The sequence below is a fragment of the Rhinoraja longicauda genome, chromosome 27 (assembly GCF_053455715.1).
Source record: "Rhinoraja longicauda isolate Sanriku21f chromosome 27, sRhiLon1.1, whole genome shotgun sequence".
Classification (NCBI taxonomy): Eukaryota; Metazoa; Chordata; class Chondrichthyes; order Rajiformes; family Arhynchobatidae; genus Rhinoraja; species Rhinoraja longicauda.
This window is the reverse complement of record NC_135979.1, coordinates 16,403,956-16,692,313: the sequence shown is the minus strand read 5'-3', so window position 1 is coordinate 16,692,313 and position 288,358 is coordinate 16,403,956. Positions and strand designations below refer to the sequence as shown.

General features: G+C 41.0%; 10 protein-coding genes across 24 annotated transcripts in view; 6 read left to right on the top strand and 4 right to left on the bottom strand.

Annotated features, from left to right (window-relative positions):
- The window catches only part of macf1a (microtubule actin crosslinking factor 1a), a 419,348-nt gene extending 418,288 nt beyond the window's left edge, over positions 1-1,060 (top strand). For all 11 annotated transcript variants that reach the window (XM_078423295.1, XM_078423293.1, XM_078423294.1 and 8 more), the window contains one exon: positions 1-1,060. This exon is cut by the window's left edge and continues 82 nt beyond it. In XM_078423295.1, coding sequence (XP_078279421.1) covers positions 1-169 — 169 coding nt within the window. In that variant the 3' untranslated portion in view covers positions 170-1,060.
- Positions 1,061-23,166: 22,106 nt separating this feature from the next.
- Positions 23,167-73,351, top strand: LOC144606920 (bone morphogenetic protein 7-like). Its single transcript, XM_078423413.1, has 7 exons — positions 23,167-23,560; positions 61,995-62,187; positions 69,183-69,331; positions 71,053-71,250; positions 72,003-72,082; positions 72,275-72,385; positions 73,202-73,351. Exons 1-7 carry the CDS (start codon positions 23,167-23,169, stop codon positions 73,349-73,351), a joined length of 1,275 nt encoding a protein of 424 aa, XP_078279539.1.
- A 16,116-nt stretch (positions 73,352-89,467) lies between these two features.
- On the top strand, positions 89,468-111,008 carry hmgcl (3-hydroxy-3-methylglutaryl-CoA lyase). 2 transcript variants are annotated; one of them, XM_078423173.1, is made up of 9 exons: positions 89,468-89,611; positions 94,607-94,690; positions 98,321-98,428; positions 99,654-99,749; positions 100,647-100,795; positions 104,383-104,446; positions 105,544-105,732; positions 107,249-107,374; positions 109,525-111,008. In XM_078423173.1, the coding sequence occupies exons 1-9, from the start codon at positions 89,504-89,506 to the stop codon at positions 109,624-109,626; spliced, it is 1,026 nt and encodes a 341-aa protein (XP_078279299.1). In that variant the 5' UTR covers positions 89,468-89,503; the 3' UTR covers positions 109,627-111,008. The 2 variants fall into 2 exon arrangements, with proteins under 2 accessions (XP_078279299.1, XP_078279300.1); XM_078423174.1 differs by lacking the exons at positions 94,607-94,690; positions 98,321-98,428 and having other exon boundaries at positions 89,508-89,611.
- A 5,361-nt stretch (positions 111,009-116,369) lies between these two features.
- pithd1 (PITH (C-terminal proteasome-interacting domain of thioredoxin-like) domain containing 1) lies at positions 116,370-125,108 on the top strand. The gene is made up of 6 exons (XM_078423247.1): positions 116,370-116,595; positions 119,703-119,746; positions 120,681-120,758; positions 121,760-121,864; positions 122,777-122,885; positions 123,528-125,108. Exons 1-6 carry the CDS (start codon positions 116,407-116,409, stop codon positions 123,627-123,629), a joined length of 627 nt encoding a protein of 208 aa, XP_078279373.1. The 5' UTR covers positions 116,370-116,406; the 3' UTR covers positions 123,630-125,108.
- Positions 125,109-126,443: 1,335 nt separating this feature from the next.
- Positions 126,444-145,672, top strand: LOC144606926 (acyl-protein thioesterase 2-like). 2 transcript variants are annotated; one of them, XM_078423426.1, is made up of 11 exons: positions 126,447-126,897; positions 130,160-130,430; positions 133,786-133,879; positions 134,072-134,103; positions 135,861-135,926; positions 136,383-136,430; positions 138,865-138,935; positions 139,784-139,857; positions 139,954-140,055; positions 141,330-141,503; positions 142,668-145,672. In XM_078423426.1, the coding sequence occupies exons 3-11, from the start codon at positions 133,802-133,804 to the stop codon at positions 142,716-142,718; spliced, it is 696 nt and encodes a 231-aa protein (XP_078279552.1). In that variant the 5' UTR covers positions 126,447-126,897; positions 130,160-130,430; positions 133,786-133,801; the 3' UTR covers positions 142,719-145,672. The 2 variants fall into 2 exon arrangements, with proteins under 2 accessions (XP_078279554.1, XP_078279552.1); XM_078423428.1 differs by lacking the exon at positions 130,160-130,430 and having other exon boundaries at positions 126,444-126,897.
- An 833-nt stretch (positions 145,673-146,505) lies between these two features.
- LOC144606633 (UDP-glucose 4-epimerase-like) lies at positions 146,506-160,094 on the bottom strand. The gene is made up of 10 exons (XM_078422907.1): positions 159,971-160,094; positions 157,464-157,579; positions 156,523-156,636; positions 154,528-154,704; positions 152,695-152,808; positions 150,826-150,892; positions 147,540-147,625; positions 147,286-147,363; positions 147,029-147,143; positions 146,506-146,790 (listed from the first exon to the last, which is right to left on the bottom strand). The coding sequence occupies exons 1-10, from the start codon at positions 160,092-160,094 to the stop codon at positions 146,717-146,719; spliced, it is 1,065 nt and encodes a 354-aa protein (XP_078279033.1). The 3' UTR covers positions 146,506-146,716.
- Positions 160,095-171,550: 11,456 nt separating this feature from the next.
- On the bottom strand, positions 171,551-192,554 carry LOC144606587 (UDP-glucose 4-epimerase-like). Its single transcript, XM_078422833.1, is given in 12 exon segments — positions 171,551-172,416; positions 172,641-172,755; positions 172,891-172,968; positions 173,144-173,229; positions 175,773-175,839; positions 177,963-178,076; positions 180,407-180,583; positions 184,552-184,665; positions 185,499-185,614; positions 188,458-188,584; positions 192,478-192,524; positions 192,527-192,554. Coding segments are annotated over 12 exon segments (1,134 nt in total). The 3' UTR covers positions 171,551-172,351.
- An 8,201-nt stretch (positions 192,555-200,755) lies between these two features.
- On the bottom strand, positions 200,756-252,774 carry eloa (elongin A). 2 transcript variants are annotated; one of them, XM_078423105.1, is made up of 11 exons: positions 252,684-252,774; positions 236,962-237,018; positions 231,183-231,295; positions 228,766-229,813; positions 221,144-221,258; positions 218,993-219,145; positions 215,810-215,907; positions 209,620-209,800; positions 205,720-205,828; positions 204,389-204,549; positions 200,756-203,914 (listed from the first exon to the last, which is right to left on the bottom strand). In XM_078423105.1, the coding sequence occupies exons 1-11, from the start codon at positions 252,756-252,758 to the stop codon at positions 203,853-203,855; spliced, it is 2,172 nt and encodes a 723-aa protein (XP_078279231.1). In that variant the 5' UTR covers positions 252,759-252,774; the 3' UTR covers positions 200,756-203,852. The 2 variants fall into 2 exon arrangements, with proteins under 2 accessions (XP_078279231.1, XP_078279232.1); XM_078423106.1 differs by lacking the exons at positions 200,756-203,914; positions 204,389-204,549; positions 205,720-205,828; positions 209,620-209,800 and adding an exon at positions 212,350-212,654.
- A 14,258-nt stretch (positions 252,775-267,032) lies between these two features.
- LOC144606757 (kelch-like protein 31) lies at positions 267,033-272,569 on the top strand. Its single transcript, XM_078423103.1, has 2 exons — positions 267,033-268,219; positions 271,701-272,569. The coding sequence occupies exons 1-2, from the start codon at positions 267,033-267,035 to the stop codon at positions 272,431-272,433; spliced, it is 1,920 nt and encodes a 639-aa protein (XP_078279229.1). The 3' UTR covers positions 272,434-272,569.
- Positions 272,570-276,881: 4,312 nt separating this feature from the next.
- Positions 276,882-287,768, bottom strand: rpl11 (ribosomal protein L11). Of its 2 annotated transcripts, none has more exons than XM_078422863.1 (6): positions 287,529-287,768; positions 284,562-284,712; positions 284,342-284,448; positions 283,074-283,205; positions 279,045-279,155; positions 276,882-278,942 (listed from the first exon to the last, which is right to left on the bottom strand). In XM_078422863.1, exons 1-6 carry the CDS (start codon positions 287,532-287,534, stop codon positions 278,913-278,915), a joined length of 537 nt encoding a protein of 178 aa, XP_078278989.1. In that variant the 5' UTR covers positions 287,535-287,768; the 3' UTR covers positions 276,882-278,912. The 2 variants fall into 2 exon arrangements, with proteins under 2 accessions (XP_078278989.1, XP_078278988.1); XM_078422862.1 differs by lacking the exon at positions 287,529-287,768 and adding an exon at positions 287,158-287,281.
- Between the last annotated feature and the right edge of the window lie 590 nt (positions 287,769-288,358).

Genomic DNA, 288,358 nt, shown 5'->3' with positions numbered 1-288,358 from the left:
TGCGTCTGATTTTGACGTTCTGGAGACACAGTCGATGTGTTCCGATATTTCCGAGTCCAGCGCGGGAGGATCACAAGCAAGCTCGAGAAGGGGCTCGACAAAGCCCTCAAAAATCCCAACACCCTCAAAGAAAACCACAACCCCCAAAAATACAAACACCAGAAGATAATACAAGCAATGCTGTGGAATAGAATACACATACACACACACACACACACACACACACACACACACACACACACACACTTACACTTTCAGAAGCCACCAGATGTATAATATTCTACAAAAAAAAGTACTGTTGTCAAGCATTGTAAAAGATTAATTGTGGTCTAATGCTGCCTTATCATTGTACTTTCTGTTTTTTTTTTGTTTTTGTAAGTTAAAAGTTTTTTCATGTGAATATTTATGTAGATAAGACATCCATGTTTGATCCCATGGGGTCTGCATCAGAGGGAAGTGAGAATGCTTTTAAAAGAAAAAAAAAAGGAAATTTAAATGTGTTCGTGTTCTATTAAAGATTTGAACTACTGCTTTTTTTTTAACTTGCATTTAGGATATGACCCTTGAAAGAGAACTTTGACTTGCTGTGGAGGCAAGACAAATGCTGCAGTGTTTGTTAGAAATCACGGATACCTCACGGAGTATTTAAATGGGAAAAAAATGGAGCAATGTACAGTTTTACTTATTTTTAAGAATGTTCATTTTTTTGCCTGCTGAAAGTTACACATAATAATTATGACAAAAAGTGCACATGCAAGTTGTAAAAGACTATTGCTATCTTGTAGGCAGTATAAAGGACACTTTAATAGCAGCTGATGATCATTGCAGGCCACACCAGCAGTTGCTAGCAAGGCCCTTCTCACTTTTTTATGCTGCTTTTTGTTCATTTGAACTGACCACTGGGACTACATGAGCAGCCGTATTTATATTCTATTGATATCTAGTCTGACCATGTCGCTGTGTGAATCCACAATTGAAATTGTACCAATGAGTCAAACGTTCTTTTTTTTTTGTATTCAAAAACAAATGTGCTTGCAGTAACTTAAAGAAGTATTAAGCACTGCTTTAATGTCTCAGTGGTCTTTATTCAAGAGATTGAAGATTTCCCCCATTCTGCCCACACATTTTCTGTTTAGGTTGATCCGTGCATTGCACCTTTCTGTTGATAGTGTGGGATTTCTGCAATACCGATCAATTTGATCTTGCGTACTATTTTTGGATGCAAGTGTGCATGTGTCCCTAATGTTGATTTCCATCCACAGGTCAAATCTGGGCAATGAACAGTTGCGTTTTTACAGGCGTCCATAAGTTGAATTTCGTCTGTAAACTGGAAAAGGCACAAAACCGTCTCTCTGATAGAGTCATAGAGTGATACAGCGTGGAAACAGGCCCTTTGGCCCAACGCCAACACCAGCCAACATAATCATATGACAACCATATCTCCACAGTATTATAGTGAATGGCATTAAAAGCACGTAAGAAAGAACAATTACTGAAAATAGAGAGAAAGAGAGAGAACTAGTTCTGCCATTTTGCAAATAATTTATTTCCATATATTGGACTTTTGAATTTATTGGTATTAGCATTGATTTATCTTTGTCATGTACCTGGATACAGTGGAAAAACATTGTTTTGCATGTTATCCAGGCAAATCGGACCATGAATTGAAAGAGAAAGGGGAAAATAAACAGGGTACAGAATACATTGTTACAGTTGAAGAGAAAGTACTTTTAAAAAGTGCTTTAAAAAAATGCAAGGGCTGCAAAAAAGCACATTTAATAATATGATGGGAAAGTGTTTGTGTGTAAGGGTGTCCATGAGTCAGATGCTCATAACCCATAAAAGGCCACACACAGAAAATTGGATGTGAATTGCTCAAGTGTTTTGGGTTTTCTTCAGCAGTTAGAACATAGAACAGTACGGCATTGGAACAGCCTGTCCCTATACCCCAATTCCCTGCATATCCACGTGCCTATCCAAAATTCTCTTAAATACCACTTTCATGTCTGCCTCCGGCAGTGGGTTCCAGGCACTCACCACCCTCTGAATTTTTTTTTAAAAGGCGCCCCACACATCTCTAGTTGGTGTGTAAAATGTATTTTGCAGGAATACCCAAAAAAAGATAAATATCACTTATTGACATCGCTGAATTTTCAATTTAGCACAGGTAGAAGGGTTAAAAACTGACAGCAATCCAACATTACTGTTCTGGTTTCCACTTTCAAGTATTTTGAGTACATTTGCTTAACTCAGGAGTCAAACGTAAAATCCTTGTCCCGAGATTGGATTTACCTGACAAATCATGTGCCTTATAGAAGTGATACCTTATACAAGTGGTTAAACAAAATACATTAGAATGTGCTTACATCATTGATTAAATAGTTAAATGATAAAGTAAGTTATAGTGAAGACAAATTGTATGTGTGCAGTCATTACAGAATTAACTGAGAAAAAGCTGGCTGCTTTGTGCAGCACTAAAATTAGATATAGACTGGCTACTCATAGACCATCCTTTATAATCTGATATGTTCCTGACTGCTCTTTCTTAATCCATCAACCAATTTGTGGCTTTTGAACAAGATAGATTCCATTGTAGTCTGGAGTAGAACCTTTAAAACTGCCATTCAACTTTTACATTTCATTAGCCTGGGAAACAAAAAGTTAATGAAGGTAAAGTGCTTGGAATCATAGCCCCGCAGTCATAAAGCACGGAAATGAGCCATTCAGCCCAATTACACCAACTAAGCCAGTCTCGTATACCTGTGTTTGCCCCATATTCCTCCAAACCTTTCCTATCCATGTAGCTGTCCAACTGTCTTTTTAATGTTTTATTGTACCTGCCTCAACTACCTCCTCTGGAAGCTCGCTCCATACGCCCGCCACCCTCCATGTGAAAAAGTTCTATTAAATCCATCCCCTCCCACTTTAAACCTATGTCTAGTTCATGATTCCACTACCCTTGGAAAAAGACACTGTGCATTCATCTTATTTATTCCCTCTATTTCATCTATTCCCTCTTGATTTTATACAACTCTCTAAGATCGTCCTTCAGCTTCCTGCGCTCCAAGGAATAAAGTCCTGGCCTTTCCAACCTCAGCCAATAGCACAGGCCCTTGTGTCCTGGCAATATTCTCCTATATATCTGCACTCTTTCCAGTTTAATAGCATCTTTCAGACAGCAGGGTGACCAAAATTAACAAGATATTTCAAGTGCAGCCTCACCCATGATTTTAAAAGTTCCGTGGCTGATGAAGGCTAGCATGCCAAAAGCCCTTCACTACATTATCTCTGCGATGCCACTCTCAGGGAACTGTATACTTGTACTACAAGATCCCTCTGCTCTACAACACCACCCAATGCCATAGCATTCACCAAGAAGATCCCACTTTGGTTTGACTCCCCAAAATGCAATATCTCACACTTACCTGAATTAAACTGGTGGTGGCTCGAAGGGCCGAATGGCCTACTCCTGCACCTATTGTCCATTGTCTAAACTCCATAAACCATTCCTTTGCCCAGCTGATCAAGATATAATGTAATTCTTGATAACTATCTTATGATACTATCATCTATATCATCGATTTGGATGAGAATGTACAAGACATGATCAGTAAGTATGAGAGATGGTGTAAGATAGTTGATCATAACAGCAATGGGCTCAGCACTGATCCCTGGGCACGCCACTAGTCCCAGGCCTCCACATGGTTGTGCAATTTTTAATTCTGATGCTTCAAGACCAAAATGCAAACTTTTTAAAAATACCTGTGCATTTAAAACCAATACCTGGAGTACTTACTGCTCAAATGTAGGCCATTCTATCTGCCGCGGGAGTTTACGGTGGTCATCATCATGGCCGTATACATTCCCCCACAGGCTAATGCTAACCTAGCACTAGCACAGCTACACTCGGCCATCAGTAAGCAGCAGGATGCCCACCCCAACGGTGCCTTCATTGTTGCAGGGGACTTCAATCAGGTCGACCTACGAGCCTCGCTCCACAAATTCCATCAGCATGTGCAGTGCCCTACCAGGGGCTCAAACACACTGGATAAGGTGTACACCAATGTAAAGGACGCCTGCAGAGCTCTCCCCTGCCCACCCCTGGGACAATCCGATCACCTCTCACTGTTTCTACTGCCCGCATACAAACCCCTCATCCGCAAGACCAAACCCACAATAAAGACGGTCAAAATATGGCCCGAGGATGCCACCCTACAACTCCAGGACTGCTTTGATCGCACCGACTGGGACCTGCTTGCACAACAGCCACCTACGGTTTAGAGGTAGACTTGGAGGAATACGCATCCACTGTGCTCTCCTACATCAACTGCTGTGTGGAGAATGTCACGGAGGACAAGGAGATAAAGATGTTCCCAAACCGGAAACCCTGGATGAACAAGGAGGTACAGAACCTGCTGAGGGCACGCAACAATGCCTTTAAATCTGGTGACACTTCAGCATACAGTGTTGCCAGGTCAAACCTGAACAAAGGTATTAAAAGGGCCAAAGACACCCACAGGCAACGGGTGGAAGACCACTTCAACACCACGGACACCAGAAGCATGTGGCAGGGTGTCAGGGACATCACTGGCTACAAGAGCAGCCCTGCCTGCCCCCACAGCGATATGGCACTGACCAACGAGCTTAACACCTTCTTTGCCCGCTTTGAAACTGGCAAAACCACCTTGAGTGAAAGAACCCCAGCCGAGGCGATGGGACAGGTCTTGCAACTGAACACACAGGAGGTACAACGCGCTCTGCAAAGGTTCAACCCATGCAAGGCTGCAGGACCGGATGGAGTTCAAGGAAGGGTACTGAAGGACTGTGCTGAACAGCTGGCTGAGGTATTCACCAGGATCTTTAACCTGTCATTATCTCTAGCTACGGTCCCCAAGTGCCTGAAGTCGGCTATCACAGTTCCGGTGCCGAAAAAAGCAAAGATCTCCAACCTGAACGACTACCGCCCGGTTGCCCTAACGCCGATTGTCATGAAGTGCTTTGAGAGGCTGGTCCTCTCACACATCAAATCCAGCATCCCTGACTCACTGGACCCACATCAATTTGCATACAGGGCAAATAGATCCACAGAGGACGCCATCTCTCTGGCTCTTCACACTGTCCTGACTCACCTAGAGAGACAGGGCACGTACGTGAGGATGCTATTCATAGACTATAGCTCCGCCTTCAACACGGTCATCCCCACCAAGCTCATCACCAAACTCCACCAGCTATGCCTCAGCTCGTCATTATGTGACTGGATCCTGGACTTCCTGCTGGAACGACCGCAGGCAGTGAGAATGGGCCCGCACCTGTCCTCCACTATCACCCTGAGTACCGGCACACAACAGGGCTGTGTTCTGAGCCCCATGCTCTACTCCCTTTTCACACACGACTGTTCCTGCATTCGACACCAACACCATTGTCAAGTTTGCAGACGACACAACGGTGATCGGGCTTATCACCAACGGGGATGAAACAAACTATAGAGCGGAGGTGCAGAACCTGGCGGACTGGTGCTCGGATAACAACCTGTCCCTAAATACCACCAAGACCAAGGGGCTGATCATCAACTTCCGTAGGTCACATAACATGGAATATGCCCCGATCTCTATCAACGGGGACAGTGTGGAGAGAGTGTCCAGCTTCAAGTTTCTGGGCACTCACATTTCGGAGAACCTAACATGGTCCAATAACACTGCTGCGCTGGTCAAGAAGGCACAACAAAGACTGTTCTACTTAAGAACACTGAAAAAGTCTGGTCTACCCCAACAGCTGCTGACGACCTTCTACCGCTGCACCATAGAGAGCATCCTAACGCATGGCATCCCTGTGTGGTACCTCAGCTGCACAGAGGCAGAAAGGAAAGCTCTACAGCGGGTAGTCCATAGAGCTCAGAGGGCCATCGGAACACAGCTACCAGCCTTGGAGGGCATCTACAACACACGATGCCTCAGAAAAGCCACCAGCATCCACAAAGACTCTTCACACCCCTGCAACAGTCTGTTCGAACTCCTTCCATCGGGCAGACGATACAAGGCCTTCTACGCCCGCACCTCCAGACTCAGGAACAGCTTCATCCCCAGGGCCATAGCTGTTATGAACCGGTCCTGCTGAGCTGGATGGCCACAACGCATAGATCAACTTGCACTTTACCCTGTCTTAAAAACTGTTACAATTGTTTCGTTTCGTTGGGTTGCTGTTAATTACTTAAATTATTGCATCGTATGGGAGGCGCATTCCCAATCTCGTTGTACCCCTGGGTACAATGACAATAAAGATATATTGTATTGTGTATCTGAAACCAATTTAGTAGGAGGTATGTGTTGAGGAGCACTTTGGGTCTAGTGATCATAATGCCATTAGTTTCAATATCATTATGGAGAAGGTCAAATCTGGACCAAGGGTTGAGATTTTGGATTGGAGAAAGGCTAATTTTGAGGAGATGAGAAAGGATTTAAAAGGAGTGAAATGGAAATTGTTGTTTTATGAAAAGGATATAATAGAGAAATGGAGGATATTTAAAGGTGAAATTTTGAGAGTACAGAGTCTTTATGTCCCTGTTCGGTGGAAAGGAAAGAATAATAATTTGAAAGAGCCGTGGTTTTCCAGGGAAATTGGACACTTGGTTCGGAAAAAGAGGGAGATATACAATAAATATAAGCGGCAGGGAGTAAATGAGGTTCTTGAGGAATATAAAGAATGTAAAAGGAATCTTAAAAAGGAAATTAGAAAAGCGAAAAAAAGATATGAGGCTGCTTTGGCAAGTAATGTAAAAGTAAACCCCAAGGGGTTCTACAGATATGTCAATAGCAAAAGGATAGTGAGGGATAAAATTGGTCCATTAGAGAGTCAGAGTGGACAGCTATGTGCTGAGCCGGAAGAAATGGGGGAGATATTAAACAATTTCTTTTCTTCGGTATTTACCGAGGAGAAGGATATTGAATTATGTGAGGTAAGCGAAACAAGTAGAGTAGTGATGGAAATTAGGATGATTAAAGAAGAGGAGGTACGGACACTTTTGAAGAATATAAAAGTGGATAAGTCTCCAGGTCCTGATAGGATATTCCCTAGGACATTGAGGGAAGTTAGTGCAGAAATAGCAGGGGCTATGACGGAAATATTTCAAACGTCATTAGAAACAGGGATGGTGCCGGAAGATTGGCGCATTGCGCATGTTGTGCCTTTGTTTAAAAAAGGTTCTAAAAGTAAACCTAGCAATTATAGACCTATTAGTTTGACGTCTGTGGTGGGAAAATTAATGGAAAAGATACTTAGGGACAATATATATAATTATTTGGATAATCAAGGCCTGATTAGAAACAGTCAACATGGATTTGTGCCTGGAAGGTCATGTTTGACTAATCTTCTTGAATTTTTTGAAGAGGTTACCAGGGAAATTGATAAGGGCAAGGCTGTGGATGTTGTCTATATGGACTTCAGTAAGGCATTTGACAAGGTTCCACATGGAAGGTTGATTAAGAAGGTTAAATCGTTGGGTATTAATAGTGAGGTTGCAAGATGGATTCAACAATGGCTGAATGGGAGATACCAGAGGGTAACGGTTGACAATTGTATGTCAGGTTGGAGGCCAGTGTCTAGTGGAGTGCCCCAAGGATCTGTGTTGGGTCCACTGTTGTTTGTCATTTACATTAATGATCTGGATGATGGTGTGGCAAATTGGATTAGTAAATATGCAGATGATACTAAGATAGGTGGAGTAGTTGATAGTGAGGTAGATTTTCAAAGTCTACAGAGAGACTTGGGCCTTTTGGAAGGGTGGGCTGAAAGATGGCAGATGGAGTTTAATGCTGATAAGTGTGAGGTGCTGCATTTTGGTAGGACAAATCAAAATAGGACGTACAGGGTAAATGGTAGGGAATTGAGGAATGCAGTGGAACAGAGGGATCTGGGAATAACTGTGCATTGTTCCCTGAAGGTGGAATCTCATGTGGATAGGGTGGTGAAGAAGGCGTTTGGTATGCTTGCCTTTATAAATCAGAGCATCGAGTATAGAAGTTGGGATGTAATGTTGAAATTGTACAGGGCATTGGTGAGGCTGAATCTGGAGTATGGTGTGCAGTTCTGGTCGCCAAATTATAGGAAGGATGTCGACAAAATGGAGAGGGTACAGAGGAGATTTACTAGAATGTTGCCTGGGTTTCAGCACTTAGGCTACAGAGAGAGGTTGAACAGGTTGGGTCTTTATTCTTTGGAGCGTAGAAGGTTGAGGGGGGACTTGATAGAGGTTTTTAAAATTATGAGAGGGACGGACAGAGTTGACGTGGGTAGGCTTTTCCCTTTGAGAGTGGGGAAGATTCCAACAAGGGGACATAGCTTCAGAATTGAGGGACAAAGGTTTAGGGGTAACATGAGGGGGAACTTCTTTACTCAGAGGGTTGTGGCTGTATGGAATGGGCTTCCGGTGGAAGTGGTGGAGGCTGGCTCGATTTTATTATTTAAGAGAAAATTGGATAGGTATATGGATAGGAGGGGATTGGAGGGTTATGGTCTGAGTGCAGGTAGATGAGACTAGGTCAGGGAGAATGGTCGGCGTGGACTGGTAGGGCCGGACAGGCCTGTTTCCATGCTGTAGTTATATGTTATATGTTATATGTTAATGAAGATTATTCTGAATATGTTACTGTCCCATGATTATCATCTTAATGATCGTTAAGCACTGGGGATAATGCCTTTTCAATGAAGACAGTATCTTTAGTGCTCTGAATGAAAAGATATTGACTTAAACATTTTTTTACAAACTCCAGCATCTACATGCATCTTCAAGAGATGATGGAGTTTGTTAAAAAAAAACATGGAGCAAATATAAATCTAATTTTCCTTTTAAAATGTGATTACATTAATTTGTCTAATTTTCCAGGTGAAATGACATGTAAGATGTTTAGTTTCTATTATTTGTTGTACTTAGCTCTGAGATAAAATGGAGAGCCATGTCTAATGCAGTAATCACAAATGATAAGCGTTTGTTGCGCAGGAAGGCTGGAATTTTTCACAGAAGGCCTGTCTATAATTAGACCAAACAACGTAGAAAACATAGAACAATAGGTGCAGGAGTAGGCCATTCGGCCCTTCGAGCCAGCACCACCATTCAATATGATCATCTAAAATCAGTACCCTGTTCCGGCATTTTCCCCATATCCCTTGATTCCTTGAGCCAGATCTAACTCTCTCTTGAAAACATCCAGTGAATTGGCCTCCACTGCCTTCTGTGGCAGAGAATTCCACAGATTCACAACTCTCTGGGTGAAGTTTTTCCTCATCTCAGTCCTAAATGGCCTCCCCCTTATTCTTAAACTGTGGCCCCTGGTTTTGGACTCCCCCAACATCGGAAACATTTTTCCTGCATTTAGCCTGTCCAATCCTTTAAGAATTTTATATGTTTCTAATGTTTCCACATTGCTCTTTTTCTCCTGTGGCAGATAATTTTGTGGAGTTGGAGACAAAAGTGGCAGTTGATACAGGAGTCTTGAGCAAAAAAAACACAGCTGCAGGAATACAATGGATTGTACAACTGGTAGAAGGCAGCATCATTGGAGGGGAATGGGCAAATGGCAAACGTGTGGAGGTGTTGATAAGCAGGTGAAGGGTGAAAGGAAAAATAAGGGACCGGGAGTAGGGAGGGGTGGATGATGAGTGGGTGGGAACTAAATGATGGGAGCAAGGGGAGTGGGAAGAAAAGGGTGGCTGAGAAGAAGGCTTACCTGAAATCTGAGAATTCAATACTTTGTATGTGTATGGACTCTGGTTGTGGAGGAGACTGAGGATAGACAGGTAGGAATGGGAATGGGAAAGGGAAAATGAGATGGTTAGTAACCGGGAGCTCCAGCTGGCCCCAGTCGTACAAAGCACAAGTGTTCCTTGAAACGGTTCACACTTGGTCCCATCAATGTAGAGGTGACCATGTCAAAACCAATAGACAAGATAGGAGGAGGTGCATGTAAACTACCTGAATGAAAGGTGTTTCAACTTTCTTCAATGATTCTGATTCCCAATAAAGATTGTTTCTATCCAACATGTTGCTTACATCCAAACCTTCACGGTTCAGAACCCTCCTACAAGCTTCTAAAGAGCTTTAATAAGACTAGGTTATGAGGAGGTAAACGTTTGGTTAAATGTTTAGAGACTTGTAAGTCATTGGCCAAAAGCTTCCAACTACTGAGGAACTCATAGTCCTATGGTGGACAGGTCTTGTGGCCAAATCCAGGTGGTGAACATGTGGATTGAGAAATTAATGTGAAAGTAATCCCACTGTACACTATTAGGTTGGGACATCTAGAACATTGGGTTGTCAGACAAATCATAACATGCTAGAAAGGAACCAGAGGCATGGGATGACTCCTGACTGACTTGTTATCAAGGGACAAGTCTCTGTTGGTATTTGCAGAGAAATGTGCAGTTGCCTAGAAAAATGTTACCCTTTTGGTAGAATTGCAGACGCTTGGGCAGCGATGAGGTGAGTGCAACATGAACGTGCAACACATTAATATATGAAGAGTTTGCTAAATTCATGGTGCATGTGGATGTGGCACGGTGGCGCAGCAGTAGAGCTGCTGCCTTACAACGCCAGAGACCCGGGTTCGATTCCGACTACGGGTGCCATCATTGCGGAGTTTGTACTTTCTCCCTGTAACCACATGGGTTTTCTCCAGGTGCTCCCGTTTCCTCCCACATCCCAAAGACGTGCAGCTTGTAGGTTAATTGGCCTCTGTAAATTGTCCCTCGTGTTTAGGATATGAAACTGGGATAGCACAGAACTAGTGTGGGGGTGATTGATGTAGACATTGACTCAGTGGGCTGAAGGGCTTGCTTCCACGCTGTATATCTAAATAGAAGCATGAAACTTCAAACATCTGATTTCCATTTTAACTTGCCGGTGATGAATTGAATTGAATTTTCTCTGGAAAGTGGGACAGCATGCTGCCCTGGCACTATTTCCGACCACAAATATGAACTCCTGAGCCACTGTATCTTCTTTTTCCGCCCCTTCAATGTTTCCCTGACAAAGGAGTTAGATGCTTGTAAAAACTAATTGTTACCTTCTCAAAAGGAAACGTGCGACACCTTACCAGCCCTGGTTCGGTGATTCAAATTAAATGAAACAGTGCCTGACTCAGTTCCATTGAACTGCTGCCAGCTGCAGTTCTGACTGCCCAACACCACAGGATCAAGGAGTCCTTTGTCCCCTCGCCAGTAGACTTCCAATCCCGCAATATGAGGCTGCTGGAGAGAGCTGCCCAAATGCAAAGTGGTAAATATTAAACGTTTAATGGTTACGTTGCTACTTGGAGAAAGCTTGTGCAAGCAACACTACGTTTCTTTACAATTGTGCATCTGATGTGTGTTTTTAATTATTGGCTGGGTGAGGGCTGTGTGGGCCAGAATACCTTAGCCACCCAATTGTGGTTTCTTAAAAAATAACCAATGGAGAAACCAATGGTGGTTTTGGAGGCATATTTATTAAGAAGGGTCCCAACTTGAAATGTCACCTATCCATGTCCTCCAGAGATGCTGCCTGACCCGCTGAGTTACTCCAGCACTTTGTGTCTTTTTTTATTCCTCTTGCTTTCAAGGACAGAATCGAATCAGCTCGGTTTATACAACGATCTCATGGCTCTCAAATAACCAAAGCTTTTGAATAAGGTTTCACGAGCTGCAATTCTTTCATAGTTTGATAATTACTGAATCCCAGTTCTATTTTTCCATTTGAAGCACCAAATTCATTTTTTCATATTTCCTTTTGATGTTGAGGTCATCCTGTAATAAGGTGGAAATAAGCAGTGTTTCAATTTACATTAGCTGTTGATAGAACACAGCACAATGCAGTACATGAACAGGCCCTTTGGCCCATGATGTCTATGCCAAACATGATGCAAAGGCATGATCCAATTCTTATCTGCCTTCACATAAACCCTCCATTCCCTGCATATCCATATGGTTATCCAAAGGAATCTTGGATGCCACTATCTGCCTCTGCCACTACCCCAGGCAATACGTTCCAGGTACACCCTGTGTTTTTTTAAAAACTTTTATTGTACATCTCCTTTAAACTTTGCCTTAAAGCTATGCCCTCTAGCATTTGATTTTTCCATCCTGGGAAAGGTCTACCCTTTCTATACCCCGCATAACTTTATGTACTTCTATCAGGCCTGCAATCTCCTGCAACCTCTGCTCCCTTTGCAAAGCTTCCACATCCCTCCTGTAATGGTGTGACCAGAACTGCACGCAATACTCCAAAGTCCGACAGTGCTAATCTGTTATTCTTTCTCTTTGGCACATTTTAATCTCCATATTTTTGTCTGTCAATATCCAGATGAAAACTTGTGTTCTCTTGCCACATGTATGTGTACCTGAAACATTGCTTTGAAAGCCTTTAATTGATATGCTTTCTTTTAATTCCAACCCCAGCCTACACTCCTGGCCCTCACCTCAGACCAGATCTGTTCAGGACTTGTTCGCCCTTAGATTGCCTGCTGTTCAAGAACTTTCATTTGATTGCAGCAAATGCCCTTAAACCATTATTTTAAATCTAAGGTCACTTTTCACCAACTGCTCGGCCCACTGCATTCCCAGATTTAGATCCTGCTGTAATACATCCTGCATCCATTTGGAAATACACCAATCGAAAAAGTTATCCTGGATTCATAGAATCTTAGAGAACGGAAACGGGCCTTCTGGCCCACTGAGTCCCTGCCGTTGACTGAGCACCCACTCATTCATCAATCCCATTTTATCCATCCCACATTCCTTTTACACATTTCAGAAATTCATCATTCTTTGACCCTACCGTTGTTATTCCAACCTTTGTTAAAATAGGGGATGTTCCCAATTACTGCCACAAAGTTCTTGCATCTGCAATTTTCCTTAAACTTTAATTTCAACTTGCTGCTCTCTTGTCTTCCAACTGCTTGGTGTCCTTTAATATACAGACATTGAAATATACAGGTCCTCGGGTGTTGCTTAACTCTAACAAAAAATAGTCAGTATTATCCTTCTTCACTATATCGCCTCTCTCCACTCCTCAATTTCTTTGACTTCAACTGCTGTTCCACTCTCCTTTTTGTCAGTCCCTGCCTTTCCTGACCAGCCCATGGTAAGCAAAAAAATTAAGTTCTTGCTTTTACTCCTCGTAAAACTGTAGAGAGAAGTAGCATGGAAACATGTCCTTTAGCCCAGAGAATCCGCACCAACCACCAGCACACAATAATCCTACCCTAGCTCATTCTTCACACAACTCCTCCCAGATTCTGCCACTTATCAACATGATGGCACCAGTTCACAGTAGCCAGATAACCTACCAACTTGCACGTTCTTGCGATGTGAGAGGACACTGGAATAACTGGGGGAAGTTCACATGGAGAATCTGCAAACTCCACATAGTCAACCGGAGGACAGGATTGAACCCAGGTTGCTGGTGCTGTGAGGCAGCACCTCCACTAGCTGCAACATTGTGCTGCCCTTGAACTCCAGGGTTGTTAGACTCCTGGTTGTGATGTTTATTATCTGGCACTTTTGTCATTGAGCCAGATCTTTTTATGATGTGCCAGCTGTACCTCAACGCATCCGCTCTATACATTTATCACATGTACTCCAAACTCATCTTGGAATACTTTGCATATGTCTTCTGTTTGATTCCTCAAATTCCTAAATTTAATGCTGGTATTACTTCCCACTGTAAGCCTCCTCCACCTTTCTCCATTCTTTAATATTTCATCTTGATACTCATTCGTCTGCCTAGTTTAAATCTTCCCAAACTGGATTATTCAACCTTCTTGTAAGGACATAGATTCCAGCTCTTTTGAGGTATAATCACTCCAGCCCAAATGTTCCTGAAATTTGAAACATTCTCCCCTCCAGCATTTACCCACCCAGTTGTTGACTTCCTTTATTCGAGTATTTTAGTGCAGAGTAGTGCTTGGCAGTGGGCGGCGCAGTGGTGCAGCGGTAGAGTTGCTGCCTTACAGCGCCAGAGGCCTGGGTTCGATCCTGACTATAGGTGCTGGCTGCACGGAGTGTGTACGTTCTCGCTGTGACCACGTGGGTTTCCTCCGGGTGCTCCGGTTTCATCCCACACTCCAAAGACGTACAGGTGTGTAGGTTAATTAGTTTCGGTAAAATTGTAAATTGTTCTTGGCGTGTAGAACAGTGTTAGTGTATGGGGTGATAACTGGTTGGCATAGCCTCGGTGAGCCGAAGGGGCTATGTCTGACCTGTATCTCTGAGGTAAAGCATGGACAAGTTGGGACAAAAGGCCTGTTGCCGTGCTGTATGATCCCACGACTTAATGACTATCCTGAGATTTCATTACAGTGATACTTAATCAACAATTTTCTACCTGCTGTAGATAATACGAATGAAGACCACGAACGTCAAATGTAGTTAAATTAATTCTGTTTAAAATCCTCAATGTCATCGACTCAATATGGTGGCTTCTTTTAGAGGTTATGCGATGACCTATAATAAACAGCTTGTACATCATTGTTTATGAATCTGATATTTAAAAGTACAGCTGATGGGAAAATATTCACCATTCCTCATCCATGGGCAAAGAGAAATCATTAATAATGGCCAAGCCTCTGTGCACAAATTATCTTCATCTACAAGACAAGTAAAAATGCCATTAGAACTTATAAGAAAGCGAAAGGAGTCTTTCTGAACGGAATTACAGACTCAATTATTATTCAATTTTTTCATATAGAACAACCCTGTCACCATCAACTATTTTTCCTCATTTTCTTAACTTGTCCAACATTATCTTTGCTGTTTCACAAAACAGCGATTAGTACTGTTACTGTAATAGTAATCAAAAACTTTGATTAGTGTGGGTGTCACGGGTTATGGGGAGAAGGCAGGAAAATGGGGTTGAGGGGGAAAGATAGATCAGCCATGATTAAATGGACTGAATGGCCTAATTCTGATGGGCTGAATGGCCTAATTCTATTCCCACAACTTATGAACATGAAACCCTGTGCAAAAATTGCTTCCAAAATCCTTTTTTTCAATATTCCCCCTTATTGAATCTTGCTTATGCATTACAGTTCTCCTGTATTGGACACTTTTTGCCTCAGGGCATTGAATTTACTGTCTCATTCTCTTACAGAATGCTGCATTGCCTCATCTCAATTTTTCATTCCAAAACTATCTCCCTGCAACTATGTCAATTCTATTTAAGTCATCCAACCGGGCATGCTAGTTATATAATCGCAATTATAGTCAAGTGAAACTATGTTCTAATGCTGAAAGACTGCACTGGTGTGAGACTTGCTCTTCTCAATCCAACCTCTCCTCAAAGAATTGATGAGTAAAGTAGAGGAAAGTTTATTGACACTCGAACATTTTTAAAGTATTCATGAAATTGTTTCTGATATGCTTTTCCAATTCTACAACCATTCAATAGTAATATGGGAAATAAATAATTAACATGCCTGGTTGGATGACTTAAATAGAATTGACAGAGTTGCAGGGAGATCGTTTTGGAATGAAAAATGAGATGAGGCAATGCAGTATTCTGTGGTAATATGGTTCATCTAATTTTGCCTTTCAGCTTAAATGGAGTATTGGAGGGGGGGAACAGCATCAATACAATAAATTAGTTAATTCTGCTTGGTTCATAAACAAAAATGAACAGCAATTGTATAATCTACAAATCACACCTCAATTTAGCTTTTATAAAGATAGTTATTTTAGCTTGGAATCAGGCCCTTCGGCCCAACTCATCCATGCTGACCAAGGTGCCTACCTGAGTTAGCCTAATTTCCCCATGTTTAGCCCATATACTTCTAAAGCTTTCCTGTACATGTACCAGTCCAAATGTCTTTGAAACATTGTAATTGTTCCTGCCACCTCCTCTGGCAGCAGATTCCGAATACCCACCACTTTTTTGTGTGGAAGGTCGACACAAAATGCTGGAGTAACTCGGCAGGACAGGCAGCATCCCTGGAGAGAAGGATTCGGGTTGAGACCCTTCTTCAGACTCTTTTCGTCGGAGAGAGGAGGAGAACATCCTCAAAGTAGACGTACCTCGAGGAGATTTCGCAGAGGAGCGGACAAAATGTGCAGGCAAGAACTGCAGATGCTGGCTTAAATCGAAGGTAGACACAAAATGCTGGAGTAACTCACCGGGCCAGGCAGCATCTCTGGAGAGAAGAAATGGGTGACGTTTCGGGTCAAGACCCTTCTTCAGACTTTTTGTGTGGAAATTCCTTTCCGTCACATCCTCTTTAAATAGACAATAGACAATAGACAATAGGTGCAGGAGTAGGCCATTCAGCCCTTCGAGCCAGCACCGTCATTCAATGCGATCATGGCTGATCACTCTCAATCAGTACCCCGTTCCTGCCTTCTCCCCATACCCCCTCACTCCGCTATCCTTAAGAGCTCTATCCAGCTCTCTCTTGAAAGCATCCAACGAACTGGCCTCTACTGCCTTCTGAGGCAGAGAATTCCACACCTTCACCACTCTCTGACTGAAAAAGTTCTTCCTCATCTCCGTTCTAAATGGCCTACCCCTTATTCTTAAACTGTGGCCCCTTGTTCTGGACTCCCCCAACATTGGGAACATGTTTCCTGCCTCTAATGTGTCCAATCCCCTAATTATCTTATATGTTTCAATAAGATCCCCCCTCATCCTTCTAAATTCCAGTGTATACAAGCCTAATTGCTCCAGCCTTTCAACATACGACAGTCCCGCCATTCCGGGAATTAACCTAGTGAACCTACGCTGCACGCCCTCAATAGCAAGAATATCCTTCCTCAAATTTGGAGACCAAAACTGCACACAGTACTCCAGGTGCGGTCTCACCAGGGCCCGGTACAACTGTAGAAGGACCTCTTTGCTCCTATACTCAACTCCTCTTGTTATGAAGGCCAACATTCCATTGGCTTTCTTCACTGCCTGCTGTACCTGCATGCTTCCTTTCAGTGACTGATGCACTAGGACACCCAGATCTCGTTGAACATCCCCTCTTCCTAACTTGACACCATTCAGATAATAATCTGCCTTTCTATTCTTACTTTCAAAGTGAATAACCTCACACTTATCTACATTAAACTGCATCTGCCATGTATCCGCCCACTCACACAACCTGTCCAAGTCACCCTGCAGCCTTATTGCATCTTCCTCACAATTCACACTACCCCCCAGCTTAGTATCATCTGCAAATTTGCTAATGGTACTTTTAATCCCTTCATCTAAGTCATTAATGTATATCGTAAATAGCTGGGGTCCCAGCACCGAACCTTGCGGTACCCCACTGGTCACTGCCTGCCATTCCGAAAGGGACCCATTTATCCCCACTCTTTGCTTTCTGTCTGTCAACCAATTTTCTATCCATGTCAGTACCCTACCCCCAATACCATGTGCTCTAATTTTGCCCACTAATCTCCTATGTGGGACCTTGTCGAAGGCTTTCTGAAAGTCGAGGTACACCACATCCACTGACTCTCCCCTGTCAATTTTCCTAGTTACATCCTCAAAATATTCCAGTAGATTTGTCAAGCACGATTTCCCCTTCGTAAATCCATGCTGACTCGGAATCTTGCCACTCCTTAAAACTGTTCCCTCTAAGTTTTAATCTCCCCTTGCCTGGGGAAAAGATTGTGGCCGTCCACCTTAATCATGCCCCTCATGATTTTACAAACCTTTAAAACGTCATCCCTCTGCTTCCTTGGCTCCAACAACACAGTTCCAGCTCTCCAGTCTCTCTTCATAACTCAAGCCCTCTAGTCCTGGCGACATCAGTGTGAATCTTTTTTGAACCCTCTCAAATTTAATCACATCCTTCCTATAATCCAGTCTTCTTCTTCTTGTGTATGGTGTGCACAGCCTAAAGTTGTAGGTCAAGGGTAGACATCCAGGCCAGGGCAGCATCAGTTGCTGGGTGGATGGCCTTGATGCCACCAGGGAAAAGCCTCAGTGAGCAGTCATTCACGATGTGTGGGATGGTCTGGTCTGGATATCTGCAGTCGCCAGCAGGGCTGTCTGACATCCCCCACTTGTGCAGGTGATGGGCTGTTCTTGCATGGAGGGCGCAGATCCTGTTCAGGGTTAGCCATTGCTTGCGATGAAGGTCAAATCCCGGTGGTTTCACTGTGGGGTCTTTGATGACCTCTCCGTTGTTGGTGTTGGCATCTTTCCAGGCTCTGCACCACTCAGTCTTGGAGTCAAAGTCTTCCAGGGACTTGGCTGAAGACCAGAAGGGTTTGCGGGACTTCAGGCGCATGTTGGGCAGATTGTTCAAGTCAGCATGGATGGGAAGGTCAGGATTAGCCTCGATGGTGCACCAATCTTTCAACATCCTCTCCCTTCTGCCTATGCTGGGAGGGGAGATGTGAGAGAGGACAGGGAACCACTGCAAAGGTGTTGACTTAAGCGTCTCTGTGATGACCCGCCTTGCAGAGTTAAGGACAGTGTCAACTCGTTTGGTGTGGCAGCTATTAGCCCAAGCTGTTGACCAAAACCCGGGTGTTGAGTAGACTAGGGCTAAGCTTACATTACGGAGGGTGTGTGAATTGGATCCCCAACTGTTGCCTGCAAAGTTTCCTGATGATGTTCACCCTTGCTTTCAGTTCATCAGCCACCCTCTTCAGGTGTTCACGATAGGTGAGGATGTGGTCCAGGGTGACTCCGAGGTACTTGGGGAATTCCTCATTCTTCACCGGCTTACCACAAAAGGACACTCAGAGCTTTACATTGGCGAGCCGATTGCTGAGGTGAAAGGCAGTGACAGTTGTCTTAGATGGGTTGGGGCTAAGTCGCCAGAAGGTGAAGTACTCCTCCACCCCCTTTCAAGTCTTGGGTTAGCACTCTGCTGATATCCTCAAGGACAGCTCCCTGGTAGGCAAGGGCAAAGGTCATCTGCATATGCAAACTTTCTGGACAAGGTAGTTGGCATGTCACTCATGTAGATGTTGAAGAGTAAGGGAGCTAGGACAGAGCCCTGGGGGAGGCCATCATTCAGGGTCCTGACAGTCTGGTCACTAAGCGAGACCCTAACTCTACAGTTACTGAGGATGGATGAGAGGCCACGCATGGTGGTTTGGCACTTCAAGATTCTAGAAGTTGTCAGCAACAGACCATGTTTCCACACGGTGTCATAAGCAGATGACAGATCAATGAGAACCACACCAGTTATCAGGGCACGTTGGAAACCAGCCTCTATATTGGTAGTGAGGGCAAGGACTTGATCTGCGCAGCTTCTACCAGGTCTAAAGCCATCTTGCTCTCTGGGCAGAACAGGTTCTACCAATGGAGAAATCCTAGCAAGCAGGAGGCGTTCAAACAGCTTGGAGGATGTACACAAGAAGGAGATAGGTCAGTAACTCGCTGGACCATCAGCAGATTTCCCAGGCTTGAGGACAGCAATGACCTGAGTCTCTAGGCCTTAGGGATAATTTCTCTACAATGGACATGAGTGAGAAAAGCAGCCAGCCAGGAGCGTCCTTTGGGGGCCAAGGTTCTTCAGAAATTCCGGGTAAATCCCATCAACTCCTGCTCAATCTAATAGATGTAGTGTTTCGGTGTCACGTTTGACTATAACACAGTGACCAGAACTGCACGCAACACTCCAAGTACAGTCTCACCAATGTCTTGTATGTCTATAACACGACGTCCCAACTCTGATACTCAATGCTCCGACTGATGAAAGCAAACCATGTCTTATGCCTTCTTCCCCACCCTGTATAACTGCGTCACCACTTTCAAGGAGCGGTCTCTCTCCTCTACCATATTCCCAGGGTTGCACTATTCACGGTGTATGTCCTTTCCAAGTTCATCTTCCCAAAATGCAACCCTTTGAACAGAGTTAAATTCCATCTGCCATTCCTCTAAGTACTTTCCCAGTTATTCTGGATCCTGTTGTAATCTTAGATAACCTTCTTCACTGTCTACTACACACCCAATTCTGATGTCACCCACAAACTTACTAAACATGCCACCTAAATTTCATCCAAATTATTAATAGAAACAAATAACAGTGGTCCCACCACGGTTACTGGGCACATGAATGGTCACTGGTACACCCTCCACCACCATCCTATCACTCCTTCCACCAAACCAATATTTTACCCAAAGATAGACGCAAAGTGCTGGAGTAACCCAGTAACTCTGGAGATGCTGCCCGGCCCTCTGGGTTACTTCAGCACTTTGTGTCTATGGTATAAACCAGCATCTTTAGTTTTTTGTTTCCACTTTTAATATTTTATCCAATTGGCTAGCTCACCCTTGATCCCATATGATCTAACCTTCCAAGCAGGACTTTGTCAAAAGCCTTGCTAAAGTATCTACCACCTTGCCTTCATTGATCCTCTTGGTAATCCCTTCACAATAACTCAAGCAAAATGGCAAGGTATAATTTCCCACACACAAAACCATGCTGACTATCCTTAATCAATCCTTGTCTTTCCAAATCCAGATAGATTCCATCCCTCAGAATGCTCTCCAGTAACTTTCCCATTACTGACGTTAGACTCACCAGCCAATAGTTCCCTGGCTTATCCTTAGAGCCCTTCTTAAATAAAGTCACAACATCAGCCACCCTCCGGTCTTAGGATTCTTCCTCCTTGGCTAACAAAGATGCAGAAATCTCTGGCAAAAATGTCTTCTACCTTTAAGGAAGTGACAAAAGTGGGTATAAAATAAGAAAAGTGTGTAGGAAAATAACTGCAGATGCTGGTATAAATCGAAGGTATCACAAAATGCTGGAGTAACTCAACAGGTCAGGCAGCATCTAGGAAATGCTCAGCGAGAAACAGAATTAATGTTTCAAATTTCACATTTCATTTTGAATTCCAGCAGCCGCATGTTGCTCCTGGGTAAACACTGGTGAGACCATCATTGTCTGAAAATTACATTTTTTTACCTTGATCCAAGTCGAAATTTCCCAGTGATCTGAATTTTCAAACAGGCGCAATACACCAGGGAAGAGTCTGAGAAGCAACAGGAATCCCCAATGTAAACAAGCCACTCACTTGGCAGCAACTGCAGCTTTGAGTCTGCAGAAGTGATTCCGGTTTCAGGATGATTAGTGAGCTTTGCAAATTAAATCCTTCCTGTGAGCACCCTGTTTTTGTAACTTATTCAATAATAGCATTATAGAAAATCTTAAAGCAGACTTGTGATTGTTCCCAAGGTGGATATTTAAGCTGTACCATTCCACTCTCCTTATTCTTGATAGGAACGGAGCAATCTATCAGGAGATTGTGAGGAATGGTAGGAAATTCAGGGTAAGAGAAGACTCTTTAAATAATTAACATAAATCATTTGCAGAAAATCTTCATTTTGTGTTAAATTAAAGCAATAATAACTTGCACGAGGCCACTAGCAACTGCAGATGCTGGATTCTTGAGTAAAACACAAAGTGCTGGAGTAACTCAGCAGGTCAGGCAGCATCTGGGGAGGGAAAGGACAGGCAACGCTTTTGGTCAGGTCCCTGCTTCGGACACGAGGAAGGGTTCCAGCCAGAAACATCGCCTGTCTATTTCCCACGAGAACTGCTGCCTGAGCCGCTGAGTTATTCCAGCACTTTGTGCTTTACACAATTAGTCATTAACGTGCATACATATAGTCCCCTTATCATAAATATCCCCAGGTAAACATGTATTATCAGACCAAAAAAAATCGCCACTAAGCCACATATGCACATATAGCACTGTGAATTAAAAGGCTGATTACATAAGGGAGGAGACCCACAATGTGATCTTACTTGCAAATAATCAATAGTGTTATCAGAAGCAGCCGTTATCAGTGCAATCACAACCAGCAAAATGGAGGACAGGTAACTTATTTCCAATTCTCTCACTAAGCAATTACCCGATTACTTATTAGTGCCTCGACTTTTTTCCTGAACAATTACTGACATTTCACAAGGTCTTTAATTGTTTCCTTTCTTTTGATCCTGAAGTGCATAAAGCTGACACAAGATGGTTGACTGAAAGTTTGTATCAAAGCTGGCAACTGAGACAGACAGGCAACTGCCCAGTGGATTTCTGATGGCTGCCTCACCCATCCTGTCTGATTAGCAATCTCAGCTCTGATCTCTAGAGTGTCTGGAGCTCATGTTGTCAATGCCATGTAGGGTTTTTCTTTTGATGCTAAAAAATCACACTAGTTAACTATCCCCAACCCATTTCAGACTTACTGGTCACCCCTTTATGGTCATTGGTTTGTCCCTTTTCCCTTACATATTTCATACTTCCCAATCATTTGTGCACTATTAACAACTTGAGTAAGAGAAGGACAAACTTGTGCATATGTGGAAAACTATGCAGTCAGATAGAAGCAGACAAATATAAAAATCCCAATTTACTAAAGAATCTGGAGCTACAGTAACTGCTGTTTACTGCTCTGCCAGTACCTTGTAATTTTGCACACTTGATTAATGTTTTTATCTGCAGGTTCTCTAAGCTGGAGCTGCTGTGAAGCAGATGAAGTTCAGTTTGAATTTTATAGAACTCGTAAAACAAAATAAACAGCCAAATTGCAAACATCCAAAACTTAAACACGGCATAAAAACACTCGGAAATTAACTATCTAAATGAAAAATGAGCACAAACAAAGTAAATAAATGAAAGAGTTAAGCCCGTTTTAAATGACGGGCTACATTGGAGCAGGAGCTTGTGCACTGTGTAACCTCAAGATTCGGAATATGCTGTGATTAGTCTATATATAGATGGCAAGGCTCAAGTCTGGAGTATGCGGATACTGTGGTGTTTGAATGGCCTAGGGTTGTACCTATCATCCCACAACAGCCAAACCAGTCAGATAGTAATGTACCCTGGGGAATCAGCTGAGTCATTTCAACAGCTTCAGACTCGATAAATACAGGCTCTGCAGGCTCAGCAGCTGAATGTGGAAGTCTGCAATTGTAGGCAACTTATTTGCTGAAGAAATGAAAGCTCATGGATCCATTTAAGCTTTGACTGGTAGCCATGACTATCAAAGAGCGACACTAAACTTCTAGCACGTTTTTTTTTCCGACTTCTCTGCAACTCTTTTCACTTGTGAGACTTTTATTTTCAGCGGACATTTTGCATCTTCAGAAACTTTATTCATATTTACGTGCTTGTGAAGAATTCTAGAGGATTTTCTTCGATATTTTCAATACGGAGATTTCTATCAACACTCTGATAAAATAAAAAGAACAAAGATTATTGATGATGGCTGGGGTGCAGAGATGTGACAAGATGGTTTTTCTTCTGATGTCTTTACTGGCACTGGTTGTGGAGTTGGTGACTGGGAGCTTGGTGAAGCAGCATCCCCATTCGAGCTTTATCCATCGGAGACTGAACAACAGGGAGAAGCGAGAGATGCAAAAAGAGATCTTGTCTATTCTGGGCCTACCTCACCGTCCCAAGCCTCTGCTCTCCATCAAACGATTGGCTTCTGCCCCAGTCTTCATGCTGGATCTTTATCGTACTGTGGCCACTGAAGAGTCAGACCAGTGGCAGGGGGCTTTGTTGCCTTTTCAAGTGTTCCAGAGCACTCACAGAGCCCTGGAACAAACCTTCCTCAGTCAAGCAGATACTGTTATGAGCTTTGTTAATGTAGGTAAGTGTGTGCAAAAACAAATGCGCTTTTAGACTTGCCACACAACAGATTTGGTTCCTTGTTGATGTACAGTCTGTTATATAATTTGACCAAATAGTTAATTTGTCAATGGCGCATACCATTTTAGCAAATAATGGAAGATGAAAATCATATTTTGGAGCATTGGTTTCTCAGTAGTTCTGGTGTAACTTCTAATTTAACAGATTACACAAAAATGTTGCCTTGGTGAGATAAAGTGTAATCGAATCAATGTAGATTTCTTTTAATTGCGTGATGTTCATGGTAGATGGATATTGATGTGCAGCTGACCCATTTTACTCAATGCTAAAATCATCTAAAATCTCAGGTGCACCTTAATGATGAACTGAGTGGCTTCTCATGTATGAGTTTGCTGCTACATGGTGAAATATTTTAAACAGAAGTCAAGGTTAGCTCACCATATCTTCCTTTAACAATATGTTTATCTTATGAGTTTGCAGAGACTAATTAATTGAGTACCAAACAGTTTAATAACTAAAGACTTTATTCGACCTTGTTCCAATATGGATAGATTAACAAAAGATTGGTACCAGGTATAACATGCACACTTTGTTTAATAACCTCTAGATGCTATAAATACATGTTATGAGAATCGCATTGTTTGCTGAAATACTAACAATATGTACTTTTCAAAGTTTTGCAGTGCACCAAAATTGAAAACATAAAATTGTTTAATCTGTTGAATGGTTATGAGCTACATTTGCACCTTGTTCTTGAATCTAATGGTGCTTAATACTAATTTGAGAAACCTCTGCTGGAATTACAGAATATTTAACTCGACTGGGCAGCTGAATGCTACACTGTTTTTTTAAAAATCCAGTCACTACCATAGCAATTTCCTAACTATGGACGACAACTGAATGATAAATGGAAAATTCTCTTTTGTAGCTTGTACATGGTTCTATCATCCTCACTGATAAAATGAATTATGGTCTCCACCTGAGACCATAATTTAGTTTTGCTGTATAGTTTTTTAAAGTCCCAGAAAATTTGGAAGTTCACTATAAATTGCTTTGGTTCCAAAGAGTCTCCCATCCTAAAGAAAAGTATTACTTTTGTACTTTTCCATCTGCATGACAAGTTTAACGCCATGCATACAACAATGATGGCAACACATAATCTCACGCCAGTAGAACATCTGAAGGTAACTGCCTTTAGTCAGAATTCCCTCTGCATTTTTAGTCTCTAACATTTTTTGTGTGGCACGCTGCTGAAATGGTGGGTAGATAAACAGGCCATCTGATGTTTAATGTTTAATTCGCTCACAGAATTTGGCTAATGATAGCACGTCCTTTATTTCTTCTCTATACATAATTGCCTTTGACTGGGTCATTTCAGAAGGCAGGTAAGAATCAACCACTTTGATAGAGGCTCAAACTTCAATGTTATCCGGGCATATTATCCAGGATAATTGAAGCAGATTTCGTAAGGATTTTGGTGATAATACAGGTTTCAGCCTACCCAGCTCATTATTGTCAACTCCAGGTTTATTTAATTACCTGAGTTTAACTTCCCCAGATGAGAGAGTAAGATTTAAACTCCTGTCATTGTGAACCTCTTTAATCCAGGCCTCTGGATTGTCAGTCCAGAAACATTACCCTGAACTATACCACATTATTCTAGGCTATCATGACTGGTATTTGTTCTTTAATCATTCATAATGAAGGATTGTAAAATAGTGCAAGGATTGAGAGCTAAATGTAAACCAGAGTTGGCGAATTTAAAATAAAATCGGATGGAGCCATGGAAAATAAAGAGAGGGAAATTGAGTTTGAATTAAGAAAGAGGTAAAATAAATGTCATAATGCACAACTCGCAGGTCAGAAACTTTTGGATATTTTGATTTGAACTGAACCAGTGGTTCTGTTTATATTTACCGTGACATTTGAAAACAAGTATTGCCTTATTCTCCTGAAGCTCACAGTTCATATACAGATCATAGGCAGTGCGAAAGACTTTAATTGGAAAAAATTACAGTGAGATCAATTTTACGAGAAGGTGACTGTAGGTAATTGGTTGAAATGGTTCTTTCAGAGTTTAGGGCTTGGGTATCCGAAGGCACAGCTCCAAATGGTGAGGCAAAGATGATTGACTCTTTCAACAACGCTTGCTTTCACTTTGGTTAGCTCTGGTCAGGCCATTCCTTCCTCCCAATCTTTCTTCCTTACCTTCCTTACATATTTGCTTTGTGAGTTTATTAAGATAACATAAACAGTGCCTTCACAAAAACTGCTGAATGCACAGGATAAACAAACCAAGCTAACATCCTCTTCCATCCCCAACATTGACACTCGTGCTCAATCAGCTGCCGCTGAGGAATCACATTGTTCACTTGTCTGAAACCAGATCCCCACAACAACTCAGGAAAGACACAAAGTGGCTCAGGCAGCATTCATGGAAAACATGGATAGGTGACTTTTCAGGTTGGGATCTCATCTTTCAAGCTTAATACTGAATTCTACATCTCATATTTGCATTGGAAAAGGGCCTGTTCTGTAGGTCATCAATCTGTAATATAGGATCTGGATTTTCTCCCCCCTCTCCATTTACACAGCCTGACCTGTGAACTGTTCCTATAACCATATTTTACAGTTTTTAATTTCTTTCTCTCTAACTGCACTAATTTCTGAGCTAATATGCTCCTTTGTTCCTGATTTCTCTCTTACTTCCCTCATGAATCTATCAAGGGGATGATTTCATCTGTGGATGGGCCCCATGGTAACGCTGCCCTCATTCTATCAGGGATATTCTCTTTGTCCTATCCAACCTTCCCCCACCCTCTCGGCAACTTAAAACTATCTCTCTCTCACTACCAGTTAGGGTTGCCAACTGTCCCGTATTAGCCAAGGCATCCCGTATTTTGGGCTAAATTGGTTTGTCCCATGCGGGACTGCCCTTGTCCTGTATTAGGCCTGGACGGTGCTGTAGGCCCGGTCACTGTATGCTCGGACACTGTAGCCCGCGAGCCGCTGTAGCCCGCGAGCCGCTGTAGTCCCGGACAGTGTAGGCCCAGGTGCCGCCTAACGGAGGTTGTGTAGCAACTCGCCTCCCAGCCCGGGTGGCCACCATTGATGGAGCGGGAGCACGTGGCCGCTGGCTGGGTGAGGTCACGTGGGGCGCGGGACAGTGACGTCACTTTGTCCCTTATTTGGGAGTGAGGAAGTTGGCAACCCTACTACCAGTTCTGACAAAGGGTCTTTGACTTGAAACATTAACTATGTTTTGCTTTCCATTGGTGTTTCATGATATGCTGAGTGTTTCCAGCATTTTCTGCCTTTATTACGTGAACTATGTATTTTAGGCCGAACTGAAAAAAGCATTTGTCGTATAATATATATTTCATTAGGAGAAAAATAAAGGACTTAAAGTGCATCCACAAAAAATGTTGGATATGTTCCTCAACTCACGCATCATTGGAGAAAGTGAATACTCCAACTTTTAACACCACAAGCCTCCACACAAGCTGAACCAGGCACAATAGTCCTGAAAGTTGTACTTAAGTTTGTGACTTCAACCACACAGCAGGAACATATAAAAATGGTTCAGCCATAGAAATGGTCCATGGAGTTGGCATTGAAAATAAATAAAAGCCAACCGCTGCCTTGTGTTCCAATCTCACCCTCCAATTTCAAATCCACATCCCGGCTTTCCCCATGCTCAATTACTTGACGTGTTTCTGAAGCCGAACATAGTATCATCGCATTCACCACGCGTTAGGAAAGACACAACTGAAATTTTTTTTTTTTTGGACAGCACACTGGCACCTCTAAACAGTTTAGAAACTTGATCAATGTACAGCACCCTACAGCACCGCATGAACTGGTGTAGGCCTACCGGCATCTTTCTGTCCAAAAAGGTACTGGCTCAGTCTATAGCTTTGATCCTCATCAGCTCCTCGTCTGGTTTAGTGAAGGAGTAGTAGTGGAGCAATGCTTCACATGTTCCACTACTCGTCAGGCTGAAAGCACTCGGTACAAAGTTATTGTTTTCTGTCCGTCTGTGATCACGTTCACTTGCAAGGGTTGAAGAGGGATTGCAGTGAAATGAGATGTTGGAGGTCAGAGAGAGGGGTGACAGGATAGAACCAGTGCTCTTTTTGTGAAGGGACCCATCAGTATAGCATGTTGGCTCCGCTAAAAAGTTCAATGGCATGTTTCTTGCATTCCGGCGACATGACATTATTGGTCATTTATTCACAAAATGCTGGAGTATCTCAGCAGGTCAGGCAGCATCTCAGGAGAGAAGGAATGGGCGACGTTTCGGGTCGAGACCCTTCTTCAGACCCAGTCTGAAGAAGGGTCTCGACCCGAAACGTCTCCCATTCCTTCTCTCCTGAGATGCTGCCTGACTTGCTGAGTTACTCCAGAATTTTGTGAATAAATACCTTCGATTTGTACCAGCATCTGCAGTTATTTTCTTACACTCTGACATTATTGGTCATGTGCACCGGCAGATTTTGTCTACAAAAAATCCCACTGGATAGAACCAAGTAGTGGTTGAGAGTTGGCAACGTGGGAGTGGGAAGAGAAGCCATTACAGCAGATGTCATCCCTTTGTCTGGAACTGGGAGTTAGCAGTACGCCAACAGTACAATACAGTCCAACTCCACTCTGCAGGAGGTGTCAAAGCAAGATTACACCATCAATCACCACGGTTGCAGGCAGATAAAGATCATTGAGGAGGGTTGGTGCACAAAATCACAGACACAAAGGGTGATGTTTATGACTATTATTGGGGCTGATTCAGAGAAGTGGTGAGGTGGAAAACCAGACTGAGAGGTTCAAACGTTCAAGCTGCTGGACGTGGATGTGACAATATTCCAACTCGGGGAGTAAAGGACGATTGAAGAGGAGGTCGGTATTTGCAATGAATTGCACATTTCAAAGCAGAGTTGAATAGAAGCACGAGAATAGCGCTTATGATATCACCCCGTATAAATTCAAGATAATTGATAGGGAGGTTAGTGGGAAAATATATTTTTCCCCCAGAGCTTGGTTGGAGTCTGGAATTTACTGCTTGAAAAGGGTGGTAGAGGCAGAAACCCTTACCATGGTTAGTAATATGCCCAAATGTGTATTTCAAGAGTTACAACCTATAGCTCTATTGATTAAAAGCTCTTTCTTTGACTTACAACATCATCTTCCACAGCAGTTCCTCCCCATCACACCAATGCAACGGAAAGTGATTAGAGTAGAAAGGTCTAGACTATTGTGCAGAACACTTTCAACATTGCACCAAAATTCAGTCCCGACCTTTAGAATGTACCATTGTGCAACTTTCAGTTGTGAACAGTTTCTTGTACTGGAAGATCAGTTTTCAGGCAGATTAAAGTGATTTCTCACCATTGATCACCTTCCTGCAGTGACTTTAGACCTTAGACTTGAGGGATACAGTGCAGATACAGGCCCTTCGGCCCACCAAGTCTGCACCGACCAGCGATCATCCCGTGAACTAACACTATCCTACACACCAGGGACAATTTACTATTTTACAGTTGCCAAATCTATATACTAAAACTCTCGTTTGTTATCTTGTTTGTGACTGAACTTCAGCCAAAACGGTACACGATAGCGTGACAATTTTAGGCTCACCATCGTCACTTTAATGGTAAAAATGGTAGTTTTATTGAAAGTGGTGTTATATTATTTAAGTTATTCACATTTTTAAGTTTAAATCTATCTCCTCGGAAGGGGGGGAGGGAGGGAGGGGGGAGAGGGAGGGGAGGGGGGGGAGGGGAGGAGGGAGGGAGGGGGGAGAGGAGTGGGGGGAGGGGAGGGGGGAGTGGGGGAGGAGAGGGTGCTGCACCAATGCAGGAGAGGTTTGGGCCCAACGGGTCCACTTGGTCTAGTAAACTATAAATATGTCCGTCTTTGAAATGTGGGAGGGAACTGGAGCACCCGGAAAAAACAGGACAACGTACAAACTTCGTACAGCCAGCACCCATGATCAGGATCAATCCTGGGTCTCTGGTGCTGTAAGGCAGCAACTCTACATCTGTGCCATTGTGCCATCCCAGTGGTTGATGCTTGTCCCAGTGTGGTTCTCTGCAAACGGCTGTGGTAAACAGGGTGCTGTGTTGCACCGCTGTACAGGATGAACACCTGTTTCCCTTCACTGACCTTGGAATAAATACAGTCCAACGGAGACGGATGTGGTGTTGTCCACACCACTTTGAGGGTAATGTATGATGGTGCTGACACTGTTAGTGTAGCATGAAACTTTCAAGGAAGACACTTCTCACCACCAGCCAAGGAAAGTTTTGGTGCTTGTTTGAACGTTTAGGTGATGAGGCATTCTGCCAAATGATTTTGATGTTCTGCTCGGGGAACCATCTTTGGTTTTGGTTTTGTTTGGTTTATTATTGTCACGTGAACCGAGGTACAGTTTAAAGCTTTTTGTGGCATGACATCCAGCGGAACAAAAAGACTATACATTATTATAATCAAACCGTCCATAGTGTACAGATAAAGGGTACAGGATTTAGTGTAAGATAAAGTCTGATTAATGATAGTTCAAAAGTCTCCAATGAGGTAGATGGAAGACTGCGCTCTATCTGGATTGAGGATGGTTCAGTTGCCTGCTAACATCTGAGAAGAAACTGGCCCTGAATCTGGAAGTATACATTTTCAAAATTTTACATCTCTTGCCTGGTGGGATAGGGGAGAAGAGAGAGTGACTGGGGTGAGACTGGTCCATAATTATGCTGGTAGCCTTGCTGAGACAGTGTGAAGTACAGATGGAGTCCATGAAAGGGAGGTTAGTTTGTGTGATGGTCTGGGCTACGTACACAACTCACCACAATTTCTTGAGGTCTTGGATGGAGCTGTTCACAAACAATGCTGTGATGCATTCCGATAAAATGCTTTCTACGGCGTGTCTGTAGAAGTTGGTGAGGGTTCTTGGGGACTTGTTGAACTTCCAAAGCCTTCTCAGGAAGAAGAGTCTCGGTCTGATAGGTGACCTATTTCTTTTCTCCAGAGATGCTGCCTGACCCACTTAGTTACCCCAGCATTTTGTGACAATCTCCTTTGTCTTGCTGACATGAGGGAGAGGTTGTTGGCTTGGCACCAGGTTACGAGGCTCTCGGTCTCCTTCCTGTACTCCGTCTCATCATTATTTGGTATCCGGCCCATTGCGGTGATGTCTGTGAACTTGTAATTTGTTGGATTGGTATTTGGCTGCACAGTCATGAGGCTATAGGAGTATAGCAGGGGGCTGAGAACAGATCTTCGCTTGGCATCAGTGTTGAGGATTATTGTAGAGGATGATTTGTCACCTATCCTCACTGATTGTGGCCTGTTGGTCAGTCAGTCGAGGATCCAGTAGCAGAGCTGACTCCAAGTTCCATGAGTTTGGGGATGAGCTTGGTTGGGATAGTCATACAGAGTAGAAACAAGCCCTTCGGCCCAACATGCCCACACTGAACAACATGTCCCATATACACTACTCCCATATACACTACTCCCATAGCGATTGGCCCCATCCCTCTAAACCTGTCCTGTCCATGTACCTGTCTAAATGTTTCTTAAACGTTGTGATAGTACCTGCCTCAACTAACGTCTCCGGCTGCTCGTTCCATACACCCACCATTCTTTGTGTGAAAAAAATACCCTTCAGGTTCCTATTAAATCTTTTCCCCCCTCACCTTGAACCAATGTCCTCTGGTTCACGATTCCCCTATTCTGGTCAAGAGACTGTGCGTCAACCCGATCTATTCCTCTCATGATTTTGTACACCTATGATGGTATTGATGGCTCTGGCGCCACACAAATGAAATATTAAAAGGCAGGTTGGAACGCTTTCTCCTGTGTTTCATTAATTGCAGCCGGAGGGCTGGGCAGGATGGGGTCGAACAAAGGCAGCTCATGAAGGCGGGGAAAAGCAGTTCCCAATGAGAGCTGCCATGCTGTCATCCACCTGCTATGCTGTTATTGTATCCAAGCATCCAATCTACATACAGCTGCAATGGACTGAATCAGACAAGTTTACTGTTTCATATGCAAAACAGCTCAACTCATTGAGACACAAACTCCTGACTACAGTCGATGCACAATGCAAACAATAACAATCTTGCAATCTGTTAAGCATTCTTCCAGTATTCATGGTGTTAACGTACGGAAAGTGGCCCTTCCCCAACAAAAAAGTCTTCCTGTGAGGCAGATAACCTTCTGTTTACCATATTACTGAAAGAAGGGAGAACATTCATTGCTCAGTTTGTACCACACACAGATTGTAAGCTGTTTCATGGGGTGGCGCCATTAAATTGTATTCATGGACATGAAAATTACCCTCGGATTTTAAGAGCAACAGTTAACCCGTTCATGCTTCTTCAGTTTTCTTCCCATTCCCATTGGAAAGGCTGGTTGATTAATTCAGTCTCTCTCAGACAATGAGAATCAGCAGATCCTCCAATGGCAAATTCCTCTGCCTCCCCATTTCGAGAGTTAAAGAGAAATTTTGGACTGCCAAGCGATTGAAAAACTTCCATTTTGCTCTCCGATGAGTGCAAAATCTCATAACAGTAGAACTGGTGACTTCCCAGAGCATCTAATTTAATCACGTGTAGGACGGAACTGCAGATGCTGGTTTACACCGAAGATAGACACAAAATGCTGGAGTAACTCAGCGGGACAGACAGAATCTCTAGAGAGAAGATGCTGCCTGTCCCACTGAGTTACTCCAGCATTTTGTGTCTATCTAATTTAATCAATTGATTTACAGAAAACCCTGAGTGACACAAGGATGACCTTGATGATTCAAAGTTTTGGAGCTGCAGATCTAGACATCTGTTCCTCACTATAAATGGAACTACCATTAAGACAAAAATGATTCACTCCACAGAAACTCACCAGGTAATGCACAGCTAAAAAAATAAGATTTGTTTTATTTCAGGGGTGGCATGATGGCACAGAGTTAAGCTGCTGCCTCCAGGTGCCACAAACCCGGGTTTGATCCTGACCACGGGTGCTGTGCGGAGTTTGTATGTTCCTTCCGTGACCCCGTGAGTTTTCTCCAGGTGCTCCAGTCTCCTCTCACACTCCGAAGACGTGCAGGTTTGTAGCATTAATGTGCTTCTGTGAATCTCCCCCAGTGTGTAGGATGCGGAAGTGGGATAACATAGAGCTAGTGTACAGGTGACAGATAGTCAACGTGGACTCGGTGGGCCGAAGGACCTGTTTCACTAAAACTAAACTCATACCAGGGTCAAAGTTGTGAATGAAATTAATTTTGCCAGGAGCATTTGTTAACGACTTATTGCAGCCTGAGCATGACGCTGGGACTCGCAAATCTTTACCTGATGACTTTAAATGCTGCACGTTCAGCTTGGCAACCTTCCATCCCCCTCATGAGCCTGCGGTCGGGTCAACTTCCTTTTCTTGAAAGACCGCATTAAACCATTAGTTCACGCGGCCATTTGACAAGAAGTTGTATTTTGGCTGCCTGCCATAATTGGAACTGAGATGCTGTTCAAGAAAAATAAAAGACCAAGTCCTTTTGTTAAAAATAGACACAAATTGCTGGAGTAACTCAGTGGGTCAGGCAGCATCTCTGGAGGACATGGATAGACGACATTTCAGGTTGGGACCCTCCTTCAGATACGTTAAACCTTTACGTGGTGATTCTTAGTTTTACAAAAGACTCCCAGTACATGTTATACAATATGTGATCTCCTCACAGGCTGCATCTTCCCATCAGTGCCACTACACGTGATATGTTGATTTCAGATGTAGAATCTGGAGAAAGTGGTGAGCAGACAAATGGTTCCTCTCCACAAAGAAACAAGTCTTTGAGCTAGACACTTTCCTCGCCTCTCAGTCATAGCATCAAGCAGAGGGGTTAAGATGAAGGAGATTAGCATAAAATATTTTAACAATGGCTAATGTGCCTTCATAAATGTATTTTTGCTCCCTTAAATTGTTTTCAAGCATCTTGCTGCAACAAACATCATTGGACCAGTTGCTGAGAAACTGCTGCTGCTAACTTGGTCTTTTCTCTCTCGGTCACTCACCTTTCTGAATTTTCACTCCTTGCTTTGGGGAAATACTTTGTCTCCACTGAAAACCAATTCTCTACTGACATCTCAATTCAATGAGTAGTAGCCTCAGATACCAGACCATGTCACACCACTCAGTTTTGCTGGGTGTCCCAGTTAGCTGAACGAACATGCAAAATGTTTGTAGACACAAAGTGCTGGAGTAACTCAGCGGCAGGCAGCATCTCTGGAGAGAATGAATGGTTGACATTTCGAGTCGAGACTCTTCTCCAGACAAATTGTTTAGCTTTTCCCATGTTAGTTTTGTGTGTCAGATTTTGCTGCTGTAACAAACACACATTTTAAACATCATATAATATAATTTATAGTTTAAAATTAATATTTTATTTTGTACATGGACAGAGCATTTTCGCTGAGCAGGCTTCTACTTTTGATACTGGGAGTCTATTTTAAAACTAAGAAACACCAAAAATATTTAACATCAATCTGAAGAAGGGTCCCGATCGAAACGTCGCCTATCCATGTTCTCTAGAGATGTTACCTGACCTGCTGAGTTACTTCGGCACTTTGTGTCTATTTTTGGTGTAAACCAGCATCTGTAGTTCTTTGTTGCAACCTATCACCTGTCAAGCTTTGTCCTAAAAACCTCTCTTCCAGCATCCTTCCCCCTCCCCCCCCCCCCCCCCCCCACACCCCACAATCAGTCTGAAAAAGGGTCCTGACCCAAAACATCATCTATCCATGTTCTCCAGGGTTGCTTGCTGATCCATTGAGTTATTTGAGCACTTGGTGTGTTTTTCAAATTGAACACCTTCTGAATTTCCAGGATATTATTGTGGATTTTGTCAGGAAACATTATTGTGCAATGGGGGCAGGTTAGTAGAAGACCTTTGTCTGGCAGATGTTTATTCTGAGCATCAACCCACCAAGAGATTACCAGGTTTACGATGATTCAAGGAGATTATCATAGCCTCTTTGGACAAAGCATAACACCACCACGATTCTCTGTTCTATTCAAAATGGAGAAGGAGCTTGTTCAGAGAGTGCAAAAGTTGAGAGTAAATAGCAGAAGGAGCACACTACCCACCAGACCATCCCACCCAGTCCTTCCTCCCAGCTGTGGCTCAGTGTACCACGCATCACCAACTCAGAACCCACAAAACTGGAATGAAACCAATTCCATGGAACTGCTTAAGAAAAAGAAAAGATTCAAATCAATAAATTGCAGATGATGTTTGCCATATTGTTTCTGTTATTTCTATAGGGAATAAGTCATTATAAAACCAATGCACACACACTAAAACAACCCAATTAAATTTACCTCTTGCATCTAATATAATGAGCCATTGTGTGCTCAATGTTAGTACTGTACTTTTCCCACAGATGTAATACCGGTGGTCCTCTATTGGATCTCTGGGGAAGAGGGTAGCTTTCCTTTTAACTTTGTGTGAAATAGAGACCCAGGCACTGGAGTTTGTCCAGCTTTGTGCTGTAACTTCTGTGTGGGAACAGTTGAATACTCTGGAGGTAGAGAGTAAATGCGTGTTCTAACTGCTGACATCAGTTGCCTGGGACTTTTCCCATTTCTAGCGAACTCAAGGCAGAAAACTGGCAACAAACACTAGAAATTTAATACCAGAGGCTTTTTCACTTATGATTTTAAAAAGTCGTGTCTGAAGTAATCAATCTTTCTAATTCTAAGTGATCTGTGTGGACTCCTATTTTCTGTCTCATTTAGCATGAACTAATATTTTGCATTCTTTAAATTAATTATGTGGATGTGAAAGTGGAAGTTACTGGGGCAAAGTTAAACTGCAACAATATGCATTCTGTTAGAACCCTAATAACCATTTATCCCATCCCCACCAGCAATTTTAAGAAAACAGCATTAAAAGTAATTTTTAAGTGCTTATGTAATTTATTATATAAGCTGCTCTTTGAAATTAATCAAAAATGTACTTTGTTACATAAGAGGCAAATAATGTTGTGGATTTATATGTTAACATATTTAAAGGTGTTTGGATAAAAAACAACATGAACAGGCAAAATTGGTTCAGGAAATTACAATTGTCCCGTTAAAGAATAATTGCATGGAATTGAAGGAAGTCGTGGTGTTCCCCACTACTCCTTTTAATATTAGTTCAGTTTAGTTTAGAGATGAAGCATGGAAACTAGCTCTTTGGCCCACTGAGTTCATGCCGACCATTGATCACCTGCACACGAGTTCTATATTATCCCACTTTCACATTCTACACACTAGGGGTAATTTACAGAATCCAATTAACCAACAATCCTGCACATATTTGGCGTATGGGAGGAAACCAGAGCACCCAGAGATAATTCATGCAGTCACAGGAAAATGTACAAACTCCGCACAGACAGCGGCCATAGTCGGGATCGAACCCAGGTCTCTGGTGCAGTGAGACATCAGTTCTACCGCAGCGCCACTGTCCCGCCCTAATATTGATACTAAAAATTGCAGATGATGAGCAATGAAGTAGATAGACAGGCTGCTGACATGGGTAGATGCAACAGAAGTACTTTAATGGGAATAACAAAGCTGACTGAAATGATATAATTTTAAAGGGAGTACTGGAACACAGATCTGAGGGTATATGTACATGGATATTTGAATGTAGCAGGAAAAGTTGAGATTACTCATTTAAAAAAAAAACTTTATTGGAATCGTTGGCTATGTTGACAGAGATTAGAATGCAAAAGTGCTGAAGCTCTGCAAAACCATTACCAAGAATTGGTTCCATCGTTACTGGAGTATCGAGTTTAGAAAAGGTGCAGAAAAGATTTATTGGGATGGTATCAGCGATAAAGGTCTTCAGCAGTGAGGAGAGGCTGGAATTGTTCTCCTCTGAGCACAGAATGTGCAAGGAGATTCGATGCAAGTGTAAAAAATTGAAAACATTATGATAGAGTTTAAAAAAAAGACTTTTCCAGTAGCAGTGAGGTAAGTCATTAAAGGAAACACGGTTAAAGTGAGAGAACTAAAACTAAAGGCAGCAGTAATTTGTTGTGATCTGGAATGCACTGCGAAAAATTAAGGGAGGCAGATTTATTGGGAACGTACAAAAGTGAATTAATCAAAGCTTGAAGAAATTTTATTTAAAACCTTCAAGTTTCTTGGTGAGCCGGTAAGTAGGACAAATTGGAGAGCTAAACACAAAGTGCTGGAGTAACTCAGCGGGTCAGGCATCTTGAAAATAAGGATAGATAACATTTTGGGTATGAATGACGTTTCAGTCTGAAGATGGGGCCCGACCCAAAATGTCACCTACAGTATCAAAGTCAAAGTCAAAGTCAATTTTATTGTCAATCCTCAGCCAGTTCACACAGACAGAAAATCGAAATACCGTTTCCCACAATCCCGAGGAACAAAGTGCATAAAACAAAAGGCACAGCAAACAACAATCAACATAAAACATAAAATATAAAATATAGTCACTTCAAATTTTTTTTAAAAAAGTGTCTGGTGCTGGATGTGCGTGTGTGTGGGGTGTTAAAGTCCAGGTCCCATAGGGGCAGGGGAGAGAGGAGGAAGGGAGGGGAGAGAGTTCAGCATCCTGACAGCCTGGTGGAAAAAACTGTTCTTTAGTCTATCCTTTTCCTCCAGAGATGCAACCTAACCTGGTGATTCCTCCAGCACATTGTATCTATCTTTGGTATAAACCAGCATCGGCAGTTCTTTGTTTCTACAAATCGGAGAGCTGTCAGGGTGCCAGCAGAAGAGCAGAATGATCTGCTTTCGTGCAGCATTTAAGAATGAATTGCAATTCTATTTATGTCACACTTAACACAATCTTAAATAGCTTCAGATAAAGAAAAAGCAATTCGTTGCCAGCACAGAAATAGACGGGGAGCTGTTAACATTGCCCATTTTAGAAACATTTAGCAAATGAAAAAAAACATCTTTAAGAACTTCAGGAAACCTCAACTTACCACCAGCCTATGATGTGTGGTTGCTGTAATAAAGAAGGAAAATGGGCATAAAGCAAACTGCAAGACAAACTCAACGGATCAGACAGCATCTGTGGAAGGAAATGGACAGACGATGTTTCGGGTGGGACCTGTCTTCAATCTAAAGAAGGGTCCCGACCCGAAACGATGCCTGTCCATTTCCATCCTTAGATGCTGCCAGACACACGGAATTCCTTCTGCAGTTTGTTATTAACTCAAGATTCAAGATTCTCTGGGCAGTCACTTTACACATATCAAATGCACATAAATTCCAATAATATTAGCTACAGTTACAGCACAATCTGTTTTTTTATGATGAATAAAAAATAGTCCAGGACATCTTTATGGTCCCATGAGATATTTTACGTCCATCCAAGTGTCGGCAGAACTTCAGATTAACATCTCATCCAAATGTTGGCACCTCTGATGGTGAAACACTCCACTGATACTGCACTTGGTATCAGCTAGATTAGGCTCAATATAGATTCAGGGTGATCGCAAAACTCTTGAATTAGTGTAAAATCCTATCAAATGCCGTCCAGGGAAGGAAATGTGCCTGGTCTTTCCTGCATGTGACTGCACACATGTGGTTGACTTTTAACTGCCATCTGAAAAAGACCTAGCAAGCCATTCAGCTGTGCCCTTACTCAATGGTTTAATGGTTCTTTATTGTCACAAATGCAATGCACAGTGAAATTCGATTTGCATTGCTCGCGCATCCACAAGTCACCATATTTTGGCGCCGTTTACAAAAGTCCAAAGTCCACGTGCTCGATGTACTGCTCATTATACTAGGCTTGTATACACTGGAATTTAGAAGGATGAGAGGGGATCTTATCGAAACGTATAAGATTATTAAGGGGTTGGACACGTTAGAGGCAGGAAGCATGTTCCCAATGTTGGGGGAGTCCAGAACAATGGGCCACTGTTTAAGAATAAGGGGTAGGCCATTTAGAACTGAGATGAGGAAAAACTTTTTCAGTCAGAGAGTTGTGAATCTGTGGAATTTGCTGCCTCAGAAGGCAAAGGAGGCCAATTCTCTGAATGCATTCAAGAGAGAGCTGGATAGAGCTCTTAAGGATAGCGGAGTCAGGGGGTATGGGGCGAAGGCAGAAACGGGGTACTGATTGAGAATGATCAGCCATGATCACATTGAATGGCGGTGCTGGCTCGAAGAGCCGAATGGCCTCCTCCTGCACCTATTGTCTATTGTCTATTATGGTGGTTCATCATGATCTTTCAAAGGGCATTTAGGGATGCACAATCATACTTACCTAGCCAGCAACTGTAAAAATGAATACAGTTTAAAACTCCTCTATTCCACTTTTGAACTTGCTCTGCCTTTAAGACGGTCTCCTTTGTTTTTGTTCACCTCCCGCTTAAAAGTCAAAGAATTACAAACCAAATCAATGTAAAAGTAAAATTATTTCTTACAGGTGCTGCAAAGATGTAGGGTGTCGGATAATAATCCTCTGCTTATCATAGAATAAATCTTCCTTCACTGTGTTTCAATGTGATGGCACAACGTTGAGGGTTATTGGACAAAAGAATGGTTCATTCCCCAGCATCCACTGCTTATGAGAAGTTCATAAATACATCCCGAATAAATAAAGCAATGTGGGCAGTCCCAGAGCTCTCCCGGGTGTGGAAATTTCCTGTCTTGGAGCAACCTACATAATTGCGCAGTTGATGACAAGGCCACAGAAAGCTACCTGACCACGAGTAATCTGAAAGGGGAGAAGAAAAGGGGCAATGATAAAATGTTGGGGCAGAAATACTTCATATTTCAAAGAAATTACATTGCTTTGGTGAGGTGCTGCAATTCACTGTTCAATGTGACCAGATGTCAGGGATGGAATATAAAAGAGGATCCATGTGAAACTGCCTTGACTAGCTCACTGCTAGTAATAATCTATATCCTGTATTGATGAAAATACACCAAGTTTTATTTTGTACGCGGAGAAACATTTGGACAAGCTTTGCCTTGTACAAAACTGATTAATTTACGCTGTGGTTTATCAGTTTACAAAACACATCTGCTGTGGTTCCTGCACTGAAATGATGAGGGTGCCAGATGACCAGCTTCATACGTGGCTTCCTCTCATTGACAAAAACATTTACATTTAATGTTCCATTGATTTAAGACTCACACTCTGACCACATGATCACACCTGTTCCTGTAACTCCTCACCAACTAAACAAGTCAGTTTTCAATGGCGAGAAATCATTAGCCCTTTGGGCAAAAGCAAGTCACAAGAATTATCAGCTCAATGGTGAAGTAGAATTAATTGAAAAAATCTACTGAGTAACAACAATATTGTCTAGAAATTGGACCAGTTTGTCCATGGCTTTGCATGTGCATCTGACATTTTCTTGGTGCCAGATGCATTCCTAATGATTTAATCAATGCCCGTAGTGCTCAGTATTGAATTGCCCTTACCAGTATAATTGCAACTAAAGACCAACCTTTTCTGAATCACCATAGTTCCGCTGAATGCACATTGTCCTACTTTGTTGCTTCATTCATGATTTAAAAGGATGCTCTGCTGACATTGGGAGATTTAACTAAGAAACTCTAACAAAAAAAAAACAAGATTTACGCAGAACTTCACACAGTGCTACAGCTAACAGGGAATACTTAGCTGCCAAGATACTCATTCAATGGTGCCTCAGTTGTGACACCTATGGCAATACTCCATTAGTGGAAGACTCTGTGATGATGATGATGACCATACCATGAGTCAGAGGTACAGATATTCCCAACTCAGCCTGCTTCCAGAAAGAGGACTACTACATCCTTCCTGGACGTTTTTGATAAGCAAAGTCTTCACAGGTTCTAGGTTTACATGGTGTCCATCACAGAGATATTGAAATGATCAGGAAAGCCTTGAGCCAGGCTGGCATGTGGGGAAAGTCCTTACTGTATTGATCACATTGAATGGTTGAGAGCTGAATTAAACTTTGGTTTTGTCACTGATAATTCAACAGTGGTGTCCCATTGTCCCTTTTCAAATGGTCAATTCATTCATTAGCTTAAAATAAACCTCCATTGTATTTACATGTCATTTGCAAATCTACTCTAGCATAACAGGGCATTCATTAAAATCAGTACCTGCCCCACCTTCCACTTGAATGTCAATTGCATGAAATGAGACTGCATTTCAATAGTACTGGTGTGTTCACAAAACATTCTAACAATTGCAAATGGGATCAAACATCACTAGAATACAATTTATGAACCTTGTGTTTTACATCCTTGCACATGGGTTTACAGTGTCCCCCTGTGTGTCTTCAGTCTGACTCCTGGAAGGTCTCTTAATGTCCCACAAAAAGCCATTGCCCAGATAGGTTTACCTCATGAATGCAGCCCAGCGCTGGCTGGCTGTAAGGCATGGGTGAGTGAACTTCCATAAAGGTCATTGTGAGAGTGAATTAATGTTCCTGCAAAAGGGTTAGCAATGGTCTGCACTTCCACATAGGATAACATTACAATTATGAATTGCAATTTGCTAAGGCATTTTATAAGTAGTAGAACATAGATTTGTTTTTTTAAATAGGCCATTCCACCCATTGTGTCCATGCTGTCCAAAAATAAATGTTAAATAAATAAATAAATAAAGTTATTCTGGTTTCCACCTCTTGGTTCCCACCCAGACACTCATTTGGGACAGTCTTGGACTAGAAATACAATCTGTTCAGCTATAGTCTATTTATCGATTACTTTAGTCTGGTTTAAGGTTTTTTTTGCACGCAATCTGCATTTAGCTCTAAAACTGTGGATGAAATATAAAATGGCGGCTCATACAGCATGTGTGGAAAGCACAAGAGCAGCTTCCATTTCCATTCTGTACTGAATACTCCAAGTATTCTTTTATGATTCACTATGTTTATGATTTGTTTATGCAGCAAATCTTCGTGGATGACATAGCTTACAAAGAAATTGTGGATGTATTCATCACCTGATTGTAGAATGGATGACAGGTCTGAATTGACAATAAATCCTAGATTTGGATATATATGAAAATAATTTATTCGGAACATACAGCAGCAATATATCACCATCTAAGGAAAACCATCTTAGCATTTGCATTCTTTCTGCAGACAACATATCATCTTAGTTCAAAGATTTGTACTTGGTTGACATCTGCAATGATCACACTCAGGGTTTAGTTTCAGAGAGTCCAATGACAAGTAGCATCTTTTCATTCCTGTTACTAAAAAAAGGACTTGGTGCTGATTACGAGGCGTTAAAGACATGGAGATTTGGAACCTGTCTGATAATGCTAATATGGACACAAAGTGCTGTTGTAACATAGCGGGTCATGCAGTATCTCATGGATAGGTGGCATTTTGAGTCAGGGCCCTTCTTCAGTCTGATATTGCTAATGGCTCTTATGAGCAGCTCCTTGGATAATTTGAGGCCCCATTGAGTGGGACAGATGACTGCGGTAACTTATTTCATATTAACAAAGTAATTATTTTTACTTAAGTGTGCAAAATTAATTCAGGCTAGAAATGGTTCCACGCTGAAGTAAAAAGTAGATTAAAGTTTATGAATTCAGTTCTTCCCTAAAACCTATTTTCTGTGTGGCATCTCCCTCTTTAGATGCTTTTAGACCAAGTGGTTGGATTGGGCCCAAACCTCTCCTGATTTGGTGCAGCACCCTCTCCTCCCCCCCTCCCCCTCCCCTCTCAGCCCCCTCACCCCTCCCCTCTCAGCCCCCCCCCCCCACCCCACCCCCACTCACCCCTCCCCTCTCAGCCCCCCCACCCCCACTCACCCACCACTCACCCCCCTTCACCCCCACTCTCCCCCCACTCCCCCCCACTCCATCCCCTCAACCCCCCTTATCCCTCCCTCCCTAGGAGATAGATTTAAACTTTAAAATGTGAATAACAAAAAATATAACACCGATTTCAATGAAACTTCTTCCATTAGCACCAAAGGGACGACGGTGAGTAAGGTGGGCCTAAAATTGCCGCGCTTTCATGTACCGTTTTGGCTGTAGTTCAGGAACAAACAAACAAGAGTTTTAGTATATAGATTCAGTGCCTCGTTCCCAACAAAGAGCTAAATCCTTATAGATTTCTCCCAGCATGTACAGAGGATTTTTAAATAAAAGTCAGACGCAGCTTGTCTGATTTTCAAAATAGAGGTCCAATTTTGGATTTAATTACACAGTGCGAATATTGGCATTATTGAAGTTTTCATTTTTGACAGAACTTCAGTTCCCTACAACATTGGACTTTGTAAACATGTTAGTCGTGGCTCATTTAGAAATGTGTGTATTGATTCACACTGAATTTCCCTCATTTCTTCTGAAAGGCATAATTTTTAATCAGAAGACATGGGATGACTCGTTGTGACTGTATGTGGAATTGCGGAAGAAAATTAACCTCACAGTAATGAATACTGCCCTGTAGCGCCACTGTTGAATTCCTCTTCAATACTTGTTTATTTTGTGAATTTCTAGAATGGCAAAAAACCAAAATTAAACATAATAACATGCAGAAAACTAGGATTATCAGAAGCTCATAGTCGATCTAAAATTCACCCACAATTTTCTAATGTATCAATAAACATGAAAGATGTAAATGACTGCCAATTCCCTGTCACTTATATAGCACTTTTTTCTCTCCAAAAATAAACTTTATTCAGAATAAAAAATGTATACAAAACAAAAGCTCTTTACACATTCTCAGTGTCTACATTCAATAGTGTCCGAAGTGTTCACACCTATCTTTTAAACGTAATACCATTGCCACCCTGGGCTGATATCCCTCCCCTTGTTTGAGGGGTTACCCGACTGGCCTCTGCCCCTCAATGTTCAGCAGCAGATGGACCATAGACTGTAGTCCTCCCCGACTGAGCCTTGGCGTTGGCTGCACCAAGCTTCTATGAGTCACTCAGCACGTACTTCCTGCAGTCTGGAATGGACCAGCCAGCAACATTCCCTGATGGACAACTCACTGTGCTGGGAGTCCAGCAAGTGTCGCGCAGACCAAAGAATGTCTTTCACCAGGTTGATGATTTTCCAGCAGTACTTGATGTCCATGTCTGAATATATCCCTGGGAACAGCCCGTATATCGGAGAGTCTTTTATTATGGAGCAGTTTGGGATGTACTGTGACAAGGAACCTAATCACACTGCAGACCCTCTTTGCTAATCCATACCCTGTGAAGCAGTGACCAACTGTCTCCTCTGTGTAGCAGCCATCCCAAGGGCAGCAGTGGTAAGATTCCAAGGTGTCGGTGCTTGGTGGTGAGTTCTGGCGAAGAGGCCTTTCGCCAGACAAACTGGGCAGTGTGCTCAGGGGACCACACCACAGGATCCATCGAGTCCTTATCCTGCAATGCCGACAGGATGTTCCGTGCTGACTACTGCCCGATGGATTGTGGTGAAAGGTGTTGGTCTGACTGACCATTTCCACAAAGGACAGGTGGTGCAGCAATGTCCAGCGGACTGGCACATTGTACGGCATCGGTGCCAGGCCCATCATTCACAACACCGGGGACGTATAAAACCTCAGCAGGCAGTGACAATTGCTGCCCACGTGCTTTGGCTCAGCACGCAGCTACACACAAAGGTGGGTGTCAGGATGAGGGTGACTTTGGGCACGGACTTGTGCTTGACACAGTTTCCCACTCCCTTGACGTAATGAGCCAGGAAGGTGATGACACTCACAAGTTGCACATGTGGGTTAAACAATGTGCACCGTAATCACACGTTCCTTCTGGGTGGGAAGGGTGAAGAGTGGCTGCATCTTCAGCAGTGACAACAGAGCTTCAGTCCCCTCTGCTGGAAGTTTTGGAGCAGTTTCTACCATTGCACGGAGTAAGGTCAGAGTATCCATTACCCAGGAAGTCCCGACGGCAGTAGATGTTCTTTGCCTCGAATTTACAGGTTTTCAGCAGGATCTTCTTGATGAAGAGGTCCTTGGTGAAGGGGTTCCCCTTGCCGAGGTCCTTCACCATCATCCTCAGTGTGTTCTGAATCTCTTGACCTCCCGAGGCACCCAAAGCCATAGCCATCCTGCTCGGGCTGGTTGAAGCACATTTTAAGCTGGAAAGAGGTGTTAGATTGGTCACCAATCAACATGGATCCAACTCTAACTCAGCAGGTTAAGTCTATGTCAAGCAGCAGATTGCTCATCCAGAGTCCTTGGCTTCTTCTTCTCTCACAGATGTGTATCCAATGATTGACTCACACAGAAACAACATTTGATTTGATCCAAAAGGCAGAGAAATTATTAGGAACATCGGAGAACTGCCTTTTTGACCACAGTCTCTCCCTGCTAGGTAATTTGCACAAAGTCAAGATGCTGAGGTTTCATAAGGTGTTGATCAGGCCACGTATGGTGTATTGTGAGCAGTTTTGGGCCCCATATCTGAGGAAGGATGTGCTGGTGTTAGAAAGGGTCCAGAGGAGGTTTACCTGGGAATAATTGGGTTAATGTATGAGGTGCGTTTGAAAGCTCTGGACCTGTACTCAACTGGAGTTCAGAAGGATTAGGGGGTTCTCATTGAAACCTACTGAATCGTGAAAGATTGAGATAGAGTGGATATGGAGAAAATGTAGAATAATATGCTCTGCTATAATAATAAGGACGTATCTTTTGAATGGAGATGAGGAGGAATTTCTTTAGTCAGAAGGTGGTGAATCTATGGAATTCGTTGCCACAGAAGGTGGTGGAGGCCAAGTCATTGGGTTTGAAGCAGAGATTGGTAGGTTCTTGATTAATAAGGGTGTCAAAGGTTATGGGGAGAAAGCAGGAGAATGGAGTTGAGAGAGAAAAAGAAATCAGCCATGATTGAAAGGCAAAGCAGAGTCAATGGGCCAAATGGTCTAACTCTACAAAAAGGACAGGGCAACTAATTAATGCTCTCATGTACCTCCTTTAAGTTGTTAGTATAAGAGTATGAAAAGAGGTCAGCCAATGGTTGGCTTGTAAAACAGAGAGAACAAGGAGAATGTATAATGAGAACTAACTTACAAAATTTTGACCTCCGGTCCTCAAATCCGATCCAAAACCACACACGGAGAAGGATAAGGGTGAGGCAAGAGATTTGTTCTGGCACAAAGTACGTCAACACATCACAAAGCTCTCCGAACACTGTGAACGACAGACATGGTTGGCTTAAATAATTTTGTTTTACAAAACTAAGTTGGTGATGGAGTCAGCACATTTAATGGAAAGGTTCCGTAGCTGAACAGCTGGGAACTACACCCTGGAGAATTAGGGGAGAGAAACATGGAGGCTTGGAACAACATAACAGTAACTACTGTAACTCACTTATTGGCTTCCAGTTTGACATCAGTAGTTTCATTATTTTATATGTGTGATGTAGCTGTCCTTAGGATTCCCTATCCTTGGGAAACTAAGCAATTACTGTATCCAGCTGGGGTGAGGACTCTCACGATGCGGTTAAATAAGGAAATCGAAGGCCTTAAATCCAGAAATTAGGAAGGAATTATGTTATATTTCCAAGTCACAATGGGATGTATCTTGGAATGGAATTTCCTCCTGCCCTCAGCGTTTTTGGTGGCAGTCTGGGAGGATCTGGAGAAGTAGTGATTGGGAGTAAAAGTAGCTCATTGTGTAAACGGAACACATGCTACAGCTACTCTGCTCATGTGGTGGAGAGAATGAACAGTTAGTCAAGAGAGTCAAGTGTTTTATTGTCATATGTACCAAAATGGAACATTGAAATTCTTACTTGCAGCAGCACAATGGGTTTGCAGAGGGGAGGGTGGGGTGGCAAAGGGAGTTCCAATCAAATGGGCAACTTTGTTCTGGTTGAGCTCCTTGAGTATTGTTGGAACTGCACTCATCCAGTCCGATGGAGAATATTCTCGCACTTCCCTGGTTGTTCCCTTGCAGATGTTGGAAAGGTTTTGGGAGGCCAGGAGGGAAGACACATGCTATCAGATTGTGCTTATTAGTCAGTCAATGATAGGAGCAGTGATGATATCATTGAATTTCAAGTGTAAGCACATATTCTCTCTCTTCTGTAGATGTCCATTGATCGATATTTGTGTGGTATGAATCTTGGTGCTTTCAGTGTGTTTGTGCATGGATGTGGTCTAGGCCTCGTTGAATGTAAGCAAGGGCTACTTCATTGTCTGTGTCTGCAACTATTGGCAACTGTATAAGTCTTGCCTCCACAATAGTTCGCAATATGTGTTAATGGCATGGAGGGAGGAAATAAATGGAGAGGGTGGTCAAAGATGCTGATGGCACTAAAATAGGAGGGAAGGCAAGACTTGAGGAGAATACAAACAGTTTACAGAAAAATATTTAGAACATTGGTGAGTGGTGATAAAAGTTGGTAAATGGAGCAGAATGTGGGGCAATGCGATGTTGTTTATTTTGGAGGGAAGAACAAAATATACAGTAATATTTAATTGGAGAATTATTTCAGAAAACTGCGGCACACAGACTTAGTGGACCCTTATGCATGAAAAGCTCGTACATGTACTGCCGATAATAGGGAAGGCTAGTGGAATATTGGCCTTTATTTCAAATGGGTTGGAGTATTACAGAGGGGAAGTCTTACTCCAACTAGTGAAACCATGTAGGGCATTGCCAACAATTCCAGTCTCCCTATTTAGGAAATATATTATTTCAATGGAGACAGTTGAAAGAAAGTTCACCAAGTGATAGATGTATGGAGGGGTTGTTGCGTGCGGAATAATTTTAATAAGTTGGACTCGACTTATTGGAGTTTGGAAAAATGGGAAGTGATCCTATTGAGACATATCAGTTCCGAAAGGTGCAAATTGGGGTAATTGCTGTTTGAAGATGTTTCTTATAGAACCAGAAGGCAAGGTCTGTGACTAAGGGTGTGTCCATTTAACACAAAGATGTGGAAACATTTCTTCTTTTGTTTAAAGGGTTAGGAATCTTTGGAATTCTGGGCTGCAGAGGGCAGTAAGAGTGGAGTGGGTATATTTAAGACAGAGATAGATAGATTTTTAATCAGTAGCAAAATTAAGGATTATGGAGAAATAGCTGGAAAGTGGACTTAAATGTCGGTAGTCCATGAACCTATAGAATGGCAGAGCAATTGAGGGGTTGAATGATCCACAGCTCATCCTACACCTTTTGGTCAACATCGAGTCAACTGCTTGAAATCCACCATTTTTAAATTTTAGTCACTGCTTGCCATGTCATCTGCTGAAAAACTGCATGGGATGGCTAGTTATATCCAATAGAAAATAACTTCTCTAAATCAGCTGCTTCACTTATAGATAACTGTTTTCCCTGTGTTTTATACTGCTTTTGATTATAATTAAAGTCTTCAGTATGAACAAAACCTTGCACAAGGAAAGGAAGCTGTGCCAATTATTTCCGGATGGGTTGCTCCTCTGGGGCAGCAGCCCAGCCTAGTGCGTGATCATCATACTCTTCAGATTAGATGATCTCAGAAGATACTTTAAGTAAATTAGGATAAAAAGCAATGTAATTGTAAGTTTGTTCTTTTTAATGTGGTGAGCCTTCTCAGCGAGTCCCTGAAGATGAGAGGCTCTCACGCAGATGGCAAACGGTTTTAGTCCGTCTGCCTGTGAATAGCCCTTCCACAGTTGGGAGTGGACTGAGTCCAAGACTCACATCTTCCGTGGAGCAATTTCAGTGCATACCTGCAGGAATCTTCCTCTCAATGTACTTTTATGCTCAATGATTTACTGCTCTCACTGGCTGTGGCATGAAACATGGAGCTGTTTTAAATTCCAGTATTGTTGAAACAGGTTGTTCGGCCCACAGAGTCTTGCTGACCATTGATCAGCCATTCACACTAGTTCTATGTTACCCCAGTTTCGCATCCATTCCCTGCGTATTAGGGGTAATCACAGAAGCCATTTAAGCAACAAACCTGCACGTCTTTGGGATGTGGGGGGAAACCCATACATTCATTGGAAGAACATGCAAACGCCACACAAACTGTACCAGAAGTCAGGATCGAGCCTGGATCTCTGGTGCTGTGAGGCAACAACTCCACCAGCTGCACCGCTGTGCTGTCCCTTTTTATCAGGTGAGTTTAGAAAAGGTTTCGAGGCAGATGGATCTAAAGCTTGCAAATGGAACTAGCTTAGATGGGCATCTTGGTCAGCCTGGATGGGTTGGGCTCGAGGGTTTGTTTCCATGTTGTATGACTCTATGGCAATACATGGGCAGGAATGGGCCAGCCACTTGTAACAGACCTTTCCAGATTCTACTTTCCATTGAGCTTTGCAAAAGGGTGGTCAATGCATTAGGGAGGATTTGACTGGTGTTGTTCATCTTATAATGGTATTTGTAAATGGCCCAGATTTCATATCAACAATATCAGTTAAAACACCTATGAGATTCAGGATGCAAATGCATCAAAGGCAACAAGCCATATTTCTGGTATTGTCAAAGAAGAGTTAAAAAACTAATAGATGAGAGGAGGATGTTTGTTAACGCTTCAGTGAACGTCAACTTAGTGGCCTTTTTAAACCTTTAAAATGCAGACTAAACAATTACTTATAATTGGCAAACTCACACTAAAATGCAAAGACAACAAGTGCCACATCTACTCAATGGGTCAGGCCACATCTGTGAAGGGGACAGAAAAGGATGAATGTTACAGGTCAATGGGAGAAAACGAGTGTGATTTATATTTCAGAGGAAAAGGGATGTAGAGGAAATCCCCTTCCACAGCCGCTGCCTGATCTGCTAGGTGGTTCAAGCATTTTCTGCTTCATTTTTTGATACTTTTAGTAGATGCCCTACTTCTCTTCAATTCCTCAACTAATTGAACATGGAATAAATTCACAAAGTTAAAAATTAAGTAAAGAGTGAAACGCCCTCCACAGATTATGCAACGTGAAAGAAAGGAAGTGGAGTGGTGAAATGTAGATGAATACAAGATCTCAGGGAGAGAGTCAAATGGTGATTAAAAAGGCTCACAGGGAAAGAACAATGCAGCTCACCACTTTGCTCTGCTTAAGTGCCACCAAAATCAGAATTCTCTTGTAAGAGCAAGAGCCCCAAACTTTACACGGCTTTTTTCCTGCTAAAGGCTATCTTCTAATGCTGTGTAAAGTTGAAGCAATTCCCCAGCACTGATACTGGGAATCTACCTGCTGCAATTGCACTGAGACAAATGACACAAGAACCCACTGATAGAAAGGATGATAGAGGCAGAAACACCCATCCCATTTAAAGAGTGCTTGAATGTTTAGTGCAGAGTCAGGATCTGCTATGGGTCTGGTGTTGGATGATGGGATTGAGCTGAATTGCTCTTTTACAAGCGTCGCAGATTCCATGGGATGAATGTTCCTCTTCCACAGTTTGTATTTATCATTTAAGGAACTGGGTAAATACTGAGTGATTCACATCTCATGGAATTAATTTACATTTAACTGGAACGTTTTTAATTGTCCAAAATTATTTTAAGCATTTAATTTTTTAATCATTTTTGATATATTTATTTATTTGCTTTTTTAAAGCTTTTTTTTTCTAGCTTCTGAATGTACGTCGCAGACAGTTAGAACGTTCAGATTTTTTGACAGGTTTAACCACTGTACAGCCGCAGTGTAGTTGAGCCACAGGTCGAAGTTTTCCCAGCTGCTTCATGGACAGGTTTGGTTCTGCATCCCCCTCACTCACATAACAGCACCACGGGGGGCCCGAGGTACAAAGGACTGAATCAGCTTCGAGTGCACGTTGACAACAGCAGAAGCCCAAAGGCAGGTTCATACTGACCATGTGTGCTCGTCTATCAGTGCGTGCAACCTGCTGCTGGACATTGATCTGGTTAATACCACAACCACCAGACTACTGTCCTAAAAGAGGCCAAACATTTTCAAGATACTAGCAGTGAGCGCAAGTAAGCATTCTAAATAATAAGACTAAAACACCAATAGTCCGGCTTCTTTTGCACTTGGCAGTGGTGGACTAACAGATTTTCGTTCTTCTGGGGAAAGGACCCAACCCGTAATGCCACCTATTCCTTTCCCTCAGAGTTGCTGCCTGACCCACTGAGTTACTCCAGCACTTTGTGTCTCTTTTCTTTGTAAATCAGCATCTGCAATTCCTTGCTTCTACATTTAACCACTCCACTACAAAATCGCCTCAAACTACGCCTACTTTGAAGTTCTTCTCTCTCCAAAGGGTTCTGTGAGCCCCTTTCTCACTGTGCCTCATCTGTACGCCCCTCTCTCGCTGCTCCCCATCTGTGAACCCCTCTCTTGCTTCACCCCATCTGTGAGCCCCTCTCTCGCTACTCCCCATCTGTACGCCCCTCTCTCGCTGCTCCCCATGAGCTGAGTCTGCAGTAATGTCACCTATCCATGTTCTCCAGACATGCTGCCTGACCTAGCTGAGTTGCTCCAGCATTTATGCCTTTTTTTGGTAAACCAGCATCTGCAGTTCTTTGTTTCTAGATTTTCTGAATTATTGAAAATGACTCCAAATGACCAGAACACATTTTTATGACACCTTTCTGACATTATATATTAGTACAATAAATTCTTCAGTGGGGGCAATGAATAAAAGGGAGCAGGAAATATATAGACACAGGCTCTGACCACACACCTTGGTTGCACTCTGGAGCCCCGGCTCATGTTCTAAACTAATGGTTGGGCTAAAGGCCAGATTAATGGAGTTTTCCTGTACTTTTTTCAGTCAATAAAGGATGTTAGGCAGAGCACGAACAGGCAATAAAACAGAAGACTGATGTGGAGGAAAGACATCAGCATAGACACAAAATGCTGGAATAACTCAGCGGGACAAGCAGCATTTTTGGAGAGAAGGATTGGATGACATTTCGGGTCAAGACCCTTCTTTAGTCTGAAGTAGGGTCTCGACCCGAAAAGTCACCCATTCCTTTTCTCCAGAGATGCTGCCTGCCCCGCTGAGTTATTCCAGCATTCTGTGTCTATCTTCGGTTTAAACCAGCATCTGCAGTTCCTTCCTACACAAAGACATCAGCATGATCCATTTGAGCTAATCACCGTGCCTGCAACGTAAATTCTACTCTGGATTGTGACGGGTCAAATGCTTTTCCTTATCCCTGGGTTTTTATTCCTCAGGTCCTCAGAGAGCCAAAATGTATTTATTGTAAGGAAGTCTTGATAATCAGGAAATACCTTAGTGCAAGGAATGTGTATTTTTCTTTCCTCCCTCCAAGCTGTGAGGTTGTGAATTCTGTCCAAACTGTGACAAATCTGCATTCCTGGTTTCAAAGGTTTGAAGTCGCTATTTATTCTCATCTTATGACAAGTTTGTAAGAATATAATACTGTTTGGATAAAAATCTATCAATGAGAAGCAATATATAGACTCCTACAGCATCTGCCAAGCCACCATTTTCTAATTCAACATATTTCACCATGTGTCTGAGGCTGAGAAGCATTTTTAACCCTTTCCATCTCCACTTGCACGTTCTATGATGTTTAATGAATAAAACAGTGGCCTTTTGCTTTTAAAGCCCTCATGCTGATGTAAAAAATACAAGGTGAGGAAGGTAATGATTTCCACAACTACTGTTAATACTCTTATTCTACAATGATTTAACTAATCATATAGAGGCCCGGTTTAAAATTTTATTAAGCATGTTAAACCTGCTATATATCTGAATTTCATTAACCATTTCATTATGTTATTGCAATAGAAAGTTATTCTTCAGTATCATACTAAATACATTATAAGCAAAAACTCCAATTAAATAAATAATTAATTAAATACGCAGAAAATTGCCTGTGACTACAGAGGCAATTCCAGTTACATATATAAACATTCAGTAGATAGCATGTCATACTGAAAATCTAAATATCACCTATTAATTAATTGACTGAAACAAGATTGATTTAGCTAACCATGCTGATTGAATGAAATTTCTAAAGATATTCGGGCGGCCATGGTGGGGTAGCGGTAGAGTTGCTGCCTTACAGCGCTTGCAGCGCCGGAGACCCGGGTTAAATCCCAACTACGGGTGCTGTCTGTACTGAGTTTGTACGTTCTCCCCGTGACCGCGTGGGTTTTCTCCAAGATCTTCGGTTTCCTCCCACACACCAAAGACGTACAGGTATGTAGGTTAATTGGCTGGGTGTATGTGTAAATTGTCCCTAGTGTGTGTAGGATAGTGTTAATGCGTGGGGATCGCTGGTCGGTGCGGACTCGGTGGGCCGAAGGGCCTGTTTCCGCACTGTATCTCTAAACTGAACTAATAAACTAAAGATCTGGGAAAAGCTAACGTGTCCATCAAGAGCAAAAGAACCATCCATACATGCCACTCTTTTGCCTTCATATTCAACCATTAAAACTATATATTTTTAAGTGTTATCAGCTGCCTTTGTGATTTCTGAAGAAGCAGATCATAAATGATATTTAGAACATTGTAACTAACTGGAAAGAAATGATAAGCTCCTTTACTGGGTTATTCATGTTGCATGACCCATGACTTCAAAAGGTTATCCACCACATGAAGCCTGTGATCTCTGAAATTAAGGCCATGAAGACTCCGGATTTTTCCAGTTTGTGTTATATTTTCCCAATCAAAATATTTCAGGGACTATGGTTCCCAGTAATCAATTTGTCATCTCCCATCCAGTCAGGGCATCTTGCTACAGGACATTATGGAGTGCACAAAATGACCAGTCATTCAGAAAATATGTTTTGTTTTAAAGAATTGCATGGGGTATAAGAACACAATTATTTTTTAAAAATACCTCTATTTAAAGCCTACTAATTTGAAATCAGATTAAGGATTTTTTTTAAATTCTCTGAGACTGTGTTACAAAAATAAAATTGAAGCCAAACAGACCACACAGCATCAGCCTCAATACAGGACATGACAATGACACACCCGCGCTAATAGCCCTACTATGTACTTATCTGAGGGCTGGGCCCAAAATGGGGGGAGGTGTCCGACAGAGCAGTCAAGTGTGACACAGCTGTACTCACAGCAACAGACCTGAATCCTTCCCCATCCTTGGGTGTGTCTTGTCCCAACAACAGAAAAGAACCACTGGAGAGCCAATGCTATTTGGGCGGCACGGTGTCGCAGCAGTAGAGTTGCTGCCTTACAGCACCAGAGACCCAGTTTCAACCCTGACTACAGGTGCTTGTCTGTACGGAGTTTGAACATTCTCCCTGTGACCTGCGTGAGTTTTCTCCGTGATCTCCAGTTTCCTCTCACACGCCAGAAACGTACAGGTTTGTAGGTGAATTGGCTTTGGTAATATTGTAAATTGTCCCGAGTGTGTATAGGATAGTGCAAGTGTGCAGGGATAGCAGGTCGGCGTGGACTCGGTGGGCTGAAGGGCCTGTTTCCGTACTGAATCTGTAAGCTAAACTATACACTCTAAGGGAAGTGGCACTGGAGATCCTCGATACTGGCTCCAGATTCCTTGAAAATTCATGGCTTTGGGCTAAACATGGACAACGAAACCTTGTGTTGATTGTTACCGAGCTCAGCTGATGAATAAATCCTTTACCATGTTAAGCACCACTTGAAAGAAGCACTAAGAATAGGAGGCTAGACAATGTACTACGAAAGAAATTTCATTTCTATCACCAACATCAGTTGAGTAACAACAACAATTAGCAAAGCTGAGTCCTGAGGGTCTGAGTTGCTTGACTGGGTATAAAGAAATCACAATTAGAACAATCCCTTCCCCCCATAACAGTAAAACCTTTGCAGTCACCTAAGCCATGTGCCATGGAACAGTCAAAACAGTGATTTCCAAATAAATCAATGAAGAACTATTCTAGCTTTTAAAATACAAATGACTTATAATTCCTAAAAGCATTTTAATGTTCTCAATTTTTTTAAATCTATATTATCTATTACTTGCTTTCGTCTTTTTCAATCATTCCTCTTCATCAAAACCAATCGAAGCACTTTGTGCCTGACTTTGAGTCCCGTGTCAGAGCCTTGCCTCGAAAGCAACCATGAAGAAACCCACCACATCTGGTGACACGTGCATGAAAAATATCCAGATGTTAGTTACACAGAGTAACACTTGTGGTTTCACTAAGATTTCCCTTCAAAATTCTTGTGATCGTAGCCGCTCTGCTTTGAAGCAGGATCTCAGCAGAGGGGTAGCACAAGGCAAGGGGAAAGCCCAGGCCCTCTCTTCCCCCCTGCCCCCTTTTTGCAGCATAAGTACCTGGTCTCAAACTGTTGTTAAACAAAATTTTCAGGGAAATTTAATTAATAAAAAGCTTTAATTTGTGAAAATAAATTATAATTTGTTAGAACTAGATCTCACAACTCCATCCCTTCCTAGGGACCTGCTGCATGTTAACTATACTTTTAAGTCATCACAAAGATGGTGATCATTATGGTTCTGCCCACAAAAGCTTGCCAGGTCTCCCAATCCTACCCCCTACACAGCATCCCTTCCCCCATTTCATTGTTTCTCCACACATTCTGCACACTTGAGTCCTTTCCCACCAGACTCTTCCTGCTTTGATTTGTGCTGGGGATGTGGAAGACACTATAAGACTATGGCTTATGACAATTCCCCTGGTTTTCTTGACTGACTGTTATCTTTGTGATGACGTTAATCTCACAATGATGTTAAATGCGGAAAATTGACCCAGCAGCACTAACGGAACTGCAATACCAACCTAAATCAATTTGGTGTGTAACTAGAGATGTTCTTTCAGGTATTGGCGTTCCCAAACAATTCTGCCTGCATCCTATATGTTGGTAAGGATGACAAGGAGCTGATGTTTTATCAAGAGGGTCATTTGCTGTAAAGTTGCCCGTGTCCCTGCCGCTAGCCTCCTCCATACCTGGCACGTTCCTGTGTGCTCTGCCTAAGTGCCAAGCTGTCTCGCGCTGTGCTGTGCAGCGCTCTCTATTCCTTGTGTTCTTCTGTAGAACTGAACAAAGTTGGACATTGCAACCCAATGCATCTGCTTAATATCAAACACAAATTCTGCCCAAGCCGGCTGCCTGCCTGCCCCTTTTCCGGGGTTATGTCCGCGCCCGGGTGGTACTAGAAAGGGACTGTGCGGTATCCACGGGTGCCCTGGGGGGGTTTCCGGGACCACTGGGGGGTGGAATGTATCCTCAATAAGGATGGGGAAATAGTGATTTAATATTTAAGAATATTTGCTTTATTTTGTATTATGGTGGTGGGTTTGTTTGTATTTTTGTAAATTGTTGATTAAAATTATTTTTGTTTGAAAAAAACACAAATTCTGCCCCATGAACTATCACTATCGGACTCGCTTTTGAACATAACAGGTATCACTGAAATTATGACAATTCAATCAATTCAATCCATTGAGTGTCTGCTTGTTGAGAAAGTGTGACCCAATCTAATCTCACTTTCCGGCACTTGATTCTTTTTGTTCTGCTAGTCGCAGATCTTAACGTACATCCAAACCTTTTTAAAATCTGGTGAGGGTTTCAGCTTCTGCTTGGCAGGAAATTCCAGACCCCCCCCCCATCCTTCTCCCATCTACTTGAAATTCGTGCCGTCTAGTTTTGGGCCTTTCAGCTAAAGGAAATACCTATAATTGTTGAATAAAGCTGCATTGCCTGTGTAACTACTCTGTTTGAAGGAAAACAACCCAATGTTTCGTCATGCTAAAATGTTGCACACCTGGCAACATTCTCGTAAATCTCCCCTGCATCCTGTACAGAATTATCATTCCACTTATGAAGTGATGAGAATTGTACACAGTAATTAAATTGTGGCCAAACAAGCATTTTATGCAATCCTCAAGAATCAAGTGCGTTTAATTGTCATGTGCACTGACAATGGAACAATGGCGTTCCTCTTGCAACAGCCTAACAGCCTAACCTGTAAACACAATACACGAGGATAAATATAATAATCAAAGATTCAATAAATTGGGCAGCATGGTGGCGCAGCGGTAAAGCTACTGTCTTACAGCACCAGAGACCCGGGTTCGATCCTGACTATGAGTGCTGTCTGTATAGAGTTTGTACGTTCTCCCAGTGACCTGCATGGGTTTTCTCCCGGTGCTCCGGCTTTCTCCCACACTCTAAAGACGTGCAGGTTTGTAGGTTAATTGACTTGGTAAAATTGTAAATTGTCCCTAGTCTGTGTAGGATAGTGTTAGTGTATGGGGATCGTTGGTCAGCGCGGACCCGGTGGGCTGAAGGGCCTGTTTCCGTGCTGTATCTCTAAACTAAGTACAACCAAAAACACAGTCCATGGCAGTTTATAGTCACCGAGTTGTTGAAGTTGGTGTTGCGTAATGTTCAAGTGTCTGATGGTTGCTGGGAAGACGCTATTCATGAACCGGGTATCACAATTTCCAGGCTCCAACACTTTCTTCTCGATGGTAAGAATGGAATGATAATGTGGTCAGGGTGGTGTAGGTCTTTGATAATAGAGGCTGCCTTTTTGAGGCAGCGCTTGCTGTAGATCCCTTCGATGGTGGACAGGTCTGTGGTGTCTTTGTGTCTATGAACCGGGCAGTGTCCACCACTTTCTGTAAGCTCTTTCATTCCTGGGCATTCGAGATGATGAACCAGGCCAGTCTGGGTACTCTCTACTGTGCACCCGTTGTCGACATACCGAATCTCCTTAATCTTCTGAGGAAATAGAGGTGCTGATGAACATTTTTTCTGATTGCAATGCTCGCATAATCTGCCTGGTTTTATATTCATTGCTGTGGCTTATAAAGGTTAGCATCTTACAAGCTTATAAACTACCTTCCTACCTCTATGCTACCTTAAAGGGTCTGTGGACAGACTCAAAGGCCCCACTGTTCCTCCACACTATTTCCTCTCATTAATCAGATATTCTTTAGGTATCAGCACCGCAGGTGGCACAGTGGCACAGCTGCTGCCTCACAGCGCCAGAGACCCGAATTTGATCCTAACTTTAGAGTGCAGGGTTTGTACGTTCTCCCTGTGACCGCGTGAGTTTTCTCCAAATGCTCCGGTTTCCTCCCACATTCCAAAAACGTGCAGGTTAGTAGGTTAATTGGTTTAGAGTTTTGAGATACAGTGTGGAAACAGGACCTTCGGCCCACCGAGTCCACACCAACTATAACACTAGTTCCATGTTGTCTCGTCCACTCCCGACACTCTGGAGGCAATTTACAGCATCCAATTAACCAACAAACTCTCACGTTTTTTGGGATGTGCGAGGAAACCAGAGCACCCAGAGGAACCCACACAGTCACAGGGAGAATGTGAAAACTCCACACAGACAACGCCCAAGGTCAGGATTGAACGCAGGCTCTGGCGTAGTGAGGCACATGCACCACTGTCTACCAGAGGCACCACTGTGCGACCCATTGCGCCACTGTGCTGGCCATACATTTTCTGTAAATTGCTCCTAGTGTGCAGGATGCGAAGGTGAGATATCATAGAACTAGTGTGTGGGCGATCATTGGTGGGGGTTGACTCGGAGGGCCGAAGGGCCTGTTTCCACGTTGTATTTTTAAACTCGAAACTTCCTCAAATGCGTTTTCATCACCTCTGTTACTTTGAAGTTATTCTTTATTATTTTTAAGAGTGGTCAATGGGTCTAATTTTATTCATACAACTGATAATTGTTTAACCACAAAAACATTTTTATTATGATGAGTAAGTAGACTGCATTTATGAGTAATATGATTTTAAATTCAGAAAATGACTAAATGCCAATACGGAATCATTTGTCGGTTTCATTATTGCACTCTTTTTTTAGCAAATTGATTTAGTTTAATATTTTTAAAACTTTTTAAATTTACCCTTGTATCCTTGCATGTTTAGTTCAGTCTAGGGTTACAGGGTGGAAACATGCCCTTTGGCCGACCAGTGGTCCCTTCACATTAACACTATCCTACATATACTAGGGACAATTTACATTTACATTTATACCAAGCCAATTAACCTACAAAACTGTACGTCGTTGGAGTGTGTGAGAAAACCGAAAACCTTGGAGAAAATGGGGTCACGAGGTCACAGGGAGAACGTACAAACTCCGTACAGACAGCACCCGTAGTCGAGATCGAACCCACATCTCTGGCACTGAAAGCGCTGTAAGGCAGCAACTCTACCGCTGCTCCACAATGCCACCCCAAATGTTAAAAGTCCCCATCTTAATTTAAAAAGCCTGAATGAAGGAGAACAAACAGGTATAATTAACAGATAATCACCAGGCTGGTTAGTTCTCTTTGAGGCAGGACCAGTTTTATGGTCGGGGTTGGATCCTATTTCAGTCAATGCAAATGAATGTAAAACTCCATTTGTGCTTGTAAATTCTCAATCTTCACCAATATCAAGTGTCAGAGCCTCACTGAAACTCCATGCCAATTAAGTTTCTGGGAGGTCAATCCAAAAACAGTGAGATCAAATAACATTTTGCCTGTAGAATGAGGTCAATTTTTAAAATATCCAAGAGCTGCAGAATGGAGCACGTGGTTTTGAAAATCATGAAATCAATAACCTTTCTATTTCTGAAACACACCCTGTTCTTTTGCCCTTTAATTAATTCCTTCTTTTTAAGAGTTTATTTTTAAATGTTGACCATTCCTATAATTATGCCTCTGGGTTTCGTTCTGGTTTGTGAATTCACTACCCTGCCTTTGGTTAAATGAAGAAAATAAGATCAGTGGAAGGTGAGGTTGACGGTTGCAGTAAATCAAAGTATAACTAATAAAGAATTTTATCCTTCCGTTATCAGCTTATTCACTGTTCCACGCCGCCGCAGTAGCGAGACACTGTGGGCTGCAGTAAATCTAGTAAGACAAAATAAATCTACGTAAAACCTCATCTATGTGTCAGGAGTGACACTCTGTTAGATTACGTATTAGTTGACAATAGACATTTATTATGTTTTAAGTTCCTTTTTAAGGTTAATTGAAGTACATTTATCGGGTGTTATTTAGACTTTGTCTAAACATTTAATTGATTAATGGCTAATTAGTCATACAGTCATACGACATGGAAACAGACCCTTTGGCCCAAGTCATCCATACCGACAAAGATACCCCATCTAAACTAGTCCCATTTGCCCACGTTTGGCCCATATCCCTCTAACCTTTCCAATCCATGTGGCTGCCCAAGTGTCTATTAAATGCTGTTATAGACAATAGACAATAGACAATAGACAATAGGTGCAGGAGTAGGCCATTCAGCCCTTCGAGCCAGCACCGCCATTCAATGCGATCATGGCTGATCACTCTCAATCAGTATCCCGTTCCTGCCTTCTCCCCATACCCTCTCACTCCGCTATCCTTAAGAGCTCTATCCAGCTCTCTCTTGAAAGCATCCAACGAACTGGCCTCCACTGCCTTCTGAGGCAGAGAATTCCACACCTTCACCACTCTCTGACTGAAAAAGTTCTTCCTCATCTCCGTTCTAAATGGCCTACCCCTTATTCTTAAACTGTGGCCCCTTGTTCTGGACTCCCCCAACATTGGGAACATGTTTCCTGCCTCTAATGTGTCCAATCCCCTAATTATCTTATATGTTTCAATAAGATCCCCCCTCATCCTTCTAAATTCCAGTGTATACAAGCCCAATCGCTCCAGCCTTTCAACATACGACAGTCCCGCCATTCCGGGAATTAACCTAGTGAACCTACGCTGCACGCCCTCCATAGCAAGAATATCCTTCCTCAAATTTGGAGACCAAAACTGCACACAGTACTCCAGGTGCGGTCTCACCAGGGCCCGGTACAACTGTAGAAGGACCTCTTTGCTCCTATACTCAACTCCTCTTGTTATGAAGGCCAACATTCCATTGGCTTTCTTCACTGCCTGCTGTACCTGCATGCTTCCTTTCATTGACTGATGCACTAGGACACCCAGATCTCGTTGAACTCCCCCTCCTCCTAACTTGACACCATTCAGATAATAATCTGCCTTTCTATTCTTACTTCCAAAGTGAATAACCTCACACTTATCTACATTAAACTGCATCTGCCATGTATCCGCCCACTCACACAACCTGTCCAAGTCACCCTGCAGCCTTATTGCATCTTCCTCACAATTCACACTACCCCCCAGCTTAGTATCATCTGCAAATTTGCTAATGGTACTTTTAATCCCTTCGTCTAAGTCATTAATGTATATCGTAAATAGCTGGGGTCCCAGCACCGAACCTTGCGGTACCCCACTGGTCACTGCCTCCCATTCCGAAAGGGACCCATTTATCCCCACTCTTTGCTTTCTGTCTGTCAACCAATTTTTTATCCATGTCAGTACCCTACCCCCAATACCATGCGCCCTAATTTTGCCCACTAATCTCCTGTGTGGGACCTTGTCGAAGGCTTTCTGAAAGTCGAGGTACACCACATCCACTGACTCTCCCCTGTCAATTTTGCTAGTTACATCCTCAAAAAATTCCAGTAGATTTGTCAAGCATGATTTCCCCTTCGTAAATCCATGCTGACTCGCAAGAATTTTAAAGATTCTGCATGGAAACATGCCCTTCGGCCCACCAAGTCCACACCGACCAGCGATCCCTGTACACTAGTGCTATCCTACACACTCAGGATAATTTACAATCTTTATCAAAGCCAATTAACCTACAAACCTGTATGTCTTTGGAATTTGGGAGGAAACCGGGCACCCGGGGATAACCCACGTGGTCACGGGGAGATCGTACAAACTCCGTACAGACAGCCAGGTCTCTGACGCTGCAAGGCAGCAACAATACCACTACGCCTCCGTGCAACACACTGCCTCAACGACCTTCTCTGGCAGCTCATTCCATATGCCCATTTCCCTTTGACTGAAAACTAATTGATGCACATCTTTCCTGAAATTGGGAATACAAGTCTGGAGCCAATTCTCTATTGTGAGTTAAGTGATAGCATGGTCTAAACATTACCCTCCAAAATAAACCAACAGTTCAACCAACGACAGCATCACATTCCAGACTGACTGCCTTCACCTGACTCACATTACAGCAGGATCCTCTGAATATGTATCTGTCAGAGGTTCCCTTGAACTTCCATTGTTTGAGGAACATTTAATGGACTGATTAATCTCTCTATGGCATTTGGATGAATTTGTGAATAACTCTGCAAAGTTGGAGTTAATACATTGCAAATTGTGTAATCTGCGTGTAAATCAAAACCCTGACAAGATTAGAAATCTTTCCATTTCAAGGGTCAATAGTGTTTAATTTTTGTATGCACTGGGACCGGAACAATGACATTTGTACTCGCTGCAGCCTTGCAGGCACATTAAATGCAACAACGCAACAAATTAAATATAATTCTGGTAGAAATATGCATTGATTCCAAATGGTGGATTCTGTGTGATTTTGCATAGGGGTTGATGACAGATTGTCCTCAGTAATTTTCAGTGTACAGAATTGTGATTATAGGACTCCTATAGTCCCAACAATAGGAGTAGATTCCAACTGGAAACACTCCCATCACATCTGGTTTCCGATTATGGAACACCATTGATAAGGAATTGCAAACCAACCATATGTAATCAATGATTCTTTTTGTTGTTGTTTTGACAGTGGAGCACAATGAAGATGTCTTTCACAATGAGGCACAGTGGAAGGAATTTAAGTTTGATTTAACTCAGATTCCTCAAGGTGAAATGGTAACTGCAGCAGAGTTTAGGATCTACAAAGGAATAAATGAGAGTTTTCATGAAAACATGACTCTTCACATCACAATTTACCAAGTGCTACAGGAGTTCAAGGACAGGTTAGTGTATATTATTGATACCAACACAGTCATGTAATCTATTGTTCACCTACTGGGAATACGTCCACTTCATCTTCAATGCACCACCAAAAAAAACTGCTTTATCCAATAATTTTTTCAGAACACGTTTCTTTTTTATTTCTCCATAAGCCTTTGGCCTCTGCAGAAAACGTTTCTACATTTGCTCACACTATTCATGTCAATCTAGGCAGTAGCTGGTGGTTTTGTTATCATTGCCCGACAGTGTAAAGCAACTAATAATAATGCCGACCTTTCTGCACATTATGCAAGAATAAAAGTAAATATCTGGAGAGATGACAATGGGCTCCACAGGTTCATTAAGACACAGTTCAGAGTGACTTCATCTGGGTTGCCACAGTGGCATAGTGAGTACACTTGCTGCCTCACAACTCCAAAGACCTGTGATTCAATCCTGACTTAAACTGCTGTCCATGTAGAGTTTGCATGTTTTAGCTATGTGCACATGGGTTTCCCTGGGCCTCTGGTTTCCTCCCATGTCCAAGAGATGTGCTGGTGAGTTAATTGGTTATACAAATTGCCCCTGGTGTAGGTGGGTGATCAAATTTAGGGGAATGTGGGGAGAATAGAGTGTCACAGGTGTCAAGGGTTATGGGGAGAAGGCAGGAGAATGGGGTTAGGAGGGAGAGATAGATCAGCCATGATTGAATGGAGTAGACTTGATGGGCCGAATGGCCTAATTCTGCTCCTATCACTTATGACCTTAATAGGTTACGGACAAAAGTAGTGGGAGGATATGATTGCTCTGCGAACTGTCATAGGCTTGATGGGCTGTATGGCTCCTAAGTTATAAGAAAATATGGTGACGTGAATTGTAAGCAGGCTATTTAACCACCTGTAGTATCACAGCTGAGCTGGATCTTGACCTTACCCATCAGCCCAAGAAACTAAACCATTCTCCCCATCAGCCTGTTCAAAAAGCTGAGTGAAGTCAGTTTGTTGCAGTTAAGCCATTAGGGTATCCCATTTCATAATCTCACTCAGTGAATAAGTTTTACGAAGTGATAGACTGCTCCATTACTAAGTGTTCCCATGGGCCAAATCATGCTGAATGTGTTCTGTAGCCTGCAGCCTAGAAATGGGACCCACATTACCTGCCTTCCCTGCCAACCTGGGCCAGATACTGAGGACTGATCTCTCTGCCCTTCCTTAACTGGGAGCCAGGCAGAGTGAAACCTCAACAGTGATGAGGCCTCAGGGGTGTAACACTGAGGCCTGGTCCTGGAATGCCTTGGCACCCTTTTAAAAACATAAAGCTACGGTAAGAGTTTGCCTTCTGTAAAAACCTGTGAGGCTTTTCTAGAATTTTTAAATGTCTTTTATATTCATAGATATTTTGTCTTGGTAACAGAAGTACTACTTTTTTTTTTAAATAAAGAAACTATAAAGTCATTAAAATATCGTAGGCTTTACCTTGCGTTATTCCCTTACCATGTATCTATACACTGTAAATGGCTTGATTGTTTTGTCTTTCTGCTGACTGGTTAGCAAACAACAAAAGCTTTTCACTGTATCTCAGTACACATGACAATAAACCAAACTGAACTGAATTAAAAGCAAACACTAACCTTCCTACATTTCCCTGACTGAGACTCCCAATTGAATTGAATGGTGTTTCTAAACCGATGGCAGGTGTGGTTGGTTTTAGTTTGGGGGGTGGATCCCCTCAATAATACTGGGGAGTTCTAGCAAGCCTGAACTTCACCATGACTCCATGTGGAATCCAGTGACAAAACAACATTTATCATTCTGCAACTCCCAGCACCTGGGTAAGACGTACTCAGTTAAAAATGGCTGACTACGGGTGGTTGCCATTGGAAACATTGTCTGTAGCCAGCACAACTTGGCTCCATAACTTTTAAAATTAACTAACATGACTTGCTGGCCATCCCACTGCATCAGAACAACCAAACTATGGAGTGGCAGACAGGCAGTGCATGTTCTCCAGAGACACTGCTTGACCCGCAGGCTTACTCCAGCACTTTGGGTCTTTTTTTATTGAGTGGTAGGACGTGAATCACTGGAAGGATATGATGTGCAAGGAGTAGGTACAGCTTACTCACATGTGAAGAGTCAAAATGAAAGGAAATCAGCTCAGTTCAGTAGTGTTCATGTCCTGAGGTCAACGATACCAGGAATGATCAAAAGTAAATATATTTAGCAAAACAAGTAGGATGAAAAGTCACAGTGGCATATTGACCTTGATTTGGACCGCTCATATTTCAAAAATAAAAGTACTGAATGCTAGAATTATATGGTCAGCAGTTAGGAAAAGGTTTTATTAGTATTTTGGGTGGGGCTTTTCATCAGAGCTGTTATTTGGATTTTTGTTTCTTTTTATGACTGTTTTCAGTGAACTGGTTTCCCATCCCTCGAGACCCAACAAACCATTAATTGAAAATAACACTTCCTGGGTAGTGTTAGGAGCTGAGATAACATCATAAGATCAAAGGACCTTGCATGAGACGGTCTAGTCATTCCTGCTGACTGGCTTGTCTGGCAAGCCAATAGTTTGAGTCACAGGGATACCTAACCCTTGATGCACTGTCAGGATTATCCTTTAGTGCTCCTGCTGCTCAATTAACCTGCAAATGTGCAGGTTCCACCTCAAAGTGAGGGCGGTTTAGGCTTATGGTCAAAAAGGTTGATAGGAATCAGCTGCACGGTGGAGGGTTTCGAGTGATGGATGGCCTATGGTCTCAAATTCAGATATAGAAAATCAAAACCATTTTTCTGCCTTCCGTCCATTTTACGTGTCAGCTGTAGCTCGATTGCAGGTATTCATAGTTCAGCGTCAGAGGATTCTAATTTAACGCCCCTTCAGATACTTGACAGCGGAGAGAGATGAGAGGAGTGTTGCTCTGTAGGTGGTGCTGCCTGATGAATGAGATATCAGATCTGGCAATGTCTGTTCTTACAGGTGGTGTAAAAGATCCCACACCACAATTTTGAAGAACAAGGCAGTTTTCCTGGTTGTTTGACCACTGTGGGCAGAGCTGCTGCTCCACAGCGCCAGATACCATCATAACATCGGCTGCTGCCTGTCTGTGTGGAGTTTGCACATTCTCCCTCTGACCACGTGGGTTACTTTAACTTGCCATTGTACTTTCAATATTCTAAAACTCAACCAATTTTGACATTTTACTCACTGGACTTCCTATAGTATCCCATCCTCGTTTCCAGTATATTGTTTGGGTTCTTTTTTGAAATCTTTCATGTGAGAAACTGAACTCACAGACTTAAAAACTCGCAAAGCAAGGCCATTTATTCCAAAGGCATCTCCATCAGATTCAGCAGGCCTCTGGAGACAAGTGCTACAACCAAAGGGGCAATCAATCTTGAGTTTATACTTAACAAGGTAGCAGCTACATTGCAATAAGGGGTTTTATTTCAGTATATAATTTCTACATTATGTATTCATCACAGCCTGATCAAAATCCAGCAAAGCTAGTTAAGGTTGAAATAAAGACACAATGTGCTGAAGTAACTCAGCAGATCAGGCAGCACCTCTGGAGAACATGGATAAGTGATGTTTCGGGTCGGGACCCTTCTTCAGAGTGATTGTGGGGGGGAGGGGGAAAGAAAACTGGAAGAGATGAGGGGCAGGAAAACCCTGGCAAGTGATAGTTAGATACCAGTGAGGGGGGAGGGAGGGGGACGAGGGGTGGAGAGATTGTTGGGTGGATGGTTGGACAAAGACCAGAGATTAAAAGGCAAAAGTTGAGCGATAAGGATTAAAGAAGTGTGAACCGTGGATGTAGTGGAAGGAATATATGTGGAAGGGAAGGGTGAAGGGAGAAATGGATACTGTGTGGCATAGGCAAATTCTGGTCGCCCCATTCCAGGAAAGGTGTGGAAGCTTTGGAGAGGATGCAGAGGAGGTTTACCAGAATGCTTCAAGGATTAGAGGGTTTCAGCTATAGGGAGAGGTTCTTGGTTCTTGGTCCTCCAAAATATTCCAAATGGAATTTAAACTGGAGGTGGGATTACATTGACGGTGGGATTACATTGAAAGTTGGATGGCCTTTAATTGGTTTCCTTGGAACGTTGAAGGAAGACTTGATAGAAGTATATAAAATTATGAGAGGCATAGATAGGGTAGACAGTCAAAACCTTTTTCCCGGGGTGGAACTGTTCAACTCTGGAGGGCATAGCTATAAGGTGAGAGGGGGAAAGTTTAATGGAGAAGTACGGGGCATGTTTTTTACACAGAGGGTGGTGGGGGCCTGTAACACATCGCCTGAGGTGGTGGTGGAGGCAGACATTGTAGTGATGTTTAAGAGACTTTTAGATATAAGGCACATGGCAGTGCAGGGAATAGCGGGATATGGATCATGTGCAGGCAGATGAGATCAGTTCAGCTAAGCATCATGTTCGGCACAAACATTGTGTGCCAAAGAACCAGTTACTGTGCTGTGTTCTAATATTCGGGCCATGGGTCTTGAGCCCATGAGAAAAAAATGTCCATCTTTTCATCCAGGTGCAAAGTCTTACTCACTGGAAGTACATAATAGGAAATTACAAACAGCCTCTGGTTGGCAATTAACAGATACTCAGAGCTGCTTGTCGCCAGTTTCCTGATATGCATTCTGAAAGGAAAGAAATGTTGCACTAAGAAGCATATCCTCCGTTTCCGGAATGGTCATTCTTTTGAGTACTTTCCAGCAGCACAGCTAGTGTTTTTTTTTAGAATTTCATGAAAGTTGAGCCTTTTAAAACAAAATGACGGTGGGATTACATTGAAAGTATAGTGAGCACTGTAAATGTATGGAGTTTCTGACTCAAAGTGATAATTCTCAGTAAAGTTAATGGGGCTGGAAGATAAAGTTGGTTAAATTTGGGGGATTTTAATTGTGGTGTGTGCTTCTTTAGTTAGATCAATAAACTAAAATGAAAATGCAGACATACTTTCATATTATTGCACATGGAAATACTGCTACAGTTCTCTGGTGGTTAATGATAAATGAACAACTGAAAACTGTGAGCCTGAAGTATATTACAGTGGAATGTGCTGAATGTAAAATGTCGTGTGTTTAAAAATAGCTTGAAGGAAATAGTTGGCTGAAATGCCATAAATTGTCAATTACTGGACTAGAGATAGGTGGAGGATTGAGAATGGAGATCAGACAGAATGGAAATGAATGAGGGAGGCAGGAGACCTTGAAGTTGAGATTGCTAGAACGGAGAAAATTAACAGGTTTGAGACAAGACTAGACATCTGTATTCAGGAGTGTTGGATACATATGTCTCTCTTCAAGAAAATCACATTTTTATTCCACTCTGAAGGTTAACCACAGCTGACAGAAGAAGGTGAAACCTTGGCTTCCTTCGTTCCCTGCCTCAAGACTTTGGTAGCGAGTTAGCATGTTTCATGAAGCACTTCACTCGTAAAAGGATCACACTGAAGCAGTATAGTTGCACGTGCTGTATGCAAAGCTTTAGCCTGAGTTTGAGATTGAAAGTGCCTCTGCAACACTGTTGGATTCATCTGATTCCTCAATTAACAGCTTCTGTTAACTGTGTGAGAGATTCCATTCATCTGCCATTCTTCTTCCACACAAGGACAGAGCCTCCTTTAATCTGAGACACTACACTCAGTACATATGCTACCTTACCATATCAGTTCTTGAACCTGGAATGCGAGTTAAAATTCTACCAAAGTGCACAGTTGTTCACAGTTCTTCGAAAACAAAATTGGTAAAATAATATTAAATTCTGATTACTGCTTCAATAGCGCAACAGAATAATAAAGGAAATTATTAGAGTCATGCTTATAATTCCAATTCATATATTTTCCTTTAAAATAGAATGGTCAAAAAGGCTTGCCATTGCAAGTTTGCTTTTGAAGTCTGCCATGATCATCCTCTCGAAGCATTTCACGATGGTGCACGTTAGAACGACCAGACGGTAGTCAATTTGCCACTCTACCTAGCTTTCTCTTGGCACTGAGATGATAGCGGTCTTACACAAGCAGGTGGGAATGCCAAGATGCGGTAGAGAAAGGTTAAAGATGTCCGTGAATCCTCCTGTCAGATGTTCTGCCAGCTTGTGAGCGCACCTGTAGGGACTCCACCCGAGCCGGTTTCACTCTCGGGAAGGTCACTGGGAAAATCTACAGCAGTGCCCGTGGACAGAGATGCACCCAAAGCCGTCGGGCCGGTAACATCGTTCCACTGTCCTTCTGCTCAAAACAACCATTCATTGCATTGTGTTCACTGGGGAAGGATGCTTTGTTGCCAGTGATTCTGCTTTGTAGCCTGTTACAGCATGCAAACCTTTCCACAGTTAACCATAATTTATTGATATTTTGTAGTGTAACAAAGTAGGACAATATAATATACCCTCCTGAGATCTGAGTTACAAAAAATTTTTTGGCCTTCTTCCATACTCTTGATGGGCACCAGATATGAAGGGATGTGGCACCCTTTAGATTTAGACTAGGAAAATGATATAAAGTAATGTTTCCAAAGCCCCACACTAATATGATCTCCTGTGACCACTGCACACTTGGTGATCCTCTCCCTCAAACACTCCCTCACCCTCAGACCGGTGCTCTGTGGGCTTTAAAGATGATCAAGCTTCTTCTTCAGAAATATTTCCTTTCAGTGGGACCAGCCAAAAACTATGTCAGATTTAAATTGTTATTTATTTCCTAACTGTCAAAGTAACAGCACTTCTCTGAGGTATTCTCTGGCAAACTTCATTCCTTTTATGCTTGTAGTGATGCACATAGCTACCACAACCAAGCTTTAATCACTTTCTTTCATCGCCATAACCTCCATCTCACCCTGGGCAATGTCACAGAAAACCTAGTTCAGTAAATCTGATATATTGACTCAGCATTGAATGCAGCACTAACACATTCAGAGAACATTCCCTTTTGCGGTCACGGGGCTGGGTTTGACTCAAATTCCTGCATGTCTCTCTGATGTTGAATTTATTTTTTCCATTGATAGAGAACCAGAGCTCCTCCTATTGGACTATCAAGAAGTGTGGCCTTCGGAAGAAGGGTGGCTTGAGTTTGACATCACAGCAACGAGTAATCACTGGCTGATGAACCCTCGTTATAATCTTGGCCTGCGCCTCTGTGTGCAGACTGATGAAGGTACTATATTTACCAGCTTCACAGGATATGTTCCAAGGTCAAAATGACACAATCCAGGATGTCACTTGACAATTACATTGCTGTCCTGGAGTATTTGCTGTCAACGTTACTCCTAATGACCAATTTCCTTATCATTCCAGGGCCTTATCCGAATATATTTCCATAATGGAAAAGCAAAAAGGAATCTTTTAATCTGATGTTGATTTGATATCCATACATTCCAATGCAAAAGCCTTTTGCTCTATGTGAAGATTTAGAATGCTCATAATCTTTAAGCAACCGCACAAGTGGTTTAATACAGGAATAGTTGCTGCAATCTCACTTGCCTCAATGACACTATCACTTTGAGTAACTGCAGAATCTGTCGTACCCACACCGCAGATTCCACAATCAAAGGACCACAGTATGGCCTGTTCTGTCTTTGGCACCTCCTCTTCTTTATTCATTTTAACTGTTAACTCCCTCTCTGTAATTCTGAGCATTACTTGGGTTCTGTGGAAGTGGCAGCAACACTTTTATTGAATTCATTGATGGCCACAAATCCTACCCACTAACAATCATTTATTCCTGGGATCCAATTTTGGCACCCGAATGGGTTTTTTTCATTGACATTCCGAGCCATATCAGATACTTGCTTTATAGAATAAGCAAATAGATTACTGCTAAGTGGCTGAAAGTATGGTTGTGCCACATTCCACTGGAAGCTGCACGGTGCAGTGCTCCTGTAAAGTAGCTCTTTTAAGGTTCCTGCTTATTCCTGTGGGCAGCACGGTAGCGCAGCGGTAGAGTTGCTGCTTTACAGCGAATGCAGCGCCGGAGACTCAGGTTCGATCCTGACTACGGGTGCTGCACTGTAAGGAGTTTGTACGTTCTCCCCGTGACCTGCGTGGGTTTTCTCCGAGATCTTCGGTTTCCTCCCACACTCCAAAGACGTACAGGTATGTAGGTTAATTGGCTGGGTAAATGTAAAAATTGTCCCTAGTGGGTGTAGGATAGTGTTAATGTACGGGGATCACTGGGCGGCACGGACTTGGAGGGCCGAAGGGCCTGTTTCCGGCTGTAAATATATGATATGATATGATATTTTATAGAAAGGTATGTAATGCCACCTGATTGTGGATGATCAGCCATGATTACAATGAATGGCGGTGCTGGGTCGAAGGGCCAAATGGCCTCCTCCTGCACCTATTTTCTATGTTTCTATGTCTCTATGTTTCTATGTACCTGTGGGGACTAGCAATTCAATATGCAGTTAATTAGATGGGAGATCCTACCACCCTGTGGCATAGTTTGTAGTTACTCCCATATATTATGCAGCTATGAATTCAAGTTTTATATCTTTTTAATGGCCATGCATTAAGAATTTCTGATGAATGGAAACTTAACAATCTCAAAGTTCATGATATGAAAGAGCTTACATTGCAATGATATTAAAGATTGGTGATGACAAATCCAGTTGATTGATAGTGGGGAAACTCAGAGAACCATTGGAAAGAATATCTTGGGCCACCTCTTTACAAATGGTTTCAGAGTGGCATTGCAAGGTTGAGCAGCAACTAAGCTGATACTTGAACCAGCTTTGGTTGGATTGATAGGGAGGTTGAGAAACAATTAGGGTAATAAGACAGTTTATTTTAATAAGTCAAATCTGTCCCAAATTGCATTTAATGTTGTAGACATATCAACCTGGTTTATTTACTGAATACGTACTTTATTTTAAGCTCCAGGGCACAGTCTCAACCCTGATTTTATTGGGCTGGTAGGACGACGAGGGATCCGCTCCAAACAGCCTTTCATGGTGACCTTCTTCAGAGCAAGTGAGGCACCTGTTCGTACAACACGGGCTACAAAACCACGCAGAGGTCGTAAGAAATATAGTCAATCCCAGGAATCCTGCGAAAGACTGCCCAGTGTGTCAGGTAATGTAGTGAGCATAGAAATAATCATGCCCAGAGACAATTCGAACTAAACAGCTACATTTGCACGCATAGTCCCCTCTTATGCCTCACCACAACTTGCATTACGAAACCACTTTAAAATAATTTTTAAATGGTATGGTTTATCTTTGAATTTGTGCAGATTTTTTTCTCAGTTGTTAAGGGCCAAGCTTAGGTTAGAATTTCTGATAAGTGAATAAGCAATATGGCGTAGTTAAAAAGTTTTTAGTTTGCAAGGTAATGTGATAAGAATGATAGCTCAACCAGAAGTGGTAATTAGCAGTAAAAATAAGTCTTGCCTTAATAATATCATGCACTGTGTGAAAATAAATGGCATCACCATCTCCCCACATGGTCACCCAGAGGGAGAAGCTACTTGTGGCACAAGGTTCCCATTAAACATTCAGCATATTAAGTGCCTGCACATAACAGGAGTATGCAGTGGCATGCAACCAAGGGCCAGAGTGGGGAGTGGCAGTAGTGCCAGCGAGGTACTGGAACCCCAACAGCAAGATACTGGAACCCCAATAATTGTTAAACACATTAATGACTTGTGCATTTGTATGTTTAATGGGACCATCCAAAGGCAGTCAAATTTTATTTCTGCCCTTCTCCACCCGTGCAAACGTAGTGCTGATATCACCAAAATCTGACACTAATTTCCATAATAAAAATTTAACCTAAAAGACAGTTGGGTACAAAAATATTATTTCTCTTTTTCTGTTCTGTATAAGGAGCCCATAATTCTGGAGACCAGAGGCGAGTATGCAAGAGGCATGAAATGTATGTTAGCTTCCGAGATCTTGGCTGGCAGGTAAGATGACTCATGGGAAGCTATGGGAATACTGAGAGAGCGGAAACATTGGCTTTTATTTCTAAAAAAGTTTATTGTATAGAAATTGGATTTTACTTTGGTGGGTTGATCACTTAGTTTGCAGTTAGCCAAGGAGTGTTTTGTACTGAACACTCCTTACGTGACAAGAGGACTTTCTTTCTTCCAATGTAGGACTGGATAATCGCACCAGATGGATATGCAGCGTTTTATTGTGAGGGAGAATGTTTATTTCCACTTGACTCCCACATGAATGCAACCAACCATGCGATTGTGCAGACACTGGTAAGGATGCAGAACCCTGGTCAGGATCACATTGTTACACGGATGTCCAGTGTATTTTATCCTAAATATCAGTTCACTCAATAGAGAAATGTGAATCAAAATTCACTCAATAGTGAAACATGCATCAATGTCTCCAACTGTACGTTTCTGGCATTATAAAGAAACGCATCCTACTTTTAGATCCAGTATATTTCTGTGAATATCCAACGTTTTCTGGAAGAAAGAGAATTGCACTGGGGACCAGGTGGCATTTGCAATTTAATGTTAAACCCAAAACATGGTATTAACTGTGGATCTCAGATACTCCTCAAAGTTTGCATAGATCAACAAATGTATCAACTGCAGCCATTTCCATACAGAAGCTTTACAAGAATAGCAATAGGGTGCATACGAATATCTAGTCCAAGGTCCAGCACTTCCCAATGTGTACAATGTTATTTCAACATTACACCGAAGAATCAAATCACCAAGGTTACGCGCTAAAATCCCGGGATGGGAGTGAATGCATTCCCATATAAGCGAAACCAGCAGGTGGATTCTAGTTATTTTGCCAGGCTGCTGTGCCACCATGGTGTGAGGTGAACCTACTTTCTGCCTTGAGGTTGACTTTGTTCCAAATCAAAGTGGCTTTGCGTTCCTTGCACTTGCATAAAGCAACAAGCAGAGACTGAAAGACTGGTCAATTGTTTCAATTATTTTAAAGTAATTAATAATTTGTAGAAATGTAACTTCTGGAGGGATTGTATATTTGAGACTGGAGGGAGGGGGGAAAAAAGCTGAAATCAGCAGATTTAAACTATTTTATTCCTTTAACAGGCTCACCTGTTGAAGCCAGAAATGGTTCCAAAGCCATGCTGTGCACCAACTAAACTCAGTGCTACATCAGTGCTCTACTTTGATGAGAAATATAATGTGATATTAAAAAAGTACCGGAATATGGTGGCAAAGTCCTGCGGCTGTCAGTGAAAAATCTCCAGATATGGTGCAAGTATGAGGCAGCTGGAGTAATAAAAGGATGCAATGAAGACAACACTGCCAGTCCCCATTTGTCATTCTAATTACACGGTATTTAATATATGATTCAACATGAGGATTCAAGCACTCTGAAAACTGACACAGTTCAACAACATTGAAGACAATAAGAACTTCTAAACTAATAGTTATGATAATATATTTTTTAAATTATCAACTATTTTTGTCCATGTGTAAACAAAGTGGGCAACGGAGACAAGACTAAGAAAGGGATTTTTAGCAAGAGTGGGGGTGCGGAATTAGATGTGCTTAATTGGGAAAAATGGTGGGAAATTCCAAGTATATCAAGAACTCGGATCCAACCTGCCATCCTTTGGGTTTACCGAGGACAGGCAAAAGGACCCACTCTCAGGAGGCAGGCTGCATTTAAATATTTTGTGGCAGGTTTATTTAACCTGCCTTCCAGGTCGAACATGATATAGAACAGTACAGCACAGAACAGATCCTTCAGCTCACAGTGCCTATGCCGAACATAATGCCAAGGCCATCACTTATCAGATAACCATCACTCATATCCTTCCATTCCCTGCATATCCATTGCCTATCCAAAAGTCTATGTCCGACAGCACGTTCCAGGCACTCAACCACCCTCTGTGTAAAGTCCTTGCCTCACACACGTCCTTTGAACTTTGCCCTTCTCACCTTTAACAAGAGTGGAACCTCAACTTTCCCGGCTTTCCGAACTGGAGGAAGCTGATAGCTAAAGCTTTGCAAATAAAGCTTTGGGGAGAGTGGAAGCATCTTTGTGGCTTTCTTTATTGACTATGAGAAGCAGAGTTTTAGCTGCAGGACGTTCCAAGCCCCTCCCCCCACTTGTCAGATGCCTTCCATTATTCTGAGATCACACCCATGGCAAACATCAAACCCCAACCCACTGCTTCACAGTGCCCCATGAACACACTGCCTCATGAATCTAACCTCCTTGGTTGCTCCTCTGACATCTTCAGTACCTTATTGGAAGCCAAGCTGGTCATCAGGCTAACTGTATGTGATAAACCTGCCAATGGCAAAAGAACAAAACTTTGGAATTAAAATTACACAACATGTGAATTAACCCAAGTTTCCTGTCCATAAATTAATCCAGCAACATATCCAAGCCAATAAGTATCAAGACCTGAGAATCTATAAGCCATTGATGCAAGATCCTGTTCCACATTCTGTAATTTTCTCATTACAATTTTTTTAAATGTGTATTACACTGATTGAAACAGTACTGCTGATTGAAAAAACATATATTAAACTTTATAATAAATTTAACTCTTGATACTGCATTTCTATTATTTCCTGCAAGTAAGAATTTTATTCACAAAATGCTGGAGTAACTCAGCAGGTCAGGCAGCATCTCGGGAGAGAAGGAATGGGTGACGTTTCGGGTCGAGACCCTTCTTCAGACTGATGTCGGGGGTGGGACAAAGGAAGGATATAGGTGGAGACAGGAAGATAGAGGGAGCTCTGGGAAGGAGGAGGGGAAGGGAGGGACAGAGGAGCTATCTGAAGTTGGAGAAGTCGACGTTCATACCACCGGGCTGCAAACTGCCCAGGCGAAATATGAGGTGATGCTCCTCCAATTTCCGGCGGGCCTCACTATGGCACTGGAGGAGGCCCATGACAGAGAGGTCAGACTGGGAATGGGAGGGGGAGTTAAAGTGCTGGGCCACCGGGAGATCAGTTGCGTTAATGCGGACCGAGCGCAGGTGTTCAGCGAAGCGATCGCCGAGCCTGCGCTTGGTTTCGCCGATATAGATAAGTTGACATCTAGAGCAGCGGATGCAATAGATGAGGTTGGAGGAGGTGCAGGTGAACCTCTGTCTCACCTGGAAAGAATGTTTGGGTCCTTTGATGCAGTTGAGGGGGGAGGTAAAGGGACAGGTGTTGCATCTCGTGCGGTTGCAAGGGAAAGTGCCCGGGGTTAGGGTGGTTTGGGTAGGAAGGGACGAGTGGACCAGGGAGTTGCGGAGGGAACGGTCTCTGCGGAATGCAGAGAGGGGAAGGGATGGGAAGATATGGCCAGTGGTGGGGTCCTGTTGTAGGTGACGGAAATGTTGGTGGATGATATGTTGGATCCGCTGGCTGGTGGGGTGGAAGGTGAGAACGAGGGGGATCCTGTCCTTGTTGCGAGTGGGGGGATGGGGAGCAAGAGCGGAGCTGCGGGATGTAGAAGAGACCCTAGTGAGAGCCTCATCTATAATGGAGGAGGGGAAGCCCCGTTTTCTGAAAAACGAGGACATCTCAATAGACAATAGGTGCAGGAGTAGGCCATTCAGCCCTTCGAGCCAGCACCGCCATTCAATGCGATCATGGCTGATCACTATCAATCAGTACCCCGTTCCTGCCTTCTCCCCATACCCCCTCACTCCGCTATCCTTAAGAGCTCTATCCAGCTCTCTCTTGAAAGCATCCAACGAACTGGCCTCCACTGCCTTCTGAGGCAGAGAATTCCACACCTTCACCACCCTCTGACTGAAAAAGTTCTTCCTCATCTCCGTTCTAAATGGCCTACCCCTTATTCTCAAACTGTGGCCCCTTGTTCTGGACTCCCCCAACATTGGGAACATGTTATCTGCCTCTAATGTGTCCAATCCCCTAATTATCTTATATGTTTCAATAAGATCCCCCCTCATCCTTCTAAATTCCAGTGTATACAAGCCCAATCGCTCCAGCCTTTCAACATACGACAGTCCCGCCATTCCGGGAATTAATCTAGTGAACCTACGCTGCACGCCCTCCATAGCAAGATGCAGACTCGGAAGCCCTCGTCTGAAACACCTCATCCCGGGCGCAGATGCGGCGTAGACGGAGGAATTGGGAGTAGGGGATAGACTTTTTGCAGGGGACCGGGTGGGAAGAAGTGTAGTCCAGATAGCTGTGCGAGTCGGTGGGCTTGTAATAAATGTCCGTCACTAGTTTTTCTCCTGTGATGGAGATGGTGAGGTCCAGAAACGGGAGGGAGATGTCAGAGATAGTCCAGGTATATTTAAGGGCAGGATGGAAATTGGAGGTGAAGTGTATAAAGTCAGTGAGTTCTGCATGGGTGCAAGAGGTAGCACCAATGCAGTCGTCGATGTAGCGGAGGTAGAGTTCGGGGATGGGGCCAGTGTACGTCTGGAACAGGGATTGTTCGACCTACCCGACAAAGAGGCAGGCGTAGCTAGGGCCCATGCGAGTGCCCATAGCTAAGCCTCTGGTTTGGAGGAAGTGGGAGGAGTCAAAGGAGAAGTTGTTGAGAGTAAGAACCAGCTCTGCTAGGCGGAGGAGAGTGTTGGTCGATGGGGATTGGCTGGTTCTACGGTCGAGGAAGAAACGGAGGGCTTCGAGACCATCCTTGTGGGGGATGGAAGTGTAGAGTGACTGGACATCCATGGTGAAAATGAGGGAGTGGGGGCCTGGGAACCAGAAGTTATCCAGGAGATGGAGAGCGTGTGAGGTGTCTTGGACGTAGGTGGGGAGGGATTTGACCAGGGGGGATAGGATGGAGTCGAGGTAGGTAGAGATAAGTTCGGTGGGGCATGAGCAGGCAGAGACAATGGGTCTGCCGGGACAATTGTGTTTGTGGATTTTGGGTAGGAGGTAGAATCGGGCCGTGCGGGGCTGGGGAACTATGAGATTGGAGGCACTGAGGGGTAGTTCGCCGGAGTTGGTGAGGTCGGTGATGGTGCTGCTGATGAAGGTCTGGTGTTTATCGGTGGGGTCATGGTCCAGGGATAGGTAGGAAGAGGTGTCTGATAGTTGTCGTCTGGCCTCGGTGCGGTAGAGGTCAGCACGCCAGACTACCACAGCCCCTCCCTTGTCAGCGGGTTTAATTATTAAGTCCGGGTTGTTGCGGAGTGAGTTGAGGGCTGCACGTTCAGGAGGGGAGAGGTTGGAGTTAGTCAGGGGAGTGGAAAATTTGAGGCGGCCGATGTCACGCCGGCAGTTTGAAATAAAAGGAATTTTATTGTTCCATCTGGGACATATGACAATAACGCACTCTTGGCTTTAGACTCTTGATCATAAATAGCCCTGATGGAACTCATGTATGATATGATTTGACTGGATAGCAGGCAAACCAAAGTTTTTTACTGTATCTCAGTATATGTGACAATTATAAACCAATACCAATACTAAACAGGATGAACCGTGAAATACCATTGAGATACCAATTATTCCATTGGGAGCTTTGCCACTTATAAGTTAGGAGATCTTTATTGTTGTTTCTTATTTAAATACTTCTATTCTCAATTGCTTTTGGGTCTCTGATTGCTGTCATACCAAAGATTAGATTTCACAGAGTTAACTTTAAATACAATAGCTTTTCCTGAAATGATATTCATTTCACGTTGTCTGCAAAACATCTCAAGAAACATCTCAATGTTTCTTCTCAAACAACAAAATGGTTTGGGGTGAATTACCCTGTAAATTTTCTCTGTCCATTGCAACCATGTGAATGGGAGGTCGATGGTCGGCGAGGACTCCGAGGCTCAAAGGCCCTGTTTCCAGGGTGTGTCTTTCAATCAATTCAATCGATCAAAGCACCTTGAAGTCCAGCTAACACTCTGATGAGTCTACGTTGAACTTTAGATTGCATTCGACATAAGAAGTGTTGCATATTGCATAACTATTATCGAGCATAATTTTACATTATTCCAATACATGATACATATTTCCTCCTTCTCTTCTCTTTCTCACAAAATATGGCAAATTTATATAGAGGGCATAAATGAAGAATCTTAGCCAGAAACCCATTTTACTTTCTGCTAATACACAAATATTTAGTGTATTCCAATCTTCTGATTTTATTTATTGGTTGATTTGCCTTACATTTGGTGTCCAGTGTGTCAGTTAAAGTCATGCCTGTCCTTATCGTTTTGCTTTTAAATGATTGTATAACATTCATTAATCCCCCTTTATTGACGATCTCAAAGATTGACAAAAAATGCTGAATAGTTGAACATGAGTGACCTTTTATAACACCATGCTGAATCGGTCAAACAGCTCCTGGTTTCATCACTTGCCTAATTTGTTCTTATTTATTAAAATAACTGTTAAAAACAAATAATATTTCTAACATAATGTTTAACTGTAGATACCATTAACTTGTTGCCCAATGACTGCAGTGGCTCAATTTTTCACATGATACCACTGAATGATGTATAAAGGTAAATATCAGCACCTAGTGGCTGAAATAAGAGAGTAAATATTTTGGATCTTTCAACACTCTGATTCCTCCTGCCCTCCAACTCTACGACCACGTTTTGACCCAGACTTGCTCTATCACCTCCCCCTTCCCAGTTCTCCTACTAGTCTTCCTGTCTCCGACTACATCCTACCATTGTCCCGCCCCCTCCCCTGACATCAGTCTGAAGAAGGGTCTCGACCCAAAACGTCACCCATTCTCCTGAGATGCTGAATTATTCCAGCATTTTGTGTCTACCTTCGATTTAAACCAGCATCTGCAGGGTTTTTTTCCAATTCATTCAAGAATGATTTTTTAAAAGTTAGTTCACTTTCAAAAGAATGTGAGTGTGAGTTATCATGTTTGATTGTTCTGTTCATCCTGCAGGATTCCATGCACAACTTCGTGCTACATAGCTTCATGTCTACTTCACCTTCTTTGAAGAAGGGTCTCGACCCGAAACGTCACCTATTCCTTTTCTCCAGAGAAGCTGTCTGACCCGCTGAGTTACGCCATCTTTTGGGGTCTATCTTCATCTTTTCCTTTGCTCGGTTCTCACTTTCACATCCACTTTCTACACACTCGGGTGCAATTTACAGAGGCCAATTAACTTACAAACCTGCCTGGATATGGCAGGAAACTGGAGCATCAGGAGGAAACCCATGTGGTCACAGGGAGAACATACAAACTCCACACAAAATCAGCACCCAAGGTCAGGATCAAACATGTGTCTCTGCCACTGTGAGGCATCACTGTTCATTGAGCCTTTCCAAATAGCTGCTTTCCAATTTCACCTCAGAACAACTTATTTGTCTCTTATTTGCTGGTTTGGGTCCAGTTGGGGGGAAAACGTACTGCAACTGTTGAAAATAGCTAATACTCTTCTTCAGGGTGAAAGCAGAACAAATGATTTAATTGTCAACCCTATGCAGCTGCACACAGAATTATACAAAGCATTGATTTTATATACTGTTTAGAAAATCACCAGGCTGATTAGGAAGGCCCATCAAATGGTATCCTTCTTTCTTTTCATAATAAAGAAACATCTCTTTTTTGCATGAGTGTAATAGCCTGGGCTTGGGTCTTTATTCTGGAAAAGTGAGTCAGACAATCAAGCTGAATTGTAGAGGCAAAATAACATCCTAATATTTTGGTGTTCACTTTGCTGGCCTGTATAACTTAAGTAAGCCCCAAAATTCTATTTAACCAGAACCTGTTGGATTATTTTGCATTCTCTGCATTGGGAAACCATTTGCAATAATTAATCCACCTTGAAGATAGTCTTGCTCACATAGGTATACTTCTAATGAATGCTACTGTTTAATTATTAGCTGTCAAATTAGAGTTGTGCATATCATTCCATCCCCAATGCCATGGTACTATCTGATTTCTCTATTGCAATAATTTTATTTTCAATCCATTTTTAATTATTATTGAAGTTTATGTGCTCGTTCATTTCCTGCAACAAAAGTGATAAAATGTTTCTGGCTAATTAATAAATTCCTACATTTACAAAAGGAAAACTATTGTTGAGAAAAATACAGAAACAAGCTTCATACATTCTGTATGCACACCCCAAGGACTATCACTTATTTTTCCTTCGAAGGTGACATTTGGCTTTAGCTACTCCATTTTCCAGTTTGACCTCTTGACATGTGGGAGTTAATAATAAGCAAACTACTTATACCTAAGGGATGGCTCTCCCATGGGCATGTGTTCAGCATTCTGAGCATCAAATTATTCCAGACTTCCACAGACCACAGATGCATCAGGCAAGTAAAAGAACCTTTGTTTTCAATGGGAAGGCATTCTCTTCTACTTGCGACAAGGCATTCCTGTGGAAAGCGTCAGCTAAATTGACGCAGCCATTTCCTGCAATTGTTAAAGAGCCCTTATAGTTTTAATTCACGTACAATGCTATATAGACCATGAACCCAAGCTGTCATCTTTTCGTAGGCGATGAGTCACAGTCTCTCCTTTGATTATTATTTCAATTCTCCAGTCACTTTCTCTCTTTGTCCCCTAATCTCTCTCCTGCCTGACTTCCTGTTGCCCATTCTTTTTCACCCCCCTCTTCCCTTGGTTCCCACAATTCCAGCTGCAGTGTGAAATCTAAAGTATGAAGAGCTTCTCTGTGATTAAATGCAAAACACAGGAAATTTATTCAGCATCCTCAGAGACCTGCAGGAAATTTGGCCTGGTTTGGCAGCGTAAACACCTCCACAAAGACCCCTGAATCGAATCTGGGAAATGATCTTATTTTGCCATCTCATCAATTGTCTCTTTACTCCTGGAGCTAATGTGTGCCTTTCCTTATGGGGTGTGGGCTATTTTTAATATAATTTTCGAAGGATTTGAAAATCTCAAAGGAGATGTTGACTTTAAGCCACTCCATCTTCATGCTGCATATGCACTTTCCATAGCATTGTCAGAACCTTGCTATAAATGGTTACCAATTAACAACAAAATTATTCCAACTAGTTTCACTGTCCTTTCTGATTAATGTTACTGTTTGTATGTCGCATTGTTACCTTCCCCTCAGCCAACAATGAACCATTCTACATTTCCTTGAACACCATCTGCTTTAATCTGTCCTTTTCACACCTTACATTCTCTTTGTACCTTTCAATATCTCTAGTTTCCCTCTCCCCTGACTCTCAGTCTGAAGAAGGGTCTCGACCCGGAATGCCACCCATTCCTTCTTTCCAGAAATGCTGCCTGTCCCACTGAGTTACTCCAGCATTTTGTGCTGGAGCTTCAGGGTAAACCAGCATCTGCAGTTCCTTCCTGCACAGAATTATTACAACTGTTGCCTACCTGGTAACGATAATAAGGGCCCCTAACTATTTCATATGCCAATTACACCTTCAAGATTGGATATCATCTCAGAGTATAGCATGAATTTCTATCATGTGCATTTCTAACTACACATGAGCCTTCTACTACGAGTTATGAATTTAATTTTGCATGCAAATGGTTTGATACTGTGATATGAGTGAATTTAGCCAAAACAATCAACCATTCCACACAGAGATTTTCCGGGAATTTGAAAATCTTGAAGGAGATGTTGACTTTAAGCCACTCCATCTTCATGCTGCACTTGCACTTTCCATCCATAGCATTGTCAGAACATTGCTATAAATGGTTTCTCATGGCTATATGAACAGGACCTAAGACACCTTACAATTTTTCCTCTGCTTGAGACAAGCAGCTTACCTGCATTAAAAGTCCTTCAATAGATCTATCTGTGTCCAGTCCCAAGCATAGAGCTGAGATCCGGAATTTCTAATTGCAAGTGTGAATCTGAATTGCAAATGAATTGTGGAGTAATATTGGTACACTTACGCCAAGATTGGGGAAACAATTTCAATGGAATGTTAACCATTATAACCAGTCTCTGTTTAAGTGACCACATGTGTTGTGTACAGGTCATTTTTCAAATCGGATAGGTTTTTCCTGCAGTTAATAAGTAAGAGGCTGTGATTCCAGCTTGGAAATATCTTGAATGTTCAGCACCAATTACTGAAAATAGGTCACCCAGAACAAAGCTGGCAGTTTCCTTACACTGACAAATATATCATTCCACAGCAGGTCAGTTGCTTGTTATACTCAAGAGAAAATCATAGCCAGACTAATGCCATCTTAAACCCGCTGAAAACTTGTCCCCATGTACCCTTGTGACTCCTTTTCAATTCTGGTCTTTGTCCACCCATCAGGCAATCAACCCTTTTTGATAAGGGTTGGGAGTCAGTAGCCTACTCTGTTCAAAGACAGTGCTGCCCATTGATGCAGCAGTTCTTATAACTTTAAAGCCGATAACTGTTTGTTGGGGTTACATTTGAAAACAGTTTGAAGGCTGGGTCTTGTTTGTAGTAATGGCTACTTAATATTTAAAAAATGCAGGTGCTGGAAATTGAAAATAGAAACAAAAAACGTTGAAAATACTCAGTAGGTCAGGCCACACCTATGGGTAAAGAAACAGTTAATGGTTCAGGTTAAGGGCCATTTGACGGAACTGGAAAGGAGATACAAGATGCTTGTTAAGTTGCAGGAAGATTGGTTAGAGGAAATGTCTCTGGTGAGGTAAAATCAATCTGACCATGGGGATAGGATGTAATCGGTTATCTAGTTACTGATCAGTTAAACAATGAGAGCATCTAGTCTTAGTGTAATACAGTGAAAGAGGCCCATTGGCCTAACTTCTCCATGCCAACACCTGATGTTTTCATGAGCTGATTCCATTTGTCTGCGTTAGGCCCATATCTCTCTAAACCTTTCCTTCCCATGAATCTGCCCAAATGTCTTTTGGATGTTGTAATTGTACCTACTTCTACCACTTTTTCTGGCAACTCATTCCACATTACCCACCACATAACTAAGACCATTGATTCCTGGCCACATTCTCATAAATTGTCTTTGTACTTATATTTTCACTCTTCACAACTTAAAGGATGTCTTCCCTATATCGGGGTAACCCAAACAGTACACAATGTTCCAAGTCAGCCTCATCAAAATCTTGTACAACTGCAACATAATGTCCCAACTCCTATACTCAATGCCCTGACTGATGAAGGCCAGCAGGCCAAACATCTCCTTGTAATCTCTGATTCTGTGATTAACAAATAGGACAACGTTTACTCAGTCAGGAATTTGATCAAGAATAGAATTATCAGCATAGTTTAGGGCTGGTATATTGCTGCTATAATACTATATCCTTTTTTGAGAGCATTGCTTTTGAAGAACAACCTTAAAGTCTAGAACACGGAAGTGCAGATGTCCGTTTACAAAAGTGCTACGGTAACTCAATTGGTCAAGTAGCATCTCTGGAGAACATGGATAAGCGGTTTCAGGTTGGGATCCTTCTTTAGATTGATTGTATTGGGGGGAAGAAAGTTGGAAGAGAGGAGCAGCAGGACAAAGCCCAGCAGGTTGATACAGGTGAAGAGAGTTTTTGAATAGGCAGATGGTTGGACAAATGGCAGAGATGAAAAAACAAGGTGTGAGGTAAAAGTATTGAAGAGTTGCAAATTAGGAAGTTAAAGGAAGAAATGCAGGTGGAAGGAGAGGTGGAAGGGAGAAATAGGTGCAAGTCCAGATGGGACACAGGGTAGAGGGGAGGAAAGAAGGAGGGGTTTATATAGGAGAAGAAGGGAGACGGGGAGGGTGATATACTTACCTAACATTGAAGTAGACAATGTATATACCGTTGGGTTGTAAGCTACCCAAGCAGAATATGGGGTGTTTTTCCTCCACTTTTCCTAGAGTGTTCCTCACTCTAGCGATGGAGGAGGCCCGTGACAAAAAGTTCAATATGGGGATGAGAAGTGGAATTAAAATGGTTAGCAACCAGGAGAGCCAGTAGGATTTGGCAGACTGAGTGTGAGTGTTCTGTGGAATGGTTGCCAAATCTATGCTTGGTCTTCTTGGTGTACAGGAGCCCACATTAGGAACACACAGAAGCAGTAAATGAGGTTAAATGAGGTGTATATGAACCTCTTTTTAACCTGGAAAGACTGCTAGGGTCACTGGATGGAAATGAGGGAGGAAATATAGGGACAGGTGTTACATCTCCTGTGGTTGCAGAGGAAAGTACTTAGGGAAGGGGTGGTTTGGGGGGAAGGGGTGGTTTGGGGGGAAGGGATTCATATCTTCCCATCCTCACTCCTTTCCACATTCTGCAGAGAACTTGATTCTTCTTAGAAGAATCAAGTTCTCTGCAGAATGTGGAAAGGAGTGAGGATGGGAAGATATGAATAGTGGTGGGATCATGTTGGAGATGATGGAAATGTTGGATGATGATGTGTTGGATGCAGAGACTGGGTGGGGAAGGTGGGAACTCTATTCTTGTTCCATCTGGGGGGAGGGAGAGTGAGAGCATAACTATGGGACATGGAGGAGATGTGGGTAAGGGATCCATCTATGACAGCAGCGGGGGAAACCACTTTACTAAAGAATGAGGACATCTCGGATGTCCGAGAATGGAATTCTCATCTTGGAAGCAGATGCAGTGGATAATGAGAAATTGCAAGAGGCTAGGTGGGAGGAGGTATGGGAAACAGTAGGTTGGTAGCAGGCATCAGTTGATATTCTGTCCCCTGTGATGGAGACAGAGAGAGCGCAGCGGTAGAGTTGCTGCTTTACAGCGAATGCAGCGCCGGAGACACAGGTTCGATCCTGACTACGGGTGCTGCACTGTAAGGAGTTTGTACGTTCTCCCCGTGACCTGCGTGGGTTTTCTCCGAGATCTTCGGTTTCCTCCCACACTCCAAAGACGTACAGGTATGTAGGTTAATTGGCTGGGTAAATGTAAAAATTGTCCCTAGTGGGTGTAGGATAGTGTTAATGTACGGGGATCACTGGGCGGCACGGACTTGGAGGGCCGAAAAGGCCTGTTTCCGGCTGTAGATATATGATATGATATGATATCAAGGAAAGAGAGAGGTGTCAGTAATAGTCCAATTGAATTTGAGGGCAGGGTGGAAGTTAGGAGTAAAGTTAATGATATCAAAGATTTCTGCATGGGTGCAGGAGGCAGCCCCAATGCAGTCATTGATGTAGCAGAGAAAGAGTTGGGAGATGGCGGCAGTGTACATTTAGAACTCGGACTGTTCGACATAACGGACAGTGGGTAGGCACAGATAGAGCCCATGCAAGTGCCTATGGCTACACCTTTAACTTGGAAAATGTGAGAAGAGTCAAAAGGAGAAGTTGTGGAAGCTGAGGACGTTTCCCCAGGCCCAGGAGAGTGTTAGTTGAGGGAAATTGATTGGGTCTATGTTTAAGTCAGTTCCTCTAAAGGTCTTACACCTTTCAGACTTCAAAGGCAAGGTTTTTCAGTAATGCATTATTTAAAAAGAATTGCAGAGTTTTGATACTGTAAGAAGTTTTGATACATGTTATATGGATGTGTTAAGAATGGTTCATTCTGCATTTCTCGATTTGCCTTTGAATTGCATTTTCAACCATATCCTGTTACATTCGCCCGTCGCTTTTTAGATTACTGTTTCCTTGTATTTTGGGAGATTTTTTTGTTTTATCTTGTGTTCAATAGAAAAGGACATTTAAAAGTATTATCTTTCATTAAATAACAAAAGTGGGAAGCATTTTTGAATAAATACATGGAAAAGGTATAGGAACCTCAGAAAGAAATATATTTATTAGACAGAAAACAAGAAGGAAGTAACTGTGTTAGTTCCCTGACGTCAGGCAAATTGGAGCTTTGTTTTACATGTTCTTGGAGTGTTTTGGTCGCAGGAAGTTTTCATTTCTCGTTCGGAATAATGTGGTGGGAAGGATGGGAGCGATCTGCACTCAAGTGAGTCAAACCAGAAGTAAAAGTAACGAGAGATAACAAAAAACGATCCGTCGAACAAGGGGCGGTGACGCACATTGCATTCGAGAGATGGATACACTGTTAAAACTATATTGGATACACCAATATATTGGATACAACTATATTGGATACACCAATCAATATAAGTTTCTATAAAACTGTATTTAATTGTGCACATTAAATTGTGCAGTTGTTAGCATTATATTGGAAGTTTTCACGTGCTCGTTTATTTTTATTGAAAATTAGTATTAATTTTATTTTCTGAACCATTGTGGCGTTTTTCAATTCGTCTCATTTTTGTGAAGTGTTTTGTACTGTTCTTTTCAGTTCACTTAAAACAATCGGCAAGGTTTATTCCGTTTCTACAACAGTGGTATAAGCAAAGTTTTCTCTTAATATGCGTGGATGCCTTGTACGTCCCGGTTTCAGTAATAATGGTCCGGGTAATAAGACGGCAGCAATCCGCGTTCTTGAGTAAAGGGACGCGTAGTTTTGTTATTGGTTCTATTGTGTTCGCAGTGCTACACGGTAAATTGTTTCTGCGTTAAAGAACTGCGAGACACAGGGTTTTCTTTTCTCTTCTCGCTATTTTAGTTCTCGAGTTATAGAATAGGCAGCAGTGAATCAAAAACAATCTACAGTAAACAGTCAAAACCCAGCGAGACAGAAGGAAGAAGCAGGCCATATTTCTATTTAAAGTTCATGGCTGATAATCCATTTCATACGACACGCCTTCTGACATTATTCACTCCTCGCACTTCAACATTGGAAGAGGCTAATGAGAAAGATGTTTTGTGTGAGTTTGTAGACATAAACCTCCCGATTGGGTCAGTAATCAACTCCTTGACCACAATTCTTTACTCATTTAGCTAAGATGGTCTTTTGCCAAAATTTCCCAAACAGCTATTCCAACTGCTGTCATGGTTGTTTTAATGTATACATTTATTTGCCGAATTAATTACTCTGAAAATGAGATTATCTTGGCATTATCACTAATAAGGTTTAGTACTACACGCTACCAATCATAGTATATTTGTCTCGTTGTCTCGTTGTTGGTATAGTTGTCTCGTTGTTGATCACTGATGCTTTAAACAATGCATTGTGCTTGTATGTAATTTATTGCACTTTTGTTAGTAATTTGTTAGTAACTTACTGTGCTTTTGTATGTAACTTATTGTGCTTCTGTATGTTTATTATATGTAATGCCTTGGCTTTTATATGGACCTTGTGTCTGTAATAAAGTTTTGATTGATTGATTATCCATTTATGGAATGTTATCATTGTTGTCCAGGCCAGGATTTGTCACCTGTGCTCATTTCTCTTTGGAAGGTGTTGCAGAGCCAATTTCTTGAAGTAGAAACTGAAGGAACTGCAAATGCTGGGTTACAAAAAAAAGACACAAAATCCTGGAGTAACTCAAAGGGTCAGGCAGTATCTCTGGAGGACATGGATAGGTGACAGGACCTTTCTCCAGATATCACCTATCCATGTTCTCAAGAGATGCTGCCTGACCTGCTGACTTACTCCAGCACTGATGTCCAATTTCTTGAAGTGCCTTCATTTGGTGAACTCATCCAGTGTTGATGTGTGTAGTTCCATCTTTTATCTCCGACACAATATCAGAACAGTGATATGTTTCCACATCAGGAAGATGTATGACTTGGAGGGGATCTTTAAATGGTGGTGTTCTGATCTTCTGACCTGGCTTTTAGGCTTCACGGATCTAAAAACTATTTTTAAAAGCAGGTAACTACGCTGTGTTCAGCAGAGGATACACAATGCCACCAGGGTACCCAGAAGGTGGAGGGAGTAAATGGTTTGGCTGGTGATGACCTGTTATTCAAGCAAGCTGTTTGGTCTTAAATAGTTTCAGTCTGAGCTGGAATGAGAGAAGGAATGACACAAGGAATGAGAGAACAATTGAAGATTCTGCTGGCATGTGTTTTATAGATGGTGCAATGTATTGGATAATAAAATAGTGACCAATTCATCACAACTTCTGACCCTGTAATGGGCCCTCCCTTGTCGAGCCATGGGGACATATGGGAATTGAACCATGATCAATTTAGTGAAGCAACCGTCCTGCATAGGACGAGATTCCTGGAATGGCAAGACTATTGCATGGGGAGAGATAAAAATTGACTAGGTTTTGTATTTCCTGATTTTTAGAGGAATGAGAGGGGATCCAACTGAAACATACAAAACTCTCAGAGATATACGTACTTGGAGCCATAGAGTTGTACATTATGGAAACAGGCCCTTTGGCATAACTTACCCCTGCCGACCAAGATGCTCCAGCTATGCAGGTTCCATCTACTTGCATTTGGCCCAGATCTCTAAACCTCTCCTATCCATGTACCAGTCCAAAGGTTTTTAAAATGTTATTATTGTACCTGCCTTAACCACTTGTTGGGGAAGATGTATGTGGAACACCAGGTTACGCTTTAAAAAAGACACAAAGAGCTGGAGTAATTCAGCAGCTCAGGTAGCATTCCTAAAGAACATAGATAGGTGACGTTTTGGATGGGGACCATTCTTCAGACAGAGCCACAAATCATCTGCTTCAGGTGCTGTGGATATGTAGCAGGCCGGGCAGTTTTTATAAATTTATGCTTATTATTATTATCCATGCCAAGGTACAGTTAAACACTTTGTTTTGCATGCTATCCAATCAGATAAGATAATACTAAACATAAATACAATTGGTACAGCAAAGAGCAGAGTGCAAAGTAAAGTTTTGTGGTGTAACAAACCAGTTTCAAAGACAAAGTCCAATGTCCGCAAAGGGATAGAGGTGAATGGGACTGTACCCAGCTGAAGGAGGGACCAATAACAGTGACTATAACTAGAAGCCACGTAACAGTGGGGAAGAAGTTTTAAGAAAGAAACCAGAGTTAATGCTTGTCTGATTACCTTTAAAGGAAAGATTAAGGTTCTGATGAAAGATTACAAGAGGTGAAACTTTAACTGTTTCTCTCTCCATGGTCTGCATGACCTGCTGTTTACATTGTCCTGTTTTTATTTGAGCTTCCCCCAGAATCTGTTTTCAACTATATATATTTGAGGTACCTATAGTTGTAGTAAAATGGCTCAAAACGCGTCAGGAAGCAAAGCACTTGAAGAGACGTGTGTTGGAAGGAACTGCAGATGCTGGTTTAAACCGAGGATAGACACAAACTGCTGGAGTAACTCAGCGGGCCAGGCAGCATCTCTGGAGATAAGGAATGGGTGACGTTTCGTGTCGAGACCCTTCTTCAGGCTGGACTTTGCAGGAGCTGAACTGTCAGCCAGAAATCATCCGGTCGATGCAAAAACGTCATCGGTTCAACGAGGCGGGAGGTCATGTGGTCTACTCGATCACGTGATATGCTGATCACGTGCTCTCTGCGCTCACGTGGTCCCCGGGCGCAGGGCTGGTGACGGGATCACGTGGTCTCCGGGCGCAGGGCTGGTGACGGGTCACGTGGTCCTCGGGCGCAGGGCTGGCGACGAGGTCACGTGGTCCACGGGCGCAGGGCTGGTGACGGGATCACGTGGTCCGCGGGCGCAGGGCTGGTGACGGGGTCACGTGGTCCCCGGGCGCAGGGCTGGTGACGGGGTCATGCTTCGGTTGAAACCGCCGAAAATGGCGCCGCTGTCGGCTGCGGGGTTGTTGCCGAGACTGCCGAGTGTTGCCGCGGCTGCCTTTCAACGTGCGCTGACCTCAACAGTGAGTGACTGACGATGTAGTTGAAATCTTCAAAATACACTCACTGCAGACGGTGACGGTTGTAATTTAATCTCCTTCCAAAGAGAGAAGTAGTTTTTTTCATGACTGATGAAGGCAGAAAAAAACCCCATTAAGGGTTCACAAGTTATAGGAGTAGAATTAGGCCTTTTGGCCCATCGAATCCGCCATTCAATCATAGTTGACCTCTGCCTCCTGATCCCATTTTCCTGCCTTCTCCCCATAACCCTTGACACCCGTTCTAATCAAGAATTTGTCTCTCTCTAACTTTAAAATATCCACTGACATGGCCTCCACACTGTGCTGTGTCAATGTGTTCCACAGATTAACTAGGGTACAGTAAGAAGAAAGAGTCATCGCACTATTTGTAGTTCTTTTTCCTTTATATTTAAAGTTCTCGAATAAAGGTCCCTATAAAATACTAATTGCATATACTGCTTCACAAAATGCTGGTGTAACTCAGCAGGTCAGGCAGCATCTCAGGAGAGAAGGAATGAGTGATGTTTCGGGTCGAGACCCTTCTTCAGTCTGAACCATGGACTTGCCTCGCCTGGGATCAATGCTCCAACCGCGGCCTGCGGATTTCAACATCGAAGAGCTCGCAGTCTCGGGTAGAGATTGATGTCGGGAAGCACCAAGCCACAAATGACATCATGTAATAAAAAGCAACTGCAGATGCTGGATATAACAAAGATAGACACACAATATCCATAGACGCAAAATGTTGGGATTCTTCAGTCTGAAGAAGGATCCCGACCCGAAACGTCACCTATCTTTTTTCTCCAGAGTTGCTGCCTGACCCGCTGTGTTACTCCAGCATTTTGTGTCTATCCAACAAATGACATCACAGTCTGGGATAGTTTACTGTGGGCAAGTGTTAAGCATATTTGTATCAAGAACAAAGTCTGATGTGAGGAGTTCTTCAAAGTGCTCCTTTCAGCAATTACTGATGACTTTACCCTGATCTTTGATGATAACATTTGCTGTTGTTTTCAATACTGCAACGTAGCCTCTGCTCAATTGAGAAGAGTGTTTGAAGGTCAAGACCTCTTGCATGATACAAAGCTCTTGGTTGACCACTCAGCGGAGATTGCTAAATTTCATTATGTTTCTGAGAACCTGGACTAATTGCAGCAAGCAACTTAAGGTCCTGGAAGATACCATCAAAGCGAATTCTAAGCAAAATTCTCCACTGGACGAGTAAGCGATTCAACGTCAGTATCTTCTGTGCCAACATCCCAACATTGGGGCCCTCGTTACATGCAATCGACTCTGTTGGACAAGCGCATCATTTGCACACCTCACTCTAGACTCCCGCAAACAAGCATTCTAAACTTTGTCAGGGGAAGAGATTACCAGGCAGGCAGAAGAGATGATTCAAGGATGTGTTCAATGCCCCCTGGAAAAAATCCCTACTGGCATTTTGGAGTGCCTTGCACCTGACTACTGAAGTAGCAATATGCAGCTTTGTATTGGGAATCTCAAGTCCACGCATTGTGAGCTCACAGAAACCATGTGTAAACAGCGAAAGGAGTGCGCCATATCGTAAACTATCCACCTGCTCCATCCGGCACATTGTACACCATTTGTAGAAGCATCTGCAGCTCTTGCATCAGCATCATCGGTCTCCTCAGAGCTTATAAAATTATTGACAGGCTGTCCATGGATAGTGGTGGATAGTTCTATAGCTACCAGGAAAAGAATGCTCTAAAAACATTCCCATCTGAAACAAAGCTGAGTCCAGCATGTGAGCGCTTAACAAAAAAACTAAAGCACTTGCAGCCATGTTCAGTTAATATGTTCTTTGGTATCATGTAATGAGATGAATGATCTCAGTAATGGATACTCTAGGGAAAATGTAATCAAAGTACAGAAGAATTTCAAATTTAATTTGAGGATCAGAAACTTTAGTGCCCTAAATCCTTAGTCTATTGCAATGGTATGTAGATCAGCAGTGGCAGACATTTAAGAAGACATTTTTGCAAATCTTAGCAACGGTATTTTTTTAATAAGAAACGGATGCTTTAAAAGAAGGCTGTCCTGTCCATGGATAACCAAGAAAGTTAAACATGATATAAAATTGAAAGAAAAGTCAACAATCTTGCAAAGACTGGTGGCACACCATAGGATAGGGGCATATTTAAGAACTAGCAACGGATGACTATGAAAATTAGAGGGCAAAGAAAGAGTATGAGAGTAGAGTAGTGAATAATATAAAGCGGGTTGTAAGAGCTTCTACTGCGAACGAAGGGCAGCAGCCAATGTAAATGTTTAGGGGATGACATTGGGTATAAAGAAATAGCAGAGATTCGAAAACAATTGTTTTGATTCAGTCTTCTTGGTCCATTGAAGATCCCAAAAATAGAGGATCAAGCAAATTGAATCATGGGAATCAGCAGATGCAGCTATTTTGGATTTTTGGAAAGCATATGATAAGGTGCTACATAAAAGGTTATCGCACAAGATAAGAGCCCACAAAGTTGTAGGAAATAATGGGCATGGATAAGAGATTGGCTAACTAACATTTAGCAGAGAAGGAGTAATTGGGTCATTTTTGGACTGATAATCAGCAGGAAGTTAAGTGCCACATGTATCAATGCTGGGGCATCACTTATTTACAAACTATTAATAATTTGAATTTGCTGATGATACAAATATATAAGTGAGTTAACAAGCTGTGAGGAAGACACAAAGAACATGCAAAGCAATGTTAATACATTAAGTGAACTGGCAAAAAGTTAATGGATGGAATATTATCTGGGAAAAGTGAGTTTCATTTTGGAAGGAATAATGATAAAAATGACAAGAAGTAATGACAATTTTTAATCTAAATGGAGTGAAACTACAAAATGTTGCAGTACAAACGATTTTAATGCATGAAACATAAAGGGTGCTGCAAATAATTACAAAGGCTAATGGGTATGGAGTGCAAGGGGTATGGAGTACAAATGTTGGCTTTGGAAGCAATCTTCTAGTGTGCTATTGAGACCATACATTAAGTACTGTTTACAGTTTTGTTCTCTAGAGAAGGATAGACTTGCATTTAAGGCAGAGAACATAACATTAATTAGGTTGATTCACAGGAAGATGATGTTGAGCAACTTGGGTCTGTACTCATTTGAGTTTAGAAGAATGAGAATGATCTTACTGACATGTATAACATTCTGAGGAGAGTGACAGGGTAAAAAATGACAGGATGTTTCCCTTTGTAAAGCTAACCAGACCTTCGGGCATCATTTTAAGATAATGATAAGGGATTTATCCACATCCAGCACCAGACACTTTTTAAAAAAAAATTTTTTTTTTAACGCATTTGAAGTGACTATATTTTATATTTTATGTTGATTGTTGTTTGCTGTGTCTTTTTAATTTTAACTTAGTTTTATGCACTTTGTTCCTCGGGATTGTGGGAAACGGTATTTCGATTTTCTGTCATATCATATCATATACATACAGCCGGAAACAGGCCTTTTCGGCCCTCCAAGTCCGTGCCGCCCAGCGATCCCCGTACATTAACACTATCCTACACCCACTAGGGACAATTTTTACATTTACCCAGCCAATTAACCTACATACCTGTACGTCTTTGGAGTGTGGGAGGAAACCGAAGATCTCGGAGTAAACCCACGCAGGTCACGGGGAGAACGTACAAACTCCTTACAGTGCAGCACCCGTAGTCAGGATCGAACCTGAGTATCCGGCGCTGCATTCGCTGTAAAGTCTGTGTAAACTGGCTGAGGATTGACAATAAAATTGACTTTGACTTGACTTTGACTTTAAGACAGTGATAGGCGATTTCTTCATTGAAAGTTGACTCTGGAATTTTCTTCCTGGGAGAGTGGAGGAGGCAGAGCCAAAGAATGTATTCAAGATGGAGACTGATAGATATTTAAGCTGCAAGAGAGTCGAGGGATATGGGGAGAGTAAGATTGGTGTTAAGTGCAAGATTTGATCAGCCAAGATCTTATTCAAAGGAAGAGACTCTAGGAGCGGATTGACTCCTGTTACTTTTGTTAAATGACTGAATACCGTGCATTTTCCATTTTATGTTGACTCCAATACAGAAAATACATCTGAGACTATTGCTTTGATCCCAATCATTCACTTTTAAAATAATTGATTTTTTAACTTTTATTGAATCAAGTTCGATTGCCTTCCCCTTCCTACTTTAACCCCTGCACAATGAATGAATAATACTTTATTATTACATGTGAAATTCTTTGTTTTGCATATCATAGACAAAGTCTGCAAAGAATTGCCATGTATAGGGAGCTGACAAAGTTACAAAGTGTTCAATATAGTCCCAATGGTCCTTCATTCTCAACAGCCCCACCATGCTGGGTCCCTACTTGTTATCCTGGTGCCCCCCCCCCCCCCCCCCCCCCCCCCAACGCCAGGTCCCTCTTTGTTCTCAGTAGCCCCCCCAAGCCGGGTCCCTCTTTGTTCTCCCGGACCAGCCTCCAGCACTCACCACGGGCCGGTCTGATCTTTCAAGTCAGGACCCTTCTCCAGACTTCAAAAAGGACTAATGTTGGTCCCTACTTCGTTCCTTCCCCCCATGCCGGATCCGGATCACCGTAAGTTAGGGATAGTCAATCAATGCAGGTTTTGCTAATGCAACTTAAAGATAAATGGAAACAGTTTCACCAGATTTGATTTGTATGCATGTGTGTTTGGCTTCTCTGCACCTCCACTGTTTACTTTGTAATGCTCATTATTTGGCAGTTAAATTTTTGTTTTTCTTGGTACAAAGTACAAAATGTGTTTAGTGGATAACACATGACCTTAAACCAAGGATTGTTTGTTCGAAAGTGAACACTTTTGTTAAATCAACTTTTGGGGAAAACTACATATTGTTAATGCAGTAATATTGGTGCTTTTTGTAGAAATGATTGCAGGGAGATCTTTGGTGCCATTTCAGAGAAACAATACCAGATTTTTTTTAAGATATTGACAATTTTTCTAAATGCTATGCAGGCTAGTGCGGCTGTGGCACAGTCTCTACCCAAGCAAGTGAAAATTGTTGAAGTTGGACCCAGAGATGGACTGCAAAATGAAAAGGTAATGCACAACACAGGATGCTGAAACATTGCGGTAGAAACAAAGTGTCAGTTGTGTCAGAATGAATTTCAAGCTGAATTGAATTCTGTTGTTACAATGTCAACCAAATTGTGTCCAATGGGTTAACAATCAGGGCCGGATTATCATAGTAGCAAAAGTAGTATTTGCTACGGGGCCCGTGCTGAATCCTTGAAATCGGCATCCCACTGAGGGATGCTGTGTTGCGCACGCCACTCCCCAACTGCCACGGTTAGAATGTGTTGCCAACGCCGTGGTTAGAATGTGTTGGTGGCAGGGCTGCGTAGACCAATGGGCAGCCGGCGCGTCACCGCCCAACCGCCTAGTCTCCAGCCCTCTTACTCCACACACCTCCGGCCTCACCCAAACACCTCACTCTTCCGGACCCCTCTGCTCGAATATTGGCCTTGTCTCCCCACACATCCCGGCCCTCTCACTCCTTGCTCATCGGCTCTTTTCTCTTGTCCATTTTCACCACCTCATCACCCCCCCCCATCTCTCCCACTGCTGAGGCTCTCCTCCCTACTCCGGCGCTCTCTCCCCACTCCTCTGGCACTTGCTCCCCTGTTTTTTCCCTACCCCTCCACCCCTCCCTCTCTTTGCTAGGGCCTTCTCTCTGTCTTCACTCCTGCGGTCTTCTCTCTCCCCACTCCTCCGGCTCTCTCCTCCCCACTCCACTGGGCATCTCTCTCCCCAATCCCCCTTCCCCCTCGCCTCCCACACCTTCGTCGCACCAAATAGCTACTGTTCCAGTCCTCTCTTCCGCCAATCTACCTCCCCCTCTTATTCCTAGTCTTCTGTTCCACTCTCCCTCCTCTTCTCCGTCCCACTCTCCCCCCTGCCCATCTCCATTACACTCTCCCCGTTTCCTCCGAACCTCTTTCCCCCACACCTCCCTCCATGTCCCCCTCCTCCGGCTTTTACTTTCCATTTCTATAGGCACTTTCCATCACACTTTCAGCCTTTTCTCAGCCCCTACCCGTCCGTACATTTCTCTTTCTCATTACTCTTCTGGCTCATACTCCCAAAATCCTGCAACTCCCTCTCACCCATCCCAAAAGCTCGGGCCCTCTTTCTCACCAATCCCCCGGCCTTCTCTCCTCACTTCCCACGCCCTGTCTCCTCCACTCTTCTACCACCTCCTCTACCCACACCTTGCATGCCTCTCAGCATCCACTACTCCGTTCCTCTCACCCCTATACCTCCAGTCCCGTCTCTATTCACTCCTCCGGCCCTACCTTTTCCACATTCCTCCGGCCCTCCCTGTCTCTACGTCTCTGGCACCCTCGGCTCCCACTCCGGCCCTCTTCTTGCAATCCTCCGGCATTCCCCCACGGTGGCGCAGCGGTAGAGTTGCTGCCTTACAGCGCTTGCAGCACCGGAGACCCAGGTTCGATCCCGACTACGGGTGCTGTCTGTATGGAGTTTGTACGTTCTCCCCGTGATCACGTGGGTTTTCTCCGAGATCTTTGGTTTCCTCCCACACTCCAAAGACGTACAGGCTAGTAGGTTAATAGGCTTGGTGTATGTGTAAAATTGGCCCTAGAGTGTACGAGAATCGCCGGTCGGTACGGACAGTGGGCCGAAGGGCCTGTTTTTGCGCTGTATCACTACATTAAACCCCTCCATCACACACTCTCTGAGAGTCCCGTATTAGGCCCGCAGGCCACTGTAGGCCCGGACAGTGAAGGCTAACGGAGCTCGTTAACGTTCACGGAGTTCAGGGAGCGGGTCGAGTGTGTTCGAGGAGTGGGGCCGAGTGTGTTCGCCGAACGGAGGTTGCAACCCGCCTCCCAGCCCGGGCGGCTGTCATTGGTGGAGCGGGAGCATGTGGCCACTGGCTGGGTGAGGTCACGTGGGGCACGGGCGGTGACGTCACCTTGTCCCGTATTTAAGGCACCATTATAACATATGCTATTGCACTAGCTTAATGCACTAGCTTAATACGGCCCTGTTAACAATATGAATTAATGGTCTAAAATAATATTACGCTCGTACTGATTTCAAATACTAGTTCTTTTTCTCACTTTCTCACTTAACAGGTAGGGTTTTAAGTGAAAAATGTGTTATTATGGGAAACTGATTAAACGTGGTATTGGATAAAACACTATTCCCCATTTACTGTAGAGAACTTGATTGCAACAAAGATTGCTTGAGTCAATTTTTTAGTCACTTATAAATTGCTTTCTGGAACTTCCAACTACAGGAACAAAGTCTGAAAAGGAAAAGATTAAATTTTTGCTATAGTCCCAAACCAACCAATCTAAAGACATAAATGCCATTGGGCAGATAAAATAGTAAACTGGTGCTGAGCCTAAAAGATGGCTGTGGTTTTATTGACCAATAGGACAGCCATTAAAGTCCTTGGTTCTCATTTCTTATGTTCTTACAATGCAGGAATAATCTATTGTCTTACCGATGCACAAAGCATCTTGTCGTGCATGATCATCGACCACCTCAAGGTCGCATTTGATCCCATCAGATGTCCCATTATCTCTAGTTCCTACCTTTTAAAATAACAATAATATGTGTGCACTGTGCATATCCAATTTATATAGTTGTTAAATTGAGTGATGAAGTGCCCTTTATTCACTGTACGGATATGTCCTAATTAATGCTATTGACATACGAGTGATAGATATGATACTTGAAGCTGGAGTTAAGGCTGATGGGATAAAGGCATCTGAGCATGCATTTGCAGATTTTTAACCATGACTTGAAGTCTGCCTGCTACATCCAGGATCTCCGAGGCCAAATTTTAATTTTAACCATGGCAATAATTTGCTCCTATTATCTTCTAAATATTTGCTCAGTAAGCCCCAGTTCCTCATGGATAACATCTCCTCACTTCCAGTGCAGTGTTAGAAAATCTTAGCAGCCTCTCCTGCATACAGAATGATGACCCAGTTTGATTTTTGAAAAAATCATCAATCCCTAATTGTAGCCCCAATGTAGTTTCTTCAGTTTTGCCATTTAGGTCCTTGACACTTGAACCTCTAACCCAGGCTGAGGTGTTGCCCTGAATGAAAAGTGCAGTTAGTGCTGTTGTACACAGCAATTGTGCAGACAAAGGAAATTTCGGGACCTCTGCACTTGGGGCAAAGATGCAAATTAACCCACTCTTGCAACCCCTACCGTCGATTTCAGCAGAAACCACGTTTAACTCTCTGAGTTTTATATGTTGAAACCTTGCTTTTAATGTTAGTCACTTCCTTCATACTGTAGATGTAATTTTTTTAAACTTTTAACAAAATATGAGTCATTTTATAGATAATGGCCTCAACAAATTGGGAAAATAATAATTGGCCAGACTTCTGCGTAGCTATTCGCATTGAAACACTGAAGATTTCATATTGAAATTTAGGTTCATAGTGACTAACAGGTGAATTCAGCATTCAAGATCGCAACAGAGAAGATAGTCTGATTTGAAAATTAAAACAGTGGCAATAACATCTTTAAATCAGAAATATACTTGCTATGCTGGAAACAGCAAACTGATTTCCTGTTGCAAAGTCTATGCAAAGTCTCATTGAAATTGGATCACTTAAACCATTTGAATTGTTTGTTTTTTGCTTTTAGCTGTCACTCAAAAATATAATTATATGGTTGCAGGTTATTGTTCCAGCTGATGTAAAAATTCAGTTAATTAACCTTCTCTCGGAGGCTGGATTATCTGTTGTGGAAGCAACAAGCTTTGTCTCCCCAAAATGGGTTCCTCAGGTAAGAGATTAGAAATGGAACATACTCTGGAGTGGTGTTTGCAGTTATATTAGGCATTGAGTAGCTTTTGGACCCTAATAAGTAATACAATCAGAAAGCCGACTTTCATGTCCAAACTGTCTTATGGTTATAGTCGCAAAAGGGAGTGGAAAGAATACATTGAAAGGGGATTAATCACTGGTTTGGAGACTCGGTTTACTTCTGAACAAATAATGTGATGTAGTTTTCCTCTCGTGCAGCATAAAATTGAGTGCAAAATTGTTGAATAAAAGCACTCTAAAGGGATTGATACATTTGGAAATTAATACTACTTCAATTTTTGTTTCTTAAAACAAAATTTTTAATGTTTAAGAAAAGTAATCTTCATTGGTGAATTTGTTCAGTCTATTCCTGTACAGATTGTTGTTTTCTCTAATAGGAAATCTATTGTATTGAGTCAAAGCAGTCTGATGTCACAGCACATTGTTGCAGGACGAAGGTTTGGGGCATATTATAATTTAGTTAACATTAAACAATTTGTGTACAGATTTTTAAAAATGTTTTTGCTCACATTTCACATTTTCAAAAAAAAACTTTTCTTAACCATACCACATGTGTTGGAGTTGGGTGGTAAGTGGAGTGGAAAAGCACTAAGAAACCTGAGGACTAAGATAAGTTGCTACAAAATATAAGCAAAATGATTTGGGCTTTATACTTGACTATTTAAGTGTGGATGATCATGTGATATTAATGGATCTAAAAGGTAACAAAAATAAAAAGGGAATGTTCAATTCATGGGATTTAAAATGGAAGGGCACATTTTAGAGAAATATCTGAGTTAACTCCTGTATTTTTTGATTTTCGCCACAATGCTATTGTCAGTCATGCTTTCGGGTGTCTAGCCACAAAACTGTAAACTGTCTTTAACTGTAATCTCTAAACCGCTTTTTCTCCTTCCCCAAGCGAGATGTTTTTAAGCATCTGTCTGTTTACCACCATTTAAGACACCTGTACCGATAACTCATTTGTTTTTGTTTGATATTCCTTCCATCATATACCCTGAGAAGTTTTATGGTGTTCGAAAGGTTTTATTATGATTTGCTTTAATTATTGCTGTTAACAATTATTGTTAATGTTCTAGTTAGGTAATACTGTACTGGAATCTCTAAGTAACAGGCATATATATATGACGACTCTTATACTTGGCCGTCCTATATTTTGGAACTTATTCATTGCCTCTGTACAGATGGCCGATCAGCAACAAGTGATGCAAGGAATCCGAAAATATCCAAACGTGAGCTACCCAGTGTTGACTCCAAACCTAAAAGGGTTTGAGAGTGCAGTAAGTATCTTTTCTGAGTTTTACACTTTCCCCTTCTTCACTTAATGAGTTAAAATTCTTTACTGGACCTTTCAGGAATTTCCGTGTCACAAGTATGATTTGAGGCAATAAGTTAAAATGTTAGAGTTTGTTTAGCTGTTTTTCATGTCTTGAAATTCTAATTTCAATTCCACATACACTTGGAGAAATAAAATTGACAGCCCACAATTTAATTCCGATCCAATCTATTACAAACATTTTTATTTGTTAGGGTTATAAAGAGGTGGAATCCAGCAACAACATTTACTGATAGATTTGAGTGCCAATTAGTCAATTCGATCTGCGTTTCATGGTGTATGCACAGAAATCTGACACTTCAATTTCAACAGTCGAGTACTGATTGTTGCAATAGTAGCCACTAGAAAAAGTGAGCAAGATCCAGCCATTATATACAGCTCTGCACTGGAAGGCAGAGAAGAGAATGGGGAGAGAACTTCAATTGGATCAAAAAAAGGCAAATAGTGTGTTAAGCTGTATTATTGGACCATCTGCAAAAATATTTGTTTTATTATAGCTATCCATAAGATGCAAGGTAGTCGGGATGCCCATATAGTCGGGATGCCCATAATATTTTTCCGTTTTTATGAAAAGGATTTTGACTTGGAAATCTTGGTATTTCCTAGATCTACTATAAACATGTAAATACATAAGTTTGAAGACACAAAGGATAGATTAATAACCTGCTTAGTGAGAACCCTTGGGAAAATTCATTCTCAAGAATGAGTAAAAGCAGATAAATGTGTAAAATTAGAGCTGGAATTAGGTAGTATTATAATAGTATATAGTATTATATATATAGTATTATACCTCAATTTATTATGTCACGTTGTGAAGAGCAGAATATATTGATTTTCACAGCTGAAAGCTGGTGCAACAGAAGTAGCCATCTTTGGAGCAGCCTCAGAAATGTTCAGTAAAAGAAATATTAATTGTTCTATTGATGAGAGTCTGCAACGATTTGAAGAGGTGATGAAAGCAGCGAAGGATACAAATATTCAAGTTCGAGGGTAAAGTTACGAATTTTTCATGTTTTTTATTGTTTTTATTGAAAGCATTTCCCCTCGTATCTACATAAATAGGATCAAAATTATATTGAAACTTAAAAGTCAAACCAGTTACTTAGCTTTCTCTTGATTATCCAAAAAAAACCCGCTAGAACCTTCCTGTTTAGGGCAAAAGCACAAGAGTAAATTGTTAACTGCATTATCCAGGAATGAGCAGGTTAACCTATGATGAGCATTTGTCGGCACCTGGCCTGCACTCGGTGGAGTTTAGAAGAATAAGGGGGACCTCATTGAAACACAAAATAGTGACAGGCTTGGATAGAGTGTATGTGGAGAGAATATATATATAGTATAAGAAAATAACTGCAGATGCTGGTACAAATCGATTTATTCACAAAATGCTGGAATAACTCAGCAGGTCAGGCAGCATCTCCGGAGAGAAGGAATGGGTGATGTTTCGGGTCGAGACGTGGGTCTGAAGAAGGGTCTCGACCCGAAACGTCACCCATTCCTTCTCTCCCGAGATGCTGCCTGACCTGCTGAGTTACTCCAGCATTTTGTGTATGTGGAGAGGATGTTTCCACTAGTGCGAGAGTCTAGGACTAGAGGTCATAGCCTTAGAATGAATGTACGTTCTTTTAGGAAGGAGATGAGGAGAAATTTCTTTTGTCAAGAGGGTGGTGAATCCATGGAATTTATTTGCCACAGAAGGCTGTAGAGGCCAAGTCAGTGGATATTTTTAAGGCAGAGGTAGATAGATTTTTGATTAGGACAGGCGTCAGAGGTTATGGGGAGAAGACAGGAGAATGGGGTTAGGAGGGAGGGATAGATCAGCCATGATAGAATGGCGGAGTAGACTTGATGGGCCGAATGGCCTAATTCTTTCCTATGACTTATGATCCACTCATAGAATAGGATTCTAATTGTTTCTAAGGTATGTTATCAACAAAAAATGTGTTTTAGGCATTGTAAGTGATCATAGGTGCCTTAATGTAACTGAGTTCTCTATTTTTTCCCAACCTCTACCGAGTAAGAGATGGCATTTTGTTTTATTTCCCCGAGTGAATTTACATCCCTCTTTCTAGAAAGGGTGAAATATCCCATAGATGTGAATCAAGAATTTAACTTGGTAATCTGGTTTCCTTTCTATAACAACTTCTACATGAAGTTCAACTACATTGAAAATGTAAGCTTCATTTTTTTTAAACAAAATATTCCAAAACCTTTTGTCAGCCTTTTTCTAACTTGACAGTTTGAGGGCTTTATATCCAGGAGTTGCACTGTACAGCTATCCAATCGTCGCTGGTTTTCTGGATAATGGTGATGGAGCTATTCAACTGGAAGGAACAGCAATCGCTTTCTCTCTGCAGAGCAGACTGAAATCGAACATAATCCATGTCTTGAATCTTTAGTTCAATAACAAAGAAGCTTCTCAGAAGAGGAATGCATAAACTGTTTGTGGAACAATAATGAGAGACTATGCAAATAGAATGAACTGAATAATTGTGTAACTAGATTGTGACTGGACATTTGCGGGGTAGTGTATTTATTGATTTTGGCCACAGGATGGTGCTGGCTGTCCTACAATTACAGTTATACAATCAGACCTAGAGTCACAGAGTTGTGTGGCACAGAAACAGGCCCTTCATCCCACTACATCCATGCTGACGTTTTTCGCATATCTGCACAAATCCAATTTGTCCACATTAGGTCCATATCCTCTATCTTGCCCATGCAAGTGGCTGTATAGGTGCCTCTTTAACATAGTGATTGTATCTGATTCTACCACTTCTTCTGAGTTCCAGATATTAATCTCCTTGTCCTGTGGGTAGGGTAAACTTTCCCTGCAAATTCCTTTTAAAGCTTCCTCCGCTCACCTTAAACCTGTGACATCTTGTTTTTTATGCCCCCTACCATGAGGGGGGATATCCTGATTATCTACCCCTTCTGTACATCTTAGAATTTTATGTACCTCACTCAGGTCATCTCTCCAACCCAGGTAACGGGTAAGAAGCTGCATTCCATCCAAAACAAGAACGAAAAAGCTAACCCAGGCTTTCTGTTTATTCTTCTCACTTTGGATACTGTGTGCTGATAACTGTTGTTGACAACAGCACACAATAAATGATTCATTTGATACATGAATAGGTTTCCAGGAAACATGAAGATCCCAAGTTCTGAAAAGTTGTAAGTGCTTAATAGTACACACCATGCAGAGTGGTAGTAAATTCCATCACGGAAGGGCTTGACAGGGGAAGGTGTAGTTGCTCCCATTATTCCAATCTATTCACAAATATAGAGGATAAAACTGAATCAGTATCAATGTGGTCAAAAGTTCAGTGCAGCATTAGTTAAACATTTTTGGACATGACTAAATTCCTGTTTTGTTACTAATTCTGAGAAACCTTTTGGCCATGCACATTAAAGGATGAATTTAATCTTATTGCAACATCAATGTTCTTTTCCAAAGTACTCAAATAAAAACAAATGCATCATTCTCCCAAAATCCCCAATTTCCATAATTTGTCAGCTGAAACTCGGCACCACAACTGTATGCTCTAACCACTCAAAGACACGTGCCACTCACACTTCTTACTTTTCAATAAAGTCCTCCCAACGGATTTGTAACACCAAGCATCATTTCTGGCAATGTTTCGTAACACCGTACTCTACTGTGGTATATGCAATTTCAACCTGTCTATATGGAAGATTTTGAGGCTGGAAAGGTGTTCTAGTAATCTTTAAATATGCTGTTTTTCTCTTCATGTAATCTGTTGTGCACATGTAAGAAATGTATTTGCAAACAGCAACATCCTTTATAGGTCATATCTTGACACTTTTATGAGGGTTGATAACCCTATTGGCATTAACACATATCCCTCTTTAACTATATGCAGATGGACAGCAGGGTTCTTAATCTTTTATGGCAATTATTAATTCTATTTTGGCAAGAACGGTCCCAGTGCCTCTTGCATGCTTTTCAATATTTGTTTGAACTTCATACATTCACAGTGGTCCAATTATTGTTTACGGTGAAGGGGGAAAGATTTAATAGGAATCTGAGTGGTAACCTTTTCATTCAAAGGGTGGTGGGTGTATGGAATTAGCTGCCAGAGGAGATAGTTGAGGCAGGAACTATTGCAATATTTAAGAAACAGGTACATAGATAGGATAGGTTTGGAACTATATGGGCCAAAAGCAGGCAGGACTAGTGTAGATGGGACATGTTGGTCACATGTGGGCATGTTGGGCCAAAGGGCCTGTTTCCACACTGTATGACTCTATGACATTCTCTGTTATTAATAGCTACAGTTTCTTTCCAGTTGTGAAGAAGGGTCTTGCTACTGAAATATTAACTGTTTCTCGTTCCACTTATGCTGCCTGTCTGCTGAGTTTTGCCAACATTATCTGCTGTTATGTCAGCTTTCTAGCATCTGCAGTTTTCTGTAATTTCTGATTTTATTTGGATCTTGGGTGTAGTTATCAATGATCTGCACTGCCTGGTTCTGAACAGCAGGGACTTGTACAAAGAGTCCGTCACAAAAGGTCATCTTACTAAACAAGCTTTGTTTTTGTTTTAATTGTTTCAGCTACGTGTCTTGTGTTGTCGGATGTCCATATGAAGGAAATATTTCCCCTACTAAAGTTGCAGAGGCAAGTATGATGGGAATGAAGGTAGAACAACATTAATCAGAAATAAAAACAGTTTTGCATTACAGTACTTTAACTTTATTGATCAGTACATGTAGTTTAGTATAAGAAATAGCAAGACTTTGTTGTATGGCCCTTAGAGTATTCTGCCATTTAGTGAGGTCTTACCTGATCTGATCTTTGGCTTCTACATTACATTCTTGCCTGATGCCATGAACCTTTTAAACCCATTATTTCCCCAAAAAGGCTGAAAACCTGTATCTGTACCATTCATGGGTTGAGAATTCCAAAGCGAAGAAATTCTTCCTTCATTCAGGCTTATGGATGAGAAATTATCCTGAGACCATGTCCCTTATTTTAGGCTCCCACAATATCTACCTAGTTAAACCAACTGAAAAATGTTTGTTGGGTCCAGAGTTTATGCCCAATCTGCTTAGTGTTTCCTCACAGAACAACAATCATCAACCACCTCTCCCCACAAATGATCGTGAATCATGGGAATCTATGCGGTCTAATGCTGCATTACCTCGAAGACAAGTATATACTTTCTTTAAAATGACCTTTTGAAATCTAAATATATTACAATGAATTGTTCCCCATTTATCTTCCCCGCCATCCGTTTACATGGTTTTAGAAGCTCTATGATATATTTGCCAGCTTACTTCTATACTATATATTTGCCCTCTTTCAATTGTTTTGGCATACTGTAGTGGTTTCCATAACTCCCAGACCACAAGCATACTATTTGCAATTTTATAAACCATTTATTTTAATCTTGTAGTCCTTTAATTTACCAACAGTGATTACTTTTCCCATGAAATCATATTTCCAAATGAAATGTATATTCTCTGAGGATTATGGAAAAATACTTAATCTTCTGCCACTTTCCACACCATTAATTTCCTTATTTACCTTAGCCGACTTGTTAGTCTTCCACATTATCAAATCAGATATAATTTAAACAAAGGCAGAAACAGTCTTTCCTTCTAATTTTGAGATACTCTGCACTAAAATTCCATGGCTGAATTTAAGATGGATTGCAGAATCCATTGGCCAGATGGAAACTATTGATCTGATAATCAATTTTGTGCTTTCTGCAGGTGGCCAAGAAGCTTTATTCAATGGGCTGCTATGAAATATCCCTGGGAGATACCATTGGTGTAGGAACACCGGGCAGCATGCACAAAATGCTGTCGGCTGTAATCAAGGAGGTGCCAATCAGTGCATTAGCTGTACACTGCCATGACACATATGGACAGGCTCTTGTCAATATTTTTACAGCATTACAGGCAAGGAATTTTTAGTATTTCTATTGTTTATAGTCAAGGCACCTTTTAATTATCCGTTTCTCTTTTTGTCACCCTGTTTAGCCTAAATAATTTTCTCAGGATAAAAATGTCAAATTCATGGCATCATTTTGTGTTCCATATTAAGCATTAACCTTTGCTGTTAATGCTAGCTAACTGTAGTTATGGCTATTACATTAACTGCAATAGCTAAGATACTACAGTTAATATGATGAACAAGATGTTTGAAGTAATTGTATTTTGAGCTTTCCATGCTAGAAAGACAATGGAAGCTTTTGCAGATCTCAATACATTACACCATGAAAAAAATACTGTAGTTATTTATAAAAAGTAAATTCTTAATTTTTGCTATACCGCACAATTTACAAAGAGTGTTTAAACATTTTCTGGAGTTGTAGTATTGGCAAAAGATGTTTCTTTGAGAAACCGGCATAAAGTAAAAGTTTGAAAACACAGAATATATACATCCCAATATGTAAGATTCCAAGGAGTGAACCCACCCTCTGTGGTTAACAAAAAACAATAAAGGATTGTATCAGACTTAAAGGACAAGGATACAATCGCACCATCAGGCAGTAGGGCACAAGATCGGACAGAATTCTAAAAAAATACAAGAATAATAGATAGATTACAAAGAGAAAATAAAGCTAGCCAGAAACATAAATGAAAAGAGTTTCTACAGCTACAGAAAGAGTTTTAAAGAAAATGAGTATTGAACGTATAGAAAGTGAGTCTGCGGAATTAATAATGGAGAATGAGATTACATTTGAAATAAACTGGTATTTTGTATCAATTTACTAGTGATATCCCAGAAATAACTAAATCAGGATTTGGAAGGGAGGTAGGAACTCGGGAAAATTATAATCACCGGGAAAATTGTTGGACCGTCGTGTTCTTATTACCGTTGTCTCTGGGCCTTTAAAAGAATTGGCTTGTGTAATAGTTAATTTATTTGTTTAATTTTTCTAAATTCACAGGACTTGGCAAAAGTTCCAACATATTGGAAAATAGATTCTTGATAGACAAAAGCGGTGAAACATTATTGCACGTAGACAGAAATGTGGAGTCAAGATTACTATCACAGAAGCCATGGTTTTATTAAATGGCTGAGCAGCCTCTCAAAGGGCTAAATGACCTATCCTCCTGATTTATATGTAAATTAATACTGTTAGCCAGTTTTTAAAAAAATGATGAAACATGATGCTATACTGATCAAATTATACTCTGTTTTTATTTCAGGGGTTTATCATGTGTATGGGTTCTCTCCATGACTGGGTAATTACTGTGATCATGTGATGGGGATACATTATCTTGTGCACCTTCTACACAAAAACCATGATGAAAATGACAACTGGCTAACCTATTTACTGATTTTACAATTAGAGATTTGTTTGCCTCAATTAGTTTTTACCCTGGAAGGACAGAGCTATACTGTAAATTAAACCACATGAGTAATGCAGAAAGGGTGTCACTGGCTGATGTTTTCTACAATTTTCAGATGGGAATCAGCACGGTGGATTCATCAGTGGCTGGCCTGGGTGGTTGTCCTTACGCAACTAATGCATCAGGAAATGTGGCAACCGAGGATGTGGTCTACATGTTGAATGGACTAGGAATTCACACAGTAAGTTTGCCTTTTTAGACAACCACTTTTTTCCCATTTTGTTTTCAGTTTATACCACCCTCTTGACAAAACAAGATATTTTGTTGTTGAAGAGGATGCAGAGTACTGGAGTAGTGCAGTGGGTCATGTTGAGTCCAGGTAGTGAAACCAGCATTATTCAGTGCAAGTTGCTGAAGTGGACTTGAAGCTTGACAGAGGGTAGTACCTGATAATGGTTTCTGACTCTGTAGCTAAATTTATTGCTGTTTTCAATGCTATGCTTGGTTAGGGTTTTTAGGAGAATTAACTTCTGTTTATGTATGATACAAGGAAAAAGCATAGCAATAATTGTAATGGATTATAAACTACCAGAAGGCATTGAATCAGTTGGAGTAGCACCAAGCAGGCAGAGCCAGCCACTTTACTGTAGATTTGAATATAACCTCTTGAGAGTAATCCATACGATGTTTAGTCAATGGTGAATTTCTACAAGAACTCTTATTTTTTATTTAGAATGAGCACCATACAGTTTACAGTTTGAATGAGCACCATACAGTTTATAAGCAATAAGACAATATGTTAATAACTGTAACTCCAGGTAACCATAATATTGCAAAATCAAAGTTCATAGTGCAACCAAAAACACAGTGTCTAGACATTCATAGCTGCTGAGTTTAGTATTGTGCAATGTTCAAGAGCTTGTTGGTTGCTGGGAAAAAAGCTGTTCTTGAACCTGCAGATCACAGTTTTCAGGCTCCCTTCTTCCCAATTCTAGCAGTAAAGTGTAGCCATGGCGGTGTGGGTCCTTGATATTGGCTGATTTTGATCAGATGCTGGGCATTTGTCTAATGCGGGCAGTTGGCTACTGTTTTGGTAATTGTAGATTTTCACTTGGGCAGGTACATGGACAGGATAGTTCTAGAGAGATATGGGCCAAATGTGGGCAGATGGGACTAGCGTAGATGGAGTATCTTGTCAGCATGAACTTGTCCATGCTGAGTTAGGAAAAGGAAAGGAAAGGACCTTTTTCTGTGCTGTATGACTATGATGCTGTTCTATGAAAAGTGTAGCATTAATTAGCATCAGTTGCCCAAAGTTTTTCCTGACACTGGGATTTATCATGTCTGGACATTGCTGATAAGGATTGCTCGCTATGATTAATCAATTATTTCATTATTGTTGTGTCATACACCGATCAGCCAAAACATTATGACCACCTGCCTAATATGCTGTTTGTCCTCCGTGTGCCGCCAAAAGAGTGTCGACCCACCGAGGCATGGACTCTACAAGCCCCTGAAGGTATCCTGTGGTATCTGGCACCAAAACATTAGCAGCAGATCCTTCAAGTCCTGTAAGTTGCGAGGTGGAGCCAGCGTGGATCGGACTTGCCGATCCAGCACATCCCACAGATGCTCAATCAGATTGAGATCTGGAGGCCAGGGCAACACCATGAATACTTCATCATGTTCCTCAAACCATTCCCGAACAATGTGTGCAGTGTGGCAGGGCACATTATGCTGCTGAAAGAGGGCACTGACATTGCCATGAAGGGGTGAACCTGGTCTGCAACGATGTTTAGGTAGGTGACACGTGTCAAATTGACGTCCATATGAATGGCCGGACCCAGGATTTCCCAGCAGAACATTGCCCAGAGTATCACACTCCCTCCACCGGCTTCCCACAGTTGGTTCGGACCAGACGGGATAGCCTTCGTTGCCCTCGTGCATCGATGAGCTTTGGGAGCCCAACACCCTGTCGCTGGTTTGTGGTTTGTCCCTTCTCGGACCATTGTCGGTAGGTACTCACCACTGCTGACCAGGAGCACCCCACAAGCCTTGCCGTTTCAGAGATGCTCTGACCCAGTCGTCTGGCCATAACAATTTGGCCCTTGTCAAAGTCGCTCAGGTCTTTATTCCTACCCATTTCCTCTGCATCCTACACATCACCTTCAAGAACTGACTGTTCACTTGCTGCCTAATGTGTCCCACCCCTTGACAGGTGTCATTGTAACAAGATAACCAATGTTTATTCACTTCACCTATCAGTGGTCATAATGATTTGGCTGATTGGTGTATAACTACCACAAAGATAGACAGTAAACTACCTTTGCATCTGGGAAGAATACTGTTAAATCTTTGATTCAATTGTAAGCTTTCTGCAATCTATTTTAGGGTGTGGATCTGCAGAAGTTAATGGAAGCTGGTGCATTCATCTGCAAAGCTTTGAAGAGGAAAACCAGCTCCAAAGTCGCTCAAGCATTTTGCAAGTTATAATGATCAATAAATAATAAAGACAACAGTTGGATGAATGTTTACCCTGAAAATGCTCCTTGTACAAGTGTCCAGCTGCCCCACGGCTAAACAAAACAATGGCAGCGTATCTTCTGCTTCTCAGTTTGAATCACTGTCAAAAGAGAAAAGCAAGTGCGATTTTTGATAACTGCCTGCTGACCTGAGTGTTGGTAAACTCTTCAAAATACACAAACACTATATGCATAATCACTGGAGAAAGGAGCTCTGTAAACCTACAGTTAATGGTAAAAATCAAAGAAGCAGGTAACCAAGAAACCTCTCCTCATTTTGATATTCATCCATTGCACCAATGAAAAAGAATTAAAATTATTTTGTTTTAGGCAAATAAATATAACCATAGCTTTCAGGAAATTGTCATTGACGATTTGTTTTTCATTGAATATAATCTTGTTTTAAAAAAGAAAATGTATGTGTATCATCTTGGGCTAGATTATACTGGCAATGCTGCTTCATAGGCATAAACAGTCTAAGAAAATCTGCATAATAAGCTGAGGAATGTAAATTTCGAGGATGGATATTTTGAAGATGGACATTATATCCTAATCGAAAACTAGAATTCTTGATAAAGTTGTTCTGAGTTTTATCATTTTTAAACTGAGAATACAAATGATTGTTTATTATAATTATATTTAATTATATTAATATTATTTCAACCTAACAGCCTTACAAAAATGTGTTTTCAACTTGTAGAATTTCCCACATTGTTATTAGATTTTTACCTACAATTAAATTTCTTTCTTCCATGCGAATCCATATTTCCAGGCAATAATTTAAGCCATTGACGTACTTGTTCCTTCTGTGAAGCTGTAATTTGGTCATTACAATCATCTTTTGTGAAGTAAATGTTTGTTTTTGCACATTACTGTGCATCCTGGATAGACTGTGCAAATTTAGTAATATATTAGTGAAAACCTTTTAATTGTCTTTTTCATAATGTTGGTATCAGTAATAATGTGTCTACAATTGTCAAAATTAAAAATCTGTTTAATGAAGAAAACCCAATGTTGACCCAGTCTGTCCAGGATTATCTGCAGTACCATATTAACAAGTTGATTTTAACCTGATATTTTATGTGATTTACCAAGGCATTCCCATGTATCAAACTGCCCCTGTCTGGTGCTTAATGTAGGTGACACATGAATATTGTTTCAGGGATACTAGAGATGATCAATAAAAATGGCCTTGCCAGCAAATCGCGTACTGAGAATAAACTTTAATGAAAAAAGTTATTTTGTTAAATTCATTGTTAGAAACAATTGATTTAAGTGTCAACTTTCTAATTGTAATTATTCATAACTATACAAAGAGGTTTCAGATTGTGTACATAATTTTGATGTCTGACCTACAAGTCATATTGAATTAAAAGAATGTATTTACATTTGCTTTTGCTGGGGTTTTTTCATCAATCTACCACATTGCATCTTTGAAAAACATTGTGCGTGAATCAAAAATTATTGATCGGCATTAGTTTATTATTGTCACGTGTACTGAGATACAGTGAAAATCTTTGCACGTCATACAGGCAAATCACATCATACATGAGTAACGGGCAGTGCAAAAGAGAAAATAAGCAATGCAATAGCTGTTACAGCTATGGAAAGTGCTTTTTTAAAAAAGTTCATGGACCACAACGAGGTAAATTGGAAGATCAGGGAATTTATCTCCAGCATGTGAGAGGTCCAGTCAATAATCTGATAACAAAACTTTTCGTGAATCTGGAGGTGAATGCTTTCACTCTTTGGTGTATTCTGCCCAATAGAAGACTGGAGAAAAGTATGGATGAATGCAGAGTGATTGGTAATTGGTTATGTTGGCTTCTTTCCTGAAGTGTGTTAAATATAGTTGGATTTTTGGGGGAGGGGTGGCTGATTTGAGTGATAGACTGGGCTGCATACACAATTCGTAGCAATTTCTTACAATTTCATCCGGGTAAAATGTTTTCGGTGGTGCATCTATAGAAATTGGTAAGAGTCATTGGAGATATGCCGAGTTTCCTCAGCATTCTGAGGAAGTAAAAGTTCATAAGACGTGGGGGCAGAATAGGCCATTTGGCCTATTGAGTCTGCTCCGCCGTTCAATCGTGGCATCTATTTTTCCCTCTCAACTCCATTCTCCTGTCTTCTCCCCGTAACCTTTGACACCCTTACCAATCAAGAACCTATCAATCTCAGCTTTAAAAATACTCTTACAACTTGGCCTCTACTGCCATCTGTGGTAATGAATTCCACAGATACACCCACGCTCTGGCTAAATAAATTCCTCTTCATCTTCATCCTTTTATTCTGAAGCTGTGCACTCTGGTCTTAGACTCTCCCACTACTGGAAACATCCTCTCCACATTCACTCTATCTAGGCTTTTCATTATTTGGTAGGTTAAATACAATTCTTCCCCCCCCCCCCCCCCCCCATAAGTGGGATAGGTGTGTTATAGCCATTGGTGTGGATTTTTGCCAGTAGCATCAATGTGGTTTGACCAGGATAAACTGTTGGTGATATTTACACCAAAAAATGTAACGGTCCTGACCATCTTCACTTCAGTACCATTGATACAGACTGGGATATGTACTCCAATCTGCTTAATGACGTTGATGACCAGTGCCTTGGTTTTGCTGACAGTGAGAGGAGATTGTTGACTTTAGGCTGTGCCACAGGGCTCCATCTCCTTCCTGAACTCTGTCTCTGTCATTGTTTGTGATCTGGCCCACTACCGTGGTACCATCAGCAAACTTGCAAATGGAGTTAAAGCAGAATGTTGGTGTTTATATCATGGCCCACAATATCCATGCCAAACATGATGCCAAATTAAACTAATATCCTCTGCCTACGGGCGATCCATATCCCACCATTCCCTACATAACCTGTGCCTATTTAAATATCTCTTAAATGTCATCATGTCTGCCTCCACCACCACCCCTGATAGTGTTCCAGGCACCCACCTTTAAACTTTGTCCATCTCACCTTAAAGGTATACCCGCTAGTCTTTGACATTTCCATCCTAGAAAATTGTTCTGACTGTCCATCCCATCTATGCCTCTCATAATTTTATATTTTTCTATCAGGTGTCCCCTTGGCCTCTGATACTCCAAAGAAAACAATCCATTTGTCTAACTCCTTAGAGATAATGCCCTCTGATCCAGGCAACATTCTGTTAAACCACTTCAACCTCTCCAAAGCCTTCAAATCTTCCCTGTAATGGGGCAACCAGAACTGCACACAATATTTCAAATGTGGCATAATCAAAATCCTTAAAGCTGCAAGTCTTGTCTCTTATACTCAATTTCCTGATGTAAGAAGGTAAGCATACCTTATGTCTTTGCCATTCTATGTACATATTGCCACTTTCAGAGAGCTATGGACTTGGACCCCAAGATCCTCTATATCAATGCTATTAAGGGTCATGCCATTAATTGTATACGTTCCCCTTGTGTAATGATATACAATAAAGTGCAATATCTCACCCTTGCTCGGATCAAACTCCATCTGTCATTTAACCACCCCTTTCTGTGGCTGATCTATATCCCACAGTACACTTTGACAACCTTCCTCACTGTCTGCAACTCCAACAATTTTGCCTGCTAACTTACTATCCAACCCATTAAATTTATGTCCAAGTTGTTATATCACAAACAATAGAGGTCCAAACACAGATCCCTGCAGAACTTTACTGGCCACAGACCCACCCAGAGTAAATATTTCACCACAACCCTCTCTTCCTTCAGTAAGCTAGTTCTGAATTCATATGTCTCTGTGGATCCCATGCACCTTAATCTTGTGGATCAGCCTAGCGTGAGGATCTTTTTCAAATGCCTCACAAAAATCCATGTGGAAAATATGCATTCATCGATCACCTTAGTTATCTAAAAAATATCACATCAAGTTCCAGATCAGCCCATTCAATTCCAAATACGAATAAATCCTATCCTGAAGAATCCTCTCCAATAGTTTCCCTACCACTGATGTGAGACTCACCTGCCTATAATTCCTTGGAGTATCTCTTCAACAAGGGAACAATATTAGCTACTCTCCAGTCCTCTGGGGCATCACCTGCGACGGGAGAAGATACTTCGCAGCTGATCCCACAATCTCTCTTGCCTCTCAAAATGTTGGGATAGATCCCCTCAGCCATTGGGGATTTATCTAGCTTAATGCTCTTCAAGAGCCCCAACACCATCTCGTTCTTGATCGCAAACAGCCCAAGCCTACATCCTCCAACTCCAAGCATAAGTTAAGTTATCTCCTTTGATCAGTCCTACCTTATCTCTGGTCACTCTCTTATTTTTTTATATATATATATATATATATTGGGGATTTCTTTAATCTGACTCATCAATTACATTTTGTAGCCCCTTTTGGGCCTTCTAGTTGCCTGCTTTTCTTTCCTGCTTGCTTTATATTCCTCAAAAACCCTGCCTGATTTCATCTTTCTAAACCTTACAACCATTTCTTTTTGATCAAATTTACAACCTTCTTGAACATTCATTATGTTACCTTGCCATTCCCTCCTCCTTACTGGTTTTGATGTGCATCATTACTGATTGTGATCTATGGGTTAGAAAGTCAAAGATCCAGTCGCAGAGGGTTGTGCTGAGACCTTGGTCCAGGAGTTTAGGGGTAAATTTGGTCGGGATTATGGTGTTGGAGGTGAAGCTCTGGTAAATAAGCAAGAACCTGACAGGTGTCTGTAGTCCAGATGTGCCAGGGATGAGCGTAGGGCCAGGGAGAATGGCATCTGTCTTGGACCTGTCGCAGCAATTGGCAGATCAAGGCTGTCTGGGAGGCTGGAGTTGAGGTGTGCCAGGACTAACCTCTCAAAGTACTTCATGATGGTAGATGTCAGAGTCAACGAATGGTAGTCATTTTGATTATGCTGATATATGAATGGACAGAATGATCAGTTATTGCAGATTTCAGCTAACAGTTAAACACTTGATTACTTTTTTTACATTTCCCGATTGACAGCATACATCTCGGCCATCCTTCATTCCAAACGTATTACAGTAGTTAATTTTATTAATATTAATTCATTCAAACCGTTAATCTTACAAAAAAAGCATTTTTCAATTCAAGCAATTCCCGTTTTTTAAATGTAATAGCATTATAATACGACCCTCTTAAAGCTTGCAATTTAACGATTGATAAAGAGCTAGCATGATATTTTCCCCAAATAGCGAGACACTTGGCTGAGGGGCATGCAAGAAGTCCAAAATAAAATTGGAAAACTGAGTCAAAAGTGTATGGTTTATTAAAAGCATCATGGTTATTACCAAACTTGGATATCTTGCATGAATGAAACAAGTAACGCAAAAAGAAATAGGTATTTTCTTAGAGCTTCGAGATTTTATTTAAATTGGATTGGATTTGGCTACTTAACAGTTCTCAAGTCGGAGGGCCCGTTTCTGTCCTGGTACAACTCTTCGATTACTGATGCCATCCATTCCCCACCGTACTAATCTTCATAAATAGATCTTAAGTGATAAGAGCAGAATTGGGCCATTCGGCCCATCAAGTCTAATTCCGGCATTCAATCGTGGCTGATCTATCGCTCCCTCCTAACCCCATTCTTCTGCCTTTTCCCCATAACCTCTGACACCCGCACTAATCCAGAATCTATCTCTGCCTTAAATATATCCACAGCCTTCTTTGGCAAAGAATTCCACAGATTTACCACTCTCTGACTAAAGAAATTCCCCCTCATCTCCTTCCTAAGACCTCTGGTCCTTGACTGTCCCACCAGTGGAAACATCCACTCCACATCCACTCTATCCAAGCCTTTCACTATTCTGTTCGTTTCCATGAGGTCCCCCCTCATTCTTCTAAACTCCAGTGAATACAGGCCCAGTGCTGTCAAACGCTCATCATATGTTAACCTACTCATTCCTGAGAACGAGTAAGGTATCTCTTGATTTTAGTGTCAAGTCAATTTTATTTGTATAGCACATTTAAAAACAACCCACGTTGAGCAAAGTGCTGTACATCAGTTCAGGTACTAAGAACGAACATTTAATGGCACACAAACATAACAGCACATACATAAACAGTTCACAGCGCCCCCTCAGAGGGCCTCAAATGCTAGGGAGTAGAAATAGGTTTTGAGCCTGGACTTAAAGGAGTCGATGGAGGGGGCAGTTCTGATGGGGAGAGGGTGCTGTTCCACAGTCTCGGAGCTGCAACCGCAAAAGCGCGGTCACCCCTGAGCTTAAGCTTAGACCGCGGGATAGTCAGTAGCCCCAAGTCGGCCGACCTGAGGGACCTGGAGATAGAGAGGGGGGTTAGAAGATTTTTGATATGGGGGAGGGGGGCAGGCCCGTTTAGTGCTTTGTATGTGAATAGGAGGAGCTTGAAGTTGATTCTGTACCATACAGGGAGCCAGTGGCGAGAGGCCAGAGAGGGATGTGGTCCCTTTTACGGGTAGTCAGGAGTCTCGCTGCGGCATTAATTATCTGGTTCTCGCTCGCGGTTTCTCGATCCTAAAACTTTGGCGAAAATCTTTTTTTGTTGTTGCGAGACAGAGTGTCTCCGTCATTATTTAAATAAAGGCCCTCACTGCTGTCTTTCAGATAGAATCGGACGCCTTTTGACCGTCCCGTCCAACGGCGGAACCGGCTTGCCGTGTAAAGATGGCGAGTGTGCAAGGGCTCCAGCACCCAGAGCGCGCGTCACGTGACCGACAGGGGCCGGATGAACCGCTGTGCGACAGTTGTGCGAACACACTTTACGGCATAACAACAGGCTGGGGAGAAGATGTCTGGCCATGGGCACGGCCACGGGCAGTGCGAGTGTGAGGGGCACCTGGACCCCGTCGAGACGGGCGTGGAGTACGGCCTCTACAAGAAGATCGACCACGAGAGGTTGGAATGTCTGAACGAGTCCAGCGAGGGCTCCGGCAAGTTGGTCTTCAAGCCCTGGGAGGAGAGGCAGGACCGCACTAAGGTAAGGTACGACTGGGGGCAGAAGGCACTCGCGTTGGGTCCATACTGGGGGATGAAAACTGCATATTATTTGGTGCTGGTTACAACATTTTACCAGAGATGAAGACTAGGAATTTTCAAATTCGGACTGTTGGTGTAAATGTGGTAAAATTAACCTGTTTATTTGTGTAGAATGATACCTGCATGGAAGCGATCGCGAGGTGACCCGAGAAGTATATGAGAGGCATAGATAGATATAGAGTAGAGTCTTTTTCCACAGGGTGGAAATGCCAAATGCTGCAGGGCGTTGGTTAAAGATGAGAGGAGAGATGTTTAAAGCACATTCGTGAGGCAATTTATTTTACACGCAAGGTGACGGGTGTTTGGAATGTGCTGTCAGGGAGGTGATGGAAGCAGATATGGATGCAACGTTGAAAAAGCCTTTAGATAGGCAGGGAAATAGAGGAAAGTGGACAATATGGGGCTAGTCGAATGACATCTTGATTGGTGCAAGCATGCTAACCCAAAGGGCCTATTCCTGATCTGTATTTTACAAAGTTCTAGGTTCATAGAGCATAGAACAGTACAGCACAGGAATGGTCCTCCCCCCCCCCCCCCCCCCACAACATCCGTGCTGAACATGATGCCAGGTTAAACTAATCTCTGTTTACACAATATCTATATCACTCCATTCCCTGCATATCCATGTGCCTATCCAAAAGTTTCTTAACGGTGACACAGTTTCGTAATGCTGCCTTACAGCCTTTGCAGTGTCGGAGACTCGGGTTCGATCCCGACTATGGGAGCTGTCTGTACGGAGTTTGTTCGTTCTCCCCGTGACCGGGTGGGTTTTCCCCGAGATCTTCGGTTTCCTCCCACACACCAAAGACGTACAGGTATGTAGGTTAATTGGCTTGGTGTATGTGTAAATTGTCCCTAGTGTATGTAGGATAGCGTTGATGTGCGGGGATGGCTGGTCGGTGCAGACTCGGTGGGCCGAAGGGTCTGTTTCCGCACTATATCTCTAAACTAAATGCCATTTGCACCACTGCCAGGCACTGACCACTCTGTGTTTTAAAAAAACTTGCCCTGCACATCTCCTTTAAACTTTAGCTATCTCACCTTAAAGTTATGCCCTTTAGTCTTTGACATTACCACTCCGGGGAAAAGGTTCTGATTGTCTCCCCTATATATGCCTCTCATAACTTCTATCATCTCTGACCTAAGCCTCTGACTCTACAGAGAAAATGATACAAGTTTGTCCAATGTCTTCTTGTAGATAATTCTCTCTTAGGATGATCATTCAATGGCATCAAAAATTGAAGGCAAAATGTGAAGGTGTTTTGCACACAGTTAATTGCAATATTGTGGAACGCAGGAGCTGAAAAAGCAACAAGTGCAGCTAATAACTGGGTCTGGTAGGGACTTTATGAGGTTAAAGTTGAGGTTGATTTTGTAAATGTATATTCCTCTGTTCCATGTTCCATAGGATGTTTGTTATTCTTTTGGGAAAGATGGAACAACATTTTATATTTGTAGGTCATTTCCATTAACATTGAGAATTCACTGATACTGATAAGCCAGGCTTAATTACCTGGGAACATCTCTCTCAGCAAGTGCACGATGGATGCATTCTGTAGTTTATTGCGTAGGTTATAGTGATGGCATTGACCAACCCTTTGACCTCTGCCATCAATAAGGTTAAGTACATCAGGCAAATGGGAGCACCATTTATAAATTTCCACCACATTCCTGAAATAGAAATGTATTGCTGTTCTTTAATTGTCAGAAGATCTAAATCCTGGAACTCCTGAGACAAAAATGGGAAGATTCCTTCACAAGCAGCACTGCTGCAATTTGATGGGATCAGTTGACAACCACCTTCTCATGGATTTCCGTGGATGAACAATAAATGCCAGCAATAATTACATGGTGAAAAACTAATAAATAATAACAAATAACAACAACAGCAATCTACTGGGAGTAGGTTCAAAAGAGTCAGTGTTTCAGACAAAGTAAATTTGGATCAAGACATGAGATAGAAAAAGGAAATTTAGGGTTGAGGAACTTTAGACTTTTTGTCTAGCTGACAAGCACGAAGAAAGGTAATAACAGAGGCAGCTGTTTGAAATAAGTCTATATGCTGGTCACACCTTGTGATGATGAGAGCAAAGATAGGAAGTAGGTCCAATAAAGCAGTTTGCATTAGAAAAATTAAGCTGGGATTATTCTTGCCGCCGTGGTGCCTGGTAGTACTTTTCAGCAAATAACCAAAATTGGATGTCCACTGTGCATTTTTTAAGACAATGCATTGAAGAAAAGGTATGCCCAGTGGGGAAAAAGATCAATGGTTTTAATAGGGACTGGGCCTTCAGAAATGGAGGTGAGGATGAGCTGAGCAGATTGTTCATTGCAGAATGTTGTGGCAGAGCAAAAAAACTGCAGGTGCTGGTAATCTAAAGTAAAAACAACAATTGCTATAAATACTCAGCAGATCAGACCCCGTCTGTGTAAAAGAAAAGCAGAGTTAACATTTCAAGTCAAACTTCAAATAAGTCTCTTGAGATTTTTAAAGCGTGAATTTGTTCATTTGAGAAGGCTCCTTCCCCCCCCCCCCCCCCCGCGCAAAGAAAGGTTCAAAAAGTTAGTATTTGGAGGGAAATAGATTGTGAATGAAGAGCAATGCAGGGAATTAATCAGAAATTGACCTTTTTCTGATGTGATGTCATGGTGAGAGTAACAAGATTGTGACATGGCAAAGTCAAACGGATGTGCTTTTGAGTGCAGTAATCTAAAATCAATGGCAAACTGCAACTACAGTTCTGAATGAAAACTGGACTTGCTGGGAAATAAAGAAATTTAAATTAAAATGAATATTGACTCAGTTTTATTTTTAATTTTTGCTGTAAATAGTGTACATGTCATAGATTGGAATGTAAAGCTTTATGGTACTTATTACACCATAAAGTACTTAGTACAGCATTTTGTAATTATTGCTGCAACTGATTGAAAGGATCTACAAAATATTAGGACTAGAAAAATATAACAGTTGCCAAAACCATGTGAACATAACTGAATGAAAGAAAATCTATTCATTGCTTGATGCATTTTGAATATCTTCTGTTGCAGTATGTAGAAAGCGATGATGACGAGGAGTTGCTGTTTAATATTCCGTAAGTACCATAAAACCTGCTCTCTTCTAATTATATCTTCATTTTAAAAAGTACACAAACTTTGTTTTAATATCTTTTGGTAAGCATTGATTTGAATGAGACCAAATAGATAATAGTTGATATGATTATATCACACATGGTAAGTGTTCTGCAAGTCTGATATAATAATACAGAACTTTATTGTCATTCGGTACCGAGATACCGAACGAAATTACATTTCCAGCAGTCACAGAACACAACAAAAAAGAAAAGAACACAAGACACACGACCCCAACACAAACATCCATCACAGTGACTCCAAACACCTCCTCACTGTGATGGAAGGCAACAAAACTTCCACTCTCTTCCCCCACGCCCATGGACAGACAGCTCGACCCCTACCGAGGCGACCGACCCGCACAGCCCCCGCAAGGGGATGGAAGTCCCCGCGGCCAAGCCGCACCGGGCACTAGCAGAAATACATTGTTTTCTGAATTCTTGTCATAACTTTTAAGATATATGGAACCTCCATTTCATCTTAAAGGCAAAAGTAATTTAAATAATTGTTTTATTTCCTTTCATATATGAGTCTTTCTCCTGTCAAAAGCCACCTTGAAACATTTTGCATTGCAGGACTGGAGAATGGGAAAATGAAAGGTCAAATTGAACTGACTAGTAAGGTGGGGGAGAAAGTTTGGGGAAGATTGAAAACTGTTGAAGGTTGATTCATGAAGGGGATTCCTATGTTGGAGTGGAGTATAATGGATAGAATGTCAACAAATTAAAACAAATACTTTCAAATACGTTAGATTGAACATATAATATTTTTTTAAATGTCAGATCTGAGGTTTCTTTTAAATATGCATGTTCGAAAGATACATGGTGAGCTACATAGATAGTGGCCCAAAGAATGCCGATGTGTTCAAATTCATTATTATAAATCATTTTGACTTAGTTTCACAGGCAATGTAAAGCTCAAAGGAATAATTGTAATGGGAGACGATGATGATACCCATCCATCAGAAATGAGACTGTAAGTGTCAGAATATTTTACTTTTCGCTAAAGGTGTTTAACATTAAAATATTAAAAAACAGTGGCATTGCTTTTCAAATTTATATTGGATCATATGTTCCTTTTATGCTTGTTTTCGAAATCGATCATTAGATGGTTCATAATGAACTGTGTGCATGTCCTTGGACAACGAAACAAAAAACGGTAAATGTTTCCTTAATAGCTGATCATCTTTTGTTTACAATCCAATATATTTTAGTTGTGTTATTTCATTTTAAAATGTTGTAAAATGATTAAACTTACCAGGTAGATAAATATATATTTTCAGAACAATACTTTGGGCTGTTCTGTGGATTTAAAAATGGAAGAAAAAATAGCTAAACACGCAAGCCATATTTGAAAGATGTATTCATTTAAAAGCCTCAACGTCAGGAGTAGAGAATGTTGTGATTGTGGTTCACAAGAAAACATTCAATCTGTCAACAGATCATGTCCATTTTATTTATTTTGGACTCTTTGCCTAGTTTAATATGCTGTGAGAAATGTCCTCAAACTGATTCACAAAAGTATGTTCTTAGATTTTGTATGATGCTAAAAAGCACATTTAATAACCTAGGATTGTGAGAATGTGATGGTGGATTTTCTTCTGGAGCCATGACCATGGTGGTTGGAAAGGATCTGTTGAGAGGGCTTATTGGTTCATCGCAGCAACAGAATGTGGTTTTGGATTGGGCGAGTACTGAACATGGAAATTCTCACTGGAGAGATCATTGAATGTGCTGTAGCTGTGTACCTAACCTTAACATTGAGATTGTCCTTGAGTTTTTTTTTAAACGCTTGCAGAGTTTTATTGTGAACCGTAGATAAATTTCAGATTAAAGGAGAATCTCTTGTGGCAATTTGTGGATATATAAGAGAGAAACAATAAAGTAAGAAGCGAATCTGCCCTTTATGTATGCTACAGAAGAGTCATTTAAATAATGTGAAACATGCAAATTAATTTTCTTCTGATTTTCAATTAGTTATAAGAACATCCCACACATGTCGTTTGATGACACAGGCAGAGAACCTGACCAAGTATTCAAGATGAACCGAGATATCACAGGGGAGCTGGAATATACCACAAAGTAGGTTCACTTTTGCTTTACGGAAGTATAGAATGTATAAGTTGATCTTCACCTATAATATGAAACAGTTCAACAATTTCAGATGCCTCTTTTTATAAATGTTATTTTTGAAGAGAAAAGAAAATAAAGCGCTTATTTCTAAATAAAGCACTGTACTGATTCAAAATGATTGTGTTTGGGATTGCTAATAAGGATTGGATTTCACCTCCTTCTAACCAAATATCTGGAGAATGTACCAATGTAGAACTGTGTCATGATACACAGGATCCAGCAAACTGTTTCCAGAATTTGTCGACGTTTTAAATGTGCAAAAGTGTATTTAGCTAATCTATTAACTTCTTAACAAACTGTGAATAGTTTTTTAATCTGTTTGGTAGGTTTAATATTGTGGGTTAATTATACCTATCCTTTTAACTTTGGAATTTGGGTGCAGACTGTTTTAGATGATCACTTAAGTGCAGACACAATCCTGATGTGTCATCAACAACAAAGAAAAACTCTGCATCTAGCATATTGAAATTAAATTGCATCCCATTTAATATACTGATATCAAGTCCATAGTTGCCGCCAATTATGTATGTAACCAAATAAGTGATCCTGGTACCCAATACTCAACCTGGATGTCCACAAACTACATTTGCAGCTATTTGTTTGCTATCAATGGTAGTCAAGAATATATCAATGCTGGTGTTTAAAAATACTTCATGTATGCAGAAGAGTCAAATGATCTCTGCCCTATATGGACTGTGCTCCGAATGGACCTCTGCCCAGTTACATTCAAAAATAAAGTTCTTCCGTTGGTTATTGAATTATTTCACGAAAGTGGTATCTTAATGTATAAATACCAATAATTAGTAAAATACTCTTCTACCTTTTTTTAATAACTCAATATATTTTTGCTTTTCTTTTTAGGGTAGCTCGTTTCTCCAGTGTTTATCATCTTTCAATTCACATTGCCAAAAATTTTGGTGCTGAGATTTCAAAAATTTATTATATAGGATTGCGAGGGGAGTGGTCAGAGGTGAGTCTAATCATACATTGAAATTAGACGTTTGAGTGGTAAGAATTTGTGCTGTTTGGAGTAATATTTTACAGCAATTAATCCCAATGTGATGTGACTGAGATGAAAAAAACTGCATTTTCACTGAGATACTGTGGAATTTCATTGCTGTCCAGATGAGTATCAAAGTATTTTCACTGTACTACTTTTGAATGATGTGATATTTGTAATCATAGTATGAGAAATGCCTCACATGTACATCTGTATTATGATTCCATTCCAAATACTGGACATATTTGGCTGAGACACATTTATTAATTTTCCAGATTATCTCCGACTTTATTCTTTGGGGTCACCGTCTCACGTTTTATCATTTTATCTTTGGGTACACTTCCAAAGGTGTTAATGGCCTTCTGGAACCTTAGGGTTGTCATCCTTCAAACATAAGTTCAGGACAAACAACTAGCCAAACTAAGTTGCATGAATGTTGTCATCTGAAATAAACATTCCTCTCCATTGAATGATAATCTGAAATGTGAATTTTTAAGGTATAGTTTGTTCCGGAGGATCTGTGGGTAATCGCAGCATTGCCTTGCATAAAATTAATAGTCCTTATCTGATCTGAAACATTAACTCTCTAGCATAATTTTACTTTTTTCACAGAGCTACAGACATGAAGTGACACTTTGTACATATGAAGCCTCTGCCAATCCGGCAGATCACAAAATTGACACCTTTACTCCTCAGACACACTTCATTGCTTAAAACCAGTCCTCTGAAGCTTCAGCATACCATGAAAAAGGAAAGACCAGGACAGCAGTACTTCTGGAATTTGAGAATACAGTAAATGTTTAGTGGAACAGATTACTATCGAAACTCCATGTGATTACAGATTTTGTAAATCGTCAAAGGTGTGATGAACAGAAGATTAATAACATTTGCTATTTAAGTAAGAGCTTGCAGTTGCTGCTTTTGATTTGTAAATGTTGAAACATCTATTTGCAAGCAAGTATAAGTAGCTGGCATGTTGATATTCTTGGTCAAAAATAGATTATTTTCTATAAAAGTACAATACCTAATTTCGGTATCTTAACATGAATCTATGTCCTGCCTGTTTTTGTTTTTTTAATATCTCCCCTCCCTGCAACCCCTTCCAAGTGCCTCCCAATAAAATCCACTAATTACTGTGAATGTAATCATTTGGCCCACAGCAACAACCATTAAAAGCTATATATTTTTGTAAATTATAAAGATAAAATTAGCTTTAAGAAGAATTGTATACCTAAGAGAAAATTTTGATTCAACATCATGATGAACTATCAAGAGTATATAGTGGGGGCATCCATTTTGGAGTGCCCATTAGATACTTGTTGCATGCCAGTGACTATAAACTGTCAGAGATGTTGAGTTGGATATAAAGAGCGACATCTTTAACTCTTGTAACAGTAATGCACAGCAAACCAATTTGTCCAAAAGTGTATTGACAATGAATGAAATGATTCAGCTACCTGTATGTATAGAAGTTACTAGCAGATTTTATTTTATTTTTTTTGCTTGTTTTTTTTCATATGCCTTAGTCAATTGAATTGGAACACCTCCAGGCAATCAAATTCCCATGTCATTTGAGTATCAATCAGGTGAATGGAAATTTACTGTACAGCTGGTGTTAATATGACATGCTATGAATTGATTTCATGGTTTCTTTGCAGAAAACACTTACTGCGTTTGAACTTTTCCTTTATACTCTTTGTATTTGGACTTTGAGACAGTACAACTGTGATATTGTATGAAAACTAAATTGAACATGTGATCTGTCGCTTCTTAAACAGCCAACAGTCTGTACAATGCAAATAATATTGGTAATGACTTTTAAAATAAAATGCATATTATTAAAATAGCTGCACCACAATTGTTTCAAACACACAAATGAGTGAATGTGCTGACTAGAATATACAATATTGCAAAGAAGCAGAATGTAAAGCAAGGAAATGAAAATAAATCCTTCTGTCTGTTAATATGCATCCTATTGTAATGTTCATCAGAGCCAGTTTGAGATGGGCTAAATCTTCCATGCTGCCAGAATTGTTGATAATAGAATTCTGTAAAACCCACAGAATTTACAAAAATTGCTTTACGTGGAAGGAAGTGAGAACCAATGGTTCTGAGGAAGGAAATGAAATGAAATCATTGGGAGGTACCTGTCACGGTGAAAAACAGTTATTTGTCATCAATGGTGAAAAATAAAGATGAAATTTTTTTTCTGCTCTTCCAGAATTTTCTCTGCATATTCAGTTGTTTTCACAGGCTCCAAATTCTGCGATTTCCTCCCTTTCCTTATGTCTTTCGGCCCAACATGGTGTAATCCTGTTTCCTCCAGGTTTTTAATTATTTTTCTGCTCTCCCAAGTCATGCTCTCAGCTCCAGGCAGCATTTTGACTAAGGAGATGAAAATCCCACGGCATTTGTTATCTGGGGGAAAGAAAGATATTAGATCAAGAGTATAATTCTTTAATATTTGATTAGACAGGTGAAATATGTTGTAGAATAGTGTAACTTTTTGTTTATCTACACAAGTTAGGATCACAACATTTACAGTAGACATGGCGTAGACCCATTGCAATGATAGGCAAACTGCAGTGGATCAAGGCTGTTAATGTACAGGCCAGGAGTTAATGCATGCCATGATCAGCCTCCCGAAGCACTGTATGTCTGAACCACTGGAATGTAGTCATTAAGGCACGCTATCTATCCTTTCTCTGGTACCAAGGTAATAGTGGTCTTCTTAAAGAGGGTGGGAGCCTCAGAAAGGAGTGGGGAAATGTTAAAGATGTCCACAAATATTCCTGCCACCTGATCCGCGCAGGTCCTGAGGACTCCATGCAAGACTTCTACTTGAGCACGTTCACTCTTGGGAAAGCTCATCTGACATATGCAACAGTGACCATAGGTGCAGGTGTACCCAAGGCTGAACTGGGTGGATAATATCCTTCCACCAGTCTTCAGCTCAATGCAAGCATAGAATGCTTTGAGCTTGTCAGGCTGGGCTTGACTGTTGCCAGTAATACTGCCTAACTTCAAATTGTAGCCCATTCTTCAGTAAGATTCAAGCTACAATGCACACGTTTCTGTGTGGTTATCCTAGGACTAGCTTGATCCAGAATTCCCTTTTGGCATCCTTGAAGGCTTTGAGAACTTCAAAAAATTGATTTATCGTACCTTCCAGGATTTTTTTTACTTGATTACTGCAGTTCTGGGCTTCACCTGATATCTAGTAATTAAATATTTTCCTGTTTTTTTCCCCCTCTGTGGACCAAATTTAATATTCTTAAACTGCTTTGGTTAAACATGAAACCTCAATTTCTGCTAAAGTCGTCAAAAAGCTGTGCTCTACACCTATCTTCTAAGGAAGTAGAGGCATTGATTGATAGGCTTTTTTTTTAAATGATTGGGCCTGTGTGCTTGGTCTCGGACAGATCTTCAGAGATGTGCACGCACAGGAAGCTGAAGTTTGTTGACTGTCTCCACCGCCCACCTGTGGATGATGACAGGTTCATGGATCCTCAGCTTCCTTCTCCTCCATCAACAATCAGCTCCTTGGTCTCCATTACTGTTCTCCACAACCCCCAACTTCCACCCAGACCTGGATTTTTCACTGAGAAACTTGTCTACTTTTATTCACAAGAATTGGGGAAACCATAAGGGAAAAAAATATATTATTTCCCGCAACTGTAAGCAACCCACCCATTCATTGCCTTGTGGCAGATAAGAAGCGGCCGCACTGTCGCCCACCCACTCTGTATAGATGCCATTAGATTTGCAATGATATTTTTGGCTGATTTTTTCCCCAGTGCGCCCTGGAAATACATGGGGGGACATCAGGACATCACTTTCCCAGTGGCCGGTGCACAGCGGGGACCAGGAGGCGGAGCCCCGGGCGTGGCTGACGACGCTGCGGGGATAAGGATGTCTCCCCGCCGGCGTTGTCCAGTCGGACGGGCCGCTGATAGGAGGTGCATGTTCTCGCTGTGGATGGGTGAGTGGCGACGTCCTTGGTGCAACTTCTCCCGCAGGTCAATCGGTGTCTCAGCATCTCCTCCGTCGCAAGCAAACCAAGTGGGTTACGGGGAACCTCGGCCTCCAGACCCCCTCTGCCTAGCTAGACCTCCCGGCCCCATCTCTGCTCCCCGACTCTCCATTTCCACCCCACCTCTCCAGCTTGGTAACCTCCCCTCCCCAAACTGGCATCCACCTCTCCCCGGAGGCAGCCGTCTTCTTCCCAACCCAGCCACCTTACCCCGCCCCCCCCCTTCCAAACCTGGCAACCACCTCTCCTCAACCTGGCATCACCCCCTCCGCAACTTAGCACTCCAGTCCCCATTCTGAAAGCCCCCCCCCCCCCCCCCCCCCGTCCCCAACCTGGCAACCCCTCCCCTAACAGGCAACCCCCACCTCTCCTCAACCTGTCATTCCTCCCACCCCCTTTCTCCCCAGCCTGGCAACCACCTCTCTCCCCCATGGCAATCCCCACTGAAACCCTGCTTCTCCCCAACACAGCAACCTCCTCTCTCCCCAACCTGGCAACCCCCAAAATGCTTCCTATCCGCTCTCTACAAATTGCCCGCTTCTCCTCCATCCCTCTCTCCCTTGACCTGCTTCTCTGCCTCCATCTCTCTCTCCCTGGAGCCCATCCACTTTCTTTCTGCTTCAGTCTCTCTCATTTTCCCTCCCCTCTGTTCCTATTCTACCCTTCCCTCTGCAAACAAGCTGATTTGGAAACTTCAGTGTATATTACTGTACATTACTGCAATGTCCATGCGTATAATTTTTCTCACTGAAGTTTTGATTTCATTTTTTGTGTTGTGGGGATTTATTCTCATGGAGTACTGCAGTTATAGCTCAATTATGCATTTGAGCCTTTAATGTATGTGTGAAACGTGGCTGATGTCATCCACTATATTTTGCAATTGACAAACACTTTATTTGAAGATGTCACTGTGCAATGTAGTTTAAACTATTTTGCTACTCAGCCCTCTTAATTTGAAGAGCTTGATATTTTATCAAGAAAATTATTCGAGACAAGCAAGTCATATTTTTGCTTGTAGAATACTAAGCTTATTTCAGGAAGGTTGCGGGTAATTTAAGCATTAACTTCAATGGGCAGATGTATTACTTGGGACTATTGCAAATTCGCCCATGACCTCTACTCTGTGTTTAATGCTGAGCTAGGTTTTTTAGTGTAAGCTACATTATCCGTATGATCCGTAGAACATGTTATGTTAATATAAACAGGTTAATTTTCTCTGATTGCAAATTATCTGGAAAACGAGGGGATGTTATTTGAAAGTAAGTACGTAATCGCCACTAATGTCAATCAGATACAGTAATCTGACACCATCCATAAACCTTGAATTCTATTTAAAAATGTTTATATCAGAGAGCAGTTCAAGCACTGCATACGTTTGTGCCATTGTCCATGGTCATTGGGTATCAGTGATTCCTATTTATGGCCCTAAACCTTAAATATTTGGCACCTTTCATGGGCTGACTCTAGATTAGAGGACACTAATAAAAGGTAGCCTTTACAGAACTGCTACATTTTCTTCATTTGCTTGTCAACCAATATATTACTTGTTTGACTAGTCCAATATATCTTGGATTTCATAGAATCGTAAAAATTCAAAATATGGAGAAGACTGTTATGCTGGCTAAAAAAGAGCTACTTAGACGAATCACATATCCCAGCTGTCTGTGCTTCCCAGTACTCACCCAGTTGCTCTCTAAACATGAAGATGACTTTGTACTCCCTCTATCTTCTGACGCTTTGGATTCTAGATGTCTGATGTTCTGTAAAGAATTTATTTTTCCTCCTCTAATCCTTTGGACAATTTCTAAACAAAAAATGATGGATCCGAGTTAATGGCAACTCTGCTCAAGAAAATAAGTTCTTATTCCCTTTATTTAGGTACCTCAATTGTAGAAAACTCTCTTGAATCTCCCATTGGGCTCCCCTGTTCCCTAACTGGGAAGAATTTTAACAGCATTGTAATAAGATTGCATATAAAATAATAATTGCAGAATTTAAAAAATAGAATGGATCTAAAGGTCTGCAGAAGGGTCTTGACCCAAAACGTCACCCATTGAGTCTGAAAAAAGGGTCTCGACCCGAAACATCACCCATTCCTTCTCCCCAGAGATGCTGCCTGTCACACTGCAGCATTTTGTGTCTACGTTTGATTTAAACCAGCATCTGCAGTTCTTTCCTACACATGGATCTAAAGGTGATGTCCATTGCATGAAAAAATTTACCTCATTTTTGGGGGCGACTTTGTTCGTAACCTTTTCTCCTTTGCCTAGTATAAATAGATGGCAGTTTATTTTGCCAGGAAATTGTGTAATGGTGAACCAATCACCTATGCACCCGAAGGACCGATTGAATAGTAAGAGTCCACTGAGGCATGAGATCCTATACAGTGCCCTTCATAATGTTTGGGACAAAGACCCATCATTTATTTATTTGCCTCTGTACTCCTCAATTTGAGATTTGTTATAGAAAAAACTCACGTGTGGTTAAAGTTCACTTTGTCATATTTTAATAAAGGCCATTTTTATACATTTTGGTTTCACCATGTAGAAATTACAGCAGTGTTTATATATAGTCTCCCCCCATTTCAGGGCACCATAATGATTGGGACACAGCAATGTCATGCAAATGAAAGTAGTCATGTTTAGTATTTTGGTGCATATCCTTTGCATGCAATTGTAAGGGGTTAAAATTTGGCATGTGGCCATATGGGTTTTATTGCAGGGGTGTAAAAAAGGTGTAAAAGCTCCAGCTCGATTATGTTGCCAGGACATCCTGTTGTCAGCATGGAAGCATGGTTTATGGCTAAGTGCATCCTTTGATATGGGCCACTGGCTTTAAGGCTTTGATGGTTAACCATCCTTTGATATGGGTAACTGGCTTTAGGGCTTTGATGGTTAACCATCCTTTGATGGTTAAGGGGAACATTTGGCCATATGGACTGCTCTTTGGTCCTGGGAATACCGAGGACATGTAGGTCACACAGGACACGGAGGACATGGGGGTCCTAAAGGGGACATAAAGATTTATAGGACATTGTAAAACTTGCCATATAAGGTAGCAATGGAAATGTACTGGCACATGTATTAAGGGTATAAAATGTGTGTAAATACAACTTGTTTCTAAACGCTTCGGTTTCTAGACTCACTCCCACCTGGGTGAGTAGAATAAAGAGGTTAAACGAATTCGGTTGTCTGCCTGTTTTTTTTAATAGGCCACAGACTACAACATTTGGCGTAGTCGGCAGGATCTCTTTGGCACTGTCAACCACGAGCGACTAAGAGGCAGCGGTGACTGAAACACGTCCGAAGGGGTCAGAGTGCACTTCTCGACCTTTGTTCGAGACCCCGGATGTTGACGTCTTTCAGACACTGGAGTCCCTCGTTTGGGCTTGATTTCGTGTTCAACTGAGATTCACAGACGAACCGATAAGGAAAAGGACAAGGAAAAGGACAAGGATAAGGATAAGGTTCCGGATTTGGAAGGTAAGGGGCGGTCACTCTTGTTGTCATTGTCTTGGTCTGGATGAAATTGATCGTTTGGTAATATTTATTGGTAGTATTTATTGGTAACATAATTTTTTGATAATTGGCAATCAGACATATGGGACAGTCTTTGGATAAGAGTGATGGCGGTGCCCCTGGTACAACACATGTGTTATTTATTTATTTATTTATTTGCTTCGTTAATGAAAAGATTGGGAAACGAGGCCTGGCCGGTGGGAGGTAAATGGAATGTAGAGACTATCAAAGAGGATTAAAGAATGGAGAGAGGGGGTGCAGAAGCGCCATCAGGAGTCGAGGGAGCGGTTGGAGGGAAAATGCAAGTAGTAGAAGGAAAATGCAAGTAGTAGAGGGATATCAGTGTGTGATAGGTTGGAAATACCGAAAACATGCGATATTTTGCAAGCGGAATGTAAGGTGTATGATCTAAGACTTGACCGTGCTACCCGAGCTCGAGATGAATTTAAAACCGGTACCAAAGGGATATATCCCGCACAACAACAACAAAAGTCAGAATCCGAACCACTGGAGTCTATAGCGGCTTTATTAGGTAATCAGGAATCCGAGGGTGACGAGGAACCCTGGACGTGTCCGATCCCCACAGCCCCACAGGCAGTTCCACCGGCTGCGGTGGTGCCAGTCCCAGTTCTACCCTCCCGCCAGGATATTCGGGACTACCCACTCCAATTATGAGGCAGCATCAGGGAATATGGATAGGTCCCAGAAAACCGTTGGTGAAAGGGTTAAGTTGCGCCACGAACAAGAATCCGCACAATCGGCGCTAGAGATTGAGGATACTGCCTACCCTTGCCTTTTTCAGTACACCTCATGCTGCCCAGCAGGCTGAATTATTTGCCCTCACGCAGGCCTGCCACCTTTGCGTTGACCAACGTGCTAATATTTATACCGACTCACGATATGTTTTTGGGGTTGCACATGATTTTGGTAACCTGTGGCAGCACAGGGGCTTTTTGACTGCAGCAGGCACTCCTATTAAAAATGCCCTGTTTGTCCGAAATCTACTAGCGGGTTTTAACACTCCTGAAAACCTTGGCTGTCATTAAATGAAATTCGCATACATCTGTCAAGGATCCCATTTCTTTCGGGAATGCATTGGCTGACACATTGGCACGCACAGAGGCCCTGACCCCTACCATTTTAGTTTCTTCAGGTGAACAACAGCAGTTTTCTGCAACTACCGCTATGCCCAGTGTTTCGGAATTCTGCCAGCTTCAGGGGGATGCCCCCGAGGCTGAGAGACACTAGTGGAGCCAGGATGGGTGTTCCCCTCGCGAATCTGACTCGCTTTAGGTTACTGCCTCTGGCAAAGTTTGTGTCCCTAACGCGCTTTTACCTGTTTTGTTGCATTATGTGCACTCTCTTACCTATGCTGGTAAGAGGGGAATGTTGGATGTAATAAATGCTACATGGTATCACCCCAAAATACATTGGGGTTTACAAATTGAATTGCCACGTGTACATAGTTATAAGTATTGCTTAGTTATTGTTGATGTGTTTAGCTGATGGATTGATTTTGCTATTGATGTTGCTATTTTGCTATTGTTACTCCCTCTATTAGGGGAAGTGCACTCAAGATCTATACGGGATTGTGGTTAATCTGTATTTACTTCATGACATTTATGTAAAGACGATCAGATGATATGCAGAGGAGGCAATGGCACAATACTAATACCCTGGAAGGCAGAAAGAATAGGACCCTGCTCAGGATGGTTTAATAAGACCAGAGCTAAACAATTGAGAGACCAAGCCTATTGGGTTGTACCCTGCGGACATGCTTTGTGCCAGTTTAATTTCCAATGCCTGACAGATGAATTTAGTTTTCCATGTAAGAAGCAGCAGCCATATCAGGGTCGGTCTAGACGAACTTGAGGGTTACATCAGTCGTCCCTACGAGAAGAGATGAGGGGAAGAATAGACTGGAAAAGGGACTCTTGCAGTAGAACACAGGAGAGCTTTACATGTCCAGCCAACACAGCATGTGCAGTAGAGAAGTATGAAGTACAATGCCCTGAGGGGTGCAGAGGGTATGCAGCAAAAGGACAACCAATGGTTATTACACATAACCAAGGGAAGGTCAATTTGACCACTAAATGGAATGTAAGTATGACTTGTGAAAGAGGAGATGGAACCGCATGGTTGAGTAATCAAACTGCGTTATGGGAATGGAGCAGAAAGGGCTGGAACGGCTGGGGGGGCAAGTAGCAGCACTTACATTCTGAAGAAAGATGATTGGTTGGCGTGTACCAATGCTACCCAGATAGAAGGAAGGCACCCCCTAGTAATAATTTGGTCAGTACGAGAGACTACCCAGGAATAATCCAATGTAGGACATTTAAGGCGAAAGTATACAACTTGTACCCCAATGGTTAGATCCCCGAATGTGTTAAATTTGACCGTCAGGATAGAATATGAATCCAGGAAGCAGAGTGAATGTAACGTTGCTGAAATTACAATGGAGGTGTTGGAACTGGAATAGGAACGTTAAATTCCTTCAATGTAGAGACGCTACAAAATAAGATACAGACAGTAGGAGGATTGATGGGAGAAGGAATAAAACTACGAAATGCTTGGGATAGAGGATGCAATTTTCAGGATGGTTATCTGATGTAATGACTTGGAGACAGAATGAAGAGGTAGGAAAAGAACTGGAAAGGGTAATGCAGAATCAAACGGAGTTAAATTCGAATTACACCCACTGTATGTTGAAAGAAATAGTGCCGAGGTTTGGACTACTGTGTACAATGAGCACTTTGGACAATGGACCCTATTTTACAGCCAAAGTTAATGAGGAAATGTGCGAACAGTTAAATATCTGCCAGCAGTTCCACTGCGTACAACATCCACAAGCTGCAGGTATAGTGGAATGTGCAAATGGCACACTAAAAAATAAATTGGCCAAACTCCAAGAGGAGACTAAATTAAATTGGGTCCAATGTGCACTTTAACCACATGTGATTTTTTTAAATTACAAATCTCAAAATTGTGGCGTACAGAGGCAAATAAATAAATGATGGGTCTTTGTCCCAAACATTATGGAGGGCATTGTATATACACTGTATATACATAACAATAATTCATAGAACACAGAACAGTACAAAGCAGGAGCAGGCCTTCTGGCCCACGATGTCTGCACTGAATATGATGCCATGTGAAGAATAACTCCCTCAGTGGATAACATAGCATTTACCTGAAACTTGTACACGCTACGTGATTTGTGTGAGTGTTTTCTCTCAAAATAATATTCTTGGGATTCTAAATGCTAGCTGGGAACCATAACTAAGGTGGTGTTTGCTTAATCCTGCTTCCGTCTCTGCAGGTATCATAGCTGATGTATGTGTGGTAACAACATGTCATTGCCGCTACTTGACGAGGCTGCAACAGTGTCTGGGACGCAACGGGAAACTGCCGTGGTAAGGACCATATTCTCCAGCTCCGCCAGATATTTGTACTGTGGTGACATTGGCTGGAATCTATTTTTTGGGACACTTTTTTAAATAGTTTGTTGGAATCCCTTGATGAAATTTCCAACATTATAGCAATTTTAAGCAAATATTGGATTTTGTTTGGCTCAATTAAATTCAGTATCGGCTTGAATTTTACAGGTTATCTTCCTGCACGGACTTGGAGACAGTGGGTGAGTTTGTTTTTGGTGAAGATTCTAATTGCAATAAATTAAAATATTAAATACATATTTGCTGAATGTTGCTGTCTTATGAAGAAAAACATTTGTTCCTTGCATTCTGAGGTTTTGTAATCATTCTCATACTTTCTTTATCCAACCGTTGTATACATCTATTCACATAAATTATTGTCTCTGTATTATTCATATTTATTTCCATTGATCCACGGGGGCGGCACGGTGGCGCAACGGTAGAGTTGCTGCTTTACAGCGAATGCAGCGCCGGAGACTCAGGTTCGATCCTGACTACGGGTGCTGTACTGTAAGGAGTTTGTACGTTCTCCCTGTGACCTGCGTGGGTTTTCTCCGAGAACTTCGGTTTCCTCCCACACTCCAAAGACGTACAGGTATGTAGGCTAATTTGACTGGGTAAATGTAAAAATTGTCCCTAGTGTGTGTAGGATAGTGTTGATGTGCGGGGATCGCTGGGCGGCGCGGACTTGGTGGGCCGAAAAGGCCTGTTTCCGCGCTGTATCTGAAATATGAAACAATAAAATATAAAGGTTCTATCCTCTATTGAAGCAATGTGAATAAATATTACCATGGGCAGAAAGCACTTGAATGGAATGATGCTTTTCCAATTTTATTTCCTGCGATACTAGATTATTGCAACGTACAGTAATTTATTGCATAACCATTTACAATCTTGTGCACTATTTCTTTGACCCAACATTATTATCCAGCAGTAAATTGGGCCATGCAAACATTAAGGTCCAGATTCAATTCTTGGTCTTCAGTAACTTCATTCCAGCTGGAATATTTCATCTGTCTTTGACTTTAATGATTTTTGGTTAGGAAGAGGAAACATAGTGCGGTTATGATCGATTCACTTTTTGAGGTAGGTTTTAGACAGGAATCAGAATCTTGTTGGTATGTGGTGAATGGATGACACTCGCTAATACAGATTGCACGTAAATATTCAGGTACATGGGCAAAATAATGGGGGAGCTGCACCAAGCATGTAATCAACTCCTTTGTCGCATCTACATTACATTTGCCTGATGTACTAATTCTTAATTTGTGAGAAGAATAACTGCATCATAATATAAAAGCATTGTTGCTGTCATTGAAAAACACTAAGCCGAAGGAAGATGGATTCCTGTAGAGAAGGTAAAATTAGGCAATTTGTTATACATGACTAACATCTAGACTTGAAAGTGCAAGTGATGGAGGTACAGAACTTGGAGATCAGAAGATAAGAGGGGAAAACTTCAAAGGGAACCCGATGGGCAATTTCTTTACAGAGGACTGGGTGGATTTATGGAGCAAGCTGCCAGAGGAAGATGTAGAGGCTGGTGCAATTACAATGTTTAAAAGACATTCAGACAGGAATATGGATGAAGTAGGTTGAGAGGGATATGGGTCAAATGCAGGTAAAAGGGATTAGCTCAGGTAGCCTGTTTCCATGCTGTATAACTCTATGATTCAATGAGTGCTATGGGTATTTTCTAAATCAGCTGAAATTGCTAATGCCAAGGAGTAAAGACTGATCAATACACTGGATCACAACCAGAAACATTGTCCGTTCATCCCCTCCACAGATGCTTGCTGAGCTGCTGAGTTCCTCCAACACATTGTGTTTTATTCAAGATTCCAGCATCTGCAGTTTCTTGTTTCTGTTTTAACTGGGGTATCTCATTCCATCCACACAATGATTAAAATCTTTGCAACTATTAGATTATGGATCTCATCACTCTGAAATTTGTTCTCAGACATGCGTGGGCTGAAACAATGGCTTCCATCCGACTTCCATACGTGAAATATATCTGCCCTCATGCGTAAGTTCAAATGGCGATCGATGTTTTAACATATGCTTTTTAAAAAATCAGATGTTGACAAATGTGATTAAACGTTGGACCATTCCCTTATATTGCATTTGCTCCAGCATTGAGCAAAGAGCTCACTCCATATTTTGAAACTTAATTACAGTTCTATAAACTCTGCTACATTATTATTTTGATGGGGTGTGGAAGGTGGGGAAATGTCGCATACATTTTAGGAAAAAAAGTATTTCGTGTGTTTTTACATCCAAAATCCAGCTCCAGAATTCTGCCAGAATTTGAAATGTTGCCCTAAACAAAATATGAACATGCAAAAGCACTTTATATTTTGATTGAAATTGAACATTTACGAGACACAATCTGCATTGAAACATTTATTATTATGAAGTCAAGCAGAACTATATTTGAGATCTAATTTCTCAATGGGATTTAATTCTCTCTCTCTTTCTTCAGACCAAAGATGCCCGTGCAATTGAGAAATTTTGCATCAATACCATCGTGGTAAGTTTTTTTTTGTCAGATATGTGTCCTTCAGATGTGTGGCAGCCATCGCCTGTTTCAAATGTAATGACTAATTGAAAAGCTAGCGCGCTCTCTTGCTGGACACCATCAGCCACCAGAAGAATACCTGTTCACAATTCTGTTAAACAAGAATCTTTATCCTTAACTATAGCTGTTAGTAATTTCCCAACCAGCAGATTGATCTCTAATTCTCCAGCTTTCTCCTCTCGCATTTTTGTCTTCTCTATATTAAGAATGAGGGGTAGGCCATTTAGAACGGAGATGAGGAAAAACTTTTTCAGTCAGAGAGTTGCGAATCTGTGGAATTCTCTGCCTCAGAAGGCAGTGGAGGCCAATTCTCTGAATGCATTCAAGAGAGAGCTGGATAGAGCTCTTAAGGATAGAGGAATCAGGGGGTATGGGGAGAAGGCAGGAACGGGCTACTGATTGAGAATGATCAGCCATGATCACATTGAATGGCGGTGCTGGCTCGAAGGGCCTCCTCCTGCACCTATTGTCTATTGTCTATAGACAATAATTTCTCAATTGCACGGGCATCTTATGTCTCCTGCTGTAACTGTAATTCTTTTTTGTGCACAATCCGCAGGCATTGCCACTTTCATTTCACTGCACATCGTGTATGTGTATTTGACAAATAAACTTGACTTGACTTGACTAAGTAGTGGAGACATGCAACTTTCCCATCTTGAAGTACTGTTCATGATTTTTTATGATTACCGTTGGGGCACCTGCAGTGTCTGTGCCAACTTCCTGTACATCTTGGGATGGAAGTCATCTGCCCTTAGGAATTGTTTTCTTTACTGCCATTATTATCTACATTTATTGTTAATTTGCTTACTTTCACTTTGGTGATTTCTAATCCCTGCGTCACTGATAATGTTTTGGAGGGATGCCAGGCACCACATTCCTGTTCCTTCATTATAAATAATGACCTAAAGCAGATATTCAAGTTGTCCACCATTTCCTCATTCCAGTTGGCACACATTGCTCCTGGCGTCTTCCACCTCCCATTCTAAAATATTGTCATATCATATCATATCATATCATATCATATATATACAGCCGGAAACAGGCCTTTTCGGCCCTCCAAGTCCGTGCCGCCCAGTGATCCCCGCACATTAACACTATCCTACACCCACTAGGGACAATTTTTACATTTACCCAGCCAATTAACCTACATACCTGTACGTCTTTGGACTGTGGGAGGAAACCGAAGATCTCGGAGAAAACCCACGCAGGTCACGGGGAGAACGTACAAACTCCTTACAGTGCAGCACCCGTAGTCAGGATCGAACCTGAGTCTCCGGCGCTGCATTCGCTGTAAAGCAGCAACTCTACCGCTGCGCTACCGTGCCGCTACCGTGCCGCCATGGTTTTGTTGATTGTTTCTTTTCATTCGTCCTAACTCTAACCCTTCTTCAGACGTGATAGGTGACCTTTGGGTCAGGATCTTTTTCCAGGAAGGTGACATTTCAGGGTGGGACCCTTTCCAGGCTGTTGACTGGAGTCTGAAGAAGGGTTCTGACCTGAAACCTCACCTATCCAGGTTTTGTACTTTATTTTTCCCAATCTCTTTTTGTTGGCTCTCATCATTTTAATCTTCTCTGTCTGTTAATTTCTTTTGGCATTTAGTTTTTTGCTCTAAGGAAGTACACGGTTCTACAGACTGGCTTTTTTATGTTTTCTCTTCTAATATTCAGTCTATTCATAGATTTTTTCCGCCTGCTACATGCAGTTATGGCTTATTTTACTGAAATGACACTTCTTTAAAGCATAGTAACTGTTCGCATTTCTTCCTTTCAAGCATACTGCTGAACTTGTTCAAAGTTATTAACATCGATTCAACTGTCGGCTTTTAAACCCTCAGCTTATTGCTTTTTGCCAAATCATATGTGGCCTTTCTCTGTGCTGGTTCAGCAGTTACAGAAAAGTATCCCGTGGATACTTGATTAATAACTCAAAACATTTTACAAAACATAATCATTGGTTCTGCAATTGTTGAAGATTTGCAATGCAAACATATTGAAAATACAAAGCTGTGTGTGTGTGTGTGTGAGAGAGAGAGAGAGAGAGAGAGAGAGAGAGAGAGAGAGAGAGAGAGAGAGAGAGAGAGAGAGAGAGAGAGAGAGAGAGAGAGAGAGAGAGAGAGAGAGAGAGAGAGAGAGAGAGAGAGAGAGAGAGAGAGAGAGAGAGAGAGAGAGAGAGCAAAAATAAGTTTATGTATAAAAAGCATTGCAATCAATATTATCTCATCAATCAAACTTGTGGTCACAGAACAGCATTGGTGGGAGTTGAACTATTCTTAATGTAAAATCTTCTTGCTTTGGAAAATGTAGGTAAACCATTAATTTATTTTATTTTACTCAACCGTGCATTGACTGCAGAGAAAATCCCATTGTCTTTTGTTTAAAAGGTTTGACTTGACAGGATTAATTCCAGATGATACAGAAGATGAAGCTGGTATAAAGAAAGCTGCTGACTGCAGTAAGCCTCCTTTGTTGCTTTTCATTCATTCAACGCTTTTGGTTGGGGCTGAACGAATAATGGGCTTCTCACTTGAAATGTGCAGCTGCATCTTTTAACAAAGACATTTCTCATGACTTTACAATGATACAAATAAAAATCCAATAAAAACTGGGAGAAATGATAGATCAAGTACTGTATTAAAAAGAATTGATTGGAGAAGTTGGGGGTTTACGTTCAAAAAGGCAAAGGTCTAGTTTCTGAACAGATGAGCAGGGAGAGAAATCCAGAAGGAGGAAGGCTGGAAAGTGTGTAAACAGGAAGGCGATTTGACTGGTTAGCATCCATTTTTTCGCACTGAGCATGAATGTCACTGACAGTGCAGTAATTGGTGTCACTATTGTAAAGTCATGGAATGCAAAACTGGAAAAGGGCATCAGGTTACATTTTTAGTATCAAAGGTGGTGGCAAGATAGAAAGCGGAGGCTCGTTAATGGATTTGGATGGAGGAGGGGTAAAACATCAAGAAAGCTAGCAAGCACACCAACCTGAAAGGAAAGGGAAGAATCAGGAAAGTGGGTTTGGGTCTCAAACAGTGGATATCATATTCACAAAAATGATCACACTGGGAACTCCAAATGACAGTATATAAATATGGCAGAGGAAGAGGAAACCAGCAACTCAGAGAATGGCAGAGAATGTAATAGCAATATTTAGTTCTTGCAAATGAAAAATGGGAGATATAAAACTGTATCTGCTGTAATAGATGTGAATTTAGTTGTACCCAGTTGTCTGTTTGTGCCATAGAGGAACAAAGGAAATATGGTTTGTTTAATATAATATATAACTGTGCTATTTTTTTCCCCAAGTTAAAGCAATTATTGAACATGAGATCAAAAATGGAATTCCTTCACACAGGATCATTCTAGGAGGATTTTCACAAGTAAATCTTCAGAATTACTTTTTTTTTTAAAAGAATCTGAATCTTTTCTAAATATTGGTAAAAAAATAAAATAAAACTCTTCCTATTGCATTGCAGGGGGGTGCCCTGTCCCTCTACACTGCTTTGACATGCCATCACAAGTTAGGTGGCGTTGTGGCTCTGAGTTGCTGGCTCCCTCTTCACAAATCATTCCCACAGGTACCTCAACATTTTAAATATTGTATTACGGCATGGAGCAGCAGTAAGATATGTCTGGGAAAATAATAATGCTCTTCAGATGATCTTCCTTTATGGATTTATAATGTGGTAGTGTTGTTAGAAATTGCCTGGGAGATTAGTAAACGGATATTTATTATTATGTGCTGATATGCTGGAAGTGAGAACGTTTTGACAGTAAGATGATTGGATTTGGTGGCACGGTATCACACCGAGAAGACTCCTGCAGAAAGAGCAGTGTCTTGGGAAATACACTAGACTTGAGACTGTTTAACAAAATGTGGCAACAGGCACCTCCAAGAAGGAAGGGGGATTTAGGAATAAACTACTTTAGAGAGGATGAATTTAAAGCTGATGCTCTCCATTGTAGTTTCTTTTCCTATTGTATACATTTGTGGGTTTTTTTCCATGTGGCTATTCTTTGTGTATAAATGGATATTCTCTTGCAGTAATCCTGTATAACAGTCCTATTTGTTGGCCTGGGAGGGTGCTCTTAAAGAAATGTGGACATTACTGTATTTGTGGTTGCTGCCATGGTGCACCCTTGGTAGCATGGGGAGTTCAGTCTGTTAGGTGGAGAGCACATCAAGTGAGAAACACTTTCCCAGTAAGTTTTTTCTGTGTTTTGGACCTGCCTTCATTCAGGCAAGGGAAAAATGTTCCATTCCACTCCTGCCTGGTGCTTTCCACTCCTGCCAGGTGCTTTCTAGATGTGGAAAGTTGATGGGTGAGGCCAAATTTGTTTACAATGCAAAGTGGGAAGTAGAGTCCAAGCTCCTTTGCATTGAAAGCCAACACATTTTATTAGCCTGTCTTTGTGCCTACAGTGGCACAACCTTATTGACTCCATATGCAAACAAATGCTCAGAAAGCCTCCTCCCATCCCTCACCATGATTTTTTATCAAAGTACTTGTTGTTTTGCTGGAGTTCAAAATTATTTTGTATTAAATGTAAAATTCGGGTAACAATGGCACAGCGGTAGTGTTGCTGCCTTACAGCACCAGAGGCCCGGGTTCGATCCTGACCATGGGTACTGTCTGTACAGGGGTTGTACATTCTCCCTGTGACAGCATGGGTTTTATCCAGGTGCTCTGGTTTCCTCCCACATTCCAAAGATGTAGAGATATTGGAGTTCCTGGAATAAATTAAGGTATACAAATTGATTGGTTATAAAGAAGATAATTTTACCTTTATTTAAAGAGAGGCTCTGTCAAATCTATTGCAGTTGGATATCTGAATCTTTTTGTATTTGTAGGCAGCAGGTCGCAATGTCAACAAGGATATCAGCATCCTGCAGTGCCATGGTGAGATGGATCCTGTGATAGCTTTAAGATTTGGTGTTATGACTTCGCATAAGTTAAAGACAATCATCAATCCAGCAAACGTTAAGTTCATAACATACTTAACACAGCATTGCACTTGTAAAGAGGTGAATATTGCTGCAATTTCTTTGGTGTATTCATAAATTTTTCCAGGCAATTAATGTAATTGATTATACTGGGGCCATGTAAAAGTCCTTTCCACGTTAGCCACAAGGAGGTGCAGATGCTAGTTTACAAAAAAAGGCACAAAGTACTGGAGTAACTCAATGGGACTACCAACATCTCTGGAGGACATGGATAGATGACCCAAAATGTTGCCGATCCATGTCCTCTAGAGATGTTCCCTGGCCCGTTGCATTACTCCAGCATTTTGTGCCATGAAAAATGGCTCTTCTTGAAGTAGCAACTCAGCCAGAAACCTGCCAACCATTTTTTTTGTAAATAATATTAGCGTAGGTTCACGAGATTGATCCCTGAGATGGCGGGACCGACATATGAGGAAAGATTGAAAAGACTAGTCTTGTATTCACTGGAGTTTAGAAGGATGAGAGGGGATCTTATAGAAACATATAAAATTATAAAAGGACTGGACAAGTTAGATGCAAGAAAAAAGTTCCCAATGTTGGGCGAGCCCAGAACCAGGGGCCACCGTCTTAGAATAAAGGGGAGGCCATTTAAAACTGAGGTGAGAAAAAACTTTTTCACCCAGAGAGTTGTGAATTTGTGGAATTCTCTGCCACAGAGGGCAGTGGATGCCAAATCACTGGATGGATTTAAGAGAGTGTTAGATAGAGCTCTAGGGGCTAGTAGAATCAAGGGATATGGGGAGAAGGCAGGCACGGGGTATTGATTGGGGACGATCAGCCATTATCACAATGAATGGCGGTGCTGGCTCAAAGGGCTGAATGGCCTCCACCTGTTTTCTATGTTTCTGTGTAATTGGAGGCACCAAATTGTTTTATGACTCCCAAATTACCTATTAGTACAAGTCTGCAAATTTGGCATGGTAACATTGAATAATGTCACACAAAAGAAATGTGCTTAAATTTCCAAAGAATGAGGTATTAGAGCATTTTCTGCTCCCCAAAAGAGTGGGGTGGATTTTGGCTTTTAAAGTGACAATGTAATATCTGAGCAATAATAACTTGCAGTGTCTGCGGATGTGGGGAATTTTTACTTCAGCAGAACTAATTTGGAACAAAATTAGTGTTTCTTTCGTGACTTTAGAATGACTCAAAGTATTAATGAACCTTTCTTGTTCCATTGCATAGGAAATGGCAGCAGTGAGCAACTTCATTGCAGAGCAGCTTCCACCAGTCTGACTAGAGATAGTAAATCGCTGAAGTTCACTGCTGTGTTTCAAGTCCCCAGCTAAGAATTGAAACCAAGTCGTATGCAAGCAACCTCAGATCTTTTAATTACCGTTTCATTTATAATTGTCAATCTTTTTTCTTGATGTGTATTTAATTTGTGCATCTTTAGGCTTTGTACAGGCATACTACTGAGTTCTCGTCAGAATATCTTCTCAAAATAGGGCAACAAAATTGAAATTGATGTACTTATTCAATTTTAACACTTTCCAGCTCAAATGGCTGGTGAATGATTCGGTCACAATTGTTATTTTAGGTTTTTCCCCCAACACCAGTTTCCCTTACTTTTGAAACCTGGATTCAAATCTCGATTCAGTTCTGCCTCAGTACATGGTGCTGAATCATTAAAACTTGCTCATTGTGGTCATTGGTGTTAGCCCTCCTCTGCTTTGCCTGTGGATATGGGGTAACATACGCATTCCAAGCAGCCTGAGAACATTACCGTTAATAATCTGAGGTTGTGATTCATTGTAAATCATATTTAATAAGTTATTTATTGATTCAATAATACATACAGTAAATGCTTGCCAGATTGGAAGCATCAAGTCATTAGATCATGGCTGTGAACTTTTAACAAATTGATTTTCTAATTCTGTGCGAGGCATTACTTGAAGGTTCATGTTTTGAAGTCTTTCCAAGAAGATAATTGATAAGAATTGCCTTTGCAGGGACACGACCAGATGTGGGGCAATTATGGAACAGAATTGGTGGTAGGATTAAGAAACAGTAATGATCAATGAAAAGAGAAATTGGAGCCAGGCCAGAAGGATGAGATTGCTGACTGGGCAGTTCTTATTAATTGATGAGATCAGAAACAAGTGCACTGCGCTTCACGGCTGCAACACAGACTAATAAAGCATTATCAGCAGCTCATTGTTGTTGAGAGAGGTGAAATGGTAGGGAATCAGCATCAGTGCAAACTTCTCATTCTCAGGAGCAAATGGAGTTACCAGAGGCCAGACTCCAATAGTAGCATTATTGAAAGTGACAGCAGAATGTGGGAGCAGAAACCGTCTTTTGAATCTGCCCATGATCGTAAAGTTGAATATTATATGTAATGTGTTCATTAACAGACGAGTTCAGCCAACCTGCCTTCTATCTCTGTGATCGTGTGGGATCATCTGTTCACCTTCCTATCCACATTTACCCAGACTGTCTATAGTTTAGTTGATTTCATGAGCATGTTTTCAATATTCCTTTTACACCATGCGATGATGTGACTTTGTCAAGACCCTCTGGAAGTCCTTGAGCACCACATCAGCTCATTCCCCTCGTTATCCGTCACATTAATTTGCCCTCTGCCCGAATTGCTTTATTCATTTTCCTCCAGGTGACTATTAATCCTGTCCCAGATCAATCTTTTTTAAAGATTTTCCACCACCAGCTGGTGCTGTTGTACTTCAGTACTTAAAAAAAAAAACACAAAGTAGTAACATTGGCTATTTCCCAGTCCTCTATTTCAATCAAACATAAAGATGATGCTCGGTGTCCCTGCCATTTCCTCCCACACTTCCCTCAAAATTGTAAGAGGTATCACATCAGGTACAACTTTCAGTTCAGCCAACTTTTCTAGTACCTCCCTGCCATTAATGTAATGTCTGGTGTTGTGACTGTCTCCTCAATTACTAGGACTTCCTATTTTCCTCTCTGGTGAATTCTCTTCTCACGTGCAAGTTCCAATCTCTGTCCTCCGGGGCCCAAGCCTCCATGCATCACCTTTATTTAGTTTAGTTTAGAGATACAGCACAGAAACAGGCCCTTAGGTCCATCGAATCCCCACTGACCAACGATCCCTGCACATTAACACACACGGGGACAATTTTACATTTATATCAAGCCAATCACCTACAAACCTATATGTCTTAGGAGTGTGAGAGGAAACCAAAGATCTCGGAGCAAACCTATGTGGTCACGGGAAGAACGTACAAGCTCCGTACAGACAGCACCCGTAGGTGGGATCGAACCTGGGTCTCTGGCGCTGCAAGGCAGCAACACTATTGCTGCGCTACTGTGCCGCCCATTTTATACACCAATAGAACATTTTTGTATTTCCATTCCTGGTGACAGTTAATCTCTTCTCATACACATTCTTTGCCCCTCATATTAATTTTCTCTTCCCCTCACATCCTTGAATAATCCACGTGATTCTCGCTGGCATTTAAAACTCGACAAGTTGTACATAACATTTTTTGCCTTACATTCTCATCTCTCTTAATCCAGGGAACTCTGGATTTCTTTGGCTTGCTCTTGAATAGATAGGAATAAAATCATTAAACAGAGAACATAGGGTAGAAAAAATGACCCTAATTCTAGACAGCAGATGGTAACATCAATTTCTGCATTGACAAGTGAAATGAATTCTATGGATTTGTTTAATTGAATGCACATCACCTATAATTTAAAAAATCAAATCTGCAACCCATCAATACAAAGCACATTCAATCTAACCTTGCTCTCCACAGCTGAAAGTTGCCTTGGGCTTGTGAGTTGCATCGGAGCTTATGAAAATTTCTTTAAATCTTTACATTATACTGACTGGAACATACTTTGGATGTTTACATAATTGATATTAGGTCTGTCATGGTTCACTATATATCTTCAATAAAACATGCATCTTTCTGAATGATTATTTCATGGTGACCTCCAAAATATTGATACTGAAAGATTTGACAACATTAATACCATTGAATACCAGGGATATATGACCATGCTCTCTTAAAGGAGCTGAAATTTCCCCTGACAATTATGTTGTGAATTTTATTTGCTATAGATGTACAGTCTAAGCTTTGATGCATGGCCTTGCATTTTGTAAAGAGTGACAAATAGAATTTTGAGACTGATTTACATGCGCAGTTATCATTGTTTTATTCAATTGAATTTAAAAGGAATTAAAAGTGTACTATTCATTTTTCTGTATTCTGTTCGTTAAAATTTAACCAGAGGTTCTTACTCAAGCACTGCTGAATGGGTCTGTTTGGAATTGGTGAATTTCTGATGTTAAAAGAATGCTGCACAATGATCTTAAATATATTCCATTATGAAAACCTGATTAAACACCAGTAAACCCACTTTGAGAATTTAACAATTAAGAAAATATTTGCTGCATTTAGCAAGTTCAACAAATATACCAGCCTCCTTCAGCGCTACGATAAAATGAAGACATTAGAATTTGTTCAAAGGCAGCAGCTAAGGAAGATGATCAAGCAGGCAAATGGCCAGCTCAAAACACCTTCACTGCTTCACTTAACATGTGCACCTGCAGCTTTTTTGCACTTGTATTTCAGATTGAATTTGATCTTTTAGCTTTCTAAGCCATGGGCTGCACACTAAAACTAAACACCAGCTGACAACATTTTTGCAGATGTGCAAGGTTGTTTGTCATAAAATATTATAAAGTGCAAGGAATCAATGGTGGTGTTTGATTAGATTCCACCTCCAAACTACTCTTGGACCACCCTCGTGAGCATGGATAATGAGAGGTGCATGTCAAGCTTAACGTAAACGCACATAAAGGATCATTTTTTTCTTTCAACTTTGACTCCCGACACTTGTGAGCAGATACCACTCATCACAATCCTGGAACCATCCCACACGACTATAGAAATTTGTGCAGGTACAAACAATAGGATTTTTTTCACATCAAAAAGCATATTTCCACAACGCATACCAAAATTGAGTTTATTGTAATTGAAATTATTGCTAAGGAGTTGCTCTAAAGTACAAAAACATAAAATGCACCACCAGCTTTACCCACACCATGTGCTGCATATAATTCTTCAGTAGCTGCTGACTTCAGAATTCCCAAGACTAAAGATTTGATCATGACATTCTACATTCAACCACCAGGAAGCACAACACAGATCTTGACAAAAGACCCTTCATTAAAAGACCACCACAAAAGACCCTTCATTAAAAGGTTTACAAGTTATCTTTCCTTAAAAACAACTGTTTCATTTTGCATCGGGTGCTTCATTCTTGCTGAAACCACAAGGGTTCTTGCTTTGCCAATGCCATGTATCTTGGCCTGAAATAAAAAGAATATTGTTTTTAAGATCTGTTGCAGCATCAAGCTCCAGCATGGTATTATTCAGATTATTAATTAAATGAATTTATTAAATTATTATGACAATAAGAATTATTGAATGAATGTAACAAGACTGAAACTAGAATAATAACAATGGCCAGCAACCACCCAGATTAAATTAATTCTTTAATATAAAGTCACAGTAAACTTCCAAGATGTTATTACTCTGAATGCTTACACATCTTATCAATTCCAAACTCTGCCTTCCATCCAAGTTCCTTCTCTGCAAGAGTTGGATCGGCATAACAGGAAGCAATATCCCCTCCTCTCCGTGGAACTATCTTATATTTAATCTGCAAAAGATTGGCAAACAAAATGTCATCTCCCAATCTGTGGCATGTGGCTGATCAATTAATTTTGCTCAACTCTCAGCCAAGATGAGAGGTGACACTACAGAAACTTTAAAGATTCTCAGATATTGAATGTGGTAAATACCTCTCTCCCAGCAGCTTTTTCCATTGCTTTCACCATCTGTAGAACCGAATAACCGGTTCCAGTGCCAAGATTGTACACCTGTGCAGAATTAGAAAATTAGTAATTGTGAGTGCAAATGAGTGAAAACCAGGAAGTCTAAAACAGTAGAAGGAAGTGAAAAAGATGTAGAATGTGAAAGGCTGCTGCAGAAATTGTCCAACAGTCCAAGAGAAAACAGAGTTAAACTGTCCAGGGTGCAGCTTTCAATAACAAACCTTGCAGCTGCATTTCTCTTTAAGTTTCTTCAATGCTGCAATATGTCCCTTTGCAAGATCCACGACATGAATGTAATCCCTGACACCTAAACGGCAAGACAAAGCACATATTTGCCTGAAATTATATTGATTCAGATCCACAAAAGCGATTTGCTAATTTTCCAAAAAAAATGTGCTGAATGAACGCAGCGGGACAGGCAGCATCTGTGAAGGGAATGGGCAGGCAATGTTCTGGGTCGGGACCCTATGTCAGACTGATTGTAGTAGGGTGGGGGTGTGGGGCGGGGTTGGGATAGAAAGTGGGAAAAAAAATGGAGGCAAATCAAAGCCTGGCTTTGTGGAGGGGATGGATGGGGTAAGAGACAAAGACAAAGAAGCAAAAATGACACAAGGTTGTCGGATAAGGAGAGAAGATAATTGCAATGTAAAGCCAGAGGGATATACACTGATCAGCCAAAATATTATGACCACTGACAGGCGCAAAGAATAACATTGATTATCTTGTTACAATGGCACCTGTCAAGGGGTGGGATATATTAGGCAGCAAGTGAACAATCAGTTCTTGAAGTTGATGTGTTGGATGCAGAAGAAATGGGCAGGAGTAAAGACCTGAGCAACTTTGACAAGGGCCAAATTGTTATGGCCAGACGACTGGGTCAGAGCATCGCAGAAATGGCAAGGCTTGTGGGGTGCTCCCGGTCAGCAGTGGTAAGTACCTACTGACAGTGTTCCGAGGAGGGATAAACCACAAACCGGCGACAGGGTGTTGGGCGCCCAAGCCTCATCGATGCACGAGGGCCACGAAGGCTATCCCGTATGGTCCGAACCAACAGAAGGTCTACTGTGGCACAAGTCACAGAAAATCTTAATGATGGTCACGGGAGGAATGTGTCACAATGCACAGTGCATCGCACCCTGCTGCGTATGGGGCTGCACAAGGAGGACCAACAGCATATTAGGCATGTGGTCATAATGTTTTTAGCTCATTAGGTCATAATGTTTTGGCTGATCGGTGTAGATGGAAAGGAACTGAGAGAAAGGGAGAGAAGTGTGGGGAGGGGGGAAATAAAAGGGAAGTAAAAGAAAAAATGGACTCGGTGATGGGAGATGGAAGTACGAAGGAGGGGAAATAAACAGTGTGACTAGGAGATAGTAGGAGAAATGTGTGCACCAGGGTGTGGATGGGACACAGGAAAGAGAGAGGGCTTGGAGGATAGTATGAATTTTATTGCTCATTTTCCAACTATAATTCACAAGATTGTTCCAGGTGCAAAATTACCGCCATTTCTGACACTGGTTACACTCAATGTTTATCTGCAGTGCACTTAATCAGTATTAGCAAAGTAGAACACAGTCATTCACAGGACAAATATTAGGCATTTATCCCAACTATTTTCCTATTCAATCTAAAACCAGGCTCCATTACCCTCCTCGGAGCACTTCAGTAGTATCTCAGTCAGGATTCATTCTTGGAATCGACCACAAAAATATAGCTTGTAGAATATTTCACTCAAAACTGTAAACAGTTTTCAAATCACAGTTTAATCATTACTTTACAAACTAATTTGTTCCGTTTTATGTGCTACATTTCTAATTATAAAAGCCAGGAGACAAAACCATTTTATAGCTTACTCTATTTACATTCATGAGCTTGTCTATGATCAGGTGTAGCATTTTGATCTTACCAAAGAAACCACGTGCATGGAAGCAATGACTACTACATGTATAATTGCTAGTTATCAAATATATTGACTCAAGATTTCCTGTATCATAAAACCAACATTTTAAATCCACTAATGCCAGAAACCTTTATTTGCAAAGATGTGTTTCCTTTTATTTACTTGTAGATGGGTTTTAGTGCCAACATTATAGAACAACTCAAGTTGACACAAGAGCTCCAGGCAGTCCAGCTAATAACCGCAAGACCATAAAACATAGGAGTAGAATTAGGCATTTCAGCCCATTGAGCCAACTCTGCCATTCAATCAAGGCTGATCTATTTTCCCCTCTCAACCCCATTCTCTTGCCTTCTCTCCATAACCTCTAACACCTGTGCTAATCAAGAATCTATCTCCCCCTTAAAAATATCCACTGACTTTGTCTTCTCTCTGTAACCTCTGACACCATTCCTAATCAAGAACTCAGTAATTTTTTAAATACCCAATGTCTTGGCCTCGACAGATGCACCACCCTTTGGCTAAAGATCCTCCTCATCTCGATTCCAAAAGCCTACATTTATTCAGAGGCTGTGCCCTCTGGTACTATACTCTCCCATTACTGGAAACACGCTTTCCACGTCCACTCTATTTAAGCCATTCATTATCTGTTTTTATCCATAGGTTTTAATGTGATCCCTCCAAAAACTAGATCCATAACCAAAACACTAGACAGACCAAATAAGATCATAAGAGATAGGAGTAGAATTAAGCCTATCAAGTCTACTCTGCCATTCAATCATGGCTGATCTATCTCTCCCTCCTAACCCCATTCTCCTGCCTTCTCTCCATAACCTCTGACACCTGTGCTAATCAAGAATCTATCCCCCCCTTAAAAGTATCCACTGACTTTGCCTCCACAGACTTCTGTGGCAAAGAATTCCACAGATTCACCATGTAATGTAAGAAAAGTACGCATTCAAAGGCAATCCTCTTCCTCCTCCTCTTTTATTCAAAAAAGTGAAAGATAATATTTTGAGGTCCCCAATTTGTTTCTGACTTCTCTAGAAATGGAGGGAAGAAACCTCCATTTATTTTTTACTACAGCCCAAATTAGCACAAAAACAAACAATTCCCAATTATCAATGGCTATTTCACAATAAATGGGAACGACAGAAATGAAATACAATTCAAAATCCTCATAAATGCAATTGTGTAACTCATCAGTCATTAACATTTCTTGTACCATACCACCTGTTTAGAATAACAAAACATGCTGGAAGAACACAGCAGGTCAGGCAGCATCTTGAAGTGAAATGGACGGATGACACTTTAGGCAAGATCCTTCTTGAGACCTGTCTAAGGAAAGGTACTGACCCAAAACATTATCTGTCCATTCACTTCATAAATGCTGCCGGCTCACCCTGTTCCAACACGAGTTTTTGTACAGGATTCCAGCACCTGCAACATATTGATACACAGATTTGCTAAAGCTCAAATTTCATAGGAGGCAGGATAAGAAACCTCCTTGGTAACAAGAACCCACATGGCCGATGGCTAACAAGTGATTGGTGCTTCAATTCCGACTAGCAAATAACTGAGCATTAGTCCAGCAGAGAGTGCGATCTTACCTGTGCCATCACATGTTTCATAGTCATTCCCAAAAATACTCAGGCACTGCCGGCGTCCAATAGCAACCTACGAAGGAAGGCATTCATTTAGAAATAATCATGTAATAGTCTTGTAATCGGAAGCTTCTCCTACTCAGATTAGAACTGGATTATTAGCATTGATGTAGGTCAAATTAGCATTGATGTAGATGTAACATTCTACAAAAGTCATTAAATGTGCTGAAGTGAATCAAAAGTTGTCATGATGCAAGACTGAATGAGATCTGATCCCTGCAATCAATTCAAGACACAAACTAGCTGCAGATGCATCAGCTGTCGCTTCAAGCTGGCTGTTCACCTGAAAAACAATCGCATTGCTCCCCTGGCAGAGTCAATATGATTCATGAAAACACAATTGAGTCCAGAACTATTTCAAAATTGCAATGTGAATTTGATTTATTTAGAGGTATGATAGATTTTATCTTCTACACAAGACATCTTTGAAAGAACTAAAGGGAGCAGTTTGAACCACTCCAGTGATCTTTTTTGTCCTCACTAAAACATTTAACTCAATTGAGGGAGGCAATGGGGCACCTTTCTCAAATTTGGCTGTCTGGATTGAGAGCCTGCAGTGCATGAGCACAGGAAAGCCCAGCGTAAACTGTGGAAAGCAGGCACTACGTCACAACCTACCTACATGGATGCCCCATCAAGCATCTCCTGCCCCACTCTGGCAGATTCAAGATTCAAGATAGCTTTATTTGTCATCCACAGTCCAACAATAAAACATTAAATTAGGCAGATTACACAATAAAGCATTAAAATAGGCAAGTTACACAACCCCAAAAACACACAAAAAAAAGAAACATCCATCACAGTGAGTCTCCTCCAGTCCTCTCCTCACTGTGATGGAAGGCCACAATGTCTTTTCCCTTCCCCTGCCGTCTTCTCCCGCGGTCAGGTTGTTGTGGCTGCAGGCCACACCGAACGGTGAAAGGTCCGCAGCGGGCCGACTCAAGCCCCGCGATCCGGGGCGGGCGAACACGCTGTCGCTGCCGCTGCTGCTGCACGTCGGGGCGGTCGTGACTCCCGACATTGAAGCCCCCGCCTAGCAGAGAGAAATCCCGCGGCCTATTTTAGGCCGCGCCGGACGGTGAAATGTCCGCGACCCAAGCCCCACGATCCGGGGCGGGCGAACACGCTGCCGCTGCCGGAGCTCCCGATGTCGGCATCCACGCGACCAAAACTTCTCTCATCTATAATATTCAAAACGTGTTACCTTTTGCCATTACACATTTATAAAATCGCATTGTATCTTTCTAAAACTACTTCTTTGCTGCCTTGAGATTTTTGAAAGGTTAATAAACTAAATCATGGTGATGTCGATAAATTAAAATATTTTTGGATCTTTATGTCCACATCGCCCATGTGCCCATGCTGCTAGATGAAAGAACTCTGGAAACATTTAATATTTAAAGAGGTTATTGCTGCACAGGTTACACAGAGTAACGTGGCCAATATCTAGTTGTTATATCAATCCAGTATTCAGATTCAATGGTCAAGAATTTTGATTTGTACATTTATTCATCCTGAGAACCAAACTAACCATCAGAGTCATACAGCGCGGAAATGGGCCCTTCAGCCCAACTGGTCCATGCCGACCAAGATGCCCCATCTAAGATAAATTCATGATTAAAAATTTCCGACCCCAAAAAATACAAAACATTCCGTGTTACAAAACGGATCACTGACTTACTAGAAGTAACAATTCAATGAATTATACTTCCAGTTATAATTAGAAAGGCACGAGTAATATGTTTTATCACAATAAAGAGCATTTTGAGGGGAAAAAACACTTTTCACTCCTTTTAAAATATAGTCTTTACCCACCTGTGCAACATATGGCATTAGATTGTTGGGAATACCCTGAGGCTCTTCACCGATTATTCCTGATTCATGTGCCCCAATAGGATTGAAATATCGAAGTAACACTGCATTCCAATCCTGGATAAATAACATTTTATCAAACATCTTTAGAAATTACATTTCATTATTATAGTTGCTTGTAAACCATGTGCAAATGTTGCCTAATTTGAAATATACCACAAATTCCCATTTGAAAATTCTGATGAATAACAGATAGGTATGTTAACACCAATTTTAAAAAATTGAATATTTCTTTTGATAAAGGTTGCTGGAAAAGACAATGAGTGGATATGATTGATTTAACCATGCTGCTGCAAAGGGCAGATGTAATTTTGAACACAATTAAGTATTTTGTACATCCTCTGTACTTCCTTAGGGAAATGCCCTGCTTTTATTGGGAGAAATTGTTGCAGTCTCCATTTGCTTTGCTTTTAATGAATGCTGATAAATCCAACATATATATAAAAACTCAGGTAAATCCAATTTAAAGAATATTTTTGGGGAATTTTACCTTTAGAGAAATAATTTGCCTCTGATCGAGAGACGCAAGAGAGAGGGAGATGCAAGACTAGTAAAAATTAATAAAAAGGAGTTGAATCTTCTGGTTTGGCTCTTGTTATTAAACATGTTCAATATAGAGTCATGGACCAATACAGCACAGAACAGCCCAACTTTTCCACGCTGGACATGATAATCTTATTTGCCCGCATTAGGCTCATAATCCTACTCCTTTCCTATCCGACTGAATGTCTTTAAATGCTGCAATTGCATCTGCGTCTACCTCTACCACTTCCTCTGGCAGCTCATTCCTCATAACCAACAATCCCTGTGTGGAAAAACATGCCCTTCAAATCTTCAAATATTGTTCAACTACCACCATATTCGGAAAGAGTGGAGTTGTTCCTGGTGAGGAGAGTGATAACATCTGTGGATAAACGGAGGGAATAAAGTGGCGTGGCAAATGGTTGGAGTGGATGGATGTGGACTAAATGAGCCAAGGGCTTGCTTTCACTATTATTTCCTATCTGAAAGAACAGCTGCAAAGCATTCTGTTCAATTCCTTCCGAGGAAATGGGGTAGTCAGCCCCCTGGCTCCTGACGTTCAGGGAGCACAACTGCAAATACGAATGTAAATTTTGTTTTCCGCTCAATACCGTTTATGAGATAAATTTAATTTTAACTGTATGGCCCCTCCCCCATTCTACTTTCCCATGGGCTGGGTTGATGAGATCTGCAGGAGTGTATCTGCACTCTCCAAGGCTGGTTCATTCCTCTTGGCCTGCTCACCTCAGACCCACTCCTCTCTCACCTCCCCCCCCCCTCCCCCTTCTCCCTCCCCAGAAGCCAATGAATCCACTTACCCATAACTAGAAAAGTGGCCTTGCACCAACTCTGGCAGGTGAGGGGGTAGCAGAAAAAAAGAGGCCTGTATGCCTGTACAGCTCTATGCAGAGCTCTGTACAGAAGCACAGGTGGCATCGGGAACACACGGTATCGCACAAGTTACGACCACAAATGCCGCACTCCACGAGTTCCAAGTGACACAGGAATAATTCCCAATAGAAGTTCTGGTGCTGCCACAGATGATCCACCCTGACGTTTCAGATGCATTTCATAAGTTCATAACTAATAGCAGCAGAATTAGGCCATTCGGCCCATTAAGTCTACTCCGCAATTCAATCATGGCTAATCTATCTTTCCCTCTCAACCTCATTCCCCTGACTTCTCCCAATAACCCCTGACACACGTACATTTATACTTCTTTCACAAATCGATATTTAGAATGGGAAAAGTTACCTTGTCGGCAGAGCAGACATCCCTGATCATTTGTTCGACAAAGTATTTGCTTCTTCCATAAGGATTTGAGCAATTGCCAACTGGATGTGCCTCATCTATAGGTTGGTAAACAGGATTACCATATACAGTTGTTGAACTGCTGAATACAATATCTTTGACATCATGTTCTTTCATGATCTAAAGCACCAAAATAAAACATAATTAAACTAAATGGTTTTTAAACATGTAATCAAATTTCACCATGTAGCCTTTTGGTTTTTCCTCCATTTCTAATGATTATTGTAGAAAGCCAAAATGGGCAGAACATTCTGAGCATCTGCACTGAGAATTTAAGGTTTCAAGGTCAGTTTATTGCAAAGATACTAGAGGAACAAGATGGACCACTCCGTTGAAATCGCCTATACTGAAGTGTAGTACGCAAAGGAGCGTACGCCATTTTAGTACGCAAAACCAGCCGTTCGCTATGCCTCTTAGTGTAATCAATAATTTGGGGGAACAGTATGTGTGATGATACCATTAAAATGCAGAATATATCTCATCTATCAATTCACAGATTTTTGTTATTTTCCTTTTAAAATGGTTCTGCAAGTTTCTGCCTACTAAAATGGCACCATGACATACTACCGTTTTTAGGGTCAAGTGGTCTATCTTGCTCCTCTAGTATCTTTGGTTTATTGTCACATGTACCAATTAAGGTACAGTGAAATTCGAATTACCATACAGCCATACTAAAAAGCAACAAGACACACAACTACATAAAAGTTAACATAAACATCCACCACAGCGGATTCCCCACGTTCCTCATTGTGATGGAAGTCCAAACTTCTTCCTCTTTTATTCTCCCACGGTCAGGTCAGTCGAACCATCCGCAGTTGGGGCGATCAAAGCTCCCGCAGCAGAAGGTCGAAACCCCGCGTCGGAAGCTTCACCCGCTCTCCCATCACAGGCTTTCCATTTGTTCACTTTACCTCTTACTCCACAACAATAAACCAGTTTCATTTTAAATATTTCCTACTCGTGATGAAAAGTTATTGAACTGAAATGTTAACTCTTTCATCAGATGCTGCCGGTCTTGCTGAGATGTTTCCAGTATTTTCTGTTTTTATTTCAGACTTTCGGCAACTGCATTACTTTGATTTTGAATTCCAAATTTATAAGGCAATACAAGAATATAAGAAATGAAGGGGAAAACTCATTTGGCCTCTTGTGCCTATGTCACCATTCAAAGAGATCACAGCTGAACTGTGCAATCTTGGTCCTGAATACACCAAACTCGGCCTATTGCAGCATTCTTGGGCACAGAATTCCAAAGATTCATCAACCTTAGAATGACGAATGTTCTTCTTTGTTCTGAATGGCCAAACTTTATTCTGAGATTGCAACGCTTAGTTCCAGGTACCTCACCCAGGGAAACATTAATTCAAAATCTATTCTGTCAAGCCTCTCAGAATTTTGTATGTTTCAATGAGATTACCTCTCATTCTTCTAAGCCTACGACAGTAAACATCCACTTTGTTGAACCTCTCTTCATCGGTTCAGCACATCCTTGCTCAGGTGCTGCTCGGATCTCCAAAAGTAACCAAGAATAGTATCCCCCAATATTGCCCTGGCCTTTAACAAGTCTTTCATACATCTAATAGTTTTGTTGATTACTACGGCTGCAGACGCTGACCACATTTGTAAATATCTAAAATGGTGTCCTTGCACTGCTCCACACTGATCTATCTGCCACAGTTAGCCCACTTAGTTAGTTTATCCATATTCCTTTGCATCTATTGGAGTTAGAAAGCTTCAATTCAAGCAGAAACTAATGAAAATTGGTGAAATCCAGGAAGAAGATGCACAGACTGAACAGTATCCAAAAGCTTCTTCTTGAAACTGGAATTAACCCATTTCACAGAAAGCCTCTTCATCCTTGAGGAATGGGAAAAAGAAACCGCCATGAACATTAGACTCTTATTTCTCTTTCTTTCCTTCGCAAAGTGATATACTCACCTCCAGTAGTTTAAGTGTTCCTTCAAAATTGACCTTGTAATAAAGAAGAGGCTTCTGGACAGATTCACCGACAGCCTTCAAGCCCGCAAAATGGATCACAGTTGAGAAACGAAACTGGAAAAAATATAACAAATCTAATCACTAGAATGTACCACATCCACCTGCAATAATACAGGTGGAAAACTTCAATATAAACCTCTCCAAGAAACATTCTAATTCAGAATAGGACAGCAACAGATCAGAAATATCCATTAGTTTGAGATGGATCAAAACCATTTTAAATTGCCCTTATAGACAAATAAGCATTTTTAGTCCAGTGTTTGTAATGATTTAATCACAAGCAGGTTTTTAAATTTATGACCTTTGCAGCTGACAGAGTCGACAGGACATTACTGTATCATATTAATCTGCATTCAAACCCAAGGCTGAAGAATGCACAGCACTGGTACTCACTGCATTCTCAGTGCTAAAAATGTCATTAATTCAGAAAAGTAATTGCTGCATTTCATGACCTTGTGACATTGGTACCGTGTTACTGCTAAATGTTTTGTGAATGAGCTACTTTCCATTTATAAACCACCACTCATAGCCTTCGGATGTGCTTCACAGTCAATTAATTACTATGTGTAGCCCCTGTTGTAATAATCATAAATTAATGATTTTTGCCCAACATTCAGCAGCACAAGTTTTGAATTTCAACCTGACGTTGAAAGTAAAATTATGGCAAATGTATAGAAATCAGAAGAGAAGTCTCCATCGCCAGTCCATAGTTTTTAGTTAGCTGGTGAGCGGTACACATCTCTTGTACAAACCTCTGACCATATTTGGCCAAGGAACACATAATGCCAAATGTTACTCCATAATCCACTAATTGGATCTCACAAAATACTTTGTTAAAGATTTGAAAAGGTGATTATAGTTATTTGTTTTGAGCTCAGTACCTCTTTGAAGAGATTACGTAGAGCAGATTTATCAAGCAGATCAACTTCTCGGAAGATTATCTCTGTTCCTGTAATCTCACGCACACGCCGAAGGCTTTCAGGAACTCCATCCGAACCTAGATTAGAAAAAACAGGTAAACTGTCCCAATCACATTCATCTAGTGTCTGGGTCACACTATGGCTAATCTCAAAAACAATTGTCCATAACTCTACCTGTCACACATATTTACCTCTTCCTTCAATTAAATCTTTACCATATTTCCAACAACAGCACCACTGAAAGTATGTTTAAATCCCTGAGTGTATCTTTTCGGCTGTGTTCCCATATTAAATTGAGGCAATGCTGTACTATTGAACTTACTTCTTGCAAGAAAATAAACTGAGGCTTCATCAGATTTCCCTCTAAAATATAAAGGATTTCCCAATTTCCCCTTTAACCAATGTTACCAATACTTGGACATTACACACAGGTGTTTCTGGGACACTATTTTTTCCCCAATATTTCCCACATGACAACAGTAACTATATTTCAAAGGAGCCTTGTTGCACGTAAATTGCTTTGAAATAGACAGTGAAATATGCTACAAAACAAATTATTCTTTCCTGAATAGATTTTTGTCATTTTAATAATGAAAAGGAGATATAAAACTGTAAGGCAAGTAGTTCGGTAGCTCAAAGATTCAGGTTTGCCACTGTACAAAATGAGCTGTGATTAAGAAAGGGGATGTAGACAGTTTAAGTTGAAGATGAAGTGTGTAGTATAAAATGTGAGCGCATTCACGTCGGTAGGACGGATAGAAAAACTACTTGTGTACTGAGAGGTAAATGTAAAAGTTGGCATACAGAAGGACATTGGTGACCTGGTTCATAAAACACAAAAAATTAAGAAATGTACAGGAATATATTAGGAAAGGAAATGGTATCCGGTCCTTTACAACAAAAAGGCTTGAGTACAAAAATAAATCTTCCTGAGACTGTACAGGGCTTTAGCGAAAATCTAATCTGTAGAACTTTAGTGTTAATTAAATGGTTCATTAATAAAATCTACAAAACTAAAGAGTGAGCGAGATCAGTATTTACATTTTGCCTCCATTTGAATCCATCCTTTGGATTATTTTAACAACAACTTATATCCCCTTCATGTTATGTTCACAAAAGAGAGGATTTATACTATTGCTACCACACTTACCCAACACATCTTTTTCGCCGCGAAATAGTGAATGCTACTCACAAAATTAAGGAGGTGTAATGAACAGGTGAGAATTATTTGCCAATAATTTTCTTTTCTACCAATTTCCACTTTGGGCTTTGCCAGACAACTTGGTTCTAGTCCTTAATCAGAATGTAAATCCAGAGTGCTCAGTTCCAGGGAGGCGGTGAGAGTATCTGCACTTATCATCAAGTTAGCAATTGACCTAATGTGATAACATGGAACCCTGGTGAAACTGAAGTCAATGGACATCAAGAGGATCACACCCAAGTGATTGGAACTGTTCCAGGCACAAGGGAAGATGACGATGGTCAATTATGTTAGCCCCAGGATATTGCAACAGGAGTTCCTGAGCATGTCTTCAGCTGCTGCCATCACTGGCTTTCCTTTAATTACAAACTCAGAAGTGTGGGTACTCACTGATGACAGCACAATTCCATTTACAACAGTTCAGGCAATGTTTGCCTTCATCTGGCCAACACCAGACATGGGCTGAGAAGTGGCTAATATTCATGACACAAAAGCACCAAGCATTTATCAGTTCCAATAAGACGGAGTCTAACCACCTACCCTTGGCATTTAATTGAATTACTATTGCCAAGTCCTCCACTATCAACATCCTGAGCAGTCAACATTGATCTGAAATTCAACTGGACCAGCCACCTAAATACCAAAATGTCACCTATCCATGTCCTCCAGAGATGCTGCCTGACCTGCTGAGTTCCTTCAACATATTACGTTCTACATAAGATTCCAGCAGCTGCAGTTGCTTGTATCTCCTGTGTAGCCATCTAAATACTAAGGCTGCAAGAGCAGATCAGAGGCTTGGTATCCTGGGAACCTTCCAATACTCCTCCAAAGCAAAAATCAGGAGCATGATGGAACACTTTCAATGTAGCTGAATAATGAAAAAAACAAACAAGTTTGATTCTAAACCAAATAAGGTTGGCAAAAGCTTGCTCAGAGATTTTAAAATAAAAGCAGAAAATGCTGGGAATACTCAGTATGTCAGACTGTGTCTGTTAATGTTTCAGGTCAATGACCCTTCAATTGCTACATAGGAATCTACAGTGGGTAGTTCAACCACACTCACCTCTATCTCCACATTCTCTTCTGCTCATCCCAAACACAATTTTGCAGATTTTACTGATGAAATTCATTAGCTCACTACAGATCAAAGTTCTGATGGTGCAGGGCCATGATCACAGAACCAGTGCACAAAATATACAGTACTGAGATTCCTTGGGCAAAAGCAAAAATGAGTATGGTACAAAGAAACACAAAACCTTTTTTTTACCTCGAATTGCATTGTGGAAATTGTCTATCGCTACGGGATTGTATCCTGCTTTAACCAGCTCAATCACACAGTGGCTACCAATGTAACCAGCTCCACCCGTCACCAGGACCGTCTCCGATGCCATTTTCTACATGAATGAAAAGATTCATGATTAATTGAATGCTTTCAGTGGCACATCTATTTTTCTGTATAATTACCAATCATTTTAAATAATTAAGAAATGCAGGGGTGACTCATGGAGCTGCTGCCTCATGGCTCCAGAAACCCAAGTTCAACATGATATCCAGTTGAAGAAGGGTCTCGACCCGAAACGTCACCCATTCCTTCTCTCCCGAGATGCTGCCTGACCTGCTGAGTTACTCCAGCATTTTGTGAATAAAAACCTTCGACTTGTACCAGCATCTGCAGTTATCTTCTTATGATATCCAGTTGTGCAAGTTGACGTCAGAGAAACGTCAAACAGCAAGGGAGTCATGTGCAGAACGTTAACTGACAAAATGAAGGGTGGAGTTGTACCATAGCAACAAGGCAAAGGTTTAATAACACATCAAATAAGCAGGGCAGATTTCACTGTGGAAACTTGGCTACATAGATGAAAGCCCAAAATATCATCTGTCCAATTCCCTCTACAGATGCTGCCTGACCCAGCAGCTTTTCTTTATTTTGCCCATGGAAGCATGACTATAGGGTGACAAAAACTGGGATCTAAATATTCCAGGATATTTGACATTTACAAAGGTTGGGAAAAAGGAAATGGGGGTGATGTGCCACTAAATCAAAGAGGACATCAATGCAGTGGTGAGAAGTGACATTGGCTTAACACTATGACGTAAAGCTAGAAATAATTTGATACATTCCAAGAACCTGATTATTTACATCCCAGTCTTCTGAAAGAGATCATCATGCCAGTGAATGGGTAACAATATGACATAAGGAGCACAATATTGATTTAGATTTTAAAATGTTGAGTTATTTTTAAATGGTGAGAATGGAAACTTGTTATGCAATAAAAAGGAACTGCAAATGCCGGCTTATACCAAAGATAGATGAAACGCTGGAGTAATTCGGTGGGTCAGGCAGCATCTCTGTATCTTCAAACTGATATGGGTGGGGATGGAGAGAACTGGAAGCAAGAAAATACTAGGACAAATTCAGGGCTGACAACAGATGACCTCAGGCAGTGACATTCCCTGATATACCTGGCGTGATCCTAAGAGTGTTATATTTTTGCAAATTGTGGAACTGGTTAACCGACTTTTAGTGGAGGAAGGGGGCAAGGGGAGGGGGGGGAGGGGAAGGTGGAAGAGGAGTGTTTGTGGAAGTTACCTAAAACAGGAGAATTCAACGTTCATACCATTGGGTTGTAAGCTACCCAATCAAAGTATGAGGTACTGATCGTCCTGCTTGCATGCGGCCTCACTCTGGGAATGGAGGTGAGCCAGGACAGAAAGGTTAGTGTGGGAAGGAGAGTTAAAATCATTAGCAACCGGACGATCCAGCTGGCCTTGGCAGACCGAGCATAAGTGTTCAGCGAAACAGTCGCCAAGTTTACGCTTGGAAACCAGGAGCCTGTATGGAAACTGTTGATGATCAAAGGAACCTGTCAGTCCTTGCACACGACGTCACTGTTGCAGCAGATAACTTAGACAATAGATCTGAACACAAGAATGAAGATATCATAATACATTCTATACAGCCTTGGTGAGATTGAGTATTGTGTGCAATTTTGGTCTCATTGCTTAGTCTGTCTGGTCTAGAGAGAGTTCAGCAAATGCCTCCAAACCCTCCAAATCTTTCTTATAAAGGGATGACCAGAACTGCACACAACACTCCAAATGTAGCATAACTATAGTTTTATAAAGTTGTAACATATACTGACTCTTATACTCATTGTCCCAAACATATCTCTTAATGTCAAAATGTGCATACATAATGTTTTACATTGTTTTTTAATATAATGAATATGGGCAAAGGGCAAAGCAGTAATTGCTGAAAGGAAACATTTCAAACAATTCATTCACAATTTGGATTTGCACGATTTGAATCCAACTTGGATCTTTTAAAATCAAGCCCTTTTCATTTTGACATAATGATGGACAGACAAATGCCTTGTAACTTCCAACTGACATTGTAACTCAGCCGCGAGTGTACCAAATGATCTCAATCACGCCGTTGTGACACACCTGACTCCGATGAAACACACCTTCCACTTATCTAGTGCGCCCTTCCCAAACCCATAATTGGGTTTTTTTAAATCTTGAAATATTTTTGAAAACCAGTTCCACAATTTGCAAACCCTTCCCAAACGATGTTGCCAAATCTACCTCCTTTAATCACTTCCTGGTCATCAACATTTGGAGAGTTTCATTTAAGCAAGATCCACACGTCACGAAACTGAGATGAAACTGACTGAGGTTTGATTCCAGTCTGCTGGGAGATGGAGAATGAATGAGTTGGTTTGTGAGCTTCAGCTCGCCAGACGTAGCCTGCAGTGCGCGGGGCCGGGGTCCATCAGCCGGTGAGCCAAGTGTGGTCGCGCACCGGGGACACACAAAAAGACACAACGTGCCGGAAATTGTCCAATTCCATCAGTGAAATATCTTGTCCCTGTCCTAAAGACATTGGGGCCTGATAATTAATCTGAAGATTTTCTCTTTGGAATTAACATTTACAAACTCTACACTAGTCTCAAAATGATTGTCCCTAAGAATAGCTTGAATGTCCCATTTAGTCCAGTATTCACAGGCCACAATCGGTAGCACCCAGATTTGTCTTAAATTCGTCTGAGATAGAAACTGAGATAGTTTAGAGAAAAAAATAATATCGAGAAAACTTTGAAAACCATCGATTTAAATTAGATAGTAAGTATTTTTGGGGGAAAAAAATGTAATTCAAATAAGTGTCGTTGTCTTTGTACCGACACAGGCCCGAGTTCTTATCATAATTTAAAGCTGAGGTGAGAAGGAACTTTTTCACCCTGAGAGTTGTAAATTTGTGGAATCCTCTGCACAGAAGACAGTGGAGGCCAATTCACTGGATGAATTTAAAAGAGAGTTAGATAGAGCTCTGGGGGGCTAGAGGAATCCCCCAGAGGATATGAGGAGAAGGCAGGCACAGGTTACTAATTGTGGATGATCAGCCACGATCACAATGAATGGCGGTGCTAGCTCAAAGGGCCAAATGGCCGCCTCCTACACCTATTTTCTATGTTTCTAATATAGGACACTCAAAATTCAAGGTGTACCTTTTTCAATTTTAATACTTTCCATCTTTGATGGTTCGTGAGATGATTCCTAGCATAATTGTTATTTTAGGGGAGGGGGGTTCACTAACAATATCATCCCTTACTTCCCAAACCTATGTTCAGTTCTGCCTCGGTGCATCGAGATGAATAATCACGATTTTGAACATTGTCGTGTAACAAGGAACCGCAGATGCTGGTTGTCACGGTGTTCGCTCTTCTCTATTTTGCCTGGAGTTTTAGAGTTGCACTCAGAGAAGTGAGAACACTTAATAATTTGAGATTATGATTTAGCTGTAAATCAATAATACACGAAGTAAATTATTGCCATATTAGGAGCATCAAATGATTAGATCCTAGCTGTAAACTATTTAACAAATGAATTTTCAGTCCTACACGAGACATTCCCGAGGGTTCAGGTTTGGAGTCTCTGGGAAAGGGTAATTGATGAGAATTGCCTTTGCGGGGACGACCAGATCTCGTGCAATTACGGAACAGAACTGGTAATAAATAGTGTTAAGAAACAGTTATGAGAAATGAAAACGATTGTTGATTGGGAAGTTGCTATTAATTGATGAGATCAGAAACAAGTGTATTGTGCTTCACGGCTGCAATACGGTCTAATAAAGCATCGTAGGCAGCCCATTAATTGTCGGGAGAGATGAATTAGTGGGGAATCGTTGGTGGAAACTTTTCACTTCCCAGGAGGGAATGAAGTTATCCGAGGCCAGATTCCAATAGTAGCAGTACTGAAAGTGACAGCAGAATGTGGGAGCAGGAACCTTCTTTTGAATTTGCACTGAGGTTAAATGGATTGTCATCCACGATCATAAAAAAGTGGCATATTAGATGTAGTGGGTTTATTTACGGATGAAAGCAGCTAGGCTGTCCTCTATGACTGTGATCCGAGGGGGGGCACACGATTCACCTTCCCACAAACATTTACCCAGATTGTCTCTGATTTTGTTGACCTCATGTACATGCTTTCAATATTCATTTTACACCACGTATTGCGACTTTGTCAAGACCCTTCTGGAAGTCCGTATTCATGTCGTTAACCATGGTATTGGTTTGCCCTCGGCCTTAATTGCTTCCCATTGTTGCTCAACTACAGCATCGCTTATTTGGTTCTAATCTAGTTTTCATTGAATCATATGGAACTAGCTAACATCAATTTTCAAAGAGAGGAGGCAATCAAGTGTATGCAAAGAGTGGGGATAAATGGGTCCCTTTCGGAATGGGAGGCAGTGACCAGTGGGGTACCGCAAGGTTCGGTGCTGGGACCCCGGCTATTTACGATTTACGATATACATTAATGACTTAGACGAAGGGATTAAAAGTACCATTAGCAAATTTGCAGATGATACTAAGCTGGGGGGTAGTGTGAATTGTGAGGAAGATGCAATAAGGCTGCAGGGTGACTTGGACAGGTTGTGTGAGTGGGCGGATACATGGCAGATGCAGTTTAATGTAGATAAGTGTGAGGTTATTCACTTTGGAAGTAAGAATAGAAAGGCAGATTATTATCTGAATGGTGTCAAGTTAGGAGGAGGGGGTGTTCAACGAGATCTGGGTGTCCTAGTGCATCAGTCAATGAAAGGAAACATGCAGGTACAGCAGGCAGTGAAGAAAGCCAATGGAATGTTGGCCTTCGTAACAAGAGGAGTTGAGTATAGGAGCAAAGAGGTCCTTCTACAGTTGTACCGGGCCCTGGTGAGACCGCACCTGGATTACTGTGTGTTGAAAGGCTGGAGCGATTGGGCTTGTATACACTGGAATTTAGAAGGATGAGGGGGGATCTTATTGAAACATATAAGATAATTAGGGGATTGGACACATTAGAGGCAGGAAACATGTTCCCAATGTTGGGGGAGTCCAGAACAAGGGGCCACAGTTTAAGAATAAGGGGTAGGCCATTTAGAACGGAGATGAGGAAGAACTTTTTCAGTCAGAGAGTGGTGAAGGTGTGGAATTCTCTGCCTCAGAAGGCAGTGGAGACCAGTTCGTTGGATGCTTTCAAGAGAGAGCTGGATAGAGCTCTTAAGGATAGCGGAGTGAGGGGGTATGGGGAGAAGGCAGGAACGGGGTACTGATTGAGAGTGATCAGCCATGATCGCATTGAATGGCGGTGCTGGCTCGAAGGGCTGAATGGCCTACTCCTGCACCTATTGTCTATTGTCTATTAATCCAAGCGAATGGCTAACTCCAGCTTTGCAACAGGTACCGAGTGACCAGCAGTTCGACTTGTGTCTGTACGTTTACCCGAAATGGCTGTCTTTTCAAATCTAGATCCTTACAATCACTTGCCGATTAAACGCCCGGGTGATCTGAACCCGGAGATGGTCCGCGGACCCCAACACCTACCTCCTCCTGGGTCCTAGAGACACCACTGGCACTGATTCTTATCTTATCCTAGAGACACCACTGGCACTGCTTTCGGCTTCGATGATCCCTCGCGCCAGTGGCGTCTGGCATCAATTCGTCCTGATAGTTCACCTACCTTCACGGCCCCGCGATACCTTTCGCTCTCTCCAAATTGCACAGCCGATCTTGGAAGGCTTGCAAATAGTGGGACAAATTACAGAGGTTACAGTTTTGAGGAAGAAAGCGCTTCCTCGCGTCAAATCAAACTGCGTTTCGGTACTTCCGCGCCGGAACCACTTTTATATGTGGCTCCACACCCAATGTTGTCACTGATTACTCCAGTTCCACTGTTCTCATCTGATTGTGTTGCACAACGACATCCATGGCATGCACCTGAGAACAACACGTCTGTGCGGGACATGGAGAAAAGAAGCCGCGATCAGCTCCCTCTCTACATCTATCACGAGTGCACGAGAACAGTCATTTCCTTCACCACTGAAGTTAAATTAAAGTAGCAAAGGCGTGTTTTTAAAAGTTCTTGGTAAAGCAGCCCATTGGTCCCGTGTCGAGGTACGTTTTAAAAGTTTCTCACTAGGGCAAGTTATTTAAGAGAGCTTGTTGTTGAGTCACAGAGTGCTGGTGTAACTCAGCGGCTCAGGCAGCATAAGATCATAAGGAATAGGAGTAGAATTAAGCCATTCGGCCCATCAAGTCTACTCCACCATTGAACCATAACCATGGCTGATCTATCTCTCCCTCCTAACCCCATTCTCCTGTCTTCCCTTCCCTTCCCTTCCCTTCCCTCCCTCCTTCCCTCCCTCCCTCCCTCCCCCCTCCCCCCTCCTATATCCTCTGACATCGGTACGAATCAAGAATATATCTATCTCTGCCTTAAAAATATCCACTGAAGAACGTGGATAGGTGACATTTCCGGTCGGGACCCTTCTTCAGACTGAACCCGCTGAGTTACTCCAGCAGATAGGATTAACCCGCTGAGTTACTCTAGCAGCTGGATTAACTCAGCGGGCCAGGCAGCATCTCTGGAGAGAAGGAATGGGTGACGCTTCTGGTCGAGACCCTTCTTCACACTGAGCACTTCAGCACTAAGTACTCCAGCATTTTGTCTCTTTTTGTAAACCAGCATCAGCAGTTCCTTGTTTCTACAACTTCTTGTTGAGTCCCTTCACGTGTACATAATGTCCCTCTCAATTTTGTGTCCTGTATTCTACGTCACTATTACGAATCCTTCCCCTCTGAAGCTCGTAAATATCTAATCTTGAATGATTATGACCTTGGTGACCACAACCGTAGCTTGCACAAGAAGGTTGTTAGAGAAGATAAATTATAATCTTAAATGGGCTAGATTGAAGATTAAGCCTAGTAAGTCACGGAGTATTTCTTTGGCAAGAGGAAAGGTAGTAGAGAAAAGGGATTATGAAGATGAAGAAAAAACCCCGTCGATAATGGAGAAACCAGTTAAAAGTATTGTATTATAGGAAGGATGTTACTGTCGGTTAGAAAGGATAAAGAAGTCAGGGCTTCCAGGCAAGTTGAAGTCGTGGTGTTTGCAGTTTGGGCTATTTCCGAGGTTGATATGGCCGTTGACAGTATGTGAGATGCCAATTTCTACGGTGGAAAGGTTAGAGAGATTGATTAGTTCATACATTAGGAGATGGTTAGGAGTTCCACGGTGTCTTAGTATTGTGGCTTTGTATGGGAGTTTAAATGTGCTAAGGTGAGGTTCGAGTTGCAATTATCGGGGAGTAAGGATACCTTGGGTAGTAATCTGGTGCCAAGTGTAACTAAAGGGAGGAAGTGGAATTCAAAGCAGGCAGTAGAAGCACAAGCAGATCTGACGCATATGGACATTGTTGGTAGGGTGCAACAAGGGAAAGGAGCCTTAGGGCTCAGCAAAGGGAAACCAGTAAGGCAGGTCCAACAGAGGAAATTGGTTGTAGAGCAGGTTTGTTGTCAGGAGGAAGCAGTGAGATGTGTAAGGGCAGTAGTTCAGGTTAAGCAGGGACAGTGGATGAACTGGGAAAGTGTAGAAAAGAAGAGGTTTCGCTGGAGGGACCTGTGGTGCATGGAGGCGGGGCATGCAAGTTTCTTTATAAGGGCTATTTATGATGTGCTGCCATCACGTCAGAACCCGCCGTGTCCCAGCCACGTTGAGGCATATTTTGTCAGGATGTAGGACTAGTCTTTCTCAGGGTCGATATACTTCAAAGGTTTCAAAGGTCTTTTATTGTCACATGTACCAATTTAGGTACAGTGATATGCGAATTACCATACAGCCAATCGAAAAAAAGCAACAAAACACACAAATACATAAAAGTTAACACAAACATCCACTTCAGCGAATTCCCCACATTCCTCAATGTGATGGAAGGCAAAAAAGTCCAATCTTCTTCCTCTTTATTGCTCCTGCGGTCGGGGCAGTCAAACCATCCGTCGGGGCTATTAAACCTCCCGCAGCCGGCGTTCGTAGCTCCCGCTTCGGGGCGATCAAAACTCCCACGGTTTGGAGTTCCCGAGATTCCGGGCTCCGTGATGCAAGTCCGCAATCAGCCGTTGGAGCTCCGAGGTCGCTCCCTGGCAAAGAGATCGTGTGCTCCGCGATGTTAAAGCCTCGCGGGCACCCGCAGTGGAGCTCTCAAAAGTCGATCTCCAGCAAAGGCCGCCATCTCCTCAAACGTTAGGCTGCAGTGCGGATGGAGATACGATACGGGAAAAAAAATCGCATTCTCCATCCATAAGAGATTAGAAAAAGTTTCCCCCAAATCCCTCCACATAATAAAACAAGCTAAAGAACACTAAAAACACATACTATTTAAACACAAATGACAGGCCGACTGTTGGCGAGGCAGCCATTGCTGGCGCCACCCGGTGCCACTTGGCAGCATAACCAGGTATTGAAGTGCATAGCTGCAGTAATTGAGAGGAGAGCACAAGTGAATTCAGTAGGCATCAGGACTGAGACATCAGGACAAAACAATAGCGATTAATTTTGTCCATGAGGGAGAGAAAGGTAGAGGAGGGAAGGTGCAGATAAGTATGAGTCAGGCCAGTTACAGGGAGCCAATGATTGGGAGATGCAGGTAGATTTAGGAGGAAGGCTTGTTGTTCCACACAAAATAACTAGTACTAGTTTGAGGCCTGATATAGTGTAATGGTCAGTCAGCAGATAGTTATTTTATAGAACTGACGGTGCCTTGGGAGAACAGTGGATGAGGCTTATGAAAGGAAAAGACTTAGATATGTAGAGTTGGCTGCAGAAGTTGAGCAGCGAGGTTGGAGAGCAAGAGTACGTCCTGTAGAGGTGGGTCTCATAGCGAGATCGACCATGTCGCTATTTGGAGAGCTAAGAATTCACAGACAGTTTGTGCCAGGCTGTAAAGTAGATGTCAGAGGCAGCAGAGCCAGGCAGTAGGTGGATTTGGTGGAGAAGAAATAGTGTCAGTTGGGAGCAGAAGGGAAACATATGACATGCAGTATCTGTATTTCTTTGTAATTGTAGTCTGTGCAAGTGTATCCCAGTCTTATGCAAGGGTAATATTTGTGATGTTGCAAGCTTAATGATGGGCTGGGATTTGTAGAAGATAGGATGCAGGTGTTTAGCATTTGTCAGAGTGAGCTAATTGGCTGCAGCTTCCTTTATTTAGTAGATGCTGGTAGCATAGGTGGTGAGAGCAGGTATTGAGGGGGGTTGTTCTGGAACGCCAGAACCAACTGTTGAGCCTTCCGAGGTGCCGTGGGCCTAAATCAACAAAACACCAATGACGGGAGGTGCCCACTTGATAACTCCAATGAAAACTATACGATTAGTTTTTTTTAAAGAACTAATTAATATGTAGGTAGCTGTTTTTTTGCATATGGAGTCATTTATTGTAAGTTGGTATATTTAGTCAGATAGTTACATTATACTTTGGATTTGGGCTTGGTTATCATGGTTGAGGACTTATCCTCCTGGAGTTATAACATAAGTACTTTGTGTTTTAATTGTAACTCACCCTGAACACTTTTACTGTAATGTGTTAAAATGAAGAATCGTTACACAGATTCCCACCAACTCTTCCCCTCACCTTCCTTGCTTGCTTTTTTTTTCCTTTTAAGTCCAAGTAACTGAGTATTATTTCAGCGCATTTATACTTAGACCCTTAATAGCATCCCCTATTTTGGATTTCTGCCATTATTCTGAATTGATGTAAACATTTGGAGTACGTGACCTTTTGCACAAGAATGATGGGCAGAATCTTGTAAAGGCAAGAAAGAGAAATGAGTCAAAAGGAGGATCCCTTACCGAAATGCCTCTCAAAATATGCCCGACCTGTTGAGTTCCTCCAGCAATTTGTGTCTTGATCGTGAAAGATAAAATAAGCTGGTAGATTGGTGACAAAATTGTAAACAAATTTAAAGTATCTTTAAATTTAAAGCATTCGTACGTCAATACAGTGTGTAGGAAGGAACTGCAGATGCTGGTTTACACCAAAGATAGACACACAATGCTGGAGTAACTCAGTGGGACAGGCAACATCTTTGGAGGGAAGGAACGGGTGACGTTTCAGGTCGAGACCCTTCTTCCGTCAGGGCTTCAATAAAGAAATTTACTCACGTATATCCAGGTTGTTTAAAATGTTATCTTATTTTGAGTTTCAAGCATATTTGAATTGTAGAAATACGTCCATAAGTGTTTAAATTTATATTCAATATGTTATCGTGCTTTAGAATTCAGAGCTGTGATTATCAAAGAATTCAAAGTGAAATGAAAGAATAAAAAACAAAAGCCTTAAAGGTTCCAATCCAAAATGTCACTTATCCATGTCTTCCAGAAATTCTGCCCTTTCTCGCTGAGTTACTCCAGCATGGTGTGAATTTGGAGAGGAAGTTCTAGGTGATGTTTTTTTCCTCTGTACTTGTTGCCCATGTGTTCTTTTTTAGTGGTAAAAGTGAAAGGTTTGCAGTCAACAAACATGCTTGTCCCAGAGGAAGTGAATATATAGTGGATGAGTTTCCAATCAAGCTGCCTCCCTTGTCCTGGATGTGAGCGAGCTTTCTGAATATTGATGTGGGGGGAAGGTAGCTAAGGGGTTGATTGGAAGGGGACCCTAGTAGTAATGACTGTAGAGCAGCAATGGCAGCAGTTTCTGGGAGTCATTCAGAAGACTCAGGATCTTTTCATCCCAAAGAGGAAAAATTCTACAGGGAGAATGCCTGACAAAGGAAGCCAACAACAGCATAACAGTGAAAGAGAAGTATGTAATATTGCAAAGATTAGTGGGAGGATTGGGAAGGCAACTAAAAAGGCAATACAGAGAGAAAAGATGAAATATGAAGGTACGCTAGCCAGTAATATAAAAGGATACTAAAAGTTTCTTCAGATATATAGAGTAAAAGAGAGGCAGGAGTGGACACTGGACTGCTGGAAAAGTAGCAATGGGGAATAAAGAAATGGCAGATGAATAAGCTTTTTGCATCAGTCTTCACAGCAATGTGCATGGGGCAGAAGTTAGTGGAGTTGCTATTACAAAGGAGGTGGTGCTTGGGAAGCTGAACGGTCTGAAGTTGGATGTCAACTTGACCATGTGGACTACAATCCAGGGTTCTTAAAGAGGTAGCTTTAAAGATTGTGGAGGCATCAGTAGTGATCTTTCAACAATCACGAGAGACAGGAATGGTTGACCAGAAACTCATGTGGACCAGCCACATGTACTATGGTTACAAGAGCAGAGTATCCTGCAGGAAGTAACATCTCCTTGCTCTCAGGTTTTTCCACCATCTACAAAGCACAAGTCCAGAGGTGATGGAATACATTCCACTTGTCTTGGAGTTCAGCACTGACTTGCTAAGGATGCAAATACCCTGAAAATCTGGGGGTCAAGTTGATAATCTTGCCACAGGTCTTCGATTTCCTCCAATTTCATTAGTCAGAGCAGTGAGTAGCAAGTTCAACAAATATACTGCCATTCTTTAGTACTGTGATAAAATGAAACGATTTGGATTTGTTCAATGGCAACATATAATGAAGTTGATCAATTCTTCTCATAACACCTTTATTGCTTCATTTATCATGTGCATCTGCACTTTTTTTGCATGTGTTTCAGATGGAATTTGATCTATAACTTTCTAAGCCACGAGCTGTGCACTCTTACAACAAAGCAACGTTTGTGCAAGATTGTTTGCCATCAAAATATTTTAAAGTAAAAGGTATCAATGGGGTGTTTGATTTTACATTTAGTTTATTGTAAAATGATATTATTGCTAAGGAGTTGTTCTAAAGTACAAACGCTTAAAAAGCACCTTGAAGCAGCTGTCCCCACACCATGTGCTGTATACAATTCTTTAGTAGTTTTCATATAATTCAATGAGACCTTAGAATTACAAGACTAAAGATTTAATCATGTTCTACATTATTCAAAAACTGGAAAGCACAAAGCATACCGTGACAAAACAAATCAGATACTTAATTTCATTGCACTTTAACTGCCTGGCAGAGTTTATATCAACATGAGGTATTATGGTAAATTTAAAAATTCTCTACATTGAACATTCTGTGCTCTGAATTTGTTTTCCTTTTATGTCATCCTTAAAAGGTACAGAGTACTAGCTCTATACAACTACTTTTATCCCACTCCACCTTCAGTTTACAAACAGGAATTTCAGAGTTTTGAATCTGTAATTCATCACGGCTGATCTGTTCACCGGACTACTACTACAAAAAGACCTTCATTAAAAGTTTTAAAATTCTCTTTTGTTACAAACAATTGTTGGATTTTGCATCAGGTGCTTCTTTTTTTGCTGAAACCACAAGGATTCTGGGTTTGCCAATTCCACAAATCTTGGCCTAAAATAAAAAGAACGTTGGTTTTGAGATCTGTGTAGTACCTAGCCCCAGCACAGTAATTGTTCAGACATTAAATAAATTTACAACAGTGAAACTAGAACAATAATGGTCAGCTAAAAGCCAGATTAAATAATATTAAATGCTTTTTCAATTTATAAATTTATATTTATAAAATATATAAAGTCACAGTAATCTTCCAAGATTTTATTACACTGAATACTTACACATCTTATCAATTCCAAACTCTGCCTTCCATCCAAGTTCCTTCTCTGCGAGGGCTGGATTGGCATAACAGGAAGCAATATCTCCTCCTCTCCGTGGAACTATCTGATATTTAATCTGCAAAAGATTGGCAAACAAAATCTTCCTATCAATAATTCACATGCTGATCAATTAATTTTACTTTCAGCCAAGATGAGAGGTGACACTACAGAAGCTTTAATGTTTCTCAGATATCTTTAATGTGGTAAATACCTCTTTCCCAGAAGCTTTTTCCATTGCTTTCACCATCTGTAGAACCGAATAACCGGTTCCAGTACCAAGATTGTATACCTGTGCGGAATTAGAAAGTTAGTTATTGTGAGTGCAAATGAGTAAAAACTAAGTCTAAAGCAGAGCAGAAGGAAGTGAGAAAGATGTAGAATGTGAAAGGCTGCTGCAGAAATTGTCCAACAGTCCAAGAGAAAACAGAGTTAAACTGCTCAGGGTGCAGCTTTCAATAACAAACCTTGCAGTTGCATTTCTCTTTAAGTTTCTTCAATGCAGAAATATGTCCCTTTGCAAGATCCACAACATGAATGTAATCCCTGACACCTAAACGGCAAGACAAAGCACTTATTTGCCTGAAATTATACAGATTCAGATCCAAAACAACAGGTTGTTAGGTTGTTCATTTTTCACAAAACACAAAGTGCAGAAGGAACTCAGCAGGTTAGACAGCATCTGTGGAGGGAATGGACAGGTGACGTTTTAGGTCAGGTCCCTTCTTCAGTGATTATGGTAGGGGGTAGAAAGCTGAAAAGACAAGTGAGGGCGAGACAAAGCCTGAAGTGATTGGTGGATACAGATGAGTAGAGTTTGATTGACAGGTGTGTGGAGTAAGTGACAAGGCTCGAGGGAAAAAGCAGACAAGTGTGTCAGATAAGGGGAGTAGTAAAATGTAAAGCCAGAGGCATTTATGTGGAATAGGACTAGGAAATGAGGGACTTGGAAATGGGAGATTACAGCATGAAGGAAGGGAGAAGAGCAGGATGACATGGGGTAGTGGGAACAATAGGTGCACGCCAGGGTGCAGTGGGTATTACTTGATTTTTATTGCTAATTTTCCAAGTATAATTCACAAAATTGGCCCTGGAACAAAAATACCACTGTTTCTGACACTGCAGTTGTATTCAAATGTGCAGAAAAAAATGAAACCGAGAGTGCATAGTATTTATCAGCAAAGTAAAACACAGAGTCACAACACAAAATCTGGGCATTTACGCTAACTGTTTTCCAGTTCAGTCTAACACCAGGAAATCTTACCCTAGTTCCTCCTCTGAGCACTCAGCCAGTATTCATTCTTCAAATTAACCACAATTTCTACAATGTACAGCTTGAACAACTTTTCACTAAAAACTGCAGTTTTCTAATGACAGTTTAACCTTTTTTTTTGCACACTCATTGGTTCACTTTTGAGTGTTATGTGTCTGACTACAAATATCAGAAGACCAAACCCTTTTATAGCTTACTCTATTTACATTCATGAATTTGTCTTTGGTCAAGTACACTATCTAATCTTACCAAATAAACCATCTCCATGCAAGCAATGACTGCTACATACATAACTGCTCGTCATCAAATATGCTGGCTCAAGATTTCCTGGTCACAAGACCAACATTTCCTCATTTACCAAATGATTAGAAAACAGAACTAAACAAGCACAATTGTGATCCTGAAACTCCTGCCAATAAACAAAACACTGGAGGTACCAAATGCAAGAAAAGTACTTGCATTCAAAGTCAATCCTCCTTGTAGTGAAATGTTATAAATATTTTTAATTCTGTCAATTTTTCCTGCCCCTGTTTGTTTCTAACTCCTGTAAAAATGAGAGGAACGAACTAACACAAAGACAATGCAGAATTCTAAATGGCCATTTCATAGTAAATATAAATGACAGAATTGAAATTCAAAATCAAAATAAATGCATTTGTGTTACTCACGGTCTTTAACATTTGTTGTGGTTACAACAGTTTAGATAAGAAACAAATTGATGGAGGAACGCAGTAGGTCAGGCAGCATCATGGAGGGATGGGTCAGAGAACATTTCGGGTCAGGATCATTATTCAGAGTATTGAGATAACCTAAAATGCTACCTGTTTATTTCTCCATAGATACTGCCTGATCCACTGAGTTTCTCCAGTGGGGTGGGGTGGGGGGTGGTGGGGGAAACCTTTCCTTTTTAGGTCTCTTCCTCACGGCGCGGCTCGGCCGCGGGCCTTCCATCGCCCGCGGGGCCTTCCATCGCCCGGTGCGGCTCGGCCGCTGGACTTTACACCGCTGGTGCGGCTCGGCCGCAGGACCTAACATCGCCCGGTGCGGCTCGGCCGCGGGACTTTACATCGCTGGTGCGGTTCGGCCGCGGGACTTAACATCGCCCGGCGCGGCCGCGGGACGGTTCAGCGTCAGGCGCGGCTCGGCCGCGGGGCCTTCCATCGCCCGGCGCGGCTCGGCCGTGGGACTTTACATCGCTGGTGCGGCTCGGCCGCGGGACCTAACATCGCCCGGTGCGGCTCGGCCGCTGGACTTAACAGTGCTCGGTGCGGCTCGGCCGCGGGGCCTTCCATCGCCCGGTGTGGCTCGGCCGCGGGACTTAGCAGCGCACGGTACGGCCGCGGGGCCTTCCACCGCCCGGCTCGGCCACGGGGACTTCCATCCCCTTGCGGGGACTGTGCGGGTCGGTCGGGGACGAGCTGTCTGTCCATGGGCGTGGGGAAGAGAGTGGAAGTTTTGTTGCCTCCATCACAGTGAAGGGGTGTTTGGAGTCACTGTGATGGACGTTTGTGTTGGGGTCATGTGTCTTGTGTTCTTTTTTTTTTGTGTATGACTGCAATGTAATTTCGTTCGGTACCTCGGTACCGAATGACAAATAAAGCTCTGTATTCCTGTATTTATGCTCAAGATTCCAGCATCTGCGATTTCTTGTATCAATATGTTTTGATAGACAGATTTAGTCAATGTCAAATTTCATAGGAATCAGGATAAGAAACCTCCTTGGTAACATGAGCCCAATATCATACATCATGGCTGATGGCTGATTCATAATCTGCTTCAATTCTGACTAGCAAATAACTGAGCAATAGTCTACCAGATCTCACCTGTGCCATCACATGTGTCATAGTCATTCCCAAAAATACTCAGGTACTCTCGACGTCCAATAGCAACCTATGAAGGAAGTCAATCATTTAGAAATAAGAAATGTAATAGTTACGACTGAAACTTTAGCTTTTCCTACTTAAATTAAAGCCGATCTATGAGTGCCAAATCAAATTCTACACAAGTCATCAAATGTGCTGGAGTGAAACAAAAGTAGTTGTCATGAAGCAAGACTGAATAGGATCTGACCCCTTATTGATTCAAGACAAAACTAGCTACAGATATTTCACTAGTTATATACACTGAAAACAGGGACCCAACCCAAAATGCCACCTCTCTATGTTCTCTAGACATGCTGTCTGACCCGTTGAGTTACTCCAGCACTTGGTGTCTTTAATTAACATTATTGCCCTCCTGGCAGAAGAGGTGGTGCAGGACCTAACCAAAGATATTTCTTTGGTTCATGAATCACATTGTGAATTTAGTTCATTTAGAGGCACAAAATACTTCAATTTCACAAGATAACTTTGAAAGAAATACAGGGAACGGTATCAACGACTCGAGCTGATCTTTTTTGATGGAACGTGGAACAGGAATACAATGAAAGATTATAATGGGTATTTAGTGCTTTTCTACATTTTTGAACATCAAAAATAAGAACATTTCATTTGCAGACTTCCAGCAGGTTATAAAAATCATAACTCAGAAGACATTCAGTGTGAATTCTAACTAGAGCTATCTACAAATCTCAGTTCCGCATTTTGCTCCATTTATGTTTACATCTATATACTAAAACTCTCGTTTGTTTGTTTATTTGTTCCTGAACTACAACCAAAACAGTAGACGATAGCGAGACAATTTTAGGCCCACCTTATTCACCGTCATCCATTTGGTGCTAATGGAAGTAGTTTCATTGAAATCGGTGTTATATTTTAAAAGTTATTCACATTTTAAAGTTTAAATCTATCTCCTAGGGAAGGAGGGGGGAGGATAAGGGCGGTTGAGGGCGATGGAGTGTGGGGGAGGGGAGGGGAAGGGGAGGGAGGAGGAGAGGGTGGTGCACCAATGCAGGAGAGGTTTGGGCCCAACGAGTCCACTTGGTCTAGTTCTACTTAAAATGCTTATCCAATTGTCCTTGGAAAAAATGTTGTAGTCTGTAGCTCAAAAGTCACTTTGTGGTAAGGCAAACCATAACTTTGAGAGGGGGAGGGTTTACAGAGAAACATGGAATATTTTACTGCCAAAGATATATGACCTTGCAATTAACCAAATAATGGGAACAATCCTTTGAAGAATCCTCTTAACATTTTCTATTTCAGTGAGAAACATCCATTTTCATGCCTGCCATTCAAAACCAGAAACATCCATTAAGAACACTCTTCCAGATTCATGCCGTTAGTATTCATTTACTAGACCATCCAAAACTGCTCTCAACTGCAGCTTGTACAGTTACCTTTGATTTTATGCATTAAAAAAAATCCCAATTTATCTTCTTGAAAATATTGCTTTTCTGACCCATGCAAGATTTTTGAAAGATCTATGATCGAAATCTTGGTGATGTCAATAAATAAAATTGCTTTGGGTCTTAAATACGTATGACCACATCACCCGTGTGCCCATGGAGCTAGATCAAAGAGCCCAGAGACATATATAGTTTAGTTATTGCCGTACTGGTTACACAGCATAAAGTGGCAATATCATTTTTTACATCAATCTATTATTCTGGTTCAATGCTTAAGTATAAATGCAATAATAATGATTTGCACCTTTATTCATCTTCAGAACAAAATTAACCACTACTTGTAAATATGTATGCAGCAATGTATAAAGGCATGTCATAGGAAAATAATTAGGGGGAAACAAAATCCACACCGTAAATGAAAGATACATGAAGACAAATGGTTTAAAGCAGTCAATAAAATAACATGGTTAAGAATTCTAGTACCGAAGGCACAAAATTCAGGGATGTATATCCAAACATTGGGAGAGCCGGTTTGGGTGACAAACTCATGATTACAAATTTCCAACCCCCAAAAAATATAAAACACTCAATTTTAAGAAATTATTTTGCTAATGATAAGTAAAGATTAGAATTATACGTCTAATTATAATTAGAAAGTCATAATTAATAAGCTTTCTTTCAGTTTGAGGGTTAAAACATTATTTACTGTATTAAAAAAACCTTTACCCACCTGTGCAACATATGGCATCAGATTGTTGGGAATACCCTGAGGATCTTCACCTATTTTTCCTGATTCATGTGCCCCAATAGGATTGAAATATCGAAGTAAAATTGCATTCCAATCCTGAATAAATAACATTTTATCAAACATCTTTATAAACCACATTTTGTAGTTACTTGTAAACTATGTGCAAAGTGAAAAACTAATTTCTTAAAACACAATATTTGTTTCCGACTTTTCTAAAATGGAACCTACTTTCACTTTCTGCTTTAGCACAAATTAACACAAAGACAAACAATACCCAATTATAAACAGCTATTTCACAGTAAATAGGAATGGTAGGCCTCAAATGGGATGCCAAGAAATGGGACTCCGTGACTATCTAAACTACACTTCTTCCCACACTGCTTCCTGTAAAGACTCTATCCCCTACTCCCAATTCCTCCGTCTACGCCACATCTGTGCCCAGGATGAGGTTTTCCATACCAGATATGTCCTCATTCTTTAGGAAACAGGGGTTCCCTTCCATTATAGACGAGGCTCTCACTAGGGTCTCCTTGATAACCCGCAACTCCACTCTTGCTCCCAATCCCCCCATTCGTAAAACAAGGACAATGTCCCCCTTGTCCTCACCTTCCACCCCATCAGCCATCACATACAGCATATAATCCTCCAACATTTTTGCCCCCTCCAACGGATCCCACTACTAGTCACATCTTCCCTTTCTGCTTTCCGCAGAGAACGTTCCCTCCGCAGCTCCCTGGTCAACTCGTCCCTTCTCACCCAAACCACCCCCTCCCCAGGTACTTTCCCCTGCAACCGCAGGAGATGCAACACCAGTCCATTTACCTCCCCCCTTGACTCCATCCAAGGACCCAGACAGTCTTTTCAGGTGAGGCAGAGGTTCACTTGCACCTCCTCCCACCTCATCTACTCTATCCGCTGTTCCAGGTGTCAACTCCTGTACATCGGTGAGACCAAGCGCAAGCTCGGCGATCATTTCGCTGAACACCTCCACTCAGTCTGCTTTAACCTACCTGATCTCCCGGTTGCTCAGCACTTTAACTGCCCCTCTCATTCCCAATCTGACCTGGGACTGCTCCATTGTCAGAGTGAGGCCCAGCGCAAATTGGAGGAACAGCACCTCTTATTTTGCTTGAGTAGCATACCACAGCGGTATGAACATTGACTCCCCTAACTTCAAACAGCCCTTGCTTTTCCTCTTTCTCCATCCCCTCCCTCTTCCCAGTTCTCCCACCAGTCTTACAGTCTCCGACTACATTCTATCGCTGTCCCGACCACTCCCCTGACATCAGTCTGAAGAAGGGTATCGACCCGAAACGTCACCCATTCCTTCTCTCCAGAGATGCTACCTGTCCTGCTGAGTTACTCCAGCATTTTGTGGCTACCATCGATTTAAACAAGCAACTGCAGTTCTTTCCTACACATCCTCACCATAGATGCAATTGTGGAACTCATCACAATCTTTCCTGGGGAAACTACCATGCTTTTTCTTGGTTGCTACAGATTCAATCTTTCTTGCTTTTAACAGACCCTAATTGATCCAACAGGTAAATAAAAACATAAACCTCACTTAAAGAATGGTTTACACAACTTAATCTTTAAAAAGGAGAGAGAAAACCAATGGAAATAATTAATAAGGAGATTAATCTTCTAACGTTTGGCTCTCGTTGTTAAACATGTTCAATATAGAGTCATTAAATTGTCTAGCACAGAAACAGGCCATTCAGCCCAACTCGTCCATGCTGGCCATGATAACAATATTTGACCACATTAGGCCCATACTCCTCTACTCCTTTCCTATCAAAGTAACTATCTGAATGCCTTGAAAATGCTAACAGACTGGCTAGCGAAGCCCAGGGACCACAACTGCAAAGACCAATACAAATGTTAATTCCCACTCAATACCGTTCATGAGGAGCTACATTTCATTTTAACTGTATTCTCCTCCACTTTCCCTTTCCTGAGGCTGAATTGTTGAACTCTGCAAGAGTGAATCTGCACACCCCAAGGCTGGTTACCTTCCTTACAGCTCACCACATGGCTTGCTCACATCAACCGCATTTCTCATCCACCACCTCCCCACCCCCTCTCTCAGGAGCCAATAAATCCATCCACCCATAATCAGAGAAGTGTTGTTTCACCAACTTCGGCAGGCAGGGGGAAAACAGCACCTGAGGTAGCAGAGCAGAGATCTAGGTCTCTTCACAGCTTTATGGAGAGTTCTGTGTAGTAGCAAAGGTGCCACCGGGAACACAGACAATACAGTACTTGACACTACAAACATTGCACTCCAGGATTTCCATGTTACACAGGAGTAATTCCCAATAGAAATGCTGATGCTGCAACAGACAACCTGCCCTGATGTTTCAGATGCATGTAGAGCATAACAGATGCTTTCACAGATACATTTTTAGAATGGTAAAAATCACCTTTTCTGCAGAGCAGACATCCCGGATCATTTCTTCTATAAAGTATTTTGATTTTCCATAAGCATTAGTGCAACTGCCAACAGGATGTGCCTCATCTATAGGTAGGTATGCAGGATCACCATATACAGTTGCTGAACTGCTGAATACAATGTCTTTGACACCATGTTCTTTCATGGTCTAAAATTCCAAAATAAAACACAAACTCAAAATGTTTTCTTAAACAAGTAAACAAATTTCACTCTAAAGCTTTTTGTTTTTTCCCCATTTGTAATAATAATTGCAACAGACATGTCAAATTGAACAGAAGATTCACACAGTATCTGCACTGAAATCTATATATATATATTACTAAAACTCTCATCATGTTTGTTCCCCACTTCCTGTAAGTTTGTTCCCCCGTTTGTTTTTGTTTGTCCCGTATGTTTGTCCCGTATTCTTTGTGCGGTACGCGATAACGCGACAATTTTAGGCCCATCTTACTCACCATTGTCCTGGGGAAAGTTTCATTCAAATTGGTCTTATATTTTAAGTTATTGACATTTTTAAGTTTAAAAATTCACTTTCCCACTTACCTTGCATCGTTCAGCGTTCACGTCACAATGGGACCCGCCCGAGTGACGGGAGTGATGGTCAATGAGGGAGGGGGGGCCACGATGACCGCCGGGGGCGGGACCGCCAGAGTGACGGGGTGGCGGCCAATGGGGGGGGGGGGTTCCGAGCCGACGAGCTGCTGCTGACTTTAATACATGCGCTCTCCCCACCCACCCCCCCCCCCGCCGGTAGGCCCGGTGCCCGTCCCAGCGTGCCCTGCACCTGACCTTCCTCCCGTGGTGCAGAGCGGCGGCAGAGGGTCCAACCAGATGGCCGTCGCCGCCGTGCTGCAGGAGAGGCTTGGGGTCCATAGCTCGCTCTGGCTGCAGCGCTGGCAGCACAGGGCCGAGGCCAGTGGCTTCCTTTCCCCTTTCCTGTCCCCCCTCGCCCACCCACGGCTCTGGAGGACATTCCCCGCCCGATAATGGGCTTTGTCAGTTAGGGAGGGCTGCCGGCCCGCAGGATCATCAGTTGGGGGAGGGTTGCCCCAGGAGAGGCCCGCAGGGGTGAGTGTGGGGGGGGAAGGGGGGGATGGAGTGAGTGGGGGGGATAAGGGGGCTTCAGGGGGGATGGAGTGGGTAAATGGGAGGAGTGAGTGAGTGGGGGGGATTGGGGAGGAGAGGGTGCTGGACCAAAGCAGGAGAGGTTTGGGCTCAATGGGTCCACTTGGTCTAGTTTTTTTTATAAGTACAATGTTTTGAAATACAGCAAAACAATTTTAATCTTAGAACACACTTGACACTCACCTACATTTTTATGAAAGACTAGACTGACGTGGACCCGTTGGGTCCAAATCTCTCCTGCGGGCTCAGCAACCCTCCCACAACTGGCGATCCTGCGAGCCTGGTAACCCACCCCCAACTGACGAACCTGCGGGCCCGGCAAGCCTCCCCCGACTGACGATCTGTGGACCCGTTGAAAAGCGGAGAGTGTCCCCCAGGGCCGTGGGTGGGCGAGGGGGGATAGGGAAGGGGAGAGGGAGGTACTCGCCTCGGCCTCGTGCCGCACCCAGAGCAAGCCGTGAACCTGAAGCCTCTCCTGCAGCTCCACAGCGAAGGGCTGCGAACAGTGGCGACCCTCTTGTTGCACCCTCTGCCGCCGCACTACACCACGGGAGGAAGATCAGGCGCGGGGCACGCCGGGACAGGCACCGGATCTGCCGGCGGGGGGGGGGGGAGGGAGCGCATTAACAAAGTTAGCGGCAGCTCACCTGCTCAGCAGCCACCCTCCGTCATTGGCCCCCACTCCCATCACTCTGGTGGGTCCTGCCCCCGGCGGCCATCGTGTCCCCTCCCCCCTCCTGTCACTCAGGCGGGTCCCACTGTGACATTGAACGCTGAAGACGGCCAGGGTAAGTTGAAAAGGTAATTTTTAAACTTTAAAATGTCTATAACTTTAAAAATATAAGACCAATTTAAATGATACTTGGGTACTACAGACCCCAGGGCAATGGTGAGAATGGTGGGCCTAAAATTGTTGCGCTATCGTGTGATGGGGCACAAAAATAAGGCATAAACATACGAACCATTCGAGGGAACAAACAACCCGAGCAAACGAGATGAGAGTTTTCGTAATATATAGATTTAAATCCTGCCTACAGTTATGAGATTTAAAAATCACCAAAATATTTAACTTTAAAAAAAAATTATCATCTGAAAGTATGAACGTGATGCTGGTCAAATACATAATGTCAAGACCTGACGTGATATTTTAATGCAAAATATGTTGCACATTTATAACTAACATCTGTTTTTTTAATTTTAATTGAATAAAACTTCATTATTAAAGAGTATCCTTCTGGTATTATATAGTGTAGTGGTGAACTTGGTAATAATGTGTTTTTAAATGCTCTGCTTTGCCTTCATATTTGAGCAGTCTCACAAATTGATAACAGATCTTGCCTAACTAGCATGGTGGTGGTTAAGTTGACTTAAATCACTTAGCCTTGGGTGGGATAGAATATGATAATCAGCTGGATATCCTTCAGTATCTAGTGACTTTAATTTAAGAGCGCCTATATATGAAGTCTGGGTTAGAACAGGTTTGAGTTCACGTACAATCGCTATTCCCCACTTAGACAAATAAATTAATGAAACAATACTTTCAACAAGGACCATTGTTCAAATATACCACAGAGGTTTCTATAGCTCTTGGAACATAGGAGCAGGCTCTCTTAACCTAGTCCTTTCTCGTTGTCTAAAAACCCATGAACTCCTTCCAGGTGAAACAGCAATTTACTGAACTTCTTCCAATTTAATATATGTCAATTTTCCCTTTGTGATCCCTCTATAGTGGGGAGACAAAATGGGGATTAGGTGTCTGCAGAATTTCTCCATTCAATTTTACAACAGATATCAGTTACTTGCCACTCTAATTTTCATTCCACTCCCACATCTGTCCTTGACTTTCTGCTTTATTCCAGCAAAACTCAAGGAATAGCACCCACCTGAGTCCTGGCATATTGCCACTTTCTGGAGTCAAGACCGAATTCAACAATTTCAGATAACCAGTCATTCACATATTACATCTTAATTCCAGCATTTTTATGTTTATTCCACCACCATCTTTTGGCATTTCAGACTTTGTTTTCTTCTGCACACAAACCCTTTCTCATTTACCAGTCTTTAGCCTCCATGAAGGACATGGAGGCTGGAGAGTTAGGGGAGGGATTTGTTGATATTCTGGGCCACATCTGCATCGAGAAGAAGGATTTGCTGGATATATTGTTGTATATATCCCTTTGCACTCTCTGCCTCTTAATCTACAGCAGCAAATCAGTTTCATTTTTATGTTAACTGTTTCTTTTTCCACAAGAGCATCTTGCTAAGATGTTTCCAGAGGTTTCTGTTTTTATTTCAGACATCCAGCATCTGCATTACTTTGCTTTTGAATTCTAACATTCTAAGAAATGAAAGGCAATGGTCATTTGGATCCTTATGCCTATGTCACCATTCAATTGGATCATGGCTGAACTATTAAATCACAGTCTTGAATACACCGAATGAATCGGCCTCTGCAGCATTCTCTGGCGTAGAATTCCATAATTCACAAACTTTAGAATGAAGAAATTTATTTTGTTCTGAATAATTATGTAAGCATCAGATGCCACCAATTATGTAAGTATCAAGTGTCACCTAATGATAGTATCATCAATATTAGAAGGCTTCAAACCAAGCAGAATCTTATGAAGATCAATGGAATCCAGGAAATAGTTGCAAGGACTGAACAGTGCCCAAAATCTAGGCTGAAACACAACATGCTGGCCTCAGTGACTCAGGTAGCATCTTTGGAGAGAATGAATGGGCAACGTTTTGAAATCTCGTCTATCCATTCCTTCTGCAGATGCTGCCTTGCTCGCTGAGTTAATCTAGCACTTGTGTTTTACTGTGGATTCCAGCATCTGCAGTTCCTTGTGTCTTTAAAATCTAGGCTTCTTGTTGAAACTGAAATTAACAGGCAACTGCTTCATAAACAGGCAATGAAAGCACAGCTCTGAACATTAGATTTGTATTTCTCTAATGGAAACATCTTTCTTCCCAAATAGATACACTCACCTCCAGTAGTTTAATTGTTCCTGTCAGGTTGACCTTATAATAAAGAAGCGGATTCTGGACAGATTCACCGACAGCCTTCAAACCCGCAAAATGGATCACAGCTGAGAAACTGTACTGGATAATAAGAATGGCAAATCTAATCACTAAAAATGTACTATGTCGAGTTAGAATAATATTTGGAGAAATCTTCAGCAGAAAGCCCTCCAAGAAACATCTAATTGGGAATAGGAGCATAATGGACAAGAAATATCCATCCACTATTTCAACTTGCCTTTACAAATAAAGCATTTTCAGTCCAGTATTTGCACCTGTTATGACTGAATCGCAAGCACATTTTTGGGTTACGACCTTGGTAGCCGAGAGAATAGGCAGGACTTTACTGGGCATTGTTAATCTGCATTCAAATGCAAGACTAAAGAATGCACAGCACTGGTACTCATTGTGCATTCTCAGTGCGAAAATATTTCATCAATTCAGAAAATGTATTGCTGCAATTCATGACCTTCTGACTTTTCAGAATGGTGTAACTGCTAAATGCTTTGTGAATGAGCTACCTTCCATTTATAAACCACCATTCATAGCCTCAAGATGATACAAAGCTTCTTCATAGTCAACAAATTACTATAAATGGCCCCCATTGTGTTAATCATAAATGAATGATTTATGTCCAACACTAAGCAGAACAAGTTTTGATTTTGAACCTGAGATAGAGGGTTTTCCCCGGCACAATTATACCATAAATATAGAAAGCAGAAGTGAAATCACCATGGTCTGTCCATAGAAGATGGTAAACTGTACACATCTCTTTGTGTACAAATTTCTGACCATATTTGGCCAAGGAGCACACAATGTGAAATATTACTTCATAATCCACTGCTTGGATTTCACAAAATACATTGATAAAGATTGGACAAGATGATTATAGGTATTTGTTTTTAGCTCGGTACCTCTTTGAAGAGATTACATAGTGCAATTTCATCAAGCAGGTTGATTTCTCTGAAGATTATCTCTGTCCCTGTAATCTCACGCACACGCCGGATGCTTTCAGAAACTCCATCTTTGCCTGGAATTAAAAATAAACAGGTAAACGAGCCAATTACATTCATCTTGTGTCTTGGCCACATTATGGCTAATCCCAAAAATAGTTGTCCAGTTTGTGAAAATGTTGTTTAATTTTTAAAAGATGGATCAATCATCATATAGTGCCCTTGCAGACACACTGCCATAACTTTCAGAAAGTGTTGAATATAGTTCGACTTTTAATAGTTAATGAAAATGATCTAATATGACATCATACTGAAGACAGACCTGTGATTAAAAAATAAAGCACTTGGGGCCCTACTATATCTCTCATTAATTCGCTTCCTCCTTCAATTAGATCTCCAGCAAAATTCCATAGATAGCACCCGTAAGTAGGTTTAAATCTGCAGGGGTACCTTCTAGGCTGCCATTCCCATATTAAATGGAGGCATTGCAGTACTATTGAACATATTTCATTCAGGATAATAAACAGGCCCCATCAGACTTCCCTCGTGAACATAAAATATCTTAGGATGTTATTTCCCCTTTGACCAATGTTACCAAAACAAATTAGCTGGTCATTACACATAGGTGTTCCCGTATATAACTTTTGCCAGATATTTTGCACATGACAACAGTAACTACATTTCAAAGGAGCTTTATTGGGTGTAAAGTACTTGGAAGCATTCAATGAAACATGTTATAAACTGCATCATGTTTTTCTGAGTAGTTTTCTGTTACTTTTATAATGAAAAGATACACAAAACTCTAATGGGTCCAGCACTTTTAATAACTAGTCAAGTACTTCAAAGAACATTACTTCCTTGATGTTTCCAAGTTTGTTCACAACACAAAAAGAACTGTGATTATGAAAAGGCACATAGAAATATTAAGTGAGCAAGAAAGTGGCAGATGATGTGTAGTGTGCAAAATGTGAGCGTATTCACATAGGTAGAGGAATAGAAAATCTCTATTTTGTAAATTGAGAGAAAATAGTTAAAGTTGATATGGAGAAAGATCTTGGTGAGCTGATTCATGACATACCGAAAGTAAACGAAGGTATAGGAGATGTTAGGAAAGGAAGAGGTGTCTGGTCCTTTACAATAAAAAGGCTTGAGTAAAAAAAAGTATTTTACAGGGCTTTAGCGAAAATCAAATCCATATCAACTTTAGTATTAAACAGTTCATTAATAGAATCTACAAAAATAAAGAGTGAGCAAAGTAGGTATTTAAGTCTTTGCCTCCATATGAATCCACCCTTTGGAATTCTTTAATGGCTACCCTTTACCCCCTTCATGCTATGTTGATTAAAGAGTAGATTTTACAATCGCTACCACACTTTTCCAACACATCCTATTGGACCACTACCTTAAGATGAGTATAGCGCCTATGCCTATTCCCCTGGAATTGTTTTCCTTTATTCTAAACCAATATATATCTGTTTCAATCAAATATGTCAACAGCAACCACTACTTATGTATCAACTTTAAAGCGAATAAAAAGTCCAATACTTTCCACAGGAACAGTAACATGACGAAACCGATCTGGTTACTTACTCCCCAATTTTTTATCAGTCCTTTATCCTCCTCAACAACTAATATAATTCAATAGTGTTTAATAGTGCTTTGACAACGATTCACAATATCCCTTTCCACTGATTTTGAGCTAGTTTTTACCATGTTGCTCACAAAGTGAAGGAAGTGTAATAAACAGTACTATATATGAGAATGACTTGCCCATAACCTGCTTTTACCAATTTCCACTTTGGGATTTGCTAAAACTTGAGTCTAGTCTCGATCAAAATCTTAATTAGAATGTGAATAGCAGTGCTCAGTTCCAAAGGTGTGGGGAGGTTAATTATACTTAACATCGTTAGCAATTAATCAAATGTAGCAATAAGGAAACCTGGTGAAACTGAAGTCAACGGGCGTCAAGATGAAAACACCATGCACAAAGAAAGATGGTTATGGTTAATCATCTCAGACCCAGGACATTGCTCTGTGACAATAAACTAAACTAAATTCAAGTTTCTTAGCATTTCAGCAGCTGCTTCCATCACTGACCTTCCTTTCATCACTGACTCGGAAGTATAGATACTCACAGATGATTACACAAATCCATTCACAACACTTCAATGAATTAGTGTTTGCTTTCACGTGGACACATCCAACATAATAAGTGTTCAATTCACTAAAGCAAGAGGTATTTACCGACTCCGACAAGGGGGGAGCCTAACCACTACCCTGGGCATTTAATGGAATTACTATTGCTAAATTTCCCCATTCATAACATTCTGAGGAGTCATCATTGACCTTAAATGCAAATGGACTATCCATTTAAACACTGGCTGCAAGAGCAGATTGGAGACTTAGTATCCTTCCTGCAATGCTAATTCAATTTTCAACAACCCAAAGCAATTTCACCACATACAAGGCACAAATCAGCAACATTATGGAAAACTCTCAATGTGGCTGAATAATGAAAAAGAAAGTTTGACTCCTAGCCAAATAAGGTTTTCAAAAGATTGCTCAGAAGTTTTAAAATATAAACCGAAAATGTTGTAAATACATAGGAGGTCAGGTTGCACCTGTGACATGAGAAATAGAGTTAATGTTTCAGGTCAATGATCCTTCAATCACTAGGAATCTATTGTGGAAAATTCAACTATACTCACATCTATCTCTACATTTTCTTCTGCTCACCCCAAGTCCAATTACACTGATTTTCCAAATGAAATTAATTAGCTCATTACAGACCAGAGATTAAAAAATGCAGGGCCATGATCATCGAACATATTAAACAAAATATACAGTCCTGAGGATTAGGAGACTATTTGCACAAATACGAAAACAAGCAGCGTACAAAGAAACACAAAACCAGTTTTACCTCGAATTGCATTATGGAAATTGTCTATCACAACAGGATTATATCCTGCTTTTACCAGCTCAATCACACAGTGGCTACCGATGTAACCAGCTCCACCCGTCACCAGAATAGTCTCCGATGCCATTTTCTACATGAATGAAGAGATCAATGATTAATGTTTATTAATTACTAATGTTAGTGTTTTCAATAACAAAAAATTCATTCAATAGCACAACCATTTTAATCATAATTACCAATTATTTTTCATTAAGAAACAAAGGTAATACAGTGTACAGCCCATAGAACTGCTGCCTTGTGGCTCGAAACACAGGTTCAGCATGATATTCAGTGTCGCAGCTGTACGGAGCATGCAGGGTTGGTGAGTAACAGCATGCTATTTTATCGTTTAAATAATCTTAAATATAGTCATTAAATCCAGTCACTTTTAAACGGATATCCTTGTAGTTTTAGTCATACAGTATGGAAACAGGTGCTTCAGCCCAACACGTCATGCTAATCAAGATGACTCATCTCCTGCTAGTCCCATCTGCCGTATTTAGCCCATATGCCTTTAAACATTTCCAATTCATGTACCTGTCCAAATGTCTTTCAAATTTGAAGCTTTCAAACAAAAGTTTCTGCTTGAACTGAGGTAATCAAGCCACCTTGGAAGAGATCCCTATTGTAAATGCAAGTAGGAAACCTGCAACTAAAGGAAACCTTCCAAATGAAATCCAATTGAAAGGGGTAGAGATGGGGAGATGTGATTAGTGATGGGAACCTGTGACGGAAATGTCAGAGGATAATGTGTTGGATGCGGAGGCTGGTCCAACACTCCAGAGAAAACAATACAGTTTGTCCAACATCTTCTTACAGCTAATACCCTCTAATCCGCACAGCATCCTGGTAAACCTCTTCTGCCCCCTCTCCAAACTCTCCATATCCTTCCTGCAATGGGGTAACAAGAACTGCACACCATACTCCAAATGCAAACAACGCTGCAACTTGATGTACTGACTTTACAAGCCAGACTTTACGTACAGGCTTGTTTTATGCTTAAACAAGCACACCATATGCCTTCTGTACACTCTCTTAATAATTCAAAATGTCCATAGATAATGCTTTACATTGCCCATATTCATAATCAAAAAAGTCCAACGGGCAAAGCATTAACTGCTTAAAGGAAGTACTTCAAACAATGGATTGACAATTTGGATTTGCACAATATCTATCTGACGTGGATCTTTTCAACACCAAGTCATTTGTCATTGTGACATAGTGATGGACTGACAATGACATTCCTTCCCACTGACCTTGCAATTCAATGGTATGTTTAAAAATGAACACAACCATGCTGATGGAAATGTCGATATTCAAAAGGTGGCATGTTGTAGCAACTTGGCTCCAGTGGAACACTACTCATTATTTCCGCAGAGACCATTCCCTCAACAACTCTCTGGTCAACTCGCCCCTTCCCATCCAAACCACCCCCTCCCCAGGTACTTTCTACTGCAACCGCAGGAGATGCAACACCTGTCCCTTTACCTCCCCCCTTGACTCCATCCTAAGACCCCGACAGTCTCTTCTGGTGAGGCGGAGGTTCACTTGCAACTCCTCCAACCTCATCTACGGTATACGTTGTTCCAGGTGTCAACTCCTGTACATTGGCAAGATCAAGCGCAGGCTCGGCAATCGTTTCGCTGAACACCTCCGCTTAGTCTGCCTTAACCTACCTGATCTCCCAGTTGCTCAGCACTTTAACTGACCCTCCCATTCCCAATCTGACCTTTCTGTCCTGGGCATCCTCCATTGTCAGAGTGAGGCCCAGCGCAAATTGGAGGAACAGCATCTCATATTTCACTTGGATAGCTTACACCGTAGCAGTATCCACCCCTTTTCACTTTCCAGACACCGTTCCTTCCCTGGTTAACTCATCCCTTCCCACCCAAACCACCCCCTCCCCTGCAACTGCAGAAGAAGAAAACGCCTGTCGCTATACCTCCTCCCTCGACACTGTCCAAGGACCCCGACATTCCTTTCAGGTTAGGAAGAGGTTCACTTGCACCTCCTCCAACCTCTGCTGTATCGGTTGTTCAAGTTGTGGACTCTTATACATCGGTGAGACCACACGCCAAATGGGCGATCGTTTCGTGGAACACCTCTGCTCTGCCCGCCTGAACCTACCTGATCTCCCGGTTGCTGGACACTTTAATTCTCCTTCCCATTCCTACACAGACCTTTCTGTCCTAGGTCTCCTCCATTGTCAGAGTGAGGCTAAATGTAAATTGGAGAAACAGCATCTCATATTTCGCTTGGGTAGCTTACAGCCCAGTGGTATGAATATTGATTTCTCTCACTTCAGGTACCCCCGGCATTCCCTCTCTCTCTATCCCTCCCCCACCCAAGTCGCACTGCCTGTTCCGCTGAGTTACTCCAGCTTTTTGTGTCTATCTCCTTTAACTTTGTCCCTCTCACCTTAAAGCTACAACCTCTAGTATTTGATTTCTCCATTCTGGGAAAAAGATTCTGACTTCCCTATCTATGCCTCTCAATATTTTATATACTTTTATCGTGTCTCGCCACAACCTCTGGCTTTCCTGAGAAAATAATCTGTCTGTCCAATCTCTCTCTGCAGCTAATACACTCTAATCCAGGCATCATTCTGGTTAATGTTCTCTGCACCCTTTCCCAACCCTCCACATCCTTTGTAATGGTGCAACCATAACTGCACCCAATGCTCCAAATAAGCAGAACCATTCCCAAAGCAGACTGTGACGCAACCCAATGATATGCTTTCTATTGTGCATTTGTAAAGGTTTGAAAGAGTCGTTGGTGACATGCCAAATTTCCTGTCTCCTGAGGAAGTGGTGGCATTGTGCCTTCTTGGCTGTTATTTCAGTGCAGTTGGTCTACGTCAGAACATTGGTAATATCTATGCCAAGGAACTTGAATCTCTCATCCATTCCACTTTGGCATCATTGATGCTCATTGGGGCATGATCACAAATGTGGCTATTGAGCTCTTAAAGTTGATAATTAGCTCCTTCATCTTGCTGATATTGAGCGAAAGATTGTTGGCCTGATTCGCTGTTATTAAGTTCTCTACCTCCAACCTGTATTCCATCTCGTCATTGTTCATGATCCAGTCCACCATATCGGTGTCATCTGCAAACTTCTGGGGAGGGAGTTAGAGCCAAACTTGGTCGTAAGGTCGTGGGTGTATAGGGAGTATAGTAGGAGACCGAGAACAAAAACATCCTTTCAGGTGTTGAGGATTGTTGGTGTTGAGGATTATTGTGGAAGATGCAGTCTGAAGAAGGGTCTTCACCCAAAACCTCACCCATTCCTTCAATCCAGAGATGCTGCCTGTCCTGCTGAGTTACTCCAGCATTTTGTGTCTATCTTCGGTTTAAAACAGCAACTGCAGTTCCTTCCTACTCACGTTGTCACCTATTCTCTGCGATTGAGGTCTGTGGGTCAAAGAGTCCCTTGTGCACCTTCGCAAGCGATGTTGCGAAATCTAGATTTCCTGAGTATAAACACTTGGAGAGTTTCTTTAAACAAAGATCTCCACAAAACTGAGATGCAACTGACTGGGGTTTCCAGACACCGGCGCCAGGCTGCTGAGAGATGGGGAATGAATGAGCTCCTTGTGAACTTCAGCTCGCCAGGAGCAACCTGCAATGCGCAGGACCACTGACGTGGCCGGGAACCAGCCCCCAGGTGTGGCCGCGCACCGGGGAGGCACGAAGTGTTGGGAGTAACTCAGCAGGTCGGGCAACACCTCTGGACAACATGGATAGCTGGCGTTTCGGGCAGCATCTTTGGAGAACATGGACAGGTGGCGTTTCGTGTCGGGGCCCTTCTTCAGAGCGGGAGACACTTCACCCAGCTATGCTTTCCAGAGACGATGGCTCACCGCTGAGTTACTCTCCAGCACGCCGTGTGGTATTTTTTTCGGGTTACTCTGCACCGTACAGAACGGACTGGCGCGGCGGCAACGACAACCCCGAGAGGCTTCCCCCCCCGCCCGTGGACTCACCGACCTGCGGCTCTCTGTATTCGAACTACCGAGTGCTGAAAACACACACTTCCCTTCATAAAACACCTCACATTCATTCACAGACCGACGAGCGGCGATGCACAGCCCGAGCCAACGGTTACCAACGGTGGCGGCGCGAGACCAACTTACCCCGCGCGACTCCCACCTCGACCGGAGCACTCTCCCGCCGCGCGTGCGTACACCGACCCACACTGTCCACGCCCCTTCACGCCGGTTTGGCCCCGCCCACCTGGAGTACGGCTGTCGTTTGTACGCTTGCGCCAAACTCCAGCGATCGCAACTCGTAGACACGGGGAATCGCAGATGCTGTCTTACAATGAAAGCACAATAAAGTGCTGGAGTAACTCAGCAGGCGAGGCAGCATCTCTGAAGAACATGAACAAGAAGTCCTAACCTCCCATCTACCTTCTTCGGGACCTTTAAACTGACTTTCATTGGACTTTGTTATATTTTACACTAAATGCTCTACCACATATCTGTACATTGGATAATTTTGGATCAGGCCCCTTATTCAGATTGATTGGGGAGGGGGGGGGGAGGAGGTGGCAAGGCTGGAAAAGAGGGGAAGCAAGACAAAACCTGGCAAGTGATAAATCAAGTGTGCAGGACGGAGCTGCAGATGCTGGTTGGCGAAACCTTACAGGAAGTCACTGAAGACAAATATCTCGGTGTCTTTTTACAAAACAACCTGAAATGGGATGAGCAGTCATATTATGCTGCAAACAAAGCAACGAAGATGCTCAACTTCGTCCAGAGAAAATTCCACCAAAACTGTCATTAAAAATGTGTATCAAACAATAGTCCAACCGCACTTGGAGTATGCCTCCGCTGCTTGGAACCCCGGTACCAAGGAAAATAAAGATGTTCTTCAAAATGTTCAACGCAGAGCAGCCCGGTCTGTGTACGGCGACTTCAGACGACAATCCAGTGTAACCAAAATGCTCACCGACTTAAATTGGGACTCCCTTGAAACCAGACGCCAGATGCTCAGATTGACTACCCTTCACAAGATCATCAACCTCAACGCTGACTTATACGTCAAAGAGAAAACAACAAGATCCAGAAGAAGCCACGACAAGCAACTTGTAGTTCAACAACACACATCTACTCCATACATCCAGTTATTTTTCCCTAAAGCAATTTCCCTCTGGAATGCCCTCCCACAATCCTCTGTTGACATGCCCACCTCTGCAACCTTCAAGACCTCCATCCAGGCCCACAGACGGCACAGCCCACGCTAGACCAGATGCACTCTCGTCAACTTCCAGTATAGTCCCTGGTGGACTCTTCGGAAGTGATGATCACAAGATACACCGAAGATAGACACAAAATGCTGGAGTAACTCAGCGGGATAGGCTGCATCTCTGGAGAAAAGTAATAGGTGACTTTTCGGGTTGAAACCCTTTTTCAGATTGAGAGGTCTGAAGGGACTGAATGAAACATCACCTATTCCTTTTATCCAGGGTTGCTGCCTGACCCACTAAATCACTCCAGTATTTTGTGTCTATTTATTTCATGCTAGTCTCAGACCAATTGTAGGTCATTGTGATAGGTGGATACAGTTGAAGGGGTTGATTGGCAAATAGGTGGACAAAGCTAGAGATGACAAGACAGAAAGCTTAGTTTAGTTTATTATTGTCACCTGCACTAAGGTACAGTGAAAAGCTTTTGTTTGTGTGCTGTCCAGTTAAAAAACTATACCGCACATGACTGCAATCAAGCTATCCACAGTGCACACATTGAGGTCCGATAAAGGCCAATGAAAAATAGTTCAATGGTCTCCAATTAGGGAGAATGGGAGGTTAGGACTGCATGGAACAGTTGTAAAGGTTTTTGAGAGGATTGTTGGGGACATTAGAAAGGTAGTGAAACATAAAGCAGAATAATGGATATAGGTGGAAGGGAAAGAGTGGTCTCTGAAACTTATTGGTGCACTCATCCCTTCCAACTCAAAGCTTCCAACCGCAGGAACATTCTGATGCAACCATAGATGAAACACGTCTCTGCCTCATATCCATCCTGGTACCCCAACATACCTTCCAGATGAGACAGAAGTTCACTTGCAACCTCTTCTACTGCATTTGGTGCTCCTGAAGGTGTCTCCTGTACATTTGCTAGATCAAGCGTTAGACTAGGCAACCTATTTGCTGAGCAAATGCGCTCAGTCCACCTAGGCCTGATGCATCTACTGGTCGTGAGTCATTTTAACTTGCCTTCCCATACCAACCTTTCTGTTCTGGGCCTCCTCCATTGTCAGAGTACAGCCACAGGCAAACAAGAACAGATCCTTATATTCCACCTGGATAGATTACAACCTGACAGTATGTTGACCTCCTATTTGGAAGATCAAATCCCCCCCGCCGCCTCCTTCCCTGTGCTCCACCACCGGGTCAATTTCTCTCACTATACTTTCCTCCAAATCCCCCACCAGCCCCGTTCATTTCCACCTGTATCGATTCCTCGGGCTTCACATTTCACTCCTCATCTCTCCTTTTCTTAGTCTTTTGTCCACATATCTGCCAATGGAAAACCCCTCATGTGCATCCACCTATCACTTGTGAGGCTTTGTCCCACTCATATTCCTTTTCCAGCTCTCTTCCCTGTACTAAAATTAGACTGAAGGGTTCCAACCTAAAATGTCGCCTATCCATCTCCTCCAGAGATACTGTCTGACCCACTGAGTTACTCTAGTACTTTTTTTTGGTGTTTTTTTTTGTAAACCAACATCTGTGGTTCCTTGTACCTAAAAGAAACAAACAGCTAGAGGAACTCAGCAGGTTGAGCAGTAAAACCTCGCATTAAGGCAGAGGAAGGGGAAGATAGCCAGAATCTGCAGTCTCTATGATCTCTCTCCATTCAAAGACATATGTTCTACGGTGTCCGCCTTATGATCCATTCTGTTACAGAACAGAGGTGGCGCTGTAGTTCACGTTTGTCCATCACCAGCATCCTGCGTTTATACTTTTGGCTCTATAAGGATCGTTTGAGTCCGTGACAAACTTTTGATGATTAAACTTTTTAGATGAAAATGTTTTAAATAGCCTACAGTATTTACCATCAAAATTGGTGGCAAAATGTACATAATCAATCATTACTGATTAAAAACAATTCAGTCAATAACCAACTTTAAAATTATTTCCCTCCACCAAATTTATTTTTCCTCTTCCCTTTTATGATTTTAAGTATAATTTCAGGATCGTAGAAGACTGATAAAGCCTATGACCCGGATGGCCTATGTTCAAAGCTTTTAAAGGTAGTGATTGATTTGATTGCCACATGACTAACGCTAATATAGAGCCCTTGCACGCAAGGTCTTAAGGACAAAGGGCGTGACGCACGGAGTCGCTCAAGTGTTCTGGGAGGGGCAACCAAGCTTCCGGCATACACTAGTAACACAGGCACGTTTGTAATGGCAGTTTCTATACCATCTCGAAATCCCACTTCGATAGCCATTACTTCTCGGGGATGAAATGTAGTTATAGCTTACGCACACGTCGCACCCTGATATGACAAAACGAATCTTCCAAACTTCTTTTCTTCATTAATTGGTTTTATTAAAGTAGCACAAATCAAAGAGTCATTCATCACTTTCCGTACTTTATCAACTGTTTCTTCTTCAAACAATATCTCAGAACTCTTATAGTTATTACCGTATGGTTCTTACAAATATAACCGGTGCGAGCGCATGGTACGAGCGCGTGGTAAAGAACTGTATGCTCACCATCCTCCGAGTCTAAACTGACCAACAACCTCTGTAACCACGCTAGCCTCCTCTCATCTAGACACTCCCCATTACGCATTAAGTCACACCCACAGGCAGGCAAAAAGGACATAAACTAGAAACATTAAAACATAGCCACAACACGACAGCATAAATGGCTCCTACAATGTTCTTACCTTGAAAAAAACGCCCAAATGGTAAATTTTTGTGCTGTAATAAATTGTGGAAATAGGGGTAGACGCCTGGCCAGCCAGCGGAGAAGGGGAAACATGGCCAGGAAGGGAGGCAGGAGAGCAAGGCCGAGAAGCAGAGGCCGGCCGACAGGGGGAGAAGAGAAGGAGGAGGAAGAGGAAAGGACGGGGTTGAGCGATCTGGGAGAGGAGCAGCGGGAAGAACCCATGCCGAGGGGCCTGGAGGGTCTGCAGGGGCAGAAGCAGCGAGCGCTGGAGGTCGGCGACCCGCCGGGGCTTGAGGGCGAAGGGCCCAGGGAGCCGTGCTCGACAGCCTTGGAGGAGGAGGCGGTGGAGGAGGAGGAGGAGCGGAGTGTCGAGCCCGGAGAGGAGCCGGGGAGAGGCCGATCGGCAGCGGAGGCCGAGGAGCAGCAAGAGCTGGTCCAAAGCATGGCTCTGCTCGACGGCCCCGGCCTCGAGGTGTTGAACACCGGCCAAGTGGAAACGGAGCCTGGCTGATGGAGAGGGCAAGCGGGGAGAAGGGCTGGAGGGCCAGCAGGACCGGCGAGGGGCTGAAGAGCCGCAGGAAATGAGGCGCGAAGCAGGGGCGTCGAGCCTGGAGGAGCGAGGAGCGCAGGAACGGGGAGAGGTGGCGGGACACTCGGAGCGCCGGGATGGAGTCGGAGACGCGCTGATGGGAGAAGTCCAACTGGAGGGTGCAGGGGAAACCAAAGTGCAGCAAAGTGCAGCCACAACATTCAACTGCAACACCCTCTCAAATTAGGACTGACGAATTGTTTCACAACAGAAGTCGTTCCAAACATAAAATAGAAGTAAAAGACTAAGCAAATATCCCAACTCTTCAATGCGTTGATGCTGGGACAGAAGACAGGCCAGCTGCACTGTCAGCCATAGTGATTGCCTGCAGAACACGGCTAAGGCGTTACGTGGCAACAGTACGGGTCAGGGGTCTTGACCTCGCCTGCTGTGCAAGGGCTCAATTAAGGAAACTAAGGGCCAATTTGCCTAGTGTATCATTGGGATGCCACAGAGATTAATGCTGGGCACTTGTCCATTGATCATCTTTGGTGATGACTTGGATGAAGATACCAAGTACAATGTGGTCAGATTTATTGATAGTACCATACTCCTTGCAAGTATCCTACTCCTAGCAAGTTGAGAGGACACATAGAGCCTGCAAAGGGATCCAGATGAATAAAGTGAATGGGTAGGAAGTTGGCAGATGGACTATAACGTGAAACAATGAGTCTACACACTTTGGAAGGAAAAAAAAGAGCAAAATGATTTAAACAGAGACTACAAAATTAAGTTTACTGAGATGCTCCAAAATGCTACATTTTGCAGTGCTACAAAATGTTGTGGTGCTAAGGTATACAGGACTCCACGAAGAATTACAAATAATTAGGCAGCCTAAACAAATGTTGGCCTTTATTGCAAGGAGTGTGGTTGAAAAATAGGGACTTTTGATATATATATCACAGGATATATATATAGGATTGGACAACTAAAGTCTGAATAGGTCATTTTCAGATTGGCAAGGTGCAACTGGTGGGATGCCACTAGGGTCAGTGCCATGGCCTAAACTATTTACACACTACTAAACTATTTATACACTAGCTGAGATGAAGGGACCAAAACTATTTTAGCCAAACTTGTTAATGATAAGGAAGGGAATGAGGGAGAGGTTGTGGGAGGAGAAAAGATGAGAAAAGTAACAAAAAAAGCAGGTTTCCTTAATGGAAATGCAACTTTAATGACTACACTGCATGTGCAACTAAATCATTCTCTAAACAGCCAGGAAATATTTTGGTTAATTCAGAATTTCCAATATAGAACCTTCCAAATAAATATTTGGGAACTGTTAATGTGAAAAAAAGACTTTTGAAATTAAATTTTCCATCAGGCTGACAATCAAATTTATTGAGTACATTGCTTAGTTTTGTAATTTTTTTAATTTAAACATTTCTGCTAAAATAATAACATATAACAGAACTTTATTGTCATTCGGTATAAATACCGAACGAAATTTCAGCAGTCACAAGACACAGCAAAAAAGAAAAGAACACAGGACACACGACCCCAACACCAACATCCATCACAGTGACTCCAAACACCCCCCCACTGTGATTTTGAATATACAAAAGAGAACTGTGCAGGAAGACTTAGAGATCCAAAATATGACTAAGGCTAATTATTTAAACTGTCCACATGGATGTGCACTTAAATCATTAACCTCAAAACTAATCATTGCATGAATGACTGAGGTGGCTTTCAACAGAGAAATAAATGTATTAATTCATCAATTTTACAAGGACTTAAAAACTCAATTATTACTTTTTCTTCTTGCCATTTTATTAAAAAAATATCATTAGTTAAGAAAATCTTTGAATATTATCTGTCACCAGAATTGATAATCCACCAAGAAAAACTTCCAGTAATATTCACGTCATTTCATCCGGATCATATTCAAGAAATTTTAAACTAAAAGGACGTTTTATACACATCCAACCAAGAAACCTGCAGCCTCACTAAAAATGGCAAAACATTTTGTTCATTTCCATCAGTGAAAATATTTTGTCCCAGCTCTTTACGCATTGGGGCCCGATAATAAATTAATCTGGTATTTTTTTCCGCAGGAAAGAACATTTACAAGCTCTATACTAGTCCCAAAATAATTGTCCCCAATTGTCACAATTTATTTCCAGTATTCACAAGCCACAGTAGGAAGTGTCCAGATTCATCTTAACTGAGTATTTATTTCTGGAAGAAAAAAGTTCTATATTGGAGAGTTTAATATCGAAAAAACTGATTTAAATTGAAATTTCAGCATTTCTAATATGCAATTCAAATAAATAAGCTTTTTAAGAACTTGTTCATATTATTACTTTAGATTTAAATACATTATTTATTAAGTCATGTTTTTGGAAATTCCCCATAGTATATTCTAGTGATATTTAAACTATGGATATTGTTAAAAGAGATAATTTAAATAAACCAGCTTATAAACTCTGCTGGAGGTACTCAGTTTCCAAAAATAAATGATTAAACTCTGACAATGACCAGTTCAGTTTTCACAGTACATGGAAAAGTCAACCTACAACTCAAAACAAAAAGTACTAAGGACATATGGATCTAGTTAAAATAGATTAAATTTAAAACAAATCTGTTATCAGATTTTGACTTTGATTTGTTAAAGCAGCTTTTAAGTGTATTTTATTTGAAAAATGCCACACGCAAGAAAATGACTGCCCATAACTGCTTTGTCTGTTGTTCATTGTAACCCAAATCAGCATTTTCAATGTTGTGATAATTCGGTATTTCTTTTTTTAAAACATAGCCAAAATCTTTAAAACAAAAACATATACATTTATTTGGACCTAATTTATATTTAGGATATATTTAATACTAAAAGCTTCTTAGTGTTATTTTAAAGATACAAGAAAACAGGCCCATTGGAAAACAGAGTCCATGTCAACCATTATATAAGAAAATAACTGCAGATGCTGGTACAAATCGAAGGTATTTATTCACAAAATGCTGGAGTAACTCAGCAGGTCAGCCAGCATCTCGGGAGAGAAGGAATGGGCGACGTTTCGGGTCGAGACCCTTCTTCAGACTGATGAAGGGTCTCGACCCGAAACGTCGCCCATTCCGAGATGCTGCCTGACCTGCTGAGTTACTCCAGCATTTTGTGAATAAATACCATGTCAACCATTGATCACCCATTCACACTAGTTCAATGTTATTTCACTTTCTCATCCACTCCCTACACACACATTATGGGCAATTTTAGAGAGGCAAACCCATATGTCTTTGGGATGTGGGAGGAAACCGGAGCACCTGGTGCAAACCCACATGGTCAAGGGAGAACACGCAAACTCTACACAAACAGCATTCAAGGTCAGGATCAAACCCGGGTCTGGTATAAGTACTTTCTCCTTCCATAAGTACTGAAATGTTTCTTCATTGTTTTCCCAAATAATCCAAGCAATTTCATTGCTTTAGTTTCCATTTGCTGCAGACATTTAATTGATGATAACATAGTTCGGCCACTGAACTCCTTACCTCTCAAATAATGTTCAATACTGATCTCAGCTGAAGTTTGCAATGTACATTTTTAAACTTAAGTATACTTTATCTACTTATTTAACCAGGATAAAATTTAAGATGCTTTGTTATGTCTAAAACATGAGAGATGGAAAAGTAGTTGAATTAGGCAATTAGAAATGTAAATCTTTGATGAAGGCATTCTCCCCTATAGAGGAAACTAAAATTTGCAGAACCTGCTGTTAATATAACATTTTATTTTAAGGGACAAGAATTAACACATAACACACACATTGAAACTAATTAACAAAATTACTTGGCGACTGTTAAGTACTATAAATAGACTTGATACATGAAATATGTTGTAATCCCATTAACATTTTATTAACATCCTGCAGTTTTGTGCCAAGATATGCAAACTTCAACTCCTTTTCTCAATTTTAAAAATATTCGAATGCTATACTTGCGATTCCTGACATGTGTCATGTTACCCAAAGCTGAGCTGCAATCAAAACATCACAATTCTTCCATTCAGGATTATATCATGACAGGAAAGATTTTCAATTTGCAGTGTAAGTATTTAATTGCACTGTACAATATACAAATAGGTGTGTCAAATTCCTTTTTTGAGGAGATGGGGCAGTTCAGTGTTTCAATATTTCCTGGGTGCTTCATTTTTTAATTATATAAATGTCAGCAGGTTTCATTCCATTTACTGAGAATGCTGCTATTGATTTTCATCATTGTTACATATACACAGTGTGAATGGACAGGTATGCACATTGGTAATAATTATTCTCCGATAGAAGCAAGTCATCAAACCACTGACCTCCCAGCTGTTTTCTATTTCAAATCTCCACCATCAAATCTCTAGAAATTGCTAAGAGATTAAATAAGTTCCACAAAGGAAGCACTATTGTATCAGAACATCATGTCAAAGTCTTCTCTCCACGTGACAGTAGATAAAATTGGGCAGTCTAGACAACGTGAGCAAGAAGAATCCATTTCTCTTTTGCAGAGAGGTCAATAACTACAGGATGTAGAATTAAGTTAATTGAATAGAGGGGAAGAACTACAAGATGTAGAATTAAATGAATGGAGGGGAATTGAGAAATAAAGTGCTCATCCAGAGAAAACTGATGGTAAAACAGAAACTCTCCATGTTTTTTTTAAAAAGTTCCTAGATGACCACAAAATGCATATCTACAAGACCACAGAGCAAGCTCTTTGACATAGGAATAGTTTAAATAGCTATTTTTTGCCTGGGAGGGTAGGATGGGTCAAGTTGCCACTTTCTTACTATATACATGACTGATTCTACGACTTTCACACAGCTAATTTTAGTCAAATCTAAGGGTTGACGTCAGAAAAACAACTAACATGTTAATAAAACTGAAGTTTTGAATAGTTGGATTTGTGTTTTTTGGGCTAGAAATGTGATACCCACCTGGATGAGCAATAATGAATAATACTTGGACAGGGGGTTTATAGATAGAAACTTCTACATGTAAAAGTTGCCTTGTCAAGGATATTATGTAGAATAAAGGACACCCAGATTCACAAAACAGTAACTGAGTTGTTTTAAAACACATCATACATCCATGAAACAAACTCAAATCATTTACAATAGTCATCTGAATCCATTCCTGGGAAACACTGTGGGCATAAATTAAAATAGTTAAACACACAGTTTGCATTCGAAGAATTTTGTGTTTACAGATGCAATTCAAGCCTCAGATCTGATTTTAAGTGAAATTAAATTCATAGTTCAATTGGGTATCATCACCATAAATGTAATTGCATAATATAAACTGACTTTGAAATTCTACATACAATGTACAATAAATACATTCATTTCATGGTATGGTATATTAATGGTTCTTTATTACATTGTTAAATACTTGTTCATGTCCCCTTAAAATAAATGTTTATATTTGCTCTTTAAATATCTATGCTCGTATTTATTTCATATCTTCTTCCTCTCATATAATGCACCCATTAAAATAGCACCATATTGGTGCACAAACTGAAATTTTGTTTTCAATAAATTCTTAATAATTTTTGTTGGGTACTCTTCCTGTAATTCTGTTTGACCTGGATCAATTCACAGTGCATTAGAAAGACACACACTGCTTAACAAAACCATCATGTCAATGTGATTAATCGAGTGACAAAATCTAGGCAAATTATAACGAACAGACCAAGATCCGCCCTTTTGTATGCATAAACTGCAAGTGAGATAGGGTAATTCTTTCCCCACAGATGAAAAATAAATTCACAGAACTTAGTGTTACAGGTAAGATTTCATAGGTGGGTATCTGCCTGCAGAATATGAAATGAACTTTTAGTTCTCAAATAAAAAGAAACTCTTTACTTATTTTGTCATTTCAGAATAAACGTTACTGCCTTTAATGAATCACATGAATTCTGGTGTTAGTGAAATGGGCAACCAAATCATGCTCACAGAATAAATAATCCCAAATAGACCTAATAAAGAAAAATGCAGCTGGTCTAATATCAAGAGAAACTTTCACAGAAATGACTGGCAAAATCATGAAGCTTTGTCTCAGTAAATATCAACAAACTAATAGATTGTCAATCATTTCATCTGCTCCCCTCCACATCTGCAAACATAAAATACCCAATTTGAGATCAAAATCTAGAATCACATTCTTGGCAATGCTTCAAAAAAACAACCAAATACTTGTCAATGTCACATGTTCACGTACAGTACTAGGACTTTATTAGCAAAAAAAAAAATCATGTTACCACAGAAACAAAAAAACTTAAAACAGCACTAATTATTTCTGTGACTGCATTCCTTTATCCACAATGTCAATGCAATTCATGACCCATTCCATTCTACCCAATGGAACAGCTGGTTTTAAAAGGCCAGCGACCTTGTATAGCATGAGAACAAAAAGATTGGCACAACGTTAAAATAGGGTAAGTCAGAACAAAGGGAAAGAACATTTAAAACCAATACTGCAACCTTGATGTTGATTGGGCCTGAAATCTGTTGCCATTTAAAATCAACTTCACTTTATGAAGACAAAGAATTTTAAAATGTATAGGGATTTTTTAAAAATAGAGTGATTGAATTTGTGCAACAAGTGTTGTTTACACATGAACATTCTAAAAGAAAAATACACTCAATGCTCTAACATTAAGAGCTTACATTTCTGCTTCTAAAATGTAAAATAATAAAATATTTTTAAAAAATAAGATGTAATTGTTAGACATCATCTCAAGCACACAGTCTTTTAAGTTCTTGGTATTGCAATTTGTACCCCTGTGTTCTTCAGCACTAAATGGCTCATAATGGGACCAGTTGATACAGCACTTTGCAAGGAGCTGGTGATGTCACTGTTCCATCTGTGTTTCACCCATTTGATTTATCTTCGACTAAAACGATTTTTGAAAAATTTTATTGTTTTTGCCATCATTGGTGCAATTTCTGAAAAAAAGAGAGCGATAATTGTAAATGTAATTTAAACTGAAGCTTTTCTTTATACATCTTACAGCATGTTATTTTAATTTTTGCACCATTACTTTGTTTTTACATGTCAAACATTCTGTGGGCTATAAAGTCAAGTAGCAACCTGCATCTACATCTCTGCTAATATAAATTATCATACATGCTGGGAACTGAACAATGAAATTCTTACTTGCTGCAGCTTTACAGGCCTGTTAATACAATAATACCCCAAATAAATATGCAATAAACAATAATGCATTAGATTGTCAGTAATACTCAGTAACTAGATCATAATAGTGCAAAGAACAAAACAATTATCAAACCAGAAGACCCAAAATATTTTTAATGTGCAACAACATTTCTTTCCTCTGCAATTTGCAATTACTCAAATAATACATTCACAATCTAATGAAGGATCAAGAACAGCAGAAACGATATACATTTTAAACTTACTTTTGACTTGGGGTTTCTTCGATTCATAGAGCCCCCCTCCGCTGTTGGGAGTTGTCACACTTGATGCTGTGGAGCCATGGCTGGTGCTAGGACCTGGATCATCAAAGGACTGGTTTCCTCTCCCATTACCACTGCTTCCAGTTTGACTATGCATCTTAATCCTATAAAAAAAAGTGATAGGACATTTAAAAAAACTAACTTCAACTCCCTAATGCATTCCACAAACAGACAATATTTGAAGTTTCACAATATTCAAGAGAAAAAGAGGGAGAGAAAGGGGGAGAGAAAGGGGGAGAGAAAGGGGGAGAGAAAGGGGGAGAGAGAGAGTGAGAGAAAGGAGGAGAGAGAAAGTGAGAGAAAGGGGGAGAGTGAGAGAAAGGGGGAGAGTGAGAGAAAGGGGGAGAGGGAGAGAAAGGGGGAGAGGGAGAGAAAGGGGGAGAGGGAGAGAAAGGGGGAGAGGGAGAGAAAGGGGGAGAGGGAGAGAAAGGGAAAGAGGGAGAGAAAGGGGGGGAGGGAGAGAAAGAGGGAGAGGGAGAGAAAGGGGAGAGGGAGAGAAAGGGGGAGAGGGAGAGAAAGGGGGAGAGGGAGAAAGGGGGAGAGGGAGAAAGGGGGAGAGGAAGGGGGAGAGGGAGAGAAAGGGGGAGGGGGAGAGAAGGAGATAAAGGGGGAGGGGAGAGAAGGAGAGAAAGGGGGAGAGGGAGAGAAAGGGGGAGAGGGAGAGAAAGGGGGAGAGGGAGAGAAAGGGGGAGAGGGAGAGAAAGGGGGAGAGGGAGAGAAAGGGGGAGAGGGAGAGAAAGGGGGAGAGGGAGAGAAAGGGGGAGAGGGAGAGAAAGGGGGAGAGGGAGAGAAAGGGGGAGAGGGAGAGAAAGGGGGAGAGGGAGAGAAAGGGGGAGAGGGAGAGAAAGGGGGAGAGGGAGAGAAAGGGGGAGAGAGAGAGAAAGAGGGAGAGGGAGAGAAAGGGGGAGAGGGAGAGAAAGGGGGAGAGGGAGAGAAAGGGGGAGAGGGAGAGAAAGGGGGAGAAGGAGAGAAAGGGGGAGAGGGAGAAAAAAAAAAACAACTTTGCAGATTCACCATACTTTGCAGATTTGCCATGCTCTGAATGGAGCAACCTATCATTATGGTCCTAAATGTTTTAACACATATCCTGATACAGCAACCCCTGACTCTGAACATCCTTCCTGAACCCAACCTCTCAAGCCCTTTCAGAATCTTATACGTCACTTGTCACCTGCAAATGTCACTTTTAGCCTGGCAAATAGATGAAAATTAATGCCTTGACTTCCAAATTAAAGGTTTATGTGCATTATATCAAAATAAATAATCAACATCACCTTGGAGGTGCTGGAATAGTTATTCCAGTCCCATGCTTCTCTTGTCTGCGCCTTACATCTCTCGGTGGCTTTACCTCAGTGTTTAGGAAGGCTAACTTTGCCTGGCGGCCTATTTATAAAGAACAAGCAACTTAGTACTTTGAGCCACTGCAAACATCTCAGTTTTATCAAAATATTCCAGTTTATAACTAAGAATAATGTCAAACAGGAGCATTTACTGAAAATCTGGAATGCAATCCATATTTATTTATTTATTTAATTTTAAGTTGTAAAATCACATTGGACTGATAGCAGATATAGTGCCCTCCATAATGTTTGGGATAAAGACCCATCATTTATTTATTTGCCTCTGAACTCCACAATTTGAGATTTGTAATTAAAAAAATCCCATGTGGTTAAAGTTCACATTGTCAGATTTTATTAAAGGGTCTTTTTATACATTTTGGTTTCACCATGTAGAAATTACAGCTGTTTTTATACATAGTCCCCCCATTTCAGGGCACCATAACGTTTGGGACACATGGCTTCACAGGTGTTTCAAGTTGCTCAGGTGCGTTTAAATGCCTCCTTAATGCAGGTGTACGAGAGCTCTCAGCACCTAGTCTTTCCTCCAGTCTTTCCATCATCTTTGGAAACTTTTATTGCTGTTTATCAACATGAGGACCAAAGTTGTGCCAATGAAGGCCGAAGAAGCCATTATGAGACTGAGTAAGAATAAAATTGTTAGAGACATCAGCCAAACCTTAGGCTTACCAAAATCAACTGTTTGGAATATCATTCAAAAGAAAGAGAGCACTGGTGAGCTTACTAATGGCAAAAGGACTGGCAGGCCAAGGAAGACCTCCACAGCTGATGACAGAAGAGTTCTCTCTATAATAAAGAAAAAAACCCAAACACCTGTCCAACAGATCAGAAACACTCTTCAGGAGTCAGGCGTGGATTTGTCAATGACCACTGTCCGCAGAAGACTTCATGAACAGAAATACAGAGGCTACAGTGCAACATGCAAACCACTGGTTAGCCACAAAAACAGGATGGCCGGGTTACAGTTTGCCAAGAAGTACTTAAAAGAGCAAGCACAGTTCTGAAAAAAGGTCTCGTGGACAGATGAGATGCAGATTAACTTATATCAGAGTGATGGCAAGAGAAAAGTATGGAGGAGAAAAGGAACTGCCCAAGATCCAAAGCATACCACCTGATCTGTGAAACACAGTGGTGCATGGCCTGGGCATGTATGGCTGCTGAAGGAACTAGCTCACATATCTTCCTTGATGATACAACTGCGGATGGCAGTAGCATAATGAATTCTGAAGTGTATAGACACATCCTATCGGCTCAAGTTCAAACAAATGCCTCAAAACTCATTGGCCGGCGGTTCATTCTACAGCAAGACAATGATCCCAAACAGGCTGCTAAAGCAACAAAGGAGTTTTTCAAAGCTAAAAAATGGCCAATTCGTGAGTGGCCAAGTCAATCACCTGATCTGAACCCAATTGAGCATGACATTTATATGCTGAAGAGAAAACTGAAGGGGACTAGCCCCCAAAACAAGCATAAGCTAAAGATGGCTGCAATACAGGCCTGGCAGAACATCACCAGAGAAGACACCCAACAACTGGTGATGTCCATGAATCACAGACTTCAAGCAGTCATTGCATGCAAAGGATATGTAACAAAATACTGAACATGACTACTTTCATTTACATGACATTTCTGTGTCCCAAACATTATGGCGCCCTGAAATGTGGGGGAACTATGTATAAACACTGCTGTAATTTCTACATGGTGAAACCAAAATGTATAAAAATGGCCTTAATTAAAATTTGACACTGTGCACTTTAACCACATGTGATTTTTTTCTATTACAAATCTCAAATTTTGGAGTACAGAGGCAAATAAATAAATGATGGGTCTTTGCCCCAAACATTATGGAGATGTGTGTGTGTGTGTGTGTGTGTGTGTGTGTGTGTGTGTGTGTGTGTGTGTGTGTGTGTGTGTGTGCTTGTGTGTGTGTGTGCACACCGATGAGCCAAAATATTATGACCACTGACAGGTGAAGTGAATAACATTGATTATCTTGTTACAATTGCACCTGTCAAGGGGTGGGATATTTTAGGCAGTAAGTGAATAGTTCTTGAAGTTGATGTGTTGGATGCAGGAGTAAAGACCTGAGTGACTTTGACAAGGGCCAAATTGTTATGGCCAGATGACTGGGTCAGAGCATCTCTGAAACGGCAAGGCTTGTGGGGTGCTCCTGGTCAGCAGTGGCGAGTACCTACCGACAGTGCTCCGAGGAGGGGCAAACCACAAACCGGTGACAGGGTGTTGGGCGCCCATCGAAGCGCAAGGGCAAGGAAGGCTATCCCGTCTGGTCCGAACCAACAGAAGGTCTACCGTGGCACAAGTCACAGAAAATTTTAATGGTGGTTACGGGAGGAATGTGTCACAATACAACAGTGCATCGCCCCCTGCTGTCTATGGGGCTGAGTAGCCACAGAGTGCCCATGATGACCCCTGTCCACTGAAAACGCCTACATTGGGCACGCAAGCATCAGAACTGGACCTTGGAGCAGTGGAAGGCCGCCTGGTCCGATGAGTCCCGTTTTCTTTCAGATCACGTGGATGGCCGTTTACGTGTGCGCCGTTTACCTGGGGAAGTGATGGCACCAGGATGCACTGTGGGAAGACAACAAGCCGATGGAGGAAGTGTGATGCTCTGGGCAATGTTCTGCTGGGAAACCCTGGGTCCGGCCATTCATGTGGACGTCAATTTGACACATGTCACCTACCTAAACATCATTGCAGATCAGGTACACCCCTTCATGGCAATGGTATTCCCTGATGGCAGTGGCCTCTTTCAGCAGGATAATGCGCCCTGCCACGCTGCACACATTGTTCGGGAATGGTTTGAGGAACATGATGAAGTGTTCATGGTGTTGCACTGGCCTCCAAATCTCAATCCAATTGAGCATCTGTGGGATGTGCTGGATCGACAAGTCCGATTCAGTGCGGCTCCACCTCGCAACTCACAGGACTTGAAGGATCTGCTGCTAATGTTTTGGTGCCAGATACCACAGGACACCTTCAGGGGTCTTGTAGAGTCCATGCCTCGGCGGGTCGGCGCTGTTTTGGCGGCACACGGAGGACCAACAGCATATAAGTCAGGTGGTCATAATGTTTTGACTCATCAGTGTATATACACACCGAACTTTTTTTTTTCTCGTTTATCATATTGTTTACAGTGTACTATGTTTACATATTCTGTTGCGCTGCAGCAAGTAAGAATTTCATTGTTCTATCTGGGAAATACCACAGTAAAACACTCTTGACTCTTGTAGCTTTGTATTGCATTCTTTCGGATTACTAGGGATGGAAAATAAATGCTGGCTTTCCTAGCAATTCCAATGTTCCATAAATAAGTCAAACTTTCCTTGCCTATGCCAAGCCCTAATCTAATAGTTGCAGAGATGAAGGTTAGCACTAAAATTATAAAAAGCATTAATTTCTTACCTTCCGAATAAAGTAACAGATTTTTTTTTTAAATCACAAGAAATAATAGAATCATAATTGAACAGGAGGCCATTCAGTCCACTTCATTACTAGCTCTCTGAAAATGTTATACAGTTGTTACATATCGGTACTGTTCGAAAGTTACTATTGAACTGATTTCCACCATTCTTTTCAAGCAGAGCATTCCAGATCAAAATAATACAGTAAATTATAAAGGTAAAATCTTGCATAATTCAATGAGATGCATTAAATACAGTTTAACTGACGCTCTACATTAAAATTTAAAAACAGCTCTTGTTCATTATCGTTGTTCATTAGAGTGCATCAAATAAAAAAGATACACGGATCTGACTGCCCAATAACAATGCATGTATGAAGAAAGCTTTTTACCCTTAGGTTTGCTGGCATGAGCTGAACTAATACTTTGAGTTATAGCACGCAGCCTATGCTCTCGTTCATCATGAAGACGTAGGTACATTTCACGCCACGACTCAAACTCTTCTCTGTCCTGGTTTTTAAAGTCTCTCTTGCAGTGTTGCAACCACAGATGATCGGTTTCTTCAACAAACATCTATGTGGTAGCAAAATAAAAATGGACATTGAATAATTCCATTTAGTATGCATCAAAGAGCATAAGGAACAAGTGATTTGGAAAGTGCAGAACAGGGGCACCCAAATGGTTGCCAGGCTAAATTTGACCAATGACAACGGCAGAATACAGGCTTAGATATTCTTCAACAATGTCCAAGGACCCAGCTGTCACTGCACATGCTTCTGTATTTTAACATCACACGTGCGCAGAAGTTGCAGCCACAGTCCCCCACTTTATCTTGAATATGTATGTCAAGGAAACAAGTTTCAGTACCTCTGGTCAAGAAGATACTGTTAGAAGAAAACTAAAATGTAATTATAAATTTTGAGGTTAATCAACTCAAGCATATTATGTCCTCTGTTACTGTAGAGTACCCATTTTTGGATTTGGAACACTCAGCCAAACTTTTTTTTTGGTTAGTTTTCTAAAAACTTGCGTAGTGCCATGGGTTTACCTGATACATTTAGAACTTAAGTTTCCCCAAATCTTATTATCGTTGTAGCTGCTTGCGGCATAGACTTGCTGATATTCACATATTACATGTGATTCACATATCTACATTTTACGAAAACTAGACGTGCAAACAGGTTGCCCATCCATCATTGCCCATTTTGCTGCACGAGGCTTCATTTCACCACCCTTGTTTGTCTGCTATATTAGTGCTAAATTCCTTACTGCAGTTCATTTTGCTCCCATCTCCTACTTAATACACATCACAACAAAAAGGATACTTCAGCAAAAAATAAAATACATTTTCAGTTATGATTTGGGGTGTTTAATTCACATAAAGCAAATGACAATCTGCTTGACAGTAGGATTATCAATCCAGAACATGTACAATTCTTTATTTCAATTTGTTACTTGCCCAAAAAGGACAACTACAAGGAAAAGCTATATGCATCCATATGTTAATGGGATTTTATAAACTGAAGAACTACTCCTCAAAATAGGCTCATAGACAAAAGGAGTAAAGCCTTTAAATTGAAGATAATCTTTGCGGTGGACTCTGGCAAAGTCTATGCATTTTTTACTAGGTTAAAAATATTGTATTACTATGTAAAAAGTTAGACAACACAATTAAATGTCAAATCCAACAACCTCTCACACATACAAGTTGACTTTCTTACACTTTCTATAAACAAAAATATCAAGGGTATTACTGCAGACCTCCCAACATTTGATTTTACAAATTCATGATTTTGATGTCCACAATTCAGAATTCTACATCAAAATTCATAATATGGCACGTAATGCAACTTTTCAGCAAAAAAACATATGCATGCCAAATGCGCATTTGCATTGCGTTACATTCATGTGTGAAAAACGACTATTATTTCCAACAGTCTGTAGTGCTTGGACTACGTGTACAATGTCAGGCCTATCATGAGTATATTCTGCTATTTATAAAAAGGTTATTAAACAGAAATACTATTTACAACACAAAGATTATTTTTTTTGCTTTGTTTTTTTATATTTTGCTTTTCCCTTACACATCCCAATTCTCTTGGTATTGAATAAAGGAACAATGGTCATAAAATGTATGACTGAGTTATGAAGAAAGAGTTTCATTTAAAACTGCACATACCAAATTTCATTGAAGACATACCTGCTCCAGAGGTCTTCAACAGCAAATCACAACGGTCCATGTCCCACCCCACAACAACCCCCTCCCCACCCCTACTCCCCCCATCCCCACTCTACCCCCACTCCCCCAACTCCTCCCCCCACCTCCACTCCCCCCCCCACCTCCACTCCCCCCTCCCCTCCCCTCCCAACCCCCCTTCTCCGCCCCTCCAACCCCTCTCCCTTCCTCCGCCCCCCCCCAAACACCACTCCCCTCCCCCACTCCCCACCCCCACTCCCCACCCCCACTCCCCTCCTCCCTCTCCCCAATCCCAATTCCCCCCCTCCCCTGCCCCCTTCCCCCAACCCCTACCCATTCACCCACACCATCCCCTCTCAGCATCAACGGGCCACACGCTACGCAGCGAGGCCAGACTAGCGGCGAGGCCAGCGACGAGGCCAGGCCAGGCCAGCGGCGATCCCAGGCCAGTGACGAGACGAGGCTAGCGGTGAGCAGCGAGGCGGAGTGAGGCGAGGCGAGGGGTATGTGTTTTGCGGAAAAATGTAGGCAAAATCAGGATGGCGGAAATGACATAAGAAAGCTGAAACTTTCCGCTAAATTTGGGTTGGGAGGTCTGTTACTCTATGCAAAATCTTGTGAATCTTAGTGTTGAATTTAACTATTTTGTTTATTGTAGCCCGCACTCTGTGAAGTGCAATGAAATAGTAAATACTAGACCAAGTGGACCCGTTGGGCCCAAACCTCTCCTGCATTGGTGCAGCACCCTCTCCTCCCCCCACTCCATCCCCCTCAACCCTCCTTATCCTCCATCCCTCCCCCCACCGCCTTCCCTCCCTCCCTTGGAGATAGATTTAAACGTTAAAATGTGAAAACTTTAAAAATATAACACCGATTTCAATGAAGCTTCTTCCATTAGCACCAAAGGGACAACGGTGAGTAAAGTGGGCCTAAAATTGTCAGGCTGTCGTGTACCGTTTTGGCTGTAGTTCAGGAACAAACAAACAAACAAACAAACAAACGAGAGTTTTTGTATATAGATGTACTGCCCCAATAACAGTCTCATACAACAGGAAGGATCAATTCTCAATCTATATCAGCTGATCTCAGCAGAAAAACAATTAAGAAAAAAGACACACCAATTACCTATTAACTAGCAATCATTGTTTGGAAGTACTGATATTTGAAGATCAAGTTGGATGGCTTGCCCTGCCCAAATGTTCTGCTCTCCTTGTTCACTTGAATAATGTACTGGAGGATGAAGGATAAAGATAGAACTGTACTTAACAAGATTTGATGCCTTTGGGATGAAAAAGAAGTCTTTCCATGCAAATTAGTCTGTTAAAGTGCAGAGGAAGGGAAAGTAGCTTGGCAACAAATCTCCACCTCACCCTTTAATGTATTTATAGCTGTCTGAAGCACTGGTGAAAAAAGGAAACTTGACATAGATAGTCAGAAGATGGCACAGAAGTACTATAAATCAGCCAACAAACACAGCAGAAATGCTTATGGACCAGCTGAGAACCGATAAATCGGTAAAAACAAAACTGACAAAAAAAGGGTTGAAAAATGTTTTACACAACTACTATATTTCCTAACATAGTCTGACTCTGCTTCTCAGGTACATCTGACAGTAACATTTGAAAGCCAACTTCAGACTATCTAACATTTTGGCAGCTCTTCTGAAAACAGGAATTTCATGCCTGTCATGATATAGTTGTGAAACATGTAGCAACACCAACTATTTTGTCATGCATTAAGCAATCACCTACACTGCAGTTCAGCAATAAATGGCAGCAGCTCCATGTTTATTTGAGAAAATGAGAGCAGGACTAGGCCACTTGGCCCCCCAAGCCTGCCCTAACATTCAATGTGATCACAGCTGATCTGCCTGACACCTTATTTCTTTATCTGTACCGGTTCCCCATGGGCCTCAATTCCCAGATCTTTCTAAAATTAATCTACTACTTCTTTAAATACCCTAATGATCTTGCCCTCACAACTAACCAAGGTAGCATACTGAAGGGATTCACCACCATGAGAGAAGTAAATCCTATGTATCTCGTTCTTAAATGACCACTCCCAAATCATGTAACTATGCCCCTTGGTTTGAAATGCTCCTCCTGGTGGAAATTGCTTAACATCTACCCTATCAAGCCCCCTCAGGTTCTTACGCATTTCAATTGGATCACCCCGCTTTGTTCTAAATTTTAGCCGTTCATTGCAGGACAACCCTCCCATCTTAGGAATTATCCCAGTGAACATCTTTTGGACTACATCCAGTACCAGTGTATACTTTCTTAAATAAGGGGTCCAAAATTGTGCACAGTACACGTCCACCACCGATCTTCCAGCAACTGGTGATCTGGCACCTCCTTCAATCTGGACAAAATTATGAGTGTACTTGAAATGCTCCCCGAAAATGTGGCGCTGATCTGGACCTCATTGGGACTTTTGCGATCAATTGAATTTATCCTCTGTGGATGGGGCTCTGGAATCCCAGCCTGGCCAGGGCCAGCAGATCCGTTCCCATAGCCGACAGAATGCTGGGACGGGGGGGGGTTTAATCGGTGGGTTAGATTTACATAATAGCCTCCTTTTACACTCCTCTTATCAGAATTTACATAACTCTTTAAATCATGGGTTTCCACAAAGGGTTTGGGTTGCTAAGCATCTTTCAAGCTGAACTCTTCACATGTCAGATCATGACACAACCAACCATTTGGGTATGAAACCTATTATTTTGCCTCAATGCCAATGCAGTAATAGTAATAATGAGAATCTTCTATAATTGATCTGTAGAATAAAACAAATTATTTGCATTATTTTTGCTCATGATATTCATTCTCTGATATTCAAAGACACAAATTACTGTAATTTAGATAAAGTTATGGAAAAACACACTACAAAGCTAATATATTTTTGTTAAATCAGTTCCCATTTTTCAGCTCAAAATCCCAGATGAAATGTGTGATTTCCCTGATTTTGTACCAGGAAAGAATCAGATAAGTGAATTCTTCAACATAATGTTGGGGGAACTCCATCAAGGCAGGATTCCATTGTTGAACTACAGGTGCAGTCTAGCAGAGTGATAATTAGGGCACAAGTATACAGCCCCCTGATTAGGCTGCAGCTTGAGAAATATGTTTAGTTCAACAGGTTATACACCAGAAATAACTGCAAATCAGGATTCAAAAGGGAGGAACTCAGGAAAATTACATTACGCACAGTGAAAAGGTACTCAGCAAACTGTTGGAGCTACATTTTTATACGTAGGACCTGATGGAAAAGCAGAGGTTTTTGAGATCATTGTTGCATTGATTTTAAATTTTCCCAAATTCCGTAGATTTTGGGGCATATCGTTAGATATTAATGGACTGTAGCCAAAACCTTCATTAAATGTATCAGCAGATTTTTAGAATTAGCCAATTGAGAAAGAGCAAGGCAGTTCATTCAAAAAGGCTTCACCTCTTAAATATTAAGAACTCCATTCCTGAAAAAGATTATTTGGTGATTTATCAGGTACGTTTTTACATAATATTTCTGCACATAAACTGAATGTCACATTCCTTACATTCCCACAGTAACGACAATTCAAATATCTTCATTGGATGTCAAAAATCACTAAAATGCAAAACAATTCTTTCAGGTCAAAGAGTACATTGCCAATAATGGCCAAAGTCTATGAGATGGCGACAATTACTCGCAGTGGATTTCCGATCTTGACCAGCCAGGCAATAAATGGTTTCTCTACAACTCTTAACTGTTACTTCTCCGCATCTCTTAACAATTATGTAATGTTCCTCTCGCCCCTTTTCTCAATAATCAAGTTTTTTTTAAAAAGTCAGCTTTCAAATTGCAAAATTAAAACAAGGTTTTGAGAGGCTGGCTTATTCCTGAAAAATCAATGATTTCTACCAACGGGCAGCGGCAGCGATAGCGGCAGCGTCTTCACCCGCCCCGGATCGCGGGGCTTGGGTCAGCCCGCTGCGGACCTTTCACCATCCGGCGCGGCCTGGAACGTGGCAATTACAACAGCCTGACCGCGAGAGAAGACGGCAAGGAAGAGAAAATACATTCTGGCCTTCCATCACAGTGAGGAGGTGACTGGAGGAGACTCACTGTGATGGATGTTTCTTTTTGTATGATTGTGTGTGTTATTGCTTATTTTTATTGCTCTTGTTGTTGGACTGTGGGTAATCTTTCATTTCACTGCACATTTATGCGTATGTGACAAATAAACTTGACTTGGACTTGGACTTGGTGTAATGTTACGACTATGATGAGAAGAAGGATAACTTGTTATTTCTATGGCCAAGTCAGCAGTAATGTTGTTTATCGATTGGAGAAACATTAAAAAGGTAGTATTATTGAGAAACTCCTGCCAACTGAGAATAAGGGCTTACCGGATTGCAGTTCTCAATCCGATAGAGCTGATCAGGGGTGCACCGCTCCAGCACCGGCACCAAGATTTCAAATGGCACTCCTCCAACTTCGTGAATAGCTGTAAGAAAACAGTAATTATCACGAAAAACAATGTAATATGTACAAATATTTTCTGAAGCAGCTCCTTCTCATGAGGAGATGCACATAGGGATTTTCCAGATATAAAATTGCTAATAGTATAAATCATGACATCTTGCAAAGCAGAATTAATTTGTTTCCCTGATGCTGCAAATATGCAGTCCAGAATCACGTCAGAGCATTAACACTCAAGTATATTTGACTATCATCTTTACCATGGAAATTAATCGATATAGATCACAAATATGACCACAAATATGGGCGGCACGGTAGCGCAGCGGTAGAGTTGCTGCTTTACAGCGAATGCAGCGCCGGAGACTCAGGTTTGATCCTGACTACGGGTGCTGTACTGTAAGGAGTTTGTACGTTCTCCCCGTGACCTGCGTGGGTTTTCTCCGAGATCTTCGGTTTCCTCCCACACTCCAAAGACGTACAGGTATGTAGGTTAATTGACTGGGTATATGTAAAAATTGTCCCTAGTGTGTGTAGGATAGTGTTAGTGTGCGGGGATCACTGGGCGGAGCGGACTTGGTGGGCCGAAAAGGCCTGTTTCCGCGCTGTATCTGAAATATGAAAAAATAAAATATGAAAAATAAAGAAAATAAAGTGTTCAAAAAACAGGTTGAGGCCTGGTGAAAGACAGTCCCTCAGTTTTAGATGTGCCTGGAGCATTTCATTTGTACCTCCATTTGTCTCATGAATGATGAATTGCTGGCTTGCTCTGATGACACACAAGAAAAATAAAGAGAGAGAAAAATGAGCCGGACTTTGCACTGCCATATCTTTAGTTGGTGAATAAAGAGAAAGAACAAGTGGAATTCTAAATATTTGTTTAGCTATTCCCTTTAGTAAGACAGTATACATTGAATACCTGGCAGCTGTATTGCCCAGCATGGCAATTGTCATAATTTGACGATTAATAAACAACTTTGAAGGAGTTAAAACAAATTTAGTCATGCAACTTAAATAAAATTCAAAGAAAATGTAGGAAGGAAAATATTTAGTGGTACTAAAGTGCCAATGTTGCATATTCCTCAATTTAGTAAACTAAAAGTCAGTAGATTCCATTATTTTACATTTTACCTCTATTTGATCATAAGACACAGGAGCAGAATTAAGACATTCGGCTCACTGTCTGCTCCACAGTTTGACTATGGCTGATCTATTTTTCCTTCTCAACCCCATTCTCCTGCCTTCTCCCCATAACCTTTGACACCCTTACTAATCAGGTAACTATCAATCTCCACTTTAAAAGTACCCAACGATGGCCTCCACAGCCATCTATAGCAATGAATTCCACAGATTCACCACCCTTTGGAGCATTTGTACAATTAATTTTTAATATGTATCCTTTGCAGGTTTGTACCAATGGAAGCAAGTAGTATATTTTTTTACTACTCCATCCCCTCGCCAAAAGAGTGTACAAACAGTATGCTAACTAGCCAACTCAGGAAAATGCAAAAAGTCGAGTCCACAAAGCCACATCCTAATACATTGGTGAGATGGGAGATATTTATTCAGGGGCAACATTTTCCAGTCAGAGGGTAGTCCGCATCTGGAATTAGCTGCCAGACAAAACTACACAAGCAGACACAATTATAATTTGTAAAATACATTTGGACAGATATATGGATAGAAAAGGTTCACACGACTATGGACCAAATGCAGGAAAATGGGGCTGGCCCACTATGGCAACTTAGTCAGCATTGACAAGATAGGCTGAAGGACCTGTTGCCGTGCTGTACAGCTCCATGACACTTAGGGGTAGTAGGTCATCAGAGGCTGAAATTCAAAAAACATTATTCATTACGATACATAGCTGCTGACCATCTGTAATCTCCCATATCGATATTTGCCAACTCATTACTAATATTTACTCATTAGGGTAAATATTTCAGGTCCTAACCCCAAACGCCATCTGTCCATTTCCCTCCATGGGTGCTGCCCGTCAGGCTGAGGTCCTCCAGCAGTTCAATTTTTGCTCAAGATTCCAGCGTGTGCAGTCATAGAATGGAAAGAGGCCCTTTGGCCCAACTTGCCCATGTCAACCAACAAGCCCCATTTACACTAGATCCACCTGCATGCATTTGGCCCATATCTCTCTAATTCTATTGTATGCATGTACTTGCCCAAATGTTTCTTAAACATTGTGATAGTACCTGCCTGCTCTGGCAGCTCGTTCCATATACTTACCACCCTTTGTGCAAAAAGGTGGCCCCTCTGATTCCTATTAAATCTTTCCCCTCTATGGCCTCTGGTTCTTGATTCCGCTACACTGGATTAAAAAAAACTCTGTGCATTTACCCTATCTATTCCTCTCATGTTATGCATTTACCCTATCTATTCCTCTCATGTTATACATCTTCATAAGATCACCCTTCATCCTCCTGTGCTCCAAGGAATAAAGTTCTAGCCTGCTCAACTTCTCAAGTCCTGGCAACATCCTTGTCTCATGTCTCTACAAATTAACAATATTCACTTGGGTGAGGAACTGGAGATCCCAAGGTCTGAGGAACCATAATAAAGCAAAGAGCTAAATTCTCCAGGAGAGGTAGGAGAAGAAACACCGCTCACATAAAAACCCTCATATTGCCATTTAATATTTATTGTGAAATATAAATATGCAGTAGTTGATGTTTGGTCCAGATCAGTAATGTTTAAATCTAATTTTTATAAGAAAAAGAGGAATGTCAAATGTCAGCGCCGGAGACCCGGGTTCGATCCCGACTACGGGCGCTGTCGGTACGGAGTTTGTCCATTCTCCCCGTGACCTGCATGGGTTTTCTCCGAGATCTTGGGTTTCCTCCCACACTCCAAAGACGTACAGGTTTGTAGGTTAATTGCCTTGGTTAATGCAAAAATTGTCTATAGTGGGAATAGGATTGTGTTAATGTACCCGTTGTGCCGAAAGGGCCTGTTTCCGCGCTGTATCTCTAAATTAAACTAAACTAAAAGTAAAGGATATCAGCATGGAACTGTGGTTTAATCAGAAATAAACTGCACAGCTCTTTTGTATTTTCCATACTGCAACATTTACACATCTCAGACAATGATTTACGACTTACAGTCCACATTATTTTGAAGAACTCGAATGCACTGTTCAAATAATGACATCATCTTTGGGAGATAGGCAGTCTTTGATCCAGAGTACACTTGCATCTTTGAGTTAAGTCGGCGACCAGTAAATCCCTGATCTTCCCCAGGCAGAATAGACAAAACTGCATCACAATGGAAAAGATGGATTAATTGTATGATTTTGCAACATATGAAAAATTAAATTAAAAATCAACTGCTTGCATGTTTAAGTCTTCACCCTCATTTTCTAACTACCCTCACCTCATAACTTTTGTTCATTTACTCACCTGACATCAGCAACTGGCCTCACTTTGTCAGCGAGATTCGTTTCACCCTGTCTATCCTTTCACCCAGAGGGTCAGGACTGGCCTGAAACATTAACTCTGTTTCTCTTTCCACAAGTGCTGCCTGATCTGCTCAGCAGAACAATTTTGCGCACATTTTTGGGTGCCAATAGGGACATTTGACTCCTCACATTTCACCAGGATTCTCATTCTCCCTCACACTTTTTCTTTCCTCAGCATAAACTCTGCTTAATAACATTATGCGTAATGCAATGTGAAAACTGTGAGCAGTGAGAGTTTCAACCTCACTGGTCAATGTAGAAATTATTCTTATTAGCTTAGAGAGCTACCAAGTTTTACCATGCCTGTTTCTCGTGAAACTGTAATATTCGAAGGGTCAACAATCAAACTGAATTTTCCATCCTCATCAAGACTAGCAATATCCTACAGCTTCAAATACTACCTCATGCCTTGACTACATTGTCCATGCAAGTTAGGGTCAGGGTTAGCTCCTTAGACTCGGGATCATTCCAGGCTACTGCTGCTATTGCTATCTCAGTATCACAGTAGATTGCTGCTGACTAATGCATTCGATCAACCAAATTCTACACTAGAGGAAAGATTCAGATATTTCCCTTCATGCAGCCAAAAAAAATGATATTTCCTGGAACTACAAGCTTGTCCAAAGTGCAGTCACTCATAGACTGCATTCATATCCTGAGAGCCTTCAATTCCCATACAGTGGTTCTGCAAAATCTTGCCAGAAAAGTAACTCAATTGAGTGAAGTCACCAGAATGGAATGGTGTACATACCTAGAGTATACCTGGAACATAACACTAACTCAGGATAATCTTTGTAGTTGTTCAGTATATTTACTGTTTTAAGAAACAGTAGAAACTGATTTTATTGCTAGTAAATTTCTTTACTATCGCTGTTTCTTCTTTCACTTACCATCAATCCCAAAATGCAAAGTATATCAATTAAGTAATTAAAACATGTGCACATATTTCTCTGAGGGAATAAACAAGGAAGATTTTATTGATTGATGTATTCCACCCTTCTTCAATTTCAAACAGATTTCTGAAATTATTGTTCCACAATTTGGGTGAGATTTAAACTATCTAAAATGATTTCATCCAGACTTTGCTGATCATGGTCAACTATAATATGTCTACTTCTCTCCTGAGTGGAGATCAACTAAACTAACACAAATCCAAGAAAAGGTCATCCATGCTCATAATGCTAAGTGTCACAATGTTCAGGGCACTGAGTTTTTAAAATAGAAAATTAAATAGATGCATATACGAATCATGACAATATCCTTTCAATTACTACTTTTCCCTGACTGTGTCTCAGAAGAAAGCTTAAACTGCTCTATCTCACTGTCAGCTCTCTCTGTGTCTCGATCATACGGCTTAATCAATTCAAAGCCTTTAGATGGACAACTAAAGAGAGGAAACTTTGAAGTTGTTCACTCCTGCTCCTTCTAATTCTGCTCCTTCCTCTGACTATGCATCTTTTCGGTCACATTCAAGGGTGTAATCGACTATTCATCCTGGCATCCTATTGATCAAAGGATCTGACCTCCGCCAGCAAGAACACCTTTTCCCATTTCTATAATACCGCCTGCCTATAGTCCAGACTCGTCCATGTACTGCATTAAACTCCCCTTTACGCCTATTCCCTCCAGCCTAGACAATTTCAATGCTCTTCCAGTCAACCTCATAACCTGCAAATGTAAACTATAGTCTACCTGGAACTTAGAAATAAATGTTATGTGGCAATGGAACAGCTTTTTTCCCCATTCATTCACACAACAACATTTAAGACTCAAGCCTGCATTTCGGTAAACTTACCTTTCCTTTTGGGTGGTGATAATGGTGTAAAATCCATGGAAGGGAGGGGTCTGTAGTTGGGCTGGATAAGTGGCAATGGAATATCTGGTAAGACAGGTACCACATCAATCATCATCTGTTGGTTGGAAGTGGAAGTACGAAAAGAAAAAAAAAACTTTCAGTCTTTAAGTGACAAACAGGTAATGGTAATTGAAAAGCACCACAGTGGTGTCTTGATATTGGAGCCACGATAAAATCAAATATTTAATTGCCTATACTTTTATTCCCCCTTATATTGGCTCATTCTTTTAATATTCATAGGCATGATTAAAAGCAATTCAGAAGATCGCACTATTAGTATGAAATTATACTCATTTTTCATGTTTCAACATTCAGTGTTGGCTTTCATTCCACGTCCATGATTGTCAAGAGTGTTAAGCTGATCCTACTGCCAGTTTCCAACCTGGCACTTGTGTACCCACACATGGCACAGTGGAACATAACTAACTCCTTACTTCCACATCAATTGCTGGGAAATCTGGAAGCAGTTTGTGTGCTTTGTTGCAATAACATTTCTATGTTACAACATACACATAGATCCACTATCGGTGTGCACATTTTTTAATTAGCTAATTTCCACTCGGCGTCCATTAAAATTTCAACTAGTGCAGTTGGATAGTCAATTTCACAAACAGTAAGAGGTCAAATATTAGCATAATATTCATTGCTATTTTAGTGCAATCTGAAATGCACCATGTTTCCAATGTTGGTCTGCAACTGAAGCCTGAGTTGATAGGCTAAATTAAAGAATAGGATTCTAACGCTTTGTTTTAGAAAGCTGTGATTTCTGAGGATAATTTTATTCATGCACAATTTAACTTAATCAATTTCATGACCAAAACAGAACAGAAAATTAATTTAATGCTGCTGTGTTCCTTCACATGTATATGCACAGGATTGTAAGATATCGCCAAGTTTTGACAATGATCCAACCTCTGATTCAATTTTTAAGAGGTAGTAACTTTTCTGCGGATACATCCATGTGCTCCTGCCCTCTTTCAGGGGAGTACCAGTCTTATGCTAAACACTTTATTGAAAACAAACCTATTTAACAATTGGGATTGTTCAACATCAGAAGATTCTGGTTGACAAATATTTTAATGGTGTCACAGATCACAAATTACTAGTTCAATCCAGCAACAGGAACTGGAATGAATGACGAGATGTTCATCACATCTGAATTACACGATAGAGTAACACTTTTCAAATCCACTGCCATGTCTGCCTTTTGAGTTGTCAAAGACTAATTTGTTATTGTTGCAAGTTGTATTGACAGTTTTCTGGTGATAGCTGAAGAGACAGTCAAAGTAACCTGCTAAGATGTGTAGGAAGGAACTGCAGATGCTGGTTTAAACCGAAGATAGACATAAAATGCTGGAGTAACTCAGCGGGACAGGCAGCATCTCTGGAGAGAAGGAATGGCCGACGTTTCGGGTCGAGACCCTTCTTCAAGAAGGGTCTCTTACCTGTCAAGATGTTCCTCGAAGTAGGAGTACAACTGTATCTTGCTGGAGTGGAATAAATTAGAGTGAGCAAAGAGATCAGATCTTTTAGCAGAAGGCAACATGCACTGTCAGAAGACTAAGAAAATCTCAAATGTGGCCACAGAGTGGTGCATTTGCCAATTTTAAAATGGTAGTATAAGTGTGTATAGTGAAGCATATAGTGAAGCTCAGCATCCAGGCATTGTCTGCATGAAGGTGGTGGTCAAGGGCCTGGATTAATCAGATATTGAAGACCTAGTTAAATTCTGTTCAGTGTGTCACCACTGAAGGCCACAGCTCCAGTACAAACATAAATGAGGCTGGTTTGTCCCTCCCTGGGGCACGTTGATATATTTTTTCTGTTGGGAATAGAACATGTCCTCCAGCTGGTTAAATAGACAATAGACAATAGACAATAGGTGCAGGAGTAGGCCATTCAGCCCTTCGAGCCAGCATCGCCATTCAATGCGATCATGGCTGATCACTCTCAATCAGTACCCCGTTCCTGCCTTCTCCCCATACCCCCTCACTCCGCTATCCTTAAGAGCTCTATCCAGCTCTCTCTTGAAAGCATCCAACGAGCTGGCCTCTACTGCCTTCTGAGGCAGAGAATTCCACACCTTCACCACTCTCTGACTGAAAAAGTTCTTCCTCATCTCTGTTCTAAATGGCCTACCCCTTATTCTTAAACTGTGGCCCCTTGTTCTGGACTCCCCCAACATTGGGAACATGTTTCCTGCCTCTAATGTGTCCAATCCCCTAATTATCTTATATGTTTCAATAAGATCCCCCCTCAGCCTTCTAAATTCCAGTGTATACAAGCCTAATTGCTCCAGCCTTTCAACATACGACAGTCCCGCCATTCCGGGAATTAACCTAGTGAACCTACGCTGCACGCCCTCAATAGCAAGAATATCCTTCCTCAAATTTGGAGACCAAAACTGCACACAGTACTCCAGGTGCGGTCTCACCAGGGCCCGGTACAACTGCAGAAGGACCTCTTTGCTCCTATACTCAACTCCTCTTGTTATGAAGGCCAACATTCCATTGGCTTTCTTCACTGCCTGCTGTACCTGCATGCTTCCTTTCAGTGACTGATGCACTAGGACACCCAGATCTCGTTGAACATCCCCTCTTCCTAACTTGACACCATTCAGATAATAATCTGCCTTTCTATTCTTACTTCCAAAGTGAATAACCTCACACTTATCTACATTAAACTGCATCTGCCATGTATCCGCCCACTCACACAACCTGTCCAAGTCACCCTGGTTCCTTATTGCATCTTCCTCACAATTCACACTACCCCCCAGCTTAGTATCATCTGCAAATTTGCTAATGGTACTTTTAATCCCTTCATCTAAGTCATTAATGTATATCGTAAATAGCTGGGGTCCCAGCACCGAACCTTGCGGTACCCCACTGGTCACTGCCTGCCATTCCGAAAGGGACCCATTTATCCCCACTCTTTGCTTTCTGTCTGTCAACCAATTTTCTATCCATGTCAGTACCCTACCCCCAATACCATGTGCTCTAATTTTGCCCACTAATCTCCTATGTGGGACCTTGTCGAAGGCTTTCTGAAAGTCGAGGTACACCACATCCACTGACTCTCCCTTGTCAATTTTCCTAGTTACATCCTCAAAAAATTCCAGTAGATTTGTCAAGCATGATTTCCCCTTCGTAAATCCATGCTGACTCGGAATGATCCTGTTACTGCTATCCAAATGCTCAGCAATTTCGTCTTTTATAATTGACTCCAGCATCTTCCTCACCACTGATGTCAGACTAACTGGTCTATAATTACCCGTTTTCTCTCTCCCTCCTTTCTTAAAAAGTGGGATAACATTTGCTATCCTCCAATCCACAGGAACTGATCCTGAATCTATAGAACATTGAAAAATGATCTCCAATGCTTCCACTATTTCACTAAATGTCACTCAGTGGTTGGAGATGCAGTTGAGACTCCAAAGAAGTGGAATTCTTTGCCACAGAAGGCTGTGGAGGCCGTCAATGGATATTTTTAAAGCAGAGAAAGATAGATTCTTGATTTGTACCGGTGTCAGGGGTTATTGGGAGAAGGCAGGAGAATGGGGGTTAGGAAGGAGAGATAGATCAGCCATGAGTGAATAGTGGAGTAGACTTGATGGGCTGAATGGCCTAATTGGTCTCCTATTACTAAGACCTTCTGTCAGGTTTTGTGGCTCATGGTTTCTCTACTTTGGAGTTTTAATTCTTTACTGACCACACCATCCAGAGTCGAATGGAGAGTTTGAATAATGAGTCCACACAGTTAAGGAAATAATGAAGTAATCATCAATGGACATGAAGTCCAAATGATCCATTAGTCATAAACGCATAATTTCTTCAATACAAATGGAATCACCTCTCACTAATTATGGATTCAGATGCTTACAGACATGACTAACAAAGGCAGAAAAGTGGCAGAGCAGGGAGTACAACCTTCTCACAAACCATGATTCAGATTTAATCCTGATCTCTGAGGATATATCCGTGGAGTTTGCATGCTCTCCCTGTGACCACATGGGCTTAGAATCATAAAATCATACAGCACATTCCCATCTATATCCAGAATATTTCACGTGGTCTTCACCACTTCAATAACTTCCAATTCCTTGGCCACCATCACTTCATCTTTGCTATGGATAGTCGTTTTACACTTCCATTCCACAAAGAGAAAGAACTCAGCGGCCTCTGCTTCTTCCTTGAACAGAGACCCAACCAGTCCCTCTCAACCAACACTCTCCTCTGCCTGGTTGAACTTGTCATCATCTTCTCTTTTGACTCTTCTCACATTCTGCAAGTTAAAATGTAGCCAAGGGCACTCGCATGGACTCTAGCTCTGCCTGTCTTTTCATTAGTTACTTTGAACGCTCCATGTTCCAAATGTACCACAGCACCATTCCCCCAACTCCTTCTCCACTACATTGGCAATTGAATTTGGGAAAACTTTCTACACCTGTGTAGAATTATTTGTTTTCATCATCTTTACTAATAACCCACTCTGCCCCCCCTGCCCCCCCCCCCCCCTCCCGCCCACAGATTCACTTGGACTATCACTTACACCTCACCCTATTTTCCATCCGTCTGTCTCCATCATAGACAGACTATCTAGTGATTTCTATTACAAACCCACTGCCAATTGATAACCATATTAACTCCCTTCCCAAACCAACCTTTTTGTCCTCGGGCTCCTCCACTGCCAGAGCGAGACACACGCAAATTGGAGGAACACCACCTCTTAATCTGCTTGGGCAGCTTATAATCTCAAGCCATAGACAATGAATTCTACAAATTCAAGTTCTATACTCCCCCCCCTCCCCCCCACCCAACCCCCCATCTTCACCCTCTCGACTTCTCACTCACCACCTCCCCAGTGTGCGCATATTTCTCCCACCACCCTGTCACCCTTTCCCCTCACTCTTCCAATCTTAGTCCCCCATTTCCCTTTTATCCCCTCCACCTGGTCTCTTTTTTTCCCTCCAGCTCAAACATTCTTTTGTCTCCTTTTCACCTCTAGCGTTTGTCACTACCAATCACTAAGACCATTCTATCAATCACCACACCCTCACCTGTATCCACCCATCACGTGCCAGGCTTTGCCCAACCTATCTTTTCCAGATTTCTACCCCTCCCTACTCTGTCAGTCTGATGAAACGTTGTCTGTACATTGCACCCCAGTCAGGATGCTGCCTGACCCGTTGAGTTCCTCCAGAACTTTGTTTTTTGTTCAGAATTCCAGTATCTGAAGTTTCAGTGTTAATGGCCGTATGTAAGAGAATAGTTACAGAAAGGATTGGGTTGGAGGAAAGGGAATGCTAGGATGGCTTTGACAGTTGGCACAGACTTGATGGATTGAATGGCCTTCTATTCATAAGGAAATATGAAAAGCACAGGTGATGGGGGAAAAAAGGTCAAAACAAATGTCCAGGGAGATTGTTTTATGTGGAATGCACTGCAAGAATGGCACAACAACCAGCATATGGAAGATTGTCCATACTGAGCCATGGAGAGATGAACTACCTGATGAAAAGAAGTAACAAAAGTTAAATAGTTCAATTAGCACAAGCATAGTGCTAGTGGTGGTGGTTCAAATTATGAGTTACAGAACTGACATGGATTTGAGCTGATTGTTTCAATGATGCAACTATTGTTGGACAGGACATAGCTCAGAAGGTTCAGGGACCCAAACCAAGTGGATGATAAACAAGCATTCGTGTGCTAGAAGATGGTTATCCACCTGAATTGATGGTATATGGCATTGTCAATTTAGAGATGCCAAATGCATTTTCGTAGCTGAAGGAATTTCAGGTCAAGACCAGGAAATTAATTGAATTAGTAAACATTTAACCTACTCTAAAATTTCAAATATGCAGATAGTTGATAGCTGGCATGGATTTATTTATTTTCTAAAGGAGAAACAATTTATTTTATAACAGTGTAAGGTTGTAATAAACTGCGTGCACTACATGGTACGTCCTAGATAAATTTCATACGAGTTTTATTTGACCCTTCATCAAGCTGCACCAAGAGCTCCACCAAAACAAGCTCACAATTGCTTTCGTGTCATTATCCATTCTGCATTTCACTGTCTCCTTACAATACTTAACTGCTGCTGGATGCAAACCTGTGGGAGTATAAACATAACCACAAACATCTATAATAATTATCATTACACTTGGCTTCAGGTATGACCTCTGAATGACCAAGGTTGTCCTTCTTCCTTATTTCCTTGATCATTCTTCAAATTACTCTGGAGAACTGTGATAATGAATCCTATGTGATCAAGCTCAACGATGCAGTAAACATTTCCCACAAACATATATGTGGCATATGCGTATATCTTTCAAGAAGTACATAAAATATATTTAATGAAATTCACCCTCGGCTGACGCAACAACTCAACCATCAAAATAAAAAGGGCAGAGTTTTAATTTGTTTTATCAAGCAAACATTTCAACAGAAACTATCCTATTTTACAATTTATAAAATAGAAACATAGAAAATAGGTGTACAAGTAGGCCATTCGGCCATTCGACCCTTCGAGTCAGCACCGCCATTCAATATGATCAAGGCTGATCATTCAGAATCAGTACCCCGTTCCTGCTTTCTCCCCATATCCCTTGACTCCATTAGCCCCAAGAGCTATATCAAACTCTCTCTTGAATGCATCCAGTGAATTGGCCTCCACTGCCTTCTGTGGCAGAGAATTCCACAGATTCACAACTCTCTGGGTGAAAAAGTTTTTCAGCATTTCAGTCCTAAATGGGCTACCCCTTATTCTTAAACTGTGGCTCCTGGTTCTGGACTCCCCCATCATCGGGAACATTTTTCTTGCATCTAGCCTGTCCAATCCCTTAAGAATTTAATATGTTTCTATAAGATCTCCTCTCATCCTAAATTCCAGTGAATATAAGCCCAATCGATCCATTCGTTCATCATTTGTCAGTCCCACAATCCCTGGACTTAACCTAGTGAACCTACACTGCACTCCATCAATAGCAAGAAAGTCCTTCCTCAAACTAGGAGACCAAAACTGCACACAATACTCCACGTGCAGTCTTGCCAGGGCCCTGTACAACTGCAGTAGGACTTTCTTGCTCCTATACTCAAATCCTCTCGCTATGAAGGCCAACATGCCATTTGCTTTCACTGCCTGCTGTACCTGCATGCTTACTTTCAGTGACAGGTGTACAAGGACACCCAGGTCTTGTTGCACCTCCTCTTTTCCTAGTCTGACACCATTCAGATAATAGGTAGACACAAAATGCTGGAGTAACTCAGTGGGGCAGGCAGCATCTCTGGAGAGAAGGAATGGGTGACGTTTCGGGTCGAGATCCTTCCATTCAGATAATAATCTGCCTTCTTGTTCTTGCCACCAAAGTGAATAACCTCACATTTATCCACATTATACTGCATCTGCCATGCATCTGCCCACCCACCCAACCTATCCAAGTCACCCTGCACCCTCATATCATCCTCTTCGCAGCTCACACTGCCACCCAGCTTTGTCATCTGCAAATTTGGGAGATGTTTTTAATCTCTACTATTTTTTGGCATGATTCTATTTAATGTTACCTTTTTGGATTTAACATGAGGCACATCTTCAACACGTCGTTTGGCTTTCTTTTTCTCTTCAGCATTCCGTTCTCCAGAGGATGCGTTTGAACCCTTTGAACCCGATTTTGATGGAGATTTCTCTGATCCTTTCGATTTTAACGGACGAGTCTCTTTAACCTTCACAGCTGCAGGTTTGCTTATCTTTTTCTTTCTTTTCTGCGGTTGGTCATAGATAAGGTAAGATTCAAATGACATTGTCGGTTCTTCAGATTCATCAACAATTACAGCATTAGTAGATTCCTTCTGGGAAGAAACAGACTGAAGCTTTTCTGCAGATTTTGTTTTTCTGGACTCCACCTCTTCTTTCTGTTTACTCGATGTTGGTTTCTCTTTGGACTTGTCCAATGTACTTCTCTGTTCGTCATGATCAGACCTCAGCTTATCTGAGCCTTTGTGCTTATGTTTTCTGTCATCAAAATTTTCCTCAGTTTGTAATCGAGGCTTCTTATGACTGGAACTTGTATAATCTCCTTGGTCCCTGTGATTATTTTGTTCCTTTGAGCAAGATTTGTTCATTTTATCTTGCATTTGGAAAGAAGATAATTTATATTTTTCTTCACCTTTTAGAACTGAATGCTGCTTTTCTTTGTGTGAAGATTTGTGTTCCTTTTCACGGCCCATGCCCACTTCTATTCGTGAGCTGGGGTGGTCCTGGTGACTTTTTTGGAAGCTTTTAGGTGGCTGCATAGTTTGCTCAGCATCTTCATCAGATGAGTCAATCTTATCATCATAATCCTCCACAGGAGGAGATTTAGTCCATCTTTCCACATGCTCTTTAGAATGAGATTTTGAAGACTGGTAGTCAGGGCTACTATACGTGTAAGCTTTCTCACTTTCAGGTGATCGTCTCCCTTTCACGTGAAGATGTTCACAGTTCGATTCATAAGACTCTCCATGAGGGGTCTGGAATGTTTGTCTATAATCTTCTGGAGAAGGTTCCCTGTGTCTCTTTTTTGAGACTCCTTTATTAAAAGCAAATTCCCTCTCCTCGACTGCATTGGTGGATCTAAACAAAACAAATGTACAATAAATAATGGAACAAAGAAAATATTCAATTAACACTCCAGTACTTACTAAAATCAGGATCTTTTACTGTTGTGCTGAGATTATTTTCCAATGGCATTGCAAGCATAAGTATTGCCTAATGTACAACAGAGGTGTTGACGGGACAAAATCTGATCCCCGTGCTGAATGGAGGGAAAACAAAATGAAGCAACTCCAAATGAGACTATCATTGACCAATGATATTCACTGAAAAGAATCCATTTATGGATTTTTTATAGTATTCTCAGAATTATCTACAAGATTGTATAGGGCAGAAAAAAATTACTGTTTAGGCTAATATGAGGAATGCACTTTGTGTAAAGGCAAAGTGAAAACCCAGACGTGAGCACATGGTAAAATGTTTTACTTCCACTAGATAATTAATTACCTACATCAATGACTGGATGAAGGACAGAAAATGTGGGAATATTAAAAATTAATCTTTCATTATATTGGAGTGGAAGATAAAGTACTTCATGGCCCAATGAAAACAGACAAAGTTTTTTCCCCAAGTCCTGCAAGTTAACCAAACCAGTTAAATTACAAGTAGTATAAGAAAATAACTGCAGATGCTGGTACAAATCGAAGGTATTTATTCACAAAATGCTGGAGTAACTCAGCAGGTCAGGCAGCATCTCGGGAGATAAGGAATGGGTGACGTTTCGGGTCGAGACCCTTCTTCAGACTGTTAAATTACAATAGTTATACCCTTGTAGAAAAGCATGTTATTTTACGAGACTTACATGATTGGCAAGCCAACAGTTCAGGTTACTGATCATGCAAACTATGGAAAAGGATGTCCTTCTCCTGACAGTTGATGGACATCAACTATTTGTTGGGGGTATGGGAGGAAATGGCTGAGAATTACAGGACAAAGCAAGTAAGTTTCAGCAGTTATTTTGTTGATTCTTATAATTTGAGGGCTATAATTAACCATCTTTTTATAATCATTAAAAATGCTTTTCTACATTATGTGGAGGTTTTCAGAACTAAAGCCTTACTCTTTAAACTTGAGAGATTAAAAACTAAAATGTAATTATTGTAAACTTGGACTCCCAATCAATTCTAGCTTCTTGTTGTATTCTCTGTATGTTAATACATGTAAACCAGATTTATTTATAAGGGCTTATGAATAGATTTTATTGGTTTGCAAAGAACCTTTTCAAGATGATATATTTGAGATGGCTATTATTCGTACCTTTATGTATGATAACACAAAATAATCCTGACTCCACCTAATCTTACATCTTGCCACGTAACAATAATGAAATATATACAAAGAATAATAAGAAATGCTGTAATGTGACATGAGATGGCTCTTGAAACAATACCGTTCTACTTCCTGGGGTACGAGTTTCTTCCACTTTGAGACTAGGTTCTTAGCACTTTCTCCAATCACATCATGCTTCCTGAATCCATTCACTGTTTTCCCTATCCCTGTATCCTGTTTACAGAAAGAAGAAATAAAGATGAAACAAATTTCTTTAGCTTGTCCATTAAGTACAAACTCAAAATCCTGGCTACTGTACTCCAAAACAGACAGTAAACACTGCTTCAACACAATTGTTTTTACATACATGAAATGTTGGTGGCGCATTTGATAATTGTTATTCAATATACAGTTGATTAAAGCACTGAAGGCAGTGACTTTTGAAGCATCATTCCAATGGATATAAGGAAAGCGTCCACTAACTGATCACACCTCCACAAACCTGTCATACCATATGTATGACATACTTCATGGAAATTCATGAAGTATGAAATTCATGCCTAGATCACGGCTCAAACCAAGGACACTACAAAGACAGGATGCAATTATAGTCCACATTTAACACCGGAGAACAGCGACAATCTCAATGGTACAACAACACCCTGAGTAAATAATGCAATACTGATTCAGATCCTCCATGAAAAATCAACAGGTGTGAAGCAAATAAAGAATGTGCCCGTACTTAAACTATTGGAAGTCAAATCAAGCCCTAATTACAACACCAGCAAAAAAGTCAAATATTCACATTAGTTCTTTTAATTGTTGAGTTAATTATTTCTTGTTAAAATTATATTCATACATCAAGAACTCATATAAATTTGCTTGGATCGATCAGCATGTTTACACAGTAGCTATATAAACCAGGAAGACTCTCCCTAATCAATTTTTCCAGTCTCTGCTAATCTCAAGGTCACAACAATAGCCACAGCAAATTATAGATGAGTAAATTAGCTATTTTCCCCCACTTAATGCAACTTGTGCTCTTCTATAAGAGAATATGTGGTCTGTGAACGGGCTTACACAAGTAATCAAAATAGAAGCTAACACAACATGGCAATCAATACAAGTCTCCTTATTCCAGCAAGTATTTGAAATCAACTACAGGAGCCAAGAAAAGAGATAACTATTTGCAAAAAAAAATCTGTGATAAAACACAAATGAGTGAATAATTTAGAATTAAAAATGTTTGCCAAATTAATCTTGAGATTTTAAAATGGTGTCACTTGGCATTTAGATTTTTTTCACTCAAAAACTAAAATATCTCTCTCAAAAGATAGCTATTGATTTCCACAAGAGTATCGACATCTGTGAAATAGGCCATTTACCTCAGTAAAATCAACTAGTTGTGTTTATTTACCATCTATTTTAAATAAAAGCCAATGTAATGGCCCTGATTTTGTCATGCAATAAAAAATGCTCACAATTAGAGTAAACTGAACAGCAGAGCCTAGCATCTGTGTACACAAGTACATACATAGAAATGATGGTGTAAGGGATATTCTGTTTATTTAGAGGCTGAATTTTGTAGAAGCCTATTGATAGCTTCAGTTCAGCAGCATGACATTAAGTATTTCTTAGAGTCATAAAGTCATGTGATGTAAAAACAAACCCTTCAGACCACTGTGACAATGCCAATCTAATTTGATTTCTAGCACTTGATCCATGCCTTGGTGGATGAAGAGCTTGTATGCATAAATGTTGTGATAATGACTGCCTCTACCAGTCCCATAGGCAGTGTCTTTCTGATTGCAACCACCTTCTGGGTGCAATCATTTCTTTCTAGGATCTCCTTCTAAATCTCCTATGAGTTATCTTAATTTTATACACCTCTGCAGTGCGGACAGGTTTCTGACAATCTGCCCTAACTTTGCTTCTCAGAATTTTATAGGCCTCGATCAGGGCATCCCCTCTACCTCCTCCACACCAAGGTAAATAAACATAGCCTCCCCAGTTTCTCCTCATAAATTAAACATACCATTTATGGCAATATCCTGATGAATCTTCCCTCCACAGTCTCCAGTGCAATCATACCTTTCCTATGATAAACACAAAAAGCTGGAGTAACTCAACAGGACAGGCATCATCTCTGGAGAGAAGGAAATGGGTGATGTTTCGGGTCGAGTGAGAAGGGTCTCGACCTGAAATGGCACACATTCCTTCTCTCCAGAGATGCTGTCTGTCCCGCTGAGTTACTCCAGCTTTTTGTGTCTATCTTCAGTTTAAACTAGTTCCTTCTGCAGTTCCTTCTTACACATACCTTTCCTATAGTGTGATAACCAGAACTACATACTGCATTCAGCTATAGTCTGATCAATGTTTTATAAAATTTAATTATAATCTCCCTTCTCTTGCATTACATGTCCTGGCTAGTTAAAGCAAGTATCCCATTTGCCTGTTAACCATTTTATCTACTTGTGCTTCCAGATCAGAGATCCTTTAACTTATACATCAAGATTCCTGTGTTCATCAATACTCCCTAGGGGCCTACCATACATCGAATCCAAGCCAATTAGCCCTCCTGAAATATATCAGCGCACACTTGTCAAAATAAAATTCCATCTGCCATGGTTCTGCCCATCTTGCCAATTCATCAATAACATCCTGTGGACTATGACAACCCAAAACGCCACCTATCCATGTCCTCCATAGATGCTGCCTGACCCACTGCGGTACTCAACTACTTGGTGTTCCACACGAGGATCCCAACATTGATCCCTGTGGTGCACCATAGGTCATAGGTTTCCAGTCACCAAAGTAAACTTCCATTATCACCTTGGACTGATCACCAAGCCAAATTTGGATCTAATTGACCAGCCTGTCTTTAATCCCATGATCTCCAAACTTTTAGACTAACCAGAAACAGAAATACTCAACAGATTGGGCCGTGCTTTTAGGAGGAGAAACTGAGTCAACGTTTTAGGTTGGAGATCTCACCTCAGGGCTATAAAGCTATAAACCATAACTCTGTTTGTTACCTTTTAAGATACAAGAAAACAACTTGTTGCATTCAGGACTAATTGACTTTTTCAAGCCATGATCTTTAAAGTCATAATTACTGCCAAATCACACTTCTGGTTCAAAAAATATACAGATGTAGACAATAGACAATAGGTGCAGGAGTAGGCCATTCGGCCCTTCGAGCCAATACCGCCATTCAATGTGATCATGGCTGATCATTCACAATCAGTACCCCGTTCCTGCCTTCTCCCCATACCCCCTGACTCCGCTATCTTTAAGAGCTCTATCTTGAAAGCATCCAGAGAATTGGCCTCCACTGCCTTCTGAGGCAGAGAATTCCACAGATTTACAATTCTCTGACTGTAAAAGTTTTTCCTCATCTCCATTCCAAATAGCCTGCCCCTTATTCTTAAACTGTGGCCCCTGGTTCTGGACTCCCCCAACATTGGGAACATGTTTCCTGCCTCTAACGTGTCCAATCCCTTAATAATCTTATATGTTTCAATAAGATCCCCTCCCATCCTTCTAAATTCCAGTGATACAAGCCTAGTTGCTCCAGTCTTTCAACATACGACAGTCCCGCCATTCCGGGAATTAACCTAGTGAACCTACGCTGCACGCCCTCAATAGCAAGAATATCCATCCTCAAATTTGGAGACCAAAACTGTACACAGTACTCTAGGTGCGGTCTCACCAGGGCCCTGTACAACTGCAGAAGGACCTCTTTGCTCCTATACTCAACTCCTCTTGTCATAAAGGCCAACATGCCATTAGCTTTCTTCACTGCCTGCTGTACCTGCATGCTAACTTTAAGTGACTGATGAACAAGGACACCCAGATCTCTTTATACTTCCCCATTTCTTAACTTGACACCATTCATATAATAATCTGCCTTCCTGTTCTTACCACCAAAGTGGATAACCTCACATTTATCCACATTAAACTGCATCTGCCCACTCACACACCTGTCCAAGTCACCCTGCATCCTCACAGCATCCTCCTCACAGTTCACTCAGCTTTGTGTCATCCACAAATTTGCTAATGTTACTTTTAATCCCTTCACCCAAGTCATTAATGTATATTGTAAATAGCTGCTGTCCCAGCACAGAGCCTTGCGGTACCCGACTAGTCACTGCCTGCCATTCTGAAAGGGACCCGTTAGTCCCTACTCTTTGTTTCCTGTCTGCCAACCAATTTTCTATCCATGTCAGCACCCTACCCCCAATACCATGTGCTCTAATCTTGCCCACTAATCTCCTATGTGGGACCCTATCAAAGGCTTTCTAAAGGTCCAGGTACACTACATCTACTGGCTCTCCCTTGTCCATTTTCCTAGTTACATCCTCAAAAAAATCCATTATCCAAAGGTTAGTACAGCAAAATTTGAAGTTGAAAAACAATATGGGCCCCAAATCATTTGGTAAAGGATCATTATGAGGGAATAACAATGTCCAAAAAGTCAGATGCAGGGCATCTCACTAAATGTTCCTTCACCATTCCTTCAGAATTTTTTCTTGGTTACTAAACTTTTTAATCTACAATTTTTTTATTTAAATCCACAAAAGATTTTCAGGTAATTTTGGGAGAAGGATATTGTCACATGCTCTCTGAGGCCTACTCCCACTATGGAGCTACTCCAACTCACTAGTTACTTGCTGGGTGTGAAGAGTCCGTTCACCTGTGTCTTGCATTCTAGAGAAGCATAGATAGGCAAAATTGGACAGTGGGATGGAACTGAATGGTGGGTTGAACCTAATATTCATTTTTCAATTGTTCACTCCTTATCTTTCTTTTAATCCAGTATATTTCCCAAACTTAATTTTCATTTCTGCACAAATCAATTTTAAACTTCTCATTTTAGACATTGCATGGGTGCAAGATTTAATATAAAAGCTGTTTTGTTTCCTATTCATACATGCCACAAATAACATGTAGAGGATGACAAAATGGATCAGATACCAGATGTGAGTATCTACTTGAATTTGGTAAAAAGCTGATAATTAGGTATCCTCAAGACTTTGGTAGTGCTGGAATAGCAGATATGCCAGACTATTGCATGTTACTCTTATAAGAAGCAAACACACTCACTTTTTAAACAAGTTACATAGTAACATGATAGATTTTCCAATGAGTTTAAAGAGTTAGAAATATACAAGCACTCTGGACCAGAGCTCCAGCCACGCACCTATCTACCTTCCTGACCCTGGTTTTGTGGACCCCAGTTCTACCTTCAGCTACACCCCCAATGAGAGCCCCATACTCTGCTTGCACTCCGGACCCTGCCTCGTCCCCTGGGGTAATGAGTGAGCCAGCTACTGAACCATCATTAGCTCTGAATATTCAGATGTTGGACTATCAGAGTTTTATTGAACCTATAAAAACTGTGCTACTCTTTTTCATCTATGAGCAAATTCCAAGCAATTGCCTTTAACCTACCAGTGCAATACTCCAGAAATCATGGAAATAAAATGTTACACTTCCATTCCTAGATTACTCTAAGAGCACCTCACAAACCTGCAAGATCCAACTCCAAAGATGTTAAAGGACTGCAAACACATACAAACAACTTCCGGTTCTCAATGTCACACACAATCTGGATTTGGCAAAATATTGCTGTGTCTTTATCATCACCAAGTCAAAATGCTGGAACTTGAACTAAGCAAGACTATGGGAATATCTTCAGTGGATATATAGCAGGAGTTCAAGATGGTAGTTCACTGTCATTTTTCCAAAGGTAATCAGAGTTGGGGAATAAATGTTGGCTTTGCCAGTGACATCAATATCTCGTACATAAATAAACTTTATTTTAAGAGAGGAAAAAAAACAGGAACGACGCTCCACTCCCACCCGAAATCTTAAGCAATCAAAAGGTCATAACTTACAGCAAGAATATCCACAGTGACAGGAAGTTCATGTAAGCGTTTTAAAGTCTTCAGGAGCTGCGCAAAAAAAAAATATTATTTAAACCTTCAAAGTACACAATTGCATTTATCGTATAGCATAAAGAACAACTGAAATTCTCTCCAGTGACTTTCATATTCTCTGGATGAATAAGCAGAACATTCAGGGCAGAGGGGTATTACTGACATTTGATTACAAAACAAAGTTAACCAGTTCAATGAAAAAAAAACTCCAGTTTTCAAACGTGTACCTGGATTGTCAGTGGGGAACGGTCAAAATATGTGATAGCTTCCAGCAAGTGTGACATTTGACATTTCTAGTTATGTTTTTGCTGTCCCCAATATGGTTCCTCAAGCACACAGGGTGCTCTGTAATTTTATATAAATACCCACTTTTCATCGATTACTTGAACAGAGTCTCCACCATTAAGTTATTGGAACAGTACATGTTAAAGCATATGAAACTTAAATTCACGAACTTCAGTTACCTATAAATTATTAAGCTCATTATCTTGGAAAAAAGCAACTATTTCTGTTCATTCTGTTAAAAGTAGTTGCAAAGTGCAATCAATCAGGTGGACAAAATATAATTGTAAATTAAAATTCCATCTTTGGTTACATATATAAAACCTCTCTCAAAGACAATGAAGAGCTTAAAATACAATCCACTATTTTTTAAATTTATTCTACAGCTCACAGTATCAACTGGCAGAATATACCAACACTAATTATAGATCGAATGAATTGCACAGCAATAAAAATAAAATTTTATTGGGTATCAGCTGTAGCTCATTGTGAACATTCTCATTTCATTGTAGCATGCGGGTTCAAACTCTATTCCATGTGTGAATTGAACACATAATCCATGCCATGTCAGTGTTAAACTGAGGGAAGACAGCACTGTCAGAGATATTTTCGTTCAGATGAGACATTATGCAGCCCATATGGGTGAATATAAAATATCCCATGGCACTCACTATTCAAAGAAGAGAAAGAAGGTACTTGTCAGTGTCCCATTCAATATTCATCGCATAATCAACTTTAATTCAAATTAATCAAAAGATTATCTTGACAAATGTCTTATTATAGGTTGCGAGGTCTTGTGTGCAAAATGACTGCTGCATTCCTCACCAAAGTCAAATTTACAGACCAACAGTCACAGAATGCTTTTACACAGAAAGGTGCCATTTGGCCCATCATGATCTAGCAGAGAGCTGGCATGGACAACTCGTTACTACGGACTTCTTCATATCTCAGCCAAATTTCCCAGACCATATATTTATCCAATTCCTTCCTGGAGACCACAATAAAACTTGCTTCCACCACATCTGCATATCAGATACAATGCAACACATTTTAGATTCCAAACACATGCTGCTTTCCTCATGTCACTCTTAATTCCATTCCTGATTATTTTAGTGATGGAAACAATCACCCACTATCCACTCTATTCAGACCTCACATCATTTTATATAATGCTATTAGATCTGAAAAGGGTCCCAAATTCTCCAATGTCTTTGTAACTGCTTTACCTCATCCCAAGGGTCATTCTCTGAAGTCTTCGTTCAACAACTTTCCAATACCTCCCTATCCTTTCTATAATGATGTGACCAGAATTGAACATAGCTCTCCAGCAGAGAACAGACAGTATTTCATGAAGGATCTACATGACCTCTTGCTTTTAAACTCAGTATTGATAGCACCCTAGATTGTGGGTGCCTTATGAACAGTTTTTAAAATCCTGCCCAGACATTTTCAATGGCTTGTGCACCCATTCACCCTATTGTATACTCTTCCATCACCTCACATTTCACAGCATTAGACTTCATCAACAATGCTTCTGCCCATTTTGCCAGCCTGCTTATATCCTGCCACAATTTATCACTATCCTCTTTGCATTTCACAATAATGTCAAATTATATGTCATTTGCAAATTTAAAAGTTGTGGCTTATACCCATTAACCCCTCCCCCAGTCCAGGCCATTAATATAAATTTGAAAAAGGTTTTGATCCTAACACAAGTTCCCAAGGACGCTATTTCTCACCTTCCTCCTGTCAGAACAATCATTCACAGAGCCCATTGCACATCTCTTAGCCAATTTCATATCCATGTCCCTTTTATGCCAGGTGCTTCAACTTTGCTGACAAATCTGTTCGGAGTCATCTTATCAAAAGTCTTCTGGGAGCCCATATACACCACATTGACTGCATTATCTTCATCAAGTCAAGTCACATCATAAAATTCTATCAATTTGATTAAATAAAATTAGCCCTTAGCAAATCCCTGCAGGTTTGCCTTAATTAATTTCCCTCCAGGTAACCACAGAGGTTAAAACTACAGGCTAGTGGCTTCTTGGACTGACATTCACTAATCTTCAGGCCCCCAACATTAAAAGATTATAGTTAGGCACCTGCAACTTCCTCCTGTAGTTCCTGATGACATGCCTACGTTTAAGCTCAGACAACTTTTCTAACACCTCTACATTATTTGTTTTTAACATATCTCCACCATAATTATTGTTTTAAAAATACCCTCTTCGCTAGTGAAGCCAGATGCAAAGTATTCATTTAGTAACTTAACACTACCCTTAGCATTCAAATGCAAGGCCATTTTTGGACTACCTTTTTATTCCTTATCTGCCAAGGGAACATTTTTAGGTTCGCATTTTTTTTTAAGCAGATCAATCTTTGTCTTTGAGAGACATTATTTGTCTCTCATTTTAAACTTTCCTTTTCCCTTTGATTTATTTGGAATTTGTCTGGCTCTTACTGGTACTTACAACTTGACATTTGTCATAATCTAAAGCCCTCCCTCCTACATCATCTCTTTGGCCAATCATCTGCTTTATCTTCTGATTTCTGTATTCAACATCATGTGCACATCATAAGAACATTTTAACTTCTTTCTTACATCCCTAAATGCTGTCTGCAAGAAACTCATCTCTCGCTATGTTATTATCAGTGATATGAATCACAACCTCCTCTGGCTGTTTACTCTCCTCCTTAAAGACGTTCTACAGTCAATGTGAAATCCTTGCCCAGGCATCAGGACGGCAAATGTACAATCTTGCAACCACAGAAGCACATATCTTCCCCATAACTACTGAATCCTTAATTATTATTGCTCTCTCATGTTCCCTCCTTCCATCTTGTGCAGCTTTTTATGAGAACACACTCCAGACTGGCTGCATGCCTCACCCAAAAAGTATACAAGAAACAATAAGATAAGAGAATGAGATTACCTCCAAAGACTCCTGCACTGTGTCTGCTCCTCCAGTTTGGTATTCATCTATCTCTTTGTCCTCTTTCTGCTCACATTTAAAAAGGTGTAATGTGGCCACCTCCCTAATCACGCTATCCACGATTTTGGCATTCAATCCTTTCACACATGAATTATAACAAGATTTCTTAGCTCTCTTTTTAAATCAAAGCTGCCTCTCACTTTCATGCAACTCAATATTGTAATCGATATTTTCCTCGTCAAACTCTGCACTGCTTATCCACAGTCCTTCGATCTGATAGATTAAGGAAATAAACAGGTCGATTGTCCTTTTCAATCAAACCTCAGATCCTTTTTCTAAAGCAAAAGCATAGCATCCACTAATTTACAATGTTCCTGTGCAAAATTACATTCAGCAAGGAAATGGAAAAATATTAGTTAGGCCTGTGCTGAAAGCAGTTTTGAAGAAGCTCAAAGACCAAAGCAGGAATCAAAGCCAGAAAAGCCTAAAAGGAAGCCTAAAATCAAGATAAGGAAGCTACTGCAAGTTCAAAAGTAAGCTAGGCTTGCAAACATTAGGACAGGAAACTTAAATGAGAAATAAAAAATATATATAACCAAAAAAACTATGGCAGATTCTAAAATGAACATTAAGTTAAAAGGTGAAGAATCACACCACGTGTGAACCTCAGAAGAAGGAAATGATAATGGGTCAAATTGAGATGACTGACAGCTGTCTACTGTGAGTAGACAGAGATAGAAGTCTGTAAAATGTAAACATAGAAAATAGGTGCAGGAGTAAGCCATTCAGCCCTTTGAGCCAGCACCGCCATTCAATAAGATCATGGCTGATCATCCAAAATCAGTACCCTATTCCTGCTTTCTCCTAAAATCCCTTGATTCCGTTAGCCCAAAGACCTAAGAAATTTCCAGCAGTTCAGCTCATGCTAGTAGATAAAGAAAAACTGAGTTAACATTACAGATGGATGGCCTACAGAAGAAATGATCAGTTCTGACATAAACAATCAATGCAAATTACCCACATATTGACACAAGGAACTGCAGATGCTGTAATCTGCATGAAAACACAATGTGCAGACAGCATCTGAGGAGGGAAAGATAGACCCTCCTTGAGACTGATGGAGTAGAGGGGAAAAGAGAGGTTGGGAGGTGAGGCAAAGTTGGCAAGTAATGGGTGGATACTGGTGAGAGACGTTTGATTGGCAGATGGGTGGAGTAGGTGACAAACGCTAGAGGTGATAAGGAGATAAGAGAAGAGGAGGACTGAAATGTAAATTCATACCCCACCCTCTCTGCAACTTAAAATTTCTCTTTTTCCCAAACCAGTTCTGGCAAATGGTCTTTGACCCAAAATGTTAACTCAGTTTGTCTTTTCATATTACCTAACCCAAAATTAAAAATGCTGGAAACACTCGGCACCCGAAACATTCACTATTTATGAAAATGATGAGACAAATATAGTCATCCTATCCCTCCCAGATATCTGCAAAATTTCACTATTTAAAAAGTTTCATAAGATGGTGTTAAGATCTTAAGTTTCTTAAAGTTCAAGTGTTTCATAAGGTGACGTCTTTTTTTCCTCGTGAGCCCAATAACACTAAAATGAATAGAGGCATATTTAGAAGCATTCCAAGGAACTCTCCAGTTTATTCTGTTCCATCCCACAATAGGCAGTATATTAAAGAGGATTCTCTACTAAACTGTTTTATTTTGCACAAGGAGAAAAAATGCCATTGCTTTCCTCAAGTTAAAACACCTGAGGAATTCCTCAGAGATTTCAAATGAAAAAAGGACAAATTTGCATTTATATTACACTAAAAACAACCCGGTAATATTTTGGATTGAAATGCTGTTTTGATGAGTAGCCACTGTGGTAACCAGGAACCATACAGCTAATTTGTACACAGAGTTCCATTTACAGCAATTAACACCACAAGCAATTTATGTAATATTTAGTGATGGTTTTTGGAGGGAATAAGGAATCTAACTCTCTTTCAACCTCAAATAGGATAATATTATACTTTGCCATCTACCCCACCCGCTCGCCCTGTTTATGCATCAGCTTAGATTCTCAAATGACACTCAAGCTCACAAACTTCTGATTTGAGGAACAAGATTATAACTAGCAAATCAATCATACATAAAATCCATTTGATTTGTCAAAGCCCACCAACGTTACAATCCAAATTCTTCAAGAGTCATTTGTCCGCCTTGCTGTTGTTTAAATACCATGCTGCCGCAAGAAGATTGTGTCGGAAGGACAGCATATGGCTGCTTTGGTACCATATATGGCAGGCTGCCGATGCTCCTTCAGAGAACTTTAGAATAGCTGAACTTGCATTGACATCAACCTCCATCTATGGAAATCCCACACTTAGCAGTTACTGATGCAGCTATAAACAGCCAAACAGACATGGTACAGTTGCCGGAGTGGCAAAAATAGCATCCACCTGATACTTTAGCACAGCAACAAGCACAATTCAGTCACCAATCCCACTCCCCCATAGCTTATAATGATTTGAAACAAATGTCTGCAAGATTCAAAGAAATTACAATTTTTAAAATCTGCAGATGCTGAAAATTTGAAATAAGAACCGATATTGCTGGGAACATTCTGCAAGTCAGGCTGCATCTGTGGAAACCAAGCAAATCAACATTTCAGATCCAAGACTAATTTTGAGAATTGAAGTACTTGTGTTCAGCCCAGTGGTGACCCCAAGCTTCCTGTTGTTTGCCTCTTTAATTCGCTATCCCACGCCCAAAGGCTGTGGCCACTTGCAAGCAAGCTTGAAGACCTAGTCCTCATCTTCTACCATCCTAACTTGACTCCAAAGTTAACTTGATTTACCTGCTTGTATCTTACAGGTCAATTCTGCTGGCATCATCCATTTGTAATTTTGGCTTAGTTTTCTCTCCATTAGCAAAGCTGACCTGCTGAGCATTTCCTTGCATTCCAACATCTCCCTACTATTTTTGGATCTCACCGTCTCCATCACAGGAGACAGACTATTGACCGACATCTACTACAAACCTACTGACTCCCAAAGCTATCTTCCCACCCTGCTTCTTGTAAATCATCAGAGATGTCCTCGTACTTTAGGAAAGGGGGGCTCCCCTCTTCCATTATAGATGAGGCTCTCACTAGGGTCTGCTCGATATCCCGCAGCTCCGCTCTTGCTCCCCCTCCCCCCATTCGTAACAAGGACAGAGTCCCCCTTGTCCTTACCTTCCACCCCATCAGCCATCGCATGTAGCATATAACTCTCCAAAACTTTTGCCACCTCCAACGGGATCCCACTACTGTCCGCAACTTCCCATCTCCACCCCTTTCTGCTTTCCGCAGAGACCGTTCCCTCTGCAACTCCCTGGTCAACTCGCCCCTTCCCACCCAAACCACCCCCTCCCCAGGTACTTTCCCCAGCAACCACAGGAGATGCAACCTTATCCCTTTACCTCCCCCTTCGACTCCACCCAAGGACCCCGACAGTCTTTTCAGGTGAGGCAGAGGTTCACTTGCACCTCCTCCAAACTCATCTACTGTATCCACTGTTGCAGGTGTCAACTTCTCTACATCGGCGAGACCAAGCGTAGACTCGGCGATCGTTTCACTGAACACCTCCGCTCAGGGAGGGGGAGAGAGGGGAGGGGGAGAGAGGGGAGGGGGAGAGAGGGGAGGGGGAGAGAGGGGGAGGGGGAGAGGGAGCGAGGGAGAGAGGGGGAGGGGGAGAGAGAGAGAGGGGGAGGGGGTGGTGCTGCACCAATGCAGGAGAGGTTTGGGCCCAACGGGTCCACGGTCTAGTATCCTTTGAAATTCTTCAGTTACCAATGTCAACTTATTGTCCAAATAGAGCCAAAGGTTTCTTTTTCATCGCCAATTCTTTTGACTAAAACGTTCAACTACCACACAACATCTCGGTCTGCAAAAGATAATTAGTTAATTTCATCCTCTGCAAAATGTGTCCTGTCAAAGGCTACCATCTGTCAGGGTGAGTCTTCATTATGAAATGAGTAATGTCAAGAACTTAAAACTTCTCCCTGGCACAGCATATGCATGAGCTATTATGCAACTTGTAGAATTCTGACCTTCATAAAAAATTAGAACCATCTTCTAAATTTGCAATAAAGGTTCATTGACATTATAACCTTATTTTGTGGTGTCTTAACCATGGTACATGCTGCAAATGTTAACACTTTGATAAATTCTAAAAAATCGATTTACTTTAAAGCTATCAAAGGAGAACCACTAAACGGACACATTTTGTTTGTTTGAAGGCAGAAGCAGACCTTTTTCAAAGTGACATGCGTCAAAAAGTCTTCAGTAATTGACTAGAAACTGAATATCCTCTTCACTTTAATTCTTTAAGGCACAGCTAAAGAATGCAGTTTGATATATGGAATCTACTATTGTGTCCATCAGGGAGGGGAAAAATGACGTGCCTTTATTGTGGCAGTTCTTTGTGCAAGAGTCTACATGTCAAACAATTATCCTGAGGTGCAACATCATGAAGGATGGAAACAAGTAGTTCCTGCTCTAGAGCTACTTTAGGGAAATGAATGGGAATGGTAGATTCTTCTACAAATTACCACAGCTAGGAGGAGGCCATAAAGTATGGAGCAAAGTCTTTCAGCATAAATGTCACAAATCGATGTTGAAGGCGAGACAGGAAGGATTAACCAAATGTCATAATGCAGCTTAAAGATAAACTTCAGTATGTCAATTCATCAATATATTAATCACATTATACCTGCATTGGATAACTCCCTTATAGAGATTAAGGAGTTTTGTTTCAGATCGATTAAAGATTAGGACAAGGTATCAGAGAAACATCGTAGCCACTTATCAGTAAGGGATAGACAGCACAACTTTAAATTTAAGCACAAAATTAATTGCAGGAGAAAAATATTTATACACTACCACTGCCATTCTTTACTGTACAACTGTAATAGCCTACACACTAGTAGCCTTCCGATATTCAATGACTGAATCCACACACAGGATCAATGCCTCCTGATTAAAATGCGGGAGAAGAGGGCAGTAACAAATACCTACTTGACAGTAAAATTGTTAAACAGCAATATATAATTTATTGCTTTTAGGATAATGTTTTAAGCACAAATAACAATTCAATTATTAACTAGAAATTAAATATCGACAGCGTGATATAATCAGGAATTATACAACAACTCTATCAGGGCTGAGTCAAATTCAGTACTCAGGCAACATCTACAATTAAAAATAGCCTGATAACAAACCTGCTAGGTTCAATCCAAATGATTGGAAAATTGACGAATGGTACTTCTAATCAGCCATGGTGGGATGACTAATAAAATACATTCAGAACAGTCAGCTCCTCATTAGTCAGTCCGCAGTAGAGCATGAAAATGTTTTAAGACTTGCAAAGGAGATATTCTGCAATATGAAGCTAGAAGGAATCTTAACATGGCAACCTCAGATATTATTGCAGTAAGTGGCAATACATTTGCCAATCCGGAATCATTCATATCCCAGGGATCACTTGGAACCAGAAACTTAAAAATGGAACAGCCACATAAATATTTATTGCTATAAGAGTACGTCAGAGTCTGGGAATCTTGCAGCAAGTGATGAACCTCATGCTCCTCAAAATCTTTTAAATCTTTACACGCTGCAAGTCAGATTAAGTACAATTTTACGACATTTTAGAAGCTCTACAAAACCCATGGTCATGCATCAAATTCCTTTGGCACCGTATCCATCATCCGATGCATTAATTTTCTCTTCTACTGGTCCATCATGGCTTCATTGCATAATATGACACAATATGATACAATACCACTTTATTTATCCCAGAGGGAAATTGGTCTGCCTCCAGTCAATATCTACAAAGAGCACTGCTGCATCACACACATACTTTTAACAGTATCCCCCAACCTGCAACTTCTATATTCTATACCCTAGAATGACTAGGGTAGCAAACACAGCAACACCAGCACTTTCCTCAGCAAAGCACACAAAAAAATACAACTGCTGTTCCGTGATGTATAAATCCTGTAACATCCACTTATCACCACTTTGAGAGTACCTTTAATACAAAATGACAGCGCACTACTATTCTCCTACTGCCAAGTAGATCTAACCCCCCCCCCCCCATTCTCCCTTCTTCCCCCTCCTTTCACCCCTGTGCCCCACCAGCACTCGCACCCATTTCTCCCCCTCACCCCCCACACATTCATTCCTCTAGCTTCATATTTCATAACTCTTCAATCCTTTTGTCTCACACCTTCCGTCTTTTCATCTCTGGCCTTTGTCCACCAATCAAATTCGCACCTTTCCTTTATCAACCTATTACCGGCTAGGCTTTGTTCTGCCCCTCCTCTCTTCCAACTTTCTTCCCCACCCCCCTCATTACAATCAGTCTGAAGAAGGGCCCCCAACACAAAACATCACCTATCCACGTTCGCCAGAGATGCCACCTGACCGATTGAGTTACTCCAGCACTTTGTGTCTATTTATAGATACAAATACTGCCCTTGCCAACAATATCCACGCCGCATGAAATAATAAAATCTAGAATTCTTTCTTCAGTGGTCCAGGGACAAAGCTGCAACAGAGAAATCTCGTGGACAAGTGAGTAAACAGAAAACTCTTGAGAATTTATAATTTAGTCAACTATTTAAAAAGAGGAACAAAAGAATATTGATCCCCTTGCCTGGGCCCTTTGTATTTGTATTTTCACATTATGTAGAAAAATAGAAAAGGACCATTAAGTGGTAATTTACTAGCAACAACACCCACATTCCATGAATACATAACATACACCATGAATGCAAAACATGCACCATTTACAGAAAAGTGAACAAACAAATCAAGAGAGTGAAAAAGGGACTATGATCTTAAATACTAACAACCCCCTCACACCAATTTTCGGAAAGCATCTCAAATGTAATGGTAGGACACCACTCAACAAGAAAAAAAAGTACCAGAGGGCAATTCCATTCAGATTGCCCTCCATCAAATTTGCAACAGCATCTGTGCCCTTATCTATATGCAATAAGCTTATAAAATACTATATTACAACAAGTGAGGGCAATTGAGACATAACGTTAGGTGACGAGACTTTATATCGTTTCACGATGAATCCTAACAGTGAGTAAAAAAAATCTTCATCCCATCAATGGAGTTGTAATTAGTTCACAGATTTCAGAGACTTATTGATCAACTAAACTCCTCAACGAAAAAGCTGGAGTTCATTCCTGTCCAATGCACCAAAAGCAAGAGTTCCTGAAACTTCAGTAGCAGCTTAATACTATCCAGGCCAAGAATGTAAAAATGCTTGATCATGCTACCAAGTTTATAGAACAATAGCCATTTTCTGAGCAGGTGTATTTAATTTTAAAAAAGCTATGAAGCAACAATTGCAAAACAAATCAGTTTTAGGATGGAGCAAATGCATCAGCAATTGAAAAGACATCACTAATGTCTGGCTACGTAAACAGGAATTCTGTAGTCAGAACAAATATTGCACCCAGTGAAGTAAAAGACGGCCTGCTTCTTAGAGTATCAGCCATGTATAAATTTATCATACAATCACAAAAAAAATTTAAATCATCTACTCATTAAATATTGAATTTATTAAGTGAAATATTTTGCTAAAACAATATTCAGTAGATGGGGAAGGATAAGGGGGCATTGGGAGTTAAAAGAAAAAGGAATGAGATTCACTTTTGTTATCCAGTTAGTGGACAACCTGATGTGACTTGTAAAGATATATTTTTCAGCTAAATCAAACTCTCAAGCATCAACAAGCTCCTGGTAAAAGTTGAAGATAGAAAAGAGTAAATAAATACTTTACAATTCCGAAGTATGTCAACAATGAAGCACAACATTCCAGAGTCCAGAAACAGAGGTCACAGTTTAAGCATAAGGGGTAGGCCATTTAGAACTGAGATAAACTTTTTCACCCAGAGTTGTGAATCTATGGAATTCTCTGCCACAGAAGGCAGTGGAAGCCAATTCATTGGATGTTTTCAAGAGAGTTAGACTTAGAGCTAAAGGAATCAAGGGATATGGGGAAAAAGCAGGATCGGGGGTACTGATTTTAGATGATCAGCCATGATCATATTGAATGGTGGTGCTGGCTCGAAGGGCCGAAAGGCCAACTCATGCTTCTATTTTTCTATGTTAAAATAATAATGAAAAAAGAACGACTTGAGCGCAAAGTTACTTCAAACATAAATTCATTTAATATCACACAACTTAGAGATATAATGATAGACACAAAATGATGGAGTAACTCAGCGGGACAGGCAGCATCTCTGGAGAGAGGGAATAGGTGACGTTTCAGGTCTTGACCCTGAAGAAGGGTCTCGAACCGAAACGTCACCCATTCGTTCCCTCCAGAGAAATCTGAAGAAGGGTCTCAACCCGAAACTTCACACATTCCTTCTCACCAGAGATGCTGCCTGTCCCACTGAGTTACTGCAGCATTTTGTGTCTATCTTCAGTTTAAACCAGTATCTGCAGTTCCTTTATATCCATAAGATATAATGATAATTTGTTCCATAATTGAATTATGGCTACCTGTGGTATCTCTGTTTATAAGGAAATGTGTTCTTTAATTGCAATAGGAAAAATAGTTAAACCCACAAATAAATTCAGAATCACCATTTAAAAAAATACTTTTGAATCAGGCAGGCAACTCAATCAGCGATTATCACAGTTGCAACCATGCAGCACCTGTTCCTATACCTCCTCCCTCGACTCTGTCCAAGGACCCCGACAGTCCTTTCAGAGGTTCACTTGCACCTCCTCCAACCTGATCTACTGTACCGGCTATTCCAGGTGTGGACTCTTATATATCGGCAAGACTTAGCACAGGCTTGCCGATCGTTTCACTGAACACCTCAGCTCACCCGCCGAAACCAATATGATCTCCCGGTTGCTAAACACTCCCCCTCCCATTCTGACCTGTGTGTCCTGGGCATCCTCCACTGTCAGTGTAAGGCCCAAAACAAATTGATGGAACAGCATCTCATATTTCTTACAACCCAGCGGTATGAATATTGACTTCTCTACCTTCAAGTAACCCTTGCTTTCCCTCTCTCTCCATTCCTTCCCTATCCTAGCTCTCTGACTAGTTTGAATGTCCTCCTGATTAAATTTTATCTTTGTATGCCTTGTTGTCAACTTCCTATTCTACATTTTCCTTGATCTTTGTCCCCTTTGATCTCTCTTTGTCACACCTTACCATTCCATACCTCCCTCTCCCCTGACTCTCAGTCTGAAGGGTCTCTACTCAAAACGTCACCTATTCCTTCTATCCAGAGACGCTGCCTGTTCTGCTGAGTTACTCCACCATTTTGTGTCTATCATTAGCATTTAGGCAGCTTCAATGGGGAGGCCAAGTCATTTGAATGCCAACAATAAACTCCTGAAGCAGACACAATATTCCCTGCTCCATCAAAATAACAGATTATCGGGTGGACAGAGCAATTGAATCAAATATGTTCTCAAAGCCTATCCCAACTGATTCACAGGAATTCCTGGTTCATGACCATTCAAAATAAAGAGGAAGCATTTTAGATACCCTAGCTATAAAGGATAACATTGTTTATGCTATTAGGTTTAATGAAAAAGTTTGCAGTTTGTTAATTAACCAGGAAACCAAGATTTTTGCAGATTGCCAACAGGAAATGAAAGCACAATCTCGCATTTTATACAACCAATTATCTTGCATAGATTGTTACAAAGATATCAGTACTGGAATCAAAATTTGTAACATGACTCGGGTTCATGTAACACCCATCACCCAAACCTCAGAAGTGCAGAGTTGTAATTTATTTCTGGCTTGCCCAGTTACATTTGCAGAATATTAAAAAATATTTATAAGAAATAGGATATTAAAGACTGGAGAGATTGGAATAATCCAAAGAATGTGTTTTCTTAGACAAGGTGGTCTGCAGCAAAGTGGTCTACGGTCTGAAGCAAGTGGCTACCTCTTGACATTCCATGCCCTGAAAGACATGTCAGGTAAGTACTGAATACACTTGCCCAAATCAGTGCAGCTCCAGTACTCAGGAAACTCAACATCATCTGGGACAAATCAGTCAACCTAATTAGCACATTATATACCAACATAAACATTCATTCCCTTCACTGCCCGTGAATGGTGGTGGCTTGATATACTTCGTACAAGGCACATTCCTACATCTTAACAATACTTCACCAACAGCACATTGCACGTCCATTACCTCTATGAAATGCAATAAAGACCCACAGTAATGCAACCAATGCCAGCTCTCCTTCAAGTTACATACCATGCTGCCATTACTACATTGATACTGGACCAAAATTCTGGAATAAATCAAGAGATGGAAATAGATACAACATGGGAACTGGTACGGGACAAGATGACAGCTCACTAACAGCTTTCCACAGGCAATTAGAAATGGGCAATAAAAGCAGGCCAACATCCCACAAAAGGATTAAAACAATCTCTGCTTCTTCTATCTGCAGATATAGAAAAACAAATGCAGAAGGATCCCCTGTGAATAAGCATTCCCACATGGACAACTATTGAGAATTTAAATTTAGAAAAAAATCTAATAATAAAGGAACCAATGTTGAAACCCTTGAGAGGGTACCTTTTTAAACTCTGCTCATCTGGTCAAAATATTTTCACATGATATGGAATTTATAAATATACATGTAATAAATATTTGTCCTCCTCCAAATCATGGTATCGCATTTGTTAGGTACACAGAAGTTTTCATCAAACTTTATTTTTTTATGATTTCAGAGGTATTATGGTCAAAAGTGGGAATCCAGCAGAACTGTTGAAATAGTTTTTAAAAAACACATCATAACTATTGACACTTTACAATCTCTCCACTTTCCACATCTGCCCCAAACATTGTCAGTTATTTTGTTTACCAATTCATTGTGCTCAGTATTGCTCCAATTAGCAGCATTATTCCATTAATAATCTATTATTAACAACTAATATTTGTTATGAAAACTTGAAGAATTTAGAAAATGTTAACTCTGCTACTCTCTCTGCAATTACTGCCTGAATTGATGCACATTAACCACATTTTGTACACTTTTTTCAGATTTCTAGTACCTGCGGTATTTTTGTCTTGAGCTGAAATTGTCTGACTCATGAATCCCAAATACCAAATTGACCAAGATGACTGCTGAATATTTTCCACACGAAATCTCAGCATCAGCAAACTGAGCCTGCTGACTGTTTGGGAATCAAACATACAATATCTACCAAAAGTACAGTCATATTGTAGCATGTTAATATACTCTTCAACCTGGAAAACATATGTTCAAATCCCACCAAGTGAAATGATTTTAGTTCACATCTGATATCACTTTCAAAACAATATCTGAAAAAGCAGGTAGCACTTGAAAAGATGATCATGAATTTGTTAGATTATAGTAAACACCCAAATAGTTCATGTGATGTCCCATAATTACTATTAAAAAAACTCTTTCAACCACAGATTAAGTTTGGTTTCCATTAAATCTATCTAAACCCAATTTTGTTTTAACAGCCCTATTTTCCAGCATCATATGGGAAAGCTAGACTACATCATGATGCGGTCCAAAATCAACTTTATCATTGACAGTACCACAGATCTTAGGAAATTGAAAAATCTGTGATCTTCACTTTCACTTTCTATTCTGTCTCACAAATTCAACTTCAATAACAAGTAACAGCACGAAGAACATGATTCCCTCCCACTATGGCATATGAAGATCTGCCTGTTTGCTCTGCAATTATAGCAAAGAAAAGGAGAAATGTACATTGCTAATAAATGTAATCAAAGCTGAATCAGCAGTTCAGTAAGCTTGATGTAAAAAAAAACTACATCAAAACAATGTAGGGCTTTTGCAGCTATTGGGTTGAGTTACAAAAACGGAAACTTGCAGAAATTTATCATTATTCATTTACAGTAATCATAGTGTGTCACTTAATAATTACTCGATTCATTTGCATAAATTAGTTTGAATTCCAACAGTGTCCAGGTGGCTCCTGATGGTGTACAAGAAAGTGTAATGTCAAGGCAATGGCAAATAATGTCCATTCTCAAAACCTCACAATCACATATACTATTTTTAATCATTAAATCAGGGGACTCCAGTGAGGTCTAAAGAATACAATGTCATCACTTTCCTACACGACAGAATGGAGATTCTTTCATATTCGTATTATGCGTTTGTATAAACGGAAACTGAACAGGACAGTCAAAACAAGCTCGTTGTCAGCTTGGCATACACCCCCGTCGCACCCCAGGCTCTGACCCACTGATTTACAATAGTTTGATTTATTATTTATTAATAGGTTGATAGACTGGTTTCACAACCGTCAGACAAACGATTTTTCACGGAGGGTTTCATGGTCCTGTTCTGAGTTTTTGTCCCACGGCCGGGCCCCGGGGTGACACGGGTGCCCTGCAACAGGCAATCGTTTACCTTCTTGGGTTCCTGAGTGGCTGACAAACGAGCCCGCAGCTTTAAAACCTGCTCCTGCACCCCATCAGCAGCCATGATCCACCGTTTCTGACTCAGGCACCACCCGGAAGTACTCGCGCACTTGCCCTGGAACTGAACATGTACCAATGGCGCCTGGTCTGACCGATGCTGGCGGCATTTTGTTTGGACACGAGGATCGGCCGCGTCTAGCTACTGGAACTAATCAGCCGTGATGCTTTCTAAAATATCATCATGTGGTACCCCAAAAATGCACGTAAAGTCGCTAATTAGGCTAAATAGTGTTTGCGTGTACACAAAATAGAAACAATTTTCACGGTAGGTTCATGGCCCTGTTCTGATTTTGCCCCAAATAGTTTAATGCATACTCTTATACACATGTGACAATAAATTTATGTACCATCTATTCTCTTATCAATAACATATCAAAACGATTTTAAATGTATGTTTTACCACAGTGTTTAATGGCAAAATGTGAATGTAATCTTGTTTAATTTCGTTTTGCTATGTTATTAATAGAGAATAGATGGTCACATGTACAATAAATTTATGTGCCATCTATTCTCTATTAATAACATCAAATCGAAATTAAACTAAGATTACATTCATATTTTGCCATTAAAAACTAAGTTTGAAATCGTTTAAGAGTATGCATTGAACTATTTCAAAAAGAAAGCAACAAAGTAAGTTGATAAAGGTAAATACACCAAAGTACTCTGAATTACAAGTCATAGAAAATTATGCAGTTTGCATATATAATAATTTATTCGTTTATTTTGGATCATTGGAGTGTAATCTGTATAGAAGAAAACCTTAGAAAAATGGTTAGAGATAAATATCTTACGTTAATATGTAGGGGAGGGGTGCTTTTAAGAGAAGAAATTTGGCACCGAATGATTTAAAAAAGCTAAAATGTATGTACATTCAGATAGTGCCCATCTTCGTGCAAAAATACTTTTTACATACTTTTCCCCTCCCTCTCCACAAATAGCTATCTAATGTCCCCCCCCTCCCCCCCCCACACAAGTTCTGGAACTAGATTTTCATGGACCCCAGCACTCTGCAGTTCCTAATACAAACAGCCAAGGCAGCAAGACAATTTACCACATGGCACAATGATACCCAATCCAGTTCTGCTTGTAACCTCCTCACTTGTGCACTTCCAAAAGGAAATAATGGATCAATATTTTTTAATTTTTATTTGATGGTAATCTTGAGAATAGTCTATTTGACCCACTAAATGTTATGTGTAATATGAAAATGATAACAATTATGATTGTTCCTCTATTTTAAAACAATATTATTCTCAATAATGTTTATATATAACTGGCAAGCTAATTGATCAAAGGATGTTATTACAACAAAATTTAATCACTTGTTACTCAATATTCACATTTTCCAGTACGAATCCATAGATTTTAAAAAAGAATGTTTTCACTCTATTGTCAGTACGGAACATTTGTGGAATAGGTTTAGTCAACCCAATTACAAGTAGGAATAATTTCATAACACAAGCTTCACAGCAATTGTTAAGTTCAGTGTGTGGATGTTGATGTGAGAAAGGGAAAACTTTTTAACATTCACTTGTGGAATGTGAGCTTTGCTTTATTATCCATCCATGTCTTCTTGACCTGCTGCAATTCTTTTTGTGAAGATACTCCCAGTGTTGTTGGGTAGAGGGTTCAAGGATGTATACACAGGAAGCAATCACAATATAGTTTCAAGTCAGAATTGTGTATGACTTAAAAAGAAACAAATGTGTTGATGTTGCCATGTCCTGCTTGATAACAGAGGCTGCATGTTTGCAGGGTGCTATTTAAGTAGCCTGGATGAATATGTGCAGTGTATTTGTAAATGGTGTACACTGGAGTGCAGGAGGGATTGAATGCTTAAGGTGGTGGAGGGGGTGCCAATCGATGGACCACTTAGACCTGGAGGGTATCAACTTCTTGAGTGTTGTTGGGACTGTACTCATCCATGCAAGTAGGGAATGTTCCGTCACACATTACTCTGAGGCAGATGGGTTTGGGGAGTCAGGAAATGAGCCACATGCTGCAGGTGGACTGCTCGAACTTAGGTTTATTTTGCTGTTTCAGTTAAGTTTCTGGTTAAGGGTGACACTCAACAATACCGACTTCCAGTCTCCAATTGTTATTGAAAGTCAAGGACAGAGAATTTGTTACGTTTTCTCTGACGCAAACAGGGTAACCCCAGGCAGAGAAAGAGAAGGCAGCTTTTTGAAACTGGAATACTGTAAAAAGCAGTTGGATATCTTCTGAGGGAAAGATATTAGAAGCAACATCTTAAATTGGAAATTGTTGCTGTCTGATTTTTATAAGATATGAACGTTATTTGTCAGGCCATGTTGAGTGGTGTACACCTCTTGCTGCACGCATGCTTTAATATCTGTGGAATTGTAAATTAAATTGCAATTGTGCAACCTTTATCAATCATAGCTAATTCTGACGTTGCAGTCATTAACAATGCAGCTGAAGATGGAGAGATAAAAATCACAACAATTACATGATCCATTTACAAAGATGTGGTAGAAAGCTTGCAATTTAGTTCAAAATCAAAATACTGCAGATTCTAAAAATCTGAAGTTAAACAGCCAATGCTGAAAATATTCATCTGGTCAGGCAGCAGCTTGCACATCTCAAGACCAGGGCCCCACCGATGCTACAGGGGCCAACCACGCTCCCATCTGCCCTCAGACTGGAGGCATCAGTGCACCCGACAGCTTCCATTCGGGACCCACGCCAATATTTCCACCGGTCAAGCAGGGACCCTGCACTGACAGCAGCCAGAAGAAGAGTACCAACCTGAAACATCATGCCCATCACCTCCACCGATGCTGCCTGACTGTGTTTTCAATCTTATCTTGATGCCCACCCTGTAAATTCTCCAAAATAATAAATGTAAGAAAATTGGAGCAGACTTAGGTCATCAGGCACTTCAAACCTCCCCACCATTTGGTGGTGTATTGTCTTACAACGTTATATCACAGTTTTTGGCCGGCGTCAATTTTTCTTTCACTGCACCTCTATAAGCATGAAGAGTAATTTTACCATATTGACATGGCTATATAAATGCAAAGTGTTGTTTAAGTAAGTTAACTAATTGATGTCAGTGTGGTATGCTCTTTATTTTCTGTTTTTGCATATTGACCAACAGCAGATTGGAACTTGGTCATTGCAGTTGTTCTGCACATTCACCTTGGCTTGAAATAAAGGTTAACAATTCATAACTGACCTGAATTTACAAGATGTTTCATCGGTTCCCATCAGAGAGGTTTAGAAAATATGTCGGTAAAACACGTGACAATCGAGCTCAGATCACTGGATCAGATTTAATATGCCCTACAGTTATTTTATTGCATGTAAATATGATCTATTGTGACTCACCTCCCTTAAAACTAAGACCATTTTTAAACAACACATACTACTGTACCAGTACAGGTCTCTGAATTGGCCACAATGGGTTATCATTAGTAATGGCATAAGTCATCTTGAAACTATTAATTTTAAGATATGCCTGAGAACACAAAAGTTATATCAACTCTACTTATCTTGTTAACACTGTAGTCACCACTCGAGTATGAGGCTGCTTTATTTGTTTCCTTTATCATCTGTGGCATCCTTCAAATTTTCCTATCTTTACCGACCTCACCTGAAGACCTGTTAGAAACAAATCCACAGATAATGATTACGCTCCATCTCAAGTGTTTATTATTCAAACACACGTAGCTATAATAAACTCATCACTGTGTAGTCACAGGCCAAAATGCATTCAATACTAATAACTGATTAGATATATTATTCCACTTTAACAATGAAGAATTTAAGTGGGACAGAAAAAAAATCCATTTTAATTAAAGCAAATAACTGACTTCTAAACAGTCAATATAAAACTAGAATTAGTTCAGAAGACTCTTGATTTCATCTTGAAGATAGACACAAAATGCTGGACAGGCAGCATCTCTAGAGAGAAGGAATAGGTGACGTTTCGGGTCGAGACCCTTCTTCAAACTGATCTCAGGAGTAGGCGGTACAGAGTTAAAATGTGGTCGGGGACAGTAAGTCTGGTCGGAGAACTGGGAAGGGGGGATGGAGAGAGAGGGAAAGCAAGGGCTATTTGATTTCATCTTGCTCTATCTGGTATTCAGTTCTGAATAGTGATGGGGGAGAGAATCTCCTCGGGGTGAGCGGCTAGAGCTAGATCCATTGAATTTTGAGTGGCTCCGTTGTCCAGGGAGGCCGGGGAAAGTGCAAGACAGCAATACTTATAGGAGATTTGTTAGTTATAAGAATACACAGGTATTTCTGGTCACAATTTAATTTCCAGGATAGTATATTACCTCTCGGCTGCCAAGTCACAAATACAATGGCACAGTTATGGAAAGTGTTGGAGGGGTTTGGTGAACCTAGGTATGGGTCATGGTCTGTATTTGGGTGAACCCAGGTATGGGACACCCAGTCATGGCCTATCTTGGTACCAGTAAAGAGAAAAGGTCTTAAGACAATTTTAAGAGTTAAGAATGAGATTAATAAGCAGGATCTCAGAAGTAGCAAACTAGATGATTCCAAGTACCATGTATAAATGAGTACAGAAACAGAAAGAGAGAACAGATAAATGCATGGCCAGAGCATGCAGGAGAAAAGGCTTTAGATTTTGGGATGTTCAGTCTAGCGCAACAGAAGATGGTACTTGTACAGGCTAGTTGGGACGCACCTTAACAAGGGTGGAGTAAAGTATATCAGAGGCAGGTTTGCTAGTGCTGCAGGGCAAAGTTTGAACTAGTCTGACAGGAGGAAGGGAAGTTTGGAAAACTTTCAGGAGAAAAAACGAGACACAAAAATGGAAAGCAGAAAATTAATGAGGGAGTTTCGAAGGTGGAGCAGACAAGGTTTGAAATGTAAACAAAAATGAGTGCTTGTACTTAATAGTATATATGCCAAAATGTAAAACCATATATTGGATAAGGCAGATGAGTTAAGATATTGGCAGATGCATTGAAGTATGACATAGTAGATGTCAGAGAGACGTGGCTTAAGAGAGGCAGGGGTGGCAGTTTAATGTTTAAAAGAGGAAATGAAAGGAAGGGGTATTCAAGAAACAATACAACTATGAGAAATGATTGAAGATACAGTATGTTAGAAGGATCATCAAATTAGGCTCTGTTAGGAACATAGGATTGTTTGGAGTGTGCTGTAAACTTCCAAACAGTTCAAAGAAAATTGAAAAACAAACTTTGCAGTCAAATTTCTGACAAGTGACAAAGAAAACTCAGGTGGTAAAAGTGGGGAAATGTAATTACCCTACTGTCAGCTGTGATACCGTTAGTGTTAAAAGACATGGAGAGGACAGAATTCCTAAATTACATTCAGGAGAATGTTTTTAACCAGAATGGAACAAAGCATGACAAAGTGGTAAGTAAGGGAGAGGGGGATAGATGAGGGTGCATTCTAAAGTTAATTATAGGAAGCAGGTCAAAGGAATACCTTTGGGGTGCACTTTTGTAATGGTGATTTAAAAAAATCAGATAGATTTAGCCTGCTTAGAAAAAGAACAAAGTGGAAGGAAAAGTTCTAAATTAATGTAAAGACAATTTTTCTAGCCTGAGAAGTACATTAGTGAGAATGAAGTGGAACCACTTTTGATAGTAGATTAGTTTTAGAACAGTGGGAAGCATTCAAGGAGCAACGAAAGATGTTAAGTTATTAGGATCCCTCCCTCAAGATAAAAGGTCTTCCCAAACTGGTGAATCCTGGATGGGAGGATAGGATAAGGCAAAAATGCAGGTTTGTATGATTCCGAGCCCAATACTTCCAAAAATATAAAAGAACATAGAAATCTTTGAACATTTGCATGTGCCCCAGCTTTGCCGGCCTTTTTGTCGGTCGGGTTGAACAGTCCTTGTTCAAACGTACACTGGCACCATCTCCCAGCTCTTTCTCTGCTCCAACAACGACTGCATCAGAGTTACATCCTGTAACCATGCAGAACTCGCTGATTTCATTAACTTTATTTCTCACTTTTACCCTGCCCTCAAATTCACTTGGATTATTTCTGACAATTCTCCTCTTTCTTGATATCATATCATATCATATATATACAGCCGGAAACAGAAATCTCTCTGTCTCAATCGCAATGGACAGACTATCAACAGATGTCAACTGCAAACCTACTGACTCCCACCGTTATCTGGACTACATTTGTTCCCACCCTGCCTCTTGCTATGCCCTACTCTCAATTTTTCTGTGTTCACCGCATCTGCTCCCAACATGAGGCGTTCCATTTTAGGACATCCGAGATGTGTTTAAACCGAAGGTAGACACAACCTGCTGGAGTAACAGCGGGACAGGCAGCATCTCTGGAGAGAAGGAATGGGTGATGTTTCGGGTCGAGAACCTTCCTCTCTTGAAGACTTCCACTTGAGTAACAGATGGGAGAATGGTAGGATTAGATGAAGAAGCGGCCAGTGGAGTATAAATAGAAGCTTGAATCTGTTGGGGCCAATGACTCCAGTTTCTATGCTGCAAATACTTTGTAATATAACCAACCAATGTAATAAACAGTCTCCAGTTCCCATAATACCACAGCTTCTCCTTGCTGGAGTGAGGTTTTTTTTTAAAACGTCAGTGGGTCCTGAGCATTTTGTCATCCAATCCTCACTATCTCCTAGCTCCTCCAAGACCTGTACACGGAATTGGAGTTCTCTCCTGAAAGCACCTCTCGGCAAGTTTTACAAGTTAAGGTAAGGAACTCATAAAACAGAGTTTGACGGAATAACTGCGAGGAACATTTCCAGGTCAAATAATTATTAACGTGGATCTGTATGCAGCTTATGGCCACTTCCACAAGCGGACAATCTGTGTTCGAATTACAGTGTTGATTAATGGCAAACAAAGTGTAAAGGTTTTCCTTGAGATTTAATTTCCATTCACGGAGAGAGATTAAAGCGGTGTGTTGAAATAAAGTGTCGAATTTCTGAAACTTTCTAACAATTTTTTGCGGCGATGCCTTTTATGTTTCGTGATTTGTTCCCAAGTATTCCACTTCATTGGAGAGTGAAACTGGACAATTCGTCGGCTGCTCATTCTATTTTATTCATTAGCATCAATTTTATTCATCTCTGCATTAAATTTAAATTAAAAATGGAGGTAGCAACGATATTAAAATTACGTAGAGGGAACGGTATCCTGGTGAACGCGATGAAAAGTAGTGAGTTTCAAATGACCAGTTACAACTTACCCGTTACTTTTTTTTAAAAAAAACTACCTTAAGTTCGTTGTTTCAAATTGTTTTCCCCCCTCTTTCTGGTAATGAGAAAGTGACCCATTTGAGAAACAATTCAGACTGCGCCACAGCCCATGTTTCTATTTCTGTCTTGAGATACTTTAGTAACCGAGCAGCTGAGAAGTTCAACATAGTTCGCTGTTGCCCTGCCAGAAATTCAATATCCTCTGGGTTACGTTTCATGCATTAACTTTTTCTAAATATTAGAGTACACTCTCCTCGCCAAAAAATCGAATCCAGACTAAGTAACGTCGAAAAGAAAACCTGTAAATGCTAAAAATCTGAAATAGAAATAGCTGGGAATACCCATGATTGGGCCCGGGGATTGCTCCAAAAAACACTTAGAGCTGTGAGAAGTTGTAGATACGATATTAAAAGGATAATCAAATTTCAGCAAATTGGTTGAACAAAAGACCCCGAAGTGCAATCATGGGCAGGTGCTTACTATAGATCTCAAACGGTTAAATTAATTTGAAGAACAAATTACAGGCAAATATTCCTCCAGGCGAGGCAGCGATTCACTTACACTTCTTCGAGACGAATGAACTGCGGTATTCTCCACCAAGGAGAAATAAAACATATCTCCCTTCTGCTTCCCATTTTTATCACCAATCCCACTCACACCTCCTGTACTCTCAAAATGAGGCCCAACGCAAGCTTGAGGAATGTGCAGGAAGGAACGGCAGATGCTGGTTTTCACCGAAGATAGACACAAAGTGCTGGAGTAACTCAGCGGGGCAAGCAGCATCTCTGGAGAGAAGGAATGGGTGACGTTTCAGGTCGAGACCTTCTTCAGACTGAAGATGAGGAACACTGCCTCATTTTTAATCTGGGCACATTGCACCCCTTCCAGACTCAATATCGAATTCTAGACCTTAAAGTAACTAGGTTTTTCTTCTGTGTTCATTGGAACTGACTGCTTCTACCAGTACTATTGAAGATAGACACTAATGCTGGAGTAACTCAGCGGGACGGGCAGACCCGAAACGTCATCCATTCCTTCTCTCCAGAGATGCTGCCTGTCTCGCTGAGTTACTCCAACATTTTGTCTATCTTCGATTTCCACCAGCATCTGCAGTTCTTTCCTACCAGTACTATTGGCCGGTATGACCTGCTATGTGTGTCCTACAGCCTCACATGCAGTAATCTTGCACTGTTTTGTATTCCCACTCTCTAACGCTCCCATCACACACACACATTGGCATTTGTTCTAATGCTAATTAGCAGTCTCCATTAACCTATCCATCTGTTGATCGCCACAATTTATCCATGTGGCCTCACCTGAACAGAGATGTTCCCTTTGTCCTATCCATTCCTCGGCAACTTAAAGGGTTGCTCTGCAACTTAAAACGAACTTGTTTTCTTGCTTTCCCAGTTCCAATGAAGGACGTTGTACCTGAACCGTCAATTATATTCCAATCCCACACGTGCTGGATGTTTAAAACAATTTACGGGATTATAAGTAATGTTCATTGTTTTTGTATAAACTTGTACTTTGTTCAGTATTTTCAACTGTTGGCATGTTTGGGGAACGGTGAGGAAATTATCTTTAATTCAGATGTCAACAACATCAGGTTAAAATACTCGGCTTTCAACAGAATGTAACATAAATGAATGAATGATTTGGAAAGACTAATCATCACCGTCCAAAATTTTGCCCAATTGACTGCGAGGATATGCCTTTTATGATGATGTTTTAAGAAACTGCCTACGCAATACCGAATACAGGTACGTCTTGTGTTTAATATCTAGAAGCCTTGAACTGCAAGTCAAAAAATGGGAGAGGTTTCATATATAATTTTGTATACGGGAAACCGTGCTGTCTCATTTGATATATCCCCGGTGGATATTTCTTCCAATAAAAAGATTCAACTTTATTTATTTGTTCGTTCTAATTGCATTATTTACTGACCGCCTTACTTGTAAATGTTTCCCTGCAGTAACAGATTCGAGACAGTTGACTGTTAATTTGTTTTACAGCCAATTACCTTTCTGATGAATTGAAGCAATGGGGCCATAGACGAGGGTCTACGGACAAATAATATCCATAGAAACGAATTTATTGCTGAAAGAAAGCTGCAATTAAAAGACGCAGTACATACAGTATAGTATAATACATTATTAATATGGAGGCCAATTTTGGCAAGGCTATCCTCTTAATATTCATTTAAAAAATAAAGCCTAATAACGTACAGGAAAACAGAAAGTTCCTACTTGTTTACTGACCCGTGTTGCTGGTCGCTCCAATTGAAGCTTTTTTTTTACATTAGAAAAACATTAAACCTGTTGTCAGTCAAATGTGGGCTTCTTGCTTTTCTTGGTAAGGATCTGCATTCAGCGTTTCTTTCCAGTTGCACTGGAGTTCTATTTGCACTTTGCCTGACGACATGAGAATATTAATAGGGTTCGGTGGAACGAAGTCCACCCATCGGCATTTTTTTTAGAAACCTATTTTAACGTTGAGCTGGGGTAAGGCACTGCATCCTCTTTTTAAAGATCCGGTCTTTCTTTCAGACCTAATGATACATTATAAAATCCAATGCATTAATCCCAGCTTTCGCCCATCAGAGCGAAAGTCACCCTTGGTTTCTGCCCTTCGAAATAAAGTTAAATGATAAATCAAACGCACTATTTATTTTTCTTATATAAAACAAAAAGTGCTGTACATACTCAACAGGTTAGGTGCCTTATGTGGGAAGAGAAATTAAGCTAACATTTAGATTTTCAACATTGTAATTTAAAACAAAAACTTAATCTACCTATTTTTTCTAGTTGTTAGTTGGGGGTGGCCCGGTGTCTTTCATGCAAGGACAGGAATATTCTCCAGGTTTCCTATGTACTGTAATTACGTGTATCTTAATTGTGACTTAAACTGGTATGTTTCAAAAATAATGGTCAATTGGTCCACGGCATCCTTAAGGTTTGAAGCTTGCTTTTATATATAACATTTACAGCCTGACTCCAGTCTGCAAAAATTGGACACTTCCCCACCCACACCTCCCCAATCACCACTTCACACCCACTTACAGCCAGACTCCAGTCTGCAAAGACTGGGCTCTCATCCACTACCCACCCCTTCCTTACTGCCCAACATCAGTCTGGCCATTTCTCCATCACTAACAACAGAAATTGAGGAGGTGGAGAAGCTATTCAGGAGACAGAAAAGCCAGAAATCTCCAGAAACAATGTTTCCCCCTCTACCCTCAAGCTCTGTGCCAAACAACTGGTACCAGTCTACACAGACCTTTTCAACCAATCCCTGCAAACCTGCACTGTCCCTGCCTGCTTCAAAGTCTCCACTATTGTTCCTGTACCCAAAAAGCCAAGGATTACAGGGCTTAATGATCACGTCTGTCGCACTGACCTCTGTAATCACGAAGACCCTTGAAAGACGTGCTGGCCCACCTGAAAAATATCACAAACCCCCTGCTGGACCCCCTGTAGTTTGCATACCGAGCCAATAGATCAGTGGATGATGCAGTCAACCTAGGCCTGCACTTCATCGTCCAGCACCTAGACCACAAGGGGACCTATGCAAGGATTTTGATTGTGGATTTTAGCTCTTCATTCAACACCATTGTGCCAGAGCTACTACAATCCAAACTCTCCCAGTTGACTGCCTGAACCCCTGTCAGTGGATCGCCAACTTCCTGACAGACAAGAAGTAGCATGTGAGGCTCGGAAAGCACACCTCAGACCCACAGACCCTCAGCACCGCAAGGCTGTGTACTCTCCCTTCTCCTGTACTGTCTATACCAACGACTGCACCTCCACAAACTCCTCTGTCAAGCTTCTCAAGTTTGCGGATGACATAACCCTGATTGGACTGATCCAGGATGGGGAGGAATCTGCCTACAGACAGGAAGTGACACAGCTGGCGTCCTGGTGACATTGCTACAACCTGAAGCTCAATCCGCTTAGGACAGTAGAACTCATTGTTGATTTTAGAAGAGCTCCCCCTCCCCTCATCCCACTCACCATCAACAACACCACAGTCACATCTGTGGAGTCATTTAAGTTCCTTGCAACCATCATCTCTAGGGACCTTAAATGAGAGGTCACCATCAACTCCACAGTCAAAAAGGCCCAACAGAGGGTGTACTTCCAGCGGCAGCTGAGAAAACACAATCTACCACAGGCAATAATGGTCCAGTTTTATACTGCCATCATAGAGTCTGTCCTCACCTTCTCCATCATGGCCTGGTTTTCTCTCAGCCACCAAACATGACATCCAGAGGCTGCAGCGCATCATTCGATCAGTCGAGAAGGTTGTTGGCTGCAACCTTCCCCCCCATCGACGAGCTGTACACTGCAAGGGCCAGGAAAAGAGCGTGTAAGATCATCTCTGACCACTCTCACCCTGGCCACAAACTCTTTGAAGCACTTCTCTCCGGAAGGCGACTCCGGACTGTCAAAGCTGCCACAGCCAGACATAAAAAAAGCTTTTTTCCCCCATGAGCAGTAGCTCAACTCAACAACCAAAAGCCTGTAGCCTCCTTTTGCTCTGGTATTTTATTTCATTCAAGGCAAATTCCTTGTATATATACATACTTGGCTAATAAAATTGATTCAATTCAATTCAAAATATCTACAGATGTTGAAAATCTGTCATATAAGAGCAAAGGTTGGAAACAACAGATCAGGCACATCCATAGTGGGTGGGGTCTATGAATTTTCATAGATGCTGCCGGATCTGATTTTGAAACCTCATTCCAGGGAAGAAACTCATTCCTTTGAAAGTTTCATACCTTTCAGGTTTTGTGATATTCAGTGATGCTGTGAATTATCCCACCACATTTGCGCAGACTTGTACCATGAGAACAACATAGAACCGCACAGCACAGAACAGGCCCTTTGTCCCACAATGTCTGTGCCAAACATGATGCCAAGTTAAAATTGTCTCCTCTGCCTGCACATAATCCATATCCCTCTATTCCCTGCATATCCATATGCCTATCTAAAAGGCTCTTGCACAGCACTATTGTATCTGTTTCCACCACCGACCTTGGCAGTGTGTTCCATGCACCAACCACGCTCTGTGTAAAACACTTGCTCTGCAAATTTCATTAAAACTTTTCCCTTCTAACTTTAAACCTAGGTTTTGACATTTCTACCCTGGGAAAAAGCTTCAGACTGTCATACCATCTATACCTCTCAAAGTCTTGGTGGAGAAAATGATTCAGTACTGAAAGGGAAATGGAAAGAGTTGGTCTCGCGTACATTAATAATGATAGGAAACCTTGGTAAACTTTGCCTGGGATGGGAATCCAAGTGCAAAGTGCCACAATCCGCAAAAGTGCAATGTTAGTTTCTAGGAGGATTTTGCTAATTTCAGCTGGATTGCTGTGGAATATTGTAAATCCTCTTAAATAGTCTTCTCTGGAAAGGATCTTAGCTCATAGGAATATTTAAAAAAGAGGAATGGGGGAATAGCCTCGTGTTGTTTCACCATTCAATAAGCTTATGGCTGTTCTATTACCTCAGCACCATTTTCCTATTACTTTCACTAACCCCATATTTCCTAATTCCCTTCATATCCCAAATTTTTCTCTGGTCTTCAATATACCGAGTGGCTGAGGCTCCATAGACCACTAGGTATACAGAATTCCAAAGATTCATTTCGGTCAGAGAAAAAATGTCTTGTCATCTGTCCTGAATAACTAACTCCTTGGACTGAGACTATGGCCCATACTTCTAGACACTTCTGTTAGAGAAACATCAATCCTGCAAATTTATATACATTACACATGATCCCTTCATTCAAATCATCAATTTAGTTGTGAACAGCTTGGATGAAGATACACAAATTCCTCTTGTCTCTCGCTGTAAGAGATCGACATTAACTTTAGTTAATCTTTTTCTTTTTGTTTATCTAGGCAGCTTATACAACATATTAATGTTCCTCTCTTGACCACTGTCATATTTCATTTTCCCTTTCCTTTTCATTACCTTGGTTATCCTCTGCTGAATTTAGAAATATACCAAATCTTCAGGCTGACTTACCTTTTTGGCAACATTATATGTATTTGATCTCTTACTCTCTTTACAACCTAGCGTGGTTGAGGTAAAATAGAGGCTGAACAACATTCTTTCTGAGACATTTCAGAGGAAACAAACGGAAAATATGTGAGCTCTAAACAAAATATGGAACTTGGTTAAATGTAAATGTTAGTGACTTCATTTAGTCAATAATTCACATCCTCAAATTTGTGAATGTTCGGGTACTCCTGCTGGAGAGTACACTAGTTAACCAGAAATGTCTTACAATCACATTGATACTGTAGCTCACTTTATCTATTATGTTATTATCACTGTATGTTTTGTCCATTGATATTTTGGAAAATTACATTCAAGTTAAGAATTCTGTTGAGCTGGCATAAATTCCAAAGTAATCCATTAAGTCCTGCCACTGTGCTGCAGGCACCTGTCTAACACTATGCTGATCTTAGTTTATGATTTTTTAAATGTCAATAAAGTAGGCAGTTCAGGTCATAAATCTTGGGATCACTGTTATATTGCCGTTCATTTTTATAATTCCAACCAAAATAAATGTAGAACATCGACAATTTGTTGATTTTGATTGAGAAGGAAGATTTAATAACTTTGAACCCAAAAAGTCACAAATCCAAATGATTGTCATAAATCTTTCTTAAAAGTGACCACAGGTGCCAGACTGCTTTACTCTCAAATTAGAAATCTTATAATGGGCAAAGTACTTCATTGAATCAGACATGCTCCACAGAGTAAAATAATTTTTTTAACTGATAATGTAAAACACGAGAATAGTTTATGGTTACTTTTTTAAAAAAAATCAATTTGGGCCATTCATTAAAAGTTCAATGCAAATTAAAATGACAATTTACCCCACCTTTATATCATGCAACCAGATTCCCATCCTAAACTGTAAATCAGATATTTTAAATTACAAAGTGTTTATGTGGTTTGATTTTGCATTTAAAAACCCGAGGGGCAATAGAAATGTGAATTATAATTGAAACCATTGCATTTCTACTTCTAGACTGAATTGTCATAATGGCACCGAAGAAAAAAAGTACCAAAAAAAATAAAAGTGAGAAGAATGAATTACCAAAAATAAGCATTGTTGAGGAAACAACTATTGATATTGACCAACTGAACCACCTTAACACTCTCTATGACAGTGGATCAAATGGATTTCGATGTACAGCCACAGAAATCTCCAATCCCAACCATGGCTCATTCATCTTGGAGGAAATCAGCAGGATGCGACAGGAGAGACTCCTTTCTGATCTCACACTATCCACTAAAAACAAATCCTATTATGCCCATAAAGTGGTGATGGCAGCTTGCAGTGATTACTTTCGCAACATGTTAAAGAAAGATCCATCTGTTCAAAGTGTAGATGTCAATGATGTGTCAGCTTTAGGTTTGACCACCGCCATAACCTACGCCTACACAGGGACACTCAGTTTGTCTCTTTATACCATCGGATGCACCATTGCTACTGCCACTCAATTCCAAATGTATACCTTGATCAACATGTGCACGGACTTCCTTGTTCAAGAAATTAATGTGGAAAACTGCATGTATATCTCAAACATTGCTGGAACATACGGACTTAACCAGGTTAAAGAGTCAGTGAGGAAATTCATCCGTGAAAATTTCTTGGAGTTTTCAGAGAATGATCAATTTATGAAGCTGACCTATGACCAAATTAGTGACTTGTTAATGGACGATTGTCTTCAACTGCCCTCTGAGCTCACTGCTTTCCAAGTTGCAATGAAGTGGTTGCAATTCGACTCTAAGAGGGTGAAGCAGGCAGCTGATTTGTTGAGCAATATCAGATTTGGTACCATTACAGCTCATGATCTGGTCAGTTATGTTCAACCTATCCCATGTATGATGAAAGATCCAGATTGCCATCGACTCCTAGTTAATGCCATGAACTACCATCTCCTGCCTCATCAACAGAATATGATGCAATCTAGAAGAACAAAGTTAAGAGGAGGACAGAAGGCACTGGTAACCGTGGGTGGTCGACCTGCTTTGACTGAGAAGGCTTTGAGCAGAGAAATCTTATACAGAGACCCTGAAAATGGATGGAACAAACTTGCAGAAATGCCAGCCAAAAGCTTCAATCAATGTGTGGTGGTAATGGATGGCTTCTTATACATGGCTGGTGGTGAAGATCAAAATGATGCTCGAAACCAGGCTAAGCATGCTGTCAGCTATTTAAACAGGTAAACGTAACTTTTTATTTTATGGAATATGTTAGCATATAGAATTTCAAAGCTTTGAAAAATAAGGATTGAGTTTTTCACAATATAAGAGTTTACGTGCAATATTACACCTTTTATATTCTCAGGATATTCTTACATTACAGCCAATGCAATAGTTAATTTCGCACATCTAAACAGCAATGGGATAAATTCTCAATCTGCTAACAATAAAATTACAAGAATTGTTAGTGTCAAGATTCTCTGGAGGAAGAGAAACCAGGCTGAGATATATTAAATTTCCACTGTACCTCTCTGGAACTCCAGCTGCAATTAAACAAATGAGACCACTACCACTATTTCTGTTGGTGGAGTTACGGCACATTGCAAGAAAGCATAATGCAATACACAGATTTCTAATGTATATATTTTTTAATGTAAAGAATTCATAAAATACAAAAATCATTGACATCCTAGTTTCTAATCTGGTAGGTAAAGTTATCTAAGTACTGCAAGGTTTGTATTTGAAAGGTTTTACGTGCAGTACACCAATGCAGGTACCACTGACATGAAATAAAACATCAGGGATATGTTACGATTTTCAAACATCAAAGAATGCAATGAAAGTTCAACAATTTTAAATGAATTGTTCGGGCTTACAGAGTTGATTTTAAAAGGGCAACTATCATAATTGATACATTATAGATACATTACTGGCTGTGTAAATGTCAAAGACTGATCATCTTTGCAATAAAAGAATAAGGCTGAGAAAACACATTAATATTTGAAATCAACAGAGTAACATTAGTTTTCAAAATGTAGAGTTTATATATTAAGAAGAAAATGTATGTTGTAATTCTAGAGTTTATGGGAAACAGGATGCTTTAAATCACTTCATAAAGCGTGAGTTTTTAAACTATAAAGTGAGAAAAAATTGAGAAAACAGAAATATGAGCAGAAGTGGTTCAGATGTTATCTGCATCTTCATTTTCATACTTCCCTCTCCCAACTAACTTGAAATTAGTTTTCTTTCTCCCTAGCACATCCACCTATAGCACTAATTCTCATTCTCTCTCTCTCCACAGATGCTGTCTGATCTGTTGAATACTTCCAGCAATCTTTGGTTTAGATTTTCAACACATGTTCTGCATCTCACAATTCTAGCATGCATTTTCTTCTCTCCTCAACCTTCCTCAATCATCTATTAAATTAATGGCTTCATAATTTCAACTGTACAACCTTGCCTTCAACCTATCACAGATATTCCCCCTTTCTCTCTAAATCCCCCTACACCTTAACTTAAAACAAATCAGTTTCTCACTTTTCCTGTTCTGACAAAGGGTTATTAACCCAAAACAGTGAATGTCTTTACTCTCTTCTCAGACGGTGACTGACCCGCTGAGTATTTCCAGCATTTTGTTTTTATTTCAGATTTCCATTATCTGCAAGGGTTGACTGTTAAGATACAAGAAAAATAAAGAATTGGGAGAGAAAAAGTTACATACCTGTAGTGTTAATCCAGCCTTCCTTTATCCGCTGCTGCTTCTAAACCTGATGGGTGTATTCAGTACCTGCAGTATTTTACTTTATAATTATGAATCTAAATATAAAAATAGGCAGGATGGGAGATCAAAACAGCCATCTCACTAAATCAACATCAAAAGTATAGAGAATTGTGCCCACATGGAACTGCTTTTTTAATTGAAATCTGTAAATAATGAGGATTGAGCTGAAGAATTAGTCCCACGGTAAAAATAAAATGTAGCTGTAGAGCAAAATAGAAAGTTAACAGGCTGATTCAGATAGCACATGAACAAAGGAAGCAGAAGGTGGAGTAAACTGTACATGTGTAACATTACTGATGCCATATTGCACCCAGTTCGGTAAAGGACATCTCATGAATAAAAATGAGGGATACATGGTTCCTGAGGTCGAGCAATAGTGAGTTTAAAACCTCTGATCAATTTTATAAGACTAAAAACCTGATGGTACACTTTTATAATCTCAGGACTTCCCATGGTATTCTATTAGAAACCAAAGGACAATGTTTCCATGCTTGTTGGGGATTTTTGGAATGCTCCCAACTTTCCCCATGAGTTTCCTGCAGCAATATTCTGGACTTGTATGAGAATTCAAATGAGTTTTTGCTTAATCTTTGAGTAATTTGAGGACTAATGCAGGCTGTTAAATTGGGGTATTTAAAGTATTTAAATCTGAATATAAAGATGATTTAATAATCGCTAAAGCAACAAGCTTCCAAGAGAAGGATGACTTTTAATTATAATTATTATTGCAATGTTCATCCTTTTATTCCATCTGAATTTCATGCTTCCTAATAAAACTGTCATAGATGTAACTTTTTAATCCCTTCTCCTTCATCTGTTTAATGTAATTGGTAATATCATTCTGAGTCAAAAAGCTTGATGTTTCAAACACTATTTCTGATTTGAGTATTCCGTGTTCCAGAGGAAAACTTAAACTGAGGTTCCATTTGCAAATTAGGTGATGTAAAAAATTGCTGTGTATTTTTTTTTTAAACTGGCCAATAGTCAGTTCTCAACCAGCATTAACAAAAACTAGACTCTCTGGATAGTCTCAGATTGCTGAGTTTTGGACACTCCTGTGAACTGTTGAATTCCTTGCAGGAATGACTTCAGGACAATAAAAGGTTATTTGGGATATTGGATTCATGAATTGTCTGTTTCAAAAATGTATATCTTTTCTATAGTTAACCCAGATACATAAAGTACCATACAAGCAAATTTCATAGTCACTAAAAGTCTTACTGCTCACTGCAAGCAACTGACTAAAACTCTTTTTGCCATTAAACCTGTGAGAACAACCAGGGCATAATTGACACAAGTGTCTGAAGAAGGGTCTCGACCCGAAACGTCACACATTCCTTCTCTCCCGAGATGCTGCCTGACCTGCTGAGTTACTCCAGCATTTTGTGAATAAATTGACATAAGTAAAATGGTTTATCATATCATATCATATATATACAGCCGGAAACAGGCCTTTTCGACCCACCAAGTCCGTGCCGCCCAGTGATCCCCGTACATTAACACTATCCTACACCCACTAGGGACATTTTTTTTTTTACATTTACCCAGCCAATTAACCTACATACCTGTACGTCTTTGTATTCATAGTGTCTTTCACCATCTCGGGACAGACCAATAAAGTACTTCCCTGATATGCAGTCATTTTAATGTATCAGTTAAAGTATAAATGGTAACAAAGGGAGTCAAATAAATACTCCTTGATTTGTTTCTTATACCATACCTGGCATTAATTGATAGAGGTTGTTATATAAATCCATCCATCTTTCATATTATCTTTACTGCATGACTTCTGGTGTAGTGGACAGCTATCAACACGCATCTTGTTATTACTTGTTTACCAATTCATGTGCAAAAATCAAGAATCTTATAAAATCATGAGCATGATCTGGTCTTTCCAAAAATGGAAAGATACATTGATTTTCCTTTAATGTCTTTTTCAGGTATGACCCTCGTTTCAACACTTGGTTTCACCTCTCCAGCATGCTCCAGAAGCGAACTCACTTCAGCATGTGCGCCTATAACGGCCTTCTTTTTGCTTTGGGAGGTCGGAATTTAGAAGGTCCTCTTGCATCGGTGGAATGCTACATCCCTTCCACCAACCAGTGGCAGATGAAGGCTCCGATGGACATTGCCCGCTGTTGCCATGCTTCTGCATTGAATGACGGCCAGATCCTGGTATCTGGTGGCTACATCAACAATGGCTATTCTCGCACAGTTTGCACCTATGACCCTACAACAAACGTGTGGAAAGACCGCAGCAGCCTGAGCACCCCCAGGGGCTGGCACTGTTCAGTTACCCTCAGTGATTACACCTATGTGATGGGTGGTAGTCAGCTTGGGCCACACGGCGAGCGAGTTGATGTGTTAACGATTGAACGCTACACTGCTTACAATGGCCAGTGGAGCTACGTGGCGCCTCTGTCGATTGGCGTGAGCACAGCAGGGGCAACGACCCTGAATGACAGAATCTATCTAGTCGGAGGGTGGAACGAAAGTACAAAGAAGTACAAGAATTGTATCCAAGTCTACAATCCCGATCTGAATGAATGGACCGAGGAGGATGAGCTACCTGAAGCCACCGTGGGGGTCTCTTGCTGCACCATCATGTTACCCAACAACAAACTTCGAGAGTCCAGAGCTAGTTCCGCGGCATCTGCAGCAATCAGTATCTGATGAGCGTCATGTTTTAATGTGAAAAATCCCCGCCATATCACCCGTGTTCAAAATCCACTCAGGAATCTACACCCTGGTGTTGATAAACCATTCCTGTCCCATTCTATGAATACTGATTCTATCCGAGATCAGGCAGAAGCAGCGGGTGGATCTGTCTTATGACACACAAGGCTCATCTGTACAAATGTGTTTGACGAATCTTTCTACCCCTTCAATTCCAGCCTTGACCTAATTCTACATAGTGAATTGCAGAGATCTTTTTATTCTCAAAATACAGAAACTTTTGTCAAATATATGTACTGTGAATAGCCAACAAATATCCATTGAACAAAATTAAATGGTTCATTCTCTGCAGAGTCCTACAAGACACAGTTCCACATGAACGGCTACTATCAAATGTATTATTTGATTCCGTTATGACATATAAGCGAAGAATGAAACCAGTTTTACTTCTGGAATTCGAACTCGGTAAAGTTGCATCAATATTAACCAACCCGAATTTGAAAGAGCCCACAAAACGTAGAATGCGTTTAAAAATTACGATTATGTCTCCAATTTGGAAGTCAGAAAAAGATCATCCATGTCAATTCCATTCTCCCTTTTTATCATCTCTGAGATTGTGAACATTTATACGCAGAAGGTAAGGTCTTAACTTCTATTGATTAGTGATGGCCATGCCTCTCCCAAAAGCACCTGTAAATGGTTTTGATGAACATTTAACAGCATTTAGGTAACCTCTCTGGGTACAGTCAAAACAACTGTGAAGGCTTACAGGTTCCACTTCTGTTGATCATTTTAATTTTTCAAACATCAAAGAATGCAATGAAAGTTCAACAATTTTAAATGAATTGTTCGGGCTTACAGAGTTGATTTTAAAAGGGCAACTATCATAATTGATACATTATAGATACATAACTGGCTGTGTGAATGTCAAAGACTGTTTGATCATCTTTGCAATAAAATAAGGCTGAGAAAACACATTAATATTTGAAATCAACAGAGTAACATTAGTTTTCAAAATGTAGAATTTATATACTAAGAAAAGGTATGTTGCAATTCCAGAGTTTATAGGAAACAGGATGCTTTAAATCACTTCCTAAAGCATGAGTTTTTAAACTATAAAGTGAGAAACAATTGAGAAAAGAGAAATATGAGCAGAAGTGGTTCAGATGTTATCTGCATCTTCATTTTTATACTTCCCTCTCCCAACTAACTTGAAATTAGTTTTCTTTCTCCCTTAATTTTTTTTAAAGTGTTAAAATCGATTTGATTTCCTTGGTGGAAATGATAATAATCCATTTCAAAAAGACAAGACACAAAGTACTGGAAGTACACAGTAGGTGGTGTGGCAGAGGAGGAAGAAAAACAAAGGGATAGTGTTTAAGATCTTCATCAGAATTAGGAAAACATTGTTTTAAGTTTCAAGAAATGGGAGGAGTGGATTGGAGAAAACAAAGGGAATATTTGTGATAGGGTGGAGACAAGGGTTGGTCTATTGATACAATGTTTTCCAAAGCCATCAAAATCAATAGATATGAATGAGAGCATTTAGAGTGAGAGAGGAGAAAACAAACCAAAAAAATCAGGTTGCTGCTGCCAAATACAGAACAGTTGCTGGAGATTATGCCAAAGTTGGTGTCTTTGCTTCAGAACCAGTCAGTTCTCATATAAACAGGACTGGCAGGTAACCTGAAATCCTTGAATTCACTGTTGAGCCCTGACAGCTGTTATGTGTCTAAATAGAAGAGGAGTTCCATTGTGCAATCATTCTCTGGGCTTCATTGAAATAGTGTGGGAAGTCAAAGGCAGAAAGATGAGAGTAAGAACTAAAGTGACAGGTAACTTTGAACTTTAACCTCCTCAATGAAGCTCAAAATAAGCTCAAGGAATCAACCCTAATTTTCTTCCTAGCCATATTGCTTTCCTTGGAGCTCAACATGGAGTTTAGTGTTTTAGATAAGCAGCCTTTCCTACTTGTATCAGAACTGGGCAATTCTGATGCTAGCACATCCACCTATAGCACTAATTCTCTTTCTCTATCTCTTTCCACAGATGCTGTCTGATCTGCTGAATACTTCCAGCAATCTTTGGTATAGATTTTCAACACATGTTCTGCATCACACAATTCTAGCATGCATTTTCTTCTCTCTCCTCAACCTTCCTCAATCATCTATTAAATTAATGGCTTCAGTATTTCAACTGTACAACCTTGCCTTCAACCTATCAGATATTCCCTTTTTCTCTCTAAATCCCCCTACACCTTAACTTAAAACAAATCAGTTTCTCACTTTTCCTGTTCTGACAAAGGGTTATTAACCCAAAACAGTGAATGTTTTTACTCTCTTCTCAGATGGTGACTGACCCGCTGAGTATTTCCAGCATTTTGTTTTTATTTCAGATTTCCATTATCTGCAAAGGTTGACTGTCATGATACAAGATAAATAAAGAATTGGGAGAGAAAAAGTTACATACCTGTAGTGTTAATCCAGCCTTCCTTTATCCGCTGCTGCTTCTAAACCTGATGGGTGTATTCAGTACCTGCAGTATTTTACTTTATAATTATGAATCGTAATATAAAAATAGGCAGGATGGGAGATCAAAACAGCCATCTCACTAAATCAACATCAAGTATAAAGAATTGTGCCCACATGGAACTGCTCTTTTTAATTGAAATCTGTAAATATTAATGAGGATTGAGCTGAAGAATTAGTCCCATGGTAAAAATAAAATGAAATGTAGCTATAGAGCAAAATAGAAAGTTAACAGGCTGATTCAGATAGCACATGAACAAAGGATGCAGAAGGTGGAGTAAACTGTACATGTTTAACATTACTGATGCCATATTTCACCCAGTTCGGTAAAGGACAACTCATGAATAAAAATGAGGGATACATGGTTCCTGAGGTCGAGCAACAGTGAGTTCAAAACATCTGATCAATTTTGTAGCAAATTAAATACTATCCATCAGGTTACAAATTTAAGATAAAGACTCTATTGAAATTACTGGCTCACAGCAAAACATAACATAAAATGCAAAATAATTGATAAATAATTTGGCCGGCACAGTGGTGCAGCGGTAGAGTTGCTGCCTTACAGCACCAGAGACCGATCCTGACTGTGGGTGCTGTCTGTGCGTTCTCTCTGTGACTGCGTGGGTTTTCTCCAGGTGCTCCGGTTTCCTCCCACATTCCAAACACGTACAGATTTGTAGCTTAATTGGCTTCGGTGAGAATTGTAAATTGTCCGTAGTATGTAGGATAGTGTTAGTGTATGGGGTGATCGCTAGATGATGCAGTGGGGCTGAAGGGCCTATTGCTGCACCAAATCTCTAAACTAAAAAAAAAAAAAATTATAGGAAGGGAAAAGAAATGGTAGGACCAGCCATGTTCTGTTTGCAATAATGCAATGTGTCTTAATTGAGAAGAGATGTAAATACCAACGGTGGCAAAGACATGAGCATGGTCTAACCCCCTCCATTAAAATATAGAAAAGAAGACAAAATCAAGTCTAGAATTTAGTATGTTTTAGACACAAAAAGAAAGTATGGCTAATAGCACAAAGGATACTTAAAAACAAAAATAGATCTGCGTTGGTTCAGAATTTCCTGGGAGTTGCAAGTTATTCACCAGCTTGCCCCTGCCACAAGAGGATCCCCAGCGAGAACCTCCTTACCTGATCCAACCAAAAACCCTAAAGATACATTGACATTAAAAAAAACTTAAACATACTACAAAGATGAAACCTATGTACTTCAATTAAATTCAAAAGTAAAATACCTGAAACTTGCCTCTCTATTCGAAATGAATGGAGTTATTGTTGAGTGGGCAAATTTTCTAGTATACTGTAACTCTGAGGAAACTGCAGGAAGTTAATGCTTCACTGCCAGACTCTTACGTCATAGCACTTTTGGAAATGACACAGCTAAGTCCTGTCAGGAAGTTTGGGGACTTCCATCATATTAAAAACATAGCAAAAGTCACGAACATCCTGACAGTTCTGTGGGGAAAAAGGCACATGTTATGTATAGAACAAAAAATATATAGCCTTTATTGATTCTAAATTTGCTTTTAACTTGTAAAATAACTAAATTTCAAATTTACTTGCTAACAACTGTAATTTCTTTATGGATCTCAGAAACAAGAAATGGTCAGAACAGTGCTGGTGGAGAAAAGCTTTTCTGTTGGTTTTAGGAAAAGACAAGAGACTTTATAAAGACGATAGTGAAGTTAATTAAATCTTGAGCAGTTTTAAGATGTTGCATTTAAAATGTTGAACTTAATGTAAGGGAATAAGAAAGGTCACTAAAAAGGGTGATAATAGTTTGTGTGTTTATAAAAGCTAACACCCAGGGTGTTTTAAAAGGCAATCCAGTTGATACTCTTTCTTTTACCGAAGAAGTTATAGACATTTCAAATAACCATGCAATATATAACAAAAAAAACAGTAGATTGGTCAATATCAATTTATTGTATATCATTGAAAATGTAATTCATTGCAATTTGGTTTCTAAATTATAAAATATATATATTATGTTGGAAATTGCCAGGGGCGTGTGGGTTTCTCAGAAATTAACCAAGTTGGGGGAGAAATGTTATAAAGAACTACCGTATATCATCAGTCTATAACATTCAGTAACAAACTGACCTACTGAGACCCTGTCAAAACTTGTCTGTGGCCTTCAAGAATCGGGTATGTACAGAATAAAACAATGCAGGTATCAGTTTCAGTAAGGTAACTGAACAATATCTATTCTAGGAGTTACCACAATTTCCTGTTGCTACCATATTAATTAAGAACATAGGGGCATTACCAACTATGAGATTAAATGAATATGGATCAAATGCACAAGATAACATGATTGCATCCTGATGGGTGCATAACTGATTTCCTAATTTTAGAATGGGAAGATTTAATTGAAATCTTATTTGAACAAAAATAGGGTGACAATTGAGAAAACCATTGTAGGAACTTCTCCCCTCCCCCTCAAATAACAAAAAAATATTCAACATGATTGAATGGAATGGTATAACATATTAAGGTCCATTTATCTAAACTACACACTTCCCCAGAAAGAATCAATTCCAATCTTTGTATGATACTGGTAGAAGGTTAGTGATGAAAGACAATAAAGGTTTTGTGAACAATAGCGAAAATAACAAAGGGTTGTTGAATTTCAAAGAAAATTGCCTAATCCATTACAGAAATGTCAATTTCCTTTCATATTCAGTCATAAATCATTATTTACTATTTGTGTGAATAAAATATTTAAATGATAAACATTGTGCATTCATTGTATTTGTCACTTCCCGAGTTTTGAAAGATTTTTACACAACGCAATACCGTACTATTAAAAGTCTCTTAATTAGCCAAAGATTGAAATGAAACATTCTTAAATTCTCAGCAAGATGAACCAACATGATATAGATTAAAAAGTATTGGGAACTCTCATAACAGTGTAATTAACCTTTTGGTTATGCACTCTGTTAGAATCGAACATTACTGATAGCAGTATCCTTTAAACGGATGAAAATAAAAAACATGGCTAGAAAGCGTTAAAATGAGACAATAAAAAGCACAATGAGGGAAAACTCAAAAGAAGTATGTGTAAAAGAAATGAATGCACAAACATTTAGGAAAATAGAGCCAGTTCAGGCAACTCATGATCTGGATAGGAAAAATTAAGGTTGATATCAGGGAGTGTAGATGACACGGTCAGCACAATTTCCCACCTGAGGCCTTCAAATATGAAGCAGTTCCTATCTTCATTCCAAGAAAAATCATACCACCATACTCTCTGTATAGATTGCATCTTATGTGTCCATCTGTTTTATAAAACTCTCTCTTCCCACAAGTTTATTTTCTTTCCCATTTATGCCTTCTTAAATATAGTTCATATCTTCAATTAAGACAACAATAAAAGTATGACACCACACTAAACTCAGCAGAGGAGGAGGAAGTAATCCATTTGCGGCCCAGTGATTTCAGCTGACAAGAGAACAGGAGTTGATAAGTAAAGTCCTTCAGTGCTGAACTGCTCATGGACATGAGGAATTCATGGTACACAAATCTCCTCATTAAGAGCACAAATCAGAAAATTAGATTTACACATTTCAAAGACTCCTGTTCCTAGTGGACAAGAATAAGAACAGTGGAGTCACTACTAGAAAATCTACTTAAGTGTTTAAGCATATTTCAAAAAATGGGCATTTGGACGAGGAACTGTTTGATGGCATTAACCATATGCACATGAGAAGACATGCAGGGCTGTTGAGGTAAACTTTAAAGGATAGCACTTACCAAAATGTGATAAATGACACATTACTAGACATGGTAATGTAATTAGGCATATAGATAATATAAACCAGCAGTACATATGACAGTAAACATTCTGTTCAATCCAAGTTATAATAATGCTCAGCAGACTAAAAACAGGTTATGCATTAGATTTTTGTTTTCTTTATTGATAGTTACAAACACATTTATTTTCCTGGGAGAATGATTCCATCGTACTGCAAAACAAGAGGGAGGAGGAAAGTGAATTGTTGTAGATACAAATTGCAATTTGCAAAGACAATCCAAACCAATGAATTTTATATTTAAAGTTAAGGTACCTTCTGCTGAAACCAGCGCATGGCCTCCTCCTTGCTGATCCTGTGTTTAGCTCCAATGCGGCCACGTTTACGCTTTTTATCTGCAATGCTGAAGCCTGGTCTACCCAGAACCTACAACATAAGGAAAGACAGGAGTCACACCAAAAGCAGTGCACAGGCAAAAGAGAAAGTTCTCCATACTAATGCTGTCAGGAATAAAATTATGTAAATCTGTCAGGAATGGACATTCTGGGGTAATGGAAAACTACAAAAATGGGAGGTTTAACTAAGCGATTAAGCACCAACAATTTAAGTTCGTAAATAGAGGTTCTCGGGAAGACTATAGCTGGTGAAGTGAGGGAAGGGCAAAAATGGATGCATAGTGAATGGGAAAATTGTATTGAACACATGGACATCTGAGGTAGTACCGGAAAAATGGAGAAAGAGCAAGGAACTCTTTTAGGTAAAATAAAGACAAATTAGAGGTAGTAGAATGGAAAAAGCAAATACATAATACATTTTAAGATAAGGCTAAAAGGTAGTAATAAGTGGATTAAATGAAAATTAAGGGTTCAATTGCAGATACCATCAAATTTGGAGAAGTAGGTCTCTGCTCGTTCCAAAGCTAAGATACCAGAACAAGTTTTTATTGATACTTAAACCAGAAATTGTCCAAAATTAATCACATAAACTCTATATTGAATTCTTATTACTTGATCTATAATCAGGAATGACATGGGTAACCAATTTCAGTTGCCACTTGCCGTCTTTAATCACAAGTGTGGTTCAGAAATTGACTGGAAGAAAATATTTCAATGTAGCACATTAAGAGATTAATTAATTAATTTTCTATTGGAATAATAGGAATATGTCAAAGGGTGTGAATTTCATGAACAAAGAGGAAGGTAAATTATTTAAAAGCTAATGAAGCATCGGCCTATGTTAGTTGAATGTACACGATTTGGAAAATGGGTAGTTGAAAGCCAAATTAGATTTTTGTAATAGTTCTTTAAAAACATGACAGCAGGTAGAAATGACATGCACAGGAAAGATCTAAAATATCAATACTTTTGTCAACAAAAGATTAAGGACAGTCCAGAAGGTGTTTTCAGATCTAAGGGCTTTTGAAATGTATGGTTAATCGGAAGAAATTACATTTTTATCTGATAAGCACAAACAACATGTTTTCAACATATTATTAAAATATTAACATGAATAATTACCAAGAGAATCTGTAATTCAAGAACTGTGTAAGTATTTAAGAAAATTTCAATTAAAAATACAAAAGGAAACAGGAATAGGTTTACAGTAATAGGTTTAGTTGAGGAAAAACACTGACAATATTTTGTGTTCATACTTTTTTTCAGTAGGATCCAGAGGGCACTTGCAGGAGGATGTCTGCCTTCACTGTAGTTTTCAGCTTGCTCCACCAACATGTCCTGAAACCACCATTCAGAGTCTCCCCAAATGTTATTAAGAACAGATACAATTGTATGCCCTGACACTACAAATTATGACCCAAACTATTTCAAAGTTGTGAACAGCCTCATTGTCATTTGGATATGCACAATTAACAGAATATCACCCAGTAATACAGCATACTCTAATCAATTAAAAAATATTTGAATATATTTCATTCTCCCATCAAATGTCACTAACTGTTGGTTGTATAAAAGGAAGATAATATCTTGCTATGTTTTAAACATTTTACCTACCCTTTCCCTTTCTCACCAATTGTCTCCCCTCCCTTGGTCATGCTGTGGCAAAGATGTTTATCAGGATTCTGCCTGGATAGACAGTATTAGATACAAGGGGAAGTGGGACAACCTTGGATTGTTTGCTCTGGAGTGATGGAGGTTGAAGGAAGACCTGATAAGACCATATTAAAGATTATGAGAAGCATAAATAGGGTAGACAGTCGGGACCGTTTTCCCAGATTGGAAATGTCAAATACTCGAGACATAGATTTAAGATGAGAGAGGGAGGTTTAAAAGATGTGTGGAGAAAGTTTTTCTTAACACAGAGAGTAGTGGGTGCCTGGAATGTGCTGCCAGTAGTGGTGGTTGAAGCAGATACGATAGTGGCATTTAGGAGTTTTAGAAAAACCTATGATTATGCAGGGAATGGAGGGATATGGATCACATGCAAACATAGGAGATTAGGTGTCATACTTAGCACCGACTTCATGGGCCAAGGGCTTCCTGCGCTGTTCTGATCTACTGTATGTTCCAAGCCAAAGTCAGTCTGTTACTCTGTCTAAGTAGCTATTCTCCTTTTGTGATGAGTGATGACAAGTGGCAATTATCACAATCAGCTGCCCTGATTCTCAAAAGACATCTTCACTCTTGTCAACTGTACAAAAAAAAATCAGCACCAGGAAATTTTAGACTATGGGGCTAAGGAGTAAGTATTGATCCTTGCTGGCTAATAAAATGCAAAAAGTTCATTTTCAGGTATAGCAAATAAATTAGTGGCTTGCCAAGATTATAAAAAAGTTTGAGTATGTTGTGGAATTTTGACCTCCAATTCTAAACATCTATATTCATGCCTTGGGGTCAATGCAACGTAGATACACTAGACTAACTCTTGGGATGAAGGGTTATCCTCCTAGAAGACCATGTAAAATTGGTATATACTAACCAGAAATTAGATGAATGAGCCGAGATCTCTTTGAGATACAGATGACCCCCACATTTCAGGGTGGTTGTGTTCCTAGAAAACGGTGCGTATCGTGAATCTCCGTAACGCTAAGCCGCGTCATCTGCGCATGTGTCAAGAATCGCGAGTTGAAAGGAAATAAATATTGTTTATTAACTTACCTTTTTTTTCGCCTAAATTTCATGAGAACGAATTTTATGCTGTATCTCAAATTTATGGGTAGCGATTTGTGAATTTAATAAGGGCAAATTTCCATTATTGGAACAGGCATAAAGCGGGAGTCATCTGCATAACACATTACGAGAGGCTCTAGCAAAATAGAGCCCCAAAAGATCTTTTCGCTGGTTTGAGCATCCACTACATGAGGGGTCACAGTTTCACGATAAGGGGTCAGCTATTTAAGACAGAGATGAGGGCAATACATTTTTGCAATTGCCTATCCGGAGGACCAAAATGTTTAATGCAAAAATCAATACATTGCTGAACACCAGAAATAAGTATCAGGCAGGAAAATGGAAATACAGGACCAACCATTACTTTAAAAAAAGTTATTTGCCTGTGATGAAACATACATATTGGGAATGGAGGGGGTAAATGATTTTTTTTTTAAAGAAAATTTGCCTGCATTCTATCACTGGAAAACTATATTCAGTAATAATATCAATTAGATCACTGCCATGTTACTTTCAAATGGCTTGTTGACCATCAGAATATTGACTGAGAAAATAGGCTACCTAGTCCTCAAATTATTTTAAATCATGATTTTACACGAGCAATCGAATAAGGAAAACAGACATCTTAAAATGATGCGATGAGATTGCAGTTTTGAAGCTTCAGTGGCGCTATCATCTCAAGAATTTATATTTATCCATTTTTGCCTAATTGGTACAGCCAGTCTAAGTATTCATTTCAGTATTTATGTTCACATATGGATCCCCCACTGAATGTTGCAAGTCCAAAAATTACAGTATGAATACCGGCAATCAAGAAATACAACTTTGATAACTGTGGATGAACTGCAAGTTCTTCACAGCATGATGTTCATACATATCTTAACCTAAATCTAACAACATAGGTTATTTTATTCTCACATGTTCACCAAATCCACCCCTCCCCCCATCATAGAAGGGCACAATAGCAGCTATTGGAAATGTTAAAAAAAAATAGAGTTCTGGATTGGTTAGTGGATCTTTTTATTTATTACTTTCTTGCGGTTTTTTTATACTTACTTTGTTGAGAGCAGCACTGAAAGTGACCTGGTAACAGAGGTCTTAAGTCTGGAGTCGATGAAGCTGAGCTGGGAAGAATGTCTTGCAATGGGGAAATAGATTTATGTAGCATATTAAAAACCACATTGTCTCAAAAGGCAACTACATAATAGAACGCACATACCACATAGAAGTCTAAACCATAGATACCAATGCTTGGGTCATACTTGATACCCAAATCAATATGCTCCTGAATGCCAAAGCCAAAGTTGCCAGTGTCAGAGAAGTTGTTTTTCCTCAACTCATATTCACGAACCTGCAGGCAAAAAAAAAATTTAACAGAAAAACATTAAAGAGAGCATCATCTAAGGTTTCATTTTCACTATACAAAATCAATAATTAAATGACAAATATAACGAACCAGTATTTAGATACTTCTGGAGAAAGTAAAAGAAAACTATTCCTTGAAAAGCTGACCGTTAGATTTTTAGGTAGACGACAGTTTAGCACGGGTGGTTCATTTGAATCAGAAGATCTAAAAAGTTTAATAGTAACAGCAGAGATATTTTATAGTACCAAGTAAAAAGCCTGCATTTTTGCACAGAGTCATAGAGTGATATAGTGTGGAAACAGGCCCTGCGGCCCAACTTGCCCACACCGGCCAACATGTCCTAGCTACACTAGTCCCACTTGCCTGCGCTTGGTCCATATCCCTCCAAACCTATTCTATCCATGTACCTATCTGTCTCTTAAACGATGGGATAGTCCCAGCCTCAACGGCCTCCTATGGCAGCTTGTTCCATACACCCACCACCCTTTTTGTGAAAAAGTTACCCCTCGGATTCCTATTAAATCTTTTCCCCTTCATCTTGAACCTATGTACTCTGGTCCTCGATTCCCCTACTCTGAGCAAGAGACTCCGTGCATCTACCCGATCTATTCCCCTTTGATAAAATTGATCTAAATCAAAGATTCTGTGTTAACATCTACCCCAGAATTGAATTGAAGATGTGGGTAACAAGAACGCCTCAATTGTAATTACACATAAAAGATTGAGAAACCAAAATTACAGTACTTTCTCCCATTGGCAATTTTTACAACAAATTTCCAAAAAATACTAGAATAGATTAAGTTATGTTAGCACTCATTAGCAGAATAAATCCACAGCTATACCCCAAACACCAGGCAATCAAAACAGGCATTTGGAGGTGTCAATTTCAAGAACGAGCCAGGCAACTCACTCAAAGATACAACTCAATACATGGCTGGAGAGATCATAGGTCAAAGCATCAAAGCAAATTCTCATTCCTGCCATTTGCTCCTAATTTCACCGAGAAATTATGCAAAAAAGTAAAGGGAAATATATCTTTTTACTTAAAAAAGTTTATCCATCCTTTCAAAAAGTAAAAATGATCAGCACAAATCATTATGAATTAAACTAGAGCAACTCACTTTCAGGCCTTTTTCCAGGATTTCCTCAGCTTTAGCACCACGAACTGTGCAGTGAACAGCAATCTTTTCATTTCTCCTGATACCAAAAGATCTCACAGTGTAGCGAGCTGATGGAGGATAAATTTTACTCAGTGCATTTTAAATCATCAGCAGTAATTGTAAGTAACAAACAAGGTTTGCAAACTAAATTGTCCTGCAAGATTTATAAAGCTCATCGCACCTTTGGAAAACACAGGTGTTTGGCCTGTTAGCTGTTCAAGAACTTTGGCAGCTCGAGTAAGTCGATCACCACTTTCACCAACGCAGATATTCATACAGAGCTTTCTAATACGAAGCTCACGCATAGGATTCTCTTTCTTCTCACTCTGGTCCTAAAATAAAGAATCTTTTTCAAAACCAGTATATATTTTGCTATAATTACAAGATTTACTGCTGACCGATATTGCATTAATAATGGCTTATACCACCCAAAAACTTTTACGATTTTGCTTCTGTACTTGCCGCACAAAAAGTTACAATAGTAGTGCAAGTACTATGATATGTAACTGATGGTGAGAACAAATTGTGACTCTTTTCCTGTTGTATATTAGTATACAGTTTATAAAGTTTCCAGTCAGGTTTCAGAGCCCACCACAGCACAGAGTCTGCCTTGTTGAAGGTACACAACGACCTGCTTCTCGCCATCGACACTGGCGACTGCAATCCTGCTCCTTCTCGACCTCAGCGCAGCGTTCGATACAATGGACCACACCATCCTTATTGACCGTCTCCGGTACGCGGTTGGCATTGATGGCACCAGATGAGCTGGTTCGTTTCCTACCTCAAAGATAGGAGTTTCGCCATCAACATAGGCATCCAGCTAGCCTCTCCTGCGGAGTTCCACAAGGCTCCATCCTAGGCCCCATTCTCTTCTCTCTATACATGCTCCCCCTTGGCCAAATCATTCAAAGGCACGGCATTTCTTTCCACTGCTATGCCGATGACACACAGCTTTACCTCCCCCTGAAACCCAACAACCGGTCAAATCTAAACAGCCTCTTACACTGCCTTGAGGACATAAAATGTTAGATGGCACAGAACTTCCTCCAATTAAACGAGAGCAAGTCTGAGGTCATCCTATTCGGCCCCCCCCGACTCCATCAAATCGATAACAGGCAGTCTTGGAAGCCTATCCTGCCTAGTCAAACCGCATGTCAAAAACCTCGGCGTGATATTTGACTCTGCATTAAAGTTTGACAAGCAAGTCAACGCTGTGGTAAAAGCCAGCTTCTTCCAACTTCGTACCATAGCTAAAATCAAACCTTTCCTCCAATTCGACGACACTGAAAAAATCATTCACGCTTTCATTTCCTCCCGCCTAGACTACTGCAACTCCCTATACACTGGGATCAGTCAATCATCCCTGTCCCGCCTACAACTGGTCCAAAACGCCGCAGCGAGACTCCTGACGGGTACCAGAAAAAGGGACCACATCACGCCGATTCTGGCCTCTCTCCACTGGCTCCCTGTACGGTACAGAATCAACTTCAAGCTCCTCCTATTCACTTATAAAGCCCTAAATGGACATTCCCCCCCCCCCCCCCCCCCACATCAAAAATCTTCTAACCCACCTCTCTAACTCCAGGTCCCTCAGGTCAGCCGACTTGGGGCTACTCACTATCCCGCGGTCTAGGCTTAAGCTCAGGGGTGACCGCGCTTTTGCGGTTGCAGCTCCTAGACTGTGGAACAGCATCCCTCTCCCCATCAGAACTGCCCCCTCCATCGACTCCTTTAAGTCCAGGCTCAAAACCTATTTCTACTCCCTAGCGTTTGAGGCCCATTGAGGAGGCGCTGTGAACTGTTTTGTATGGGCTGATATGTTTGTGTGCTTATGTATGTTTCATTTTTTTCCTTAGTACCTAATCAGATGTACAGCACTTTGGTCAACGTGGGTTGTTTTTAAATGTGCTATACAAATAAAATTGACTTGACTTGACTTGATTAGTATGTTCAATAAATGTTTACAGCAGAATCACAAATTCTTCAATTTTACATGTTGCAAATTTCAGAGAATCAGCTTGAACTACAATATTGGCAGGATTGATGTCACTGCTCATTGGTCAAAACAACATTTTACTGAACTATTTTCTTTAGACATTTTACTCGTATACATCCTGCTAATTTCAAACCACTGGAGCAGTGGTCTTAAAGCAGTTTGTAAAAGTAAATGGGATCATTTACTTCTGTTATTTTTGTACATTATTTTTAAAATAAATTATAGGCATCATACCTCACATTAAAAATTGCCTATTGTTAGCAGAAATAGATTTTTTTTAAACATTCTCACAGAAGAATCATTTTTAACAAGTTAAACGGTATGATTTCAAATTGAGGATGTTCTTCAATATTACAGTATAGGCAAGCTGAATATGCTTTTATAAGATTTGAACCTTTCACCAGGAGTCATAGATCATTGTTATATAAAGATAACTCAGAAATGTAATTCCTAGTGGTCAAACTGAATTTGTGATTTACAACTGGGTTGCACTACAACAGTACTAGAAGAAGTAGGAACAAAATGCAGATGCTGGTTTACACCGAAGATAGACACAAAATGCTGGAGTAACTCAGGCAACATCTCTGGGGAGAAGGAATGGACGTTTCGGGTCAAAACCCTTCTTCAGTTTGACCCGAAATGTCACCCATTACTTCTCTCCAGAGATGCTGCCTGTCCCGCTGAGATACTCCAGCATTTTGTGCCCCATTGCATTTACCCATTGCATTTACCCATTGCATTTACCCATTGCATTTACCCATTGCATTTACCCATTACTTGCCCCAACTTGAGGCTTCACCAAAACGTTCCTTAAATCAACGTTTTGCTGCATTCCACCACCACCTCCCGATCCCGAAGTCACGTTTTACTCTCCATTAAAACAAAGCCATACTCCTGGATATAAAGGCACATGACTTGATATGGAGTAGATCAAAAACAAAACACGCAGGTATCTGCAACCGGCGTTGCTCCTAGCAACAGAGATACTGTCGAGTTCTCTCTGGCCTACTTTGGTCTCCACAAGCTGCCAGCGAATGAGCTTTTGTTCCACTTATATACAACTAATGCGAGTTAAAATTCCCCTCAAACCCGGATTCTCCTTGACATAACAGTAGCGGCGCAAAACCATGCCTTAACTTCCTCTTTTCTTACCGCCATGTTAGTGGAAAGGATGAGTGCGACAGCTTAAAACATTTTTCAGGCCCCGAATGAAGAGGCGCCGAAAAGATGCACAAAAATTCTCCTGGTGCGCAACGTACTGACTAGCGCCACCTTTTCAAAGCCAAGAAAATTCACCCGCATAGTAATCATCTGGATTACATTACTGGCGCTTCACGTTCAGCCAAACCTTTGAACTGCGAGCAACTTTGATTGGGGTTACACGTGGAACGAACGCTCTTGTTTTTTTTCAATAGCAGCTCTGATCTCTTGATACTTTTTTTTGTGTGAAAAATATCTTACATAAAATGTAACGAATGAAGAATGATGAAAACGTCTGTAGAGTTCCCACCCATCTTTTTTTTTCTCCGGAGATGCTGCCTGACCCACTAAGTTACTCCAACACCTTGTGTCTCACTTTTGTTTTAACATAAAATGGGACCTTGACTCTGTATTCAGAAAAATAAAGTAATATTTGGATGTTCATCATTGTCAATCGAGACAACAACCTCTGAGGTGCCAATTTTGAGAAATTACATCCCCACTGCATCAGACCTGAATGGGCAAATTGAAGAGATGTGTGCCATGGTTTGAAACTCATGGTTGTAATTGCACTTTGTATCATCCATCACCTTCCATGTCTGAAGTAGATAGCCACATTGTCCCTGGCCGACGCAGATTCTGTGGAAAATTATTCATTCGACTTGAGGGAGTTTGAAGCCAGATTGATGAAGAGGTATTTGTCAACTGCAATGGATGTGTCCCATAATCCCGTCGATCTGGAAATGAGTTAGCTCTTCCCACTCAGGCTTCCTTTATTTTAA

Excerpts from the sequence above, each read along its gene's own strand:
- LOC144606757 (XM_078423103.1), top strand. The coding sequence starts at position 267,033 with ATGGCACCGAAGAAAAAAAGTACCAAAAAAAATAAAAGTGAGAAGAAT. Across the intron at positions 268,220-271,700 it reads GCTGTCAGCTATTTAAACAG|GTATGACCCTCGTTTCAACA; the intron begins GTAAACGTAACT and ends TGTCTTTTTCAG.
- LOC144606920 (XM_078423413.1), top strand. The coding sequence starts at position 23,167 with ATGATGGCTGGGGTGCAGAGATGTGACAAGATGGTTTTTCTTCTGATG. Across the intron at positions 62,188-69,182 it reads CTACAGGAGTTCAAGGACAG|AGAACCAGAGCTCCTCCTAT; the intron begins GTTAGTGTATAT and ends TTCCATTGATAG. Across the intron at positions 72,386-73,201 it reads ATGCGATTGTGCAGACACTG|GCTCACCTGTTGAAGCCAGA; the intron begins GTAAGGATGCAG and ends TTCCTTTAACAG.
- LOC144606926 (XM_078423428.1), top strand. The coding sequence starts at position 133,802 with ATGTGTGGTAACAACATGTCATTGCCGCTACTTGACGAGGCTGCAACA. Across the intron at positions 133,880-134,071 it reads CGCAACGGGAAACTGCCGTG|GTTATCTTCCTGCACGGACT; the intron begins GTAAGGACCATA and ends TGAATTTTACAG. Across the intron at positions 136,431-138,864 it reads TTTGCATCAATACCATCGTG|GTTTGACTTGACAGGATTAA; the intron begins GTAAGTTTTTTT and ends TTTGTTTAAAAG.
- eloa (XM_078423105.1), bottom strand. The coding sequence starts at position 252,758 with ATGGCTGCTGATGGGGTGCAGGAGCAGGTTTTAAAGCTGCGGGCTCGT. Across the intron at positions 215,908-218,992 it reads TCTTCAAAATAATGTGGACT|CTATTCACGAAGTTGGAGGA; the intron begins GTAAGTCGTAAA and ends GTTTTCTTACAG. Across the intron at positions 204,550-205,719 it reads ACTATTCCAGCACCTCCAAG|GATTAAGATGCATAGTCAAA; the intron begins GTGATGTTGATT and ends TTTTTTTTATAG.
- pithd1 (XM_078423247.1), top strand. The coding sequence starts at position 116,407 with ATGTCTGGCCATGGGCACGGCCACGGGCAGTGCGAGTGTGAGGGGCAC. Across the intron at positions 120,759-121,759 it reads CATCCATCAGAAATGAGACT|TTATAAGAACATCCCACACA; the intron begins GTAAGTGTCAGA and ends ATTTTCAATTAG. Across the intron at positions 121,865-122,776 it reads GAGCTGGAATATACCACAAA|GGTAGCTCGTTTCTCCAGTG; the intron begins GTAGGTTCACTT and ends TTTTCTTTTTAG.
- rpl11 (XM_078422862.1), bottom strand. The coding sequence starts at position 287,208 with ATGCAGCAAAACGTTGATTTAAGGAACGTTTTGGTGAAGCCTCAAGTT. Across the intron at positions 284,449-284,561 it reads AACACCTGTGTTTTCCAAAG|CTCGCTACACTGTGAGATCT; the intron begins GTGCGATGAGCT and ends ATCCTCCATCAG. Across the intron at positions 278,943-279,044 it reads TGCGCTGGTTTCAGCAGAAG|TACGATGGAATCATTCTCCC; the intron begins GTACCTTAACTT and ends CTTGTTTTGCAG.
- LOC144606633 (XM_078422907.1), bottom strand. The coding sequence starts at position 160,094 with ATGGCATCGGAGACGGTCCTGGTGACGGGTGGAGCTGGTTACATTGGT. Across the intron at positions 150,893-152,694 it reads TAATGCCATATGTTGCACAG|GTTGCTATTGGACGCCGGCA; the intron begins GTGGGTAAAGAC and ends CTTCCTTCGTAG. Across the intron at positions 147,364-147,539 it reads AAGAGAAATGCAGCTGCAAG|GTGTACAATCTTGGCACTGG; the intron begins GTTTGTTATTGA and ends AATTCTGCACAG.
- hmgcl (XM_078423173.1), top strand. The coding sequence starts at position 89,504 with ATGCTTCGGTTGAAACCGCCGAAAATGGCGCCGCTGTCGGCTGCGGGG. Across the intron at positions 94,691-98,320 it reads ATGGACTGCAAAATGAAAAG|GTTATTGTTCCAGCTGATGT; the intron begins GTAATGCACAAC and ends ATATGGTTGCAG. Across the intron at positions 105,733-107,248 it reads ATATTTTTACAGCATTACAG|ATGGGAATCAGCACGGTGGA; the intron begins GCAAGGAATTTT and ends TACAATTTTCAG.